Source organism: Hypanus sabinus, chromosome 10, assembly GCF_030144855.1.
Source record: "Hypanus sabinus isolate sHypSab1 chromosome 10, sHypSab1.hap1, whole genome shotgun sequence".
Classification (NCBI taxonomy): Eukaryota; Metazoa; Chordata; class Chondrichthyes; order Myliobatiformes; family Dasyatidae; genus Hypanus; species Hypanus sabinus.
The window spans coordinates 103,758,148-104,046,505 of NC_082715.1; the positions used below are offsets into that span (position 1 = coordinate 103,758,148).

Here is a 288,358-nt window from a genome sequence, read left to right on the forward strand (position 1 = left end):
GTTAATATTATCTTTCTTACTATTTTACTATTACATTTATTCTTTGTAATTTCTAAAATTTAATAAATAACAAAAAAAGACAGGAAAAGATGAAATACGAGGGCAAACTAGCTAATAATATAAAGCAGTACACTAAAAGTTTTTTCAGTTATATAGAGTAAAAGGGAGGTGAGAGTTGATGTTGGACCACTGGAAATGATGCTAGTGAGATAGTAATGGGGGACAAAGAAATGGCAGATGAACTGAATGAATACTTTTCATTAGTCTTCATTGTGGAAGACACCTGCAGTCTGCCAGATGTCTGTGACTGTCAGGGAGCAGGAGTGAGAGCCATTGCTATGACAAAAGAAAAAAGTGCTGGGCAAACTGAAAGGTCTTAAGGTGGATAAATCACCTGGGCCAGATGGACTACATCCCAGAGTCCTGAAAAAGGTATCTGAAGAAATAACGGATGCATTGGTCATGATCTTTTAAGAATCGCTTGGTTCTGGCATGGTCCCAGAGGTCTGGAAGATTGCAAATGACACATCACTCTTTAAGAAGGGAGGAAGGCAAAAGAAAGGAAATTATAGGCCAGTTAGCCTAAGCAGTTGGGAAAGTATTGGAATCTAATAAGTATGAGATTTCAAGGTACTTGGAGATGAATGATAAAACAGGTCAAAGTCAGCATGGTTTCTGTGAAGGGAAATCCTGCCTGTCAAATCTGTTAAGAGTTCTTCAAGGAAGTAACAAGCAGTGTGGACCAAGGAGAGGCAATGGATGTCACTCACTCACAGGAGGCAGTGAGTGGGAATAAAGGGGGCCTTTTCCGTTTGGCTGCGGGTGACTAGTGATGTTCCTCAGGGTCAGTATTGGGACCGCTACTTTTCACATTGTCAGTGATTTGAATAATGGAATTGGTGGCTTTGTGGCAAAGTTTGTGAATAATACAGAAGTAGGTGGAGGGGGAGGAGTGCGAGGAAGCAATGCAATTGCAGCAGGACTTAGACAAATTGGAAGAATGGGCAAAAAAGTGCCAGATGGAATACAGCTTTGGGAAATATATGATAATACATTTTGGTAAAAGGAACAACAGTGCAGACTATTATCTAAATGTGGAGAAGGTTAAACATCAGAGGTGTAGAGGGACTTAGGAGTCCTTGTGCAAGACTTCCAGAAGGTTAATTTACAGGTTGAGCCTGTGCTTAACAAAAGGGAAAATGCAATATTGGCATTTGTTTCAAGGGGAACAGAATGTAAAAGCTAGGAGATGGGGCTTTATAAAGCAACTAGTCAGGCCACACTTGGAGTATTGTGAACAGTTTTGGGCCCCATCTCTCAGAAAAGATGTGTTGCCATTGAGGAGAGTCCAGAGGAGGTTCACAAAGATGATTCTGGGAATGAAGGTGTTAACATATGAGCATTTGTCAGCTTTGAGCCTGTACTCACTGAAATTTAGAAGAATGCGGGGGTATCTCACTGAAACCTATTGAATGTTGAAGGACTAGATGTGGAGAGGATGTTTCCTGTGGTGGGGGTATCCAAAACCAGAGGGCACAGTCTCACAATTGAGGGGCGACCCTTTAGAACAAAGGTAAGAAGGAATTTTCTTTAGCCAGAAAGAAGTGAAACCGTGGAATGCTCTGCCACAGACTGCAGTGGAGGCCAAGTCCGTGAGTATATTTAACATGGAAGTTGATAATTTCCTGATCAGTCAGGGCACCAAAAGATATGGCAAGGAGGTGAGTATGGGGTTGTGTGGGATTTGGGATCAGTCAGGATAGAATGGTGGAGCAGACTCAGTTGGCTGAATGGCCTAATTTTTCTCCTATATCTTATGGTCTTAATGGGGGTGTGAAGTCTTGCACACCTCAATCTCCTCAAACAAATTAGACACTGTTGTGCTTTCTTGACTATTGTGGAGGTGTTGTGGGTCTAGGTCAGATGAACCATTATGTGCAGAACAAGGAACTTTGTGCTCTTCACTCTCTCCATGGCAGAGCCTTTGATAGTCAATGGAGAGTGGTCAACCTGTGCTTTCCTGAAGGCCACAATTATCTCTTTTGTCTTATCCACATTGAGACGCAGGTTGTTCACACGCCATTTGACAAGCCCCTCTGCCTCCTCTCTGTATGCTGACTCATCATTGTTGCTGACAAGGCCAGTCATTGTTGTATCATCAGCGAACTTGGTGATGTGGTTTGAGTTGGATATGAAAGTGTAGTTGTGTGTCAGCAGAGTGAACAGCAGCGGGCTGAGCACACCAACCTGCGGAGCAGAAGTGATCAGCGTGATGGAGTTTGAGATGTTGCTGCCAACTTGGACTGATTGGGGTCTTTCAATAAAAAAGTCCAAGATCCAGCAACAGAAAAGGGCATTGAGTTTCAGTCAGAGCAGTATGGATGAAACTGGCTGAGCGAGAAATGAGAGCGAACAGTAGTAGATGGTTGCCTCTCTTATTGGAGGGACTGTGCTACTTGGTGAGTTGCAGGGCGAGAGCTAGGTACATTGCTGTTTGTCACCCACATTAATAATTTGGATGATAATGTGGTAAACTGGATCTACAAACTTGTGGATAACACCAAGACATAGTCACATAGTGGACAGCACAGATGGGTATCAAAGCTTGCAGCAGCTTCTGGACCATGCGAAAAAATAGGCTGCAAATAGCAGATGGAATTTAATGCAGACAAGTGTGAGGTGTTGCACTTTGGGAAGACCAGCCAGGATAGTACTTACACAACAAATGGTAGAGTGTGGTAGAATAAAGAGACCTTGGAATGCAGATCCATAAATCCTTGAAATTCGAGTCCCAGATAGATGGAGTCATGAAGGGAACTTTTGGCATGTTGACCAGAGTCATAGGTAAAGGAAAAATAGGTTAGCATTTTATTCCCTGGAGTGCAGGAGAATGAAGGGAAATGTCTTTATATCAAGAGCACCCAGCAAGTAGGCAGAGGGGGTGGGGATGGCCTGTTGGTGAAAAGTGAACTCAAATCCATAGAAAGAGGTGACATAGGATTTGAAGCTGCAGAATCATTGTGGGTAGAGATAAGAATTGCAAGGGTACAAAAAAGACCTTGACGGGAGTTAAATACAGGCCCCTAACCAGTGGCCATGATGTGGGATGCAAGTTTCAATGGGAAATTATGTAATAATTATGTAATAATCAAGACATGTAATAAGAGCAAGATGGCTCTGACAACCAAAGATGATGTTTTGCAAACTGCTCACAAAACTACTAAGTACTCTAGTAGATATACATCTCCTTCTGAACTGCCATCACTGCAGACTGCGGCCTGTACTTTCCCTTTTAAGGATGAAGTTTTGAAACTACTAAACTAGATGCCATTTTTTGCGTTCTCCTATGGGATTTGGTGAACTAGACTCAAAAGTGCAGGAACAGCCGAGGATACTAACAGAACCACCCCTTCCTCTGACTACCTGCATGTCACTTCGATGTAATGTGTGTCCTTGGATGTTAAGCTCCCACCAATGACTTGCTTTCAGCCATGACACAGAAATGTCCACAAGATCATGCCTGCCAGTCTCTAACTGCGCTGCAAGATCATCTTCCTTATTCTGTATAGTAGTGATTGGTTGTATTCCGTAAGAGTCGGTATTGGGACCACTCCTTTCATGTTATATCTCAACAATTTGGATGACGGAATTGACGGCTTTGTAGCCAAGCTTGCAGACAATGCAAAGACAGGTGGAGGGACAGATAATGTTGGGGAAACAGGGAGTCTACAGAAGGATTTGGACAGATTAAGAGAATTGGCAAAGAAGTGGAAGATGGAATATAATGCAGGAAAGTGTATGGTCATGCACTTTGGTAGAAGGAATAAAGGCAGGGTTTATTTTCTGTATGGTGAAAAGATTCAATCATCAGAGCTGCAAAAGGACTTTGGAGTCCTTGTGCAGGATTTCCTATAGGTCAACTGCAGGTCGAGTCAGTGGTGAGGAAGGCAAATGCAATGTTAGCATTCATTTCGAGAAGACTAGAATATAAGAGCAGGGATGTGATGCTGAGGTTTTATAAAGCATTGGTTAGAATGTACTTGGAGTATCTTGAGTAGTTTTGGGCCCCTTATCTGAGAAAAGATGTGCTGGCATTGGAGAGGTTCCTGATAATGTTCACAAGGATGATTCAAGAATGAAAGGGTTAACGTATAAGGGGTGTGAGATGGCTCTGGGTCTGTATTTGCTGGAGTTGGGAGGGGTTCTCATTGAAAGCTACCAAATATTCAAATGCCTAGGTGGAGTCGACGTATAGAGGACGTCTCTTTCATTGGCGAGCCTTGGACTTGAGGGCACAGCCAGAGTGTGATGAATCTGTCTAATTTGTTGCCATGGACAGCTGTGGAGGCAAAGTCGCTGGGTATATTTAAAGTAGTGATTGATAGTCAGGGCATCACAGGTTTCAGGGAGAATGCAGGATAACAAGGGTTGAGAGGGATAATAAATCAGCCATGATGCAATGACAGAGCAGGCTCAATGGGCTGAGTGGCCTAATTCTGCTCTGCCTTATGGTCTGATGATAAAAAAATTATGAGGAGTAGGGATAGGCTAAATGAAAGCAGGTTTCCCCCCCACTGAGCTTGAATGAGACTAGAAGTAGAGATATTAGATTAAGGCTGAAAGATGAAATATTTAAAGGAAACCTGAGGGGATCCTCTTCACCGAGGGTGGTGAGAGTGCGGAATCAGCTGCCAGCTGCAGTGGTGGATGCTTGTTCAATTGCAACACTTAAGATGGTACATGGATGGGAGGGGTATTGAGGTCTATGGTCCAGGTACAGGTTGATGAACTAGGTAGAATAACAGACATGCATGGACGAGATTGGCTGGTGGACTTGTTTCTGTGCTGTAGTGCCCTCTGATTTGTCTGATACTTCTCTGAGGACAGGGCATAGGAGGTTTCGCCTGTGGGGCCTGCGGCCTACTGTCTGACCATGGATACTGAAACTCACATTCAACTGAAACTCCTATCTGCTTCCTGGCATCAAACAAGTGTTTCAGAAAATTTGAGGGCATTGGGCAACAGTGGCCATGTGAAAGGCAGAGGCACTCTGCCCCTTCTTACACCTGATATTCAGTTAGTTAAGAATATGATTAGTCAGTGGGATACATTGAAGGTGAAAGCTCCAGGATTCAAATCCCCACCCCGGCCCTCTGAGCCCACAGTTCTGATCCATCAGTTTGGTTAAAGGTCCATCATTTTTAAAATTCAAAGCACTACAGTTGCAGAAATCCTTCCCACTCCTTCCTGGGTGCAGAGGTGGGAGCAATGTCTATTAATAAGACCATAAGATATACGAGCTGAAGTAGGCTATTTGGTCCATCAAGTCTGCTCCGCTATTCAGTCATGGCTGATCTATTTTCCCCTGCTCTGCCCCATTCCCCAGCCTTCTCTACATCTGTTTTAAATGGATGTCCCTCTATTCTGAGGCTGTGCCCTCTTGTCCTAGAGTCCACCACCATGGGAAACATCCTTTCCACATCTACCGTCTAGGCCTTTGAACATTCGAAATATTTCAATGAGATCCACCCCCCATCCTTCTAAAATTCCATTGAGTACAGACCTAGAGCTATCAAACATATGATAACCCTTTCATTCCCAGAATCTTCCTTGTGAATCTCCTCTGAACCCTCTCCTATGTCAGCACATCTTTTTTTGGATGAGGAGCCCAAAATTGTTCACAATACTCAAGGTGAGGCCTCACCAGTGCCTTATAAAGCATTAGAATCATATTCCTGCTCTTGAATTCAAGACCTTTTGAAGTCAATGCTAGCACGGCATTTGCGTTCTACACCACTGACTTTCCCTGCAAGTTATTCCAAGTCCTTTTGCATCTCATATTTTTGGATTTTCACCCCATTTAGAAAATAGTCACATTACTTTCTATAACCAAGGTGCACAACCATGCAATTTCCAACATTGTATTTCATTTGCCACTCTCTTGCCCATTTTTCTAATCTGTCTAATTCCTTCAGTCACCTACTTGTTTCCTCAACACCACCTGCCCCTCTATCAATCTTTGTATAATCTGCAAACTTGGCAACAAAGCCATCTAAGTCATTGATATACAGCATAACAAGAAGCAGTCGAGACCGACCCCTGCAGAACACTACTAGTCTCTGGCAGCCAGCCAGAAAGGATCCCTTTATTCCCACTTACTACTTTCTACCAAACAGCCACTGCTCTAACCATGCCAATAACTGTCCTGTAATACATGGGCTCTTAACTTAGTATGCAGCCTCATGTGTGGAGCCTTGTAAAAGGCTTTCTGAAAGTCCAAATATACAACATCCACTGTATCCCCTTTTATCTCTCCTATGTGTAATCTTCTCAAAAAATCCCAACCAGTTCATCAGGCAAGATTTTTCCTTAAGGAAACCATGCTGACTTTGTCCTGTGTCACCAAGTATTCCATAACCTTATCCTTAACACTTGACTCCAACGTCTTCCCAACCACTGAGGTCAGGCTAACTGGTCTATAATTTCCTTTCTGTTGCTTTCCTCCTTTCTTAAAGAGTGGAGTGACATTTGCAATTTTCCAGTCCTCTGGCATGATGCCAGAGTCCAATGATTTTTGAAAGATCATTACTAATGCCTTCACAATCTCTACCGCTACTTCTTTCAGAACCCTAGGGTGCAGTTCATCTGGTCCTGGTGACTTATGTACTTTTACCTCTTGCAACTTTTTGAGCAGCTTCTCCCTTGTAATGGTAACTGTACTCACTTCTCTTCCCTTGCAACCTTCAATATCTGGCACACTACTAATATCTTCCACAGTAAAGAATAATGCAAAATACTCATTTAATTCATTTACCATCTCCTTGTCCCCCATTATTTTTTCTCTAGTCTCATTTTCTAGTGGGCCTATATCCACTCTTATCTTTCTTTATTTTTACATATCCAATAAAGCTTTCACTTTGATGCTGTTTGCTAGCTCGCTTTTATATTTCATTTTTTCCCTCCTAATGATTCTTTTAGTTGCTCTCTGTAGGGTTTTAAAGGCTTCCCAGTCTTCTGTCATCCCACTAAGTTTTGTTTTGTTGTAAAATCTTTTGATTTTACATTAGCTTTGACATCCCTTGTTAGCCACAGTTGTACTATTTTGCCAGTTGAGTATTTCTTTGTTTTTGGAATACATCTATCCTGCACCTTCCTCATTTTCCCCAGAAACTTATGCCACTGCTACTCTGTTGTCATCCCTGCCAGCATCTCCTTCCAATTTATTTTGGCCAGCTTCTCTCTCATACCACTGTAATTTCCTTTAATCCACTGAAATACTGCTACGTCAGACCTTACTTTCTCCCTATCAAATTGAACTCAATCATATTGAGATCATTGGTTCCCAAGGGTTCTTCTACCTTAAACTCTCTAATCACTTCTGGTTCATTACATAGCACCCAATCCAGTATAGCTAATCCCCTAGTAGTCTTATAGGCACTCAACAAACTCACTCTCGAGATTCATTACCAACCTGATTTTCTGCAATCGACTTGCATGTTGAAATCTCCCATGACTATCATAACATTACTCTTTTGACACACCTTTTCTATTTCTTGTTGCAACCCATGGTCCAGGTCCCGGCTACTATCAGGAGGCTCCACCAGCATCCTTTCACCCTTGCAGAACCCACAGGACTTCAACATCTTCTGATCCTATGTCACGTACTTCTACTGATCTCATGCCATACTTTACCAGCAGAGCTACACCACCCTGTCTGCCAACCTTTCCATCTCTCGAATGCAACGTAGGGATAAGCTACATTTATGCACAAATGCCAAACTCAATCATAACTATAAAGTCTTGGTCTAAATTTTGTCATGTCATTTTTAAAGGTACCAGTGCAGTAAACTGCACAATCAAATGCTTCATTCGCAATATTCATTGGAAAGTGACATTCATATCTGGAAACTTTTCCAAGTCAAAACCCTGTAATCAGTCAGGTCACAAACCACAGGAGTTTGCTTGACATGTTTGTGGCCCTGTATTGATAGTCTTAAATTTTGGATGTTCATACATAGCCTCTCAAAATTGAAGATACAAATATATTGAATGGGTAGATATAGCATAAGCCACCAGCACTATGTGCGCACAAAGTAGCCTAACATCATTAAATGAGAGTATCCATTTCAATCTAAATGTGTTCATCTTCTCTCACATTAGAAATGAATAACAGACGTAGAGAGTAAATTACAGGACCAGAAGTCAAATTAGATGTGTTGTTAAACCTTTGGTTAGCATTGTAGCTTGTATGCCATTCTAAAATAGATATTAATTTTTTCAAGTAGCTAATTGATGAAATCAGAAGCTTTAATGAGTCTAAGCTGGCAATGTTTAGCAACTGGTGTTGTTACCTGCATTTTCATTGAAGTTGTCATACAGTGAAGATCACCTCCACCACCTGAAAATATATATCATTGACAGCAATTTTTGCAAATACCTGGCCTATGACTGTTCAAAGGAGGAAGTTTTAGGATAGTGTTGAGGATCCTTGAGTTCACACATCAGGGGAGTGCAGAAAACCCTGTATAAGTGACAGTAAAAACAAACTATCTCAAAAACTACCTGACCTATAATGCACCTATATTGATGACAAAATCTTCAGGCCCCCTCAATGCCCTCATCAATCACCTGAGAACCCACGGAGTAGGAAAGACAGAATGTGGTTCACAGTCCCAAGGGGTGGCCATGGGAGAAGGGAAGCAGCTGAAGTTCTGGTTCAAGGATCCAAAGACACAGATTTGAATTGCACCGTGACAGCTGGGGAATTTAAAATCAAGTAGTCAAATAAATCAAAAAATTGAAATAAATAGCTGGCCTAGGTAACAGTAGTCATGAAACTACTGGATTGCTGTAAAACCCGAACTGGTCCATTGATGATCTTCAGGAAGAGAACTCTTCAGTCCTGATCTGGTCTAACCAATATGTAACACCAGACCGAGCAATGCAGTCTGCTCTTAACTGCCTCCTCAGTTCAAGGGTAAATAGGGATGGAAACTAAATGAATAATTCTTTAAAAATTATTAGTAGAGAACAAGCAAGAGCTTGAGAGGGTTGTTTGTAAAGTCACACAACATGTGTCGGACAGCAAATCTCCCACACAGCAGCATGCTTGGTAATGACAGCTGGGATCCAACCATCAACAGTTGGATTTAACAGGGAAGAATTCACAGAGCTATGCATTCATGAACGCAATGCTGAATGTAATAGCAACAGGGCATCTTTGTCTCATTTCTGTACTTACCCTAAAATAAAACTGAAGTCTAGGGAAGGAGGGAGGGGAGTGACATTGGGTTAAATTACTTCTTCAGAGGAGACTGAACATTGACATCTTACCAAGGTCTTTCACTCCTCTTATCCACACAGTTTCCACTAGATGGTGCTAATATAGCATTCACTGAATTGAATATTTTCGTCTCCAATCTCAGTTTAACTCTGAGCGAATTAAGCACTTAATATTCGTTAATTATTGACCTGCAGCTTGCACACTTTGCCCTAGTGTTGGTGACAATATCACTTGCAGAGGGGTAGTAGAAATGTTTTTGTTGTTCCTTTCACACCTTGTGGCACATTAGGTGGCAACCTTGCTATTTCTTTAGCATTTTTTCTGTTTTTTTAAATGAGGCCAATTTGCTGGCTCGACACTCAACCCAGCACAGCTAGGAAGCGTGCAAGAAGCCGGCGGGATTTGAACCTGGGACCACTCACTTCAAAGTCCGGTGTCTACAACAGCCTACAAGTCTACAAGTCTACAACAGCCGGCTTTTTGTAGAAATGTGGGCTACTCTAATGTTTAAATCCCTCACATTATTAAGAAGTGAGGATTTTATGGATGTATGTACCTGCAGAAAGGCATAGAAGTTGGGTTTTTTTCCTGAGACACTCAGGCTGTATACAATTTCTCATTAATTTTTTGTCAAAACAATGCATGGCTAATACTGGGTTTCTGAGCTTAGTAGGTCAAGATTCTCCTGCATCTATGCAAAAAGAAACACTTTTAGTGTTTCAGGTCAGTTTTGAGAGATACCAATGGCCAGGATTGAGCTATCAAAATCATCCACCCTATTCAGAAGACAAGAAACAGAAGCAGGAGTAAGCCACTCTTCTTGAGCCCACTGTGACATTCAATAACTGTACCATCCCTGCTCCATTTTCCCACCAGAACCACTGAGTCCACAACAGTCCAAATATCTAATGTTCTCATTCTTTAATGTCCTTTATAATGACGGCAGGGTGGAGATATGTCACTACCAAAGGAGATGTAAAACACTCCTTCCCTCCATTAGCCTGCAGGTCACCCTTGGCCAAGGTGTAGCACCTGCTTTGCCCCAGATCAGGGTCACGGGAAGCCATGTGAGCAGGTGGTGGATGGTCGCAAGAGCTGCTGGTGTACATCAGAAGTCCTGGGTTTGCGACAAATAACGCCAGGCAGATAGTCTCTGACGACAACAGACAGTAGGTGCAGGAGTAGGCCATTCAGCCCTTCTAGCCAGCACCACCATTCACTATGATCATGGCTGATCATACACAATCAGTACCCTGTTCCTGCCCTCTCCCCATATCCCTTGACCCCACTGTCTATAAGAGCTCTATCTAACTCTCTCTTGAAAGCATCCAGAGACATGGCCTCCACTGTCTTCTGGGGCAGAGCATTCCACATATCCACCACTCTCTGGGTGAAAAAGTTTTTCCGCATCTCTTTTCTAAATGGCCTACCCCTTATTCTTAAACTGTGGCCTCTAGTTCTGGACTCACCCATCAGCGGGAACATGCTTCCTGCCTCCAGCGTGTCCAATCCCTTAATAATCTTAAATGTTTCAATGTGTTGATGAGTGTTGATAATAGCTGGAGTCACCCATCTTGTAAAGGCACTGCCCAGAAGAAAGCAATGGCAAACCATTTCCGTAGAAAAATTTGCTAAGAACAAACATGGCCCAAGAAAGATCATGATTGTCCACTTTATAGAGCATGGCACAGGATGGACAAATGAATAGAGACAGATTTATTCTCCTTCTCTTGCTTTTCTTCTGCCATGGAGCAGTAGGTGCATACCAAATGGCAACGTGGCCTGTGACAACTCACCTACAATTGAAGAGAACCGATTTCTCGATACAGGCTCTAGCATAACACCATTATCCTAGCAATACATCAGTGAAGCAGTTTAGAGTGCACAGAAGTTATAGGTGAGCTTCACACTCATTCTTGCCAGACTCAACTATCATTCCTGTTACCGACTCCAGATGCATCCTTCAGCAGCACCCGAGTGAAGTGAAACCCCAAGAGCAATGAAGCTCACTATATAGTGGAATTTTGAGACGGGTTATTTATTAGATCAACCTTGTCAAGAGCACCAGCTAGTTAATAAAACATAACTTTAGTTACAAGTACTGAGAATTTTAATGAGCACTGTTCAAAAGCAGCAGTGTTAAATGGTTATAATTGGGAATTTATGAAGAATAACAAACTGCCCACTCTTGGGTTAACTTGGATTCATCTCCCTCAGAGTGTTACAAAGCAGCTGTGCTCTGGAATGGGATTAGAATGTATGTCTGAAACTGACATTACATTATGGGAAAAGCAAACGACCACAAATTTTCAGGGTTATTGAAATGATCCGGAAATAGTGACATTTCATGTCATTTTCCCCAAAGTACATTATCAGATATGTCATTAAAATTAAAAAGCTGTTGTTGCTGCAAATCTGCAATAAAGCCAAAAATGCTGAGAACTGAGGGTCGGGCATATTACTGCAGAAAACAATGCAGTCAGTTTCAGATCTACAACCTTCATTATAGCTGAGAGTTAAATGTTTCTCTTTCCACTGACACTGTCTGATCTTCTGAGAGTTTTCAATATTTTGTGCTTTTATTTCAAACAGGTTCATATTTCTAAGTCCATAATTACTAACTGTCCTATCTGTCATTTACTTGACAGTTCTGGTTAAGATGGCACCAAACTATGCTCTCCATTAATGTCATAGCTCAGACTGCTCTCTTTTAGGTTCAAATGGATGGTTTTGTGGACAGAGAATAGATCTAAGGGTCAGGTGAGGGTTTAATGTGGGGAAATTAGAGGTCAGCCTGGAGTTAAGGTCTCCGTGTTTGAAGTCCAGTGATGTGAATGTATGTCGAAGGACATCAATGGTCAGATGTCCAGCTAGCAGATCAGACAGTACAAGGGCTGGTGACCCCACCAGGTCAGTGTGCCATCAGTGGGCTCCTGGATCAGAGTTCCATGCGGGCAGGAAGCACAAGAGACAGTCACCCCCTAGGTGCGCATTTCAGCAAGACTGAAGTTTGAAGCCTGGTGTTCGGAGTCCCATCATCGGCAAGCCCAGAGCTCAAGGCCTGGAGTTCGGGGCCCTCATTCATTGTCGTTGGTAAGTCCCAGGGCTGATATCAGAAATTGAAGCCTGAAGGTTGATTGGAAGTCCGGAATTTAAGAACCAATAGCTGAAGTCCTGGGTCTGCGAGTCTGAGAGTTTACAGATCCACAGGGGAAGTGGAAGCTCAACATCTGTGAGTCTACAAGTCTGTTGGAAGCTGGAGACCTGTGGCTACACTTGCATGCCCTTAAGCTGCACTGGTCATTAACACAAATGACCCATTTCATATCTCTTGATGTACAAGTGATAAATAAATCTGAATCCCAATCAGAACTGAATATGTATCAATGTTTAAATTAATAATCCTTCACTCAGCACTTTAGCAGTTACGAGGTAGAAGTGGTAATCAATAATAATAATATCAATAACGACAATGCTAAAGAGTCAAAATGTTCCAGGCTGTTGGTTGGTCTTAAACCTATAATACTTTGGACAGCCAAAGCAAACACAGGTCACATCTGTGGGAATAGATCAAAAACCCTTTGCAGAAATCAAGGAGGAGGAAATAGAAGTTTGTAAAACTCCAGGAAGGGTTGGGGAGAAGGAGAATGTAGTATATCTGATAGGGATAGATGTAATCTGAGCTGCAACATATTTGCAGCATTTTTCTGCTTGTGATTTAGATCTCCATTGTCTGCAGCTTTAAAAAAAATTTTCATAGGAGGCTGAAGACCACAAGATGGCAATATTAGCTCAGAAAACCTACAGTTTGCCCCCAAATGTGCATTGATAGTTCATTATTAGTAAAAATTGTTTAGTTTGTATTGTATTATAAATTACCTCAAGAAGGTTTAAATATTTCAAAGTCAAGTGAGAATATAGTGATAACACAGAGGGGTTCATGTATTCCATCTGATATTAAAGGATCAAATCCTATTGTTGACTGACAGTAAGGTTAGTATTAGTAATCCCCAATTAGAAATTACAGTTAATGTAGATTTATGATATGTATTGGATGGCAGTCAACATACCTTCAATCACATCGTTGCACTTTTTGAATGAATCAAGGACAAAAGGACACAGTTGTGGGATAGGATGCCCAACTTGAAGTTGGTCTTTGACAGCCATTCTGAATGGACAATTGTGAATTGGTAACCTGCTCAATAATTAGCACTCAATGGCAAACAGGTGCCACATGATGGACTGACTTTTCCATGACCTAATTGAGTTGACCCTGCTGCATGGAGTTCCGATCACAATTATTACAGATGTTCAGTGCAGATTAGGCACTTCAGGAAAATATTAGGCAGGTGATTTTAATATATCTGGAAATTTAGTTTCTACTCCCAACAAACAGAATTTAAAATGTGCTTAAATTTGTTACTTATACTTTTATGACAGCTACTTAATCATTATATGATTTCCATTTGATATTACTGTATTTAAAAAATTCTCATTGGCTTGGCCTGTCATAAATGAAAATGCATTAAATGAATTTGTATAATAAATCTGCCTGTTGCTGGAAGATACCAGCTGCTGTTTTCCATTATAAGACACAGAAACAAGTGTTGAAGTTACATTTTTGTATGTTCCGATTAAGAAGCTTTCCTGGTTTGAAAATGCACTTAAAGCAGAGCCTTCAACTGTTTGCTTTGTATTTATATTTAACTTAAATTCATCATGTTTTCATCCCATAGGTCTAACCTTAATGCCAGATATTAATAATTACCAATTTATAAGGTATTTTCTGCTTGTGTGTTTTTTAATGAGCTATAGATGGAACTTCCTCAGTGGACAGCTTTGTTTGCAGTGTCAAGATCCAAAAGAAATAAAAACTACTTTTATTACCCCATCACCTATGTCAAAAAAACTGAAAACATTTAGCAAAAATTACTGACTTTAAAACATGACATTTTATTATTTTGGGAGCACAGCAATCCTCAAATCTATGGAAGATCCCATGAGTTGAATTATCAGTCAATGCATTTTTTGGCTCAAAGAAGAATTTGTTATTTGTTTACCATATTTTATTTATTAAAAATTAGCAGATAACTAAACTAGAATAAGTGATTGCATCCTGAATATAATACAGAGTTTCACATTACAGAAACAGGGTATTTAGCCCAGAGATCCTCACAACACGTGTCTTCTTTCACTTTATTTTACTCTACGTTATTGTAAGATCCATTATTTACATTTTTGTACTTAAATGTTTCCTAGGTGTTGCTGTCTTAGTGGTTGAACAGAACTGTAGTTTTCAGAGTATTTCTACGTTCAGTGAGAGACCACAAAAAGGATATTTTTATAATTTATTTACATGATAACTTATGCATATGTTTTATCAATAAAATCATTCTGGTGCTATCTGGAAATACAGAGTTGGTCAATGTGGAGAACTTAAGGAAGAGGCCTCACCCAAGTCCACTCCGGGCAGCTAAATACCAGTAGAATCACTTTATTAACGATTCGGCACATGTATCATAAATGATGTTTACACAATTATGATACAAAAAAAACAAAATCCATAGAAAAGATGATCAGAGGAATCATTTTAAATGATCTCTTAAACTCTGGAGCCCACTGATCAACTGGATGTTTTTCTGGTTAAGGTTTTTCCTCATCATTTTGATTAATGCCTTATACGTAGCTGTAGATAATCCCCTGATCAGGCTATGAACATGTTATGGCAATAACACTGAAGCTCATAAATTAATGATACATTTAGTAGTCTGAAATTGTTTGAGTGGCTCAAAGATGGCATTTCAGATTATTGTTCATACAATGTCCATCATGGCTTCCAAAGATGCTGGGAAAATATAGCTGAATACCGGCCTTTCCGAATCAGAATCAGGTTTATTATCAATGTCCTGTATGACATGAAGTTTGATGTTTTGTGGCAGTACAGTGCAAAAACATAAAATTACTATGAATTGAAAATAAAGAGTGCAAATAAATGGAATAATGAGGTTGTACTCATGGATTCATGGACTGTTCAGAAGTCTAGTGGTAGAGGGGAAGAAGCTGTTCCTGAATCATTGAGTGTGGGCCTTAAGGCTCGTGTATCTCATCCGTAACAGTAGTAATGAGAAGAAGGCATGCTCAGATGATGGTGCTTTCCTGAGACATTGCCTCTTCAGTGGTGGGGAACGGTGAGACTGTGGTGGAGCTGGCTGAGTCTACAATTCTCTGCAACCTCCTGTGCATTGGAGTTTCATACCAGGCTGTGACATGACCAGTCTGAATACTCTCCACTGTACATTTATAGAAAACTGTAAGAGTCGTTAATGTGCTGGCTTGCACATTCATCAACACAATAATGTGTTGGGCCCAGGATAAACCCTCTGAGATGCAGACACTCAGTAAGTTAAATCTGCTCACTCTTCCCGCTGACGCTGCTGATGGGTGCATGTTCTCGAACTTCCCCTACTTGACCTCCACAAACAGTTCCCTGATCTTTCTGATACAGAGTGAGAGGTTGTTGTTGTGACACCATTCAACTAGCTGACCTATCTCACTCGTGTATGCCTCCTCATCATCACTCATAGTCTACTGAGGAAGAAGCCAAGGATCCAGTTGCAGAGGCCTAAGATGCATATTGAGGGGATGATGGTATTGAATGTGAAATAATAATGAACAAACAGCAGCCTGATATATCTTTAGCTGTTGTCTACATTCTACAAAGCAAGGAGAGACAGAGAGATATCATTCACTGTAGACCTTTGTGGCAGTAGGCAAATTACAGCAGGTCATGGTTCTTGCTCAGGCAGGAGTTAATGCTGGCCATAACCAACCTGTCAAGGCATCTCGTTACAGTAAATGCGAGTGCTGCCAGGTAATAGTTGTTGAGGTTGCTCACCTTGTTCTCCTTGGGCACCGCAGTGGTGCCTGCCCTTTTGTAGCAAGTGGGACTCTCAGACCTTCAACGGTGACAGGTTGAAGGTGTTCTTGAACACTCTGTTCAGCTGATCACCACAGGTTTTCAGTTTAGTCAAATACACTGTTGAGCTCTGATGCATTGTTGAGGATTCACCCTCTTGAAGAACTTTCTGACATCGATCTCTCAGACAGAGATAAGAGTCACAAGATGCTATAGGGGTTTGTGCAGGTCTGGTGTTATTCTCTCTTCCAAAGGCCTATAGTTCATTTATGTGAAGTTAGTCCACTAAGAAATTCCAAGTTCCAGTCATTCTACCCGTAACCAAAGTTTTTCATCAGATCATTCCCTTTTTAGTGACTGTATTTGCACTGATATTTCTATTTTGATATTCTACCATTCTATAGTACTACAGATTGCTGTGCTTTACACATTGATGAGTAGTTTAAAGTTGTGACTGCAACTTTACTTTTATGTTTACTCCTTTTGGTTGCCTTGACAAAAGATAACATAGCTCAACATCCCTGAGGCTATTAAGTGTTGGCCAGATCAGAACCTATCTTCAGAGGGGTGATGTGGCAGTACGGATTCTTGCAACTTGGAAATTAAATAGTGAAATATGACCAAAACTTGTGAATTTCTTAATGTCCTGTTATCTCTGCCTTTTTCCCTGCTTTAACTTTATTGGGGTGGGGGAGGGGAAAACTTTGTTCCTTCACTTATTGAAGACGATTATTTTATCTTCACAACCTTTGAACACAGAGTAGGTTCAATTTTGGAGTAATTATTTAATTATACATTTACTGAGATTTGGGTGCTGATGGATAGGCTAACAGCTTCATCCTTCCCTAAATGTCTTTGCCAATACAGGATCAATCACACCAGTGTGTCTGGAATCACAAGTAGGCCAGAACACACAAGAGAGCAGAGTTTCCCCCCAAAAAACCGGTAGTGAACCACAGAGCTTGCTTTCTAACAATCTAATAGTTCTGTGCTCTTCATTGTAACTTTTATTTTTTTAAACTTGCACCTCTGATTCATTATTTGTACCCCTTTTGCACTATCATCACTCACCTTAGTACTGGAATTCCCTCATCAGACCTCTTCATATATCCTTAAAACTCTATATTTAGTTTTCTCCCCTAAAGGTGAGTGATATAATATTTCTCTAAATCATCTATGCTTCAGAATGTGCAATCTGTCCCACATCCAAAACTCTTGCCTTAATTAATAACCCATTGGTGGAAGGCAAAAACATAGTGGCCTTCTGATGCAGGAAAAGCAGATAAATGACTTAAATCTATTCAGTTACCATGAGAATGTGTGAATTTGTTGATTGTGAATGGATCTAGCCAACTTGTTATCTTGTTGATGAGAAGTGTGCTGAAACAGTGATAAATCATGTATACTTCACTATAAAACTGGGGAACAACTTATTTTAAATAGTTTTACATTTATTGCAAACCCATCCTTAGTTCAGGAATGTATACATTTCAAAACAAATTAAAATTATAATCTATTATACAGTAAAACCATTTACATTATTGATAATATCTTAAATATACACATTAAAACTAGTGCAGCAACAGATCACATCATACTGATTTCTTTACATATGCACAGCTGAAATGAGACAACCATTAAAATCTGGAATGCAATGGAGACAAACAATTAATTTATGCACATCTGGGATTTCTAGCACATATAAGCTAGTTGGAAATTATAAGACAAGACTCCGTATTTAGGGCATTTTGGTCCTAGAAACAAAATTTACAATTCTATCTATAGCAGCAATGATTCAAGCTTATTGTAGTGAACCATTTCAGATTCTGTATGTGTGTGCATGTTTGTACTTGTATGCATATATGTGCCTGTGTGCTCACACACGTCTGCATACATGTTCATATGAGCATATGTGTATGTTCATGCATGTCCTTGTGTGCTTGTACATGTGTTTTTTGTCTGTGTGTATTTTGGACGGGGAAGGAAATTAAATTAGAGGGTTATTATCTACAGTTCATCTCATCTTCCTCGTCCTTGCTGTGTCAATCAAAATTACTGAAGCCAAATTTTCAATCAAAGAACAAGTATTAGGTTCAATGGCTGTTACAAAACCATACTTTCACCAGTGTTCACCTGTCCACTTGTTGTGGCACAGCAGTTGAACGTGACACTCCAATTCCTACAACCTTGCTTACTGCGAAAGGCACATATAGCTGAAGCAACAGTCTTCAGACAACCATCATCCTTATTCAAGTCAGGTTGAAATAAAAATTCTTGAAATAATGGGATGACAGCAAGTTCTTATTCTGCCCCTTTGATTGATGAACTTTCTTCCCGTGTGCAGCAACACAGTACTGCCACAACTTTCTCCCAGACACACTGAGTAGCAAGTATTCCTTGAAGACTTCAGCACCATCTCCGAAATGGAAGTGAAGGCCAGGCAGCTGCCAATGAGATATATAATTTTCCTTCCAATTAAGTCTCATTTCTTGGTAAATCCAAACAAGATCTCAGCTGACGTAAACCACCATCAGACAAGTCACTACAGGAAGGAGTCCATGGGTGGAGCATAGGAAAATCCAAGAAAAGCTTCCGATGCTTCCTTCACGCTGGCAGTTATCAGGGCAGCATCAGGAGACTGGCCAATTGAGTTCGGAACTGGCTCCTCAGTGAACTCCGGGTCAAAGTGCTGCAGGTCAGAAGGTCCACTCTGGAATTATAATTAACAATAAAAAGAATTACAATCCTAGAAGTTATTCTTGAAGTGGTTCCCCAATTTAAAATGAAAGTTACAAATATGTACAGATTTGTGTAAATCACACAGAACTATTACTGTGAAGCTATTCAGTGAGCATCTAGCAACTTACCACATTTGGGTTAAATGGAGGCATCAATTTCTTGGCATTTAAGTCAGTCCAGTTTATTGGAGAAAAGAAGATGTGTGCCTTAATATCCAACTGTTGAAAAAGCAGAATACAGTCAAGCAAATGGACCTTCAATGGAAGTTTAATTTGACAAGTTATTTAGTTCTGTGGCAAGGTTTTTAAAATGCAGGAGCACAAATGGTCATGTTTAAAATATGCTGCTAATTGAAAAGTTTTAATGAAATTTTCTAGTTTAATTTGCTATGATTTAGGACAGGCATGATTAGAATAAAGGGAATAAGAGCCTCAATATAAAATAAGCTCTCCACAAATAACCTTATTAATGTCAACGAAGAGCCTCCCCATAGTTCCAAAAGCCAATAGGAAAACAATTTGATCAAAAGCAATAACCATTTACTTACAAAGTCCTCCTTTGCACCCATCCGCTTTGTTCTGTCCTTTTGCAGCAAACCCTCCAGCAAGTCCCTGGCAGCATTGGAGATGTTTGGTTTCAACAGTAGTGGTTTGTTCAGAATATTGTCATACATTTCCGCCGTGTTCCTGCTGTAGAATGGAGGCTGCATCAAAACACAAGGCAAAAATTATTTATTTACAATTATCCAAAATGGTTAAATGAAAGGATCATCATTATTTTTGGTTAATATTGCTTTTATGGAACTTACCAATCCATATAACATCTCATAGAGAACTGCGCCCAAGCACCACCAGTCAACTGTTCTGTCATAGGGCTGCTTGTGTAAAACTTCAGGAGCCAGGTACTGTCAGATAATAAAGGAAAAAGTAATTTGAAATTATTTGTTTTCATAATGAGGAGCAAACACATCTAATACTGTAAAGACTGAGGAATCTTCTCTAATTATTTGATAGTTTCATAATCTGTTTAAATGTTATCTCTTTAGAAGAACTAATTCTGTATTTCTTCCTAATTCTATCTGTCCTCTGCTACATGATACCAACAGAAACAAATACAGTTGTGTGTGTGAGTGAGTGTTTGAGACTGTGTGCACACAGCTGCTAAGGCTGGATCAGATCTTTCCTGGCAACTGGGGAAGATCTGCATTTGGCAGCAGTAGGAAAACCACATTATAAACGAAGGCTGGCTGAGCACTGATGTTGAATGCAACTGGAAAACAGCAATACTGCAGCTTGAGGAAGGGTTAAACTTGCACCTCTCTGACCCCATTGACACCAATGTCATCTCATTCATCTCTTGGCACCCTTCTCCCCTCCCCGAGACAGCAATGCTGACGGGCAGCCCTGGAAACTGGTTATATCTAAACAAGAGTTGGGATAGCAAAGAGTATGAAGAGTATCTATAAAAAAAATGCCTTATGTTACACTTACCTCAGGGGTGCCACAGAAAGTGCACGTTGTGTCATTTGATTCAATGTTCTCTTTGCATAGTCCGAAGTCAGTTAACACAATATGGCCCTGGCGGTCAAGTAAAATATTCTCAGGCTTCAAATCTCTACAAGGTAAAAACAAGAAAAAGAGTTGCTTACAATTCATTCAGATCAACATCCCATAAAAGATCCTGTAGTTTAGTGACTAGAATAACATCTTTGTTTAAAATATGGAGCAAAGCTCTGCGGGTTAAATGATGCTCCATCTCAAGATTAAACTAGCAGGCCAGCTATCCTAATGCAAGTCTTTACCAACCTGTAAACAATGTTGAGGGAGTGGAGGTACCCCAGAGCACTGGCAATCTCAGCAGCGTAAAATCTGGCTCGTGGCTCCAGGAAGCAGCGTTCACGTTGCAGGTGATAAAACAACTGCAAAAAGAAAGAACGTGGATGAAAATACAATCCAGCCGCTCTTCCAGTAAGTGTTATTGCACACCCTGCCCATCTACTAATTTTACATTTCTCAGCCAATAGGTGAAATGACAGAGCAGACTTGAAGGGCCGAAAGGCCTAATTCATGTAATTGGAGTTACTAGTCCCTCAGTCTGTCCTTCCAATCCCATTATAAATCTCCCACCCTCCCCTTGCTCTACCTTGGAGGTGGAGATGGCTAGTACTTGAAACAGGAAATTCTGCCTTGCCGCTTACCTCGCCTCCGTTGATGTAGTCCAGGACAAAGTAGAGCTTATCAGCTGTCTGAAAGGAGTAGTGGAGTCCGACCAAGAAAGGGTGTTTCACATTCTTCAGCAGCACATTGCGCTCAGACATGATGTGCTTTTCCTGAAATAGACCACCACCACAAAAAGAAATGTGAGTGCCAATCTCAAAAGAATCAATGGGCATAAACATTCCCTCTTGTCCAGCGAAGCGGGAATTGTGCGCCCAATTTTGTGCATCATCTCCCCTCCACCATGTCCTCTTTGAAGACCCGCTCTGCAGCAAGCGTAACAGTAGGCCCAATGAGAAGCAGCGCCATTACCTCCTTCTTCTTCAGGATGGCCTTTTTCTGCAAGACTTTCACTGCGTAAAACTGGTCGTCAGATTTGTGTTTGGCCAGCAGGACCTGTGGAAGGGGAGAACCAGAGCTTGAGATTTTTTTCCACGATTTCCAAAGAGATTTTTTTCAAAGGAAGTTTTAATGTCTGTAATCTGATTTTAGAGCAGAAAGGCGGGATACAAACCTTTCCGAAGCTTCCTTTGCCGATGACTTTGAGAAAGTTGAAGTCACTTGGTTTGGCTCTGCGGGGCAGGAAAATAAATCGTCAGGAAAGGCGAAAGTTCCACGGCAAACAGCAGAGATGAATGATTAAATACACTGATACTTACTGAGGGTTAGAGGAGGGCCCCAGGTTGATCCGCGCTGTACTTGGGCTGGGCTATGGGAGAAATCAGATCACGCGAAAAGTTAAACATTGCTGGAAGGACAAGCCACAAATGACAAATACAAATCGAGCTCATTGCTATCGGTTACACTCACCGGAGGAGGCGGTCTGGTTACATTCGTTTCAGCTTCCTTCGGACTAGCGTGCAACATGGCTGGGACTTCCGAGCTGCTCAAAGACACAATTTATCAAATCGTTAGGAACTGGCCCCGAGGCCGCCAGCCGTTTTCAGAACCTGCCCGCAAACGCCAAGCTCTTGAGCAAATCAGTGTCTGGGATTTCAGTGAGAACAAAGCCTTGTTTCAACCCGGGGACATTAGCCGGAGATGTCTCGGTGCAAGACAGGCGCGCTATTGTCCGAAGCCCAGGTGCGGAGATCTAACTGGGGAACGGGTTTGACCGAACCCGGGCCAAACATATCCTCACTGCAACCGCCACCATTGCCATTACAAACACCTCAGATAAGCTCCCCGTTAGCGCACATAGTACCCGACATCCTTCCAACGAGGTGTCAGTGAAAGGAAGGCGAAAGTTACTTACTGTTTACAAGTGTAGGACTGAGAGGCAGCGAGCTTCTGGATGAGATCGTTCAGTCCCATTCGCTTCTGCTTCATGAAAGCTGCAATTAAAATCAAAATACTTAGACTAACAGGAACAGGATTCATTTTGAAAGTTACAAAAATGAGCAGAAGTCTAACTTTCTGCAGTTTCCTTTTGAGATTAAATGGTAATTAAATTTGCTGTCTACAGAGTGAATTTAGAAACTCGCCCTGGTAATCTTAAACACACTTCAACTTCATTTTTTAAAATGATATTATACATAAAAGAGCCAGTAAACTGGTGGTTTGAAAGCCAACATTACCGGTAATAATCGCGACCATCCCTCTCATTTTGGAGTACGTCAGAAGAGATGCCGAGGAGTTGGATTTAACAGTCATGGCTAAAAGATTACCACTTTATTTGGGATTGGAGGACTGGGTTTGGTTTCTCTGCACTGTCTTTGTACGATCCTTTCACAGTGTATGCATTTGTGAGAGAGAGAAATTGGCGACTGACTGAGCTTTCTAGAAGACACACGTGTATATATATGCCGGCAGGAGAGTTGGTTGGGGGCGTTGGTATGTGAGCAATGTAACAGTACTAGGCGGTCCCGGCCGCTCTGACTCAACCTGTCAATAACTCTCGCCCTCCGCTTCCTCCCTGAACTCGGCGTCACAATTCAAACAGCCGCCAGCAGATGCAAATCATCGATCCGTGACCGGCTCCCAGAAGCACCTCCCCGCACCTCCGTGCAAACACAACACACAGACCTCTGGTGAGAAGTGCCCGAGCAGATTTGGAAAATGAGGACAAACGCGTATTTGTGCCAATTGTTCACTGGCACCGTTCCTTAGAGAAACAAATTCTGGAAACATCATTTAGGCATTTCACTTTCAGCAGATTTAAGCATAAACTTGGCAAGATGCGTCATTGCACGGGCAGTAACGATGGAAGAATGTTATTTCGCAAGAGGGAAAGATGTCTCATCACAAATTGGAGTGATTTTCCTAAATCAAGCAAAAAAGTATGCCTAATTATAACCACACGTCTCCTCCCACGACCTCTCCGACCGAGTTCGAATCAGTCTGCAGGTTCAGATTATCATTTTCCGACCGCGCTGGCCCCGGATCGGGGGGGGGGGGGGGCTTCAATGCCAGTCCCACTGCAAGAAGGCTCGACCTTCGTGTATACAATACTGCTTGCACTCTCGCAGTCCGGAGATGTGTCTGAGTAGCGATAGGTATCAGAATAAATTCACCCCCGGAATAATCTGTACATTTAGCACCGTCGCAGGTATACCAGTGATAGAAAGATGATGATCTTAACTCAATGCTTCACTAACAGGGAGTTAGGAAATTCCCATTCTCCATTCTTTTCGAATGTTGGTAACGAAGCGAATATACATCTCTTAAATGAGATGTACATTAGCTTATTAGGTAGAGTAAAGATGAAGAAGCCAACAATTCAGTATATGAACAATTTGCATCTCTCTCTCTCTCCCTCTCCCTCTCTCTCTCTCACACACACACACACACACAAAATCAATGCACCTTAAAAATTCAATTTCCTTCTACAACATTTACTACGACTATTGACATTCCGGACCCTTGAATAGATGTCACTGGCTGCCAGAATCCGGCCGAGTTACAAGCAGGTCTGTGCCGGTAATCCATAAACGGAGATCAGACCGGAGAACACCGGCCATTCGGAGGCAGGGCTCAGCGAACCCATCTCCTTCACCAATTGCCAGGGTCGCCTCTCACGTTAACAGCAAAGTTACAAGTCAATGCACCCCCAGCAGCGAAAGATATCTAACCTGTGAATGAAGTCTTTTCTGTCAAATTTTTCATGTTGGTCTCCACTCGTGGACAGCCCTCAGCCCTTACCTGATCCACTAAGAACTGACGGAGAACCCGAGGGCGGAGTGTTCTTCAATATATAGTCTAAGTGCCTTTAATTAAATTTTAATGGATATAGATAACTTATCACTGTGCGTCGCCTATAAATTCCACAACGAATGTTTGCTTTGTCACAGTTAAAAGCGACACTCCTGCAATACATGTACTTGACCTCGACATGTCAATCACATTTTCTACATTTTCGAAGTGCCAGTTGGCCACAATTACTCTAATTTAGAGGGAGAAGAGTGTATTAACGATGGCCGAGGTGCGTTTCAGCGTCACCAGTCAGCGACGAGAAGTTCTGGTGGCGCCTGGGCTCTGTCCTGTTCCGGGACTTCAGGCACCGAAGTAATTGCGTGGAAGGGACTTGTTGAGACTGCTTGCAAGGGACCGGATAGCTCCAGGGCGGAGGAGGCGTCCCCTGCTAATTCCTGGCTTCCACCACAGGCTTCCTCCGAGGAAGACGGTCGGCCGGGAGCTGAGCGAAGTTCACAGTGCAGCATCTTATCCGCTCTGCCTTACCACATTTTTAATGCAAACCCATATGGAATTTTCTATAATTAAATGCTACGTATACACACACATAGTTCTCTGTGCTAGAGCAGTCAATCACCCCTCTTCTGAATAAGACATAGATTAGGCCGCCAAGACCAAGGAATGTCGTGGAAATAGTTTCTGAGTAAAAATACAGAAATGGGAATACGGGCAACATTTTTCTCCAACGAACCATCATTTACCCTTACTCCAGCATGGAATAAGACCTTAACATAAACGTTTCATCTTATTTTGAACTCGATTTGGTGAATCGTTGAGGCGGAGTAGGTCGCAGCTATTCCATGCCTTCCACTTTTCTGGGTTTAGCATTCCTCCCGTGCCATATTTAATTCAATGATGGGGAGTGGAGAATGGACTTTTAAGAGGTGCTTTTAACATTCTGATGAGTATTCCCACTTTAGCATCAACACAGAATCTTGAATATGAGATATTAAATTTCTAAATGCTTGAAGATGTATTTATGCAATAAATGTGATACTAGAAAAGTGGATTCTCCAAGACTGTAGAACGTGTTGTGCTATTGTCCATTGGATACTTTTAGCAATCTTGCCAACAAATGTAATTTTTTTTCAATCGCACTTTAACAGATTGAATTCCCATTAGAGATGTGTCACCTGAGCAGAGTTGATTTAATAAACTAAAAGTTTTGGTAGCTTGTCATCCTTTCTCCCAAGATCCTCTTACTTGTATAATTTATTACAATTATAGAGGCCACTTTATTCCATAGGTAGTGGAGTTTACTGTGAACAGATGAAGTCCTTTGGTGATGGAAGACAGTGAATTAAATGAAACAAAGCAAATATGTGTCTATAGCAAAAACCAGCCTCTCCTCTCTGGATTCTGTTTGCATGTTTCACTGTCTTGGTAAAGCAGCCAATATAATCAAAGACCATGGGCATTTTGTTTTCTCCCCTGTCCCCTCAGACAGAAGAAAGGAAAGCCTGAAAGCACCCACCACCAGGTTCGAGACCGGCTTCTGCCCTGCTGTTAGAAGATGAGTGAATGGTTCCCCAGTATGATAAGATGGACTCTTGACCTCATGATCTACCTCATTAGATCTTGCACTTTATTGTCTACCTGCACTGCACTTCCTCTGTAATTATAACACTCTATTCTGCATTTGGGGTTTCCATTCTACTACTTCAATACATTGTTGTAATGAAATTATCTGTACAGATGGTTTGCAAAACAAAGTCTCTCACTGTACCTCGATAGATATGACAATAATAAAGCAATTATCAATTACCAATACCATGGCTTACATTACATTGATATTTTGTTTTAAACTATGTTACAAAACATATGTGGCTCATTATATTCAAACAATTTTAACTGAAAGGAGGTAAAAGGTAATCTCATTTAGATGGTTTCTTCAGCAGGACTGAAAGCTTCTGACTGAAATGTGGCAAACACAAAATAAGACAGCACCAACAGCAGAAGAGCTGTGACTGCGGGATATTTTTCAGCCATACTGGTTGAGAGGTAAATGAGAATCAGGATGCTAATCCATTTGCTCTCTGACCTAATGCTGCTAGTCTATCAGAGGCTGATTACATACTGCCTGCCCTGTGCATGGTCACAATACGTTGCATCAGGAAAGCTGACGATGTAACCAAAGACGCCTGCCACTGACTTTTCCTCTTTTCTCTTTTCCACCTTCTTGGAGAAAGTACAGGAGCTCAAAAAGTCTGGATAAGCAGAATCAAGAACTTCCCACTGCTATCAGACTTCTGAACTAACCATCTCCTTCCCAGTGGTGCTCCCACATCTGTGAACCCTTCACTCTTCCTCTTGCGTTACGTCACTTAAGCATTCTCTTTACACTCCTTCATCTGAACTACTGGGCCTTCCATCACTCTATTCTTTTTGAATATATCACTGTATTTGGGCGGCATGGCAGCACAACGCCTTACAACGCCAGCAATCACTGATCGCGGGTCAATACCCACCCCTGTCTGTAACGAGTTTGAATGTTCTCTCTGAGACTCCATGAGATTCCTCCAGGGGCTCCAGTTTCCTCCCACTTTCCAAAGGCGTACAGTTAGGTTTAGGGTTGCTGAGTTGTTGGCATGCCGGAAGCGTGCTGATATGATGTACCCAACACATCATCAGAATGTGTTGCTCATTTACACAAATGACACACTTCACTGTATGTTTTGATGTACATGTGACATATAAAGCTAATCTTTATTGTTGTATTTGTAATTGCCATCTACACAGTTTCCACTGTAAGGAACTCCATTGTACCCTGGTTTCTATGACAACAAACTAATCTGAATGTACTAATACCATTCCTAACACCCAGATACCTACGTCCAGACTGACACACACTGCAACTACTCCCTAGGACCACTGTGGTTCTATCTCTGGACTTGCTACCCCACTAACCTTCCTTTATCTGTGCTTCTCTATGATATTTACTCTCCACGATGGAGTGATTACATACAGGAGGGCCACATACTATCCAGGCTGGAGGAATGGCAGGCCATAGGTCACTCTTTCATTTTACATCCACACACCACCATCCCCCAACTCTCCTCCTCCTATTTTGCTAGATCCAATGGAGAGTTGGCATGAGTAGAGTTCATTGTGGGTATTCTTGTTTGCAAAAGTAAATCTTTCAATTCAAAAGATTGAAGATTGGTTTGGAAAGCAGGTGGTAAATACTTTAGATACCTTTGAATGGATTATTACTGACATACCGCTCACTGACTTGGAGGAGTCAGGACAGGAACACCTAAGCAGCTCATTTTATAGGGGGAAGTAAAGAGGGATGTTAGATCCAGCAGTAGATTTGTGCTGTTGCACATGTAACCATGTGTCAGAGGTAAGTTTTTCATGCAGAGAGTGGTGAGTGCGTGGAATGAGCTGTGGGTGACGTAGTGAAGGCGGATGCAATACGGTCTTTTAAGAGACTCTTGGATAGGTACGTGGAGCTTAGAAAAATCGAGGGCTATGAGTTACCCTAGGTAATTTCTAAGGTAAGGACATGTTTGGCACAGCTTTGTGAGCTGAAGGGCCTGTATTGTGCTATAGGTTTTCTATGTTACCATTGCACAAATGGTGGCTTTCAGGAGTAAAGGAAAGAGCAAACTGAAGTCATTCATAAACCCAAAATTAAAATGACAGCTCAGAATCTATTAATCTTTTGCAGCAGAGTCTGTGCTGTTGGTCTTTTATTTTACATGTTAAATGTGTCATAATGATACCAGCTTGGCATTGATGTGAGGTGACATTGGATAATTGGTGACACTCGCTGTCTACTTATGAAACTGAAATACCCACAGAGAATACAAGGTGGAACAACGTTGAGAACAACTCATGATATTTGCTCAATAATCTCCTCTCTTTGAGTGCTTTCCTACCAAAAGGTTGATCCAATTAGAAACCTTAGATTAATTTCCAAACAGTAACAGAATTTATTATTCTACTTAAAATTGGCAAATCATTCATTTTCCACATCAAAACTCATGACCATCTAAACTGTTTCTAAGTGATTTCTCCTAATGTAATTAAAAACATATAATTCCCTTTAAAGTCATGTTTTTAATACTTATCCACTAAAGGATGCCTGAACATTTTCTCCAACTTCAGCTCCCTCCCATAACATTCAGAATCAGAATTATGTTTATTATCACCATATGGGGTGACTCTTGTGTTTTGCAGCATAAAATTATTATGCACTACAAAATAAATAAGTGATGTTCAAAAAATTAAAATTATGAGGTAGTGTTCATGGGTTCAATGACTGTTCAAGAATCTGATGATGGAGGGGAAGAAGCTGAGTGTGGCTATTCAGGCTCCTAAGGTAGTAACAAGAAGAGGGCATGTCCTGGATGGTGAGAGTTCTTAGTGATGGTAGTTGCCTTCTTGCGGCATCACCTCTTGATGATGTCCTCTATGGTGGAGAGGGTTGTGCCTGTAATGGAACTGGCTGAGTTTATACCCACTGAGGCCTCTTGTAGTCCTGTGCTTTGGAGCAGCCATGCTAGGCTGTATAGCAACTGGTCAGAATATTCTCTGCTCTACTTCTATAGAAATTTACAAGTCTTTGGTGACATACCAAATGCTGTCAAATTTCTAACAAAGAAGAGTATTACAGTATTTTGAAACATTTTTATTTGGAATGCAATCATTGTGCCAGTTCCTCAACGATATAAAAATGTTTCCAATTAAAAAATAAGGTCTATAACACATTAACAATACTATCAAACAATAAACTGACTTCCAACAACTTCCTCATCCTTCCCACCCTTACACAGGAAGCGCAATGCCTCCCCTGGGCCTTAAATATCTCAGCACATCCTGGACATTGCATGCACCTTTCATGCTATTGTGTACCATTCCAGGTTGAGGCACAGCTGAAAATGCAGAGAAGTGATCAAGTGTGGAGTCTATATTTAACTTACTCAGTGGCAAGTTGAATACAGATTACATTGCCAGTCAGATCCAAGCAGGGCACAAGTTTAGTGGTGTACTGGTGTTCTAGAAATACATTAGCTATGATCAACTGCTCTCTCTGAGGAACCTCCCAAGACTGAAGCGTTTACATTATCTACTGCAGCTGCAAACAGATGAGTGGTGTAAGTGTGCAGCAGGGAGACTCTGGTGTGCTCGTTTTGTTTCAATATGAAAGGGAATATGAGGGCTAGTATTTAAAGGCAAGGGTATAATGTTGAGGCTTTATAAGGCACTGGTGAGGCCTCACTTGGAGTATTGTCAGCAGTTTTGGGCCCCTTACTTAAGAAAGGATGTTCTGACATTGAAGAGTGTACGTAAGAGAGTCACAAAAATAACTCTGGGATTGCAAAGCTTACATGAGGAGCACTTGATGCCTTTGGGCCTGTACTCACTGGAATTCAGAATAACAAGGGGGAATCTGATTGAAACCTATCGAATGTTGAAAAGTCTCAATAGCGTGGATGTGGAGAGGATGTTTCCTATGGTGGGGGAGTCTAAAACCAGAGGACACAGCATCAGAATAGAGGGGTGTCCTTTTAGAATAGAGATGAGGAGAAATTTCTTTAGCCAGAGAGTAGTGAATTTGTGGAATTTGTTGCCACATATGACTGTGGAGACCAAGTCGTTGGGCGTATTTAAGACAGAGGTTGATAGATTGTTGATTAGTTGGGACAGGAAAGGATGGAAATAGTGACTGAGAGGGAACTGGATCCACCATGATGAAATGGCAGAGCAGACTCAATGGGCCAAATGGCCTAATCTTGCTCCTATATCTTGTGGTCTTATTGAACAAAAGACCCAGCTGGGAACAGAAAATTTGAGGGACTGCAGGCTCATAACCCTGTCCAGTGTTGATACAACAGGGTACACTAATGCAGTGCTTTCTGTATAGAGAAACCCACACGCACTGCTACAGCGCTTGCTCAGAAGCTCTACCACCTAAAATACACCTTGAGTTGTATTTATTAACAAGTGGTTATTGACTGGAAGGGTGGTGATTATTGGGGTGCAGCAATGATGTGGTTAATGACTGGAAGGGTAGCAATTATTGAAGGGTGTAGCAATGATATGGTTATTGATCGGAAGGTTGGTGATTATTGGGGTGTAGCAATGATGTGGTTATTGATTGGAAGGTTGGTGATTATTGGGGTGTAGCAATGATATGGTTATTGATCGGAAGGGTGGTGATTATTGGGGTGTAGCAATGATGTGGTTATTGATTGGGTGGTGATTATTGGGGTGCAGCAATGATATGGTTATTGATTGGGTGGTGATTATTGGGGTGCAGCAATGATGTGGTTATTGATTGGAAGGTTGGTGATTATTGGGGTGTAGCAATGATGTGGTTATTGATTGGAAGGTTGGTGATTATTGGGGTGTAGCAATGATGTGGTTATTGATTGGAAGGTTGGTGATTATTGGGGTGTAGCAATGATGTGGTTATTGATTGGAAGGTTGGTGATTATTGGGGTGTAGCAATGATGTGGTTATTGATTGGAAGGTTGGTGATTATTGGGGTGTAGCAATGATGTGGTTATTGATTGGAAGGTTGGTGATTATTGGGGTGTAGCAATGATGTGGTTATTGATTGGAAGGTTGGTGATTATTGGGGTGTAGCAATGATGTGGTTATTGATTGGAAGGTTGGTGATTATTGGGGTGTAGCAATGATGTGGTTATTGATTGGAAGGTTGGTGATTATTGGGGTGTAGCAATGATGTGGTTATTGATTGGAAGGTTGGTGATTATTGGGGTGTAGCAATGATGTGGTTATTGATTGGAAGGGTGGTGATTATTGGGGTGTAGCAATGATGTGGTTATTGATTGGAAGGTTGGTGATTATTGGGGTGTAGCAATGATGTGGTTATTGATTGGAAGGTTGGTGATTATTGGGGTGTAGCAATGATGTGGTTATTGATTGGAAGGTTGGTGATTATTGGGGTGTAGCAATGATATGGTTATTGATTGGAAGGTTGGTGATTATTGGGGTGTAGCAATGATGTGGTTATTGATTGGAAGGTTGGTGATTATTGGGGTGTAGCAATGATGTGGTTATTGATTGGGTGGTGATTATTGGGGTGCAGCAATGATATGGTTATTGATTGGGTGGTGATTATTGGGGTGCAGCAATGATGTGGTTATTGATTGGAAGGTTGGTGATTATTGGGGTGTAGCAATGATGTGGTTATTGATTGGAAGGTTGGTGATTATTGGGGTGTAGCAATGATGTGGTTATTGATTGGAAGGTTGGTGATTATTGGGGTGTAGCAATGATGTGGTTATTGATTGGAAGGTTGGTGATTATTGGGGTGTAGCAATGATGTGGTTATTGATTGGAAGGGTGGTGATTATTGGGGTGTAGCAATGATGTGGTTATTGATTGGAAGGTTGGTGATTATTGGGGTGTAGCAATGATATGGTTATTGATTGGAAGGTTGGTGATTATTGGGGTGTAACAATGATGTGGTTATTGATTGGAAGGGTGGTGATTATTGGGGGTGCAGAATGATCATAGAATGGTTTATTATTATTTATTTTATTTAGCCAAAAAGGGTGGGGTCGGCCCTTCTGGGTCTTTGATCCACATTGCTCCAGCAATCCCCATTAACTCTAATGTAATCACAGGACAACTTACTAAGACCAATTAACATGCCCAGTACATCTTTGGACCGTGGGGGGAAACAGGAACACATGGGTAAAACCACGCATTCCATGGGGAGGACTTACAGACGCTCCCGGAGAACAGCGTCAGAATTGAACTCAGGGTAATGATGGCAAGCCCTGGAAACAAGTGTGGTGGGGGATAGATGAAGGACATCACCAGAAAGGTGGGGGAATTAATCAGAGGGATCACCGGAGATTAGCAAAAGACTCTAAAAATTGAGTGGATCATAGGAGTCCATTGGAGAATAGATCACTAGGGATTAGTGGAGACTAGATCAAGGGCTGATTGATATAGGGCAAAACTGGAGATGTTGGGGTAGATGGAGGGGGAAATCACAATCAGTATTGGGAATAGAACAAGGAATCACAAGAGTCAATGGGGGAGAGATCAAGAGGGTCACTGTAGATCATCACAGGGTCTATAGATTAAGGAATCATTGTTTTTCAGTGGGGAGCAGATGATGGAAGACACTAGAGGTTGGTGGGTGTTTGCAGATGGAGGGGATCACTGGTGTCCATTCCGGGAGGGGGGGCTTGAAATTAGGATGTGTGTGGAGGTGTAATGGATGGAGAGAGTGAGGACTGGTGTCGAAGTTGGGGGGAAGCTTCATGAAAGTGTGAGGAGTGTAGATATAAATTCTGGATTAGAGGGGAGCAGTGAAAACAGTTTAGGATTAGTGGGAGCAGGGAGATCAATTTCGGATATGTGAGGGGAACATGGGATTGCTTAGGGATTTGTGAGAGAATCCATTTTAAATTAGCTGGGAGATTTAGAGGAAACAGTGGGACCAGTTTGGGATTAGAGGGGAGAGTGGGATTTTTTGGATGAGGTGGGATAGGACTGAGAATTTGAAGCCATTTATGGCCTAAAACCAATGGTCATTCTGGTGACAAATGCATCAGTACCAAAGACAGGATTCTTCCATTTTAGTTCCATGTCTTATGATCTGGCACCACAATTGTTGACTTTTTTAACTGAGCGTTTAAGTTGTAGAAAAGTTAGCATGAAAATGCAAACTGTGATCCAACTCATTGTTCTGTCTTGTTCCCATTCTCAGTCCCAAACTTGTTTTGAGATAACAGGGAAGGTCAACAGGGAGGCAACAAGCTTTCAGGTAAGTTCCAGTCAGAGACATTTGTGGAAAGGTAGTGGTCAGGAGTGGCAACAGGGATTAGGGTTATGACCTGCAGAGGCCAATGGAATTACCTGTCCTGATGAAGAGTCTTGACCCAAAATGTTTTCTGTTTATTTCCCTCAATAGATATTGCCTGACTTGCTGAGTTCCTTCAGCGTTTTGAGTGAGTTGCACAGGATTTCCAACATCTGCAAAACCTCTTGTGCAAAGGAATGACTGGCATGTTGGTCGACTGCCCTGCTTCATTGCCGCTACCCATGACTTTCAGAAAGTTCTGTTGAAATCTGACCCTGAGTTTTTTTTTTAAATATCAGGTAAACAGTGTGAAAAGTTCACAGTGTTTTGATACATTTTGTAAACAATATATAAGATTGTTTTCAATCATCTTATATTAAATTATTCCATATTAAAAATAATTCCATTGACCACATGTCCTAATGATATGGGAGAGTGTCAGTGTGCGCTTGAGATGTGGGAAAGAGTCTAACTATATGTAAAGTGTGGGAAAGTGACGTATTCACATGCCGTGAGAAAGAGTCCAGCAAGTCAGCTGGTTGTGGGAAAAAGACTGTCTGACGTGTATGCAGATTACAAAGCATGCTGGTATGTTCTGAACTCTCAGTCTCCAAAAAAAAAAGATAATTAGTTAAAACCATCAGCTAAATAAGAAGATATCCCTTGATTTGCTAGAAGTAATTAACCAATGTTCTGCAAAACAATAACCAGATATTCAAAATAAAGCTCAAAACCATTTTTTGTTGCACAATACACACAGTGACAACTTTATTAGGTACACCTGTACACCTGCTCATTAATGCAATCATCTAATCAGCCAATCATGTGGGAGCAACTCAATCTATGAAAGCATGTAGACATGGTCAAGCGGTTCAGTTGTTCAGACCAAACATCAGAATGGGGAAGAAATGTGACCTTGAAATGTTTGTTGGTGCTGGATGGGGAGCTTTGAGTATAAATCTCCTGGGTTTTCCACACACAACAGTCTCTGGAGTTCATAAAGAATGGTAAACAGTTAAAATATCCAGTGAGCAGCAGTTCTGTGGGCAAGAATGCCTTGTTAATGAGAGAGGTCAGAGGAGAAAGGACAGACTAGTTCAAGGTGACAGAAAGGCGACAGTAACTCAAATGACTATATGTTACAACAGTGGTGTGCAGAAGGGCATCTCTGAATGCACAACGTGTTGAACCTTGAAGTAGATGAGCTACAGCAGCAGAAGACAACAAACATACACTCATTGGCCATTTTATTAGGTAATGGAGAAATTTAATCATTCAAAACACAATTGTAAATTTCTCCAGACATTATAGTCCCACTTTCCTATGTCTTCCTCTTTGTTGTCCCTTGATAACTCACTGAAAGTTAACACATGATCTAGTCTCTATACCCCTTGCTTTAATGATTTCATTGTCGCCCCATTCCCCACATGTAGTAGCTTCTCAATCCCCCACATACATTCCATTTGTCATTCCATACAACCATCCGGATAGAAACAATGCTTCTGAACTGCAACCCCGCCCCCCCCCCCCCACCCTCAGGTTCACAGCAGTATACCCCGTCCTGCCAGGTACCTGTAACCAACAACCACACTATCACACTTCTGTTTCAATCCACCAGACTCTGAATAAAGAGAAGTCCTAAACGAGTGCTTCCATACCTGACATCACTGTTGCTGAAGCAATAAAGAATACACAGCAGGTCAGAGAGGGTCTGTGCTGAACCAAACGATTTAGGTTTCTGATCAATGACCTTTCATTCAGACCTGGGTGTAAAATGTTGTATAATCCCTAGTTTGGGAAGTCCTCCTCAGCTGCAACCTCCCTTGTTCTGAAGCAGAAGCAAACAGTAAACTATTAGGAAAGTTGTGGAAGAAAGGACAAGGTAATTGATTTCTGAATTCATGTAGGCTGAGTGTGTAAGGTCATTGTTCAGAACAAATGCTCTTCATCACCATTAAGTACTGATCTCATATTCCAGTGTTATTGCTGCCAAATGTCCCATCCCTGATCTTCCTAACCTCCCTCTTTCCTTGATAGACGTTGTTCATATTTTCAAGCCTCAGATTCCAACTCCTCTAGACCCTAGCAAATCTGACAAATCCCAAAATGTCCTCCCGGATTACACCCTACTCAAACTGTTCATCCTACATGAAGCTTGTGGGAGGTAGACCTTCTTCATGAACTGGTGTTTGCCAGGCAAAACATCAATGGGGCAAAAAGAGAGCCACATAGATGGTAGACTAGGAGTGACATTGACTTCTCTTTTCCAAACAAGGTCTATGAAGCAACTGGGTCCTTAATGCCAATCATCATTTAATGAAACATCAGTATTTTGTATTCTGATATGGTGGGAATTGCACTCATTCAAACAGAAATTGTACCTACTTTATTTGGAGATACATTTTCTATTGGGTAGAGAAACTGCTTGACGCACTAGCTGGGTGTTCGCTTAAGTATAATTGGCCTGAATTCCCTTCCCTGTATTTGTATATCCTGGAAATCTAAGGTAAATTTATGCAACTTAATATGTATCAAAGGTTACTTCACAAAAAAATGTGAAGGACAGTTGTAAAAGTAGCACAGTTGGCAAGCTGATGTGGGCCATTATGAACACAGTTTCTCTCCATTACCCCTCCTGAACCTTTCTGTTAGGTATTTATTTTTGCCTGCAACCCTATTACTCGCACCAGTGGGTTTCCCAGTGTTTGAACAAAGTATGGAAGATCCCAGACAGGTCAGGTGGCATGAGAAATACAGGGAGCCTGCTGGTACCCACACGACTTCAATCTGAAGACAGAAGTGAGCACGCCTTGCTTTGACTGACAGTGCAAGAGGAGACTTCACTTCTTGAAAGAAGAAGGCACAACAAACGTAACACCCCCAAATGGGATACATGCTGCCAAGCTAACCACAATATTGAAAGTTTATTGGCACGCGATTCTTAGTTGACTTTGTTATAGTGATACTATGCGTGGAAAGGAAAACCAGAGTGATCACAGACCAGCACTGCCTGATTAGACACACCCACCTGTACTTAAGAAAAGCCAAGAGAATCTGTTTCCCGATGTTACAAGCCAGCAATGAAACAATGATGACAAGGAACCCTGCAGCCACATGCACCAAACGGGACATTAAATCCAAATTAAAGAATTACCTGAAGTCTGACTCCACCTCCTCCACTGTTGCACTGCTAACATTTCTGGGTGATGCAGTGCAATTACATACATAACTATCCTCACAACCTACACTTCAGTGATAAAACAGATCTGCTTGCAGACCTGTGCCTGTGCTTTGTGCCTTATGTTTTGAGTGCCTCATCTCCCAGGTCTTTTAGCCTTAACACCAGTTCTAAAAGGTAGTTTTCAGATCTCTTTCAAGTCCTTAAAAGTTTTTTTTCCTGTATATTCTGTAAAATCTTTAACTATCTCTAGTCTTTAAAATTTCTAACTCTTCTAGAAAGGCCAAGAATTCCAACCCCCAACTCGTATTTATTATTAATGGAGATGCAGTGTGGAATAGACCCTACCAACCCTTTGAACCATATTACTCAGCAACTCCTTAACCTAGTAATGGGGCAATTTACAATGACCAATTAACCAGGTCATGTCTTTGGACTGTGGGAAGAAACGGGACCGCTTGAAGAAAACCTATGCAATCCACAGGGAGGATGGATGGACTCCTTACAGATGACATCGGAACTGACCTCTGAACTCCGATGCCAAAATGTGTAATAGTGTCTCTCTAACCATTACGTTACCATCACTTTAATCTTCTATCTCATTCACATCCTGATCCCTGTTACCCTGCCCTCTATCATATCGGATACTTGTTTGCAATTGTGAAAACCATAAAGTACCATGTCCTATCTTATTAACTTAAGCCTGTAACAACACTTCCATCTTTGGACTAGGCACATTAAAATATATGGACTCATGAACAATTTCAATAATTTCAAACAATGATTCTGTTATTCACATTTGCATTTCCTCTAGAAATTATTTTTGATGTCCGTGAACTACTTTCTTCATTAGATCCTTGATTTGTCCAGTTATCATCTACATTAATGTACACCACCAATCCTTTGGCCAGTCTCTGCCACCTCTCAGTCTATGACTGGCCTTACCTTTCATTCTCTATGCTTCTAAATTACCTCCAACTATTTCCCATTCTGATAATAGATCATTGACCTGCATCATCGCTTTATTCCTCCAAACATGTTTTCTAACAAATCAAGTATTTATCATTTTCATCTTTCATTTCAAATGTCCTGCATTAGCAATACTTTCCTCTGATATTGTTGAAAAGGAAGTTATAGTGAATTATTTGGGTAGGAATCCAAAGGCTACTCTTTCTCTAGTAGTTGCACTCTTGCCCAAAGCATATCCTTAAGAGAAATATGGAGTAACATTTCTTTTCATGTATTTTTCATCTCTGCAGTTGAGATCAAAACAAAATGATGTCACCATGTGATTGACATGACTAATAGTCCTGATTGCTAAGAACTTCCATTAAAACCACACCCACAATGAATTAATAATAATAATAATAATAACAACAATAATAATAGTAACAGAAAAGTACCTCTTTTTAGCATGACAAATTTAAAATCCTGCTGCCCAAAACAATACAAATCCTCAGCTCAGAATCTTCTTTGCAAAATCTCCAATCTGATATTGCTGGTCGGCAAATATACTATGAAGCTTCAGATGAATTTATGTAATTGCTGGCAAAGATAACTGCACTGCCATAGCAACCAATAAATTTGTAAACAAGTATGCTCCCAAAATCATATAAATATTGCATGAAGATTTTGGTTTATCATAAAATGTATCTGGATTCTAACAGATCAAAGCTGCTACTTAAATCAGCTGTTGATTCACTTCCACTGTATCAATGGGGTTCCATTCCCTGAAGTGCATCCTTGCATAACTATACTTCAAAATACTGTATTATTGGTCAAACTTGAAAGAAATTTATAATTCATGTAGTGCAAACGTGTCATTTCAAAACTACTCTTGATGATGCAAAGAGCAATTTTGACTCACAAAGTTCCATTCATGTTTTCACCTGTTTTATGCATTATTCTTGTCAGTCAAACATGTGTTATCAGAATAATGTGTAGCCTATACACATAGTTGTGTGTTAGAAACCATTTGTGGGACACATGCAATTACATTCACTTCAATGTCTTCCTTTAATAAAGCAGCAAAACCAAAATATCATAATTAAATAATGGAGATGCCACCTAAACATGCCAACAGCTTAAAAGTTAAAGATTAGATTTATTTGTAACATGCACATGAAAATATCAAAACAAACAGCAAAATGTGTTAATGACCAACATTGTCTGAGGATGTGCTGGGAGCAGCCTGCAAGTATCGCCATGCCTCCAGCATCCACATCACCCTAAGCTGCATGCCTTTGGAATGTAGGAGGAAACCCGCACGATCATGGGTAGAATGTAGAAACTCCTTACGGACAGTGACAAGAATTGAACCCGTACTGCTGGTTCTGTACAGTGTTACACTAACCGCTACAGAAATTTATCACAGGAAAACTCAAGCGGAGCCACAGTTGCTGTATAGCTTTGCAATAAAAAGAAACACATGGATGCAGAAGGTGGATAGGAGGCCCATGATAGGGTTAACTTAAGAGATGAAAGAGGTGAAAAATTTGTCATGGAGATTGAGGGAGAATGAGTAGCACCGATAGATCCATATTGTATGTGTAACGTCTGACCATTACACCACAGGTTCTTTGTAGGCAAACAAAAATTGACAGAGGAGAATTGAAAAGGTACAAATTTACCAGAACTTAATTACATATATATATTTATGTAGCTCCTAACAATAGATGATTTTAGTGACCCCTTGAACTACATTTTTTATTACACACATTTGTCAGTGCCCAGGCCATAAGTACTTCGAGGCAGTGTGAAGAGAAAGGATGTTGGTGGGTTGTAGATGGTCAGACCAAGTACACTGCAGAGCCACGTAGTGATATCTAGCATGTTTACAGCCAGAGTTCTGCCTGCCTCAAGAATATCACTCTCCTTCAAAATTGTTCAAATATTTTCAGTGCTCTTACTCCTATCTTATACACACTTTTGGTGTTTGACATACATGTTATGAGAAACATTTCTCACTACCCATATATCCATGCTCTCATTATTTTGTATAACTTATAGTGAAAGACCCCCTTGCTTTCTCTACTCCAAACAAAGAAAAGCAAACCCTGACAATCAAGCCTCTCCTTGTAACTGAAACATTCCATCTGAGGTAGCATCTTGGTAAATCTGCTCCGTGTGTTCCCAAGAGCATCAGACTATATCTTCTGTGTGTCATCTAGATATGCACATATCTCCAGCTATGGCCAAAGATTTATAAAGTTGTACCAGGATCTCCATGCTCTCCTATTCCATGCCTCAGACAGAGAAGGCCAATGTCCTTTATCAATGTGTGCTTCCAACTTTAGGAATCTATGGATTTGCTCCTCAATACTCTCTAGAGTCCAACATTTCCTCAACTATGTCTTACCCTACTTGACCTGCCAAAATGCAACACCTCACACTTCTCAGGATTCAGTTCCTGTGACCAACCTAATAGACGATCAATATGCATTCGGAACCTAAGAATATCCTTCCCATTATCAACACCACCAATTTGGGTGCCATCTGCAAATTTACTAATCAAACACTCATATCCCAGTTATTAATATACAGTGTACCCATAAGACAAATAGTAGGAGTCCCAGCACTGATCCCTGTGGTACATGTCTGATAACAGTTTTCTGCCTCATCCTCTGTCTCCGATTACCAAGTCGACTTTGGATCCAAGATAGTCTAATCACCTCATATCTCAAAGATAACTTCATTTTGCTGTACTGGCAGAACCCTTGCTCCCTCTCAAAGACTGCTTAAGGGTTTGCAAAAACTTTTAACCTTTAGACTTTATAAAATTGAAGAAGGTTAGCTATGATTTATATCTCATTGTGAGATCAATAAACTAAAGGTTAATTAACCCTTATCCACATCACAATACACAGCAAGTGACAGAAGAAGGCTGTTCATCAGAAGAATGTGATGAGTGTTCATTTCCCAACTATTACATATGTGTAGTACAAGCAAGACTGCTTATTTGCTCACTTGCCTTTTTTCTTTGGATATTGCTAAACAAAAACTGGCAGTTATGCTGCAGTGAGAAGACATCAAGACTAATTTTTCAATTCTGAGGAATTATGGATGAAACCTACTATACTATTTTGCCGATTGTTACAGCCACGATTTTGCAGCTCTGAATGATGCCCTCAGATAGTTCCAAGTTTACATACATGACATGAATGCCACCAATAGCAAATGCATTCTAATGATAATCCTGACTTCCACAAGGTAAACTTCCCTTGAAGTGGTGGCATGGACGTAGAGGGGTTTCATACATTGGAGGACAAAGGCAAATGGAAATAATTTGCTATCTTTATGGCAGCTTCTGCTCAGCATTTTTCCAGCAACAGCAATTCACAATTAGATAGCACTAACATTATAAAATAGCCCTTAAACCTTCACTGGAACATAATTAGACAAAACTACATGCTAAATCCAACAGAAATACAGGCTAGACAAGTAAATAAAGTTTGTCATTTTGACAAATTAAGAAATGTCTTAAAGAAGCAAAAAGGGTGGTGTTGAAGGAAAATTCCAATTTTAGAGCTCAGCCAATTAGAAAAGGTTGAATCTTCACTGTACTAGATTCAGAACGGTCCAAAGGGGATGACTTCACTTGCCAATTCAATAGAAATGTTCCTACAACCTATGGACCCACTTTCAAGGTCTCTTCATTTCATATTCTCAATATTTGTTGCTTATTATTTTATTTATTCTTTCTTTCTACTTTTATTGCACAGTTTGTCTTTTGCACATTGGTTGAATGTCCAAGTTGGTGTGGTCTTTCACGGGTCCTATTATGGTTATTACTCTATTATGGATTTACTGAGTATGCCTGCAAGAAAATGAATTTCAACGTTGTACATTGTGACATACCGTATATGTACTTCCATAATAAACTTACTTTGAACTTTAAGGGATGTCTGAATACTTAAGATAAACTGTACCTGGATCGCAGTTGCTTGTGTGGGTTTTGTGAGAGGAATGTTTTCGGAGTTCACTTTGACATTGCTTCTTTGCCTGGAGGAATAAAAGTATCATTAGTTGTTATTTTGTATCATTTACCATTCAATAATCAAATTACAAATTATCAAGAAACAATCAGAAAAACTTCATGTCTTTCCAATTCACTCCCACTATATTCAGAACACAATGTCACACAACCAGTTTATTACCCATACAAAAGACTATATTCATTGGCCACTTTATTAGGCACCTTCTTTAACCTAATAAAGTGGCCACAAGAGTATGTTTGTGGTCTTTTGCTGCTGTAGCTTATCCACTTCAAAGTTTGACGTGTTGTGCATTCAGAAATACTTTCCTGCACACCGCTGTTGTATCGCGTCGTTACTTGAATTACCATTGCCTTCCTGTCAGCTTGACCCAGTCTGCCCATTCTCTTTTGACCTCTGTCATTAACAAAGTATTTTTGCCCACGGAACTACCACTCACTGGATATTTTTGTTTTGTTTCTTGCACCATTCTCCGTAAACTCTGTGTGTGGAAACACCAGGAGATCAGCAGTTTCTGAGACTCTCAAACCATCCCGTCTGGTACCAACGATTTTTCTTCGGTCAAAGTCATTAAGTTCACACTTCTTTCCCATTCTGATGTTTGGTGTGACTACATCTGAATCTCTTCTCCTTGTAAAGTTTAATGGTGGTTGGCAGACCAACATAAGATGCATTACCACCATCTACCGAGGTGGAGTGTGGAGTAGAGACACGGTGGAGACCTTAATTCCTTCCCCCAAAAAATCTCAAATGATATCACAAAGTCAAATACTCACTACATACATTATGATGGCAGTGATCTTAATTAAACAATTCGATGTTTGCTTTGCACCCCATAGGATTGTCATTCAAATAATACATGTCACACCATTTCTTGACAAGTACATTCCTTACAAATGCCTGTATAATGCATACTAATTCTGAACAAGGAATTATTTAACCTAGTAAGCCCTGTACATAAACATCCAAGTATAACTTCTCCCCACCTGTTATATCCATCTTCCTGTTGAGTTGCTATCATCCTCTGAATTCTATATAGATGCTATCCTTTCCTTTCCCAATTTCAATCAAATAGACTTTTTAATTATGGCTTTTACCTCCTCTTTATGCAAAGAGACCAATTGAATTTACATCCTTAATTTTAAGTGATTGCTTGGCTTGAATGTCTGCCACCTCATTTCCCTCAAGCCCAACCTGGGTAGGGAACCATAAGAAATGCATACCCAGGTCTAGACCCTGCAATCTCAACACATGTTGCCCAATTTCTAGAAAAATGTCTGGCCTACAATTTCAAATACCTCCTTTAATAGGTGTCAAACAGAGAATGAATCAGAGCAGAGAAGTACTTAATACTTCTTCGACCCGTTCTGAGGCTAAAATGATATCAACCATTTCAGACATGAATACTGATACTTTGATATTCTTTTCTTAACAGTCAACTGAAACTTTAGAATATAAAGAGAAACAGCTGAATGACCTGTCACTGGACCTTTTGAACCATCCGTATAAATACACAAGAAACCATAGCATCTGCCATAATATTTTCCATATTATGGTAGAACTACCTGCACCATTGATATACAATCAGTCTTCATCTTTTCTTGAAGGCCTAAATCAACAGCAGGCTAAAGGAAAATCCATAGAGGAGTGTCAGAAGAGGATACACTGGGACCATATTCCATATTAAATAATCCAAGTTCGTGCCCATTCATTTCCCATCCACGCAAAAACTGAAGATCTTACGAATGAATTGCTCTCCGCACTCTACTAATGTTGCTAATATTGGTTTGCCTTCTTTATGTTCTCTTACATTAACCCAATAAGCTATTGCTAACTGTAACTGCTGTAGACATAAAGTTAATTCACCCACTTCTACCAGTAATGCCGAAATTGGGGATGATCTAATTGCACAAAGTAATTTCAATGCTTGAGCTTGAACCTTATCTAGGTGCTTTAAGACCGCTGCTGAGGTTGACCCATAAACAACCCATCCATACTCAAATACAGATCTGGTTATTGCAATATGCATTTGTATAAGTGACCTCCTACTTGCAGCCCCAGTCATACCCAGCTAAGCACCTGAGCACATTAAGGGCTTTTTTATACTTTTCTGGAATTTTATTCACATGCACTTTCCGTGTTAGTCTCCTGTCCATCCACATAACTAAAAACTTTACCACTGACTCTTGTTTAAGAGAGTTACCATATAGTTTGAGATCAATTGTGGGTGTAACGTTCCTTTTAGAAAAAAACAAATAACTTGAGTCTTTGCAGCAATCCCTGTGTCCATAAAACATCATAAACTTTTTTAACATCAAAGAAAAGTGCTAGCACTGATCCTTTATTAACTTGTGCCTTATGAATATCAGATTCTAAACTTAAATCCGAACCCATGGTCATTATTCTCTCTTTACATAATCCAAATAGGAATATAACTAATTTTCTACAAAATAAGAAAGACTTGCTATAACTATTCATTCCATTATCTTACATCCATGTGCTTAGTTAAATTGGTCAAAAACTGGATGGATCTGATTGACCCTTAACAGGTTTCAATATTGGATAAAAACTGCTGTCAGGAAGGAGAAAGTCGCCCTTCAACCCATATTATATTAAAAAATTCCAGAAACAGAAGTTTCAAATCCGATAACCATGTAAGCATATTATAACAAATATCATCTTTATCAGGTGATATCTGACCAGCACTATAATAGTCCTTTAAGTTCAGATACCGTAAACTTAATATCCAAGCAAGAACAGGAACATTCTCTTTACTCTGCAATCTGAGGATTGATGGTCAAAACTGTTTCTCCATAAAATCTCGCTACTTTTTTTAAATTGCCAAACTGATATATGTTTTTGCTAATAATTCTGTTCTTTAGAGTTAATAACAGTTACCTTTTTCCCAATGTATAAAACCGGTAATGCATCAAGTTTTCTAACCACCCCCACCACCCCAACTTCTGCTACCTGGCTCTCTTTTCCAACACTATTACAGTCCATTCTCTAATACACTTTCTTTTTCCTTCTCACTAACTTTCTTACTATAGTTTAAACTCTTTAATATTTTATGAAGACAAATAGGAGTGACACTGCCTAACTTTCTGAAAAGTTTTATTCCAAGTCTTCACAGCAAATTTACATTCATCTGTCCACCAGGGAACAGCTTTGCTTTTGTTGTTTCCTAACGATCTGGTAATTGCTTCCTTAGCTAATAGGTAGAGAACACAAGTTATTACTCAACTCAATATCCACCAAAACCAAATGGTCAGAAAACACACTTCCACATCAATCATCAAACACTTTCCAATTTGCCTTTTTTAAATTCCATCTGGAGATAACTGAACTTTGTGACTATGTCTGCATGCTTTTGTGCATTGAGTTGCTGCCTGGCACTTTGGCTATTGAGCAGGTGTACAGGTGTACCTAATAAAGTGACCACTGATTGTATTTTTCAGTTCAAAATGGACTAACATGACAAGTGTATGGGATTTTTACTGAGGGAGAAGAAGCTACTGCAAAGGCCTACTTCTCCATTTCACCTTTTCCTGATGTCTTGGGACATACTGCTAATGAACTGACATGGTTTGGAAGCACCTGTATCACCACCAATGTTTGTAAGGGGTGGTCTTAGGGGAACTGAGTTCAATGTGGCCTGGTTTGATTTTTCCCACAAGAAAAGGTCAGATGGATGAGATTTGACTCCCAGCTGAAAAATCAAACAATGAGCACAGCTGGTTGTCTTCATTAGCAGGAACCGTAGCTGATGCTTTGAGTGAGATCTGGAGTGTACACCAATATCTTTAACCTCTTGCTTAAGCGGACTGAGGTACGCACCCACTTCAAGCAGGCTTCATTTATACCGGGGACTAAGAAGAACGTGGTAATGTCTCTCATCCAATAGCAGTTTCATCCACTGTGATGAAGTTCTTTGAGTGGTTGGCTGTTTGAACATTCCTGTCTGAGAAACGACTTGGATCCTCGCCAATTTACCTACCAGCACAACGTCCAGAGCCGATGCCATCTCGTTCATTCTCCACTCAACCCTGGAACACCTGGACAGCAATGCTGCATGCATCAAGATGCACGTTATCAATGACAACTCAGCAATCAATACCATAATCCCCTCAAAACCTGTCAATAAGTTTCAAGACCTTGGCCTCAATACCTCCTTGTGTAATTGGATCCTGGATTTCCTCACTGGAGAACCTCAGTCAGTTCATATTGGCAAATTCACCTCCTCCAAAATGTCCATCAGCACAGGTGTACCACAGGCTAGCTCCAATTCCATATTTCTGTTTGCTGTCATAAGCCGAATTAAAGATGGTGATGAATCAGCACGTAGGAGGGAGATGCAAATCTGGCTGAGTGGTGTCATATCAACAGCCTCTCAATGTCTGCAAGAACAAAGAGCTGATTATTGACCTCAGGAAGTGGAACTCAGAGGTCCAAGAGCCAGTCCTCATTGGGGATCAGAGATGGAGAAGGTTAACAACTTTAAATTCCTCAGTGTCATCATTTCAAGGATCTGTCCTGGGCCCAGCATGCAAGTACAATTATGAAGAAAGCATGGATTCCTTCCTTCTGCCTCAGTTTCAGAAGTTCGAAGTAACTTCTACTTCTTTAGAAGTTTGCGATGATCGATATGTAAAATTTTGACAAACTTCTATAGATGTGTGGGGAAAAGTAAATATAAAAGTAAATGGTTGTGGATATGGCTCAGTCCATCATGAGTAAAGCCCGCCCCGCCACTGAGCACGTCTGCACTGAGTGCTGTCAGAGGAAAGCTGCATCCATCATCAAGGACATGCTCTCTTCTTGCTAATACCACCAGGAAGAAGGTATATCTGCCCCAGGACCCACACCACCAGTTTGAGGAACAATTATTACCCCTCAACCATCAGGCTCTTGAACAAATCCCATCACTGAACTGTTCCCACAACTAATGGATTCACTTTCAAGGACTCTTCATTTCATGTTCTCGATATTTGTTATATATTTAGTACTTCTTTTTCTTTTGCATTTGCACAGTTTGTAGTCTTTTGCACTCTGAGTGTTTGTCCATCCAGTCTTTCATTGATTCTATTAAGTTTCTTGAATTTACTGAGTATGCCCACAAGAAAATGAATCTTGGGGTTGTATATGGTGACGTATATATTTTGATAATAAATTTACTTTGAATTTTGCATTTTTTAAAATTATTTCTGCTCCATATAACAAGCAGCATTACATCTGCTCACTGAGTGAAAATGGGAGCATTAAAGAAATAAGCAACCCGGAGAGTTGTGTTAGAGAAGGTAGGACTGAGTGATTTTAGTTCTCATCTGAATATTTTAACCACGGTTAATCACTGCAGATCAGATGCTGATAAAGACCAAAGCCTCAACAACTACACCTCAATAAAGACTAAAGTGCTTTCATGACAGTGATATGATAAAGTTGTAAAAAGCCTTTAAGCATTTCAAAGATTAATTTATTATCGAAGTATACAACTCTGAAATTCTTCTTCTGCAGATAGTCATGAAGCCAAGAAAGAACAGCAGCACAATCATCAATCCCCCAAATCCTTCCTCCCAGATCGATCCACAAATCGTCCTACCCTGCACACAAAAAAAACGAGAAATATAGGGGAAAACACAATACAAAAAACCCATAAGACTGAAAAAAGTCCACATCCGAAATGCAGAAAACCTGGGCAATGTTCTTCCTCTCATCTCACCAGAGATAAAAAGGTAGGCAGCCAGCGTTTCAGTCTCTCTCGTCGCTTTAATAGGTGACCAATGGAAGCTTCAATGGGTGAAGTGGAGTCAGACATTGGCCCACAGCCTTCTTGCACGAGTTGCCTGCATGCTGCCCCTGCCTCCTGGAATCCTTTTGGAGAGCACTGGAACACCCAAACAATCTTCAAACTACAAATCACAACTCCAACAATTCCAGAATCACATTCAAGATGAAAAACAATTGTAAAAGACTTAAAAAAGTGAAACACATGGTTTCATGATCTATCCAGAAGATGTCAACCAAAGGAGTGTTGTGCACAGGCACCATCTTTAATTCAATCAAATTAATTTGATTCGAAGAATTCTTTCTTTGGATTAATTTGGACTGGAATCTTTTACAGTAAATCTCTCATCTATTGATTTAAGTTGAATGCATGAAAACAGTTAACTTTTGGAAATACTACAAAGACAAGATATAAACTTCCATGTTGTTTTACAATATGACTGTGTTTTAATTTAAAATATTCATTAAAGCTTCATTTATCTTAAGGACAATGATGCTTTGTGGAGAAGTTACTGACATTCAAATTTTAGCACAAAGGGATTTTATGTTATACTACCAATTACTACCATGGAATTTCTTACCTACCCCTAGACTTTGCAAATTTGAAATGATAGGAAGAGTAATTTTCAATTTTTTTCCCTATTCTCATCATGTTGGCAGCTTATTCATAATAACACCATTCATGGTTTACATAGTGACACAAAATCCCAAGCCTGTCCATACATATTCCATACGAGTTTCTTCCAACTGCATTTGCAGGGATTCCTCAGTTCACAAAAAGATTGACGTCCTAGAAATCATTTTCTTCTGTAAAGACTTGTAAACTGAATGTAATGCCCATTGGTTTGAATGTAACTCTTTTCGTTGTGTTCCAGAATGCAAGAATTGCCATCTAAAAAACCTAAGCATTTAAAAATATGCAAAAAAATTGAAAAAATAAGGTATCATTCTATTAACAATTCTAATTTAAGACAATGGAGTTGTATATAATGCACCCTTTCAGTGTATTCATCAAGCAACATAACAAAATCCTGAGGGGAGGAGTACGTGAGGATGTGAGGAGTATGCTTTGCTTAAAGGAGAATCAACAAAGGTCATAGTTTAAAACTCCAGTTTAAGAAAAAATTGATACGTGAATCTTTGGAAATCTTGGAGGTCCTCTGTTGTTTGGGTTGACCATGGATGTTGCTTTCTAGCTGTGCCATCAATCAATATGTAAACCAGGGCAATATGATACGGAGAGCAAGCTGTTGCCCTTGCACAAGCTCTCCCTCTCCACGCAGTTGATGATTCCAAATGAATGGCAAAGACAGATACAATTTGGCACCAGTAAGGTCGCAGGAGTTTCCAATTAGCATTGAAATCAACATAGGGTTGCTTTAGGGACTCTGGATGTTTTGTCAAGATTTACCCTCAAACCCTTCCCCATGAGTGGGGATAGCTGCACGGCAGCAGAGGTTTGAGATCAGCATCTTCCTTCTCCAAAATGAACTGCCAACTACAGCCGATGAGCCCCACCTTCACCACTATACCACCTTTTCCCCTCTCCTGTCAGTAGAACTGGTTCAACCAGGCTTAATAAATAAGCCTCACACTGAGGCCTGGAGATGGACTTGGTTGTCAGAGGCTATTTGAAACTCATACCACTGGAAGCATTTAATCATAGTGGGAGCTTAGACACACTACCTCCCCCAGCTCTGACAAATGTAAGGAAAAGGAAGCAGAGTCTACCTAAGGCCCTTTCTTGATAGGCAAGGGAGTGAACGGCAATTGTGGATAGGCAGGAGTGCAGAATTGAGATTGCAACCAGATCTGCCGTGATCTTATGGAAAGGTCAGCAGACTCGTGCTCACAGTTGGTGATACTGTATCTGCTTGTGCCAGTGAAGTGATGAGTGGTGGCTGAGGAGAGAGGTGGGTTGTCACCAGTGGTAGTTTCGTCATGCTGGTGGTTAACCTAAGCTTGATGAAGTCTGTGACACTGATGGTGTGGGTTCACCCATTGACTGCGCCTGGAGAGCTGATGAATGAAGCCTCAGGAAACTACTAAAGAAATCAGAGATACTGTATTCCGAAGCAATAAGCAATCTACCAGAGGAATTCAGCAGGTCAAGCAGCATTTGTGGAAGGAAATGAACTATCAATGAGGAGTCTTGATGTAGGATCTGGATCTTAAATGTCAACAGCTCCTTTCTTCCCACAGATGCCACTTGACCTGCCAAGTTGTTGTTTCCAGAAGCTATTGATGGAAATCTGGAATTTTTTTTTCATTTTATAGAGCTCCTCACAGCGGAAGTATTTTCTGTCATACAACCACATCTAATGCTGTATTCCATATTTAGAATGCCAACTCTGAAGAAAGCAATTGTTTTGTTGGTGTAGAGAAAAACAGATCTAAAAGAAATTTCACAGTAAAGGTTCCTTATCAGTGGCTTCTCGTTCTTCTTGTGACCTCTCTTGTTTGGGCTCTTACAGAGACACACTTGTGAGTGTTGTGCCATGGGATTTCAGTAACTCAACTTCATTGAACCCAGCCTTATTTGGCAACTTGACAATATCTCCTTGGAGATTTCTCATGTTCATAAATTCACAGATGTCAGGCACAAACCCTGGCCATTAATTTTGTTATGCATCATTCACTGAAGTAGAATCATTCAGCAGAGACACAAGACCTTCAGACACTTTGTCTGTGCCAGCCATCATGTACCTATTAATACTAATCCAGCACCTGGCCCCTTAAGGACTTGCCTGGTTAAAAAAAAAGTTGCGTGTCTTTGAAACTCTATTCCTTAAAGGACAATAGAAACGAAGTCTACCTACGGCATGGAGGTGAAAAGAAATTGTGGATAGTCAGGAGTGCAAAATTGAGATTGCAACTAGATCTGCCAGGGCCTTACAGAATGGCAGAGCAGAGACACAACCGGTGTTTTTGTATCTTCTTGTGTCTTTGAAAGTGGTGGCACGTTGAAGTCATGGTGGCCGAGGTGAGAGGCAGGGTTGTTACCCATGTCTGGGTCATCATGGTGGTGGTTCATCTGAGTTTCAGACAGTCTTTGACATTGATGATGAGGGTTTTCCCTTTGACTTGTGACTGGATGCTTGATGGCTGAGGCTTCAGGAAGCTACTAGAGACACAAGGGATGCATGCAGTAGCCTAACTACATAAAGACTTGTACAGTTGCAGCATAACTTCCCAGCTCTTATGTTCTATACTTCAACTACCTTCAGAGATTGTTGTTCACCAAGGTCTGTCTGTTCCTCAGCTCTACATAGCATCCTATGGCATAGATTATATCATCACAAAAGGCACGGGCATTGTCTGTGGTTATCTCAGTGTTGCCACAGACTACATCAGTGTCTTTTGGGATGCTGGAAAGCAGTGACAAACCAACCACGTCTCCTAAACGGTAGGTTTGTCACTGCTACACAACAGGCCTCATTAAGTGCTGAAGGTATAAGTCCTTAATGTAGTGATAACACCTTGGTTCATTGTTACAATGATGAAATATTAGGGGTCAAAACACTACTATATCAAGGTGCCATGTCAATGATGACTAAAGATATATTTTCAAGATTATTAAAGATCTTGACAGCAGATGCTTACTCACAACAGGTCACTCCACCGTACTATTTATATTGTGCGATGGAGAGGAGAAGAACAAAATGTCATAATCATAGAAAGGTAGTGTTGTCACTGGGGCTTTTTTGCCCACCAGCGGCAGGATGGGCTTGCAATGTTTTTTTTAGAGCCTTTGAACTCTCCGAGTGTTCGATCAGGACAGTTGGATGACCTGGAGAAGTTTTCTCATCCATCAAGATGAGTGTGCAGGAGGGTATGCTCTTCCAAAGGAATACAGTCTCATCGACACTTACAAATTTTATGGGAGAATAGTCACTTTCTTTGAGAATACACTCAGCTGCTGGGGATAATTTTCTACCATCACAGTATCTGCACCAGCTTCCTTTTCCAGCAGGATGAATATCATGTGGCCATATATGTTTTAAGAAGGCTATCAGCTGGACAACTGACCCAGATTATATCAGAAAGCTCATCACGAGGAAATCTGCAGATGCTGGAAATTCAAGCAATACACATAAAATGCTGGTGGAACACAGCAGGCCAGGCAGCATCTACAGGGAGAAGTGCTGTCGACGTTTTGGGCCGAGACCCTTCGTCAGGACTTCGATCCTCCTGACAAAGGGTCTTGGCCCAAAACGACGACAGCGCTTCTCAGAAAGTTCATCATCCCTCTCATGTTCTCTCATTATTTGCCATCACCACCTCAATTTTTTCTGGATCATCATCAAACTCAGGGAAATGCTGTACATGTTTTATAAGCCATCCACGACTGGCCTTGAATGTATCAGAAGGCCCATCATCCCTTTCATGATCTCCCTCAACTTGCTGTCACTATCTCGATTTTTCCCAGATTATTATCAAACTCAGGCAAATGCTGTTAATTCTGATCTAACTAAACTCTTAACTATATCCATTTCCTGCATTTCTGTCCTTTGTAAGATGTATTTATTGGGGTAACACTTTGATAATGAACTTTTATTTTTCATCTGCTTTATTAAGGACTATTCAGATCTTTGAGTAAACCCCCATCTGATTGACAAGTGTTAGCTATGTGCTGCTTAGTTTTCATGCCCATAGTTTGCTATGATTCCTTCGGGGAGAACAGCTGGGGAAGTTTGAAGTTGTCTTGCACAGAATCCCAATAACAAGTGGCGGTCTCTAAGCACAAAGCACTGTGGGAGAAGAAATGCAATATACTTCGTGCAGAACAAAATGCTTTCCACCAAAGTGAAGAGAGCTTCAGAAATTAAGGAAATTTATCCAAAAGATTCAATGACATTATCGTGAAAAATGTCTGTATTCTGAGGAGTACCTGCAGCTCTTCGCAGTGGGTAAGCGGCTGATTGTTCACAGTTTCCGGAGGAGTGTTTCCTCCTTTCCAAAGGCTGGCTAAAGGGAAATTTGCATGCACGAGGAAAGTTTTATTTGCTTTAGCTGCATTCACCGCAAAAAAAGTAATTTGCTTTAATTGGTGTAGAAAGACAGATGTAGAAAGACAGGACTTAACTCAGATAATTAATAGCCCTTCCACCTACTCTGGTTTTGACCTTATTATGTATTTTCTTTTGCTGACATAATCTTCCACATCCTGTTTGGCAGTTAACACAGGGTCATATTATTGGAATGAAAACACATTCACCCTTTTCTCAGAAACCCCGGAGACTTAGAAACTACCCGCCCACACAGAATCCTCAGCAGGTCTGAAGGGTTCAATTTAATAGTCACTGGAAACAGATGTGGAGATCAGGACACATAATTTACTCATGCCAGTTACTTCCGATGTCCACATCTTTGTGCTGCCTGCCTGTTTTAATGATGTCAGCATGCAGTTGCTGCTAACCACGCTGTACTTGGCTGCATGCCTCAGTAACAGGCCAAAATTGTGAGCAGCCAGCACCACTTAAAACCAGCCTCTTCAATGAAAGGCAAGCCCTGAGGCAACCACAAGTGCTGGCAGATACTGTAGAACCCAAACTGACTCGGGAGGCACCAAAGAGTGGTTGAAGCTGAGAGAGAAGCTGCAGCTGGTGGCTGGGTGAAGGACTGGAGAACTTGGTGAAGGTAGTGAAGTGGAAGTGGTCTGCATTCTCTCAAGGAACCCTCTGGCTAAACTGGTTAAGCCTGTGAAAACAGTGAGACAGACAGCTGTGCCAGCTAGTCCTGGGAGTCCAGGTCTGGTGTGCATGCTCAGTGTTAGCCTATGAGACTATAAGACATAGGAGCAGAATTAGACCATTCTGCCCAATGAATCTGTCCATTATTCCATCATAGCTGATTTATTATCTCTCTCAATCCCATTTTCCTGCCATCTCCCCTCAACTGTTGACACTGTCACTAATCAACAACCTATTAACCTCCACTTTAAATATACACAGCTGCCTCTGGCAAAGAATCCCATGGATTCACTTTCCTCTGACTAAAGAAGTTCCTCCTCATCTCTGTTCTGAAGTGATGTCATTGTACTCTGAGGCTGTGCCCTCTTGTCCTTGACTTCTCCATTAGAGAAAGTACCTTCTTCACGTCCACTCTGTCTAGCCTATTCAATATTTGATAGGTCTCAATGAGATCTTCAGGTGTCACCAGGTGTACCACCAACCTAGGCAGTGCTCAATGCCTCCCTCCCTGGTGCCAAATATGGAAAAGTGCAACATAGTCCTCTCCTAAATGTACACAGTTTTGTTCAGAAACTGCAGCCCATACTTTCTCGCATGGGAGGCATCAGTAACTCCATTATAGCACACCTGCAGGCTCAAGAGGAATGGAGGATCTGATATTTGAAGTCTCTGCTGCACAGGAAGGTCAGTGTTGTGCAGTAGAAGCTTAGACAATCGTTTTGCAAGTTCAATTGGCTGCCAAGAACAGTTACAATACTCTTATGACTGCTCTGGATATTGAATCTGAAAGGGGTTTTTGTAGGCTGCCAGAGTGGTCCAGAAATGCACCCAACAGATGACCAAGATTGTTGATATCTTTAACACCTCAGGCAGGCTAATGGTAGCAGGGAGCATGAATCTGTCGTCACCTCTCAAGATAACACACAGCATTCCTGCCACTCAATCAGTGCCTGTGACATTGTCTGTCAATCAGCCAACACAGCCATCTGCTGCTTACAAGCTTAGAGCAACTTTTACAGTCAATCCTCCTGAAGGTCAACAACTTTCCAAAGGCCAGTTAAAAAACACTTGTCAATAATCCTTGCAGATAAGCCGAGTGGTGTGATAAGCAGGGGTGACCATCTTCTAAATAAGGTGAGTCTGTGTTATTTAAATAAAACAGTGATATAGCTTGATCAATAGTTTTTGATCTTTGGGAACCCAAGTGACTACAGATGCTGGAATCGGGAGCTACAAACAATCTGAATGAACTCAGCTTCTATGGAGGAAAAGGAACGACAGAGTTTCAGGTCTAGATACTGGGTCAGTTCTGAGAGTGCAGAGGGAAGGTAACTAGACCAGAGCGTAGAGGACACATGGTGAGACAGGGTGATAGGTGGACCAAGAAGGACGAGAAGGATAATGGGCAGGTGGAGCCAAGTGGATGAGGAGGAAGGGTGAAATTGGGAGACAGAGCCAAGTGGCAGACAAAGAAAACAAAAGGTAGGTTGAGCCAGATGAGACGAGGGGAGGCTGAAGGTGGAGGTCGCTTAGAGGGTTGCAAAGTTTGTTTTCCAGTGACAGGTAACGGTTGTCCCTGTTATGAATTAATTACACAGGAGAGACTCACTACAAGGCATTAAAAGAGATCCAGACAGCAAGATCTAAGTACTAAGTTTTCTTTACAAATGAAAGTTTATTTTGCCAACTCTGTTGAGAATGTTTAAAGCAGTTAGTGTAGGGGCTTTTCCTCCCTCTGCTCAGCTTGAGTGAAGGAGTGATTCCTCCGAATTCAAGGAGCCCTGCCATCTTTGTCCTGTCTCAAACCACTGCCACTGCAGTGGATTCAGTGTCACAGGCAGGATTCTGTGTGAGATACATTATAATTGTCAAAGGCTTCACTTGGAGAAACCTCCAGTGTTCTCTCATTTTATGTGTGTGTACATGTAGAAATTTCAAAGTTGTAGCCAGTTGCTTTGGCTACCGTCCTGATTCAAGATAGTTTACTGTCACTCTTCTTCACTGTGTAAAGGAGAACAAGAAAATTGCTACTCTGGATCTGATGCAGTATAAAAAAGCATAAAAACACAATAAATATAAATATAAGAGCATTCCTATAAAACGCAATGTACAAGTAACTGTTGTCTACCGCCATTTATACATAAGATTAGCTTATATACACAGACTAATAGTATGTACGGTATAGAAAGTGGGATGTAATGCTGGTGGGATGGTAGAGTGGATTAAAGGATGGAGTTGCTGATCAGTCTGATGGCTTGAGGGAGGTAACTGGCCTCGAGACCAGTGGTCCTGGCCTAGATGCTGCGTAGCCTCTTCCCTGATGTGATTTTGAGAAATAGTCCATAAACAGTGTGGCTGGGATCCTTCATGATATACATGGCATTATTCCAGCACCTCTCTGTATATATCTCCGTGATGGTGAGTGGCCAGTCCTGTTGATACACGGGGTAGTTTTAACTACCTGTTGTAGAGCTCTCCTGTCTGCCAAGAGCAGTTTCCATTCCATGTAAACAATTAGGTTAGGCCTGGCTCAGAAACAGTGTTTTCTTTGGGAATGGCTTGAAGGACTAAGATCAGTTGAAGTTAATTTAGATTTATGTTTAATTTTGTGTGTATTTATATACTTTGATGTTTAACTGTTTTTTTATATATAAATTTGAATACTTATACTATTTTGGCAGGTTTGACTCATCCGGCTGAGCCAGCAGCATGGCTTGGCAGACAGTGAAAGATCTCCCTTGGACCTGTTCAGGTCCCACACATAATGGCCTTCCTGTTTACAGAAAGCTTTACCTCGGCCACTGGAGCTGGATCCAGACTGTGAGTTCTGGATGGAAGAGCCGTGAGAGTTAAAGGTGAAACCTCGAATCAGCAATCAATATGGAAGCTCACGCTGACCACAAGGTATGGCCCAAGAGAGTCTCCAGAGCTAAAGCAGAGCCAGGAAACGTCAGGGAAGGATTGCAAGGGGGTCTACATAGGTTCGTTAGGACTCCCTAGACCAGGGGTCAGCAACCTTTACCACTGAAAGAGCCACTTGGACCCGTTTCCCACAGAAAAGAAAACACTGGGAGCCGCAAAACCCGTTTGACATTTAAAATGAAATAACACTGCATACAACGTTTTTTTTTGCCTTTATGCTATGTATAAACAAACTATAATGTGTTGCATTTATGAAATTGATGAACTCCTGCAGAGAAAACGAAATTACATTTCTGCATGCAACAAAAACATTTTGAACTCCGAAAAAAAGACGTTGGGTTGAAAGTTACTTTTAAGTAACATACTCAATGTCTATTTGAGTCCTTCTTGTATTTATGAAAAACGCCGAACTTAAATTTTCCGCCAGCAGCAAACCAAAAATAACATCAGCCAGCTGTCAGCCTGAAAAATAAAAGGACTATTTCACTGAACAATGAAAAAATATGAATATACATAAAATAATAGGCAATTAAAATATTTATCATACTTGGTTAATGGGATTTCTGCTCCTGGACCTCAGCGCACAGCGTCTGCACATCAGGGCTGTATGACGTCACCTTCATCTTTACACAGGATCGCAAGCTGTCATCTGTGAGGCGTGCGCGATGTTTGTTTTTAATAAAGTTCATGTTGGAGAACACCTGCTCACTTACATATGTGGATCCAAAGATCGACAGGACTCAAAGCGCATACTTTTTAATGTTTACATAAATGTCGGGCATAGCATTCCATGTTTCGAACACAAGTTTGTCCGGTTTTAGAAGGTTTTCAATATCACTCCATTTGTGTTTCTGAGCAAGAACGGCCTTCTGACGGGCAACATCTTCAAGGTCTGCTGTCAAGCGTCTAAACTTGGACACCCATATGTCTTTGTCGGCTATGTCGGCCAGTTCCATCTCAAGATCAGGTTGACTCACACCTGCCAATGCAGTCGTATTCAGTAGGGAAGGATCGATGCTTAAGGGAGTGACCGGGAAGGATAATGTGTTTTTTTCCTCTCTGAACTCACAGAAGCGTTTCCCAAACGATGTTTGCATTGCGATGATTGCAGAATGTAAATACTCCGAAATTATCATGTCGTGACCTTGTTTGAACTCTCTCAAATTGGGGAAGTGAGACAAAGTGCCTTTCTGTAAATCTCTGGCAAGCAACGTCAACTTGCGCTCGAATGCCAAAACATCCTCCAACATGTGCAGGGCTGTGCGTCCTTTCCCCTGAAGAGCTGTGTTCAGCGTGTTCAGGTGCGCTGTCATGTCTACCATGAAGTGTAGCTTTTCCAGCCACTCTGGCTGTTCCAGCTCAGGAAAGGTGAGCCCTTTGCTGCCCAGGAAAGTTTTCACTTCTTCCAGACACGCGACAAAGCGTTTCAGCACCTTCCGTCTGGACAGCCAGCGATAAAAACACGTTGTAGCGGTGTCAGTAAACTGCAGTCAAAGATAGCTTTATTCGAACTAAACAGCCTTGCTTTTAAGCCTCCCTCAACCCAGCCCCCATGGACGCAGATGCTGCAAAAGACGCGTACTCACAAACCCCCGTAGGCTATCTCCCTTAGCCGGAATGCTGGCTAATTGTGAGCCGTTTCGGATGTGCCAGCCACACTTAGATTGTACAAGATCACCATAATCTTCAAATTTAGAATTACATTTCAAAAGCTAACAAACTAACATAAAATACATTTTAATTAAATACTGACCAATTATTTCCCAAAGCCACAGGGAGCCGCAGCACAGAGGTGAAAGAGCCACAAATGGCTCGGGAGCCGCAGGTTGCCGACCCCCGCCCTAGACCAAACAGGCATGGGGGGTCAGCCTGATGGAAGGAGATGCTGAAGAATATTCAGCTGTGCAAGGTTAAGGATCATGGAGCGGGCAGTATGCATTGACATGATCAGTGTACTCTGTGTCCTTCCTGTTATATGGAGTACACCTGAGCCAATAGCCTCCCCAGTAGGTCAGCTGGAGTAACTCATCCAACAAAAGCATGCCACATTAGAGCTAATTAAGCATCCAAGCAGACTATTCGGCTGAATGCTTCGTGATGCTGAGATGCATCCTAGGATAGGCTGGGACAATTCATCAGTGAAGTGACCCGGGGTCGTCGGGTCTTTCAACATCAGACACCCTCGCCCAGGCGGGGTTGATTAGGCTCTGGCTTGCGTCCCAGCAGCACTGGTCCATGGGTTTCACCTCTTGACCCATAGCCATCTGGAGACATGCTCAGCAGCCTCTGTGACAGTCCTGATGGCTTTTCCATTCGCAGGCTCTGCAGAGCAAGCGCCCAGCAACACCTCACATTAAGGCCATGTTTTGTACACACATTTTGTGTTTGGTTAATTGGCACCTGATCTTTCTGACCTATCTCACACACACATGCCCTAATGATATAAAATAGATGGGAATGTGCAATTATGAATAAGATATTCAAATATGTCAAGTTATTTTACCTTTACTCTAAAAACACTCAGGTAAATAAATATGAAATAAACTGAAGTACTCTATAACAGAAACCAAAGTTTGGGCCCCTTATCTTAGAAAGGATATGCTGAAACTGGAGTGTGTTCAAAGGAGATAAAAATGATTCCAGGTTTGAACAACTTGTCATATGAAGGATGTTTTATGGTTCTGGGCCTGAATTCACCAGAATTTAGAAGAATGATGGGTGACGTCATTGAAACCTATCGAATGGTGAAAGGCCTTGACAGAGTGGATGTGGAAAGGATGTTTCCTGTGGTGGGAGATTCCAAGACCAGAGGACTCAACCTCAGAAATAGAGGGGTGTCCTTTTAGAATGGAGATGAGGAGGAATTTCTTTAGCCAGAGAATGGTGGATCTGTGGAAATCATTGCCATGAGCAGCTGTGGAGGCCAAATCGTTATGTATATTTAAGGCAGAGATTGACAGATTCTTGATTGGTCAGGGCATGAAGGGAGACAGGGGGAAGGCATGAGTTTGGAGCTGAGAGTAAAGTTGGATCAGCCATGATGAAATGGTGGAGCAGGCTTAATGGGCCAAATGGTCTAATTCTTCTCCTATATCTTACAGTCTTAGTGATTAAAGAAGTTTATTGTAGATGATTATATATCAATTGTGTTATGAAACCTGGGATGTTATTTGAATTGAAATCTGAGTGAGAATATTTGTAGGGGCTGATTTTGACAAATTAAATGAAACAATTTAAAGTGACTTCTAAGTAGAAAGAGTCAGCTTGTGTTTAGGAGGTGTGGGGTTTTAGCTGCCTGACCTGCAGTGTATCTCCCATGTACAATACTACCAAAACCTTTAGACGCTGTCCAAAATAAATAATTATTGAACTAGTAAAGAATAGACCGAATGTTCTCCTGTAAAGCAGGGACAATGAATAAACGTACAGGCTGTTTCCTCACCAGGTACATTGAGACACAGATGCATTTACCTGCAACTTGGCAGGTGGTTCAGGGCTTGCCAATTTATACTGCTAAAATCTACAGCTCCACATTTTGCCAAAATCTGCTTATGAGCTTAGGTAATATCATTGATCTGTTCAATATCTACAGTATGTGCATGTGTATAGATTTTTATTCAGGGATAACTAAATAATTGAAAAGCTGAAATTTGGAAAGCTGCTCTTCAGTCTCTGTTGCCCTCCTTTCGCTGCATAGCAGAACTTGTTTTCCAAAACCAAAACAGGACGATGCTGCAACACAAAATAGGCCCCCTTTTGCAGGTTTCCAGCATCTTGATTTTTATTTACATTGGTTATTTTCTTTTTTTTTCTTAGTCATGCAGTTAAGCAAAATCTGTAAATGATGCATGAAACTTTAGAATGAATGCCTGGATGTGTTACCAATACATTAGGAATATTGAATTCCTACCACTTCTGTAAAACTGTCCATTAAGTTAAGGGAATAGAGGCCGATTCAGACTGAAGTCAGTAAATGGGGCTATACTGTGCACAGTACAATGAGTACAGAATTACTGTATTATCAATCTAAACCAAACTACAGTTGATTAAACTCAAAGTTTCAGCAGAGATTTTACAGCAGGATCCTAGAAGGAATGCTATTGGTTCCAAACCTCTACAATCATGTCATCTGCAAGAGATGACTAAGTGTTGTAAGCAGTGGGATCTGTGTGTCATTGTGATGGTGCATGTGATGTGTCATGGAAACTGGGATGGAGTGGAAAATTGACAACAGCTGCTCTGTTCTGAGTATTTCAAATGACAAAGTCTTAATTGGGACTGTTGACATACCACACTGTAGAGAGATGGAGAACAAGAGCAGAGACATTTTTGTTTTTTCTATACTTCCTCTAAGGCAAAACCTAACAGTGTTACTGGATGTGATGCTTCACTCCACAACAAACTCAAGAAAATGTATGCAGACTTTGAAAGGGAGAATAAAACTATACCTGTGCGAATCCCTCTGAGCATCTGGTGACCCTGAGACCTCTGTCTTAGAGGCTGACATCAGTACACCAATTCAAGAGTATGAATTCTCGCAAGGTATCAGACCCCGATCGATGATGTGCTTAAAACTTGTGCTGACCAACTGGCTGGATTATTCAAGTACACCATCAATCTCTTACTGCTGCAGTTGGAGATTCCCGCCTACTTCAAAAGGGCAGTAATCAATACTGGTGCCCATGAAGAGCAGGGTGAGCTGCCTCAATGACTACCACCGGGTAGCACTCACTGAGAAGAGCTTCGAGAGTTTAGGGTCATAGCTGGATTTAACTCCTGCCTGAATAAGGAATTCAATCCCCTGTAATTTGCCCACTGCCACATCTACTGTGGATGCAGTCTCACTGGATCTCCAATAGGCTTTGGAGCACCTGGACAACAGCAATACCTATGTTAGGCTGCTGTTTATCAACTACAGCTCGATATTCAATATCATCAGCACTAATCAACAAGCTCTCAAACCCTGAGCCTCTGTGCCTGCCTATGCAAACAGGATCCTTCACTTCAACATAGGCCTACCTAAGGACACGCACTTAGTTCACTGCTCTACTCATAACTAAGCACTGATAAAAGACTATCTATGAATTTGCTGATGACACGACTGTTGTTGGCAGAGTCTCTTTGCAGTGATGAGGCTTACAGGAGTGAAATAGATTGGGAGGTTTTCATTGAGATGCACAATGTCAGCAATACAAATGCATTGATTCCTTGAGCAAGGGGGAGTCAGGGGTGTGGTGAACTACATATATCTGTCTGGACACACCTCCCCCCCCGCTGACTGTTCCTGTGACTCCTCCCACAGACCCCTGTATAAAGGCGATTGGAGGCACTACTCCTCCCTCAGTCTCCAGGATGTTGTGTGATGGTCTCTTGCTGCTGACTGTGCTTTCTTCCAGCTAATAAAAGCCTATCTCGCCTCACGTCTCCGAGAGTTATTGATGGTGCATCAGGAGGAACACACACCAGTCCTCACTGAGGGTCAGCAGTGGAAAGGTAGAGTAGTTTCACGATATAGGGCATCATTACCCCAGAGGATCTATCCTAGGCCCAACGCATTGCTGGAATTATGATGAAGGCATGCCAGCGACTTCACTTCATTAGGAATTTGAGGAGATTTGGTGTGTCACCAAAGACTCTTGCAAATTTCTACATATTGGAGAGCATTCTGACTGTCTGCATCACCACTTGGAATGGAGGCTGCAATGCACAGGATCCAAAGAAGCCATAGAAGGTTGAAAAGTCAGCCAGCTCCATCATGAGCTCAACTGTTCCTGCCATCAAGGACATCTTCAAGAGGCTGTGCCTCAAGAATGCAGCATCCATCATTAAAGACCCTCACCATCCTTCACATGACCTCTTTGTGTGACGACCATCAGAAGGGACAGGAGCCTGAACACCTGTATTCAACACCTTCCTGCCCTCTGCCATCATATTTCTGAATGGGCATCAACTCCTTTGCACTATTTATCTATTTATTGTTATTTTTATGTATTGCACTGTGTTGCTGCCATAAAACAACAAATTTCGCAATGTATGTCAGTGATTAAAAAAAATCTGATTCTGGAGTAAGGCAATGTACAAAATCAGCCATGAAGATGTCTCATGTATTGCCATTACACTTCCCATTGTCTGCATCTGGCTTCTAAAAAGAAATATGAAGCAATCACAGAGTAGTAATGATCTGTGGATCATTAAAATTTGTAAAGCAGCCTATGTGTGTGACCGATGTCTGCCTCCTGTTTATCAATGGCTTTTGTGAGACCTTCTTTCACGAGCTACTTAACTGTCAAAGTGTGAAGTTGATCTCTTTTCTTTATTAGCTCACTACCAGGAGAAGGGAAAATTGTGTGATTTGAGGCAGATTTTAAATATATCACAATAATGCAAATTTAACAATTGTCCTGTACTCACCTAATGCCCACTAATGTATGCTATCAGCAAGTTTCACCCTCTGCTTTTTCCACCTGTACCTTAGCCACATTTGAATTCTTCCATTTCGTTATCCGTAGTTTCCATTTTCAGTTATTTTTTGCTGCTCTTTTCAACCACAGCAAAGCCCCTATCAGAAGCCCTTGTCAGAAGACATTTAATTTGAGGCCACAGTGCAATCTATTTTGTGCAGGTCTGAAGAATATAAAAAGCAAAGCAATTTTCCTCTCTTTAATCCTTCTGATTTTTAATGTATTTTCAAATATTTAGAATTCAAAATACATGCAAGCTGAGCTGATTTCCTTGCAGATCAGTGGAACTGCACTACATATTAGGAGGTGTTGCTCGATGTCCTTATCAGAGCCAACTCCAGCTTTCAAGGTCATTGGAAAGATAAAATTATCTTCAGTCTTAATTGTATCTAAACATTATAACTTTCCAGACAGAACCTGGTGCCAATGAATCATTTCTTTTGCAGTATAAAAATTCTGCATTACTTTGTGGCTGTGTCTTTATTACATTAGAATGAAAAAGACCACAAGACCTCGGAGCTGAAATAGGCCATTCAGCCTTTGCCATTCCAGCATGGCTGATTTATTATCCCTCTCAACCCCATTCCCTTACCTTCACTTTAATGTAATGTACATTAATGTAATGCACCTTATTAAGCAAAGTACCATAAGAAAGTCACCATATCTGCTCCAGTATAAATTCTGCTTAAATCTGAAATCATAAAATAGACTATTTATCTGCCAGATCCTGAACTTTCTTTCAGCGTCAAACCGAAGGAAAACGTTTGTGATTTAATAGTTGTAAAAATTCTGAGCATCATGGGGAAAGTGGATAGTTGAGAATCATTAGTCAGGAGATGCAATGTATGATTACCACTTTGCACTGCATGCAACATCAACATAGCTTTGAAACGAGTTACACTACATCTCCGATTTTAGGAACATATAGTCATTAACATATATAAAACATATAACATCAGCAAAGAATGTCCGGGATGACAAAGAATTTACTTTTCTCAGCGGTGTACAAATTAAACCACACAGGCTGAATCTTTTGTATCATCATTACTCCATTGGGTCTAGGCAAGTAAAGAGAAGGCGATCATTAACTTCACCGTCACTGAAAATTCAGAACTGCTTCACAGTGTCCTGAATTATTTAATGAATTGAAGGTGCCACCAACCATCATCTGCTTTCAGCTGCAGTCAGGATTTCAGGCATCATACCGACATGTTACGGTCCGGTCCAGAGCCTGCATTCCAGGTCTTGATCTGGTCCGCGGACTCTGGGTCTTGTAGCTGTCCCTCCTTTCACCTTTACGCCCAAATAGGATCATCTTGGCTCAAGGAGGTGCACCTGAGTCCTATCGGCTGACAGGTGTATATAAGGGGCACTGGGACTGAGTCTAGTTGGGGGGTTGTCCTGTACCTGCTGTTCTGTTTGGTTTGCGCTGTTCACCTGGCTATCTTGTTTCAACCCTGGCTTGGAGTACCCACTGTTGATCATCTAGTTCTGTAAGTCTGTTCTTGTAGCCACCCTGGACTGAGCTCCCTTCTGATTCCTTGCCTCTGTTGGGTAAGCAGGCTGGACTGCCATTGCCCAGTGGGGGGACCCTGACCCTTTCCTACCCCTCTCTTCTGATGGGTTGTACCCTGCATCCTGCCCAGGCACTCCACGTCTTGCCCAGGCCCCCGTGTTCCTACCAGGGAGGCGGCCCTGCCCAGAAGTAATGTGGCCCGCCCTGAGGACTCCGACCCTTTCCTACCTCTCACTTCCTACAGGTTGTGCCCTGCATCCTGCCCAGGTGCCCCGCGACCTGCCCAGCCCCTGTGTTCCCGCCTGGGAGGCCGGGCCCTGCCCAGAAGTAATGTGGCCTGCCCTGAGAGCTATCCTCCCAGCATTCCTTGTCCCATAGACCCATCCTTTAGCCTAGCCAGGGTCTTTGAATCCCAGTGTCACCAACAACATGCAAAGTAAGAAAAGATAATTACAGGTGAATAGTAAACATGAATAGGCAGCTAATTGGTGAACTCAAATCTGGTTTTTAGCCAAAATCCAAAATTTGTTTGGATCAGGGGCTTGTTAATCTGGAATGATTTATATTGAAGTAAGCCATTTGGCAAGCAGAACAAAAGACCTTGCTGTTTAAAAATGTGTTTGAAGAGTTTGTCAGCAGTACCTCACAAGCATTTAATAGAGCATCTTTCCTTCAGAATAAAAGTATGTCTGGAATAAAACCGTAAGTTCTGTTGGCTGTATTTTATAGTTGGATGACTATGAGACTGTTGGAGCAGGAGGCTGTTGACAGGATAGGTGGGCAATGGATTGTGAGAGGTTCTATGTTCTACCACTTAATGCAGGGCTTCACAAAGAAGTGCTCCCAATGCATGGCTTTGAAGTTCTCAGGACCATACCATTTGCTCTTTCTCCATTTTGAAAAGTTGTGAGGATGTCGCACTTCTTCACAAAAGCCTTGAGCATGTTCTCTCTGTCCACCTGGTAATTTGTCCTATTTCAGATCTTGGAACAGAGCATCTGATTCAGATATGTGCTGCTGGGCATGTGAGTGGCCCAGTCTGCCCAGTTGATCTGACTGAGTAAAGGCTCCATGATGGGGGTGTCATTCTGGAGGAGGATGCTAAATTGATTTTGCTTATTTTATGATTTTTAAATACCCTTTCCTCTTTTGACCAAAGACTGTTTGATTGATTTAATGCAGTTGTGAATTTCAGCATCAATGGTAGTCCATTGGCTCCCAAAATATAGAAAGTGCTCCACATTTTCCAATTACGACAGGTATGGTAGGACTAAAGAGCTTTGATCTGACCTGTTGGTTGTGAATTTGCTTAGCTTGGCTGATCACATGCTATTTAGAACACACGTGTTCCTGTGTTGCTGGTTCTTTAGACTGATACATCATCATTCTTCAGTCTTGATAACGGGTCTTGGCCCAAACAGTTGACTCTTTAATCTTTTCCATAGATGCTGCCTGGCCTACTGCTGATTCCTCCAGCAATTTATATGTGTTGCTTGGAATTCCAGCATTCTGCCAATTTTCTCCCGTAAGTGACATCACTATTCTTGGCTGCACCTATTGTTACCTCCTGCAAGCCTTTCTGGAACCCATTTTAAATCAGGGTACATCACTCGGCTTGAGTGGAGGATTTGCAGGGCCCTGAGGTGACAGATCATGGCAGTGTACCCACATTACTATTGCTCTCATCACCCACAGTAGCTCATAGATGCTCATTTTTGGAGCTGCCAGATTCCAAGCTAATCCATTTATAACAATTGTAAACTCACACAAGGGAATAGTTGGTCTGATATCAGGACCCTGGCTCCGCAAGAATTGTGCGGTTGTCATCGATGTCATCATGATCGGAGGTACCTGACAGGGGTAGATTGGTGAGGATAGGTTCTAGGTGGTTATTCAACATACTGTTTCACTCAATACCTGCAGAGGCAGTTTGGGAAATCTGTGATTGAGAATTTGGCCAGCTCATTGCTGCAAGCCCACGTTTGGTGATGGGCGTCTAAGTCCCTACCACACCAAAGGACATGTTGAGACCTGGCTGATTCCAGCGTCTCTTGTGAATGTTGTTCAACATGGAGGAGTTCTGATTCATTAGCTAAGGGAGGATGGTAGATCGTAATGAGGAGGAGGCTTCCGTGGCTATCTTACTGCTTATTTCATGGAATCTGGAGTCAACTGGAGAAATGTGTGTTTGGAAGAACCACCAGCTACGTTTGTCCATAAAAATCCAGGTGTACAGAACTGCCATCATCACAACACTGCTATATAGCTCTGAAGCCTGAGCCTTGTACTGCAAGCGAATTTGATTGCTCGAGTTCTTCCATCAGCACTGCCTCCACTCCATTGTGGGTATCAGCTAGCAGGATCGTGCCTCCAACAACAAGGTCCTGGAGAAGGGTCAACTTCCAAGCACTGAAGCCACTTTGCTGGTCAAGCAGCTTCCTTGGTTAGGCCACGTGGACAAATCCAAGTTACCGAAAGCAGTGCTCTATGCAGAACTATCGCAAGGCAAGAGAGATCATGGTATCCTGCGCAAGAGGTACGAATAACAACTTAAGCAGCAGCTCCCTCCGGCGGAATAGACATCAACAAGTGGCAGCAGCTGGCTTGTAACAGAGACCTCTGCAGAACACTGATCTGTGGAGCAGCCAAGAATGCTGAGGAGTCCAGAACAGTGACTTCTGAAGAGAAAGGGGGGGCGCAGGAAGGATCTTACTGCCCGAGTGCCCACATCCCAGCTGTTCCCCTGTCCGCATTGCGCCAGAGTCTGCAGATCCAGAATTGGCTTCTACAGTTAGCAAGGTTTGTGCCGTCGCTCCTGAGAACTCTTCTTCCCTCCTGATCTTCGCAAGTGAAGAACCAGCCAGTAGCAGCATCATCATCTCATGGAATCTGGAGTCAACACTGAGAACTCCAAGGACTACTCCCACCCACCTGTATATTGCTGAGCCACCATCTCTGGAGGGTCTGTTCTGCCTTTAGGACTAGATGCACCCAGAGATTATCATGGATTATTAGCCTGGCACAGTGCTTGTAAACTATGATTCTGTGGTAGAACCACATCAGGTTATGGTATGACTAGATGAGAAAGCTCCCCCAATTTAGACGCCAGTCCCCCAGATATTTGTGAGGGAGGATTTTGCAAAGTCAACTGGCCTGGGACCAACCTTGTCTGACTGGACCTTCGACTTCTTTTTAAAGGCAATGGTAATAGTAGAACTAAGTGGCTTGCTGAGCCTCTTCCGATTCAACTACATGGAGTGGATCTGGCGTCACACATGGGTCAGACTGAGCAGGGAGGGCAGAATTCCACTCCTGAAGGATATTGGGGAACCAGATAAGATTTTACAGCAATCTAGTAGTTTTCATCCAAATTATTCTTAAGGCTATCTTTGTGGGTTTTTTTTCCAAATTCCGGATTAATAATTTACTTTAAATTCTGCAGCAGCAGAGATGGGATACGAACTTATCTGCGAATGTTTATTCCACCTCTCTGGAATCCCAGTTTGTTAACAAGTATGCCTTCACCCGTATTGTAGCCCAGTGGCAGGCCATATACACTAAGGCTGTGACTGAAGCTGAAAACAGCCATCTGCCAAGCTGCATATAACAATAAAACTTGTACCAGGAATTCTTCAATGACATGAAACATTAGTCACTTTTCAGAGAAGATCTGCCTTTAACAAATCAACAGATACATTTAATGTCGGAGAAATGTATACAATATACATTCTGAAATTCTTTCATTTGCAAACATCCAAGGAAGACAGAGGAATACCCCAAAGAATGAATTAGTTAAATGTTAGAACCCCAATGCACACCCTCTGCTCCCCCCCATACACAAGCAGCAGCAAGGCCACAACCCCCCCAGAAAAAAAGCATCGGCACCCCCCACCGAGCACTCAAGCGTGCAGCAAAGCATCAAGAAAGACACAGACTTGCAGTATCCCCAAAGACTACTCATTCACCCGACAATTTGACACACCACAGGCTCTCTCTCTCTAACATGGGGAAAAGAGGTGTCCCCATTTCACAACAGGAATACTTCCAAATCAGTTGGAAACTAATCTGCATCTACTTTGGCAAAATCAAATGTCTAAAATTCTGGCATTTTTGAGACCTTTCACTCCATTGTGCTTCTTTATATATGGTGGCATTACATATAGAATCGCTGTGTATAGTGACCAGGAAATATTGGAAACTATATTCCAAATAAGGAGTATAACTTGCACTCCATGTTTCTTTCACACTGTACTGAAGTACTAACTTATGCAGTTAACAGTTCCTTCGGCTTACCAGATGGTCATTTCTCATATGTAATTTCCTGCCGTGAGAAAGCCGCTTGACAACAGTTGGCCTTGAATCCAAGCCAGATCCTGAACCAGTGACAGTGGACACTTTGCCACATGAATTGTGATGAAGAGTGGAAACTCTGACGAGAATTACCTTCTCAGATTAATGTTTTAAAGCTACCTACAGTACCTCAATCCTCACCATCAGTGAATTGAAATAAAAACACAGATCAGGTTTGAATGATTGTGTTCCATGTTGGAGTCTAGTTTCAAAGTCAAGGTACATTTATTATCAAGTATATATCACCAGATACCACATTGAGATTCATTTCCAGGAAAATAAAGAGGTACAATAGAATTTTTGAAACTATACGCAAGCAGAAACTGACAAACAAGCAATTCTTTTCATTTGCATAACTTGTCTTCTTTTGCACAATCACAACCAGTTGTGTAAAATAAGACAAACAGTGCAAATAAAAAATTAAAACAGAACAAGTTGTCAAGTCCTTGAAAGTGAATCTGTAGGTTGTTGGAGGAGTTCAGAGCTAAGGTGAGTGAAGTTATCCACACTGGTTCAGGAAATTGATGGCTGTAGGGTAATAACTGGTGTTGAATCTGGTGACAAGGGAACTAAGGATTCTGTAGCTCCTGCCCTTTGGTCATAGTGAGAAGAATGTATGGCCTGGTCCTGGATAATGGATGCTGCTTTCTCGTGCAGCTCTCCTTGTAAGTTGGCTCAATGATGGAAACAATCAAAGCTGGTTTAAAGACAATCATTTCCTTCTCAAATTTAAATCACGATTCTCTCTTAATGCTTTGACTTTGCGCTACCAAATTACTTCATTCCTCATTTGTGTCTACATTTCCAAGGTTAGTTAAGCATTCATGAAATGCGGGCCATGTCTCTCACACACTGTAACATCGCATTAAATGTGATTTGTTTTCTAATCCAGCTATTAGTTTCTTGAAAATTGTTTCATATGGAACTAAAATTGCAGATACTGACCAGATTTTAGATTATCCTTATTTACAGTTTTTTAAAATTGTGGGATAAATTCTATTTTTATTGCAGTAAATATTATTTTTAATTTATCAGTTGTCTTTTTTTATAGAAGAATAAAATGTATTTAGGGCTATTCACAAACCATGCAAAATAATTGGTTAACAGTAAAATCGCAGGTTGCTCTCTACAGCTTGTGAAATACACCAGGTACCAAGGTAGGGTAGTGGTTAGCACAATGCTATTACAGCCTGGAGTTCAAACCCAGTGTCCACTGTAATGAGTCCCTGTATGTGGAATGCACGGGTTTTCTTCAGTTTCCTCCCCTCCAAGGACATACCGGGTAGGTTAACTGGTCATTGTAAATTGTCCAGTGATTAGGTTAAAGTTAAATTGTGGTTGTCGAGTGTTGTTAGGCAGAGCAGTTTAAAGGGCTAGAAGAGACTATTCTGCACTGTAATAAATAATTTTTTTTAAATTAGGAAGCTTTATAAGGGATGTAGGACTTTAGTTATAAGAAACTGGTAACGGGGAAAAGAAACAACAGATAATTTTTTTGCTCAAAGGCAGGCCATGCAGATTAGTAAGACTTGGTTTGGCGCAGTTTGAAATTTACCATCTGCTAAGTATGCGTTCTACAGTAAAGCATGTGCCAGGTGTACTGTTTGCAAGAATGTGATTTAAAAGCTACTTGGAGAGTGCAGGGGAAGGGACCTAAATGGGAGTTCTCTTGGAGAGATTTCCCTTATGCCGTAAAAAGTCAAATAAGAATGAAATCTGATGGAGAAAGCTCCTAGCTGTTCATGGCCAATGAAATAGATTTAAACTGAAGTTAATTCTTTTGGATTCCTTTTTCAGCCCTTTACCCTTTCCACCCATCACCTCCTAGCTTCTCACTTCATCCTCCCACCCCACCTACGTACCTTACCCCTCACCTGGCTTCACCCATCCCCTTCTAGCTTGTACCACCTCACCCCTCCCCCATATTCTTATTCTGGATTGTTCCCCCTTCCTCTCCAGTCCTTGTTCGGAAATGCTATATATTTCCCTTCGTTGATGCTGCCTGGCCTGCTGAGTTCCTCTAGCATTTTGTATGTGTTATTCCTGTAATGCAGGAAAGGCAGCTAGTCTACACAAAGTTCCCACAAAGAGCAATACAGTGAACATATTTTATTGATGTCAACTGAAGGAAAAAAATGACAGAAAGAACCAGAATTGCTCTATTACACCTCTTCCAAATCGAGTCACAGAATAATTTACACTGCCTGTGAGAAACCGAGAGCATTAGTTCACTCATCATTCAAAAGATAGAATCTCACTGATAATGCTGCCATCCCTCAGTATCTGGAGCATTAAGCCTGATTATTGTGCTCAAGACTGCAGTGTGTTTTCAACCCACAACCTCTGACTCAGAGGGATGAGTGAGATCTACTGAACAATATCTGACAAAATGTGATGTTGTAAATGTCTTTTTTTTTATGTATGTTGAATTAAATAAATCTAAACTGGATACTTCTTCACCAACAATTCGTAGCTGTCCAGTATTTTGATTGGCAAACACGATTTGTTTTCGCCTCAGAAGAAACACAATAACTCAGGTGAAAAACACTGTCAGAAGTAACTATCTCAACTGAAATTCCTATTAAATAGGACATGTCCTCCTTTCAATGATCTTTATCAATATCTTGTTACTATTTAAGAATTAGTAAACTGCTGGTTTCAAGAACTATGGAAAGAAAGATAAAATATAAGCAGCTTATGCATTCAGAAGAGATCAGGTTGTCAGCAGCTTTGTGAGGGTTTAGAAAAAGCAATAAATTCTTGACTTTGGTTACGAACATAACAACCAATTTATATTGAGTAACTTTAAGAATGGACAGACTTAACATTCCTTCTAACATTCTCTTCTGAAACTTATAACCATATAACCATATAACAATCACAGCACGGAAACAGGCCATCTTGGCCCTCCTAGTCCGTGCCGAACTCTTAATCTCACCTAGTCCCACCTACCCGCACTCAGCCCATAACCCTCCACTCCTTTCCTGTCCATATACCTATCCAATTTTACCTTAAATGACACAACTGAACTGGCCTCTACTACTTCTACAGGAAGCTCATTCCACACAGCTATCACTCTTTGAGTAAAGAAATACCCCCTCGTGTTTCCCTTAAACTTCTGCCCCCTAACTCTCAAATCATGTCCTCTAGTTTGAATCTCCCCTACTCTCAATGGAAACAGCCTGTTCACGTCAACTCTATCTATCCCTCTCAAAATTTTAAATACCTCGATCAAATCCCCCCTCAACCTTCTACACTCCAATGAATAGAGACCTAACTTGTTCAACCTTTCTCTGTAACTGAATTGCTGAAACCCAGGTAACATCCTAGTAAATCGTCTCTGCACTCTCTCTAATTTATCGATATCTTTCCTATAACTCAGTGACCAGAACTGCACACAATATTCCACATTTGGCCTTACCAATGCCTTGTACAACTTTAGCATTACATCCCAACTTCTGTACTCAATGCTTTGATTTATAAAGGCCAGCGTTCCAAAAGCCCTCTTCACCACCCTATCTACATGAGACTCCACTTTTAGGGAACTATGCACAGTTATTCCTAGATCTCTCTGTTCCTCTGCATTCCTCAATGCCCTACCATTTACTCTGTATGTTCTATTTGGATTATTCCTGCCAAAATGTAGAACCTCACACTTCTCAGCATTAAACTCTATCTGCCAACGTTCAGCCCATTCTTCTAACCGGCATAAATCTCCCTGCAAGCTTTGAAAACCCACCTCATTATCCACAACACCTCCTACCTTAGTATCATCGGCATACTTACTAATCCAATTTACCACCCCATCATCCAGATCATTTATGTATATTACAAACAACATTGGGCCCAAAACAGATCCCTGAGGCACCCCGCTAGTCACCGGCCTCCATCCCGATAAACAATTATCCACCACTACTCTCTGGCATCTCCCATCTAGCCACTGTTGAATCCATTTTATTACTCCAGCATTAATACCTAACGACTGAACCTTCTTAACTAACCTTCCATGTGGAACTTTGTCAAAGGCTTTGCTGAAGTCCATATAGACTACATCCACTGCCTTACCCTTGTCAACATTCCTCGTAACTTCTTCAAAAAATTCAATAAGGTTTGTCAAACATGACCTTCCACGCACAAATCCATGCTGGCTACTTCTAATCAGATCCCGTCTATCCAGATAATTATAAATACTATCTCTAAGAATACTTTCCATTAATTTACCCACCACTGATGTCAAACTGACAGGTCTATAATTGCTAGGCTTCCTTCTAGAACCCTTTTTAAACAATGGAACCACATGAGCAATACGCCAATCCTCCGGTACAATCCCCATTTCTAATGACATATTAAAGATCTCCGTCAGAGCTCCTGCTATTTCTACACAAACTTCCCTCAAGGTCCTGGGGAATATCCTGTCAGGACCCGGAGATTTATCAACTTTTAAATTTCTTAAAAGCGCCAGTACCTCCACCTCTTTAATTGTCATAGGTTCCATAACTTCCTTACTTGTTTCCCACACCTTAGACAATTCAATATCCTTCTCCTTAGTGAATACCGAAGAGAAGAAATCATTCAAAATCTCTCCCATCTCCTTCGGTTCCACACATAGCTGACCACTCTGATTCTCTAAGGGGCCAATTTTATCCCTCACTATCCTCTTGTTTTTAATATAACTGTAGAAACCTTTCAGATTTACTTTCACCTTATTTGCCAAACCAACCTCGTATCTTCTTTTAGCTTTTCTGATCTCTTTAAGATTCCTTTTACATTCTTTATATTCCTCGAGCAATTCCTTTACTCCATGCTGTCTATATCTATTGTAGACATCCCTCTTTTTCTGAACCAAATTTCTAATATCCCTTGAAAACCATGGTGCTCTCAAACCTTTAACCTTTCCTTTCACCCTAACAGGAACATAAAGATTCTGTACCCTCATAATTTCACCCTTAAATGACCTCCATTTCTCTATTACATCCTTCCCATAAAACAACTTGACCCAATCCACTCTCTTTAAATCCCTTCACATCCCCTCAAAGTTAGCCTTTCTCCAATCAAAAATCTCAACTCTAGGTCCAGTCCTGTCCTTCTCCATAATTATATTGAAGCTAATGCTATTGTGATCACTGGACCCAAAGTGCTCCCCAACACATACATCAGTCAGCTGACCTATCGCATTCCCTAACAGGAGATCCAACACTGCCCCATCTCTAGTCGGTACTTCTATGCATTGTTGCAAAAAACTATCCTGCACACATTTCACAAACTCTAAACCATCCAGCCCTTTTACAGAATGAGGTTCCCAGTCTACGTGTGGAAAATTAAAATCTCCCACAATCACCACCTTGTGTTTACTACAAATATCTGCTATCTCCTTACACATTTGCTCTTCCAACTCACGCGCCCCATTAGGTGGCCTATAATACACTCCTATCAGTGTTACTGCACCTTTCCCATTCTTCAATTCCACCCAAATGGCCTCCCTAGAGGAGCTCTCTAATCTATCCTTCCAAAGCACCGCCATAAGATTTTCTCGGACAAGCAATGCAACACCTCCTCCTCTGGCCCCTCCTACTCTATCACACCTGAAGCAACTAAATCCAGGAATATTTAGTTGCCAATCACACCCTTCCTGCAACCATGTTTCACTAATAGCTATAACATCATAATTCCAGGTATCAATCCACGCTTTAAGCTCATCCACCTTTCTTACAATGCTCCTAGCATTAAAATAGATACATTTAAGATACTCTCCATCTCCTCCTCTCTTTCCATCCCTAACAATGCATTCAAATTTATTATCCTTTTCTTTCTTCTCCCCTACATCTTCGGGCTGAGCGCATCCCTTCTCCATCACCTGCCTTTCCTCCCTCACACACTGTCTATTTACTTGCTCCACTGGTGAACTAACCTCCTCTCCCATAGTCTCCTCAAATAGTCTCCCGCCCCCCCCCCCATCTTACTAGTTTAAAGTCTGCCCTGTAGCCCTAGCAAACCTCCCCGCTAGGATATTGGTCCCCCCACGATTCAAGTGTAACCCGTCCTTCTTGAACAGGTCACTCCTGCCCCAGAAGAGCTCCCAATGATCCAGAAACTTGAATCCCTGCCCCCTGCTCCAATCCCACAGCCACGCATTCATCCTCCACCTAATTCTATTCCTACTCTCACTGTCGCGTGGCACAGGCAGTAATCCCGAGATTACTACCTTTGCGGTCCTTCTTCTTAACTGCCTTCCTAACTCCCTATACTCTCGTTTCAGGACCTCTTCCCCTTTCCTTCCTATGTCATTGGTACCTACATGTACCATGACCTCTGGCTCTTCACCCTCCCACTTCAGGATATCTTGGACGCGATCAGAAACGTCCCGAACCCTGGCACCAGGGAGGCAAATTACCATCCGGGACTCCCAGTCACCTCCACAGAAACACCTGTCTGAGCCCCTGGCTATTGAGTCCCCTATTATTATGGACCTCTTTCTTCTAACCCTACCCTTCTGAGCTACAGGGCCGTCCTCTGTGCCGGAGGCTCGGCCACTGTCACTCTCACCAGGTAGGCTGTCCCCCCCAACAGTACTCAAACATGAGTACTTATTGTCAAGGGGTACAGCCATCGGGGTACTCTCTAGTACCTGCCTCTTCCCCTTCCTGACTGTAACCCACCTATCTGCCTCCCGTGGTCCCGGAGTGACCACCTGCCTGTAACTCCTCTCTATCACCTCCTCACTCTCCCTGACCAGGCGAAGGTCATCGAGCTGCAGCTCCAGTTCCCTAACTCGGTCCCTCAGGAGCTGCAGTTCGGCGCACCTGGCGCAGATGTGGACGTCCGGGAGGCTCGGAGACTCCAGGATCTCCCACATCCGACACCGAGAACAACAAGCTGCCCTCACACTCATACCTCCCAAATAACTGAAAATACAAGAACTAAAAGATAAGCCTACTGTGCCCTCTTCCGCCTAAGCCCTCTGAGCCCAAGCCCTACACTCTGAGTCCGGCTCACTCCGCTGCCCGCAAACGAAGCTGCCCGCTTCTTAAGGCGGCGTTCTTTATATATCTTCCCTCCTTCCCGGGCCTCCTTCACGCGCCTGTGCAGTCCCGCCTCTCAGAACTCCGATCTGAGAAGCAATTGGACAATTTGAAAATGGCCGCCGCCGCACTTCCTCTCAAGCCTCGCTGTCCTCTTCCAAAAGAGGACTTGTTAATGGATTTGCAATAAAAAGGAAGCCACTTTCAACAACCCAAATGGAAGTGTTCTGTCAACTGCTTTGTTTGACATTACCATCCCTGGCACAATAATTTTTCTGTTATTATATTTACAGGTTTTTTTTTAAATCAACTGATCCAACACCAGTATGTTTGAAACATGATCTACACCTGAACCAAAACACCCAAATGCCTTCAAGGTATACGGTGGCACAGTATTGCATCAGTGTCAGAGATCCACATCCTGTCCTGACCTTGGATACCAACTGTGTGGACTAGTCTCTGTGGCATACCACTGGCCAGTTCTCCAGTCTGAGAAACCTCCCTTCACCACCACCCATTGATACCTCCCACCCAATCAATTCTGTATCCATTTGGCTGGCTCAGCAGTACCACATGGATTTGCCCCAAATAATTTGGATTCTTCCTAAATTCCTAAAACATGTAGGTTGGTTGGCTTATTGGCCACTGCTATTTGCCCTCAGTGTGCAGGCAGAATCACACAGCATGGAAACTGGCTTTTCAGCCAAACCCGTCCAAGCCTACCAAACTGCCCTCCTGAGCCAGTGTCATCTGCCTGTATTTTACTCCTATTCCTCTAAACTTTTTCTGCACATGTTCCTGTCCAAATGACCTATCAAATTGGAATTGTACTAGCCTCAGTCACTTCCTCTGGCAGCTCAACCCATATACTCACCACTGTCTATGTGCAAAGTTTGCCTCTCAGCCCCTCTTCAAAATCTTGCCCCTCTCACCCTAAACCTATACCATCTACTTACAGACCCCACTGCCCTGGGAAAAGCTGTGGCAATCCATCCTATCTATGCCCCCCATGATTTTATAAACTCCATCAGACTCCATCATTCCAGGGGAGAGAATCCCCGACTATCCACTCTCTCCATGTAACTGATGTCTTCAGCTCCAACAACACTCTTGTTGTTACTTTCAGCATCCTTTCTAGTTTAATCACATCCTTCTGATGGTGTAATGGACTCCTAGGTCTATCTGTCCTCTAACACACTCCTGCCGTTCACTATGTTGTTCTACCCTAGTTTACCTTCCTTAAATGCACCACTTCACACTTCTTGAGTTAAATCCCATCTGTGATTCCTTTGCTCACTTTCCCAGTTGATCTAGGTCTGGTTGTAACCTTAAGCAACATTGTATACTGCCCACCATACAGCCAATTTCAGTGTCATCTGCAAACTTACTAATCAGGTCACTTATTTTGTCATAAATTGGTTTTATAAATATATATGCCAAACACAAGGATCCCAATGGCACACTAGTTGTCATAGTTCTCCTATCAGATAGATAACCCTTCACTTCCACCCTCTGTCTCCTTCCACCAAACCAATTCTACACTTATTTGTCTAGATCATTCTGGATCCCATGTCAAAAGCCTTGTCTCTGTCCATTCTCAGTTCCTTCCTTGAATTCCTTGCCTTTCCAGATGCACAGAATCCCTCCCAGTGACATTTCCACTGCCGATGTTAGTCTTAGGACCCTGTAGTTCCCTAACTTGTCCTTGCAGCCCTTCCTAACCATTCTCCAATCTTCCAGCACTTCATCACTGTCTCAGGAAGATGTAAAATTCCTGCTGGGCCCCAACAATTTCTTTCTTCCTTTCCATAATGTCATAGAATACACTTGATCAAATACTAATGATTTATCCATCTTTATGCAATTCAAGGCTGCTAGTAACTCTTCTTTCATAATGTCATTGTACTTCAGACATTACTGTTTTCTTCCCTAAATTTCTTAGCTTCCATGACCTTTTCCATGGTAACTATAGATAAGAAGTATTCATTTAACATTTAGTCCATCTCTTGTGGCTCCACACATAGATCTTCAAACTGATCCTCAAGTGGACCAATTCTCTCCATGGTTATCCTTTTGCTCTTAATATACTTAGAAATTCTTAGAATTCTACTTTATCTTATCTGCCAAAATAATCTCAACTCCCTATTTGCCTTTCTGATTTCTTTCCTAAGTGTATTCCCACATTCCAGATACTCAAGTGCTTTGCATGATCCAAGTTCCCTTTACCTGGCATATGCATCACTTCTCTTGACCAGGGGCTCAATATCCTTTATTGTCATTCAAGGTTTCCTCCTCCTGCAAGTTTTGCCCTTCACTCTAACAGGAACATTCTGGCCTCGCACTCTCCTGATCTCACTTTTAAAAACTTCCTACTTACCTGCTAATAGCCTCAGCCAATCAACCTTTGCAGGTTCCTGTGTATGGGTATCAAAATTAGCCTTCTTTCAATATAGGACTTTAACTTATGGACCAAAACAATCATTATACAGAAATATTTTGAAATTAATGGAACTGGTCCAAAAGTGCTCCTCCCCAGACATTTGGGCCACTTGCCCAGGCTCATTGTCCAATAAGAGTTTGAGTGTTGCCCCATTTCTTGTCCCATTGCCCCAACTACATATTGCCTGAGAAAGTTTTATTGTATTCAGACTTGCAGCACAGAACAGGCTCTTCTGGCTCCATGAGCTGCACTATCCAGAAACCCACCACGTTAACCCTAGCCTCATCACAGGACAATTTACAAAGACCAATTAATCTACCAATCGGTAAGTCTTTGGAATGTGGGAGGAAACCAGAGCACCCACATGAAGCCCACACATTCACAGAGAGTACATACAAACTCCTTACAGCTAATGTTGGACAACTCTCCAATCTATAATAGCGTTGTACTAACTGCTATCCTTCTGTGGCACCTCCATGGGTTTCCTAGACACACCTAACAAATTCTGTCCCATCTTATTCCCCAGCACTGTGGGAGCCCCAGTCAATATTAAGGCAGTTAATATCACCTAATATTACATCTGTTACTCCTACAAATATTTTGAACCTACTACGTATTTGCTCCTCTAATTCTCTCTGAGTATTGAGGAGCCTACAGCACAAATCTGTCAAGGTGGTCACTTCTTTCTTGTCGGGGTTCTTGCATTGAAATATATAGAGGAGTAGCCTGAAACATCTCCCTTGCTCCCTGTCCATCCCATTGGATTTGCTCAATTTCCATATTTTTCAACTCTTTCACCCGTCACACTACTATGTTGGCTCCTGCCGCCTTGCCAGGCTAGTTTACACCATCCTGAATAACTCCAGCAAATCTCCCCTTTGAATTCAGGAGCAACCTGTCCCTCTGAAACAAGTTACCTCTGCCTCATGGTCAAAGAACATGAATCCCTTCCACCTGAAGACATCCTTGACCCGGCTTTTGACATACCTTCCCAGAGCTGCATTTGTGACCACAGAATATTCTGTTTGCCTCTCTGTCTCCTATCACTACAGCTGCTCTTGACTCCATCCTCTCCCACTATGCCTCAGAGCCAGGTGATGTGGGAAAATCAAAATGGGATTAATGTAGGTGAGTAGTTAGTGACTCGGTGGGGTGAATGCCGTTTCTGTGGTATACCTCGCTAAGACCAATTGGATGCATCAATGATACCACAGATGAAAATGAAAATTCAGTGCTGTACCAATAAAACAAGGAAGTGTTTGACATTAATAAAAAGTTTTAAATCTTTTGCATCATTGTTCTTTAAACAGCATCCTTGCAACTCCATGAATATCATTATAAATCTTTCCGTGGAAAAAAAAACATTGCCGGAAAAAGCTTATTTTAGGCTCAAATCCCTTTTTCTTCTGCCATGACTCTTTTGATTTTGTTTTCATATTCTGCAATCCAACTTTAGGAAGGATTGTCTCCAGATATTATGTCATTTACATTGACAGCTCCAATTTGGACATTTTGGTTTCTATCTCAGTATATATAAAATACTGTCATCTCTGAGACTAGTTCTGATGATATTCAGAATGATTAATGACATTAACTTGTGTTGTTCTAACCAATACAATAAAGTCCCTTCTATAATTCATGCTCCTTGTTGATTTAACTCAGCTCAAAATCAGCATTTCTGACCCGAGGCCAGGGAAGGTGTTTAAGACTGGTAGGAATGTTGTCTCCCTTTGACACCCATCAACATTTAATATGCTATTGGTAGTTCTTTGCACTGTACTTATTTAAATAACTCTTGATCGGTATCTGGTTGCGTCTCTGACAGTACGTACTTGTCCATCATTGGATCAGGACTGCAATTAGATCTGGAGCCAGCTCCAATCTGAACTGAAGATCAGTGGCTCAATCAGCAATAAAGATCCATGCAGAAACACATTTAAAAAGCTTTTGCCCTTCAATGAAGCTAATGACAAGATTAAAGTAAATTGTTATTATTTCAGGCTCTGCAGACAGAGGAGCTACAGCTAAAGCTTTTGGACATAAAAATTCAAAAATAGAAACAAGAAACAGATAAAATCCAATTAGCCCCAGATGACTACTCTACTATTCAACAAAATGTGGATCTTTAACCTCGGCGTCATTTTCCTTTACCAACTCCATGATATCCAAGGATCTTTATTGTAAAACAGTAAAGGAGGCTATTCAGCCCAATGGGCTCATGACAGCTCCTAGGGAAGCAATCTCCATTCCTCCCCTAAAAGAGGGGAGACCAAAAACATCCCTCCCCTCTTTATTTCTCAACATCTCTGCAAAATATTTGCTCTCACACATGCCTGCTGACTTTGATTCTTTTCACCAAGGAGAAATTTAAAGTGGCCATTTAACCTGGCACGCGTATGGGATGGGGAAGGAATTGGAGTACTTGGTGGAAACTAAACAGAGAAACTGACATGAAACAGAACTGGATGCCAGGATTAAACCTGGGACACTGGAGCTGTGAGACATCAACACTGTCAGCTTCACCTCTCTGCACCATCTCACCACCCCCAAACCATTAACACTATGGTAGGCATCTAATTGTTAGGGCCTACTGCTGAAGGTGTCCAGCTGACTCTCAGTTGTCATGTCTGTCTCTAGCTTCCTGCGACACTTAGGACTGCCAGTTTTATAAATGAGGCCTGAGAGTGAAAAGGAGCCTTATCTTCCTTTCTGAAATCAAGCCAAGCTAAAACTCATGTTCACTACCCAGTTCCAATTAAAATATGACAATATTATTCCGGTCAAATAAACTAGGTTTAAACAAACTTGTGTGATTTTACTCCCACAGTTACATTTCCTTGACATCTCAGTTGTGGGAGCATTATTTTGTTTTTTTGTGGCGCATCTTACTCTGTAGGAAATTCTTCATATCACCCAGCTCCATTTGTTCCTTTGTTTGCTCCTAATGTAATCCAGGTCCATTAAGTTCAGACCAAAACTGTATGTGCCATGATTGGTGATATTAGTAATTAAACTGAATGAATTCCAGTGCAATTAAACCAACGAAACAAATGAAAATATGATTTTCTCAAGTACAATTCTTGACCAAGTCTCCCCATTTATTTCAGACGCAGGTGGCATGTGGCTTCCATACCATCTTTGTTTCCCCACAAACAAATATGTAAAGATTAACTGAACTGCTCTTTGGCGAGCTCAGGGTTCATTAACTCCACAAATGAACAGAGTGTTTCAGATCCCTACTGTTGGGTTATATTAGGGCTTGGATTTTGTTATCACCCTTCCTATCAGGCCTTCAAGCACAGTTGATTGGAGATGATTATCTAGATACTAGGCAGTTATGATGCAAGCTGTTGTCCTTTGGTCCTATTAAAGCAATTGGGCGCAGTAAAATTCAGGAGGAAGAACAGAGCCCTATGATAGGGAATGTTGCTGGCAGAAAATAAACAGTCCCTGCATGATTCAAGCAAGTGCCTTGATTACTAGAGAATATCAGCTGACTGAATTGACCCAGGAAATGACTTGCTCCAATTTTATGTTCAATTATATTAACGACCAATTCCAATCATACAGTGCTTGTCCCTTGACTAAAATGCCTCAGGATGTTTTGCAGATTTAGCCAATAAAAAATGTCAAACCTCAAAAGGAGTCATCTGGATAGATGGTCAAAAAATGGAAAAAGAGCTTTAGGTGTCTCTTAAAGAGTCAGGAGAGGTCTTGAGTTTGCAGAAAATAGTCCACATTAGAGCAATTAATTCGGCATTGCTTAGGCATTAATCAAGTGCAGATATCTAACTAGATTGCAGAATAGTTATTTGCATTGATAGTGGACCTAAAATCCAAAGTTATTCTTTTTCTGCTCACCTACTCACTTTTTTTTTCCATAAATTATTTACTGAAACATATCACACTATGAAAAGGATGGAGTACACCATCAATACAGAAAAACAACAAAATGAAAACAGAAAACAAAATACAAATCTCCCAAAGGATCATCACACTAACATGACAATCTTTTATTGCATCTTTTTCACATCCTATAGGATATTTTTAATTGGATGCAAAGCAAAATCTGCTTTCAATTAAATATATTAAAAGTAAATTCATGCATCTAATAAACAATAGGAATTCTGCAGATGCTGGAATTCCAGAGTTACATGCACAAAATGCTGGAGGAACTCAGTAGGTCAAGCAGCATCTATGGGAAGGACAAACAGTCAACGATCCTCCAGCAATTTGTGTGTGTTCTTCAAGCATCTAAAACCAGTTGTAAAGTGGACATGTGAGCCAATATTATCTCTAAATGAGGAGGAATTCAAGCAACACTATTAGAGGTTGATCGGGGAATGAGAGAGATTACTTTGGGTATTTTGTTTAGAAATCCAAAAGGACTATCTGCTAACCTGGTAATAAATAACTAATAATGATTATTTATCTCAATAAATTTGTGATAAAATTTTGTTTGGTGATAAAATACAGTTGGCCCTCCTTATCCACGAGTTCCGCATGCGCGGATCCAACCAACCGTGAATTGAGAAAACCTGTAAGTTCTCTTCCAGCACTCGTTGTTCGAGCATTGTGTCTCGATCATTCACTACTTTGTTCCTATGAAAATATGGCTCCTGAAAAGCAATTATGTGGTCAAAGCAATTCCTCAAAGGCTAAGAGGGAGCGTAAAGTGCTAACTCTCACCGAGAAAGTAGAAACATTAGATCTTTTAAAAAGTGGCAAATTCGTGGAAGTGTTAGTGCTGCCCCTATAATGGCAAAAATGGTCTCTCTGGTTTGTGATAAAGTGCTTGCAAAGACTGAGAAAGCTTTAAATATGTGGCTAGAGGACATGTCACAGAAACATATCCTTATCGATGGCAAGATTATATGTGAAAAAGCTCTTAGTCTCTATGAGCACTACTGTGATGGGGTTGATGAGAGCGAGAAAAAAGAATTTAAGGCTAGTAAGGGATAGCTGGCTGACTATGTAAAGCATTACAACCTCAAGAACGTAAAGATCGTGGGGGAATTGGCATCGGCTTATGCTGAGGCCACAGCAGCATTCCCAGAGGAGCTCAAGAAACTCATAGAAGAGAAAGGCGACCTTGCAAGATTGTTTGATGATGCAAAGAGAAAGAAGAGACAGCTTCCTATAACAATGTTTCTAACTAAAGCATCTGCAGTTCTGAAGTCTTGACGTCCAACGCTTGAAGAATCTGCTCCAAAGAGTCCTTATTCCCTAAACGAGACAGAGTAACAACTACTGTACAGGTTTACAAGTTTTACTCATTGTTTGATCATTGTTCGCCTCGCGTCTCATTCATTCGCTGCTTGTATTGTGAACAAGAGGAACATGTTCAGTTCTAGTTTTCTTGTTATTATTCCCTAAACGTTACAGTATAACAACTATTTCCATAGCATTTACATTGTATTAGGTGTTATAGGTAATCTAGAGATGATTTAAAGTATACGGGAGGATGTGTGTAGGTTATATGCAAATACTACACCATTTTCTATAAGGGACTTGAGCATCTGCATTTTTTGGTATCTGCGGGAGATCCTGGAACCAATCTCTCGCGGATAAGGAGGGCCGACTGTATTGAAATGTTTTAGTTGGAACTTGCTATTAGATAAGAAAATGCCTTCCTTGCAAGTTTCTGTGGAATTGGCAAATTAAAGTTGAAATTGGTTTATTATTGTAAACTGTACTAAGGTACATGTGACAATAATAAACCAATTCTAATTTCTTGCATACAATTCTGATAGGTCAAAGCATTACACCACCCATTGAAGTAGAACAAGGTAAAACAGTAACATTTAATAGTCTTATAACAGAGGTGGGAGGAGGCGGGGGTTGAAGCTGTCCTTCAACCTGGTAGTATATACTTCCGCGCTTTTGTATCTTCTGCCTGGTGGAAGAGGGAATATCTGGGGTCGGTGAGGTTCTTGATTATGCTGGCAGTGAGAAGTATAGACAGTCCATTGAGGGGACGTGGGGTTCCGCGATGTGTTGAGTTGTGTCCACAACTCTGCAGTTTCCTGCAGTCACATTCAGAGTGTACTAATTCATGATGCATCCATCCAGGTAGGATGCTTTCTATAGTATATTGAGAAAAATTGGTGAAGGTCAACAGGAACTTGTCAAATCTATTTAACCCCTTGAAGTAGAGGCAGTTGGTCTCCTTGCTTGCCCGTGGCATCTACAATACATGTTTTGACCAGGTCAGGCTATTGATGAAGTTCACTCCGAGGAACTTGAAACTGTCAAACCTCTGGGTAACCAGCTCAAATTTTCATGGGGGATGAAATTTACAATCATCTCCCCATGAGCCTAGTCATCTGTAACCAGGGATGATGGTGCAGTGATTAAATTACTTGGCTAATAATGGCTGAAATTGCTCTGCACTGAGTCTAGGTCTATTCTGCACCATTAATAGCATGCTGTGATCATGACCTAGTCTAACGAGAGGGCTCCACCTTCCCTCTCGATACTTTCTTCAGTCTTTCTCACCAGTGTTGCACAAGGCTTCAATAAGCTTCATTCATTACTTCCACAACAGGAACAAGGGGTTGTGGAACCACAACTTCAGTAACTTAGTTGCACTAGAACCAATGAAAATTACATACATGTGCCCTTGGAGGCAAATACACCATTAGCTTTTTCAATGAAGCATGCTTATACTCAACACCCACTGAAGAAAGGACCTCAACCATCCTTTCACGACTGTAAAACAATAAAACATGACCTTAGAAAATACAAGCCATTTGCAATCTCATTGTCATAGTTTGAAAGTTCCATAACATTGAAATTAGCCCTTTGGCTTCTCAAGTCCACTCTGAAAATCAAGCACTCATTTATGCTAATCCCGCAATTCAATTTTCCATCTCTGCATATTCCTCTCAACTCTGACCACTGTTCTATATGAATCTACCCATCCACGTCTTTGGGATGTGAGAGGAAACCAGAATATCTAGAGGAAGCCCTGCTGTTCACAGGAATAACTTGCAAGCTTCCACGCACACAGTACTGCAGATCAGGATTGAACCCAGGTTCCAGAGACCTGGCTTGTCATTCATGACCCCCAGCCTCCTCTTGTGTGCTTTTGAGGCCTGGGCTAGAGCAGAAGGCATATCAAAACACTGGAGAGATATTTACACGGCCGTCTCTGTGAATGTTCCAAATCCACTAACAAGGTAAGCAACCTAAAATCAGATCCACTCCCAGGCTGGCACTCCCCAGCAATGAGGTACTAATTAGACTCAGTTATGTCACCGCTGACACCCTGTTCCATGGCTACTCAAAGCGGTCAATCTCAATCTCATTTCTCAGGAGCACATACCTCTCAAACTACCTGACAATTTCATCAGTCATATCCTACCCCATCTGTGGAAAAGTTTGTAATTCCCACATTTAGCCACCTCAGAACATGCAAGTTGCTTATTCCTTCGGGGCTGCCACTGAAGAATAATATGCCTGGACTAAAAGTCTAGAGTCAATGCATTAAAGTGATCTGATCAGATAACCTGGAATTAGGTCATCTAAGAGTCTCAGTATTGATATTACAGACAATTATGGGAACTCATGTAGCTCAATCTTATTCAGAGACGGAAATCTGTACAGGAGATTCCTCATAAAGAAGCCACTGCATGCATGTTCATGATCTTCTGCTGATGCAGCCCATTCACTTCAAAGTTTGACTTGTTGTGCATTCAGAGATGCTCTTCTGTACACGTGGTTACTTGAGTTGCTCTCGACTTCTTGTCAGCTTGAACCAGTCTGGCCATTTTCCATTGACCCTTCTCATTGATAAGGGTTTTTCACCCACAGAACTGCCACTCACTGGATGTGTTTATTTTTCGCACCATTTTCTGTAAACTCCAGGGGAGTTTTGTGTGTGAAAATCCCAGGAGATCAGCAGTTTCTAAGATATTCAAACAACCCCATTTGGAACCATTAATTATTCTACATTCAAAGTCACTCAGATCACATTTCTTCAACATTCTGATATTTGGTCAGAACTACAACTGAACATTTTGACCAGGTCTGTATGTTTTTATTTATTGAGTTGCTGCTACATGATTGGCTGATTTGTATTAATGAGCACAATAAAGTGCCTAATAAAGTGGCCACTGAGTGCATGTCATCCAGATTAATAAAAATATGGCTGACTCTCAATTGCCTCCGACTTGGCCTACCAAGCTAAATCAAATATTGCTGTTTTTAAAGTAGGATAGGAACAACAGATGGCATGCGCAGAATTCAATCTTGGCAAAACCATTCCTATCCCTGTTGACTTCAAATGCTTCTCACAAAATCTGAGGAATGGCGCCAAGTTTGGAGAGCTATCCCACTAACTACAGAAGCCTGGCATAATTGTTCTGGCAACATAGTGCCTTATAGTCTCAATATTGTATTTACACAATCCTTTGCTGAGAGTGGATTGCTCATTTTTCCCCTCATCTTGCTTCCATTTTAACTGGAAGAAGATACATTTGGATGAGTTTGAGTCCTCCAAATTCTTTACTTTTTGTTCTTGAAAAAGCCGCAGGACATTAATTTTTGTGAGTTACTATTCATCCAGGTGTTTACACAAGAGGTAGATTTGAGTCAACTTTGATAAAATCTCTGTTTGGGTTGACAAAGTCTGTCAAATCACATGTAAGTATTCGCTGCTAATATCAATAAATTAACCACAAGATGTACTGCAGGTCCTCTAGTACATTGTGCATCTGCATAATGAATTGCTACTAACATTTCTTCACTCCCGGAGTGTAATTTAAAATGACTACCTGAGCCATAGGGGTATAAATAAATGAGATATCCAACTTTATCTCTGCAGTTTTTGTGAAGCAAATGTCATGATTCTTCAACAGCTGCCATCAATCTCGAGTGATAATCCAACCTATCACTTGCATTGGGTTGTAAATCTGTGGCCTACCATAATGAAAAGAATATAAAATTACCAGTCATTACCCATCCAGATCAATATGCCAGGAGCAGTGGGTTTTAAGATAAACAATATTAGCATAAAAGAGAAATGCACTGCTTTAATTTATTCAGATGGAAACTTATCTGCAAATTGCATTAGGCTTTGTCACAGACTGCAAAATGAAAGCTCATTAGCCTGGGTGCTCTGACAGGCCAATGGTTCTGGAGTACCTGTGCGATGACTGCAGATATTAATTAAGCAGATTAAATGGTTTGGGCCTCTGTTCAGCCTATTCAGTTGACCGACTACACCTTCCTATAGCTGGACACTCAATGGTTAAATTCTATTTTTTGTTTTATCTCATTTTCAAGTTTATTTATGATGATTTAGAGTGTGCAATATCAACAGATCCATTCATAGATCAACAAAATAAAAGCCCATTATTTAATATTTTACCTAAAATGATATTATTTTATATTAAAAAGTAATGGCTGGTTGGACTTTTCCAGTTAGCTTCTAGGCGAGGTTGCAGGCTAGCGTACACACTACAAGGCTGGATATCATGGGTCCCAACCCCTGTAAGATCTTGACCAAGCAAGGGATCTTCTGACTTACCTGCTGTAATCTCAGCTATTGATCCTGGAAAAAAAGGCATTTGAGCTAATTCACCAGTATAATAGAAAGGGAGGGAGTGCTGCCATTTCATATGTCAGGAGATCAATGATATGGTCAGATTTAACTGTGGCTTATTTGAAAACAGAAGTGCACTGAGAGGACCAAGTTTGACTTTGAGTGATGATGCATTTCACAAGGCAATCTGCACAGCCTCTACTTCTTGAGGAGGCTGCAGTCCTTTGGAGTTTACAGGCCTCTCCTTCACATGTTCTACCAATCTGTTGTCGTTAGTATAATCTTCTATGCGGTGGTGTGCTGGGGCAATGGCATCAACATGGGTGATGCCAACAGGCTCAATAAATTGATTAGAAAGGCTGGCTCTGTTATAGGAGTCAAACTAGACACAGTGGAGGCTGTGGTAGAACAAAGGACCCTACGGAAAATCCTGGCAATTCTGGACAATGTTTCTCACTCCCCTGCACGCCACCTTGGCTGAACAGTGGAGCAGTTTCAGTAATAGACTAAGACAACTGTGCTGATCCAAAGAGCACTATAAAAGATCACTCTTACCCTCGGCCATTGCACTCTACACTGAGTCAACCTAAAAGCCAGGGAAGTGATTACCCTGCCCTCCTGTTAGACTGTTTGAGGTAACTTTTTTTATTCTTTCTTACTTCCCTACTAATATTTGTATATCTGTGTACGTGTAATGCTACTGTGACACTGTAATTTTCTTTGGGATAAATAAAGTATTTATCTATTACATATTCTGTCTGAATGCGCGTTAATTTCAATGGAAATAAATGTTAGGAGTGATATGCGGTTGTATCATTATTTCCCACTTTACATCATTGTCTAATATCAGATCCAACCAATAGTCTGGCTGGTATTCAAACTTTAACTGACATTACTCACACACTGGTCGTCTATCCTAGTCACTGTTTTTGAGTTCAGCTACAAATAAACCGGCTGCTGTATTGTCTACAAATTAATTATGATTACACCAGAAAAATAATTCAACTCCCTGAGGACAGAGAAGATGTTTAATAAATGCAAAGCCTTTAGTGTTTGTAAATGCTTCGCCAATGAGAAAAATAACTTTGCCCCACATCATTGCCTCACTTGCTCTTATCATAATGGTCAACATGTAAAAGGTCTCTCCATTAGCAAACAAGTATACGTTCAATAGTTTTAATCATAATAGCTTCACTTAAAAAGAGAAGTGTACAATTTTAACTGGTTTACCTTGGAACTCCCTCGTTCCCACAATCCATCACATTTATGTGCGATATTCCCTTGGCAACAGTGACATTCCATTTTGGATGAGTGAGCGACCATTCGAGGGCCTTTGCCTGATTTAGATTCTGGATCATCTGCCTTTATGACCAGCATTTTTTCTGGTTTGAATCTGTCACTCTTCTTCCATTTTCTGACCTGTAGAAGAATATTAAGTTCAAATTGTTGAAAGACTAGCAGATTTGTTACTCATCTCTTCAATCTAAAGAACTAGCGGCACAAATAGTTATTTACACCATTCTCAGATAGTGCAGCTTTTGCCAGATTAGTATGATTCCAAAAAAAGAGATCAAGAGAGGCTGTAAATATGAAATTAAACAGAATATGTTAGATATACTGGAAACTTTCAGTTCTGAAAACCTCTCAATATATTAAGTTACCTCTGTGGTTGGGCTCAGGTTCTTCTGAAAATTTCAAATATTTTTAGTTTTCTTAATAACTGAATTTCAAACGTTTCATTTGGTTATCTATGAATTTTCCATGAACACAAAATACTTTGGAAAAGAGTAGAAATGTAACACATGAATAGTTGCATGTATATAGTATATGCATAGCACAAATAACTGTTGACCCATAAAAGTTTTAAGCATAATCAAATTCTTCCATTGACCAGTTTTTTTCAAATTTCAAGGCACTTAATCCAGAGAAACATGCAATTAAAACAAGGCAGTGAACTCTACTGTATATCAATGGGAAGGTGTGGTATGGAGTACCTCCACATCTACAAAGATGCTGCCAGGATTGGAAAATTGCAGCTGTCAGCTACAGTCGTTTTCTTCAGGCAGAAGAGGCTGATAGGGTGTTTTCATTGAGATACAAGAAATTAAAGGGACTCCAGATGGAGTAATTTATTTTCTGTGGCTGAAGCATTATAAAACAGCAGATGGATGGATTTAACATACTTGGTTGAAGGATTACAGAAGAGATGAGAAATCTTTTTGTTCATCCAGAGGAGAGCTGATTTGAAACTCACTGCCTGATGACTGTTAAAGGCAGAAACTTCCATCACATTTAAGTAGTATGTGGCTGTGTACTTGAAGAGATATGACCTGCTGTCAGGAATGTAGACACAACTTGACACAAAAGCAGAGCAGAGGAAATGGTTTAGCAGTAAACAATACTTTACTAATATATTGCAAAATAACAAGCCATAAGGGGCTATAAAATAAGAGAGACTGGATACTAACCACCACAGACAAGGTAACTGAAGGCTAGGAACAATTGGTATAGGCTGGTGGGCCAACAGGTAAACAAGCACTTTGGGTGGGACCTGGATTTAAATAGGTGCGAGTGATGAGTTGAAAGTGAGTGGCAGGTGATACTAGTTAGCTGGGTGGAATGTGCCTGCCTGTGCAGGCTTGACACCTGCAGGTTATATATCTATGCTGGAAGGTGAGATTAGGTTGGGTGACTCTTTTTTTCAGCATAGACATGATAAGCCAAATGACTTCTTATTGTTCTGTAAGATTACTATCATTCTTAAGAGACTTTTGGATAGGTACATGGAGCTTAGAAAAATAGAGGGCTATGGGTAAGACTAGTAATTTCTAAGATAGGGACATGTTCGGCACAACCTTGTGGGCTGAAGGGCCTGTATTGTGCTGTAGGTTTTCTATATATGTTTCTATTCCATATCACTCTACAACTGTTCAACATCCATTCTTGTAAAACCTATTTACACCTGAAGAAGTTGAAATTCTGCTATGGGCACAAGTAGGGGATTGTCCCAAAAGTTGTATGAATTTATGGCTCACACTCACCATCAATCTCTTTTGTGCAATCAGAAGCTCAAAACTCCTCAACACAGATGATATTGGTTAACATATTCAAAGTAGTTACTCTTCCCTTTGGATTAAAAGTATTCCTTGGAAAATGGCAACTAAGAGCGGGATAATGCAAAGTTAGATTAGAATTTCTGCTTCATAGTATATTTGGGAAATTCCTTCAGAAGGTTACAATTATCTAAATATTTCCAGTCTCTGATATCTGTACAATATTGTTCTATCAACACCACTCATTCACCTATGCCTAATACTCTTCAGGTGGAATCTAATGCTTTACACAAATCAAATAATTCAACTATATTGTACTTCCAAGGTGTAAGAATTGGAAAGGAGGATGAAGTCCAAGTTGGAATAAAATAGTCTTTACAAGAACAAAATGTTCATATGTTACAGCTTTAGTCATTGTACCAAATGGCATTGGAGAACTCCAATCCAGAAGCAGAGCAATGCTATCATTTCTAAGTGCTTTCCTCGCAAACAATACATCATTAATGAAATGGATACTATTGAGATGAGCTACAAAAGGCAGTTTTAGTAACATTGGGAACTTACAACTCAATAAAGGCCGTCCAAAGTATTTGGGCCAAATGTCAAATAGAAACATAGAAAACCTACAGCACAATACAGGCCCTTTGGCCCACAAAGCTGTGCCGAACATGTCCTTACCTGAGAAATTACCTAGGGTTACCCATAGCCCTCTATTTTTCTGAGCTCCATATACCTGTCCGGAGTCTCTTAAAAGACCCTATCGTATTCACCTCCACCACCGGTGCCGGCAGACCATTCCATACAGTCATCACTCTCTGCATAGAAAACTTACCCCTGACATCTCCTCTGTACCTACTTCCAAGCACCTTAAAACTGTGCCCTCTCATGTTAGCCATTTCAGCCCTGGGAAAAAGCCTCTGATTATCCACATGATCAATGCCTCTCATCATCTCATACATCTCTGTCAGGTCACCTCTCATCCTCTATTGCTCCAAGGAAAAAAGGCCGAGTTCACTCACACTCTCATAAGGAATGCTCCCCAATCCAGGCAACACCCTTGGAAATCTCCTCTGCACCCTTTCTATGGTTTCTACATCCATCCTGTAGTGAGGCGACCAGAACTGAGCACAGTACTCCAAGTGGGGTCTGACCAGGGTCCTATATAGCTGCAACGTTACCTCTTGGCTCTTGAACTCAATCCCACGATTGATGAAGGCCAATGCACCGTATGCCTTCTTAATCACAGAGTCAACCTGCGCAGCAGCCTTGAGCGTCTATGGACTCAAACCCCAAGATCCCTCTGATCCTCTACACTGCCAAGAGTCTTACCATTAATACTATATTATGTCTCATATTTGACCTAGTAAATGAACCACCTCACACTTATTGAACCACTTCACACTTAGAGGAAATCAAAATGGACTGTAATTTAACAGAAAGCTTTCAAATGTCAAGAATCATTCTCCATTCTCCAGCTTATCTGATGATAATAAACTGTAATAGTGCCAATCATCATTGGTAAGATATTATTTTCTTTCTTTGCAAAAGCAGACACTGTCTTCTCTGTTATGAAATTGTAGCTACATGCATGTAGAAACCAGAAGTACAAAATCTGTGGGATTTATTACACCCTCTAAATGCTTTGAGTCAAACAAGGATTGAAAGCTTTGAAAATACCAAAAACTTGATTCTACTGATTCTACTTTAAGAATACATCTCAACAGTAAATGAAATGTGTTTAACCATGGAAAAAGAGAATATTATTACTTGAAGAGCAATGCAGGTAGTTTCACTCCACAAATTTTCCCTGGGGTTCTTGCATTTTCCACCTTCAAATATTTATTTTGAGCTTTCTGTTTCATGAGTACAAATGAATCTGTAACTAGGGCATTAACAGATATTGCTTTCCAAAATCTGATTACAGGTTGCTATAAAAGGGATTTTTACTACTGGGCAAAAGCAAGTCACTTGGCTGTTAGTGTATGGATATATAAACTCAAGGAATTGAGGGTCATAAGGAACAGGCACAGAAGAGGTGTTATCCCCAGCATTAACCAGCCACCATATTGAATGGTGGACAAGGCTTGAGGAGCCTGGTGCCTAATCCTGCTCCTGCTCCTGTTTTTCTGTCCTTGTTCAATTGTCAGTTAACTCAGATCTGTGCCTTCCATCACTGGGAACAGTTTCCATCTGTCTACTCTTCTCATGATTTTAAACAATTCTCTCAAACCTGCATTTAGCCTTCTCTATGGAGGACAACTACTGTTTTTCAAATCTGATTTGAGACCGATTTATTGAATCTTTTCTGTTTTTTCCCCCAAGGCTTCTTTTTCGTCCCAATGAATAAACAAGCAAAATCCTCCTCCTCGCAGGAAACTTTTGAAACAGATAAAAGTAAGTGCAGACTCAAAATCTTTATTTGCAGGAAAGAACAGCTGACAGAGGGGTGAGTGGCCGACAGTCCAAGGGTCCAGAAGAAAACTTGAAAATGGTCCTCTCAGAGATTGTGAGGGCATTCCTGAACCAGATTTATTGATCTTCCAATCCTAAATAAATCCAGAAACTAGTCATTTCAGAATGTATTCACCACAGCAGCACACATTAACTAAGTCAATTCACTCAATAGTTTGGTATGCTTGTTGTTGGGTATTAGTTGTGATCCACCCAGTTAAAAGTGCGTCAATGTCCCAATGACATCACCGTGCCCCTACTTCAATCTTGGCGAGCTCCTTGCCCATTTCTGCTTTTGTCCCCAGAGTTACTGTAGTCAAAATATTTCAATTATAGGATGTGGAGTTGTTAGCTATTTGTTGTCATTTTCACCATGCTCTTTTGAAGCTTGACATTCAAATTCAAGCCTCGGATCCTGAATTGGACAATATTTCTCTTTACATAGACTTAGTCGAAATTAAATTGATTTAATTTGTTTTTACTTCAGTGTTTAGCTCACACTATTATCAAGAAAGTAATTGCAGGCAAGCAAATTGAAACTGTTTAGGGGGTGGTATGTAAATGGGTGTGCATTGAATTTCTTCATCTATTTCACTCCCACCCATTCCTCCTGAACCCAGCCTTTAATGCCTTTCCAAGTTTGTTGCTACTTGAAGGAATTCTGGTTACCACAAACTATAGGTAGGAATTTGTGAAAGGAAGGAAACTCTAACCTAGTCAAGCCCGAGCTGTTTTAACTGTGTAGACTTTTGTCTCCTCTCACCCTCCCCTATCCACAATACAATGTTCAAGGTCTATCTGTGCCTGAGACACGGGGCATAAGGAGGCAGCCAAATGAATGCAAGTTTTAGGCAGCAGGAAACAACTTCCAATGACTAAATGCATCTTCTGTGATGTTCAAACTAATCAATACATTTGGTGGTGAGATGACTGGGTACGTAAGGAAAAGGAAGAAATTGTGAGGCAGGAAAATTCCCCAAAGCAAGTTGCATTTATGTAAATCTTTTACAACCTCACCAAGTCTCAAAGTTCTTCCTGGCCAATAAAATAGTTGTTATTGCAGTCTCACTGTAATCAAGCAGGAAACCCTGCAGTGAGTTTCTGCAAAGCAGTGTAAGACTAACTGTAATTGATGTAGGATACCTGGGAACACCAGCACTTGGAAATCCCCCTCCATCACTCACCATCCTGACTTGGAAACATATCGCCCTTCCTTCATTGTCACTGGGCTCCCTCCCTAACAGCACTGTGGGTGTCCCTACACCTCGGGGACTGCAGTCGTTCAAGAAGGCCACTCAACACCATCTTCTTAAGGACAACTGGGGCTGGGCAATAAATGCTGGCGTAGCTGGCGACGCCCATGTCCCATAAATGAATAATTAAATAAAATACTTCTAGTGATGTTAACAGAGGCAGAAATATTAGTCAAAACACCAAGGATACTTGAATGCTCTTCTTTGAAATCAACAATATAGATTATTTCATTTTATCTGAAAAAGCAAGGTTTAGAACTTCATCCAAATATGACACCATCGAAAGATCATCATCTCTCTGTACTGCATTCAGGATTCACTCATGAGCACCAGAGAGGCATTCCTGACTTGTGAACGAGTGAACGCATTGTATATTCTTTGAAAAGTAAGCTGCCGCTGGGCAGGAATGCAACATGAACGGAGAGTAAACACATACTCACAAATAACTGAACAAACGCGCACACACACAGATCAGAGTAAATATCCACATGCAGAGACACGGACTCATATACACATTCGTGCATATGCACGCACAGATATGTACAAACATACACAGAGATTATATTCATATACAAACACTGAAAATATGTACACACATGCGGATTGTAAATTGTCAGGAATGGGAATTAATGACTTTTCTGATCTGTGACCCCAGCCTGTGGTAAGTCGGGGGCAGCCAGATCACACCTCAGTAAAGAATGTAGGAGGTAAGGCCTAGAAAGCTGAGAGTCTGTGTACTCTGGGTTGCTTCCCCTTTTTTGACATTAAGGAAGAAAAGCATGGCGCAGTCACAGTGCTCATTTTATACCACACTTTCATATGTGGGATGGTCAAGGTGATCTGAAATTTCTGCAGTTTTCTGTGATTTATGAGAAGATAAAATGGTATTAATACTGAAAATTATAGTAAATGCTGCCACTTTGACTCACTCGCATTCAAGCAGCCCACAGATGAGAACCACTGCAAAACAAAAGGGGCAACAAAGTGGGAAGAGCTCCAGTTACATCAGATTTTCACTGCCACATTTGGCAGAGTTCATCTGTAACTCATTAAGTAACCGGACTGCTTTAATTACAGTATTTCTCACAGCTTTTCAACCAAAGTCATGGGAGACAGAAGCCTGTGGAGCTGCCACCCTTAAGAGCTTGACTGAGCAGAATGAAGTGTATATTATGCTTCACAGCAGTTGTTAAACTTAAAGCCCTGGAACCCAGGGATGACATGCAGAATGTACCATTAGTTCCTGGGACATCAGCCTTACACTAGAAGGGATATAACTGAATGAGGAATGCAAGGGTGACTCTGAGAGACAGTATGCAGCAGCATAGGAGAGCTAAGCAGTCAGAGGAAAGCCCACACAATGGAACTTAACACAGACACATGAACATATGCTTTAATTCAAACCTAGTTCACTGTGTTCCAGTGGTGAAAATGCTACCTTGCATAATAAACGTAGTTTAGGTCATGTGAGGCTGTTCAAAGCATGACCACCCTTTCCTTTCATTCCATTTCCCTCTCTCACCTTATCTCCTTACCTGCCCATCACCTCCCTCTGGTGCTCCTCCCCCTTTCCTTTCTTCCATGGCCTTCGGTCCTCTTCAGTCAGATTCCACCTTCTCCATCCCTATATCTCCTTCATCAATCAACTTCCTAGCTCTTTACTTCATCCCTCCTCCCTCTCCCGGTTTCACCTGTCACCATGTGTTTCTTCCTCCCCTCACCTTCTAACTCTGCCTCCTCATCATTTTTCTCCAGTCCTGATGAAGGGGCTTGGCACGAATCATCAACTGTACTCTTTTCTACAGATGCACTGGGCCTGCTGAGCTCCTCCAGCACTTTGTGTGTGTTGAACGTATGTTTTATTTTTGTTTTCTGGATGAAAAGATGAAGGCTCCAAACCCATAGTTAATAAGTTAACTTGGTTCCAGAGCTGGTTCTGTTACTGGAAGAGTTTGTTAAATGAAGAACTGTTAGTAATTTTCAGATGACTTCACCTGTCGTAACATTACACAGCAGAATTCAAAGCTAGTTCACTGTGTTCCAGTGATGAAAAAGCTACCTTGTATAATGAACACAATTTAGGTTCAAAGGTCAGCACTTCTATTTCTCATTCAGATTAATTTTAAAAAATTATTATTTTGGAAGCAGTCTCCTGTAGACCCTTTAAAAAAACATTGTTGTTGAGTGCTGTCAAGTCAATGTTGACTCTATGGCGACCCTATGGATAGTGTAGTTGTCCATAGGGTTTTTGTGGCAAGTTATGGAAGTAGATTGCCAGGCCTTTCTTTGACATACTGCTGAGATTTGAACTCATGACCATCTTCCTCAAAGTCCAAGTGCTGATGCCACTACACCACCTGCCAGCCCCAAAAAAAGCATACACCTAAGAAGGCCATAGGGAATTCTGCAAAGGGATCTGAGGTTTGTGCTAGTACTCCATTTTCCATATCAATTCTGGGCCCAAGGCAAGTTTCAGAGGTCCAGGCCTGAAACTTATAAACCACACTGTTCTCCACAGCACTTAATTTTCTGGCTGACAATCCAGTTTCTAGACCAGAAGTAAATCCCAGTACCTTTTTTTTTAAATTTTAACACTCCAAATCATTTGGAATTTTCTGAAGATTTGCAAACGCTGGGAGAGATTGAAGACCTTTGTGAGAGTTTATGAAACTTCAAAATTTGGTTGATCATGTGCAACTCCACTCTTTGCTTCCACAAACTCTCAGGAGGTCCCTGAAGTCCTGAAGTCTCACTGCATCATTATCAGTTAACACTTTCAAAAAGTCACAACACAAAGAATTTATGGGCTCAGCAGAAGTGGTGACAGCCTATGGCTTGATGAGTTGTAATTACATTTTTGGATGTATAATAGAATATTCCTTACCAACTTATAGTATTTCATTAGCATTCCCTCCGATCCCTCTGCTCATCTAAATTTGTGCCTGAAGCTAGGCTCAAGAGAAAATCTCGGAAAACGTTGCAAATATTTCAGTTCAATCTACTGTACAATATGACAGTCAACATAATAGTGTTTAATCGACAAAGGAGATGTTACAATGTGAGCAAGGAATTGTGGAGATTGTACCTAGTGACCCAAGAATCTCAAAAATGGAGAGAACAATTCTCATAAATGGTGCCTGCCAGTAAACCTTACAATCATGAAAGAATCATTCTACGATTATTCCCATTGGGACATATTCTTTTGGCTAAAATGCTGTAATAAAGCCTTCTGAAAGATAACTGTAATTCAAACATAATTTAGCATTTGATTTTTTATAGCTGTTACAAGAATCACCTCTTGTAATAATGATCAGTGAGACACAGAGAATCTGTAGTTACCAACAAGTAACTTCTATTGTTTCAACTAAAAAGCACGTGGGTTCACAAACTGTCTACTTGTGTGCACCCTACTAGAACAGTCGATGAACAGTCAATGAAGAGAAGAGGTATTACCTGGGAAAGGATATGCTGGTCAGATGTTCCTCATGTTCTAAACCTCCACGTCTCCGTGGGGTCCTCCTTATCTGCAATGGTTGGTCTCTGGTTACTGGAGAGTTATTGCCCCTGTGTATTTCGAGCTCCTCAGTCTTATACTGTTTCCCATCAATTGAACCATTGAATCTCTATCCCATTGGCTCAAGATCACCTGACCTATCTGAGTCACCTTCTTACTGGTCACTGTACAGGTCTACACCCAACATTATTTTATGGCTCTACCCACCCCAGTCTTGTGTATTTGTGTCTTTACACTCTGACTTGTCCAAACCAGTAAATGAGGCAACTCAGACAGACTCAAACAAGATTACAGATTGCTTCTTTGGTAGATCCGGTATTTTACATAATAACTTCCTATCCCTCTGAGAATGGTCTCAGATTCAGCAGGTCATTACCTGAAGTTCCTTGTGTCCACTTTCAATTGCTCTGATTAGATTGTCCCAGAGCAAGATTCAGTTCAGAGTCCACAAAATAGGGGGAAAGAAAGACAACTGGTTTGTCTGCTTCCCCTGTCCTTGATTAGACTGTAATTTCTTGTGGTCAACATAGCTTTATATAGGCTTAAAACAGGACCACCTGGGAACAAATCAACAAATCTGGAAACCTGAATTAAGAAGGGAACATAGCAAAAATACTCAGCAGATCCATAAAACCAGGATAAGCTATAGGAGAAGTATTAGACTACTAGGCCCCTTGAGTCTGCTTCACCAGCATTTGGTAGATGGCCGTTTTTTTAATTAATCTTGTTCTCCCACCTTCTCCCTGTAGCCCTCCATAACTTAATGAATCAAAGTTCAGGTAGCATCTGGGAATAAAGAAAATGAGTTAACATTCGGTGTCAATGACTATTTATCAGAATTGCTACAATTCTCTATGAAGCCTTTATGCTCAGTGTAGTTTGCCAGGCTGCCAAAAGGGAAAATGGATTCAGCTGCTATTGTTTGGAAGGGAAACATCAATATGAGTTTCAGTGCCATCTTTCTGAAATCTGACTGCAACTCACTGTGAGTGAGTCAGCTGCAGCAATGTTTATGGACTATTATCTAGCATTACATGAACTATGCACCACTGAATGGCCATTAGGCCCATCCTATTGGTGCCAACATTCTTTGCTCCATGCACATCTCTTCTCTTCTTTTATCTAATTATATCAAAACCCTTTAATGTATTTACCCTGCCAGACTGCTTTCCCCACAATCTTAGTAGCATCTGACTTCCTTCTGCATTCCTAATTTGATGTATTCCCTTTCATTGTCTTTAGTTTTACTCTCCCAGAAGAAGAAATAGGTGCTCAACCTTTCAGAGTTTTAAGACCTCTTTGAGGTGACATTCTCACCCATCTTTTTTCATAATGTCTAATACCCTGACGCACAAAGTCAACATCAAATTATACCCACGTTAGGAATGGCTGTGTGAGTTACCCGAAGGAGCATTGGACTAGGGGAGCCAAATCATAACGCAGTAACTTGCTTGGAAGTTCATCCACGGCCAATGGCATTACACACCTTATGTGACAGCCTGCCCCCAAACTCCATTCTACTGACCCTGAATGAAAAGTTCATCAGAATTTTCTAAGTGGTTTTGTACTCATAATTCTATCAGGCTTAAGAAGGGTGAAAAGCTGAAAACTCCTTTCCCTTACCAGAAAATAGTTTCAAAGAATAGTCCACTAGAGTTTAAAGATACATTAAAATGTTTAACTAGCAATGATTTCCTGTCCATTTCAGTTTAAACTGCTTGGCAAGAATATCCCTGATGAATGATTAAACCGATGCAGCTCAAAAAAGCCCAAGATATAGTATTCAAAGCCAACAAATACACAAGAATTCAAATCTTTATTTGTCATTCCTTCCCAGATATTTAGTTCTTCCATCACTGAAAGGACAGACGCTTATGTTTATTCTTAGATTAGCAATGTGCTGATCACAGCTGGTTCTGTGAAAGGTGGTGTTAAATGAGACACGGTATACCAATGGACTGCATACTGACTACTCGATGACATGTACTCCTTGGTATCTAAAGCCATATAACCAGAGCATTGAAGGCTGTCCTTCACTAAGAACGAAGCAAGGTATTCTGTTGACATGTGCACAAGTAACACATGCATCTGGAAATTATTACTTGAGCTGCCAGCGGAAAAGCAATTAGCCTGTTCCAGTCCTTGGCTACAGCTGAAGGCCCGTTTAATATAAACGGATTGCTAAGGTAAGGGTAGAGAGTATAGTATACACATTAACCAGACATCCGCCAATATTGCAGCAATAACTTGCAAGCTGCCCTGAGTGTCACAGTGAGTTTAAAGTTAGCATTTTGCTCTAAACCAGAAAGTAGTGTCTTCAAGCCCAGTAAAAATGGGACTCATAATCTGCATACATCACAAATAGCCCTCTGATCATGTCTATAACCTTCATATCTTGCCCCCAACTTTCCCCAGTGTCCAGAATGTCACTTGCCAGCTTGATCTCCCTCCCTTCCTCCCACCACCTCATTCTGTCTTTTGCCCACTTCCTTTCCAGTCCAGATGAAAGGTCTCATCCTCAAAAATCAACTGCTTATTCCTCTTCATAGATGCTCCCTGGCCTGCTGATTTCCTCCAGTATTTTGTGAGCATTGCTGTGGATTTATAGTGTCTGCAGAATTTTTTGTGTTTATGTCCTCTGCCTTTTATCTGCATTGAAATTATCAGTGCCTCTCTGTAGGTGTAATTTCATCCCCACCCCTATTAATTATACTGTTGAGCTGACATTATCCTCTGTGATTCAAAAAAGCTACATTGCAGAATACCTTCTGCCACAGACATAGAATCACCTGGGACAGGCACTTAAACTGATCATCAGTTTAAGTGTCTGAAATGGTCTTCTGGGGCTTCCTGTCATCTGTTCTATCAGCAGTTGAATGTGATCAGGACAGCCTAATACAGTGATGCAATCTTTTGAACTCCTAATTCCTGCAACGATTCAATTCAGAAGCAAATTATAGTTTGAGCAGAGCAGCAATCACGTTAAAGCTAAACTGTCAAATGCATTGAACCCAGAGCTGGAAATTGCCAGCAATCTGGCTTTTGCAGGGTTATCATTAGGAATTGTGCAAATACAGTACACAAAGCCACTGCGGCATGCATTGCCATAATTGCATTAGCATGTTAACCCTCAATATCAGCTTGAACTACTGCTTGTAAGGCATATAATATCATTTGGAAGTATAGTGCCTATAAAAAGTACTATCACCCCCCCATCTTTATTGTTTTACAGCATTGAAACAAAGTGGATTTAACTTGGCTTTTTTTGACACTGATCAACAGAAAAAAGACTCTTCATTTCAAAGTGAAAACAGATCTCTACCTGGTGATCTAAGTAAATTACAAATATAAAACACAAAATAATTGATTGCATAAGTATTCACCCCCTTAATATGACACACCAAATCTTCATTGGTGGGTGCAGCCAATTCAAGTCAAGTCAAGTCACCTTTATTGTCATTTCGACCACAACTGCTGGTACAGTACATAGTAAAAATAAAACAACGTTTTTCAGGATCACGGTGTTACATGACACAGTACAAAAACTAGACTGAACTACATTAAAAAAACCAACAATACAGAGAAAGCTACACTAGACTACAGACCTACACAGGACTACATAAAGTGCACAAAAACAGTGCAGGCATTACAATAAATAATAAACAGGACAATAGGGCAAGGTGTCAGTCCAGGCTTCGGGTATTGAGGAGTCTGATAGCTTGGGGGCAGAAACTATTTCAGAAGTCACATAATTAGTTAAATGGAGATCACTGTGTGCAGTCAAGGTGTTTAAATTGATTGCAGTAAAACTACACCGTATCTGGAAGGTCCAGCTGTTGGTGAGTCAGTATCCTGACAAAAACTACAGCATGAAGACAAAAGAACACTCTAAGTAACTCTGTGAAAAAGGTTAACGAAAAGCACAAATCAGGAGATTGCTACAAGAAAATTTATAAGACACTGAATATCCTTTGGAGTACAGTTATTTCAATCATCAAGAAATGGAAAGAATATGATACAGATGTAAATTTGGCTAGAGTAGGTTGTCCACAAAAACTGACTGACTGCAAGAAGGGGACTAACGAGCAAAGCCACCAAGAGTCCTATGACAACTCTGGAGGAATCTCAAGCTTCAGTGGCTGAGATGGGAGAGACAGCACATACAACAACTGCTATCTGGGTGCTTCACTAGTTGCAGTTTTATGGGAGAGTGGTAAAGAGAAAGACACTGTTGGGGAAAAAAACATGAAATCTTGGCTAGAGTTTGTCAGAAGGCATGTGGAAGACTCTGAAGTCAGCTGGAAGGAGGTTCTATGGTCTGGTGAAACCAAAAGTGAGCTTTTAGGCCGTCAGACTGACGCTATGTTTGGTGTAAGCCAATCACTGCACGTCATCAGAAACACACCATCCCTACCGTGAGGCAAGGTGGTGTCTGCATCATGCTGTGGGAATGCTTCACTGCAGCAGGATAGAGTGTAAAATGAACACAGCAAAATACAGGGAAATCCTGGAGGAAAACCTGATGCAGTCTGCAAAAGAACTGTGACTAGGGAAAAGATTTGTTTGCTAGTAAGAAAATGACCCCAAGCATAAAACCACAGTGACACAGGAAAGGCTTAAAAACAACAAAGTTAATGTCCTAGAGTGGCCAAGTCAGAGTCCAGAATTCAATCCAAATGAGAATTTGTAGGTGGACTTGAAAGTGGCTGTTCACTCCTGATCTACATGCAATCTGACAGAGATTGAACAGTTTTGTAAAGGAGATGGGGAAAAATTGCAGTGTCCCGATGTGCAAAGCTGATAGAGACCATCCACACAGACTCGTGGCTGTAATTGCTACCAAAGGTGCATCTACTAAATACTGACTTGAAGGGGATAAATACTTATGTAATCAATTATTTTGTTTTATATTTCTAATTAATTTAGATCACTTTGTAGAGATCTGATTTCAGTTTGACACAAAAGAGAATTTTTCTGTTGATCAGTGTCAAAAAAGCCAAATTAAATCCACTGTGATTCAATGTTATAAAACAATAGAACATGAAACAGGGCTGGTGGGGGTAAGAGGGAATTACATTTTTTAGGCTCTGTAGAAGCAGTCAAATCCTGTTATTGCTGTTCCCTCTTAGTAAGCAGGACTGCTTCTAGTATCTCACACTGATTGTGCTGAGGGGAATATATGTGGTGAAGTGGGTATGGGAGGAGAGCTGGATACGTGGCATAAGCCGGCCCAGCCTGTAAGTACAGGGTTGATGCACCATCAATAACTCACACTGAGACGTAAGGCGAGATATCTGCTTTTATTGACTGGAAGAAGGAACCAGGAGTGAGTGTCCATCATACTATGTCCTGGAGACTGAGGCCGAGCATCAGGCCTCAGATCGCCTTTATACAGGGGCCTGTGGGAGGAGCCACAGGAGCATTCAGCAGGGGCGTGTCCCGACAGGCACATAGTTCACCACAAGGGTGATATGGAAAATCCCTAACCACAAAAAGAATGGTTTTGAAAATCTATCTATAAGGTAAGTTTTCCTTTTGGATTCACTGGAGGCATATTCATATTTACTAATGTATTTCATATTTCAATGATAGATTGTTCCTATCCCCTCATGTGCTAAGCAGCACATGATTACACCATAGTCTGCAGTACTAATTTTTAAATCATTGTGGAAAAGAAAATAATTTAAAAAATAATTTGCCAATAACCTCACATACCTTAACTCCCGGTTTTATTTTGCTTGTACAAGTGGTTGGTGATGGAGGTGATAGGATGCTGACTAGTGAATGAGATGAGGAGAAGAAAGAGGGGGATGGGCTGGAGATGGTTGGGTTGGCCAAGATGAAGGTGCCGGTGACCTTTCAACCTTCATTCTGGATTTGTACGAGTGGGATGGAAATTATTCATTATAGACTTTTTTTTTCTGCTGCACATTCTTGGATGATTCTGCTGGCCATCAGGAAGCCGGAGGTGTTAAAGTCCACCTTCTCATTATAGCTTTGTGTTGAAGTGCCTGAATACTTGGGCCAAATCATTCAAGGTCTACTGGTTTGGTAGTTCAGCCCCTACACACATGACCACACACATATCTACAAAAATTTATAGATTGGAAGGTTTTACATTAAGCCAGTTTGTGTACACTAAGTCCAGTGTAACATACCTTGGAAAGCATTTGTAAAATGCAAGGACAGAGGTTCAAGGTAACAGACACATTTGACAACTGCAACAGATTCAGGAAGCTCTTTAAGGACAGATTGAAGTGGTACATATCTAAATGTTTGAGTAAACAATGGAAAATGATTGTTAGGTTTATTTTGCTTAATTTGAACGAAACATAGTGTGGTAGTGCTGTTATTTTTCATTGAGTGAATTAATTTCCAATGTTAACATTTTGACTTGAACTTCACAAAGTAGCATCTGAAGCATGTATGCATGCTTTCTACTTTCTTCACTGCTTGCTGAAGCTAGCTTCCCAATAATTGGAATGATTTTAGTGGATATGTGCAAAAAGTCACAAGTATCCAGTTCATATCACAAGCTGCTTGCACAGTAACACTGTTATTGTGATTAGGGCTGCTAACAGTTTTGTATTAGATTGTATCTCTTGTACATGATGCTTAATCACTTGCAGCTCATGATGTCAGTATAGGACACTCTGCTCTTTAATTTTAACAACCTAGCAACTTAATGTATAAAGGTTTATGCTGAAATTGATAAGGAAAATCTCCATATGGTATTGGTTTCAGTGTCAGCTAGCAACCAGTGGCTAGAATGTTCATCAGTGAGATTCAAAATAAATGATAGCTTACTGGTGACTTCCCACCTGGAGGTACTGTATAATGAGAGAAAGGGCATTCCTCCCCAGGAAGGCACCACAAATTCTGCCCACTATCAAACCCACAGTATGATGCATCTCTTCTGGCTATTGAGCACTCAAATTTATCTGAATTGACCATGAAATCAGAGGTCTATCTCTCCACAGTATCTTGCTTCAAGTATTAAGGGTGAGCCTCCAAAGATTGCAGAGAAAGGTACAACTAATCTTTTCAAGTCTGATCTTTTCTTGGTTTTTGAGCAAAATAGCTGCTTCTTTTGGTGATGGACAACATAGAGCACGTTTTCATTCGGCAAAGGGGGCCAGGAGAGTTAGCAAAGCCACTTCTCGCCCACAAGGGTTTCTTGCTATGGGCCTTCTATCTGCCCCCCTCTCTAATGAAACTTTGCAAATATCAATTTGCAATATGAAGGAATAGCAAATTAATATGGCAGATTTCTGGCTCTTTTTCCTGTCTGGAGCTCAAGGAAATAATTACATAGATGATATAAAGAAGAATTCTTGGGTCCACTTTCTTTCATGAATCTTTGGAAAGTAATGAGAACCACAAACTCTCGCTGATTTTACATGACATGTATGGAGACTACTTCTATTGCATCAGGGAAAAGATATTATTTTCTTTGTTTTATTTGGAGATAGAAGGCCCTTCCGACCCAGTGAACACATGCCACACAATTACTCCCATATCACCAATTAGCTGCTGACCCCTCAGTCTTTAGAATGTGGGAGGAAACCAGAGCACTCCTAATGAAAGCATACGCTCACGCAAACTCCTTCCATACAGTGGCAGGGATTGAACTGGGGGTTGCTGGTGTGTAATAGCATTACGCTAACCACTATGCTACAGTTCAGCCCAAAATGTGTCACTTGTGTGAAATCAAACCTGTGAGGATCATGCTGGGGCCACATTTCTGGTGCCAACATATCATGCCCACAGCTCACTAACTCTAATCATACATCTCTGGAATCTGGAAGGAAACTGGAGCACAAGGAGGACCCCCGTGCAGCCACAGAGAGTACGTACAAACTCCTTGCAGAGAGTGGCGAGAATTGAACTCCGGTCAATGATCACTCACAGCATAAAGCAATTGAAAGAGAGCGACCTTTGGGCAGCCTCTACCTTGGGCCATGGACAGATTGCATGTAATGTTGCCCTGGGTACTAGATGGCCAACGATGTGCAACAATGAGGAATTTCCTTGCTCTTTCTTTCAGTTGTTTTTAAGGTTCACATTATTGAAAATCAATATCCTAGTGTGGACACAGCATCAAGGTCACATCAATATTTTTATTCATCTATGGTATGAGTCTGTGAATAGAGCCAGGATGTATTATCCATTCCTAGTTGTCCTGGAAAAGTGGCTCTCAACTGCCTCCTTCAAAGTGACTGCTCTGTTAGGAGATTTTGACAATATTCCTGTGGGCTTAGAGTAGCACAAAAGCCAGGCAGGGTAATGATGGCAGATGCTTGAAATGGATGGATCTTTCTTGCTGTTATTGAAATACATCACATCTTTTCAGTGATAAGTGTGGCTGGTGGGTGGCAATGGATATGCATTGTCCATCTAGCCTTTTGTATGCTCTGTCCATTGAACAGCCTACCCGTTGTACCCATCAAGCATTACATAACGTGATTTAAAACTATTGTAACTATCATTTTCTTTGTCTATATAGCAATTTTTATTTTTTTAGATTGAAGTAAATCTTAATGATAGCAGACTGCATTGCAGTACTTATATGACGTGCCTTGGAGTCATTAGACATGAGCTTGCTTTAAACATTTCCAATGGGAAAATTTGTTGCACCAGAGAAAGAAGTGATGAATGGAGCTACACCCAAAATTATTCTGGAGTCAGTCTCTGACTAAGCTTGTGATTGGAAAGTCATTATGAGGGCCCTCCTTAACTGCCTCCTCCCAGGACTGAAGAGCTGTTCCCCAGATCACAATGTGAGTATGATCTTCACCACCTAACAGCACCAAGAGAAATGTAGGGTGCAGCAGTAGACGTTGCACATGGCCTACTTCCAGCCTGCAATGGACACCATGCCATAGTGATCTAGGCAAGTAACACATGACACAGGAAAACAAAAAGGAGTACAAATATCTGAAAAGGAAGCATGTTATACTAAGACAAGGAAGGAAAAAAGGCAAAGTATGGTTCCCATTAAAATGTGTTCTTGCATAAAGACCAGCTTTCCCTAATGATATTATTATTTTGGAGGACTTGTCTTGGGCCCAGCTCTTAAGTGTATTTACAAAGAAAGCATAGCAGTGTCTCTACTTCCTTAGGAGTTTGCAGAGATTTAGCATGACTTCTTAAACTTTGTTAAACTTCTATACGGTGGAGAGTATATTGACCAGCTACATGGAAACACCAATGCCCTTGAATAGAAAGTCCTACAAAAACTAGTGGATGCAGCCTAGTCCATCACGGGTAAAGGCTCTCCCCACCATTGAACACATCTACATACAAGGCTATTGTGGGAAAACAACATCCATCATCACCATCCAGACATTAGCTCCTCTTGCTGTTGCCATCAGGAAGAAGCTATATGAGCCTCAGGACTCACACCACCAGTTTCACTACCCCTCAACCATCAGGCTCTTGAACCAAATTCACACAGCTTCACTTGCCCTATTATTGAAATATTCCCAGACCCAATGGACTTCATCTCATGTACTCAATATTTATTGCTTATTTCTTCATCATTATTCTTTCTTTTTTGTATTTGCACAATTTGTTGTCTTCTACACGCTGGTTGACTACCCAAGTTGGGCAGTCTTTCATTGATTCTGCAATGGTTATTATTCTATAGATTTATTGAGTATGCCAACAAAAAATGAACCTTGGTTGTATATGGTAACATGTATGGACTTTGAAAATAAATTTACTTTAAACTTTGAATTTTTTCCTGAGCTGCTTGTCAGCATTCTTCTTTGAACCATTCACGAGCTGGAACGAAGTTGTTTGCTGACTTGGTTCCAATGAATGCTCAGCAATAGGTCTAGGGAACAGGTCTGGAGGAACTTAACCTGCAAAATATGTTCCATATGTCGTATTTAACTTCAGAAGCAGCTGAAACAATTTGCTACTATGTAAGTTAAACTAACCGTTTCCATGTTTTTGAAGTGAATAATATAGGAATGAATGCTTTTGTTGGCTCAGTATGAGAAGACTATTGAGGATGTGGCCAGAAGTTTACTTTGGGTGATAACACAAAAGATGTGCTATTAATCTGGTACCACATCCATGTCAATGGAATTGAAAATTGAATATGAGATGGGAGATATCACAGATGACTATATTAATATCACCCTTTCCAGGAGAACCAGGTAATAAATTCTGACACACCTTATTTGATATTGTTAAATACATTTTAAGAATAAACCTGGTGCATTCTTTAAAGGGTGATTTGACTGATTTCATCAAGCTATTAAAGAAGTCTAATGGTGAAAGGTAAATTATTTGTTCTCAACTTTCCATTATCATACATGTTAATTAACTAACATGGAAACATAGAAATTTGGACCAGAATTAGACCATTTGGCCCTGCAAGAATGTTTAATGACAGATACCCGATCTCAACAACATATTCCCATTCTTCCGCTCTGCCGTTTGATGCATTTAGTGTGTCAAAATTATATCTCTCTAAGTATATACAGTGACTTGGGCTTCACAGCTTTCTATGGTAGAGAATTTCTAAGTTCACCAAACCCTGAGCATATGTGTTAGGCTATGACTGTGATCCCTTATTCTAGTGCACGAGCCCAGGTAACATCCTTCCCACATTCAGTCCATCCAGTCCTGTCAGAATTGTGATTGTTTCAGTGAGATTCCCTCTCATTCTTTTGAATTATAATGATTCAATGTAATTTCTCCTTTTATGTCAATCCAGGCATTCCAAAAATGAGTCTGATAAAACTTTGCCACAATCCCTCTTTGGCAACAATATTCTGGCTTGTACAGTATAAGAGCAAAAATGTACACAATCCTCTAGATGTTGTCTCATGTGTAATTGTAGTAAAACATCCTTCTTCGTACATCCAGATCCTCTTGCCATGAAGTCTAAAGTACCATTTGTCTTCTCAACAGCTTGTTGCAGCAATATTTGCTTTCAATGCCCTACGAGAAGACAGACGGCAAGCGTGATCATCGGAAGAAGAAAGCCAAGTAAAGAGGGATCTCCCTGGTGTCTGTTTCAGGAAAGTCACTATGAGGGTCCTCCTCAACTGCCTCCTCCCAGGACAGATGAGCTATTTCCCCAGATCACAATGTGGATTCTGAACACACCACAATGCCAACGGAAAGGCAGGGTGCAGCAAGACATTGTACATGGCCTACTCCAACTTGGACTATGGAACATCATAATCACAATCAGTAGCCCACACAAGTCCATCTATATCCTTTATTTTCTCCATGATGGCATAGAAGTCATAACACTAATCAATAGGTCTATAACAGAGGCAATCTCATTGAAGGTTGGTGTCAATCAAGGCTGCGTCATGGTCCTAATTCTTTCCCTAATCTTTCTTGCTGTAGTGTTGACATCACATCCAATAAACTTCTCAGGAAGAAGCAGCTAATCTTCAAGACTAATGGGAAATTATTCAACATACTGCAGCTACCCTCCAGAACTAATGTCACCCAGCAGATGCATTTGGGCACACATCTTTAACTCATTTACTGAAGCATTTGAGACTGGTCAACCGCAAGCTGGAAGTCTTTAACAACTAGACTCAGATTGCCCTCCAACAATACAGGTTCATGACAAGACCCTGGAAAAAATGGACAACTTCTCATGTGTTAGGATGCCTCCCTTTGCAAGGACAGACAATGACAATATTCACCATTGTCTTCAATGCATGGGCAATTGAGGAAAATGGTACTGGAAGTTCAACACTGTCAGGCTTGGAACAAATGCTGGCACCTGGTTTACTGGACAGTAGTGATCCTTCCCCTGAGATTAGATACCCAGTGCAGGCATCTCTGGGCTCTGGAAAACTACATCCAAAGCTGAGTCCACATTACTCTAAAGTAATGTCCACATTACTCTAAAGTAAATAGTCCAACATTACTCTAAAGATCTTCATGCAGAACAATATATCTCCAGTATAAGGAACCTCATTTCATCAGTCAGCTATGCTGGTTAATCTTCCAAAACATGCTTTCCACTTCTAGTTCTGTTGAATGAGAACATTACCAAGTGAGAAGAGAACAAAATTTAGGGATGTGAACAAACTCACTTGAAGAAATGCAACATCCCCACTAGCTTCAGGGAACTTCTAGCCATAATTGCTCAAAGAGAAGAAGAGGCATATTAGATGGTACTAAGTACTTTGAGTATATGAAACAAAAATACAGAAAGATCCTGCATAAACCGCGGCAGGAGTGCACTAACTCACAGACTCATCAGCCTCCTGCCCTGTCAGCCTCACAGACTCACCAGCCTCCTGCCCTGTCAACCTCACAGACTCACCAGCATCCTGCCCTGTCAGCCTCACAGACTCACCAGCCTCCTGCCCTGTCAACCTCACAGACTCACCAGCCTCCTGCCCTGTCAACCTCACAGACTCACCAGCCTCCTGCCCTGTCAGCCTCACAGACTCACCAGCCTCCTGCCCTGTCAACCTCACAGACTCACCAGCCTCCTGCCCTGTCAGCCTCACAGACTCACCAGCCTCCTGCCCTGTCAACCTCACAGACTCACCAGCCTCCTGCCCTGTCAGCCTCACAGACTCACCAGCCTCCTGCCCTGTCAACCTCACAGACTCACCAGCCTCCTGCCCTGTCAGCCTCACAGACTCACCAGCCTCCTGCCCTGTCAGCCTCACAGACTCACCAGCCTCCTGCCCTGTCAACCTCACAGACTCACCAGCCTCCTGCCCTGTCAACCTCACAGACTCACCAGCCTCCTGCCCTGTCAGCCAGCTTCAGCCATATCTGCGGAAAAGTCTGCGAATCTCACCCTAGCCTGATTGCCAACTGCAAAATCCACAGATCTGGAATGGAAGTCCTCCTCAGTCTCAAAGAACTGCATTGGAGGAAGTTGTAGAAATATGCCCTGTTCCTTTTGTTCATCGTTTCTATTAATCCCTTTTTGTTTCTCTTGCCGAAGTGGATAGCTTCATATTCATCTACATGCACAGCACCTACAATATGTCCCCTACTTCAGTTGTTGAAAACCTTGAAACTTTCTTGCATCTTCAGCATAACTTGCAATCTCAGCATGTTTCATCTCATAGACAAACTTAGAAATATTAAGAGATGTTACATCTAGTTGTCTCATCCACATTATTGTCCACGATGTGAAAAACTGTGTCCCAAGCACTGATCTCTGTGGAACCCATTATTAATTATCTGGCACCATTAGAATCTCCTGTTTTATTTTAACTTTGTTTCCTGACTATCAATTAACTTTCTAGCCATACATGATAATGAATAGGAAAACACTAACAAATACTAATACTGGACCATGCTGCAACATGTGAACTGGTACTAAAAGCCAGATCAGTGAAGCTAGTACTCCTGATCAATTGTCTCTGCCTGAAAGGTTGACTGTTCATTCCTCTCCGTGGATGCTGCCTGACTTGCTGAGTGCCCTCAGTACTTGGGTTTGTTGCTCAAGACTTTCAGCTGCTGCAGGATCTCTTGTTTCTACTCAGCCTTTATAGCATAAATAGCAAAGCTGCACTGAGTGGGCAGAGCACAGTGACCGCATAATCAACAGGTCAGATTAAGCCTCTCCAGCCCAGCCACAGACAGTCAAGAATTATAGAGGATAATTAAACAGCTTTACACGCAAAGACATTAGCAATCATATTCAGCCAGAGCTGTCGAGTGCCATTGCTGAAGCCAAATTCAGCTAATTTTATTCACAACATGAAAAATCAGGAGTTAGTTGTGAACATGGGGAAAATGTCCTTGGTGTCAGCTGCAGATTGTGTCAGTACATCTGCAGAGTTGGCATATGCCACAGGATATAGAAAATTGCCTAGGTCTAACCACAAAAAAACAGCTCAAATCTAACCCAGCCAATAATTGTTCCAGCATAGGCAATGGCCCACATAGATGGAAGTGCTCTCAGATGGGACTTACTCACCAACAAGCTGTATACTGGAGTTGAGTCTGAATTTCACCTGGACAACTCCACTCCAGGCCTCAAGTCCAGCCTTGGTCCAAACATAGACAAAGAGCTGAAATAAATCCAGAGGTGAGGTGAGAATGACTGTCCTTGACAAGAAGGCAGCATTTGACCAAGTATGGCATGAAGGAACTCAGCAATAAAATGAGGTAATGGCCATCAAGGGGAATATACTCCATTGCTCAGAGTCACAATAGAAGATGGTTGTGGTCGTTGGAAAGCAATCATTCCAGCCCCAGCAGATTACTGCAACGGTTCCTCACAGCCTTAGTGCTTCATTGGGTAAATGCGCTTCTAGTATCAAATCAAATAGCCAGATTTCTGAACTTGGTTGACCAGCTTTGCTTGCTTCCAGTTGGAGATAAATATTGGAACATTCGGCTCTACATTGCTGAAATGTTGAATTATTGGTGGAAAAACATTTCAGCAAAATGTTAACTTATTTAGATTGCTACCCTATTCATAAATTCTGTCATTTGTCTAGCTACCATTCTTTCTTTTGCATCAGATTCCAGCATCTATTTTGTCCCCAATTTTATATGCCAAAGATGGTATTCAGTGAGTAGATTGACATCTTATCTGTGGATCAGCAGCTTTCTGTAGCATGCCAGTCAAAAGGTATCAAAATTGTTCAAATGTTTAACAATATTTGTTCACAAAGTATCATGTCTTTCAGCACAATATCATGGGTTGAAAGGCCTGTCCAGGGCTTGCTGTTCTGTGTTCACACTGGGCTTTAGGTTCCTCGTACAAATCCTCACCTTTACATTACAATTGCAGAAATTAACCCAAACTCTATTGTATCTAATATAAAACTCACATTACATGGTAGTTAATGACACATCAAATACATATATACATGTATAGCATCCAGTTCATGATTCCAATAAAAAGGGCTTAAGTAGGAAAGACCAAATCATAGAGCCACAGGAAAGTACAGCACAGAAACCACCCCTATGGTCCATCTGGTCTGTGCTGAACTATTTAAACTGCCTACTCCCATTGACCTACAACAAAACCATAGCCCTCCATGCCCCTACCATCTAAGTATCTGTCCAAAATTGTCTTTAACATTGAAATTGATCTTGCATGCACCACTTCTGCTGGCAGCTTGTTCCACACTCTCACAAGCAACTGTTCACCTGAAACATTTTACCTTTCACTCTTAACCCATGACCTCTAGTTGTAGTCCCACCTAACCTCAGATTTAAAGGCCTGCTTGCACTTAACCTATCTATACCCCTAATAGTTGTGTATACGTCCAGCAAATCTTCTCTCAATCTTCTATGTTCCAAAGAATAAAGTCCTAACCTATTCAATCTTCCCTTATAATTCAGATCCTCCAGACCCAGTAACATCCTTGTAAATTTTCTATGTGCTCTTTCAACCTTACATCTTTCCTGTAGGTAGGTGACCAAAACTGCACACATTAGGCTTCACCAATGTCTTCTACAACTTCAACATAACATCTCATCTGCTGTACTTAATACTTTGGTTTATAAAGGCCAATATGTCAAAAGCTTTCTTTACGACCATATCTACCTGTGACACCATTTTCAACGAAGGTTGCCTGTATGCAAAGTCCATGATGCTCAAGATTTTCTGAATATTATTATATTCTGATGGAAAGTACGTCCCTCAACACCTCTCTGGTGGAACCATCCGGCTGTCTCCTCTCTGAACTAGAGAGGTCATTTTGACTATGGGTTCCAATGCAAATAGAAAATTATTGTATTAGCTGATTGTTATTCCAAGCAAGGTCTGGGTGTAACTCCTTAGTTCAAAGGATGAACTGAGGGCCTGTACTTGCACAACAACTTCAAAATCACTCTCAATTTGTGACCGGAAGAAAGAGCAATGAACTCCCATTTGTTCTGCATCTCTTATAACATTGGGAAGTCCCGAGCTGTTGAAGTATAGCACTGAAACTTGGCTGACAACAGAAGCCCGCAAACAACAGTAATTTGTTTGTTGGCTTTGGTAAGAAGCAAAGGCACTAGGGAGAACTCCCTTGCTTTCCTTCAAAAAAAAATATACCTTGGGACTTTTTTTCCACCCACATAAAAGTACGCATTGACTGAAGGGAGATTTTTTCACTTGATGGTGTTTTCTGTGTCCACTGGGGCAACATCAGACCTACATTTGGGGGTTCCCCAGCCCTTCCTGTACAATTCAAAACAGGATCTTGCCCTGCAGAATAACAAGGGTGCCAAATGGGATCTAACCACCACGTGGTTTGGTGCACTGTTGCAGCATCATCTTGCTTATCCCCATCATCCGGAGATCCCTTTAGAGAACACTCATGGTTATTTTCCTTGAACTTGACACGCACCCAAACTCTTAGTGTAAAAACACAACCTCTGATTTGGAGCAATTAGAAAAGTAATTCATGCCAAGTATGATTCAGGAAGCACATGTAATTCTGGCATTTTACTTATTATTTGTAATCAATGAATATTTCTGCAGCTTAAATCCAAGTTCAAAGATGTGCTTTTTAGTCAGAATCAACGTGTACATTGTAGCTCTTGTTGGCCAGTTTGTGCTTTACAGAAATGTAGCCAAAATAAAGAAAACATACTTTAATATTCCTGAACACCAAAGACATGAAGGGTGATACTTAATGAGCAATTTAACCATTTCTATTACAAACGATACCTACAGCATTGGTTGAAAAATTACATTAAATCTGTGTCAGCACACACAATTAAATCTGTTATTGAATCAACATAACCTTATACTGTTACAATAAGAATGAAATTTTACTTAGATTTGCACATGTTTGTACATATTTCAAAATTTTTCAACACAAAATCTGAAATAAGATTTCTCTCTCTCTCTCTCTCTTTCAGTGTTTGTACTGATATCGATAACAATCTGTTCAGGCTATGATTCTCTATTATTTCTGATGCAGAACAACACCAGGTGATTTATAGATTCTATCCAGGGCTGACATCTCAGCTCAAACACCTGGTTCTATTTAGCACTAGAATGAGGGCTCTAATATAACAAAAACCAAGAGCACACAGAGTTACAGAAGAAATGCTCTTCTTTAACCAGCATTGATACGACGGCCAGACAGTGTAAATGAAGCCTATTTGGTCCATCAATTGCCCGTTGAAGAAGAGACGTCCAACCTAGCCTATCTTCTAGCAAATAAATCTGTAGCCCTGCAGATCAGGGCTCTTCAAGTACAGGTCCAAGTACTGTGCAAATGTGATGAAGATTACTGTTTCACTCTTTAGGCAGCAGGTTTGGAACCCCCACATGACCTTTTAGGGATGAAATAGATCCCTTTTTCCCCCTTTAATCTTTCTAGCAAGCATTTTCAACACCCTGCCCCTCTGGTGTAGACCCTCCTGACAAAGGAAAGAGATCCTTTCTACTTGCCTGATCTGACCCTTCCATAATTTTACTTACTTCGGTTTCCTCAGCCTCCTCTATTCCAAAGGAAATAAACTCTTCATAGCTACAAGACCTGCAGAAACTGTAACTGTGGTAGATACCATTTTGATTAGTTTTTACAGCAGTCATTCACGGAAAAGAAAAGTGCAACTGCTTTCATCTGTAATATGAATTAGTGGATTCAGGCAACATGCAAGTTGTGTCAGAAAAAAGCAAATCATTTCAATATTTTATTCATCAAGTAGAGAGTAGCTAATTCAAGGTTTATGAATATGATGTTCAAAGAGGAAACTAGATATCCACAGGCTGTGTTACTTCAACACTTAAAAAAATATAAATGAATATTTTACAGACTGAAACCCAATAACATGAACCTGAATTATCACTGAATAGATGAAAATGTAAACAGATTAGAAAGGAGCTGAGCACATTGAATGCAACAGACTACTAGATGTAATCTTCTGCATGAGTCATCAATAAGGCAGTGTTCTATTTTAATATATTATGCTTCTTTTTAATTGAGTTCAAAAGCTCTTCACACCTTGCAGGCTATTTGATGAAATTTAAATACACTTAATTGCTATTTTCATTTCTGTTGCCATGAATGGCGATGTTAGTTTATGACGATACCACTAAAATTGCAATGTGATTATAACCTTTAAATCACTGGCAGTAAATTGCATTAAATGAAGTAATTCTAATGATGAGAAGTTATGAAAGATTTCACTAGAAATATTATTCTCGCAGATCGATTGTGCACGGCATAGCCCCACATAACATTAATTCTGAAATAATCTTGTTTCAGAGGTTTATTTTTTAAAAATATAGATCCTTAATTTTAACTGATATCTGAGAGTAATGGCCTTTGTAACAGTATCCCATGACATTTATATTTATCCCTGTTATTCTGATCCAGTGTCTTAGCTGTCAGATTAAAGCAGTGACATTGAGGTAATTGCTCATTCAGGGGAACTGCAGAATAATAGACAGAAATTGCAATAAAATTAAATTTTCTTACCCGCTTTTTTAAAAACTGAAATGCAGAACATTTGGTGACTGAAAAGCCAGCTATTGTCCTATTTTTCATCTTCAGAAACCTGCAATGAAGCAGCACTCCGGCTCCAGCTTGCTAAATCTGCTTAGTCAGTACAACTGCTTTTCTCCATTCTCCACACTAACAGTCATTTGTGAAATGAAGAGGAACTGTTCAGCAGTTGATAATGATGGGACTCCCTGAAGCCCAGGTGGGTTTTTTTGCCTCCTCGCGGATGTAATGCATCAGTATCTCAATCCATTTCTGTGCCCCAACATGACAGCCTATTAAGTCACAGCACAGAGTTCATTATGAAATAAAATCACTATACAGCCGGGTATGTGCCAGGAAAGTGATTCAATTGCCTCACTTATAGCAGGCAATGCAAATGAAGGCAGCTCAGGCTTCCTTGAGCGCTGTGTTGCTTTATCTCATTCTGCTGTTCTCTCACAGAGAATGCAGCTCTTCAGCTTCCTTCAAGGGTTTCTCATGAGCCCCAGGGGTGATTGAGAGCACAAGTAACAACAAGCTGGCAAAGACAAAACACAACAAGAGGAGCATTTGTGGAAAAATTCTAAGAAGTGTAATCAGATACAAAAGGTATTCAGAATTTCACGGAGACGGATCTTAAATGATCCTTTCATTTAGCAAGATTCCTTCCATTTCTGCTACCAGAACGATGGATCATTTCATTGTGGTAGTGCCAGCAAATGCTTGTTATTACTGTTTAAAGGCATAGCTTCACCAGAAGGTATCCTGCCTAAAAAGGTTATTCCTTTCTAATAACAAACACATTAGTCACAAAGGTGTATTCCATTTGTACTAAAGCTACAAATTGTATTTAATAGCTGTAAAAAGTTGTAACTCTATAGTGCCCAACCTTCATTTTCTCTCAGGTACTATTTACATAATCACAAACACAATAATAGTTCTCTTTTATTATTTGCAAGAATAAACAATATGTCATAGCAGTTCACCAAATTTTAAAATAGAATATTTACTGATTTTTTTGGAACAATATACAATTTTTAGGAGTGATAGAGTCCTACTGTATAAAGAAAGACCTTTCGGCCCACAACATCCATGTTGATTCATCAAGTCTCTATCTATATCAAGCTCGGTAAGTGCCTGGGCCAAAGCAAGCTGAGCCCAACTGATTGGTCAATAATAAGTCATTTACTGAAATGCATGGTCCACTCATTTTAGTAATTACGGGTGGCAGATTTGACTTTACCAATGAGAGCACGAATAAATATTAAGAAAAATATGGATGAAAAATGAGGGCAGCATGTTCTTCTAAATACTTCACAAAAAGCAAGTTTAGATAATTTGTATTTAATTACTGTGTTAACTCTTTATAAAATCAATGATATTTATAAAGAAATAGATACCTGTTGATAGAAGATTGGATCAGGAATTATGATTGAAATAGTCAACATACAAAAATGTGTCATTCTAATTTCTTCAATCTAATTAATATAACACAAAAATATAATAATATTAAATTAATAATCTTGTTCTGAAAAAGCAGATGGATTAATTCTTTATAAATTTAATTCTTCAAGAATGTTCAATCAAAAAAGGGAAGAGTATTTACTGACTTCCTACAGCTGATATTTGTTCACCCATTATAATGGGTCAGATTCATACAAGTTATATGTACAATTATGGTACTAGTCACATGCTCAATTGAGCAACCCCATTGTTAGTCATGTTAATAAGAGATTGAAATTCTGTAAGCCATCTTTATCTTCAATCACTACTGCTCACTTAGCGTGAATAGGTTTAAGGTAGGAAGTCGGGAACGTCTTTTGGAATTCCAACTGCATGGTATGAAGAGGATATATTTGGTAAGACAACAGCTATTGGTGACTTAACACTTTGGCTACACAGGAATCTCTCCCTAGTCCTGAATAGGAAAATATTGCATGGGCTTCTTGTGAGACTTGCCTCCTGGTTTGCATGGAATCAGTTCTGATGTGGTTAAACACATTGGTACTGCTATTTTTGAACGGATATTTAGCCAATACCATTCCTCAGACTGAATAACACTTACTACCAGATGTGTCCGTTGTGCAGAGGGGTACTAAGTTTCATTGTTGATGGGAAAACTTGTGCTCTACACAGCTCCTCATTGTTTTGAAACCCAGTTGTACATCATGAAACTGCAGTTACCTCTATTCTAAATTCCTCCTGCAAGGCACTAAATATATCAACTGTATATTTTTAGGTAAACCTAGTTGGACTCTATGTTCCTGCTCATGGTTCTGGAAAATACCATGAGTTGTGCCTCCTCCTAGCTCATGAACATTTTTCTCCGTGTATTGATGTGAGGGGCAGTTAAAATGGATGCTCTAACCCTCTCTCAGGCTCTCATACCAGTGCTGTTCCTGTCTCCGTGACTGCTCTTTCAATCACACATTGATTTCTGAAAACTGCAGACTGATAAACAATGACACCCAATCGAAACTATATTATGAGTGTAGCCCTTCCCTCATTAATTCATCCTTATCTGGTCACTTCACTTTTATAGGTAAGCCTGAAGTGGCTTATATGCACAGAAATTGTATCCCTCTATTTCAGTTTGTCAAATTTCTGTACAACAGATATGAGAATCAAGAGAAGGTGGTCAGAGGAATGAGTTGGGCCCAAATTTGTCTTAATTGTAACATAGTAGCTCTATTTCTCTCAGGGAAGGTGTCAGAATGATCCAAATATGCAAAAGAAGCTGCAAAGAGGAGATAATCCTGCATCAAGACCTCCCCATCATCAGTACTATCAGCAAAAAGGTAAACGTCATCAAAGACCTCGCTACCTGGACCATACCATCCTCTCACAGCTCCTGTAGGGCAGGAGGTACAGACACCTGAAGTCTCACACCAACTGAAGAGACACACTCAATATTTTGAGGAATGAAAATTTTGGGGGGTTTTTTTGAGGAATGAAAATCACTGTTTTTGCTCTCTTTGTGCACTACTTATTTAATTTACTTTTTAATACCCATTTGTTATTGTAGTTTAGTTTTATGTATTGCATTGTACTGCTGTAAAGCAGCAAATTTTACAATATACTGTATGTCAGTGATACTAAACCTGATTGTGAGGTCTTTCCTGTAACAGGTCAACTAAAAGAGTACACCATACTCCAAGTGCAGCCTCACTCACATCCAGTACAACTGAAACACAATGCCCAAACTCCAGTCCCCAGTGCTCTGTACTGATGAAGGCCAGGACGCCAAATACTTCCTGCACCACCCCATCTACCTATCACACTGACTTCAGCAAACAATGTACGTGTACTTCTGGTTAGGAGCTAGCTCCAGACAAATCTCACAAGGTAGCACCATAGTGTAGCAGTTAGCATCAAAATCTACAGCACTTGGGGTTCAAATGCTACCGTTGTTTGCAAGGTGTTTGTACGTTTTTCCATGACTGCGAGGGTTTCCTCTGGTTTCTTCCCACATTCCAAAGGACGTACAGTTAATGTTAGGATTAGTGAGTTGTGGGCATACTACATTAATGTGGCAACACTGGTGGGCTGTCCCCAGGACAATCCTCGCACTGTTTAGTCACTGAGGCAAAGCAACATGTTTCACTGTATGTTTCGATGGACATGTGACAAATACAGCCCATCATCTATGTCAGAATGTTTCCCAACCTAGTGAAGCTGCAAAGCAGAACTATACTCATGCTACACATGGGCAGCAAAATAGAATAATGGTGATTAGCACAATGCTTTACAGTACAGGCGACCCCGGTTTAATTCACACCGCTGCCTGTAAGGATTTTGTACGTTCTCCTTATGACTGCCTGGGTTTCCTCCAGGTGCTCCGGTTTCCAAAGAGGCACTGGTTGTTAGGCTAATTGATCATTGTAAATCATCCCAGTAGGCTAGTGTTAAATTGGGGGTACTGCTGGGCAGCATGGCTTGAAAGGCCAGAAGGGCCCATTCTATGCTGTACTTCAATAAATAAATAAATAGTGAGCGCAGCATCCAAACAATAACGCGAAGGAATCTTAAAGCATATGCCCCATATCAAAGCTCTATAATTAATCATGAATGATGATGAACAATTAAACAGCTAACAAAAGGAGCTGACTACAAGAACATCCTTACCCTTAATGACAGCAGGCCCCAGTATGTGAGTGGTAAAGACTAAATTGAAGAATTTGCAACTGTTTTAGTCAGAATAGCCAAGTAGACGGTCCAGATGCTATAGGAGCATTAGGGGATTACAAATGAAGCAGGGAGGAACCAATATCCTTGCAGGGAAATTTGCTAGTGCTACACAGGAGAGGATAGAATCGGAGCAGAAGCAAGTCATGGGATAAAGCAGCAGTCAGTGAAAGCAAAGGTAGTAACCAGGATAGCTAAGCACACAGCAACAGCTCAAATAAACTTCAATGCTTGAGGTTTAGCAGGTAAGGCAGATGAGCTCAGAGGGTGAAGGGTAAACCAGGCATACTTAGGGAATCTTGGCTGTTGGGAAATATTGAGGCTCTGGTCAAGAAAAATAGGAAGCATACATTGGGTTTAGGAGGTTGGGGATGAGCAAACCCTTGATGATTACAAAAATATAAAGAGGGAAATCAGCAGACCAAAGAGATGGTAATGAGATGAATCTGGCAGGTAAGGTTAAGGGAAATCCCAAGAGGTTCAATATCTATATTAAGAATAAAAGGAAGTGAGTGGGTCCCCATAGACATCTGCAGAGCCACCTATATCTCTCGCAGTCGGAATGGTGGGATTTTTAATATGTACAAAAAGGATGGATGAACTCAGCAGGTCGGGCAACATCCGTTGAAAGGAGCAGTCAACGTTTCAGGCCGAGACCCTTCATCAGGACTAAAGAAGGAGGGAGCAGGGGCCTATAAAGAAGGTGGGGGGAGGGTGGAATGTGCCAGGTGAAAAACCAATCAGAGGAAAGATCAAGGGGTGGGGGAGGGCAAGCAGGGAGAGGATAGGCAGGAGAGGTGAAGAATGAATCTAAGGGGAAAACACTATGGGTAGTAGAAGGTGGCAGAGTCATGAGAGGCGATAGGCAGCTAGAAGAGGAGACAGAGTGAAGGTGGGATGGGGGAAGGAAGACGGAGGGAATTACCAGAAGTTGGAGAATTCGATGTTCATACTAAGGGGCTGGAGACTACCCAGACGGTATATGAGATGTTGTTCCTCCAACCTGAGTCTGGCCTCATCATGGCAGTAGAGGAGGCCATGTGTGGACATATCCGAATGAGAATGTGAAGGAGAGTTGAAGTGAGTGGCAGGCGGGAGGTCCTGTCTGTTGTGGCGGACGGAGCATAGGTGCTCCACGAAGCGGTCCCCCAATCTGCGTCGGGTCTCGCCGATGTAGAGGAGGCTGCACCAGAAGCACTGGACACAATAGATGACCCCAACAGACTCACAAGTGAAGTATTGCCTCACCTGGAAGGACTGTTTGGGGCCCTGAATGGTGGTAAGAGAGGTGGTGTAGGGACAGGTGTAGCACTTATGCTTGCAAGGATAAGTGTCAGGTGGGAGATCTGTGGGGAGGGACGTGTGGACCAGGCAGTTGCAGAGGGAACAATCCCAGCGAAAAGCAGAGAGGGGTAGAGAGGGAAAGATGCCCTTAGTGGTGGGGTCCTGTTGAAGGTGGCGGAAGTTGCGGAGGATAATATGCTGGATCCGGAGGCTGGTGGGGTAATAGGTGAGGACAAGGGGGACATGGTCCCTGTTGTGGTGTTTCTCCTTGGTATTTACTGGGAAGAAAATGGTGGTTTCTCAAGAGATGGGAGAAACAAGTGGAACTGTTTAGAGGATGTTCATACCACTACTTACCCAAGAGGAAGGACAGGATCTATCAGCATTTGGATAAGCAGGGTCTGATTAGGAGGAGACAGCATGGCTTTATATGTATGAAGTCATGCTTGATGAATCTTTTGAAGAATTAACCAAAAAGGTAGATGAGGGTAGGGGAATGGATGTAGTCTATTTAGTCTAGCAAGGCCTTCAACAAGGTTCCACATGGAATCCTGAGAGAGCCAGTTCAGTGGATTTAAAATTGGCTTGGATGTAGAAAGCAGAGGGTGGTGGTTGAAGGTTGTTCTCAGAATGGAGGTATGTGTATCATATCTAGTGGTGTGCCACAGAAATCTGTGTTGGGACCCTTGTTATTCATTATTTATATAAACTAATAGGCAAGGATTTACCCATAAATATGCAGATTACACAAAATTAAGAGGTATTGTTGATATTGAATAAGGTTATCTTATATTGCAAGGAGATCTTGATCAGTTAGGGAAGTGAACTGAGGAGAGGCAAATGGATTTCAATACAGATAAATGTGATATGATGAATTCTGAGATATCAAACCAGTTTAGGATTTATACTATGAATTGTAAGGTGCTAGAGAGTGCAATGGAACAGGATTTAGGAGTGTACATTTGTAGGTTATTGGTAGATGGGTGGTGAAAGAGGCATTTAGCATGCTGGCTTTCAACAGTCAGGCTATTGATTATAGGACCTGGGACATTAAGTTGCAGTTCTATAAATCATTAGTGACACCACTTTTGGAGTACTGTATACAGTGTTGATCATCCTGTTATTGGGAAGATATAGTTAAATTGGAAAAGTGCAAAATAGATTCTTGAAGATGTTGCCCAGATTAGAGGACCTAAGTTATAGGAAGAGATTCTTAGGCTAGGACTTCATTCCTTGGAATGAGGGGTGAACTTACAAAAATGTTTACAATTATGAGAGGCATAGCCATGGTGGGCATTGGCAACCTTTACCCCAGGGTAGGGGAGTCTAAAATTAGGGGATTATAGGTGAGAGAGGAAAGATTTAAATGTGACCAGAGGGGCAACATTCTTCACACAGAGGTTGGTGAACATGTGGTACGAACTGTGAGAAGACGTGGTTGATACAGGTACAATAGTATCACTTAAGCAGCACGCAGGTGTGGCTTAGAGGAATACGCAGAAAATTGAGACCGACTGTCTGGCACTATGGTTGACATGGACTGATTGGGCTGAAAGGGCTGTATCCATGTTATACTGCTCTGATTCTCAAGGGGGAGGTAAAAGAGCGGGGGGGGGTGATATTGATCAGGGAGCAGGGAGCAGTATTTAAAATATTCTTGGGGAATATCCTGTAAGGCTACATATATGGCTAAAACTTAGAAACTGGAAGAGGGTTACTAGTCTTGCGGACTTTAGAAAAGCCTTTCACAAAGTCTTCCATAGTAGGCTGATCTGGAAGATTAAATAACATAGAATCCAAGGTGAGCTAGTCAACAGGATGCAAAATTGGTTTGATGGAAGGAGACAGCGGGTGGAAAGCTAAGAGTTATTTCCAGACCGAAGGTCTATGGTGATCCATGGCTTGCTGGAGGTCAGTGAAAAAAGTTGTGTAAGATTACAACAGGACTGAGAAGTAGACAAAGGAAGAGTAGACAGAACTTAACTCAGTAAAGTGAGAAGTGATGCATTTTGGGAAGTTAAGGTAAGGCAGGACATACACAGAGAATGTCAAGGCCAAGGTGAGTGTTGCAGAACAGAGAGGCCTAGGGTTACAAGTACATAATTTCCTGAATATAAGACTCACAAGAATGTTGCTGGGGTGATAGAGTCTGAGTTAAAAGACATTGAATTTGCTGGAATTGTTTACCCTCGATCAAAGGAACAATGAACTTAGCATTTTATATTGCAAAATCATCAGGGGTTTTAAAAACTGCTCGAAGTTACTTTTAGTAGAAGATTGGAGAGTTGTAGAAGTAAGTACATTTTAAATCTTGTCAGCCTACTACTGAACCAGAGGCAAGGGATGATTAACCTAGATATAGATAAGATCCCAGCAGCTGGCAAATTTAAAATTGGCAAAATAATATTATTTGCAGTAGTAGTGGCCATGAAGCAAAGTTAGATGCTGGGACATTTGTAGCCAGCTTGACCTGCAGTTGAACCAGATCCCAAACAATGTGTTGTCTCTCACCCACTGTCTGAAATTTCTTAGCGAGACAGTTAATCCAGTTGCTATTAGGGATATCTATCTATGTTGACACACCCACATGCAGTGAGAATAAGTTTTACACAAGAGAACCTGCAATTCGGGCAACACTCCCCAAGGATCTCAAAGCTCATGTTCATCAAGAGGAATAATTCAAAATCATTATTGTGACCCAAAAGTAAACATTGAGTGAAATTCTACTTCTTTTCTCCCATTGACTTATAGCAGCTGTGAGTATAGTATTATAACTTAATGTATGGCTATTTTATGCATTCTATTTTAATTTACTATTCACTGTTCTCAACTGACAGTAAAACACTGTGTCTAATAATTCATAAAAAATCATAGGTATGATGATGCAAAACTAGTAACAGCACCATAAAAGAAATTCAAAAGTGGAACTTAGCCCTGAGAAGAGTTTCTGGGTGGAGTTTGGGTGAGGATAGGTGAGCACAGTAGAAATTACAAGCATGAACTTGACCTCCTTCCAATGTTCCAATTCTGAGTTTAACAGGGGCCACTTGGCTAGGCCTAAATATCCACTTGCCACATTTGCATAGTCGAGAGGACAGACGGATTGATAATTAGCACAGCCATTTGTACAATTGGCTCATGGTAAGAAGATGATTTTATAGTATATAATCTATTGAATTCAAAAGTCGGGGTCAGTCTAAAATGCTACAGAAGCAGGACATCTGAGGAAAGAAAGAATGTTGGAAATATTCAACAGATCAGGCAATAATCCTAGAGATGACAGCAATGTGAATTGTTTTAGGTTGTTTTTGACAAGGCCTTTGACAAGGTCCCGCATGGGGTTAGTTAGGAAGATTCATTCCCTAGGTATACATGGTGAGGTAGTAAATTGGATTAGACATTGGCTCAATGGGAGAAGTCAGAGAGTGGTAGTGGAGGATTGCTTCTCTGAGTGGAGGCCTGTGACTAGTGGTGTGCCACAGGGGTCAGTGCTGGGTCCATTGTTATTTGTCATCTATATCAATGATAATGTGGTAAATTGGATCAGCAAATTTGCTGATGATACAAAGATTGGAAGTGTAGTGGACAGTGAGGAAGGTTTTCAAATGCTTGCAGAGGGATTTGGACCAGCAGGAAAAATGGGCTGAAAAATGGAGGATGGAGTTTAATACAGACAAGTGTGAGGTATTGCACTTTGGAAGGAAAAACCAAGGTAGAACATACAAGGTAAATAGTAGGGCACTGAGGAGTGCAGTAGAACAGAGGGATCTGGGAATACAGATACAAAATTCCCTAAAATTGGTGTCACAGGTAGATGAGGTCATAAAGAGAGCTTTTGTTACATTGGCCTTTATAAACCAAAGTATTGAGTATAAGAGTTGGAATGTTATGGTGAGGTTGTATAAGGCATTGGTGAGGCCATATTTGTAGTATTGTGTGCAGTTTTGGTCACTGAATTACAGGAAGGAAATTAATAAGGTTGAAAGAGTGCAGAGAAGGTTTACAAGGATGTTGTCAGGACTTGAGAAACTGAGCTACAGAGAAAGGTTGAATAGGTTAGGACTTTATTCCCTGAAGCGTAGAAGAATGAGGGGAGATTTGATAGAGGTGTATAAAATTATGATGGGTATAGATAGAGTGAATGCAAGCAGGCTTTTTCCACTGAGGATTCCCCTGTCAAAATCCAGAGGACATGGGTTAAGGGTGAAGGGGGAAAAGTCTAAAGGAAACATGGGGGGGGGGGCTTCTTCACACAGAGAGTGGTGGGAGTGTGGAATGAGCTACCAGATGAAGTGGTAAATGTGGGCTCACTTTTAACCTTTAAGAGAAACTTGAATAGGTACATGGATGAGAGGTGTATGGAGGGATATGGTCCAGGTGCAGGTCAGTGGGACTAGGCAGAAAAATGGTTCAGCACAGCCAAGGAGGGCCAAAAGGCCTGTTTCTGTGCTGTAATGTTCTATGTTCTATAGTTAGACCTCTTTCGTTTCCACTAGTGCTGCCTGATTTTCAGAGGTGGGTCTGGGGTGTTAAATTGACTGTGCTGTCTGTAGCAGAAGTTTCCTAGAGTATAATAACTTGGCAAGAATTTTTGCATTAAATCTAATTCTTTAAGTATCCAGGGATATTCAAATGAATCTGGTGATGAGTTGGACTGAGGGAAATGAAATGAGAAAGACAATGTTGTTGGTGACTGTGATGTTAAGGTGTGATTCGGTTAGCTACAACAATAACAGTGAGTAATAATTTGCACTGAATTGGAGAGCATGAGAGAGAGGACACAAAGGACAACTCAGGGAGAAGTGAAAGAGGGATGCACTGGTAACTAACTACACCATCTACCAATGTAGAGAAGGATCCCATATAGCCAAGCTACATGCTTGGCTATATGGGGTCCTTCTCTACATTGGTAGATGGTGTAGTTAGTTACCAGTGACTTTCTGTTCTCTTCTTTGTATCTATGTTACTATCCTGTGCAACTGGGGTAACAATAAATGTGCGAATAAGGAAGGCCAAATGTTTACCTCATAGATGCAAAGCATTTATTGAGATTGTCTGAAGAACAGACTTCAAACAACACATTGGAGGCTGGAAATAGGAAGTGATGTTGAAGTGAATGGATATGGCTGAGATTGGTGTGAGGGGAATGTTATAAGGTGTGCTTGGCAAACAGAGAAAAACAGAGTTCAAAAGTTCAAAGTACGTACATGTCATCATATACAACCCTGAGATTAATTTTCTTGTGCCATACTCAATAAACCCAATAACCATAGTAGAATCAATGAAAGACCACAACAACTGGGCAGATAATCAATGTGCAAAAGATAATAACATGTGTAAATTTAAAAAGAAAGAAAAGAAAAATTATTATTAATAATAATTAAATAAATGTGCAATGAACATCGAGAACATGAGATGAAGTGTGCTTGAAAGTGAGTCCATGGGTTTTGAGAACAGTTCAGTAATGGGATAAATGAAGTTATCCCCATTGGTTATGCTCACTGGTTCAGATCCTGAGGTTCCTGTAGCAGAGTGACTGAAGAGTGGTTTATACAACAAGATGTAAGCAAACCAACAAAATTTCAATAACTCCCTGAGTTCAGGAGCCAGATCAAGTTTCATTTGATACCAAAACTGTACACCAATTACATCTAACTGTTATTCAGTTATGTAAAGAGTAAAAAGGAAGCGTGAGTTGGTATTGGACCACTGGAAAATGATGCTGGTGAGGTCAAACAAATGGCAGATAAACAATGGGTACTTTGCATCAGGCTTCACTGTGGAAGACACTAGAAGTGTGCCAGAGGTGCAGGAGTGAGTGCCTTTTCTATCACAAAGGAAAAAGTGCTAGGTAAGCTCAAAGGTCTTAAGGTGGATATGTCACCTGGGCCAGCTGGGCTACAACCCAGAGTCCTGAAAGAAGTTGCTGAAGAGATAGCAGATGCATTGGTCATGATCTTTCAAGAATTACTTGATTCTGGCATGGTTCCGGAAGAATGGAAAATTGCAAATGTCACTCCACACTTTAAGCAGGGAGGAAGGCAAAAGAAAGGAAATTAAAGGCCGGTTAGCCCAACCTCAGTGGTTGGGAAAGTGTTGGAGCCTATTATTAAGAATGAGGTTCTGAGGCACTTGGAGACGAATGCTAAAATAAGTCAAAATCAGCATGGTTTCATTAAAGGGAAATCTTCCCGAACAAATCTGTTAGAGTTCTTTGAGAAAGTAACAAGCAGGGTGGACAAAGGAGAGCCAATGTATGTTATTGACAGTGGATGCCACACATGAAGCTGCTTAACAAGGTAAAATCCTATAGCATTACAGGAGAGATACTGGCACGGGTGGTGGAACGGATGCCAGACAGGAGGCAGCAAGTGAGAATAAAAGGGGTCTTTTCTAGTTGGCTGCTAGTTACCAGAGGTGTTCCTCAGGGCTCAATACCAGGACTGCTGATTTCACATTGTTTGCCAATGATTTAGATAATGGAATTTATGTCTCTGTGGCAAAGCTAGCAGATGATACGAAGATAGGTGGAGGGTTAGGTTGTATTGAGGAATCAATGTGATTGCAGAAGGATCCAGAACTAGAGGGCACAGTCTCAAAATTGAGGAGTGACCCTTTAGAATAGCGGTAAGGAGGAATGTGTTTAGCCAGAGAGTAATGAATCTGTTGAATGCTCTGCCACAAATTGCGGTGGAGGCCATGTCCGGGCATATACTTAAGGCAGAAGTTGATCATTTCCTGATCGGTCAGAACATCAAAAGATATGGAAAGAAGGCAGGTGTATGGGGTTGAGTAGGATCCAGGATCAGCCATGATGGAATGGCGGAGCAGACTCGATGGGCTGAATGGCCCAATTCTGCTCCCATGCCTTATGATCTTGTGGTCTAACACATCTAGCATGGCAACTTTAGTTCCAATGGATTCACCAACATTCATTTAAAAGATTCATTTTGGATTTTTTTAATTATTCGCAGTTCTCATGCTCCTCCTTTGAAATACAAGCAGAAAGGGCTGTGGACTCAGATTAATTTAGATTTGGGATGATGGATGGATAAATGCCACTAACTATGCTATTTTTAGAGTACCAAATCAAATGGAAAATTTACTTGTTCAGAGCTAGCACACTCTTAACTCTTCACCTGGTAAAGACTACCTGTCGTGTTCAATATCAAGCATCAACAAATAAGATAGGTTTGTGTCTAAAGACTGGAATTTTTTGATGATGGTCCCAGTTCAAGGATACTTTGCATGCTTGTAATAGCTTTTTATCACCATTTTAAAAGCTACATTAATGCAGCTAAAATAAAGCTGGAAAATCCAAGCAGTAGACATTCTGTTGTTATTTGGTCTTGTCATAATGACATTTTCCTGTGTACAGCACAAAAGTAGAATCATTTTTTTGATCTGAAATATAATTTCTGTATAGTGGGTTAGTTTACCCACTAATACTTGGGCATAGTCCAAGCACAGGCTATACACCTTTTGCTTTTTAGATTTTCATGTACATGTCCTCTCCATATAATGTCACCTGACTTATACACAGTTCATAGACACAAACAAGCACTTGGGAGACCATTTGCTGACTGCTGTGGAGCTGCAGGCAAACCTTCTTGACATTGGTGGGAATTCTCCACCAGTGGGCCCATGAAGAATACATTCTAACACATCAATATCCATTTTGCCACACTTATCGAGAGACACACAGACCAGGCCTAGCAATATCCTTTCTAAAATCATTAATAGCATTTGAAAACTCAACTGCAGTAAAATCTTATAAAAAAATACTACTATTAGCCCCAAATGAGCTCAGGCTAAATTTATTAATATCAGGTTTATTATGATGAATGGCAAAATGAGATTTAAGTGCTTCTCCTTGCTAGAGATTCGAGCTTCAACATTAGCTTGATTTGTCACAAGTATGTTGAAATACTGAAACAGGCAATGAAATGCATTGACTGGCTCTAAAACTAACACAGTCCAAGGATGTCCAAGTGTCGCCATGCTTCCAGCATCAACATAGTATGCCCACGACTTATTAGTCCTTACTAATTAACCCGTATTTCTATGGAATGTGGGAGGAAACCGGAGCACCTGGGGAATACCCACATGGTCATGGGGAGAATGTTCAAACTCCTTGCAGACAGCGAGGGGAATCAAACCCCTTTCGGTGGCACTATGAAACATTATACTATCTGCTGTGCTACTATGCCAGTCCCTATTCCTTTGGAACCATTGATTTAAGGAATGTCCACTTCTGCAGGAATGTTCTGCCATTTGGGAACTCGGTTTGTGGCTGCACTTTCAACTTGTGAAATGATTGGATTGTGAACTGTTCCCAGGAACAGAACCCTGCTGAAATCTGGGGGTAGGGGGAGCTCACTAGGGTCTTTTATATTTCACCATCACTTTGGCCGAATATTGGCTGCCCAAGAACATTTTAAAATTGATTGAAACAGCATAATAGGTTTAGCCATAGATGAAGTCATCCAAAACAACAGTGGTTATTTCAAACAATAACTTGGGAGCAGATTGTAAAAGAGTAATAGACAACCCATTCAGCAGCATTTCTCCAAGCTGACTGTATTTGCATGTCCTTCAACTACCTAACAGGCAAGTCTTTCTCAGCAAACAAAGCAACAGCCTGTTCCACAGTAGTTACTCTTTTTTTAAATGTTTTTTATGTGTTCCTACTTTCATATTAATCTTTTGATTCAGTTCCTGTTACAAGAAACCAAAACCATATCCACTTAACATATCAAAGGATTGAAATTTGAAGTCACCATGAAGTCCTTTAAATTAAGTTTGCACGTTTGAGGAAGTACTTTCAGATTGGGTCATTCACGTGTACAATTAGCAACCAGTTCTTTTAAAAGTAAAGTAGCTGATATTACTTGTTGAATTGTTTTCTTATATACATACAATTCTCAGAAATGAATCTTAGGATCCTAAAGACATTGCAGCACAGGGTCAAGCTCGTTAGCCTGCTGGGTCTGTGCTGACCATCAAAGTTCAAAGTACATTCACTATCAAAGTCCATACACAACCCTGAGATTCATTTTTAAGGGTAATCACAGTGCGTGCAAGAAACACGATAAAATTTATGAAAGTCCACACAATCAATGTGTAAAAAAAATCAAACTGTGTAACTCAAAAAAGAAGAGAAAGAAAAAATAATAATAATAAGCATCCGCTAATACTAATCGTACATTTTACTGCCAGTATCACCTTGCAGCACACTCTTCTGTGGGACTTCATCAAAGGCCTTCCGAAAATCCAAGTACATCACACCCACTAATTCTTCCTCATCTGTTCTACTAGAGACATTCTTATTCTCCTCACATTTTCAGCAATGTATTTAATTTTATGGTCTTCCTTCTGATTTTCCTCAATTGCAACAAAAAGAAAATCATATTCCCAGTATGCAGCAGTAAAGCCAATGTGAAGATATTTAAGAGAACTTGTTAAACTGAGCAATCTATAATCAGACAAAGCCCAAAGCTATTTCATTTTTATCATGATAAAGACCACTTTATATTATATTAAAGAAAGGAAAAGGATTTTCATTTTATTAAGAACAGGACCTAAATCTTTAAAGCACTTTCCAGTTAATGTTTAAATTGTACTTACGGCTGTTTGAAGACTTGAGCAAGAGATAATTTGCATAACAAGTAAGCAATGGGGAAACATCACCAAATTATCTGTTTTTAGTGATTATAAACTGAGGACTAACCAAGAATATAAATAGGAGCATACTAAAGCGGGAGGCCTCGCAACATTGGAACCTGAACATGAAGATGCATACAGTATAACCTTAAAGGTTGTGCTGAGATTCAAAACAGGCATGGAATGCAAGAGCAGGGAGATTTTGAATCTTTATATCACAAATGGAATATTGTGTTCAGTCCTGGTCCCTGCTTTATATGGAAAGTTGTGAAGATATCAAAGAAGGTGCAAAAAAAGTGTTTGTGACAAGAGATTCAGCACAAAAAGTAAATAATTCCAATATCTGTGTAACAAGGCCATACTATCTGAATTCATAGTTGACCTAGATTGAACTTAAAAATGTTTCTTCTTTTCATAAGGTGTGTTATGTATTAAATAAGATAGTGCTAGAGAAATTCCTGACATTGAAATGCCAATAAAATTCTTGGGCAAAATAATCATGTGGTAAAAGAGGAAACCCATAGATATAGTGATCGTCATCTTTCTAAATACCGCAAAACAGCTCACGAGGAATGGAAGGTGGCAGATATAACTCCACTATTTAAAAAGGAGAAAGAAACATAAAGAAGGAGCAACAATCTGACCAAACATCGTTAGCAGGAAAATTGGTAAAAATCAGTGTCAACAAGTATGTTATCAAGGCACTTAGAAATTATTAAACAGATTAGACAAAGTCAAATGCACTTATGAAGGAGAATTTGTATCTGACAAACCTAATGAAGGTTTTGAGGATACCACTAATTGAACACATAGGGGGGTATCAATGGATGTGTTTTACTTAGATTCTCAAAAGGTCTTTGTTAAATTCCAACAACAGACACTACTGTACAAGATGAAATCGTGTGGTATTGGGGGTTATATGCTGGCATGGACTGAAAACTAGTTGACTGACAGAAAACAAAGGGCAGAAAAAATAAGGCTTTCTTTGAGTGAAAGGGAGTGACTAATGGGATATGACTGGTATCAGTGCTTACACCCCAGCTTTTCACTATATGCATCAGTAATTTGGATGAAGGAGCCAAATGCAGTATCTTTAAATTTGCTGATGATACATTGCGATTGTGAGCCGTGTGAAGGACACAAAGAGGCTGCGAGAAGTTAAGTTGAAAGACTTGGCAACTACATGTCAGATGCAGTGTAATGTGGCTAAATGTGAGGTTATCCACAACACGAAGAATAAAAAGTTAAACAATTATTTTAATGGTGGTAGGCTGAGAATTGTCAATGTGACAAGGGATTTCTTGTACAGAACCAATATTACTTAGAGCAAGCATTGCAGATGCAGTAAGCAGTCAAAAAGAAAAATGGTGTGTTGGCCTTCAATGAAAGAAGTTTTGAATAGATGAGCAAGAATGTGTCGCTACAATTGTACAGTGCCTGGGTGAGCGTGCTTTTGGAGTATGAGCGTTGTTTCAGTTTCCTTGCTTTTGTTGGAGTGTTAACGAAGGTTCACAAGTCTGATTCTTGGGGCTGCCTGGTGTCCTGTGTATAGAGAGAGATTGGATTGATTAGACCTGTAATCACTCGAGTTCAGAAGAATGAGATCTCATCAAAAATGTAGATAATTCTGACAGCCAGACATAGTGGATGTGAGAACAAGTTACCTCTGCCAGACAAAATAAAACAGACTCAGGAGCTGGGGAAAACTTTTAGGACTGAAATAAAGAGATATTGCTTCACCTAGAAGGTGATAAAACTATGGAATTCTTCACCACTTCAAAGCCAATTAACTGAAGGAGCTTGAAATATTTCCAGACAGGAGAGCATCAAGGGCAGGAATGTGATACTAAGATGGATAATCAGCCTTGATTGTACTGGATTATGGAGGTTAGAATGGATTGCTCCTCAACTACAATCTGACACTAAAATGCAATACTGGAACAGGCATGGGGAAAGAAAATGAAAATAAAAAAACTGCAGATGCTGGGAATTTGAAATGAAAATGTAAAATGCAGGCCAGGCAATATTTATGTAAAAACTTACAGTCAGCATTTCAAGTTCAGAACCTTTAACCAGAATGGGGAAAGAGGGAAACACATCAGTCTACATCGCAGAGAAAGTGAAGGAGAGGGATGGGTGGAACAAAGGGGATTTCTCTGAAAGTGTGGAAGTGGATAACCTAATGTTGTAGTTAGGGGATCAGATTAAGCTACTTTGTGTAATATGTTGCTAATGTTGTACAGTCTTTGCAGTGTTGTATAATTTTGCCTACAGTCATATCCCCTCCATCAGTAAGACATAAGATGTAGGAGCAGAATTAGGCCATTTGGCCCATCCTGTCTGCTCCGCCATTCAATCGTAGTTGATCCTTTTTTCATCTCCTCAGTCCAACTCCCAGCCTTCTCCCCGTATCCTTTGATGCCATGTCCAATCAAGAAACTATCAATTGCTACGTTAAATACACCCAACGACCTGGCCTCCTCAGCTGCCTGTGGTAATATATTCCACAAATTTACCATCCTCTGGTTAGAGAAATTCCTCTGCATCTCTGTTTTAAAAGGACACTCCTCTATCCTGAGACACTCCCAACGTGGGAAATATCCTTTCCACATCTACTCCATCTAGGTCTTTCAACATTCAAAAGATTTCAGTGAGGCTCCCCCCATCCTTCTAACTTCTAGCAAGTACAGGCCCAAAGCCATCAAGTGCTCCTCATATGATAACCCTTTAATTCACAGAATCATCCTTGTGAACCTCCTCCGAACCCTCTCCAATGCCAGCACATCTTTTCTTAGATGAGGAACCCAAAACTGTTCATAATACTCAAGGTAAGGCCTCACCAGTGTCTTAAAATGCATTTCTGCTCTTGTACTCTAGACCTCTTGAAAGGAATGCTAACATTGTATTTGCCTTCCTCACCACCAACTCACCCAGCAAGTTGACCATGCATTTTTCAACTTTGCATTTCATTTGCTACTTTCTTGTCCATTCTCCTAATCTGCATAAGTCCTTCTGCAGACTACCTGTATCCTCAACACTACCTACCCCTCCACCATTCTTTGTACCATCTGCAAACTTGGCAAAAAAACCATCTACTCCATCATCTAAATCATTGATATACAGCATAAAAAGCAGTCCCAACACCGACCCATGTAGAACATCACTACTGACTGGTAGCCAATCAGACAAACAAGCCAATAAGAAACAAGTCAGAAGAGTAATGGAGACTCTGTACTTGCCAGGAAAAGTATGACACCAAGAATTGACAAGACAAAGCAGCAAACTAAATTAGTAAACTCTAAAACCATAAGACATATGAGCAGAATTAGGTTATTCAGCCCATCGAGTCTGCTCCGCCATTCCATTGTGGCTGCTCCTGGATCCCACTCAACTCCTTCTCCCCTTATTCTTTGATGCCCTAACTAATCAGGAAACAATCAACTTCCACCTTAAATATACCCATGGACTTGGCCTCCACCGCAGTCTGTGGCAGAGCTTTCCACAGATTCACTACTCTCTAGCTAAAAATATTTCTCCTTACCTCTGTTCTAAAAGGTTTCCCTTCAATTTTGAAGCTGTACCTTCTAGTTCTGGGTACCATCCTTGCCACATCCACCCTACCTGGTCATTTTTATATTTGATAGGTTTCAATGAGAGCTCACCACATTATTGGCAATGAATGTCACAGATTTGCATTCTTTTGTCTAAAGATAAACATAAAAGATTCTGTGGATGCAGGGGATTTTAAGACACAAAATGCTGGAGAAACTCAGCAAGCCTTGCCAGTGATGGTCAAATCCTGAAAAATGTAAATAAAACAAACTGTGCCACCCATGACAAAACAGATGACTGGACAGTTACCCAAAATTGGAAGAGGTAAATGTGCAGGTGTACAAATGACACTAAGGTAAGATGAAGAAGAAGAACTAAGTGAAGGACTACCAAACAAGGTATGGATCAATATGCAGAGAAGCAAGTTGGAGAGTGAGGACTGAGATAACAGATAAAGAAGGTTGAAAAGGGATCTGAATATCCAAGATCTCTAACTGAATCTGCTGAAGTTCCCATCTTCAAAACTATCTGAGGCCTGTTTGAACATAGAGCAGAACATTACAGTACAGGTTAGTGTTGGTCCTTTGGCCCATAATGTTGTGCTGACTTTTTAACCTACTCCACAGTCAATCTAATAATTCCCTCCTACATAGGTTTCAGGACAAAAGCTTGGATTCTAATTTTGGCAGCTGGTGGTGTTGACATGGGCATAAGTGATACATTATAGTTGGAAATAAACTATACCAGTCAGATACATCTAACTTTTTAATCCTAAGCTTAACATGATTTAACTGAGCTGTCATATTATTGATTGATGTGCTTTTGCTAGTTCAATGAAGCAGGTCTCTCACTGGAGCAGTCGGCAGGACCAGTGAAACAAGAGCAGCAAGAGATGAAGTTATTACTTTCATTCTGAGATAGTCAGAATCAAAATCAATAACAATGCTCTGCAGACTCTTTCCCAAGATGGGAAAGTCTCATCTGTGGAGAGATGAAGCAGTCTGTATCTATGACTTCAGAAGAATGAGATGTCACCTCACGGAAACATAAATAATTCCTACAATGCTTGTAAGATCCAATGAAGATTTTCCTTGACCGGGACATCTAGGGTCAGACCTCACAGCCTCAAAATAAGGAAGAATGTAGCATTGGGAAGTAATTTCCTCATCCAGATATGATGAATTTTGGAATTCTGTACCCATGATGGCCAGTGTTCAATAGCCAGCCCCTGTTTTTGTTTCTTAAGTTCTTCTATTGTTATAGCTCAGTAGCATTGTTCAACAACATAAGATCCAAAAGATCAGGAGGGTTTAGTGTTATTGGGAGTCAGTAAGTGGCAATCAGTGAACCACATATGGAGAGCATTGTCAGTGCAGTTCTACAACTATTTCAGTTCAGCTTCAATCTAAGAATGGTTTCTGCTATTACACCTGTACCATAACCTAGCTTAAGCTGAAGGCCAGATACAATGCCAAATTTGCTTTCTGAAAGTTAACCTGGATTACCGCCAATATCTCTTCATCTTGAATAAGTGAGATGCCAGTGCTTTTTTCATCTAACCTCAAAGTGGTGTAAATAGAAAGCTAGCCATGTCTGTGGAGCACACCCTTTGAATGACTATGAAAGAATTTTAATACAAGAACCAAGCTTGGCTCACAAAGTCATCTCTGAGCTCATTAGACAACATGACCTGTCCTTTACTACTACAGCAATTAAACAATGCAAAAGGCTGTTGCATCCTCTCCTGCTCCAGAGTATTGATCATTGTTTAGCATGTTCTGCAAGTTCCAGGTAGGAATCGTTGTGTTTGTTTAACCAGGGTGTAAATGCATTTGATACAATCAGTGAGCCAATAGTTAAGACTTGTAAGTTGCATGCAATTTATTCATTGTTACCAAGTGTTGTTCAGTGCCAACTTCAGTAGATTTGGTCTCATCTACTATGTCAGGGTACTTCCACTGGTCCTCCCACCTATCATCCTGATACTAATCAACCATTTTATTAATCTGATGAGTAATCAGTTTGAGAGAAATCATTGTAAGATCAGTCTCCATTAACTCATTTCCCCTTACTGGGATTTAATCAGTCAGCAAAAGTCCTTCAGTATTGAACTTAAATGAGCCACAATGACAGGTTTGGCTTTCTTATTCTCCCACTGCTCCACCATATCTGTGGCTAAACATGTCTACAAATGGTGAGTGTTTCTCCCAAGCATGATTGGGTAGGAATACCGATTGGTTTCTCCATGTCCAAACAAATAGTCCAGAGGCAAGCTTCATAAACAGTCTCAGCCTGAGACGTTGACTATTTATTCCCCTGCATAGATGCTGCCTATTTGCTGAGTTCCTCCACCATTTTATGTGCATTGCACACTCTTACCGAAATATCAGCTGAGATCAACCAACTTATCTTGATTTGGAAGTTTTCCCTTTGTTTCTGTGACCTAGCTGTTGAGTGATTATGATTCAAAATCAGCAAAGAGAAATGGCTGCTTTCTATACATCTTTTTCCTGTTCTTCTCTACTTGCCTGCCTTGCAGGTAATTGACCACGTACAGGCAATGCTGCTATTTACTTTACTCTCATGAATATTGTTCACTTCTTAATTCATTTCCTTCCAGTTTAAATTATCTGCAGCCCGAAGGCAACTAATTACAATCATACATAACCTAATGAGTTCAATGTTTTACCAGGATTTCATCGTCCTTTAGTAAAATAAGCTATGCCATCATTATGAAGGCAAGTATGCTCTGCTTCTCACTCTCCTTCCTTCTAAAATGGTTTATTGGATCATGTTCTTGAACTGTTGTCCTTTCTTCATGACTCTGGAATTTTTCTCCTTAATCTATTCTCCTTTCTACTTCTCTCTCCTCCTTTCAAACAGTATCTAAATCTTAATCCTTTAAATTTACATTTTGCCAAACTCCTTGAGCTATTTCCTAATATAGATCTGTTCTAACATAAAAAAATAAGAGCAGGAGTCGGCCATCTGGCCTGTCGAGCCTGCTCTGCCATTCAATAAGATGAAGGCTGATCTGGCCATGGACTCATCTCCACCTACTGCCTGTTCCTCATAACTCTTACGCTATGCTGTCAATTAATCTAGCAGCCATCAGACGTGATGCTATGATGCGCTTTGATTGGGCACTTCCTATCCTACTTACTCCATTGTTAGTAGTTCTTGTTAACAGCGTTTGGTCTCTCATCTGCCATCGGGACACTGAAGCAAACATCAGCTAGACTCTGTGATATTAATATACAACCCATACATTGAAATAATACGGTTCAAGATTTCTAGAATAGACTTCCCTTTAAAAGAGCCTTTAATTTTTCCGTAGTTACTTGATTTGTAAATGGTATCATTGTCAATGCATCACCTCTGACCTGGTGGTCAATCAACAGAGATTTAATTAGCTACATTGTCATCCAGTTTGACAGGGCCAGTGCCTCAAACCTAAGTCAATAGAGTCTTCCCAAAGATAACAACTCCATTTTGTGTCATTCATTGTAGTACCAGGTGGCCATCGATCTCAGTATGCTATTGATGATATCGCCTTGAGATGCCTGAAACAATGCTTGAGATCAGAAGATGACAGATTCGAAATTAATCTCTATTTTAGGCAATTTTTTTTTTAGCTGATTACTGCTTTGTGAAGCACTCTGGCAAATTTTCAACATCAGAGATACAATATAACTAGAGATTGGCACAATCAAAAGCTGGGTGTTTACAGTGAGAATACCAAATAGCCCGGATCATCATTGCTTAAATGAGACTTCAGTTTTGGCATTGCAATCTCACATTATTCCTACACCTTGAAAGTGGTCACATTTTCTGTACATGTGTGAATTTCACTCCTAAAATGGTGCATCTTTTTAGCTTGTCATAGAACTAATCAAAATGTCCATCTCTTTGAAGCATAAACTACATGATTAGGTAGATTAAATAGTCATGCTCTTGTTTCAAAGATGCAGCATTATGATTCTCTGTCATTATGTCTTCTTCTCACATTTATTTTTATTGCTGTTCATACAGGTAAGTTAGAATCAGGGTGCTTCAGTCCATTAGATCTCCAACTTAAGGGAAACTCAGTCCACTGCCTGCCGTGAGAGCATCTGCTCATTCTTTGGATGTTTCCAGTGCACAGGCCTCAACTATCCTGCCTGACAACCTATTCCAGCTGCACATTATCCTTTGTAAAAAGAAATACTTCCACCGGGTTGGGTAAAATTAAACCAGACAGAAGGATTGCACGGCCTGGTGGGGCATGCCCACTGTTCACCCATCTGCTGCGCCAAGACGATTCCCTGCAGCCAAGAACGGACCTGCTGATGAGATCAGTTACTGCAAGCACACCACTGAAGAAAGCTCTGATTAAATTATCACTTAGGACAGGAAAATAAGATGAATGAAATTGCAGTATCAAATTCCTTTGGAGGATGTTAGCAATTATTAGTTATTATCAGATTATTCAGTTCACACAACAGGAAGCTGCAGTTGCAAGGAATGTGTAAGCAGACCACAATTTTTCCATCCACTAATTTTAATGGAAGGCAAGGTACGGGCCATGTGCAGTCAATTTGCAAACTGCACATCCCAGTCATTTCACTTTCCATATGGAGTGGTTGGTTTGGCCAGGGGTTTCTCAGTGTAATACACAGTGTCTGTGATTGAAACCTATGATATGCACTCAGTGGCCACATTATTAGATACACCTGTACTCATCCTTATTAATACAAATATCTAATCAGCCAATCACGTGGAATTCAATGCATGAAAGCATGCTGACATGGTCAGAAGGTTCAGTTTTTCAGACCAAGCATCAGAAGGGGGAAGGAATGTGACCTAAGTTACTTTGTCTGTGGAATGATTGTTAGCACCAAATAGGGTGGTTTGAGTATCTCAGAAACCGCTGATCTCCTGGGATTTTCATATACACCAGTCTCTGAAATTTTCAGAGATTGGTATGAGAAACAGAAAAAGTCCAGTGTGTGGGCAATTCTGTGGGCAAAAACACCTTGTTAATGAGAGAGGAGAATGGCCAGAACAGTTCAAGCTGACAGAATGGCAACAGTAACTCAAATACCCTTGCAATACAACACTGGAGACCCCTCGTGTCTCTGAATGCACAACATGCTGAACCTTCAAGTGGATTGGCTACGACAGCAGAAGATCATGAACATTGACTTAGTGGCCACTTTATTTGGTGCAGGAGGTCCCAATAAAGTCACCACTGAGTGTATAGGTTAGAAAAATGAAATAGTACATTTTTAACCAGCCGTTCGCTGAGGGGCTAAAGGATGAAATTATTGTTTCCAGTTAGGGGAGTAGAACTCAGGAAGTTTGCCATCAAGATATAATTCCAAAGGAACCTATAACCAACTTAATTCAGGGTGAATTACATCGTTTGTCACATAATCATGCTTCGTGCAGCTGTAAGAGAGGGCATGGGTGGGGAGAAACAGTAGTTTTCATCTTTTTAATCTTAATGAAAGTATTTCAGAGTCAAAATCAGAGTTATCACTGTCTTATTTGACATGAAATTTGTTGTTTTGGGTAGCTGTACAATTCAAAAATAAAATAAAATGACAATAAATTGCCAAAGAAATAGTGCATAAAAACGAGAATCGTGGTAGTGTTGATGGGTTCATGGACCATTCATAAATCTGCTGACAGAGGGGAAGAAGCTGTTACTAAACTGTTTAGTGTGGGTTTTCAGGTTCCTGCACCCCTGATGGCAGTAATGGGAAGAGGGCTTGTCCCAGATTGGGAAGTTCCTTGCTCTTTATATTTTATTACATTCTTCAATATCAACAGCTACTCCATAAGTAAATTTGAAATATATCACTTATTTTACAAGTGGCAAAGTTAAGTCACAACTAAAGATATAATGAATAAGTTTTATGGTTGGCTTTTGAAGCAGTTTTTCTATCTACCCCTAGACAAATTCTGCTCATGTGTGCCTCTACTTTTAGTGATATCATCATATTAAAATAGCAGTAAAAGGGATCATCTTATATGACACCAAAAATGAAGAGCCATTGAGATGAAAAGTTATTGTACTTATCTGCAAATATGGTGTGTGAGCATTCCCTGTACTCAGTGTGATGGTTTGATGGCTGCAAGAATCAATTCTTTGGCCTTACTGACCTACCCAGAGCAAACTCCCCATGCCCCCTACACCTCCATGGGCACTTTGCTTTATAGAAGAATGCAGTTCGGACCACCAGTCTCTGAGGACCAAGACTGTAGAGGCCATGGGTTAGGGAAACAAAGGGAGGTGAATTGAAACTTACTAAAAATTAAAAGGCCTAATTAGAGTGGATATGGGGAGGATGCTTGACCTGCGTGGATGAGTCTAAGACTATATGCCACAGCCTCTGAATAGAGAGACGTCCATTTAGAACAGAGATGAACAGGAATTTCTTTAGACAGAGGGTAGTGAACCTGGAATTCACAACATTTGTGCATCATCTTTCTTACTTTTTTATGGGACATCTCAAGCACAATGAAGTGTATTCCCTGTTTTCACATACAAACTGTTTGATATAAAAACACCTCTATTCCCCTGGGAGGCTAATGAAATTTGATGTGACCTTTTCGGCCCTAACCAACTTTTATCATTACACAGTAGAACACAGTCTATCAAGATACACTAGAGCTTGGTATATCCTATGTCTGAGACCATAAGAAAGTGCAGAACCTTGTGGACACAACTCAGTGTATCAAGGAAGTCATACTCCCCTCCATGGACTCTGTCCACACTTTTGCTGCCTCAGTAAGGCAGCCAACATAATCAAAGACCCTACCCACTGCCGTCATTCTCATTTGCCCGTCTTCCCTTTGGACAGAGGATACAACAATCTGATAGTACATACAGCTCAAGAACAGCTTTTATCCCCTAGAACAGTAATATGGACTCACAACTTCACAATCAGCCATGCTAAGATATTTACCTTAGTGTCCACCTGCACTACATTCACTCCACAACCTTATCCTGCATTCTGTTGTTTTCCTTGTATTACCTCAATGTAGTGTTGTAATGAAATAATCTGTATGCATGGCATATAGAACGGAGTTTTTCACAGTACTGAGGTACAGCGACAATAAAAATCCAACTTAACTGAATTTACCATAGCCGATTTGATTTTTTTGTGTTTCTGAGGGGTTTTGGGGCCGATGTGCAGGAGGAGGGATTTGGGGGTTGATGATCGTGCTGCCTTTCTTTGTTTCATAGCTACCCGGAGAATTGAAGAACTTCGGAGTTGTAAACTGTAATAATAAATGAACCTTTGAATTTAGAACCAATTTGACCAGCAAAAGCTCCCATAAATAACTTGCTGATAGGATAATCTGATAAATTTATTTTAATGACATTGAGGGAGGGATGAATATTGGCCTGGAAACCAATGGAAAACAGAACCCTTTGAAATAGCTTGTTTTGGATATATAACCAGTCACCTGATAAAGCAGACAGTCTTCTTACAGGACGATCCTGGGGTGCCAATCTAGATTCTTTGACCCACATCAACTTAGAGGCAACTAAGTTCCACATGTGCGGCAATTTTTAAGATAATAGAGTTGCAATGGTATATTACATATTTCTTCTGCATATGGGAAAATGTGATCATTGAGCCTTATTGCTTTCTGGAAATCTGAAGAAACAATTTCCTTTATATTTTTCTTTTTCTGTAAGTGACTTTCAGAAAACAAACATCTGGAATAGGAGTACATCCCAGAGAAGAGAAAGTTAAAAGTTCACAGCAATTACATGATTAAAAGAGGGAAAATGAATGAGAGTGCAAATGAAAAAAAAACATACAGTAAATAAAAAAATATAAAATATTCTACAGCAAAAAGAAACAAAAGAGAGTAACTTAGGTAAACATGGATCCCACTCAGGAGAAACCGGAATGGGAATGACAAAATTGTTGAGATGTTAAATAAGAAAACTATATTTGACTTTGCAGCAAAGGGCAGAAAAAACATTCTAAGTGTAGTTGGGAATCAGGGTTAATTAAAATAAGGAATTCAAAGTAATTAATATCATCAAAGTAAAGATACTGAGAAATTATTGGGAATTTCTCAGTAAAGGTGTCAGAGCAGAAGTCACTGCTTTCTGATACATGAGTGACTCTGGGCTGACATCACAGGAAACTAATCACCGGACTCTTGCTAGGAATTGGAGGGACAATAGAGCAGGTGCACCAGTCACCTGATTCTCTTGCTGTTGTGATACCTCAACTGCTTGCTCATTTGCTTTGTCATCTCAAATTATTATTCAACATAATCAATCATTTTGCAAAAAATGCTGATGTGCTTGAAAGAACTATTTGTCTAGTTACATTTTTTTTGCCAAGGGGCAACGACAGCCACCACAATACAATGCAAGACCCAAGTAATGAAAAAATAAAATAACTGTTTTCATTAATCACATCAAGTGCAACTGATGGGATAATTTTATCTGTGACCTTGCTTCAGATTCATTCCCTTTGTTGGAAAAGAACTGGCTCCAGTTCCCCATCAGCAGCTGCACTGATTGGAGTGAAATTCCAGCACAGCAGGTTAAACATTCTCTTGACAATAGTGAGCTGCAGGAAAGCTGCCCTGCACGTACTAACAAAACATTTAACTTCCTTCCACCAGGCCCAGCAGTGTATACATAGCCATAAAGTGAGCAAGACCGGCCCTAACACCAGTTAGCTCTCAGCTCTTAGTAACACAGATATGTGTGATGCTGTCTCTGCAAGAGCCTGTCCAAATACAGCTCTGCATGTGGCAAATCTGGTCACATTAATCCAGTAGTTATGCAGGTCCACAGTTCACATTAGCATGGCAGTGAAATGGGAAAACTTTAATTGCATCTCAATACTTCCTGTGTATCCTGACCATTAAAGTCTTTCTGCTCCAGTGCCTCTTTCATTTGGATCCAATCCAGACAAAACTTTCCATGACGAAGGAAAAGAGGTTCAATATGAGGCTGATGTTTGCAGAATAAAGGTAAAATTGTGGTTTCTTGAGCACCGTTGCAATTTCTGTTATGAACATGAGAGGAGCATAAAAAAGCTTTTTTACTGTATACAGTATATGCATAATATAGATTTGCTAAGGTATTACATGGGAATGAATGAATTTATCACTTACATGAAGAGTAAAGATCTTTACATTACGTCTCTGTTCAAATGTGCAATGTACAACTATAGTAATTTATAATAAATATTATGTACAACAGGACAGTCAGTATAACTGCGGTGAACTACATATACCTGTCTGGACACGCCCCCTCTCACCCCCCCCCTCCCCGACTGCTCCTGTGGCTCCTCCCACGGACCCCGGTATAAAGGAGATTGGAGACACAGCCCCGGCCTCAGTCTCCAGGATGCAGTGTGGTGGTCAATTGCTGCTTGTTCTTTCAGAAAATAAAAGCCTATATCTTGCCTCACGTCTCCAAGAGTTATTGATGGTGCATCAATAGCATAGAAATACAGTTGTGTCAGCATGAATTAATCAGTCCGATGGCCTGGTGGAAGAAGCTGTCCCGGGGCCAGTTGGTCCTGGCTTTTATGCTATGGTGCCATTTCCCGGATGGTAGTAGCTGGAATTGATTGTGGTTGGGGTGACTCAGGTCCCCAATGATCCTTTGGGCCTTTCTTACACATCTGTCTCTGTAAACAGTGGGAAGGTCACATCTACAGATGTGTTGGGCTGTCTACCCCACTCTCTACAGAGTCCTGTGATTGAGGGAAGTACAGTTCCCATACCAGGCAGTAATGTAGCCAGTCAGGATGCTCTTAATCATGCCCCTATAGAAAGTTCCTAGAATTTGGGGAGCCTTACAAAACGTCTTCAATTGTCTGAAGTGAAAGAGGCGCTGTTGTGCCTTTTACACCACACAGCCAGTATGTACAGACCACGTGAAATCCTCGGTGATGTTTATGTCGAGGAACTTAAAGCTGTTCACCCTCTCAACCCCAGATCCATTGATGTCAATAGGGGTTAGCCTGCATCCATTCCTCCTGTAATCCACAACCAGCTCCTTTGTTTTTGCGACTTTGAGGGAGAGGTTGTTTTCTCGACACCACTGTGTCAGGCTGATGACTTCCCTGCGGGCTGCTTCGTTATTATTTGAGATTAGGCCAATCAGTGCAGTGTCATCAGCAAATTTAATTAGCAGATAGGAGTTGTGGGTGGCGACACAGTCGTGGGTATAGAGAGAGTAAAGGAGGGGGCTTAGTACACAGCCCTGAGGGCCACCTGTGTTGAGGGTTAGAGGGTGAGGGAGCTCACTCTTACCACCTGCCAGTGATCTGACAGGAAGTCCAGGATCAATACTGTGTGAAATTAAAAAGTAGCTCTTAATTTCGACAGACCACTCAGTACATTAGAGTGAAAGTTCATTAAACAGGCACTGCCATGTGCTTTTGGCTGCAGTTCACTCAGTCAGTCCAGCTGCCTGTTCCTGTTAAAGTGAATTCCTCAGATGAAGTGTGAGCGACTGTTTGCACAGCCTGCACCTACAGCTTGAATCCAGCATTTGCCAGACTCCATTCTCCCATTTGTATTCCTATATGCATCCCATTTTCAAATCTGGAATCCACGCTATTAAAGCATAAGGCTGACTTCTTTGGAACTTTCTACACTCCTCCAACCCAACTTTCACAAGTTTCTTTTTTTTTCTTCTTATATTATTACAAAATCCCTTATTACAAATATTGTTGCTATACAAATATACAAAACAGTGGCAAACACAATTACTTCACTACAAATAGACAATAGACATTACACCAGAATGTTGCCATCTCCATCCACGATGGCATTTACACCCCGCGGAGCCCAGTGGTCTCGAAACTCCTCTAAGGCCACTGTGGACTGCGCGTGTTCTTTTCCAATATTTACCCGGGCACGAACATACCCTCTAAACATTGCAAGGCAGTCTGCAAGTTTCAGGTGTTACGGAACTCACAGTGCTCCCAATTCCTGGGCAATGTATGTGCCTGATATCCCAGCATTTGCAGCTCTGATTTGCTGGATACAAATCCTCTCAACATCCTCAGCAAAGCTGTACTACTGGGGCTCCAGAATTAAGTGCACCCCACCCTCATCAGTCTGTTCCAGTAGGACATTGCCGGAGCAGTACTGCCTGCAGAAAGAACAAATCTAATCTGGTTAATTATTGACCAATCAGTTTACATTCCAGTCATCAGTATGGTGCTGGAAGTAGCTGACAAATGTGCTATCCAGTGTCACTAACTCACTCATTGCTGTCTGGTTTGTACTCTCTAGTAAAGTTTTGTTTTGATCCAAGCACGGAATTAAGAGATCAATTCTGCAGATGAGGAGACAGTGACAATCGTTATCTGTACCTGGCATCAATAAGCCCGGTGCGATGAAGGATACAGTCCATTGACAGGCGCTGTACCTCACACAATGTCGAAGCTCAGTCATCCCCATCTCAGGACATTGCTGCAAGAGTTTTTCAGGGGCATACCCTACCTAAACAGTCTTCAGCTGCTTCATCAACATCTTTTCGTCCATTGTAAGGTCGGAGGTGGAGCTTTTCATTGATGATGACACAAATTTCAAATATATTCACCACTCCTTAGTTTGATGGAGGTGGCTTTTATCCACAAATTTCTGTAGCCTTTTCTATTCCTGGGCATTGGTGTTTCCATACCAGACTGTGAAGCTACCAGTGAGGATACTCTCAACAGTGCATCTTTAGAATTTTGTCAAAATAGCACGGTTTGTGAAGAAAGTTCTCAGAGGCACTAGAATTAGCTTTGTGGATCTGGTACAGCCTTTAGTCTTGAAAATTAGGTAAATGAAAGCTCTCTGAATTCTTGTTGGAGGATGAAGTGCCAATTGAGTTTTCCCATTATTCACCATGATTGTAACATATATATTGGTTTATTATAGTCAAAGCCTATATAAAAGCCAAAGAAAGGGCATATATAATAGAGCAGAAAATAATGGAAAGTTAGGGGATTGGGAAGCTTTTAAAAACCAACAGAGGGCAACTAAAAAAGTCATAAAGAAGGAAAGATGGAATATAAAAGTAAGCTAGCCAATAATATTAAAGAGGATACGAAAAGTTTCTTCAAATGTGTATAAGAGAAGCGAGAGTGGATATCAGACCACTGGAAGACAATGCATGAGAGGTAGTAATGGGGGACAAGGAAATGGCGGACAAAAACTGAATAAGTATTTTGCATGTCTTCACTGTAGAAGGCTCTAGCAGTATGGTGTAAGGTCCAGGTGTCAGGGGCCATGTAGTGTGTGAAGTTACCATAACTACTGAGAAGGTTCTTGGGAAAATAAAAGATCTGGAGTCAGATAAATCACCTGGACCAGATGGTGTAGACCACAGGGTTCTAAAATAGGTGGTTGAAGAAATTGTGGAGGCATTAGAAATGATCTTTTAAGAATTGCTGGAATGCTGGAACGGTTCCAGAAGACTGGAAATTTGCAAATATCACTCCACTTTTCAAGAAGGGAGAGAGGCAGAATAAAGGAAACTATAGGCCACTTAGTCTGACCTCAGTGGTTGGGAAGATGCTGGAGTCGATTATTAAGGATGAGAGTTCAGGGTAATTTGAGACACATAATAAAATAGGCTATGGCCAGCATGGTTCCTCAAGGGAAAATCCTGCCTGATAAATCTGTTGGAATTCTTTGAAGAAATAACAAGCAAGATAGACAATGAAGAGCTGGTTGATGTTGCGTACTTGGATTTTCAGAAGGCCTTTGACAAGGTTCAACAAGCTACGGGCCCATGTTATTACAGGAAAGAAGCTAACATGGATAAAACACAAGCTGATTGGCAGGAGGCGAAGAGTGGGAGTAAAGGGAGCCTTTTCTGGCTGGCTGTCAATGACTAGTGGTGTTCCACCGGGGTCTGTGTTGGGACCGATTCTTTTTATGTTATCTATCAATAATTTAGAAGATGGAATTAACCATATAACCATATAACAATCACAGCACGGAAACAGGCCATCTCGGCCCTCCTAGTCCGTGCCGAACTCTTAATCTCACCTAGTCCCACCTACCCGCACTCAGCCCATAACCCTCCACTCCTTTCCTGTCCATATACCTATCTAATTTTACCTTAAGTGACACAACTGAACTGGCCTCTACTACTTCTACAGGAAGCTCATTCCACACAGCTATTACTCTCTGAGTAAAGAAATACCCCCTCGTGTTTCCCTTAAACTTCTGCCCCCTAACTCTCAAATCATGTCCTCTTGTTTGAATCTCCCCTACTCTCAATGGAAACAGCCTATTCACGTCAACTCTATCTATCCCTCTCAAAATTTTAAATACCTCGATCAAATCCCCCCTCTACCTTCTACACTCCAATGAATAGAGACCTAACTTGTTCAACCTTTCTCTGTAACTTAAGTGCAAAAACCCAGGTAACATCCTATTAAATCGTCTTTGCACTCTCTCTAATTTATTGATATCTTTCCTATAATTCAGTGACCAGAACTGTAAACAATATTCCAAATTTGGCCTTACCAATGCCTTGTACAATTTTAACATTACATCCCAACTTCTGTACTCAATGCTCGGATTTATAAAGGCCAGCATTCCAAAAGCCCTCTTCACCACCCTATCTACATGAGACCACCTTCAGGGACCCATGGACTGTTATTCCTAGATCTCTCTGTTCCACTGCATTCCTCAATGCCCTACCATTTACCCTATATGTTCTATTTGGATTATTCCTGCCAAAATGTAGAACCTCACACTTCTCAGCATTAAACTCCATCTGCCAACGTTCAGCCCATTCTTCTAAATCTCCTTGCAAGCTTTGAAAACCCACCTCATTATCCACAACACCTCCTACCTTAGTATCATCGGCAAATTGATGGTTTTGTTGCAAAGTTTGCAGACAATATGAAGATAGGTGGAGGAGCAGTTAGTTTTGAGGAAGTAGAGAAGCTACAGAAGGACTTAGATTAGAATGGGCGAAGAAATAGCAGATGGAGTACGGTCCCAGGAAGCGTATGGTAATGCGCTTTGGTAGAAGAAATGAAAAGGTTGACTATTTTCTAAATGGAGAGAAAATACAAATAAATGAGGCACAAAGGGACTTGAGAGTCCTTGTGCAGGATTCCCTGAAGGTTAATTTGAGAATTACTAGAATTCAGAAGAATGAGTGGAGACCTATTTGGTGAAAGACCTTGATGGGGATGGGGAGAGTCTGTTTCCTATGGTGGGAGAGTTTCAGACCAGAGAGCACAACCTCCGAATAAAGGGGTATCCTTTTAGAATGGAGATGAGGAGGAACTTCTTCGGATACAGAGTGGTGAATCTGTGGAATCCTTTATCACAAGTCTTTATGTATACTTAAGGCAGAGGTTGATAGAATCTTGATTGGCCAGGGCATGAAGGAGCGGTGCCTCAGAAAGGCAACGTCCCTTATTAAGTACCCCCATCACCCAGGGCATACCCTCTTCTCATTGTTACCATCAGGTAGGAGATACAGAAGCCTGAAGGCACACACTCAGTGATTCAGGAACATCTTCTTCCTCTCTGCCATTCGATTCCTAAATGGATATTGAACCTATGAACACTACTTCACTTCTTAAAAATATATACTACTTCTGTTTTCTTCTCTGTGGATTGTCACCTTGTTGTGGTGGAGAAGCTTCTGTGGTCCTGTGATCTCGATGACAGTAAGGTCGAGGGTGAGGTCCCTGACAAAGAACAATCCAACTCAACAGTGGAACAGGGGGATGAAGTTACTTCGAACTCAATGGCTGTGAAGACGGATGAAGGCTGCAACAAATCCATCAGCTCCAATTGTAGCAGTTTCCATGCCATTGGAATCAGTTGGTTGATTTGTGAAGTATCATGTGCTTCTTGGACTGCAACCAAGTATACTTTAAACAAAACACACACAGGCTTCTTTGCTCTGTGGGCCTCATAAGCCACTTGAGAACCCGTAAATAGATCAACAGAATGAACACCATCATCCTCGACCTCGAGGGATAGGCATGACAACAACCACCACCACCACTCTCCTCCGTCTAGCGGAATTGGTCCTTACTCTTAATAATTTCTCCTCTTGCTCCTCCCACTTCCTTCAAGCTAAAGGTGTAGCCATGGGAAACGGAAGCAGGACCATCATCCTCGACCTTGAGGGATAGCCACGATGACTTCTGTTTTGCACTCATTATAATCTATTTAATATACATATGCTTACTTACTGTAATTGATTTATTTACTTTCTCTTCTTCTTTCCATATTATCATCTATTGCATTGTGCTGCTGCTGCTGCTAAGTTAACCAATTTCACGACACATGCTAGTGATAATAAACCTGTTTCTGATTCTGTCGGGTTAAGGGAGAATGCAGGAGACTGGGGCTGACAGGAAAATTAGATCAGCCATGATGAAATGGCGGAGCTGAGTCAATGAGCCAACTGGCCTAATTTTGCTCCTGTATCTTATGGTCTTGTAGTCTACTGGTTGCAAGTGACCAACGGTGACCCTGTATGTTGTTCATATATTCTTTCTGTGAAAAAGCATCTGGAAATTAACTGTCTGCCACTGGAGAAGAATTGCCTGTGTATGTGGTTGTCTGCAGAGTGAGGAACTGTCTTATTTCAGTTACTTTACCTTTGTTTCTTTCCCTCTTTCCCAGTATCTTAGTGAATGAGAGGGCTAGAGATACTGAGACACCAACAACAGAAAGGCCTTCCGGAAAGGGTAGGGTAGGGAAGCACTTAAAAGTATAATTGTTCTTCTCTATAAAAGCAAAAGATTGGAAAAATCCCACCGGAGTTCAGGCTCCAGTGTTGAGCAGAGGCCAGCACGGGGAAGAGTATGGTATTGTGTCAATAATAGTGAGCATGCAAACATATGGGTTAGTCATGTAATGAAAAGCCACCAACGTTCCTGCAGCATTGCCCTTTTAAATTCATGATTGCTTTATGGTTTCTTTTAAAAGATGTTTTCCTCACTATTTCCAATCAGATTTTAATACAAATTGCTCCGTGCATGAGTTGCTTGTTGCAGAGCAGCACACATGACATGAATTTGTTTCTTCTGGTAATTACCTCCATTATGTGCTGCCTCTGAAATAGCAGGCTACAAAGGAGTAAGATGGGAATTCCTGCGGGGGTTGCAATAGAATGTATGATCTGGATGATAAAGCTAAGATCAAAAGACAATGAATGCCTGAAGGTATGTGGCCATACCAATCGCTATCTCAAAACTTGTGTTTATAAACCCTGCTGTACTTTCCTGAGTATTCCACAAGTCAGATCTTGGCTGCTTGCACCATCTGCTGCAAACTGATGTGCTGATAGCAATCATCTCTGTGTGCTTCTCTAACCATTGCCATGGCTTATCGGGAGCTCTGTAGCTGGATTCTTCCAGCTACAGTCATTGGCATTTGCAAATTTAGACAGCAAATCCTTCAGCTATGTAATCATTAATGTTTGCATGGAAATAAGCCCATCAAACTCCCAGTGAATAATCGGCACGACATGCAAGGGAAGAACTTCATCTTTAATCGTAGCACGAAACATGGTGGAGAGCATAGTGTCTGCATTTGTTTTAAATGTTTTTGTTCCATTGACTTCAACAGTAGCCAATATTCAATACACACTTATGCCTGCTAAATAGAGATATTTCACCCACAAGGTCTTTGGGAGGACCACAGATCACATCCAGTCTTAGGTAACCGATAGTAGAGGGACCCAGAGTCATCTGCATCTCATAGAAGCTGAATATTGTGATATTTTCTTCAATCCAAAAGTATCTTGATTAGAAATAAGTAAAATGACCTACCAAAGTATTATCACCTGTATTATACTTGCAAATAAGACAAGACTACATACTACACTATACGCAACTCTGAGATGCATTTTCTTGCAGGCATTCACAGTAGAATAAAGAAAAAAATCAATGAAAATTAATGAAAAACTACACACAAAGTTTGACAATCAATGTGCAAAAGAAAACAAACTAGGCAAATGCAATTAATAATACCAATGATTATAGAACTACAAGTGCTATCAGCCTACACAATAACAATAAACAATTAGGCCTACACAGCAATATTTATGAGAACCTCCAGAAAGCCACAATACTAAACACCACTACAGTAGTCCAAAAGTTGCTAGCAATTGAGAAATGAGTGTGCTTGGCTATACCTGAACCTAAAGTTTTATCAGCTTGAGCTGAGAAAAAATAAAAATACACTAAATAATAATAAATAAGTAAATAAATAATACTGGGAACATGAATTGTAGAGTCCTTGAAAGTATTGTGGAATCAGTTCAGAGCTGAGTTGTGTGAAGTTACCCACGCTGGTTCAGGAGCCTGATTTTTATAGGGTAATAACTGTTCCTGAACATGGTGGACTGGAACCTCAGGCTCCTGTACCTTCTTACTGTTAGCAGCAGTGAGAAGAGAGTATGGTCTGATGGTGGTGATCCAACAACCATTCCACATCATTAGAGGACTGATTTCAGATCTAAGTGTTTAATCATACTGATCAATTAATTAATCACAACACATCATTCTACACTAACATAAGCTGATTGGGAGATGAATTCATTTTCATGCAGGGTTTGGCAAACCTGGCATAGTTCTAGGCAGATTATTCAACTGTTAGATTAATGAACTTAACACTGTTGGTTATATGCCTGCCTTTTCGTTAGCTATGTAGATCAGCCCATGCTCCAAGCTGTCCCTGATAATGCTTCCCAGCTCTTCCTGTGCTGCATCAATGACTGCACTGGTGCTTCCTCATGCACTCGTGCTGAGCTCCTCAATATCATCAACTTTACCTCCAACTTCCACTGTGCCCTTAAATCCACTTGCTCCATTTCTTCCCTTTCTCTATCTCTGTCTCTCCACCTCTGGAGAAAAGCTATCTACTGACATCTTTCATAAACCCACCATTTCTCATGGTTATCTTTACTATACCTCTTTCCATCCTGTCTCCTGTCAAAGCATGATTCTCTTTTCTCAGCTACTTCATCTCTGCTGCATCTGTTCCCAGGATGAGGTTTTCCTTTCGAGGGCATCAGAGTTGTCCTCCTTCAAAGAATGAGGTCTCCCTTCCTCCACCGTTGATGCTGCTTTCCTCCATTTCCCAGACTTCCGGCTCCTCCCATCTTTCCACCACTTTAACAGGGATGGAGTTCCTCTTGTCTTCACCTACTATCCCATGAGCCTCCACATTATTCTCCAAAATTTCTGCCATCATCAATGGGATCCAATCACCAAACACATCTTTACCACCCCCTGCTCTCTGCTTTTCATTGGGATAGCTTCCTCCACAATTCCCTTATCCATTCAAACTCCCTACCGATCTCTTTCCTGGCACTTGTCCCTGCAGGCAACAAAAATGCTACACCTTCCCATTCACCTCCTCCCTTACCTCCACTCAGGACCTAAAACAGTCCTTCCAGGTGAGATAACACTTCAGATGCGAATCTATTGGGGTCATCTATTGTATCCAGTGTTTCCTATGAGGCCTCCCCTACATTGGTAAATTAGGGGACCACGTAAATTGGGGGACCACTTTGTCAAGCACCTCTGCTCCATCTGCCAAAATCAGAATTTTCCAGTGGCCAACCATTTTAATTCCTGTCCTCATTCCCATTCAAACATGTCGGTCTATGACCTCCTCTTTCGCTATGATGAGGCCATTCTCAGGGTGGAGGAACAATACCTCATATACCATTTAGGTAGCCTCCAACTTGATGGCACAAACATTGATCTCTCCTTCCAGCATTTCTTTTTCTTCCTCCCCCTTCCCTTTTCTTCTATTCCCCACTGGCCTCTTATCTCTTCTCCTCACCTATCTATCACCTTCCCTGAGTCCCCTCCTCCTTCCCTTTCACCCATGGTTCACTCTCCTCTCAGATTCCTTCTTCTCCAGCCTTTACCTTGCCCACTCACCTGGCTTCATCTATCTGCTCCTTCCCCCCTCCCACCTTCTTATTCTAGTATCTTCCCACTTCCTTTCCAGTCCTGGAGAAGGGCCTTACCCAAATCATTGACTATTTATTCACTTCCATAGATGCTGCCTGACTTAGTGAGCTCCTCTAGCATTTTGTTTGTGTGACTCTGGATATATAGCTTCATCATATAAGTTTGAACTGAAGTGAGGAGCTTAAATATTCTATATCAGACTGAAAACTGTCTGGAGCTTTATGCATCATCTTGCTGCAGAAAGGTGCCTCCAGGATTACCCGGGAACAGTTGCAGTTAATGATATGCCTGGTACCTTCTCAGTTGCCCTGACAACTGCTACAAGTCAGAAACACCCATTTCACTTACAAGCTGTAGGTATCCACATCATTAAGAATTTACCTTAATGTTAAGAGGATCTGGAACCACTGACTGGAGAAAGCTAGCAGGTGAAAGAAGATTAGCGGACTGGCTGGAGGCAAAAGTGTTTTTTTTTTCTGTCTGGCTGTTAGTGGCTAGTGGAGTTATGCAGGGGTTAGAGCTATATTTTCACACTATATGTCAATGATCTTGTTGATGGAATTGGTGCCTTTTTGTCCAAGTTTGTGGACAATAATAGGTAGGGGGGCAGTCAATGTTGAGGAAGCAGAGAGTCTGCAGAAGAACATGGACTGATAAGAATGGGCAAAAAAGTGTCAGATGTAATACAGTAGAGGGAAGTGTATTGTCATGAACTTTGGTAGAAGGAACAAAGGCATAGACTATATTCTAAAACGGGGAGCAAATTCAGAAATTGGAGGTGCAAAGGAGACTTGGGAGTACTAGTGCCAGATTCCCTAAGTGTTAACTTCCAGGTTAAGTTGGTTGTAAGGAAGGCAAGTGTAACGTTATCATTCATTTCAAGAAGTCTAGAATATAAAAAAGGATGTAATGCTGAGGTTTTGTAAAGTATTAGTCAGATTGCACTTGGAGGATTGTGAACAGTTTTCAGCCCCTTATCTAAGAAAGAATGCACTGGCATTTGAGAGGTCGAGAGGACGGGCACAAGAATTATCCTGGGAATGAAAAGGTTTACGTGAGGAGCCTTTGATCAAGCTGGACCTGTACTCTCCAGAGTCCAGAAGAATGAGGAGGATCTCACTGAAATCTGTTGAATATTGAAACAAAAATATTGAGTGACATGGAGAGGATATATTCATTAACGGTAGAGTTTGGGACCAGAAAGCACAACCTCAGAACACAAGGATGTCCTTTTAGAACAGAGATGAGGAGGAATTTCCTCGGAAGAGAGTTGTGAATCTATGGAATTCATTGCCATAGATGGCTGTGGAGGCCGAGTCATTAGATATATTTAAAACAGATGTTGATAGGTTCTTGATTGGTCAGGGTGTCAAAGGTTATAAGCAGAATCAGGAGAATGAGGCTGAGAGAGTAATCAATCAGTGATGATTGAATGGTAGAGCAGACTTGATGGGCCAAAAGATCTAATCCTGCTCTTACATCTTATGTTGGACATTGGCCCTTGAGGCATACTAATCCACTCCTTCAACCACTTACAAATGAACCCCTATGAAATATTTACACAGATAAATTTATTCCCCATTGTACCAAACAGTAGCAGTGATGTAGTGACACTGAAATTCATTCCATTAAACTCAGTAAAATGAATGCTAAAAGGACAATAGATCTCACTTATGTGACTATAAAATGCATCTAATGCTACTAACTAGGAATGAATATCTAAGCCAGTTTTGTTTTCTTTTATCTTGCTGTTGCTCTTTGAGGTTCCAAGCCATCATACACAAATAAAATTCCTAAAAAATAGAAATTGCTATTGAAATTTTCAAAGTCTGATATAAAACAGTAGCTTCTAGAAACACCCAAAAAACATGAATTCTATTTCTCTTTCTATAGGAATATACAGGACCCTGGTCAGACCCCACGGAGTACTGTGCTCAGTTCTGGTCGGCTCACTACAGGAAGGATGTGGAAGCCATAGAAGGGTGCAGACGAGACTTACAAGGATTTGGAAAGTGATACCAAGCTGGAGAAGGGAAAGGATCATTCTCCTTATAGATGCTGCCTGGCCTGCTGTGTTCCACCAGAATTTTCTATGTGTTGTTGTTTGAATTTCCAGCGACTGCAGATTCCCTCATGTTTACAAGGATGTTGTCTGGATTGGGGAGCATGCCTTATGAGAATAAATTGAGTGAACTTGGCCTTTTCTCTTTGGAGCGACGGAGGATGAGAGTTGACCTGATAGAGGTGTATTTGATGATGAGAGGCATCGATTGTGTGGATAGTCAGAGGCTTTTTCCCAGGGCTGAAATGGTTGCCACAAGAGGTTTAAGGTGCTGGGGAGTAGGTACAGAGGAGATGTCAGGGGTAAGTTTTTTACCCAGAGAGTGGGGAGTGTGTGGAATGGGCTGCTGGCAACGGTGGTGGATGTGGATACGATAGGATCTTTTAAGAGACTTTTGGATAAATACACGGAGCTTAGAAAAATAGAGGGCTATGGGTAAGCCTAGTAATTTCTAAGGTAAGGACATGTTCGGCACAACTTTGTGGGCTGAAGGGCCTGTATTGTGCTGTAGGTTTTCTGTGTTTCTATAGGTGCTACCTGACATGTTAGGGATTTTTAGCATTGTCGTTATTATTTCAAAATGCCTGAGGCACATATCCACCTTAAGAATATTTTCTTAATACTTTCACCTCAAATAGCTCTGCTGTTCCTATCCTTGGACTTCCTGAGGATTAGATAGCTACAACACCCAGAGAGGCCCCTCAGATATGCTGAGAACTTAACCTAGGGAAGGTGAATACCTGTGTGCCCTCCTTTCCATTGCCTCCATCACTCCAGGTTACTGCACTGCTGATGGAATTCGACTGGAGAACTTCTTAAGCTCAAAGGGCAAATCACATTGTAGCTCCACCCAGCCTAGTTCCAAACATAGACCTGGAACCAGCTTACCTTTTGCTTTCACTTCATGTGGAAGGCCTGCAGTCACTCTTATTTTTTGCTTCTGTTCGGCTTCCAACGTCATGCTGGCCTTCTTGCTGCAGCCACTCCAAAGGCATAATCTGTAATAAGCAACAATGATGAGCCATAAACTCCCCTGATGAACTGTAATCCATCAGAGACGTTTATGAACAGTTAGAAGCCACATTCAATACGTAATTAATTAGAGCATTAGTATTAATAAAAAGAAAGTAAACAAAAAGAAAGCATTCTTTAAAGCGAAGGTTACTGACTCCATTCAAATGAATGGGCCTGCACCAGATTTGTCCACTACAGAGGACAAGTGTGAGGCCAGAAGTGAAATATGTCCAGACCCTATGCTTGGGGCATTAGTGGATTATTGAGTCTAGCAGTACAGGTGGGGCTCAGAAACTCTGGAATCTGATCCATCAGTGTGCTGTGTACTTTGATTATGCAGTGCGGGACATGCTGACATCAGATTCTGTAAGGATCTACTAGCAAGGCTCAGTTGCCCAAAATGTCATTGATGCATTTCAATTTAAAATTATTCATCAGAAATGAGCATTGTTAATTAACTCGAAAACTAGGATTTATGGTCCTTCCTGTAGAGAAGAGATTAGTTTTTGATGTCTTTGCAGAGCAAGTAGTCCCATAGTACTACTAGATCAGGACTTCCAGAACCTTGGTGGAATCAGGATATACAGTGCTTCCTAACCAGGATAGTGATGTTAAAGAGAAACCTTAGTTTGTGACTTCCTCACCTTGTTTGCACATACAATCAAAGAAGGCTTGGAACGTCTAAGCCTAGATGTTCTCCAGGTTTGATGCATGCAGATATGGGCTAAATAACTGAGGAATAATGTATGGAACTTAACTCTGCAATCATCATCAAGTGTCCCACTTCTGACTTTGCTGGAAGTAATCAGGGATCCCTTTTTCACGTTTGGCCTGACGATAGGAGGCTTCAAGGTCTGCAGATTCAGTTGCTGGTCTTCCAGATGAAGACTTCTAGATTTCATAGCCTTGTGCTGCTACTGAGCTGGGTCTCACAGGGAATGTTTAAGAGTAAGGCTTGGATAATGGGGTCCTTGATCATGAATGCTGCTTTCTAGGGGCTACGCTTCTTCTAAATCAGCTCATGGTGGTGAGGGCTTTGGCTGTGATGGATTGGGCTGTATCTGCTACTATTTGAAGGCTTTTCAATTCTTGGGCATTGGTGTTTCCATACCAGGCTGTGATATAACCATTCCGAATACTCCTCACTGTGCATCTATAGAAGCTGACAATGTTTCAGATGACATGCTGAATCTGTGCAATCTTCTAAGAAAGTACATTGAGGCACTGCCATGCCTTCTTTGTGCTTATGTGCTGTTCCCAGGACAGATCTTCTTCTGATATGACAACATCAAGGAATTTAAAGTTACTGACTAATGGACCTCTGCTCCTCCTGTAGTCAATAATCCACTCTTTGGTATTGCTGACATTGAGCTACAGATTTTGCTGTGGCGCGATTCAAGCAGATTTTCAATCTCCCTCCTATATGCCAATTTGTCACCAGCTTTGAGTTTGGTCTTGGTGATGATGAGGGTGGCTGGGATGCTGGCAGAAGAGTTTGGTTCGGTATGTGTGACTGTGTCAGACTGATTCTCTCTGGACTCCAGAACAGTTCTCCCAAGTCTCCAGATATTAAATCCAGTACAGTGTTTGTGTCCTATCTAGAGAGCTAATTCTGGGTGCCTTCTCCAAAGTTTACTTTTTTTTTTGTAGTGCAATGATATAACTGAGTGGTTTGTTGAGCTATTCATGAAATCAATGAGCTAAGGGTACCATGCGGTCCTGATTTGAAGGTGGACTTCTCTGCTGCTCTGATGAACTCAGGAGCTCAGGAGTCTAGACGCTTCACCCAGAAATATCTGTATAACTGGGACACAGATTACACGAGGAACTGGCAGTAAAGATATCAGAGACATGCCCAGTACCAGGAAATGGTAATAAATATGAAATTCAAACATACAAAATGTACAGAGGAAAACAGAATAAATGAGAAAGAAGCTGTTGTGTTCCCACCTGGAGAATAAAACAATGGCCTACATGCTGTGCATAAGTTTACATGATAAACAACAGAAGCATGTTACTAAAGTACTTCTCCACAACCCACTACATCAAGGGTCTACATTTGGAAATGATAGGTTGTCTGTATAACATAGATGAGAGAAATCATGGCTTCTATTTTGGAGGAACCTGAGTATTTCATGTGTTAAAAGGAGAACATGTAGAACATTCATTGAATGAGTAAAGAACACTGTCTTTATAGGAGCATTTTAAAATGTGGAAAGAGGAGCAACAATGAACTTGAGAATGAACTTGGATACAGATGCAAACCAATCAGCTGAGAAATTCCAGTATTTTTTTGCTTTTACCACGGCAAGGCAGACTACCTTCTTTACGTCTTTGCAGGGGCTATAAGATCATGAGGCACATAGATGGTGAGCATGCACAGTCTTTTTCCCAGGGAAGTGATACTAAAAACCAGAGGGCACAGAATTAAGGTTGAAGGTGAGAGATTGTAAAGGTTGTGCTGATTTGGAACGAGCTGCCAGAAATAGTGTTTGAAGCAGGCACATTACTGAGATTTAAAAACCATCTGGATAAGTACATAGAAGAGGTTTAGAAGGCTATGGGCCAAACATATCAGATGGAACTAGCTCCCAAAGTAACACAGTGGACGAATTGAGCCAAAGGGCCTGTGTCCATGCTGTATCATTCAATAACTAGAACACAGTAGTGGCCAAATAAATCTTTCAGTTGACATTCTTTGGCTGAGGTGATTGGCTACTAACAGACACGTTTTTCTTCACACCAGCTGCCAAGCAGCAGTGAGCTTACATAATGAATCTTGGTGCCTCAGCCTTTTACGTACCATTTGCAGCCTTAATGTGTAGGCCAATTACACTGATCTTTCCTTCAGTATTCAGCTCTGGTGTCCATTTCTGAATTCAGGGTAAGGAAATGGATGGCACCGGCAGAACTCAAACCAAGCAATGAAATCACTACTGGGAAGGCATCATGATTCTTGAGGAAATAAAAGTTTTTAAAAAACTACAGATGGTAGAAATAATGAAAGATCCTAGACCCAAAATGTTAACTCAGTACCTCTTTCCACTGACAATCCCTGATCCACTGTGTATTTCCGGTATTTTTTATTTTTATCATGCCGTATTAGATCAGTTAATGTAATAGAAATTTGCCCTTACAGAATTCATTAATTATTACCATAAAGTTAGAGATATGGAATAAAATTTCATTCTTCTGTACTTAAATGTGAAAACACTTAAAATATGTAAAGAAAACTAGCCTAATTTAACAGGGGCAATGCCCACAGGCTGCCAGCTGATGGTGGGAGGCCACTTATGATATTTGCTTTGGAAATTGACAGGGCAACCTCTTCTGTTGATACTTGTATGATGATATTAGTGTAACAATGAAACATCCATGTCTTATAATTTAAACAACAGTCCTTTCTCTTCTGCTGAATACAATACCTATTCCATTGCCTATAGATAGTTTTCACATGTGGGCATTGCCGTTGAGAGAAAAATTCATAGGACTACATCTCCACATTATATAAGATTCGAGGGGTATAGAGAGTTTGCATTCCAGAAAATTAGGATACAGATTAGGAATGCATTCTCCTCCTCCCCCACCATAATGTGGGGTATACTGTACTCCCATGATAATATTCATGGAAGAGGATTCTGCCCCTGCATGCCATTCAGACATCTGCTGGATATAGGTAGATGGGAGAACTTGGCTTTAATAGCATGCTGACAAATGTCCTGCAGGCACACAGAGTACAATGCTTGGTGCCAGAGAGCTCCCAGAGCCATTGTGGTAACATTCTAGTATGACTCACTGTGAGCTCCAATGAAGTGCATTGAGGATACCTGCTACTAAACACATCTATGTGAGGGCAAATCAGAAACCATGGCCGACAGCAAAGACGTCCGGGCACAGCTGAGAGATCAGGGTACTGCCTTCTGATTGGGTGGAAAAGATAGCTCTCAGGTCAATCTTTTACCATCAGGAAGGCAAAGCCAGATTATTCACAGAGGCTATTACAGCCATTTCTGTGACACCCGAGACATGAGGTACATGTGACAGGACATTCAGACTATAATGGACTACAAGTCCATCCTGCACATCAACAAGGGTGACATTTCACTTCCCAGTAGGCTGAATGTATTTTATGCCCCCCGCCCCCGTCCTTTCCCCCAAAGAGCAGGCACTCTGTCTAGCCACAGCTGGGGTGAGAAAGACTCTAGCCAGTGTCAACTCATGTAAAGCTGTGGGGCCTGATAATGTAACAGGACAGGTTCTGAAGGACTATGCAGCCCAGTTAACAGAGGTTTTAATAGGTATCAATTTTTTTAATTTATTGAGATAGAGTGCAGAATAAGCCCTTCCAGCATTTAATCCTAGCCTAATTGCAGGACAATTTACAATGACCAACTAACCTACTAACCAGCACATCTTTGGCCTGTGGGAGGAAATCCATCCAGTCAAGGGGAGAACGTACTAATTCCTTAGAGACAGCAACAGGAATTGAATCTGGTCGCCTATACTGGAAAGTGTTGTGCTAACCACTACACTATCATGCTGTCTCACGGTATCTTCAACGTCTCTCTGGAACTGCCCACTGTCCCTTCAGGCTGCAAGGCAGACGCCATCATCTCGGTGTCCAAGAAGATGACAATAACCTGCTTCAACTACTACTGTCCAGTGACACTGACCTCAATAATAATGCAGTACTTCGAGCATTGAATTCCATCTTCCTGCTACATTGGACCTTTTACTTTGAGTCGGTCTACTTATGTTTCCATAACCTCTGCACTCCATTCTGTCCTGTCCCATCTTGACGGTGATTCATGTGCTTGGATGCTGTTTATCAACACTGCTTGGCATTTAATACAATCATCGCTCAGAAGCTGGTAGGTAAACTGGTAGCTGGTAGGGTCTCAACACCTCTCTCTATAACTGGCTTCTGGACTTCTTGACACAAAGGCCACAGTCAGTCCATTTGTCAGAATCATTTCTAGCTCCATCGGCTGAGCATTGACATTCCCCCGGGACTGCATGCTCAGCCCACTGCTGAAGATGCTAGATCCATTTCAAACTGAGTCTTTAAGCTCGCTGATGACTCAGCAGTGGTTGGCTTCATCAACAACGACAAGATGGATTACAGAGAGGAGGTAGAGTGGCTGGTAGAATGACGCAAGCACAATAATTTGAGTTTCAAAGTGGACGAAACGATAGAGGTAATTGTGGACTTTCGGAAGGATTGGGCTGACCAGTCCTCACTGCATAAACACTGCTTATCTGCAGAAAGAGTTAAGAGCACCAGGTTTCTGGGAGTATGCATAATGGACAATCTCACCTAGTCCCACAGTACCACCTCTTTGGTCAAGAAAGCACAGCAGCATCTCCATTTCCTGATGAGATTGAGTTGAGTGAGGCTCTCCCCTACATTCTAAACAATCTTTACAGGAGAGGAGCTCCGTTGAGATTGTCTTGACCAGCTGCATCACCTTCATAGTATAGGAATTACAAAGCATCTGACTACAAGGATTTGGAAGGCTGCCATGATGATCATCGAGGTCTTTCCTCCCCACCATCAGAAATATTTATAAGGAGTGCTGCATACATCGGGTCTTTAGCATAGTCAATGTTCCCTCCCATCTGTCTATCAATCTCTTTTACTCCTTATGATCAGGTAGGAGGTATCATAGCATTTGGACAAAAGCTGTTAGGATGGGAAATAGCTTTGTCCCGCAGGCCATGGGACTCCTTAACTTCCTGCCACCATCCAGGTCTCATCACTCACAAAGCACCAGTAGTGTTATGCTGTTTACTTTGTAAACTGTGTCAAAAATTCACCTTATTATTTGTTAATTTACCAGCAGTAATATTACTGATGTGTTATGAGTGTGAGTACTGTGTTACATAAGAACATAAGAAATAGGAGCATGAGTAGGCCAAGAGGCCCATCAAGCTTGCTCTGCCATTCAATTAGATCATGGCTGATACGACCTGGAGTCACCTCCACCTACCTGCCTTTTCCCCATAACCCTTAATTCCCTTACTAAACAAAAATCTATCCAAGTTTGTCTTAAATATATTTACTGAGGTCGCCTCCACTCTTTGGGAAAAGTAGGTCCTCCTCATCCCCATCCTAAATATATTACCCCAGATCTTGAGTTTATGTCCCCTAGTTCTAGTTTCACATACCAGTGGAAACAACGTTCCTTCCTCAATCTTATCTATCCCTTTCATAATTTTATAAGTTTCTATAAGATCGCCTCTCATTCTTCTAAATTCCAGTGAGTACAGTTCCAGGAGATTCAATCTCCCCTCACAGTTTAACCCCCTCATCTCTGGAATCAACCTGGTGAACCTCCTCTGCACTGCCTCCAAAGCCAGTCCAAAGCCAATACTGTGCATGTTGGTCCAGAGGAACGTTGTTTTGTTTGGTAGTATACATGAGTACGGGTTTACTGACAATAAACTGAGCTTGAATTTGATCATGAACTTCATGAGGTAACAGAGAAAAAGAAATTCCTGGAGGAAGGAGGAAAAAAGATGATGATTGTAAGGAAAGATTGAAAAATCAGATAAAAATCAATAATTATTAAGCATGGAAAAGGTCTAGATTAATCATATCCATGGAAAACATGGTAAAAGAGATCAGGTTTTCTGTTATCTAATGATATGGTCAAAGTTCAAAGTAAATTATATTATCAAAATATATACAGGACACTTTATACAACCCTGATTCATTATTTTTGGGCATACTTAACAAATCTATAGAATAGCTGTAATAACAGGATCAATGAAAGATCAACCAGAGTGCAGAAGACAACAAATTGTGCAAATGTGAATGTAAGTAAATAGCAATAACTAACAAGAACATGAGGTAATGAGATAAAGAGTCCTTAAAGTGAGATTATTGTTAGTGGGAAAATTTCAATGTTGGGGCTAGTGAACCTGATGGTTTGAGTCCTGAGGCTCTTGTACCTTCTACGTGATGGCACTAGTGAGAAGAGAGCATGATCTGGGTGGTAGGGATCTCTAATGATGGATGTTGCTTTCCTACGACAGTGTTTCACGTAGATATACTCAGTGGTTGGAAGAGCTTTACCTGTGATGTAACTTTACCTGCTGAATCCACAACATTTTGTAGGAGTTTCCTTTCAAAAGCATTGGTGTTTCTGTACCAGGCCAAGATATAGCCAGTCAATACACTCTCCATGACATATCTATAAAAGTTGGTCAAAGTTTTTGTTGACATGCCAAATCTCAGCAGTCTCCTAATAATTAGAGGAGCGGCTGTGCTTTCTTTGCAATTCCACTTACTTGCTAGTTGTTCTTTCATTGCACTTATGGCAGGATAAGTCCTCTGAAACAGTAACACCCAGGAATTTAAGGCTGTTAACCTCCTCCACCTCTAATCCTCTGATGAGGACTGGCTCATGGACCTCTGGTTTCCATCTCCTGAATTCTATAATCAGCTCTTTGGTCTTGCTGACATTGATTTGTTAGGACACCTCTCAGCCAAATTTTTAATCTCTCACCTTTGATTTGGCCTACAACAATGGTGTAATTAGCAAACCTGAGTATGGCATTGGAGCTGTGCTTAGTCACACAGTCATAGGTGTAAAGTGAGTAGAGCAGGGGGTTAAGCACACAGTACCTATAGAAACATAGAAAACATACAGTTCAATACAGCCCCCTTGGCCCACAAAGCTGTGCTGAACGTGTCTCTACCTTAGAACTACCTAGGCTTTACCCATAGCCCTCTATTTTACTAAACTCCATGTACCCATCCAGGAGTCTCTTAAAAGACCCTATCATATCCACCTCCCCCACTGCCACTGGCAGCCCATTCCCTGTTCTCACCACTTTCTGCGTAAAAAAACTTACCCCTAACTTCTCCTCTGTACCTACTTCCAAGCACCTTAAAACTATGCCCTCTCGTGCTAGCCATTTCGGCCCTGGGGAAAAGCCTCTGGCTATCCACATGATCAATGCCTCTCATTATCTTGTACACCTCTATCAGGGCACCTCTCATCCTCTGTCACTCCAAGGAGAAAAGGTCGAGTTCACTCAACCTATTCTTATAAGGCATGCTCCCCAATCCAGGCAACATCCTTGTAAATCTCCTCTGCACCCTTTCTATGGTTTCCACATCCTTCCTGTAGTGAGGCAACTAGAATTAAGCACAGTACACCAAATGGGGTCTGACCAGGGTCTTATATAGCTGTGACATTACCTCTCAGTTCTTAAACTCAATCCCACGATTGATGAAGGCCAATGCACCATATGCCTTCTTAACCACAGAGTCAACCTGTGTAGCAGCTTTGAGTGTCCTATGGACTTAGACCCCAAGATCCCTCTGATCCTCCACACTGTCAAGAGTCTTACCATTCATGCTATATTTTGCCATCATTTTTGACGTAGTAAAATGAACCTCCTCACACTTACCTGTGTTGAACTCCATCTGCCACTTCTCAGCCCAGTTTTGCACCCTATAAATGTCCCGTTGTAACCTCTGACAGCCCTGCACACCATCCACAACACCCTTAACCTTTGTTTCATCAGCATCCCTCCAATTGCTCATCCAGGTCATTTATAAAAATCACGAACAGTAGGGGTCCCTGGAGAAATCCCTGAGGCACACCACTGGTCACCGACCTCTATGCAGAATATGACCCATCTACAAGCACTCTTTGCTTTCTGTGGACAAGCCAGTTCTGGATCCACAAAGCAATGTCCCCTTGGATCCCATGCCTCTTTACTTTCTCAATAAGCCTTGCATGGGGTACCGTATCAAATGTTTTGCTAAAATCCATATACACGACATCTAAGACTCTACCTTCATCAATGTGCTTTGTCACATCCTCAAAAAATTCAATCAGGCTCATAAGGCACGACCTGCCTTTGACAAAGCCATGCTGACTATTCCTAATCATATTATGCCTCTCCAAATGTTCATAAATCCTGCCTCTCAGGATCTTCTCCATCAACTTACCAACCACTGAAGTAAGACTCACTGGCCTATAATTTCCTGGGCTACCCCTACTCCCTTTCTTGAATAAGGAAACAACATCTGCAACCCTTCGATCCTCCGGAACCTCTCCTGTCCTCATTGATGAAGCAAAGATCATTGCCAGAGGCTCAGCAATCTCCTCCCTCGCTTGTCACAGTAGCCTGGGGTACATCCCATCCGGTCCCAGTGACTTATCCAACTTAATGCTTTCTAAACGTTTCAGCGCATCCTCTTTCTTAATATCTACATTCTCAAGCTTTTCAGTCCACTGCAAGTCATCCTTAAAATCACCAAGATCCTTTTCCGTAGTGAATACTGAAGCAAAGTATTCATTAATTACCTCTGCTATTTCCTCCAGTTCCATACACACTTTTCCATTGTCACACTTGATTGGTCCTATTCTCTCAGATCTTATCCTCTTGCTCTTCACATACTTGTAGAATGCCTTGAGTTTTTCCTTAATCCTGTCTGCCAAGCCCTTCTTATGACCCCTTCTGGCTCTCCTAATTTCATTCTTAAGCTCCTTCCTGCTAGCCTTATAATCTTCTAGATTCATATCATTACCTAGTTTTTTGAACCTTTCGTAAGCTCTTCTTTTCTTCTTGACTAGAATTTCAACAGCCTTTGTGCACCAAGGATCTTGTACCCTACCATCCCTTTCCATGTCTCATTAGAACGCACCAATGCAGAACTCCACACAAATATCCGCTGAATATTTGACTCATTACTTCTGTACGTTTCCCTGAGAACATCTGTTTCCAATTTATGCTTCCAAGTTCCTGCCTGATAGCCTCATAATTCCCCTTACTCCAATTAAACGTATCCTTAACTTGTCTTTTCCTGTCCCTTTCCAATGCTATAGTAAAGGAGATAGAATTGTGATCACTATCTCCAAAACGCTCTCCTACTGAGAGACCTGAAACCTGTAGAAGAGGTTGTTGCCAATCTAAACTAATTGGGGTCTATAAGTAAGGAAATCCAGAAATTGCACCAAGGAGATATTGGGACCAAGGTCTTGGAGCTTGAAGATATGTTTTGAGGGGATGATGGTATTGAATGTGGAATCCCAGTCAAGATTGTTAGAGCCCATTTTGTTTATTTCAGTTGCAAAGAGGCAGTATTTATATAGTTAATATGATGCAAAACTAAATGCAATGGAATAAAACATTATTGCAGAGAGCTGGCTGTTTATGCTCTTTGATACATTTTTATATGTTCCCTGCCATTATTCTTTTTAATTAACTGTTTTAATGTTGAAACTGTACTGTATGCATAAGAAGCAGATGGCACAGACTAACCAATAACATGCACAGAAACCATTAATCTTTTACTGCTCTATTCTGCAACCATGAAATATCCGAACAAATACGTGGGAATAAAGAACTATTCATAAAAAAGCTTTGGTACTAAAAGACAAACCATGAAAAGTCAGGTTGCTTAGTCTAGTTACTGCTACACGTGTACGTGAGTCATTTTCTAGCACGTTGCTGCACAGTCTCAAGATCAGTTTGTGAACTCATTGCCTGCTACTTTATTCGAGTTCTTCATAACTGCGCTTCACACTCAGTTAACTATTATGTCTGAATGTCATGGATTGTTCTATACAAACCATAATAGTATTTTCTCAATAGTTTTAAAATGGGTAGAATGAGGACTGAGATGTGAGGATGATAGAGACAGATTCCTTTCCCTTACTTCCCTAAATGATCTTCAGCTTCTTGAAGCTATTACTAACCACAGCTGATTTCTCTCTTCCGTGGTCATAATGAACACAGAGTGTACCAACGGCCAGTTGCTGCTCAACAGACACTGACCTCTATGGATAAACTCTCCTTATCAAGAAACTATAGAAACAAAAATTGTGACTATTCCTGATAGTAAAAATTCATCCATCCCTCCAACTCAATCCAACTCTTAGATTTAGGATCATATGAATTATTTTCTACTCCTAGTGCTGATATGAACAGAGAGAGGAGAGGAGCTGGTGCAAACTCCCGCCACAGTAACATGACAAACATTATCTCATTGATCACTTGAGGAAAAGAGGACCTTCATTGTTGTGGCTGACTTTCGAATTCCACTGTTACTCATGTACAAACGAGGGGAAGATTCAGTTCTTATCTTCAAGTGTACATGTTCTCCTGGCTGGTTTGCAGACCTTAAAGAACCCCTCTGAATCTCAAGTGCTAACATTACTCAATATTCGGAGACTTGATGTGGTTCAGAGTGTTGCTGCTTGCCGGCTCCGGCTTCAGCTGTACTTTGTGTCCATTATGTTCCACACAGCTCGCAGTTTAATGACTACAGCTCAAAGTGTATTTTTGCATCTGTGGAGATTCCCATGATGAGGTCTGATGAGCGTTCCCCTTGGCATTAATTACAGATGTCACAATTAAGCCGAAGATTGCGTGACAGCATAACCTGCAATTAAAACTTCAATACCTTTCTCAGCCTGGGGTCCTCGGCAGCATTCTAAGTCTCAAATTGGCTCAGTTTATTTTTGGAATTGGGACTGAAACCGGTTTATTATGATCACATGTACTGAGGAACAGTGAGACCAACGATCAGGAGATCAGTTCTGGATTGGAAGTCCATACGGGCGGCTAGTCTCAGGTACAGGCAAGGGTCACTTGGGTTAGAAAACATCCCCCAGCCCCCAAGGTCACTGGGACTGGAGATCCATACAAGTCTAAAAGTCAAGGTCCATGCGAGTCTAGGAGTAGAAGCCCGGTGAAGTCCAGATACCAAGACTGAAGGTGGCAGCTCGAAGAATTCATGAGTGTCAGAGCCTCCATGCATGGAGATCCTTGTGAGTCCAAAAGTCAAGGCCCAAAGCTCAAATCAATGATTGAGGAGTCCTGGAGTGAAGTCTGAAATTGGAGGCCTGAGGCAAAGACTGGAGGCTCGGAGATGGCAAGCTGTGGGTTTGGAGGCCTCACTGGGTTTGTGGGAGGAACGGATGGAAAATGAGTTTGTTTTGCTGTTGTGTCCTATTTTGTTTTTGCTGCTTGTATTGTTCTGGTGAATAACGTCAGTATGCTGCGCTGGAGCCGGAATGTGCGGCATCACTTGTGACCTACCCCCAGCACATCCTTGCGTGTGCTCGTTGTTAACAAAAATGACGAGTTTCACCCTGTGTTTTGATGTACATGTGATAAATAAATGAATCTGATTCTGAAAATGAAATGCTTGTCTTGTATACTGTTCATTGCACAGAGCATTTTGATGGTACAAGGTGAAACCAAAACAGAATGCAGCCGGAAAAACCATCACAGAGAAAGGGCACTGCAGGTAGCCAATAGGGTGTAAGATCATAAGTCAAGGCCTGAAGGTCAAAAGTGAGAGTCTTGGGGTGAAGTCCTACGTTGGAGGACCGATGTCTGGGAGTCTGAGAAGCTGGGCCAGTCCTGGGGTTTGAAGCTTGTCTGGGGTGAGTAGGTGGGAGGGATGGGAAAAGGGATTGTGAGATTGAGTCTGCCTTGTTTTACCAGGGAACCATTCAATAGTCTTATGACAGTGTCCCTTCCTTGAGCTTGGTGTTACATGCTCTCAGGATTTCTCCTGCCTAGTGGGAGGAAAAGGAGAGAGAATGTTTGGTGTGGAAGGCGTCTTTGATTATGTTGGCTGCTTTACTGAGGCAGCAAGAGGTGTAAACAGAGTCTATGGAGGGGAGACTGGTTTCCACGATGTGCTGAGTTGCGTCCACAGCACTATGCAGTTTCTTGTGGTCTCGTGCAGAGCGGTACTGCATCCAGATAGCATGCTGTCTCTGAAGCATCGATAAAAGTTAGTGAGGGCTGACGGGGACAAGCCAAATTTCCAGTCCTGTGGAATTATAGGCATTGGTGAGCTTCAAGAAGACGTACACTTGGATCACAGGATGGAAGAGCTAGTAAATAAGACTTGTTGTTGAGGTTGCATATACCCTGGGGGGTAGTACATGTTTTTCAGCTGAGGCAATTTGTTTGGCTCCAGGTCAGTGAATTTGATTTGGATAGGGAGAGGCAAGGAAGACTGGAGGTCTCTGGTGGTTTGGGTCAAACCCAAATAACTGGAGGACTGTTATTGTCAAACACAAATCACATTGCTCAGACAATAAAGACCTGCAGAGGTTGAAAATCTGAAACAGAAAATTAAAAGTGCTTAAATATTCAGCAGGCCAGGCAGCATCTACAGAGATTACTTTTAAGGTTCTGATCTTTCATCAGAACAAGGAAGACAGTAAGTCATAAGCTACTGTGCAACGTATACAGGTAGGGTGCCTAAGGCTTTTGCACTGTACCTTAGTAATTTTATGTCTTAGACTGTACTGCTGCCACGAAAAAAAACTAACAAATTTCATGACATACGTGAGTGACGATAAGCCTGATTCTGATATGGGGGGGGGGGGGGGCGGGGGAAGGATCTCTATTGCAAACTGAGAGTAGGAGGGGTCATGGTTTGGAAATGAGGAAGGAAGAGGAGCGGGAACGGGAAGCACCACAGAGACATTCTATAATGATCAATAAATTTGGGATCAAATGACTTTGCTTGGTGTCTCAGTGATGCACCATCAATAACTCACACTGAGACGTAGGCGAGATATCGGCTTTTATTGACTGGAAGAAGGAACCAGGAGTGAGTGTCTATCATACAAGGTCCTGGAGACTGAGGCCGATCTTCAGGCCGCAGGTCTCCTTTATACAGGGGCCTGTGGGAGGAGCCACAGGAGCAGTCAGCAGGGGCGTGTCCCGACAGGCACATAGTTCACCACATTCACCCCCCCTTCGTTTGAAAAAGTCCTCATGTAGCGAAGGTTCTTACAAGTCAAGCCGATCAGGCGGTCGAATCTGTCGCTGCGATCTACGTAGCACCGGCTGTGACCGCATAGGTGCCGGCAACATTGGCGATTGCACAGGGGACGGGGGTTGCGCGTGTTCTTGCCCACTAGGCGCCGGTGATCCCTCATGCATGTGCGAGGCGCCTGGTATAAATGCTTACGAAACGCCCGGTATACAAGTGTCGTGAGGAGTCTGTGTAGGGCCTGGTGAGTACGGTGTCACCTCTGGTGCAGGGTTCACAGTTACCGGAGAGCCTTCAGGGTAGTGGTCTGCTGCACCTGCGGGTGCCAGGTCGCGGATGGAGACCGTGTCCTCCCGCCCATCAGGTAAGACCACGTAAGCATACTGCGGGTTCGCATGGAGAAGGTGAACCCTCTCCACCAGCGGGGAGTATTTATTGCTCCTCACATGTTTCCGGAGCAGCACTGGCCCCGGGGACGTCAGCCAAACTGGTAGGGTGGTCCCAGTGACAGACTTCCTGGGAAAAGAGAATAGGCGTTCGTGAGGGGTGGCATTGGTGGACGTACATAACAGAGAGCGGATAGAGTGCAGTGCCTCAGGGAGGACCTCCTGCCATCGAGAGACCGGCAACCCTTTGGACTTAAGGGCTAAAAGTGTGGCCTTCCACACTGTGGCATTCTCCCGCTCTACCTGGCCATTACCCCGGGGATTATAACTCGTGGTCCGACTGGTAGCAATGCCCCTAGCTAGCAAGTACTGGCGCAGCTCCTCACTCATAAAGGAGGACCCTCTATCACTGTGGATATAGCAGGGATACCCGAACAGAGTGAAGAGCTGGCGCAGGGCTTTTATGACGGACGTGGCAGTGGTGTCGGGGCAGGGGATGGCAAAGGGGAACCGTGAGAACTCGTCAATAACACTGAGAAAATAGACATTGCGGTCAGTGGAGGGAAGGGGGCCCTTAAAGTCAACACTCAGGCGTTCAAAAGGGCGGGTGGCCTTGACAAGTTGTGCCGTGTCAGGACAGTAGAAGTGCGGTTTGCACTCGGCACAAATTTGGCAGTCCCTGGTCATCGTCCTGATGTCCTCCAGGGAGTACGGCAGGTTCCGAGCTTTCACAAAATGGTAAAATCGGGTGACCCCCGGATGGCAAAGTTGTGCATGAAGGGCGTACAGCTGGTCGAGCTGTGTGCTAGCACATGTTCCCCGGGATAGGGCATCAGGGGGCTCATTGAGTCTGCCAGGCCGGTACAGGATATCATAGGTGTAGGTGGAGAGTTCTATCCTCCACCGCAAAATCTTATCATTTTTGATCTTGCCCCGCTGTTGGTTGCTGAACAGGAACGCAACCGAGCGCTGGTCGGTCAGCACAGTGAATCTTTTGCCAGCAAGATAGTGCCTCCAGTGCCTAACAGCCTCCACTATGGCCTGGGCTTCTTTCTCCACCGCGGAGTGCCGAATTTCAGAGCCTTGGAGGGTGCGAGAAAAGAATGCTACTGGTCTGCCTTCCTGATTAAGGGTAGCAGCCAGAGCGAAATCGGAGGCATCACACTCCACTTGGAAGGGAGCGGTCTCATCCACTGCATGCATCGTAGCTTTGGCAATGTCCGCTTTAATGCAGTTGAAGGCCGCGCAGGCCTCAGCGGAGAGGGGAAACGAGGTAGACTTGACCAGGGGGCGAGCCTTGTCTGCGTAATGGGGGACCCATTGGGCGTAATAGGAAAAAAACCCCAGGCACCGTCTGAGGGCCTTGAGAGTGGTGGGAAGAGGGAGCTCTAACAGGGGGCGCATACGTTCGGGATCAGGCCCAATAACCCCGTTTTCCACGACATACCCAAGTATAGCAAGGCGGGTGGTACCAAAAACACACTTGTCCCTGTTATAAGTAAGGTTCAGAGCTGCGGCCACTTGGAGAAACCGTTGGAGGTTGGCGTCGTGATCTGGCCTGTCATGACCACAGATGGTGATGTTATCCAGATAGGGAAATGTGGCCTGCAGTTGGTACTGGTCCACCATCCGGTCCATTTCCCTCTGGAAGACAGAGACACCATTCGTGACACCGAAAGGGACGCGCAGGAAGTGATAGAGCCGGCCGCCCGCCTCGAAGGCGGTGTAGGGGCGGTCCTCTGGGCAGATGGGGAGCTGGTGATAAGCGGATTTCAGATCTATTGTCGAGTACACCTTATACTGAGCAATCTGGTTGACCATATCCGCGATGCGGGGTAGGGGGTATGCGTCAAGCTGCGTAAACCTATTGATGGTTTGACTATAGTCCACCACCATCCTATTTTTCTGCCCAGTCCGAACAACAACCACCTGGGCCCTCCAAGGGCTTGTGCTCGGCTCAATGATCCCCTCCCTGAGCAGCCGCTGCACCTCCGACTGAATGAAGGCCCGATCCCCCGCGCTGTACCTCCTGCTTTTGGTTGCCACAGGTTTACAGTCGGGGGTCAGGTTGGCGAACAGCGGTGGGGGAGGGATCTTGAGAGTGGAGAGGCTGCAAGTGTCGGTAGCGCAGCTGTTGGCCTGGTTCTGGATGGGATGTGTGTGTCCGTGTGTGTGTGTGGTCAGTAGCGGGGTATGTGAAGAAGTCCCACAAAACTGAGGATTCTTGACAGTGAGTGGTGGGAGGGGCCCGTCGTATACCATAGTCACACTTTCGAGATGGCTCTGGAAGTCCAGCCCCAATAGCACAGGTGCACACAGATTAGGCATGACCAGCAGTTCAAAGTCCCGATATACTGTGCCTTGCACCACCAAAGTCGCTACACAACCCGCCCGGATGTCTGCGGACTGCGACCCAGAGGCCAAATGGAACCTCCGACTGACCGGCCGCGTTGCAAGTCCGCAGCGTTGCACTGTGTCCGGGTGAATAAAACTCCCAGTGCTGCCCGTGTCAAACAGGCATCCAGTCCAATGCCCCTCCACCTGGATGTCCATCATGGATCTTGCAAGCTGGTGTGGGGCGCTTTGGTCGAGAGTCACAGTGGCCAGAGTTGGATCGCCGTCGGGGTACCCGGTCAGCATCGGAGGGTCGGGGGCGGGGCATGCTGACGCCGACAAAGATGGCCGCTCACATCCGGGGTACCCGGTCAGCATCCGAGGATCGGGGGCGGGGCGTGCTGACGTCGACAAAGATGGCCGCCCACATCCCGGCATGCAAGATGGCGGCCCCCACGTTTCACCCGCAGCGCTGCACTCCGCTCGAGGTTGAGACTTACAGACCTTGGCGAAGTGGCCCCGCTTTCCGCAGTTGGAGCAGGTCGCTTCTCGCGCTGGACAGCGTTGTCGAGGATGTTTCTTTTGGCCACAGAAATAACAAAGCACGAGTTTCTTACGGGCCACAGCCGTGGTCTGGGTCGGGGAGCTCGTGGAATGGCGACTGGCGGCGGCGTTGGCGAATTCGCTCCCGGGAGCCGGCGGTGGCGGGGTCTGAGGCGTCCACGAAACCGGCGGGGAATCGCGCGACTGGACAGCGTCGGTGTTATGCCGCGCAGCTTCTAGAGCGTTGGCCTTCTCTATCGCCGAGCTTAAGGTAAGATCTGAGTTCTCCAGCAGCCGCTGGCGCATGTACACTGACCTCAGTCCCGTCACAAAGGCGTCTCGCACCAGCAGCTCCGCATGCTGTTCTGCCGTGAGCGTCTTGCAGTCACAAGCTCAGACGAGTGTCTGTAGTGCTCGGAGAAACTCAGCGCACGATTCGCCAGGCCGCTGTTGCCGGGTAGCTAAGCGATGTCTTGCGTAGACGGTGTTCACCGGCCGCAGGTACTGTCGTTTGAGGGCGTCCAGTGCCCCTTCGTAGGTCGGCAGGTCCCGGATAAAGGAGTAAACTTTGGAGGAGACCCTCGAGAGTAGGATTCTGTGCATAACGGCGGGTTCAGTCGCACGAAGCTCCGCCAAGTACGATTGGAAGCATGCAAGCCAGTGTTCAAAAGCGAGAGCTGCGTCAGGGTCTTGAGGGTCCAAATCCAACCGGTCCGGACGCAAAACGGGTTCCATGTTTTAAAACTTCCAGTCAATAAAATTGATGCACCATCAATAACTCACACTGAGACGTAGGCGAGATATCGGCTTTTATTGACTGGAAGAAGGAACCAGGAGTGAGTGTCTATCATACAAGGTCCTGGAGACTGAGGCCGATCTTCAGGCCGCAGGTCTCCTTTATACAGGGGCCTGTGGGAGGAGCCACAGGAGCAGTCAGCAGGGGCGTGTCCCGACAGGCACATAGTTCACCACACTCAGCAAATGACTTTGCTTGTGTGTCTGCACCCACAACCCCCCCCCCCCCGCCCCGCCCTTGGCACTCCTTCTCTGCCACCTGTCCCACACCCCTCCATGGGCAATCCACCTTCGCCATTCCCAACATCCTTTGCTAGATTTACAAATTCGCTCTCTGCTCCATGTCGACAAATATAGTAGGTACTGTGCTGAAGTCTTAGGCACCCTAGCTATGTATATAAAACCCTCTATTTTTCTTACATCGATGTGCCTTCCTAAGAGTCTCTTAAATGTCCCTAATGTATCAGCCTCTACCTCGCTGTGCATTCCAGGCTCCTACCACTCTCTGTGTAAAAATCCTACATCTGCATCTATCCTGAACTTCCCCCCACTCACCAGTTCTCTGCTATTGACCACTGCCACCATGGGGAAAGACTCATGTCCACTCTAGCTATGCCTCAAAAATAGGCCCTTCGGCCCACTGAGCCCAGGTCCAACATCCATTTTACACTAATTACTATTTTTAAATTCTCCTCATTCCAATCAATTCCTTAGCTTCAACCTGCACATAACTGGAACATTATGCTTCTTAAGTAGGGACTACACCAGTGTAATCCATGCATTGACATTGAATAATTGGGATTATGATTTCAATGAGACAACTTCTGAAATATGCAATCATTGCCATCATTTACCATTATGCAGCTTCTCTGCAATGCCCAGCAATAGCATTTCTTAATAAAGGAGTTAATATTATAAGCTTCATTGTAAATCAGCTTTTAAGTCACAGAGTTTTAGAGAAATATAGCACAGAAGTAGGCCCTTTGGCCTAACTAGTCGGTGCTGAACTGTTATTCTGCCTAGTCCCATCAACCCACGGCTGGACATTGCCCTTCACATCCCTTTCATCCACGCATTAATCCAAACCTCTCTTAAACGTTGCAATCGAACCTGCATCCACCACATCCACTGGCAGCTCGTTACACACTCTCACCACCCTCCGAGTGAAAAAGCTCCCCCTCAGATTCCCTCTAAATATTTCACCTTTCGTCCTTAGACTATGACCTCTTATTCTAGTGTTGCAAGTGGAAAAAGCCTACTTGCATTTACCCTTTCTAAACTTCTCCCAAACTGCCCCTCATTCTTCCACACTCCAGGGAATAAATTCCTAACCTATTCAATCCTTCCTTATAACTCAGGTTCTTAAAACCCAGCATCATCATTGTAAATTTTCTCTGTATTCTTTCAATCTTGATATCCTTCCTGTAGGTATGTGACCAGAACTGCACACAATACTCCAAATTTGGCCTCATCAACATCTTGTACAATTTCAACATTACACCCCAATTCCTGTGGTCAGTACTCTGATTTATAAGGTCCAATGTGCCAAATTTTTTTGTGGTCTGATCTACCTGTGACACCTGTCATCACTTACAAGTAATTTTGGACCTGTATTCCCATATCCCTTTGTTCTACTGCACTCCTCAGTGTCTACCATTCACCATGTAATCACTGTGACTGCTCTTTGCAACTTGTTCAACAAGTGGAATGAAAATGTATATACATCCTCAGAATAAAAACACAAATCAGAAAGGCAAAAGTTCATTGCCTTTTTCACTTAGCCTTTCAGCACACCTGTTATGTGTCATGACTTTGAATGAGCCACATGAGGACCACAACTCTAGATGTGACAGGTTTTTATTCACCACAAGCAGACGTGCAGAGGAGTCAAAGTGAAAGAATCTCTTGAGGGAATCTCTCAGCAGAATCTCCCTAAGTTCAAAGTACATCTAGTTATTATACGCTTGAACAGAAATATAACAGCAGGGAATTAAATACCATTTCAATGGTTCCAACTGCTCAATTCACTTCAATATTTAGGGTGTTGACATATAGTTCCACAGAATACACATACACAATGGGAGCACTTCTTTGCAGAAAGGACCATTAAATGTCTTTGTTAATATAATTTTACATAGTTGCCTAAAAGCTTCTGTAAGAAACACAAAAAAAATGATTCTAACCTTGCCTAATTTACTAAATGGAAAACTAGCCAGTCTGGAACCTTCCTTGATTTAGTCCTAGGGATTTAATGTAGGCTAATTAACAAACAATTTCCTGTTAGGCAGTGTATATGAGAATTTCCCATTCTCATACCAGTTTTCAAACCAGATCTCTAGAATAGTCTTTGCCTGTGCTCTTCAGTGTATTCATGCGTTTGCCTTGTAATTTCAAGACTAATTACTGTCTAGGTTACATTTGGAACAGAAGAGCAGTTCTTCTTTGTATTAAATGCTACTGCATCTTACTAATTGCACTTCCTAACTATGGTTGCTACTTCCAAAAAATGAGGATCTTTGAGATCACAAACAAGAGAAAATCAGCAGATGCTGGAAATCCAAGCAACACACACAAGATGCTGGAGGAACTCAGAAGGCCAGACAGCATCTATGCAAAAGAGCATTATCAACCTTTCAGGCCAAGAGCCTTCAGCAGAAATGGAGAAGAAATGATGAGGAATCAGAGTTAGAAGCTGGAGGGGAGGGGAGGGAGAAACATAAGGCTACTTGTGTTGATAAGTTGAATGTACTCTTTCCCATAGATGCTGCCTGGCCTGCTGAGTTCCTCCAGCATTTTGTGTGTGTTGCTAGGATCTTTGTGATGATAACTTCCTCCTTAAGTATTCCCTCTTCAATTTGAACAATCACAGACTAGAAATACCACAAGTTGTTGAAGAAGTTATCTATTTTTTCAACACACAAAAATTCTAGAGGAACTCAACAAGTCAGGCAGCATTTATACAGGAGAATGGCAACAATTTACAACTCACAGATGTTGCTTGCGCGTGTGCCTATTTCAAGACACAGCTCAAAGACAGTGCAAGAAAAGACCTTATTTTAAATGTCCAGAAGACGAATGTCCTCAATCCATAATACCAGCCACCAATAATCCTATGTCCAAACAGTCCTGATGGAGCGACTTGGTTCAAAACATCGATGGTTTATTCCCTCCATGGACATTGCCTGATTTGTTGAGTTCCTCCAGCATCTTATATGTGTTGTTCAAGATTTCCAGCATCTACAGAATCTCTTGTGTTTAATTTTTCAAGGAAGTTTTGAGGATGTAACATTGTCTCTGACTTGGCAAATGTTTTCCTGTGTCAGGGCTCAGATCTGTTTGCTGGATGTATATGAGAGCCAGTTATCAGATATCTCAGTGATATGGCCCTCCACTGAAGCAGGTATCTTGATACTGAGGACATTGGCCAGGGAGGATACTGAAATTGCATCATTTAACCTGCCAATGTGTACAATGTCCTGTGTATGTTACTCAAAATGGCTTCTTTGGTTTGTTACGAGTAGGAATGCTTCTTTGTCAGATAAGTGTTTCTCTCGCCGTTGTTTCGCTTTAGAATGGCTGATATGGTAATTGTATTCATTTGTTAATCAATGGGGAATGTTATTGTGTCTAGTGAGGCTGGGAACTTGGGGGAGGGGTTTTCGCGGGTTTTTGGTGTGAGGGGAGTCGGGAGAAAGACGCCGAGGGAGGTGGACGTTTGCTCGGAAGACCACCGGGGAGTCCGGGGTGGAAGACGTGGAAGTCGGAGGCAAGCGACGAAGGGTCGAATGGTTCGATGGCTGAGCTCCAACGAGTGCACTAAACAGACTGAACTTTGATAAGTTGGCGCCTTTTGTTTTTTTCCTTTTATATATATATATATATATATTGTATTGCCTAATACTCTTTTAATTTTAGTAAACTCTTTAAAGTGTATTTCATAACAGTATATGTTGTGGGTTTGATACTGTTGGCGGGCATGAGGCATAAACTCGATTCTCACAGCACCTGCGCAAACGGGAGGTGGGTTGCTGAGTGGCTGGATCTCCGTTTCCCCTAGACATATACCAGCCTTTTGAGTAAGTGTTACAAATGGAAATGGAGAAGATTGTGGTCCCAACATAGTTGGCATCTCTCAGGTTCTCACCCTGACAAAATCTAGACTGCTAGGTTGTCCATATTTCTAAAGCATTTTCAGAGGCAGAGGTCTCTGATCTTGAGCATGGTGCTGAGTTCAAGGCTTAGTCTGGAGCACTATGTTCATCAGTCAGCTGAAAGCATTAATGGCATGCAGCCAGTCTGACACACATCATTGCGTAGGCTCAACATTGTTGGGATTGGTATTGTGGAGTGGAGGAAGTTGGTAGAAAACAGTGTTTTCCGGATGTTTAAACATTTTGGTGAATGAGTCAACAATGACTTGGAGTTGAGTCTTGAAATGTGCACACATGCAAGCATCATCTGCGTACTGTAAATTGATGTCAGAGTTTTTGGTGATCCTGATTGTGGAGGAAAGATGATAAAGGCTGAATGCTATTTCATCCATCCTGCATGCAGCGATTAATGATTAGTTGCTGGATTTCCTGAGCCCTCTGACCTTCCATTGGTTGGGCCTCTGCCACCAGCTACCTGGAAGGTTGTTGCTAATTTAGAGTGACATGGTAGAGCTTTTCATCAAATAATGCTTTGGATCTCTGGTTAGTTACAATTTGGCAATTACAGGTTACTTAATCAAGGAGAAAGAAAATATCAGGGAGAGATTCCACCAACCCTGGATCACTAAAAATATTGTTAATCTTAAAGAAAAAACACACAATTTCTAAAATGGGCATCAGGTCAGAAGACTCTAGCAATAAAAAATACTAAAAAAATTAATGAGGCAGTAAAAATTAATTCATGAGGTAAAGTAAGCCAGAATTATAATAAAACAGATAATGAAGAGTTTAAATGGATATTTACAGTCTCTAGTTTATTAGGCACACCTGTACATTTTGTGCTTGCTCTAAAGTCAAACAGAAGTCTAGGGAAGGAGGGAGGGGTATCACATTGGGTTAAATCAATTCTTCAGAGGAGACTGAGCAGAACATTGACATACAGTCAGAAGCCATTTTATTAGGTACACCTGTACATCTGCTCATTTACATAAATATCTAATCAGCCAATCATGTGGCAGCAACTCAATGCATAAAAGCATGCCGACATAGTCAAGAGGTTCAGATGTTGTTCAGGTCAAAGATCAGAATGGGGAGTAAATGTGATCTAAGTGATTTTGACTGTGGAATGATTGTTGGTGGCAGGCGGGGTGATTAGCATAACCCAGGAGCTGCGGGTCTCCTGGATTTTCATGCCCAACGATTTCTAGAGTTTACGGAGAAAGGTATGAAAACCAGAAATATCCAGTGAATGGCAATTCAGAGGGCAAAAACAATTTGTTAATGAGAGAGATCAGAGGAGAATGGCCAACCTAGTTCAAACCAACAGGAAGGTGACAGTAACTCAAGTAACCATTTGTTACACCAGTAATATGTAGAAGAGCATCTGTGAATATGTAACACATCAAACCTTGGAGTGGATGGGCTACAGTAATGGAAGGGCATGAGCATACTATATACTCAGTGACCACTTTACTAGGTACAGGAGATACCAAATAATGTGATCACTGGGTGTGTATAGAAGAAGTTAACAATGTGAGCATAGATCCTTTAGAAAGTAATTCTGAAGAATTACTAATGGAAAACCTGGTGTTACAAGATTATTTAAACATATTTTACAACAGCTTTTACTACAGAGAATTGAAGTAACTTCCCAGAAATAGATGTTAGAGGGAACTGGAAGGAAATCAGAAAAATCCAATCACTAGGGAGGTGGTATTGTGCAAATTGTTGGATCTACAGGCAGACGAATCTTCAGATCTTTAAGACTACATCCCAGGTCTTAAAGGAAATTGCCAGGGAGCTGGTTGATCTAGAAATTGCAAATGTAATTGATCACTGATCAGAAATGGAGGTTGACAGAAAGAAGCAAACTACAAGGTAGTTAGGGAACAGATTCAAACAATTGTTAAAAGCTTTTGCTCAAGAATCCCAAGAATCTGGAATGGTTCCCGAGGACTGGAAAATGGCAGATGTCACTCCATGTTTTAAGAAAGGATAAAGACAATGGTGACCATTTAGTGAACAAACATCTAATCTGATCAATTAAGGGTGAAAAATTAACCTTGAATAACTCCTTATAATTTTTTGTAATTTTAATCCCTAAGTATATAAAAAAGTAATTAACTAATTTAAAAGGTAAATTTCCATAAATTGGAACCTGTCTATTTAAGGGGAACAATTCACTCTTATTATGATTCAATTTATACCCGGAAAAATTACTAAATTGAGCCAACAATGATATAACTGCAGGAATGGATTTCTCAGGATCAGAAATATATAATAACAAGTCATCTGCGTATAATGATAACTTATGTATATCCATCCCATGAGTAATGCCAAAAATGTTAGGTGATTCTCTAATAGCAATTGCCAAAAGTTCTAAAGCAATATCAAATAATAATGGACTAAGAGGACAGCCTTGCCTGGTACCCCAAAATAAACGAAAAAAAGGGAGATCGTTGATTGTTAGTAAAAACTGAGGCTACTGGAGTATGATATATCAATTTAATGCAGGATATAAATGTAGGACTAAAATTAAACTTCTCAAGCACAGTAAATAAATATGGCCATTCAACTCTATCAAATGCTTTCTCTGCATCTAATGAAATGACACATTCTGAGGTGCTGCGTGAAGGAGTATAAACAATATTCAATAATCTCCTAATATTGAAAAAAGAGGCTGCTTAACAAAATAAGAGACCATGGTATTACAGGAAAGATACTAGCATGGATATAGCACTGGCAGACTTTCAGGAAGCAAAGAGTGGGAGTAAAGGAGACCTTTTCTGGTTGGCTGCTGGTGACTAGTGGTGTACCATAGTGGTTGGTGCTGCGACCACATTTTTCACGTCATATATAAATGAAGATGGAATCGAAGGCTTTGTAGCCAAGTTAGTGGATGAGACAAAGATAGGTGGAGCAGCAGATATTATTGAGGAAGCAGGAAGTATGTAGAAGGACTTAAATAGATTAGGACAATGGGCAAAGAAGTGGCAGATGGAATATAGTGCATGTTTATGCACTTTGGTAGAAGGAATAAAGGCACAGACTATTTTCTAAACAGGGAGAAAATTCAAAAATCAGGGGTGCAAAGGGACTTGGGAGTTTTCATGTAGGATTTCCTAATGGTTAACTTGCAGGTTGAGTTGGTGGTAAAGAAGGCAAATGCAATGTTAGCATACATTCCAGGAGGAATAAGTTATGACAGCAAAGATGCAATGATGAGGTTTTATAAGGCATTGCTCAGACCGCACTTGGAATATTGTGAGCAGGTCTGGGCAACTCATCTAAGAAAAGATGTGCTGGCATTGGAGAGGATCCAGAGGAGCTTCACAAGAATGATTCTGGGAATGAAATGGTCAATATATGAGGAGCATTTGGGCCTCTGCTCACTGGAGTTTAGAAGAATGAGAGTCAATCTCATTGAAACCTATCAAATATAGAGTGGGTGAGTAGAGGGTGTTTCCTATAGTGGGAGAGTCTAGGACCAGAAGCACAACCTCAGAATAGAGGGACATCCATTTAAAACAGAGTTAATGAGGAATTTATTGCCACAGATGGCTGTGGAGGCCAAGTTATTGGGTATATTTTAAAGCGGAGATGGGTAGGTTCTTGCCTAGTCAGGGTGTCAAAGGTTAAGGTGAGTGGGTAGGAGAATGAGGTTGAGAGGGACAATACATCAGACATGATGGAATGGCAGAGCAGAAAGAGTGGGCTGAATGGCCTAATTCTGCTCCTATGTCTTATGGTATTATCACCTTTTGTCTTATAACAGGGTATCTGGATGAATTATAAGCAATCAGGCAAAGTCACTATGTTTTTCTGAAACAGAAATGTTGTTCAGCCAGTTCATTGGAGTTCATGAGCACATGCTGTTGAACAAAAGGAAACCAGTAGTTTTCTAGAAGGTATTTGATTAGGTGTTACATATATATTATTGCATGGGTCAGTGTTCAGCCCAGTGCTGTTTGTCATCTATATTAACAATTTAGACAAAAAGTATATAAGGAATTGTTAGCAAGTCTGCAGAAGACATTAAAATAAGTGGTGTTATGGAAAAATGAAAATTATCATCAGACATTACAGGGTGATCTTGATCAGCTGAGTACAATGGTGAAGGAATAGAAAATGCAGTTTAGTTCAAGTAGGGAGAAGTGTTTCATATTTGCAAGCCAGATCAAGGTTGGACTATTACAGTGAGGCCCCTGGGATTGTTGCAGAACAGAACGACCCTGGATTTTAAGTATGTGGCTGTACTTCACAGGAAGATGGATGGGTTGATAAAGAAAGTGCTTGGAAGGATGTCCTTTATTAGTCAAGCCAATGAGTTTAACAGTTGAGTGGCCATGTTGCAATCGTACTATATATAAGCCCACACTCTGAGTACTGTGTTCAGTTTTAGTCACCCTGCTACAGCGAAGGTGTTATTACTCTGAAAAAAGTGTAGAAAACCTTTACAAGGATGTTGTCGAGACTTGAAGAATTGAGCTATTGGATAGACAGGTTAGGACTATATTCCTTGGTGTGCAGAGACTCCATAGTATAGTAATTTTTATAGAGGTGTATAAATCATGAGAGGTATAGATAAGATTGATACATACAGACTTTCCCATGGTTGGGTAATTGAGAACTAGTGGTCATAGGTTCAAGGTGAAAGAGGAAAGATTTAAAAGCAACTTGAGATGCAACTTTTTACAGAAAATGTAGCATGCAAATGGAATATTCTGCCAGAGGAAGTGATTGAGATAGGTATAAAACAACTTTCAAAGGCAGTTGGATGGACATGGATAAGAAAGGGTAAGGTTATGCGTCCTACGCAGAAAAATAGAACTAGCTTGGATGAATGGACAAATTGGGTTGAAGAGCCTGTTTCTTTGCTATGTAACTCTATAACCCTAAGATTTTATGAAATTGAACCTCATGGTATATCAAAAAGCATTATAAAATAGTTTGAAGTTGGCTGACAAACAAAAAATGGAATAAGCATAAACGAGTTGACAAGCTGTAGTGCGAAGTGCACCAGAGGATTGTGGGACCTCAGTATTTTTGCAGTGAATTTAAATGACTTAAATGAAAGCAACAAAGACATGGTTCCTAAATCTGCTGATGGCACAAAGATTAGATAGGAAAGTAATTTGTAAAAGGTAACAAAGTGACAGAGATCTGTATTGTGGGCAATTTTTTGACAAGTGGAATATAATAAAACCATAAGGTAGAAGCAGAATTAGGCCATTGGACGCATTGAGTCTGCCCAGCCATTCATCATGGCTGATTTATTATCCCTCTCAACACCATTCTCTTGCCCTCTCCCTTAAGCTTTGATGCCCTTGCAAATCAAGAACCTATGAACCTCCATTTAAAAATACCTAATGATTAGGTCTCCGCAGTCTGTGGCAATGAATTCTATAGATTCACCACCCTCTGGCTAAAGAAATTCCTCCTCATCTCTGGTCTAAGGGGACATTCTTGTATTCCAAGGTTGTGCCCTCTGGTCCTAGACTCCCCCTGCTATAAGAAACATCCTCTCCACATACACTCTACCCAGAACTTAAAATATTCAATAGATTTGTAGGAAAAGGTGAAATTGTAAGTTTTGTTTGGGGCAAAAAAAAGATTGTCTAAATGATGAAATGTTAGAGAGTTCTGAGATGTAGAAAGTTCTGGGTATCCTGGTGCATGAATCATAAAAGGTCAGGTAACAGGATGTTGTCATCAATAGTAGGAGAGTTGAGTACAGTGGTGGAGAAGTTGTGCTATGTGTGGTTGAGTGGTGAGACCAATGTGGATTCCTGTATTTAAGGGTGGATGTTGAGAGGTTACTAATATTAAAAAGTTCAGTGAAGATTTATAATTTGAAAGTACTTCAGGAGTTTACTAGAGTAATAACTTAAATGGGCAGATTTTCTTATGAGGAAAGGTTAAGGAGGCTAACCTCATATCCACTTGAGTTTAGAACGACGAGGGGATACTTGATTGAAACAAATGAGATCCTGAGGCGTTTTGATAGGTGGATCTGGAGAGGATGTTTCTTCTTGTGAGAGAATCTTTGAAAATAATGACCCTCCATGCAAGATATAGATTTCCTCTCAGAAGGTCGTGAACTTCCTTTCTCAAAGATTAGTAGAGGCAGAGACCTTGAATAATTTTTAGATAGATAATTGATTAACAAGTAGCTTTGCAAAATGCTTCATACACGCTGGCATGCATTCTCTCTCAGTCCAACATCCCTATCATAAGGATTCTAATTGCACCTAAAGTTCAAAGTAAATTTATTATCAAAGTACATATATGTCACCATATACAACCCTGAGATTCATTTTCTTGTGGGCAGTTGCAGTAGGTACAAAGAAACACAATAGAATTAATGTAAAATCACACACAACAGAGACAGACAAACAAACCAATGTGCAAAGGACAACAATTTGTGCAAGTACATCAAAAAAGAAAAACTAATAATAGTAATAGTAAGTAAATAAGCAATAAATATCGAGAACACGAGCTCTTGAGTCTTTAAAAGTGAATCCATAGATCATAGAACTCATTCAGCTCCCATAGCCAGGCGAATGCTTCATACAACACACACAAAACACTGGAAGACAGGTCAGGCAGCATCAATGACAAAGAATAAACAGTTGACATTTTGGGCTGAGACTCTTCATCAGATCTGGAAAGAAAGGGGGAAGATGCCAAAATAAAAAGATGGGGGGATCGGAAGGAGGACAAACTAAAAGGTGATAGGTGAAGTCAGGTGGGTGGGAAAGGTAAAGGGCTGGAGAAGGAAGGATCTGATAGGAGAAGAGAGTGGACCACGGGAGAAAGGGAAGAGGGAAGGGGACCAGAGGAAGGTGATACACGTGAGGAAAAGAGGTAAGAGTGGGGAATGAAGGAAGAGGCAATTTGGAAGGGAAAAAAAAGAGAAAAAAATACTGGAAGGAGAAATCAATGCTCATACCGTAAGATTGGAGTCTACCTAGACAGAATATGTGGTGTTGCTCCTCCAACCTGAGAGTGCCTTCATTGTGGCGGAAGAGGAGGCCATGGACCAACATGTAAAGCAAACATCCTCACAGACTATGTGAATCACTGCTCAATTAAGCTCCAAATGAAAATGAATATTTCAAGTTCAAGTTGAATCTGAAGTTCAATGTTATTGCCATTCAGCAATACACAGATACACAGCCAAACAAAACAACAATCCTCGAGGACTTCACTGAAAAACACAGTACGTATATCACATATAGCACATGAAATAATGTTAACAATAATATTAACAGATAATGAAAAAACCAGTAGAAGTACAACTTGCTATAAGTTGCATAAGCAACATATATTTTCAAATATGCAGTACAACTGTATAATACTACAGGCACTGTCATAAATGATGTGTACCAGATGGCAGCTGGGTGTTCAGAAATTCAGAGCCTGTCTACTGGAAATATTGTTATTTCCAGAACACAAGTGTAAAGGAGAATAAAATAACTGTTACTCTGAATTTGCTGCAGCACAAAAAGAAACCACAATTAGATAAAGGACATAATATTAAAAAATACTCATTCCCTTCCTTACCTGGGCCAGATTCAGCAGCTCCCTTATCAACAAATTCCAAGCTCACAAAACCAGACTGTAAGGAAATCACCCTTGACCTCAGTGGACTCTTTAAAAAAGGATACCAACAAACCCATGCTCTGATGTAAGTTGCACTTACAGTAATAAAGACTGATTGCAAAGGCTTTGGGTTATATCAACATGACTGTATGCTTAATATCAATTATCATTGACATTTCAGCAGTGACAAAAGTATTAAATATCATTCCTAAGGAATGGCATTTCAGAATAAAATTGGATTTTTTGTGTATTTTGTAGTGACATGTCTTTGCAGTCTTCTGGCACAAATTATAGAATAAGTTTGTCGTTTTCTGGGTTGAAGAGTGGGTCAAGTGTTCTGAGAGAGAGAGGATTAATAATCCTTGAGATTTGGAGTTACTAGTTAAAGAATTAGATTGAGCTCAAACTACTGGCTCAGTTGCATTGGCCACAGTTCAGTTATTGACAACTTGTCACCAGAAGAGAAACTGGGTTAGTTGGATCAGAGGCAGTGGTTCAATGTGTAAGAAATGAACATCTTTCTCTAAAGTTCAGTGTATGTTCTGTGATGTCAGATATGCATTTCCATTTATCGCTGGTAGTACGCTGCACCTAACTCTGCCAAGTCCAGTTGTGAAAGGAGGAAAGTTGGGCATTTGGCTAGAAACCCCATCATGTAAAAAAAAGCAGAGCTAAAGAAACACTAACAGGAGCAACAAAGACCTCATCCCTGAGAGAATAATGATCTTCACCGAGATGAAGTATGAACTTGTGTGGTGAACACAATGCCGATCAACTTTTGGCCTTGGACAGAGGGCTCTAGCTAGGTGCTGTCTGTGCCCTAGTCAGGGTGAATGGCTTAGGATAAGGTAAGGTAAGGTATGTGTACTTCATCTTTTATAAAATTCACCTTCAATTCTGTTTTATTGTTTGGACAAGAAAATCATGTCACTTCAGTAACGAGAGACAATTCCCAATCTTTGTAAATTCAGAACATCGAAAATTAGTTCTGCAGTGTTATTCACTGGTTATTGTAGATATACATTTTCCTGTTAAATTATAGCTTGGCTCTTCATCTCAGTAAATGTCAAAGTGCTCCATTTAGTACATGCCCTGCTAAAATTTATCATTTATCATTCCTTTTAGGAAGTAATAACTATCACCAGAGTTGGGAGAATAGAAACTGTTTGTTGGACTTGATACTGTCACGTCCTGAGAAATATCTGAAGTAGAACTCAAGTAGTAATAGTATCCCTTTTTAGTATTAATGTTAATAACAATAAAGTATTAACAAAGGCTTGGGAGGATACTTTCTGTATAACCTTGGGTTATATTCAATTCTGCCATCAGTAGAGAGTCATGGTTCTTTTTCATTTGCTGCTGAAAACATGGATTCAAATATCAAACACTAAGACTACCTGAACAGTAATTGACCTCATCAACAACAATGACAAGACGGACTACAGGGAGGACTAGAGCGGCTGGTAGAAAGCTGTGAGCGTAACAACTTAAGCCTCAATGTAGACAAGATCAAAGAGATGATTATGTACCTTAGGATGGTCCAGGCTGGCCATTCCTCACTCTACAAACTCAGCTCATCCGTGGGGAATGTTAGGAGCACCAGGTTTCTGGGAGATCACATAATGGACGATTTCACCTGGTCCCTCAACACCACTCCTTTGATCAAGGCACAGCAGCACCTCCACTGCCAGAGGAGACCGAGTCAAGTGGGCTCCTCCCACACACCCCATTCTAACAATTTTTTACAGCAGCACCACTGAGACGGTCCTGATCAGTTGTAACCATCTATTGTAAGGCCTCTGACCACTAGTCCCTACAAAAGATTGAGAGCATTGTTTAGCGGACCTTCAGCATCTCTTTCATCCATCAGAGATACTTATCAGAAGTGCTGCCCACATAGGGCCCTTGGCATTGTCAAAGATCCCTCCCAGCTTCCCAACTAATTCTTTGACCCTCCTACCATCAGGAAAGAACTGTGGCATTAGGACAAGAATTGCTAGGACTGGAAAGAGCTTTCTCCCCCAGGCCGTAAGACTACTGAACTCGCTGCCACCACCAAGGTCTCACCAGGTATGAAGTGCCAGTATTTTTTAACTTGTGTGGTAAATGCAACTTATTATTTATTAATTTACCAGTGGTAATATTACTTTATGTGTTACGTGTGTGAGTTATATGTACCGGACTAGAGGAATGTTTTTTATGTTAGTATTCATGAGTATGGTTGAATGACAATAGGTTGAACTTGAAGAAAGGATTTACAATATAAATCCCCTCTTCAGTTTAATAAAGCACCGAAGTGCTTTAAAATCAATGAAGCATTTATTGAAGTGTGGATATTATATAGAAAGTACAACAATCATCTTCTGTGCAAAGAAATTTATACATTCAATTGGGTCCTTGTACGTCTCATCTGAAGGTTTACACCTACAATTGTGGAGAACTCCTTCAACACTGCCTTGCTGTCTCATTCTCGGTCCCTGTGATCACCTAACCCGGGGGTCGGCAACCTGCGGCTCCCGAGCCATTTGTGGCTCTTTCACCTCTGTGCTGCGGCTCCCTGTGGCTTTGGGAAATAATTGGTCAGTATTTAATTAAAATGTATTTTATGTTAGTTTGTTAGCTTTTGAAATGTAATTCTAAATTTGAAGATTATGGTGATCTTGTACAATCTAAGTGTGGCGGGCACATCCGAAACGGCTCACAATTAGCCAGCATTCCGGCTAAGGGAGATAGCCTACGGGGGTTTGTGAGTACGCGTCTTTTGCAGCATCTGCGTCCATGGGGGCTGGGTTGAGGGAGGCTTAAAAGCAAGGCTGTTTAGTTCGAATAAAGCTATCTTTGACTGCAGTTTACTGACACCGCTACAACGTGTTTTTATCGCTGGCTGTCCAGACGGAAGGTGCTGAAACGCTTTGTCGCGTGTCTGGAAGAAGTGAAAACTTTCCTGGGCAGCAAAGGGCTCACCTTTCCTGAGCTGGAACAGCCAGAGTGGCTGGAAAAGCTACACTTCATGGTAGACATGACAGCGCACCTGAACACGCTGAACACAGCTCTTCAGGGGAAAGGACGCACAGCCCTGCACATGTTGGAGGATGTCTTGGCATTCGAGCGCAAGTTGACGTTGCTTGCCAGAGATTTACAGAAAGGCACTTTGTCTCACTTCCCCAATTTGAGAGAGTTCAAACAAGGTCACGACATGATAATTTCGGAGTATTTACATTCTGCAATCATCGCAATGCAAACATCGTTTGGGAAACGCTTCTGTGAGTTCAGAGAGGAAAAAAACACATTATCCTTCCCGGTCACTCCCTTAAGCATCGATCCTTCCCTACTGAATACGACTGCATTGGCAGGTGTGAGTCAACCTGATCTTGAGATGGAACTGGCCGACATAGCCGACAAAGACATATGGGTGTCCAAGTTTAGACGCTTGACAGCAGACCTTGAAGATGTTGCCCGTCAGAAGGCCGTTCTTGCTCAGAAACACAAATGGAGTGATATTGAAAAACTTGTGTTCGAAACATGGAATGCTATGCCCGACATTTATGTAAACATTAAAAAGTATGCGCTTTGAGTCCTGTCGATCTTTGGATCCACATATGTAAGTGAGCAGGTGTTCTCCAACATGAACTTTATTAAAAACAAACATCGCGCACGCCTCACAGATGACAGCTTGCGATCCTGTGTAAAGATGAAGGTGACGTCATACAGCCCTGATGTGCAGACGCTGTGCGCTGAGGTCCAGGAGCAGAAATCCCATTAACCAGGTATGATAAATATTTTAATTGCCTATTATTTTATGTATATTCATATTTTTTCATTGTTCAGTGAAATAGTCCTTTTATTTTTCAGGCTGACAGCTGGCTGACGTTATTTTTGGTTTGCTGCTGGCGGAAAATTTAAGTTCGGCGTTTATCATAAATACAAGAAGGACTCAAATAGACATTGAGTATTTTACTTAAAAGTAACTTTCAACCCAACGTCTTTTTTTCGGAGTTCAAAATGTTTTTGTTGCATGCAGAAATGTAATTTTGTTTTCTCTGCAGGAGTTCATCAATTTCATAAATGCAACACATTATAGTTTGTTTATACATAGCATAAAGGCAAAACAAAACGTTGTATGCAGTGTTATTTCATTTTAAATGTCAAACGGGTTTTGCGGCTCCCAGTGTTTTCTTTTCTGTGGGAAACGGGTCCAAGTGGCTCTTTCAGTGGTAAAGGTTGCTGACCCCTGACCTAACCTGAGTAAAGAGAGCAGCTAAGCCACAGTTGACACCTGGACCAACTTATTTAACATTCAGTCTCACCAGTTGGCACCAGAGATTCAAAACCATAAAAATATGAGCAGGCATGTTTTAGGCAGTAAGGAATGAAATCATGTTTTTATCCCTCTCCTTGTTCTTCTTATAGAGTCATCATTAAAGCTAACAAAGCAATACTTGTCCTTTAGTAAAAGGAATTTTAAAAAATGTGAATATTCTCTATTGAACAGGAGGAGGATAACTCCTTAAGGCAAATCAAAGGATAGTGTTTTAAAAATCATTCTGGTGATGGATGTGTGAACATATCAAAATACATACTCACATATGCTGTCATAATTGTATAATTCATACATGAAATGTTGGCCCACAATATGGAAATAGCTACTTTAGAGCCAGACCAATAAAAGTAAATATTTTTAAATTAATATAAACTGGTATCAAACTTGGATATCACAACCTAGTGTTTTCCCAGTGTATCTGACAAATAAGCTCTTCTTGGGCTTCCAGCCGGGTAAATGCATCGATTATAATCAACGTTTCAATGACAAACTCTGCCATCTTCTTCAGGGATGATGCCTAGGTTTGCCTAGTCCAGTGGTATTTATACTCCTGCAGTCCATCCACCCTGATTGGTTAGTCCTCATCCAATTGGAATCGAAAGACTACAGGGGTATAAATACCACTGGACTAGACATACCCAGGCACCATCCTTGAAGAAGATGGCAGTCTGTCATTGAAACATCAGCTATAATTGATACCTGTACCTGGCTAGAAGCCTGAGAAGAATTTATTCGAACTCAGATATCATTCATAATTTGTTCACTGGAAGTAATTGAGAAGTTGGTCTGATCTATTCAAGATTTAAAAGGCAGATGGTCAGTGGCAGGCTGGACCTCAGTAGATCTTTATGAGTTCCGGAGCTGGCTCAGTTTGTGGGACGAAGGGTTGTTGTGAGAGAGAAGATGCAATTTTTAGAAGTGGTCACATAAAATCCATGAGATACTAATGCTTAACATTAGAATTGAGATTTAGCAGTAGAGAGTTGGGGAAGTCAAGGAGGTGATTTGTGGGAGAGGTGGGTTTGGAGTTTCCAAGGACAATTTAACCATAAATGCATAATTAAACTTCAGAGGAATAGTAGTTTAATTTAAGGATGAGTGGCCAGAGCTGATGAGGAACTGCATTTTTTTTTGTTCTAGACAATGATTCAGAGATTTGCTTCCATTAAGCTTTTATAGCAAGAGAAAATGTAAGCCAAGTTAGGACAGATGGCTCAAGACCAGTCAGTAACCAAAGAAATAAGGAATTGTCTGAGTCTGTGGTAGAAATCTTTAAGATGGTAAAATGTGGTGAGGTGGCTGTGCATTGGGAAGATACGGTCCTCAGTCAGAGAATGAGAAAGACAATTAGGGCAATGAAATCCAGTACTTTATCACCAACTTTCTCAATAAGGGGAAATAACAGCAAAAGAAACCGTTCACAGAAATGTGAAGTCTATAGCTTATAAACTTATCACACACATTGTTTACTAGTGTTCCTCAGTTGAAACTCAACTTTACCCAGAATGGACTACAATACCAAATATTTCTAGGTCATTTCTCATCACTTTAACAATTCATCAGTGGGCACTCTCTGGAGTTATACACCCATGTAAAGGTGCAGAAAAATGTCTAGGAATATGCTTCTGCTTGTTAGTTAATAGTCTTGCTTATGTGTGTATTTCTGGGTCCGCCTGGGCATAACCCTATTCAATCTTTATCTGAACATGGCATATTCAAATCCACTCCAAAGCCAGGGGTTTATAGTTTAATTCCTTGGTCCTGGATTGGGTTTTGATACTGAAACTGGCCATTCTTGATGAGGATGAATTTACAGAATAACAAGCCTAGACACTGCTATAAACAAAGGTTACTACCTGAACATACTGTGCTCCCAGTCCACTCCCTTGCCATGCATTATAATGTGATTTTGACACTGTTTCAAATCAGTCCCCAAATATAACCCACCCGTGTCAGCTCAAATCCTTCATCTGCTCTCCAGCCATGTGTCCAACACGCCTGCCACCAAGTCAAACTGACTGGAAACTGGCTGAAGTAGAGAGTGGCCTTTATCCCCACTATCCACATCTAAACTTTATCATATAATGTGGACCTGCAGAATCCTAACCCAATACCTACAGCCCAAATCCTACGCATTTGGTAGGAACCAGTTAGGTTCATGTTGTGTAGGCAGACTTTAGGGCATATGTAGGCAATTAGTTGGGATTAAATAAAATCAATTAACCTACATCTTAAGGTCTCAGAGAAATAAAGCTTACTTGGGCAAATTAACATTACCTGTGGAACTATATGTAGCTGCATGAATCCCTTACAAAACCTATGGGCAACTTTGGTGACAAAAGAAAATATTTGAAGATGAAATGGAAGAAACGTAATGTTGGGTAAGGATCAGGCTAAGTCGAATAGCCTACTTTTTAAGCCCTTAGACAAAGGCATTTTATGTACAGGTCCTTTGCAAATGAATTGTGTCCAATGAAGTATCAGAAACTACTCTAGAAAAAATGTTTAAATCTTTGGTCGATGCTGTTGCATTCCTTGGAACTGATGATATGTCAATGCTTTTGGCTGCTTTTTAGAACACTGAACACCCTGTAAATAAGTGAGAGAGAAAAAAGGATCTATGCATGAGGAAAACAATCAATGTAATCTTTCTGATCCCGATGAAGGGTTTCAACTCAAAATATCAACTGTTCCTTTCCTCCCACTGATGCTGCTTGACCTGCTGAGTTTCTCCAGCAGATTGTTTGTAAATCTGGGTCCCAGGGTCTGCAAGCTTGGTGTCCCAAGTGCAATCTTTGTTTCTGAATTATTAGGACTGCATTGATCAAATGTGTATTGTAATGAAGTTTTATTAAACTCATAAAAAACAATACTAATATTATTGAAGTACAAGATATGACCCAGGAAGAGTTACCGTGAACCATATAGTAACTTATGCCCAAAAGCAGCTGCTTGTTAATGGCATGCCTGCAAATTCATCCAAAAATCAAAGAATTACAAATATTGGGAACTTAAAGTGAAAATAGCGAATGCTGGACATGCTCAGCAGGTTTGGCAGAGCCTTTAGAAACAGAAAAAGAATAAGAAAAGACGAAGAATAATGACTGCTTCCAGTCCTGTTACCGATGACGACCATTATCAATACATTGAAGTGGAACAAGCACATTTTGCTCATTACTTGAAAGAAACGGAGCAGGAATTGTTCTTCCCATGCCAGCTTAGGAAACTTAACATCTCAGGGTATATCCGGATGAAACTTTACTTATTGAGAGTTTTGTGACCACTTCTGTCATTGCTTGGTTTCCCGCCACCTTCTCCCTATCCAAGTCCAGTTCGCAGTGAGTGGTCCACTCATCTGAGGTCATTGGCTGTCAGCCACCTACATTCAAAGACCTGTTCATTGCCAGAGCGAAAGAAAGGACTGAAAATTTCCTGCAGACCCACCCACCCTAGTTGTCACCTATTCACCAAATTGACATTGGGGAGATGCTTCTCCACCGAGACTACACAACATTTCTGAAACTCCTTTCCTGTAGCTATCCAGCTTCTCAACAGAATTCATTCAGGTATAACACCCTAACTGTCCCTGCAGACATCCGTTAAATGGACTTTCCTGTTCTCCCTGTTCCGTTGATAATTATTGAGTCTGTTCTTATGTTCATATTTATTTTTATTTAAGCTTTGATTATTGCCATTTGCACATGCCCTGCCAATTGTTGTTTGCTCATGGCTGCTTGCGCTACTGTCTTGTAAATTGTTGGTTGCTTTTGTGTTGTCTGTTATGGTGTAGTCCTGTGTTTTATACTTGGCTTGGAACCACAATCAATTCTGATACATTTCACATACTGGCAAGATAAGTGATTCTGATTTTGCCTCTGGTGCTGGATGGATCAAATGCAGAACAGATCAGAAGTCAGAGCACCAATGAGAGACTGATTTGTCACAGCCTTTAAAGCAAGGAAAAACAAAGCCCAAGGAAACATAACAGGAAGATATACATCAGGTTTCACCAGGTTCCTATTGGGGGATTACTTTAATTGAACTCACTGAATAAAAGAGACCAAAGGATTGCACTGGAAGCTGAGCTGACATCCACCCACTCCCATGGATGATAAAGTCAGACACAGTGTAAGACCTCCTGTTTCTGCCAGTTTCCCAATGAGCAGACAAGTTTAAAATTAAATGGTCTGGTAATATGAGGCAACCTCTTACCTCAAAAACAATTAATGTTGTTTTCTTTCTAATCTTTCCCTTCCCCCAACTTGGGATTTTGATTAACTTGGGACAAAAAAACATTTTATACTCATCTGTACGCAGTAAATACATTTCAAAACAATAATGGTTCATTAAGATACCTGAGTGGTGCCATATTGCACTAAGAATGCCAAGGCTGAGTGGTGGATTTTCCAATCTTATGGATCCACTTAAGTTAGCAATCAGTCGCAGGCCAATTGACATTGTGTAATGAAGATATATTTTGCCAGACCTTAAATATAATGAACAATTACTAAGGCCAGGGCAGGTGAATATTTTACCACATGGTAAGCATCCAGACTGGCCTGTCTAGTACCAACACTCAGCTCCACTTCTTCTTGGACCTCTGCCCTTGGAACAGCGCATGTGCTCCTACATCAACCATGCTGAGGTTGAGAGCTTCAGGCTCATAATCGCCAGTAGCCAATCCTGGTCCAACACAAAGACAACATGGCCAGGAAAGCTAACTAATGGCTGTACTTCCTCAGGAGGCTAAAGAAAATCGGCATGTCCCCATCGACCCTTATCAATTTTTACTGAAGTGCTAAGGTAGCCAACATAATCAAAGCTCCAATCCATCCTGGGCATTCTCTTTCTCCTGTCTCCAGTCAGGTAGAAGATGCAGAAGCCTGAAAGCACATACCACCAGGCTCAAGAACAACTTCTACCCCATTGTTATAATGCTATCAATGTGATGGACCCTTGGCCACTCAACCTACCTTGTTATGATCTTGCACCTTATTGGCTACCTGCTTGTCACTGGAGCTGTTACATTCTTTTCTACATTTTGATATTGTTTTACTTTGTAGTACCCCAGTGCCCTGTATAATGAATTGATCTGACTGGGCCCCATACAAGACCAACTGTTCACTGTAGCCCAGTGCACATGACAATAATAAGCCAGTTCCATTTCCAATCCCTCTCCTTCAGAGCACCTTCCCGTGTCCCCTGTTATACTCCTAAAATAAGATTGGAACTGACCAAAAGCAATGTGATTACCTTGATCCAAGATACTCTCACAAAGGTCACTGCTGGCATGGCAGACAGATTCCAGTGAAATTTCATTACAGCAAAATGTCACAAGCAGCGAAGGCACAATCTCCACAAACCCTCCATTAATCATATGAGTCACACGGTGGGTTTAAAGCCTGTGCACAAAATAGCACAAGTGGCCACATTTATTACCCATTCATACCTTTTAGCTTGCTGAAGCAGTATCAACCTCAGAACATTTTTCTCCAGTGGTGTAAAAAGAATAAACTAGAGACGGATGGCTGTACACAACTTGCAACTGAATATAAGGGTTTGGATAAATACTCAGTTCATCTCATTTGTGAGAGGACAGATAATCCTTTCATAGTTGACCTGGTGGCAGCTGAGTGCTTTTCCATTATATAGTAATCTACTTTCACTTCAGAAATTTCAGCATCAGCAACTTCTCACTTCCTCGAAGGCAGTCCAGTCTTGCAGCTAAGAGAGTGGGCCGAGAAAGGCATTGACAAGTACATAAAAACAAAAAGTGCTGGAGATGCTCGTCAGGTCGGTCAGCGTCTCTGGAGGGGGAAACACATTGTCACTTTCAGTGAGGTATGGTCTTAGACCTGAAGGTCTCTCCTGCATATCAACTCTGTTAAAGGTCTTGCCATTATTCATATACTTTCCCCTTATATTTAACCTGCCACAGTACCAAAACACAAACTTCCTGTATTACACTCCATCTGTGTTTCTCTGCCCATAGATCCAGATTAAGATGGTGCTGGCGAAGCACAGCTATGACTTGCTGGCAGCAAGAGCAACTACTAATTAATGTATTAATCACACTTCTTCTCAAAAATGATGACCACAATCAATAGCCTGTAACTTCCCATTCGGAGTTGAGCTTTTAAGGCACCTGTACAATCTGGCATGCTTGTGGTGTGAACTGAAGTCTCGGAGGTGCAGTACAGCTGCGGCACAGTGTGTATGGGCAGAATGGAGGAAGCCGGTCTCAGGCCCAAGAGCAGAGAGCGAGCCAATGTTTCACTGCTGGAGTGGACTTAGAGGCAATTTGAAGTGGCAGAACCAAGGTGAGGCAGAGCCGAGGCAGCACGGCCTAAGCCTGGGAGCAAGGAACAAGCCAAGTTTTGACTGATTTAAGCACTAGACAAAATTAGAAGAATCGGGTATGGGCCAAATTGAGGTGGCAGGTCTGGGACTTGAGAGCGTATTGAAGTGACCGGGCCTGGGTCCTAGAGCAAGGAACAATCCACAGTTTGGCCATTTTAAGCACTGGGCTAAATTGAAAAGGCCAGGGTGTTGGGGCCAGTGTTCAGCTTGCTGCTCCACAAGGTTTACTCATCTCTGCACTGAACTGAGGCTGCGGCCTGCAAAAGACGGGCTCCAGGATTGGCTGAGACTAATTTTGTGGCTGTGGACTCACTTCCGTGAACTTCAATCCTGAATGTTATTAGCTTATTTTCATTGTTTGCACGATTGTTTTCTGCACGTTGGGCATTTGACAGCCTTTTATTAAAGAGTTCAACTAGGCTTCTGTGACTTGTGGCAGCCTGCAAGGAGACAAATCTCAGTATTGTATATGGTATACATACTTTGATAATAAATGTACTTTGAACTTTGAAGTTTAACTGATCTATGTCCTGCTCAATTACTTGATAGCCTACTTCTCCACTGCCAGAGTACCTTTTAAATTTTGTCATTGTACCTCCCTCTACCACTTCCCCTAGCAGCTCATTCCATGCATTCACCACCACTGTGTGAAAAATACACACCTCAGATTGTCTTTGAAACTTTCCCTCGGATTTTCAACCTGAAACGCTGCCTGATCCAGCATTTCCATATTTGTTTCAGATTCCAGCACCTGCAGCTTTATTCATCTCCCTCCAATGATTCCAGGATGGTGCTTGTCCACACTGACTCCTACAGTCAAATGATCCATTGAAATTCAGTTAATGTTCCTTAGTGCTTCCTCCAGAACATCAGGGGTCAATCCATCGAGCTATCCGAGAATTCCTGCTCCAGTTGCAAAATCTAACTCAGATGCACCTCGGAGGATGGATCAGCTCCATGAACCATTGTACGCAGTACCTGCCTGAGAGGAATGTGGAATCCAAGGCGTGAATCCAATGTGTTCCTAGCCCAAGACTGTTGATGAAGTATTTAATCTTTTAAAAGATTTGAGGTTTGTTCATATTTCAGAAGGAGGGCTAACAGGTTGGCAAAGATGCTTAAGCAGTTTGATAAGAGGACACGGTGCAGGTCAGACTAACTGCAGAAGGAAAGAGTCAAAGTTTCATGCATTTAATCAGAACTAGTTAAAAAGTGGTGAATAATTCTGTTCTTCTACAAGAACGAATATCAATCCTTGTAGCCCATCATAGGCCTAATGAACCTCTGATAAGTCAATTGATGGATGAATGTTTCAAAGTTATTGAAAACACTGGTTTGGGCTCAATTGTATCGTTTTCCCCTCCAAAGTCAACTGTTTAAAAATTGATAAGAAGTAGCAAAACAGAATGTGAGTGGAAGCAGCAGGAAATAGGAAAACAGGTTGCTCAATATGTAAGACGAGAGAACCAAAAGTAAACACTGGTCCCTTGGAAGCTAAGAATTAATTATGGGGAATAAGGAAATGTCAGAGACATTTAACAATTATTTGCAGAGTGTCTCAGCAGTGGAGACTGTTATTAAGGAAGGAAATAATTTCACAGGATAAAACACAAGAGATTCTGCAGATGCTGGAAATCCAGAGTAACAAACTCAGAATGGTTTTGTGTTTGGCAGCATCTTTGGAGGGGAGTAAGTGATCAACATTTCAGACCCAGCCACTTCATTAAGACTTCAGCAGACTACTAGAATAAACCATGAAATCATGGATGAATACAGATTCATCACCTAAGGGAAATCCTGCATGGTGATAATCATCAAGAGGCTTTTCTGCCCATGTTTCATTGATGTCTTGAGACTGTTGGTTCCAGAGTCAATACTTAAATCTCACACGTCTGCTCTTTCTGGCTGGTGTACCACTATGCTGCTATCATTTATTTATTCATTACTTTAGAATCATGCTGCGCAGCAACTCCCAGCAAATCTGATTTAACCCTAATCTAATCACAGGACAATTTACAATAACCAATTAACCTACTTGGTACTTCTTTAGACCATGTGAAGAAACTGGAGATTGATTCTCATTTTAATATTCGCTATACATCATTTCATACTCTGGAATAATCCCTAACAATGCCTGACTCATCCTCAAATTTCCTGCATATGTTCTGTTCCACTGTCACAACAGACCCAGTGATTTTCTTTCATTTATATATTTAATGCATTTATATTGACTGTTCAGAATGCAAAATAAATTAATTGCAACCGCGTAATATTTCCGCACTGTATTGAGACAGATTTAAAGTGCAGACATTGGTTTGACACTCCTTTTAAATATGACCAAATTTTCACCTTTCCAGACAGTACACCTCTTTGTATTATAAAGCTGCAGACAGGAATGACTTCAATGTATGCTATGATGTTAAGATTAATCTAACCACCAGTGGTTTCACTGTTAGTAGAATTCTCATGCTTCGCCTGACAAATTTGAAAAAATCTCCCTTTTGGCACCAAATAGACAAAATGGACACAGGCCAGGAGCCAGGATTCTCAATAGAACCCTTATTCACTCCACCATAATCTTCGAATTTCTTCAAGTGCAGGCGATATCACCTGAATAACCTGTTGAGTAAGAGCTAGTGTTCTGCAGCATTAACAGCCAATCATGCTTCCTGGAAGAATAGATATCTTCACTAACTTTTTAAATCATGCCAAATGCCTCCAACCTGCTTCTAAAAGTTGATTTCATCACTGAAATCATATACCCATTGTGCATTGCTAGCAACTCTGAACTTACCTTTTAGGAAAGCTAATTCATATATTAAAATTAGAATTAATCTACTCTATTACCACATATAATAAACTTGGCAAGATTCTGGGCACTCTGAAGAACCTGTTTTATAGTGGGAGAAACAGAACTTTTCTTTTTGAAGTGAGAAGAAGATTCCTACAAGCACCACCTAACCTGCAAGCTTCCTGCCCTGTAGAAATAGAATGTACTTACAGTATGGCAGCCATTAGACTGAGGTATTTAAATGAGTTCCACAAAGCTCTGCCTTGTTAGTAAAAATATACACTAGGTCGTGATCTTACCATAATTATCATCTTACTTTCCATGAGCAACTACACAGGTCATACTGGCTCTATAAATTAATTTACTCACTGAATGAAGCAAAGCATCCAAGCCCATCCCATTCACTAGACCATTTACAACATGCAGTATCATTTCCCGTATTACAATAGTGGCTACACTTCAAAATTATTTAATTAGGATGTCCTGTGGAAGTGAAAGGTGCTCTGAAAGTACAACCCCTTCCTTACTTCCTGTCATAAACTTCCATGATTTTTCCAGAGCCAATAGTATTCATGGTATTAAAACTTCTATTTAGCATTTGGTGAGACTGCCTCTGAAGTATTGTGCAGAGTTTTGATTTCTTTACCTAAAAAGGATATCGTTGCCACGGAGGGGAAGCAGCAAAGATTCACTTGATTAGTATTTGTGTTGGGAGTCTGTTGCCTAAATAAGGAGAGATTGAGTAGATTGCCCTCATATAAAACAGTATTTAGAAAACTGAGAGGAGATTTCATTGCAATTTTTAACATTCTTACAGAGATTTACAGGCTGGATACAGGAAGGATGATTCTCCTGGTTGAGGGTTCCACAACTGATGGTCACAATCTCAGAATAAAAGATCCGTTGCTTTGCATTGAGATTAGAAGAAATTTCTTCTAGGAGAAACTGAATAGGAGAAGTTTTTTGTATTAAGGATAAATATGCAAACATCACCATATAGATAATACCTCTAGTATCTGCATCGTTTAAATACCATTTATTTTGTTAAAGCCTGCTGCACATCAGTAAAAGCTGACTACAATTTCAAAGACTTTTTACAGTAGTGGGGCTGCTTATCCTATCTGGAAGCGGATTCAACCAATCAGCGATTTTGTGCTTCTGAGAGGAAATATAATGCTAGTTGGATCATCAATTCGATAATTGGATGGAACTGCAAAGCCAAAGTGGCAAAAAATGTCAATTAGTTTGTCTACACATGGCCATCTAAACCATAAGAATGAGGAAATCGAATCCACCTATAACCTTAGCAGAATTAGCAGTAATCAGACTTTACAAGAGTTAAGTGTTACAAATGGGTCAGCATACCTGAGCTGGAAATACTAGCCAAACCTCCTAGCAGCCATGGAGTGTGATTTAAGGAGTGTACATAGAACATTATAAGGATGAGAGCTCACAGAATGGGTGAGCCATATTTGAGCTTCAGTGCTTCATTAGTTGGAGCAATATAACCTTCCAAGATGGAATTATGAGATAAGAATCAAATTTATTATCACTGACATACATTGTGAAATCTGTCGTCCTGTGTTATCAGTGACACAAAGACATAAAAGTTAATATTAATTGTAAAAGACAAATATATACAGGTAGATAAATGGATGGATGGAGAAAGGGTGGGAAAGAGGAATAGTGAGGGTTCATGGGTCGTTCAGAAATCGGATGGCAGAGGGGAAGAAGCCGTTCCTAAAGTGTTGAATGTAGGTCACCAGGCTCCTGTAGCTCCTCCCTGACTGTAATAGAGAGAAGAGGGATAGTAAGGATTCTGAATAATGGGTGCTGTCTTCCTGAGGCATCAGCTTCTGAAGATGCCCTCGATGGTGGGAAGGCTGTTGCCCATGATGAAGCTGGCTGAATGAACAACCCTCTGCAGCCCTTTCAATGCAGCCCATTGGAGCCTCCATACCAGGCGGAGCTGCAACCAATCAGAGTGATCTTCGCCATACGTCATTGCTGACATATCAAGTCTCCTCAAACTGGCTTAGTGGCTTGGTGGTCTGCACCAATATTATGAGGAAAGGAGCCAATCTTCCAAAGTAATTGGAGCATTATAGACTCATCAGTGCAAACCCATGTTGAGATCTCCCTGAAATCAATTACACTTATATTTATTCCTGATTCACTTATGGTGACCATCTATGAAGTTAAATAGAGATTCTATTTCTGCAGGATTACCTTTATTTATCCAAATACTCACTAGATATTTACAAAAATATTTTCTATCATGTGGCTTGTGAAATTCATAATTATGTATCCAGTTTTAGTTTCCCGGTCCATAATAATCAACATAGTATACTACAAGCCAGTATCCTAAACCTAAAACAAGGCTGTTTTTGGTATGAAAAGTGTACAAAATATATCCTGCATGGGTCGGCTCTGTATGTCGTTCAGGCACAGGCAGGTTGGATGGCCTCCTTCAACACGAAGAGAGACAATGAAGAAACATCCTCAAAATGAGAGAGGCCAGGTCCAATTTCACTGCCAGTGAATTATATGTTGAAAACATCAGTGGTTTAAAGCAAGGCTTCTGAAGCACAAAATCTAGGCATGGGCAAGTCTCAAGAAATGAAAATCCAATTTCTCTTTTACGAACTTGCCTTTTCTAGTTCTGTGATTTCCTGTACAAATGAGCTGGAGGCACGTTCCCCTTCTCTAACCAAGCCTCCTTCCTCCCACCACTCCTCCTTCTACTGTAGTGTTGCCTACATCTCTCAGCATTCCGTTTATCCCCTCCCCTGCATGTTGGTTTTGGCTCAGTGATAGCACTCCCACCACTTAACCATTACGTTACGTGCTCAAACTTCCTTCCAGAAACCAGAGCTGCCATTGGTGTGCAGTCATAACAGAGTGCAATTTCACCAGAAATGAATCAGTTACTTAATTCATTATCACCTGCTCTGCACAAGTCCATTGCTGCATTACAAAACTGATGTTTTTCAAATACTTTACCAGTTGTTATCACATTGCAGCATCCTGAATATGTGAAGAATGTTATTTGATGTGTTTCATCTCTATAGAGAGAGATATAGAAGTACAGTAAAGGATTGACAAATTGAGGGGAAGGAATTAAAATTCCTCTCTGACCCATTTAACTTATCAGAAACTAGTCCAGGAGGCCCCGTAATCACGCCTTCATGGTTGTGCATTTCACCAACCTTTTATAAAACATGTTCTCCAACCCTGTCACAAATGATCCAGGTCTCTTTTGAAGGACTACAGAAGGCTATCAAAGTCCAAAAGAAACAGAAACCAGAAACATGTTCTGAATGTCAACAATCCTCTAGGGAACAAAAAAAAATGCCTATGATCTAAGCTTGTGACTTATACATGTGAATTCTTGATCTATTCAACTGGAATGATCTAATGAAGGGAACATTATGCAGATTCTCAGCCACTCTATGTATTTCCCTCAGTCTGTGCTTAAATCTTTTGCTCTGTAACAAGAATAGATTCAGATGTTTAAGCCTTTTCAAATAGGCGAGGTTTTAAATCTTTAAAACATTTCCTGTGGCATTCTTTTGAACCTTTACGTTAACTTCTGATTAACCAACAATAAAGGACTGAAGTTGAGCAAAGAACTTGAAATAGTCTAGCTAAGGTTTTGTATATGGACTAACTGAGTCTTATGTAAGTTTATTTGGTTTAGATAGAGCTTCTAGACATTTCCCTTGATTCTTTGGTGCTGTAAGACTGCGTAATGCCATTGTGCACATACTGTGTAAGAATTTTTCCTGTAGATATTACAAACTTCTAGCTTAAATATTGTTCAGGCCATTGGCAAACTTACAAATCACTCATAGCATATCTGAACATACAAACATATGAATTAGGAGCGGGAATAGGTTACTCAACCCCTTGAGAATAATCTGCCATTTAATAAGATCATGCCTGACCTGATTGTAACCTCACTCCTCACTGTTATTACTGCAATTATGCTCTCACTCCTCTTAAGAATATTCTAGACTTCATCCATCATGCTTTGAAGAAGAGGATTCCAAAGACACCCAAGTATTTAAGAGAAAAAAACCTCTCCACACCTCTGTCTTAAATGGATGGCCCTTTGTTTTAAAGCAACATTTCTGGTTTGGCATTGTTCCACAAGAGGAATAATTTTTTCCAGATTAACCACATCAAGATTCCTCTGGAATTTATACATTTCAGTCAAATCCTCTTTCATTCTTCTAAACTCCATTGGATACAAACCTCATCAGTCTAACCACCCATTTAAAGTATTAGTTTAGTAAACATTTCCTGTATTGCTTAAAATCATTGAGCAGTTAATATCCACCCTTTAATGAGATCAATGCCACATACAGTACTCCAGATGTAGCCTCACCAATCACCTACGTAACTAAAATATAGCCTGTCTAACTAACTCTTGTGCTTATTTCTGCTAGCAAGAAGTAAAATTATTTTATTAGGTTTCCTAATTACTTGCTGCATCTGCATAACAAACATTTACAAATCATATATCAAATCATTAGATAACATTTGCATTTCAATCCACTGCAATCTCTCCTTATTAGATAATGGGATTTCCTTTTAATTTTTCATGGCTAATAGACAATTTCACATTTTCCCATATTATCTCCAGGTCTTTGCTTGCTCATTTAACCAATCATTATTCATTTGTAACCTTCTAATGCTCTCCTTGCAACTCATCCTTATACCATCAGTGAGTTTTCAACCAAATCTAAGGTGCCTTCAGGTGTCCTGTCGAAGGGTCTCGACCCAAAACGTCAACAATGCTTCTCCCTATAGATGCTGCCTGGCCTGCTGTGTTCCACCAGCATTTTGTGTGTGGTGTCTTCAACTAAGCCACTTATATAAATTTTAAGTAGTTCCAGTCTCCACAAATTCCTGCTGATTTGCTACGTGCTTTAATTTTAATTTTAAATTTCCAGCACCTAAAGGTTTTCCTTTGATACTTAATGACAATTTTCTGTCTGAAAACGTAAACAATTCCTAATCATGTTGAAGGATACTAGGTATAAGAATCTATGGTGACAGAGAGAACAAGGAGTTTTAAGACAACCTACACTCAAGCACAAGGGTAGTTCATAAAAGCTTCTGAAGTTATTAATTGTTTTCAAAAGGTGAATGGGGAAAGACTATTGTTATGATCCCAGCCCCCTCCTTTGTGAGAATCGCAAGAGCTCCCGTTGAAGTGGGGGGGGGGGGGGGGGGGTCAGTAGACCCAGTCGGAGAGAGGGAGAGAGAGAGAGAGAGAGACGTGCCAAATTGCAGGTACCACCAGCGATACAGAATAAAGACAACAGCGACTATTGTCTCATGGAGACCACGTGAAAAGCCTTTGGGCAAGGTGGGCTGGTTGAGAGAGAGATTGCATCATCCCCACCTGATTGACACCTGCGACCCCGTGGGGAAGTATAAAGGAGAGTCTCAGGGGGACAGCCCCTTAGACGCACCCAGAAGACACGAGAGAGTGATCCCGCAGCAGCGGGAAGCCATTCTGAAGGAAGCCACGTGCGTTAGATTCCGGGATTGGAATCACAGGAAACCGCTTTTAACTAACATCGGGGAGAGGAAACCAACGCTCCCCCGATTTCACGGAAGATTCATCGAGACTCGGCAAGTTCTTTCTCTTCTCCCCCCAATCTCTCTCTCTCGGTCGCCCCACGTGAAACCCAGTGATTTTCAAAGGACTGAGGCCGGCAGCCTTCTGAGTGACTTTTATATTTCCAACGGACAATCTATTAACCCCTAGACACCAGCAGAGCTCACTTCTTAATGATGATGATTACTCTACCCGTGCTTTAGATTGAATGTTGACGATGTGCCCTATCTGAATGTATGTATTAACCCTACTTTTGTGTCCCTTTACGAATAAAACATTTGAAAATAGTGACAACAGACTTCAACAGACCTCTCTATCTTTGCTGGTAAGTTATCCAGTTATGGGATACGTAACAATTGGGGGCTTGTCCGTGATTTGACACCAAATTGGGAGGCCACTGAATCGGGCTTGTAAATCAACAACTTGAATCTGGTTACCCGGGTAGCCAGATGGGAAACCAGCAAAGATGGGCGTGGGTGAATTTATGGAAAACCCGACGGTGGGGGCGCTAGAGGCGGCCACCAAATCAGACTTGTTAAATTTGGCGAAGGGGTTGAACCTCACAGAAGTGAGGTCATCCATGAAAAAGCGGGAGGTACGAAGGGCCATACTCAGTATTACGTTGGGAAGAATGTGTTTGAAGATGAGGTATTGGAAGATATCCCTGACAAAGTACCATCAAGTGGGACGGTTCAGTTAGAGGTGGAGGAATTAAAGTTGGAACGTGAACTTAAGTTAGAAGAGCTGGAAGTGGCGGAGAGAGAGAGAGCTGTGAACGAGAGCAGTTTAAATCTGGCCAGTTTTGATTTGGCCGAGACGTCTTTGCTGACCTTGTGCCACAAGGGTTCCGAGGGTGGTAAGTCGGAGAGTAGTAAAGTGAAAGGGGGTAAGGGAGAGGAGATAGATCTGCCTTTAGTGAAGAGAAAGGTCCTAAAGGTAGGAAATAAAGATGAGAAGCAGATAAAGCTGTTAAAGGGTCCAGAGTTGGACATGGATGATCTGTCTGGTTTGGCAGAATTGTTTGAAGAACTTGAGAGTTCTAAAGGTGTTACCGATAACGAGAGGAGGGCAGTCCTAGATGGAAAGGATACACTTGCCTCGAAGGAGTCTGATGACAAGGCCGAGGAGGTTGTTTCAGCTCGCAGGGTTGCGCCTTCCCCGGGTGGGATCTGCCCAGAGAGTAACTGGGAGGATCGGGGGAAGTTAGAATGTGGAAAAGGTACGGGTGTTGAAAGCCTGGAAGAGGCCAATGTCCCGTTTGAGAGTGTCCAAGATGGGGATGCCCGAGGGGCTGAACCTAGTAATGGAGCTCAGAAGAAGTCTGAGGTATCTGACCCAGTGGAACGGGGCGGCCGTCCTTGTGGGTCAGATGGACTCGGTTCAGTGGGAAAAGGGTTAACCTTGGTAACCGGGGAAAGTGTGAGCTCCCCGGCATCTGTACTCGAAGGAGTGTTCAAGGTTAATGCAGAATTTAAGAATGAGAGGGTGAGGATTGTTGGCGAAGGAAACAAAAAGCCTGTAGTTTCCAAACCGAAGGAAGAAATCTTAAACCTGGCAGATCGCTCACAGAGTGAGCCGGGGAATAGCGGGGCCCCCCACTCTATTGTTATGCCAGGATGGGGTGTGAAAAGGCTGCCTTCGCCAGGCTACTTGAGCGAAGAGTTCGAATCAAACACCAATAGCCTGAAGGGGACTGATAAAAGGGCCAGCCACCTGGGTAAAATCAAAGAGTTGGGTGGAAATGGTCTAAGTCTGGGGCATGGTGTTGCTAAAGTAACCCCGATGAGCGGGGTGGGCGGGAGTTCACCACGCAAAACTACTCAAGTTCCCCACGGGGGGAGCTCGCCGGAAAAGAGGTGACGGTTAATGGGGATGCCATTGTTAGACAGCCAAGCAGGTTGAACAGGGTTGTGCCAAAGCCTGTGAATAATAAAGACAGCCCTTTGTAGACCTACTGGTTAAGTTAAACGACTGAAACGATTAGTATTCGCGTAAACTTTTGTAAATGCACCTAAGCTAAGGTCACACCTCCTTAGTTTTGTTGCTTAGAAAAAAAATTAAATAGGTGGTTATTGAATTGAAGTCTGATGTACGGTTCGCAATGTTAAGATATGAAAGAAAGGGACACTGTAATCGTTAACTATTTAGATACTGACTTGAATGTATAACGGTAGTATTTTGTGAAAAGAAAAACTTGTGTATTGTGTTAGATCCAAAACTCCGGTAAGACTGTGGACCACTCCGTTTTAACCGCTGGTAAAACGTCTTTTAAGAGGGGAGGTGTTATGATCCTAGCCCCCTCTTTTGTGAGAATCGCAAGAGCATCCGTTGAAGGGGGTGGGGGGTCAGTAGACCCAGTCGGAGAGAGGGAGAGAGAGAGAGAGACGTGCCAAATTGCAGATACCACCAGCGATACAGAATAAAGACAACAGCGACTATTGTCTCATGGAGACCACGTGAAAGGCCTTTGGGCAAGGTGAGCTGGTTGAGAGAGAGATTGCATCATCCCAACCTGATTGACACCTGCGACCCCGTGGGGAAGTATAAAGAAGAGTCTCAGGGGGACAGCCCCTTAGACGCACCCAGAAGACACGAGAGAGTGATCCCGCAGCAGCAGGAAGCCATTCTGAAGGAAGCCACGTGCGTTAGATTCCGGGATTGGAATCTGTGGCTGGAATCACAGGAAACCGCTTTTAACTAACATCGGGGAGAGGAAACCAACGCTCCCCCGATTTCACGGAAGATTCATCGAGACTCGGCAAGTTCTTTCTCTTCTCCCCCCAATCTCTCTCTCTCTCTCGGTCGCCCCACGCGAAACCCAGTGATTTTCAAAGGGCTGAGGCCGGCAGCCTTCTGTGACTTTTATATTTCCAACGGACAATCTATTAACCCCTAGACACCAGCAGAGCTCACTTAATAATGATGATGATTAATATACACGCGCTTTAGATTGAATGTTGACGATGTGCCCTATCTGAATGTATGTATTAACCCTACTTTTGTGTCCCTTTACGAATAAAACATTTGAAAATAGTGACAACAGACTTCAACGGACCTCTCTATCTTTGCTGGTAAGTTATCCAGTTACAGGATACGTAACACTATTAACTGGGGGCCACAGATCACTGATTTCAAAAATTCACTGAAATTCTCAAGCTGCTGGCTACATCAAGAATGCTCTGTCATCTGATGTAGTTGTGGCAGTAATTATTCCCCTTTTAATGAAAATTAGATAAGCATACACTCGGGCCACTTTATTAGGTATACTTGTACATCTGCTTGTTAATGCAAATATCTAATCAGCCATTCATGTGACAGCAACCCAATGCATAAAAATCATATAGCCATATAACCGTATAACAATTACAGCATGGAACCAGCCCATCTCGGCCCTTCTAGTCTGTGCCGAACGTTTACTTTCACCTAGTCACACCTACCTGCACTCAGCCCACAACTTTCCATTCCTTTCCTGTCCATATACCTATCCAATTTTTTTTATGACAAAATAAAACATGCCTCTATCACTTCTACTGGAAGCTCGCTCAATAAAAAAACCATGCATACAAGGGATACAGTTGTTGTTCAGACCAAACATCAGAATGGGGCGCAATATGATCTAAGTGACTTTGACCATGGAATGATGGTTGGTGCTGGATGGGATGGTTTGAGTATCTCAGAAACTGCTGGTTTACTGGGATTTTCATGCACAACAGACTCTAGAGTTTATAGAGAATGGTGCAAAAAACAAAAAAAATGCATCCAGTGGGCACCAGTTCCAAGGGTGAAAATGCCTTGTTAATGAGAGAGGTCAGATTGGTTCAAGCTAACAGAAAGGTGTCAGTAATTTAAATAGCCAGGTGTTACCAAAGCGGTGTGCACGAAAGCTTCTCTGATGTGGATCCTGAAGTGGATGGGCGACAGCAGAATAAAGCCCTCCACTCCTGTACCTAATAAAGTGGCCACTGAGTGTTTCACATAGAGGGCCAGGACCAAAGGCATGAGATGAATACTGTTACGTCAAAAAATAACACAAGCACAAAAGGGATGATTCTTCCCTAATTGTGCAATAAACTCACAAAAGAAGTATTTTGTTAGATTTTTACAGAAGTTATTTTGAATAAGATGAAGGATATCTGTCCATTAGGAATGCCATGTGGTAAATGAAGATGACTGACTGAGGGAGGTGAGAGTATGATTTTTAAAACAATGTAAAAGAGAGGGAAAATCACTGAAATGAATTATTCAGTTCAAAAGCTATATAAACTGGAAGTGGAATATTCAGTGGATTTACTCCATTGCCAGTTAAGTTGTTCCAGCATCATGCTGCCAGATTTTGATGCAAGAGACCTTGGACTGGTAGTGTGTGGTTAATAGCATGGAGGAAGTTCATTTTGGGCATGGCATTGGGGAAACAGTTTGGGAGGGGAGAAATTCTTCCCTTTGAATCAGAATCAGGTTTATTGTCACTGACATAAGCCAAGAAGTTTATTATTTTGTCGCAGTAGTACAGTACATTGAAGTTGAGGATACTCTTATGCCCATGAAATATGAGATTTCAGAGGTCCGGAAGCTAGTTTAGAGAGCTTTGACCTGAAAGGTTAATTCTATTTCCGATTCAACAAATGCTGCAGTTTTATTACTGTACTGTGAGTTTCACCTACCTATATCTAAAAGATAAAATACTGTACATCCTCAGAAGACCAAAAATAATGACAAAACTGATCCAGAATTGTTTCAAATGACAGCTGTTGCAACTGGCAAAGAAATGCAATTTATGACAGCTTGTAGCAGTCTTCCACAAGCAAAAAAAACTGGGTTCATGGAAAAATTATGCAGATTATTCCTCCATGCAGCTGTAATCAATTTATGGACATTGTTAGGGAACATTCTGGAGTTATGTGAATATAGCAGATATTAATTCAAGCTAGAACCAGTTCTTACTGTAAATTGCTAGCAGTAAATTGAAGTTAAAAGCAGGGTCTCCCACAAACTAAGAGATGTGGTTTGCAAAATTGTAACCATGATATATTTATATATGTATCAGCTAAACGTTAAGACAATGGGGTTGTGTTATGGGGCAACTATGGGTTTAAGTAATTTGCACTATTACTCCTTTTGTCCTTACCTACCACCCCATAAGCCTCCACATCCAGGACATCATTCTGTGCAACTTCTTCCATCTCCAACAGGATCCTATCACTGAACACATCTTTTCCTGCCCCCCCCCCCCCCGCCCAACTCTCCATTTTCTGCAGGGATTGCTCTCTCTATAACTCTCTTGTCCACACACTCAACCCACTGATCTCCTTCCTGGCACTTATCTCAGCAAGTGGGGCAAGTGCTACACCTTCTCCCTCACCCAAACAGTCCATCCAGGTGAAGTAACATGTCTCCTGAAGTCTGTCAGGGTCATCTGCTATATCTACCTCTTCTGGTGCTGCCTCCTCAACATCAGTGGCACCCATTGTAGACTGGGGGATTGCTTCATTGAACTCCTTCATTCTATCCACTACAACAAGCGTGATTTCTAGGTGGCCATATACAGAATTTTAATTCTACTTCCCATTCCAATTTCAACATGTCAGTCCATGGCCTCCTCTACTGCCATGAAGAGGCCACACTCATATTCCATCTGGATAGCCTCCAACCCGATCTCATGAACATCGATTTCTCGACTTCTGTTAATTTTTCTCCCTTCCTCATTCTCTCTCTTTTTCAATTTCCTATTCTGGCTCCCTTCTTACCCCTTCCCTTCTCTTTATCTGCTCACCACCTCTCTCTGGTGCCCCTCCTCCTTCCCTTTTCCTCATGTACTCCTTCCCCTCCTACTACTTTCCTCTTCTGGCTTCCTCCCACTTTATTTTCAGTCATGTTGAAGGGATTTGGGATTTGACCCAAAGTATTGACTCTTCCTAGAATGAAGGCTTGCTAGTGCTAAATGAGGGGGAGGCTGTTAAACTTAAGCTGCAGGGGGATGGGAACCATCACGCCAGAATAGTGGAGTGGTTATGGAGAAAGATGTTGTTAAGCCCACATACAAGGTCAGGAATCAAAGGTTGGATTACTATTCTAAAATGCATATGCTTCAATGCAAAGAGTATTACAAAAAGGCAGGTAAGCTCAGGGCAAGTGGAATTATGACATTGTAGCTATTAGTGAGTTGCAGGAGGGGCAGGACTGGCAGCTCAATGTTCTAGGATTCCATTGTGTTAGATATGATAGAGCAGGTGGGGTGGTGTTACTAATGAGGAAAAATGTCACAGTAGAGCTCAGTCAGGACAGACTGGACAGCTTGTTTTATAGGTGGAACTGAGGAATAAGGAATGCTTGACCACGTGATGCTACTATATTATAGATCATCCAACAGTCCGCAGGATTTAGTGGAGCAAATTTGTAGAGAGGTCATAGACTGTTGCAAGGAACATGAGGTTGTGATAGTAGGTGATTTTAACTTTTCACACATTGACTGGGACTCCCATACTGTAAAAGGACTGTACAGGAAAGAGATTGTCAAATGTGCTTCAAAAAGTTTCCTTAATCAGTACACAGAAGTCCCAATGAGGGTAAGTCTGATACCAGAACTCCTATAACAGAATGAGACAGGGCAGGTGACAGTATTTTGTGAAGGGGAACACTTTGCACCTAGTAACCAAGTGAAGTGGTGGATGCGGAGTTGATTTTAACATTTAAGAGAAATTTGGATGGGTACATGGAGAGAGGGGTATGGAGGGCTATAATCCAGGTGCTGGTCGGTGGGACTAGGCAGATTTATGGTTTGGCACAGACTAGATGGGCTGAAGGGTCTGTTTCTGTGCTGTTGTGCTTTTTGACTCTTTATTTCTCTCCACTATTGCTGCCTCATTTTATTTTTGTTTAGCTGCAGAGCTATTTAAGCAAATATGACATTGCAAAGATTTAATGGGCAAACTTAGTTCTCTAATTAGTTGTAGTGTTACACACAACTCTAACCTGCACAATGGACACTCCTCACATTGGAGAACTGCTTCATGCAGAAATAATTGACTCAAACGTGTAGACTAATATATCGTTTATTGTATTGATGGCAAATTGACAGCACATTTCACATCCCTCACTATCTGAAACAGCACTGCTGATGCATCATGAACTGTTTTACAATATTATACAAATTCAGTTGCTTCCCTAAGGAATCAATGCTCAGTTCCTGAAATTTGTGGAATTTACCTGAGGAAATCTTTTGCTGCAGAGCAAGGACCATTATTGGTTTTAAAAAGTTGGATGATAGAAGTTGTGAAAAATATCTGAAACTGGATATTGTCTAGCTTGTCCAACAGCAATATCCAACTGATCTTGCTCTACCATGTATGTCTCTTAACAGCATTGTAAATATTTGCCTTCAGCTATTTTTCCATCAATTCTATTTTAATTTTTACTATACTAAATCTTTCTCAGTTCTGTTGGGTACGGCATTCTATGTCACCACAAATCACTATGTGAAGTGTTTGTCCTCACATTAGCACAGTTCCCTTTGCCAATCGCCATTAAACTATCTTTTGATCTTTCTGACCCTGGAAACAAACCTTTAATCCTTTATGAAAAACTGAACTGTATTTATAAATCTCTACTAATTATCTTAATCTTCCCTCCTTTAGGGAAAACAACCCTATAATTTTTCAAGAAGTTGAGGAGATGTATCCAAAAGAGGTGATATTTATTTGCAATTCTGTACAATTAAACCACTCACATGCTGAGACATTTTCATTGAGCTCATGTCATGATGCATTGGATATTCCTACAAATGAGAAATTTCCGTTACTATTGGCTGTCGGAGCCAATTAAGGATTTTGGACCAGAATTGTCTTCGGCAGAATGATTAAGCATTGGGAAACCCTCAAACACGAGAAAATCTGCAGATGCTGGAAATTCAAGCAACACACACAAAATGCTGGTGGAATGCAGCAGGCCAGGTTGCGTCTATAGAGAGAAGTACAGTCGACGCTTAGGGCCGAGATCCTTCATTAGGACTAACAGAAAAAAAGAGATAGTAAGAGATTTGAAAGTGGGAGAGGGAAGGGGAGACCCAACATGATAGGAGAAGACAAGAGGGGGGAGGGATGATATTAAGAACTAGGAAGTTGATTGGCAAAAGGGATACAAGGCTGAGAAGGGGGAGTATCATAGAATGGAAGGCCTTGGAAGAAAGAAAGGGGGAGGGGAGCACCAGAGGAAGATGGAGAGCAGGCAAGGAGTTATTGTGAGAGGGAGAGAGAAAAAAAAATTAAAAATTAGGGATGGGGTAAAGAAGGGGAGGGGGCATTAATGGAAGTTAGAGAAATCAACGTTCATGCCATCAGGTTGGAGGTTAGCCAGATGTAATATGTGTTATTCCTCCAACCTGAGTGTGGCTTCATCTCAACAGTAGAGGAGGCCATGGATTGCCATAACAGAATAGGAGTGGGACGTGGAATTAAAATGTGTGGCCACTGGGAGATCCTGCTTCCTCTGACGGACAGAGTCTGGATGTTCAGTGAAACAGTCTTGCAGACTGCATTGGGTCTCACCAATATACAGAAGGCACACCGGGAGCATCAGACACAGAATATCACCCCAGCAGATTCACAGGTGAGGTGTCGCCTCACCTGGAAGGACTGTCTGGGGCCCTGAATGGTGGTGAGGGAGGAAGTGTAAGGGCAGGTGTAGCACTTGTTCCGTTTACAAGGATAAGTGCCAGGAGGGAGATCGGTGGGAAGGGATGGGGGGGGGGGGGAATGAATGGACAAGGGAGTCGTGTAGGAAGTGATCCCTGTGGAAAGCAGAAAGGGGGGGAGAGGGAAAGATGTGCTTGGTGGTGGGATCCTGTTGGAGATGGCAGAAGTTACAGAGAATTATACATTGGACTCAGAGGCTGGTGGGATTGTAGGTGAGGACAAGAGAAACCCTATCCCTAAGTGGGGTGGTGGGACAATGGGGTGAGGGCAGATGTGTGTGAAATGGGAGAGATGCGTTTGAGAGCAGAGTTGATGGTGGAAGAAGGGAAGCCCCTTTGTTTAAAAAAGGAAGACAACTCCTTCATCCTGGAATGAAAAGCCTCATCCTGAGAGCAGATGCAGCAGAGATGAAGGAATTGAGAGAAGGGGATAGCATTTTTACAAGTAACAAGGTGGGAAGAGGAATAGTCCAGGTAGCTGTGAGAGTCCATGGGCTTATAGTAGACATCAGTAGATACGCTGTTGTTACCTATACGCAACCCTGTAAAAGTATCAGCAGCAGTAAAATACATGTGGAGTCTGCTTTTACAGTTAACAAATCACTATTTCATTAGTAACTACATAATATAGTAATTTAAACCAGGTAAATTAAGAGTTAACAGTGTCATGCATATATAGGTGTGTAAAAAAAAAGTTCCCAAACTTATTCAAGCTCAGGTGGCAGGAATTCCAGTCTTACGATGGTATGTAAGAAAAGTTCAGATCAGATGCACAAAATTGAAGTGAGAGAGATATTTATAATCTGAATAAACAGGTGTCATTGATCCTCCTCGATGTCCTCCAAATCTTCCAAGTCAGCCAAACGTGACCAACTTAAGAGCACTGTCTTCAAGTGATAATCTACCAGCCCAGGCAAGGGTTAGACACACCGGTAGATTCCACAGGGTCACCCTTACACACACTATTAGTCACAGATCAATTCCTCTTAATCGATTCTCAGCCCCACTCTTCGTAGGTACTTAAAAGTTCAGTGGCAATTTCTGCCACCAGCCATAGTGCTGGTGAAACAAGCACGTGTCCTGTGAAACAAGCTGTAATGCTCATTTAAGTACCACCAGCTGTTCATCATGTAGCTCCTTCTCTCTCTTTCTCTCTCTCTGGAACAAGCTGTTTGTGCTGCAGACAGCTTTCCACTGTCGCTCACCTCTCTCTCTCTCTCCCACAGACCATAATGAATAAAAATTCCATCACACTCTCTCCAGAGATAGAGACAGAGAGATCAAGGAAGGGAAGGGAAGTGTTGGAAATGGACCAGGTAAATTTGAGGGCAGGGGGAAGTTGGAGGCAAAGTTGATGAAGTCAACCAGCTCAGCATGCATGCAGGAAGCAGCACCAATATAGTCATCGATATAGTGAAGGAAAAGTGGGGGACGGATACCAGTATAGGCTTGGAACATGGACTATTTCATAAAGCCAACACAAAGGCAGGCATAGCTGGGACCCATATTGGTGCCCATGGCTACACCTTTGGTTTGGAGGAAGTGAGAGGAGCCAAAGGAAAAATTATTGAGAGTAAGGACTAATTCCACCAGATGGAGGAGAGTGGTGGTAAAGGGGAACTGGTTGGGTCTGGAATCCAAAAAGAAATGGAGAGCTTTGAGACCTTCCTGGTGGGGGATGGAGATATATAGGGACTGGACATCCGTGATGAAAGTAAGACAATGGGGGCCAGGGAATTTGAAATCACTGAAAAAGTCCAGAGCATGAGAAGTGTCACGAGCATAGGTGGGAAGGAATTGAACAAGGGGGGATAAAACAATATCAAGTTATGCAGAAATGAGTTCAGTGGGGCAAGAATAAGCTGAGACAATGGGTCTACCTGGACAGGCAGGTTTGTGGATCTTGGATAGGAGGTAGAAACAGGAAATGCGGGGTGTGGGAGCTATGAGGTTGGTGGCAGTGGATGTGAGATCCCCAGAGCTGATAAGGTTGGTGATGGTGTGGGAGACAAAGGCCTGGTGCTCCTTAAAGGGGTCATGATTGAGGGGTAAATAAGAGGTATCAGCGAGTATCAGGGAAATCCTGTTTTTTTTTAATGTAATAGACATTAGCTAATGCAAGGTCTTTGCTCTTTTCACAATGGTTCAAATACATTTTCATATCACCGAGTAAAGATAGTTCAAGCAAGAGTTGCAAAGGTTTCCATAGTGCAACTATCCACACCGGATCACAAACAAAATTAGTCAGTGGAGCACATAGAGAACAACTTGTGCTGCTGTGTTTGTGAGGCATGTAGCGGCTCTTAGCCAATAGAACTGAATTATTGTATTGCATCTGTCTCGGGTATGACCAGAACCATTGCTTGCGCTTTATGTTACCTTGTTGACATACAGCAAGGGCTTAAAGAATGTGACCCATGTATGCTTTATACAAAAAGAATCAATAGTAGATAAAAGTCTTTAACCTGCTGTCAGACTCATTCCTCTTTTCTCTTATCATCCTGTGCAGAATGGATGGAACAAAGCTGAATCATTTGACACAAAGTGACCTCATGACAGATACTGCGAACGCAGTTTGAGCTGCTCCCTGACTGAGCTAACAACACGTGACAGTGTAGTGCATGGGCAGCACGCCAGCGTGGCGGTTAGTGTAACACTTTACAGTGCCAGTGATCAGGGTCAATTCCCGCCACTGTCTTTTAGGAGTTTGAACATTCTTCCCGTGACTGCATGGATGTCCTCTGGGTGCTCCAGTTTCCTCTCGCATTCCAAAGATGTATGGGTTAGTAAGGTTTAGTGAGTTGTGGGCATACTATGTCGGCAGTGGAAGCATAGCAACACTTGCAAGATGCCCCCAGTACATCCTCGGACTATGTTGGTTGTTGACGCAAACATCATACTTCACTGCATGTTTCAATGTTTCGATGTACAATAGACAAATAAACGAATCATTAGTTTTTCATCTTTTTGATCAAGGTGAATCTGCTTCCATTTATTTTGATAATAAGAGGGTAGAACTAGATTCTTCTAGATTTCATTGCAAGAACTATGGATCATCAGTACAATGTCTCAAGGGACTCCTGTGCAGACTAGTGAACAAATCGTAACACACACTAGCATTCAAATGTTCTAACATTTGTCCAAAGTTTAATTTAATGGAGTCAATAACCAATCTGTTTTAACAATCCTATTTTAATAGCAGTCAGTGGGATTTATTGCAAAAGTATGAATATGCCCTTGAGTGCTTCTGATAATAAGTAGATAATGTAACAGAATCAAATCTCTGCAAATGTCTGTTTACATACAGATTCAGTCTTTGTTCTCCAATTTCCTGTCTTTGTAATTATTGACTGCATTTCATTTTCTTGAATGGCAATGTTATTTACTCAGTAGCATTAACAAATTGATTTTATATTCAACTTGCAGCACTAAAATTTGCTTGGCACATTCTTAATCAGATGAAGGACACTGAACCAAGGAAAGAGCTCTTATAAAGGGATGTCCAAAAGCTAGATCATGTAGATGAGCTTTGAGGGCATAAAGAGGCCTATAGTCATAGAACTATAGAATAGAATTTTGTATTAATCCCATTTCCCTACACTTGTTCCGCATGCTTTCACATTCATGTGCTGGCTTTTTTTTTAATAAGACATGAAAACATACACTGAAATGCATTGTTTGCATCAAATCAAATCAGTGGGTATCGGGCTGGGCATCACACAAGTATAGCTGCACTGCCAGTGCCAACTTAGTATGCCCATAACTCACCAACCCTAACCATACTTCTTTGGAATATGGGAAGAAACTGAAACATGCAGAGGAAACCCACGCAGTCATGGGGAGAATGTACAGTGGTGGGATTCAAATCCTAATCATACAGCCGGTGCTGTAAAGCAATGTACTAATCACTACTTAAATGCTGTCATCAACCCAGCTCCAACCTCTGGAAATGCATTCCAGATATTTACCTAACTCTAGCTGAAGTAAGTATCCATCATGTCCCTTCTTAATATTTCCCCATAAGCGCCTATTAAATCAGGGATGGCCAACCTATGGCGCATGCGCCAAAAGTGGCACATTGCACCCCAGTGATAATAATAAAAAAGTAACCCTACTCATGCAAAAAGTATTAACCAAAAACTGATTTGTAGAAAAAAACTATAACAGCAATTCAAGTAGCATAGAGCAGGTTTTACTGAAGATAAATCTAAAATGTAGCAATTATTTTTAGCGATTTTATTATTTCATGCACATCTTTTGGTGAATGTTAACTTCTTTTGCATTAGTCTGTTTTCAATTTTAAAAAAGATTCAATGAGTCAAACTAGGAAAGAAGGACTTTTGTTCTGCAGTCGTTCCATAACTGTTCCAAACACGTTTGATATTTGTTTGATCCTGAGGCGCCAGGTGTCTGTACCAACGGTGGTCGTGGGTTTTTGCCAGTCAGTTTACAATTGACACTCGTTCACTACGGAGTTGTGCTTTGTTCGTCCTTTGTGAACATTTGCAGTTTTGTACTTTTTCAAAAATTAAGCCTTGTTTTTACATTCAGTTACCCATCACAGTGCAAAAGAAAAGCAGAAAGTGATAATAAGTGTGAATTCATGAACAGTGGGAAAATGAGTTCTTATTTATAGCGGGTCCGTCAGGAAAACCGTTGTGCATTGTTTGTGAAAACACTTTCTCACATGATCTTAATAGACACGATAAAACACAACACCAGACTGAAATAGAAGGAAAACCGAAGCTAGTGCTTGGGTCTGAGTTTCGGAAAGAATATGTGATTAAGAAAAAGGAAGAAATCAAAAGAAGACAAAATATATTTGTCGTAAGTCTCATTAAGGTAAGTAATGTTTATCTTGTTTTTATATTAAATCAATATACAAAAATGCTAAATATGTCTATATTAACATATTTTTACAAGAATTGATATAGGGTACATGAGTTGTATGGCTCATCTGAACTGGTGCATGAAAAAATTGACGCAAGGAATATAAAAGGTTGGCCACCCCTGTATTAAATGCTCCTAAAGGCACATGTCTTAAACAGCCTCTGACAACCAAGTCCAGCTCCTGGCCCTCACGTATGGCTTAGCTACTAAGCCCAACAAAACCATTTCTACTGATAGGAGAAGGGGCAAAGGTGGGTTACTGGAGCCTTAAAACCAGTCACTTCAGGCAGATGGAGTTGTCAGCCATGGTTGGCAACTCATCTAGAAGGAAAACTCTGATCTCAAACCTTCCCTGCTTGTGGCTTTACTCACTCACGGGGAAGGCTTCATGAGTTAGCCTTGAGGAAAAATCCAGAGCTGGAGTCCCTAAAGTAGTCCTACATTTAGATCAACACTGACTGGACACTCCTGTGACACCAGAATGTCCAGAAGAGAATTAAAAATCTCAGCTAGAGCCCAGTAATCTCTCACCTTACCTTTAGCAGCAGCCAAGAATAAATCTCATCTAATACAGGGGACTTGTAACTGTGATCAAAGTCACTGTGGAGATGCTCAAGGTGGTGATATAGAAGCCTTTATTCATTACAGCAAGCAGGCATTCTTCTGGAGACTCCCTTGGTAGAGGTTCACAAATCCAAAAGTGCATCATGTTTCTGTTCTCTTAAGATCAAAGGTAACCGTAGGTGACTCAATACAATTTCAATAGTTACAATGACATAGTTTACTTCAATATTTTGGGTTGACAATGCTTCCTTTGAATTACATACTTGTGAATGTTCAAACACTGCTGCTCTGAAAAACTAATTGAAACAGATATTCTAGAAAACTTCTGAAGATGGAGAGCCAACTGTTGCTGAGAGATAGTATCAGTCTTGTCCGCGAGCTTCCTTGAAATTGTTTACTTTGGTGCAAATTACTTAATCCCACAGTTGCATGTTTTGATACAGGCCAATTAACACAACCCATAGTCTTAATGTTTAACTGATGCATATGCAGATGTCTCATGCTCGCCAGTTTGCAAACCATATCTCTTAGTCTGTGGGCCAGCCTGTGTTCCACTGGTATTGTTTATTTGTAGATGTGTGTTTTTAACTTCAACTTCCTGCTTGCAATTTGCAATTTCCATCGAGGACTGAAGAGTGGTTCTTGTTTGAATTAATATTTGTTATAGTCACATAACTCCAGATTACTCCCAACAGGATGTATCCACCTTTAAACCACCCAAGACATTAATTGCCTCTTCTTTATTTTTAGAGATCTGTGCTAGAGAGGATTTTGCAAAGTCAGGAGGTAAAGCTACCATTCTCAAATGTGTCGTGGGGAGTTACAAAATGGGTTGCTGTCACTCATCATTTAAATAAAACACAGGCACACAGCCCAGAGAAAAATTATCATGAGGCTGAACCAGTTATTTAAAGTGGATGACCTGAAACAATCATGAAAGCCTACATTTCCAAGGAGTTGAACAGTGGTCAAAGATCAGATGAACAGAGTGGGTAAGAGGAACCTTTACAGTTTACACAAGGCTTTACAGTACAGGTGGCCTGGGTTCAATTCCTACTGCTGCCTGTAAGGAGTCTGTACTGTGTCCCCATGACTGCATGGCTTTCCGCCAATGCTCCAGTTTCCTCCCAAAGATCTACCAGCTAGCCAGTCTTTAATGAGGCTAGGATTAAATCAATGGCTTTCTGGGTGATATGGCTCAAATAGGAGGGGCCTATTCCATGCTGTATCTCAACCAATCAAGAAATAAAATGTAAAAGTCATTTGAATAAGTACATGGGTAGGAAAGATATAGCAGGATATGGGCCAAACAGGACAAGTGGAACTAGTAGGGCAACATAGTTGGCATGGATTAGGTGGGTCAAAGGACCAGTTTCCATGCTTCGTTACTCTATGATCCTACAAAAGAAGCCATAAATAAGGAGATTGGGGCCATGTGACAATGCAAACTTATGAATGAGCAGTTTAAACTTCCTCGGAAATCTAGAACAACCTAAGATCATTTTCGAGTAATCGGGTGGAGAATTAGAGCTGGGTATTGTCAGTTCACATGTGAAAGACATCTCAGTGTCTGCAGGTGATATTACTGAAGGGCAGTATGCAGGATGAGAAGGCCAAAAATAGACCCCTGCTAAAAGTCAGTGTTGGATGTGTTGGGGTGAAAAGGGCTAATTGGTTAAACCAAATGAATGCATTTTCACCTAACCTGACAATAGAAAGGAGGTACCAGATGTAAAATGTCTAGTTAGCCAGAGGGGAGGAAGGACAATCACATCTTCCTTCTGATTCATGGAGAGATTCCAAAAGAGATCTAAGATGGCGGGCAGCAGAAGTGAGAGCAGGTAATCAACTCAGGAACATAAGGGAGGAAAGGCAGATGGGATGTAAGCATGAAAGAAAAGAGGCCTAGCATTTGGGTAAGTTTATGAAAGCGTATTTAGAATAACAGAAGACAGGAGCACAGAAAATGAATGGCACAATAGCATAGGGTTACCATGACACTATTACAGCCTGGAACGCTGGAGTTCAGTTCCGGCATCCTCTGTAAGCAAGTTTGTACATTCCTTCCCGTGTGCATGTGGGTTTCCTCCCACAGTCCAAAGGCATACAGGTTAGTAGGTTAGTTGGTCATAGTAACTGGGGTTAAATCGGAAGGCTGCTGGGTGGTGTGGTTCAAAGGGATGGGAGGGCCTATTCTGCACTCTTTCTCTCTCTAAATCAGGGGTTCCTAACCTGGGATCCACAGGAACTTTGCTTAATGGTACTGGTCCATGGCATTAAAAAAAGATTGGGAGCCCCTGCTCTAAATAAAAATTAAATAAATCTCAGTCTGAAAGACAAAGTATTTTCGAGTTATGTGTACCTACAACATGAGAGTGGAGTGGGTAAGGTGATGCACAAGTCACAGCTTGAAAAAACTTGGGAATATTCTATCTCATGGCTTTGCTTTATAAAAGAGGTAAATTATATTAGTTACATTAATCAGAAAACAGCAATGCTGCACTCTTTGAGAAATAATAGCTTAAGTTTGATTTCATCTGATAATATTATAACTTGGCTGTTCTGCCGAGTTTCTAACATAATAGTCATCTGGTCTAAAATGAGCAAGTTAGAATGTGCAAAAATAACCCATGAAATAATTTAATCTGAATAAGCACATTAGCTGGAATGCCCACCAAAGAAATTGATGCCCTTAAGATAGTAAGATGACTGAACTAAATTGTAAGAAGCAAAATGCTGAAATCTATCATAAATAAACTTCTAACCACCCTGAAGTTAAACTGAACATAATTCAGATATATAATTCAGCAATGTAGATGTAATTAGGCAAAAGCATATGATTGATTTTTTTGTTGCAATATAGTTAGAAAAGTGTTTCATATCCACGACTTGACTTGAAAATAGTTCCTGCATCATCGCATTGACCCGTGGTTAAATGTGGATCAAACACAAGCCTGGATTTGATTCTAAATCAGAGTATGTTCTGTGGGTGAAATTGCCTCATTTAGCAGCTGGACATTCACCAGTAACTTACCCACACCCAATGCAAAATGATTTAAATATAAATCTGATTATGCCAAGGTTGCCTTGAGCTGCAAAGTGATGAGCAGGATGGCCAGTGACACTTTGGTCTTATTTTATTATGCAGAAGCAGTATTAGAACGTTCAAGGATAAAACTTACAAGAGACAAAATTCAAAGCTTTTTATTAGTGCCACCTAGAGAGTCAATGTAGGAAAATAAACATCACTGCTCTGCAGTTCCCTTAATCATCATTGCCAGAATCATTGAAGTTTGAAACAAAAACAGAAATCATTGGAAAAAAAGAATGGCAGAGCAGACTCAATGGGCCAAATGGCCTACTTATGCTCCTATATCTTATTGTCTACTCCACAGATTAAACAGCCTCTGTGGAGAAAGAAATAAAGCTAACGTTACATGTCCGTAACCTTTCATCAGATTGCTCTAATGAGATTCTCCATCCTGAAATGTTAACTCTCTCATTTTCTAGAGGTACTCCCAGACCTTGCTGAGTGTTTTCAGCAGTTTCCAAATCAACATCTGGAATACGCTCACTGACAAAGGAAAATCTGCAGATGCTGGAAATCCAAGCAACACACACAAAATGCTGGAGGAATTCAGCAGGCCAGGCAGTGTCTAACGAAAAGAGTGCAATTGATGTTTTGAGGTGAGACCCTTCATCAGGACTGGAAAAAAAGATGAGGGTCTTTTCATTTTTCCAGTCCTGATGAAGGGACTCAGCCTGAAACATCGACTGTACTCTTTTCTATAGATACTGCCTGGCCTGCTGAGTTCCTCTATAATATCACTGAAATATGTTGTGAAATTTATTGTATCGTGACAACAGTACAGACCAAGATGTAAAAATTACTGCAAGTTACAACAGACGAATAACATGATTGTGTTCATGGTGCTGTTGTTTTGGTTTGATTTGCATTTACTTGCTGAGGTTCATTCTGAGTTCTCATGACACGCTAACAAGTCAGTATTGTTATGGAGTCTTAGAATCATGGAATAACACAGCACAAAAATGTGCCAGATCACCCATGCCAACCATGATGCTGATCTAAGCCAGTCTCATTTGCCCATGTTTGGTCCAAAACCCTCGAAACCTTTCCAATCCTTGTACCTGTCCAATCTCTTTTAAATATTGTTATTGTATCTGCCTCATCCATTTCTCCTGGCAAATTGTTCCATATACACACCACTCTGATTGTTACATGGACTCAGATGCCGGAGGGCCTATTTCTGTGCTGTTGTGCTCTATGATCCTATAAAACAGTTAACAGTGGTGAAAATAAATGGAACCGCAGGAGAGGTAATTACTGGCGTATGCTGTAAGCCAGTGCAGAATCATTACCAACCTTAGTTCCAAGCAAGCAGTGCAGATAGCATGAACCACAATGAGCTGTATTCGTTTCATCCTTTGCAAACCAACTTTTCTTCGGTGATTTTAAAATAGTGACATAATGCATGTTCAGGTGGATAAAATGTCTGTGATTCTTGTTATCCACTTTTGATTGTTCATCAACAAAGCAACCACTGGTGCAATTTAACTTGCAAAATGCAATCAGAACATGATGGGATTGAGTTAGGATTAAATAAACACTTCAACACCAAGTTATTTTTGCAATAGGTTTAAACTGTTTCAGATTCTATTACTGCAGCCAATATCAGCAGCTGATTCTATAACAAGCACGTGTCATTTTTTTCCATTTACTATTCTGAGTACAGCTGTTAGTACTCTCCCTTCCCAGTTCAGATTGTTGTGTGTCTGACCCTGTTAATTGTATATCTAAGCTGGTGCTCAGTGGAAGAGGGGTCTTCCAACATCCTACTCAATGTTCATATCTCAAATAACATTTAACACAGATTTTATTGTGCTATGCAGAACCTGAGTGCAAAGTTACCTATCTTACAACAGTGATTACACTTTAAAGGTACCCCAATGGCTACGATTCATTTTAGGACACCTCAAGGTCAGGAAATCAAAGTTTCCAAGAATCCTATGCTTGGTGATTGGCACTAAGTGTGTAATACAGTTTCACCACCGGGATATATGCCACCCTAAAGATTCACCCAGTGGAGGTCAATGACATTCTATAGATTGTGCTGACATTACACATCTACCAACCAGAATGAGGCTCCTGTCAAGTTTCTTTTTGCTCTAGATTTATCACTGATGTTTCAATATAAAACTTTGTTTACAACAATTTAAGGTCTTCATTTATATAACAGACTAAGAAATATCTGATTAGGCCACATTATGTGCAGTTCTGATAACATTTGATGCATTTTCCAAATATTTATCTAGAGCTACCTAAAGATTTCTGATGACCTGACCTCCACCATTCTCTGTGGCAGAGAATTCTAGAGATTCATGACACAGTGCTGATTTCTTTCCTCACATCCCTTTGTTAGTCATCCTAAAAAAAAACTTTCGTCTTTTGGCTGGGATGCCTCATTGTATACTGCTTCCTTGGTCACTTTTCATTCCGTGCACATACTTGAGCCAGACAAATCGTCTTTACTTACTAAGTTCTAAAATATTTGGCTCCCTTGCTTTTTAGGGAACAGTTGCATTGGTCAATTGTCCCTTCCATGAGATGCCATGGATGTTTTGCAGATATCAGAAGTGGAAAATATTGAGATTTTTCCCATGAAGAATCTATGCAGCCTATGCCTCATTGCCATATGGTTACATGTAATTAATTCAGCCCTTATAGATTTGCTTCTTTATCCCAAAGGTAAGCTTGCATTTTTCTCCATATCTATTTTATTAGTAATAGTTTTTGGTTGTTTTTTTCCAATATGGTATTCAATCTTTTATTGAGATAAATGTTTATCCTAATGCATCCAAGGTTGCAAAATTGTCTTTTTCCAGTGGAGAGAAGCCTTGTCTTTAATGGACAGAATATCTTTCATTGTGTCGGAAATTTCTTATTACTAACAGTGAGAGGAGATATAGTATACGCATGGGAAGGTTGATCTAAGAGCAGTAATATTATGCTTTTCTCTAGATATACAATAGTGTTGGCATAGGAGAGCTCTCCGATCAGAGCTTGCCAGATTGACAAGAGAGAAAGAAAAATTCAGTGACTTGGCTGATTGCTTTTTTCAAGTAGCCATTAACATGATGGACAGCACCACATGACAGTGTATAAGCCAACCTCTTAAGCTGCAGATCGATTAATGTCTCAGTTTCAGAGCAGACTGTTGTCACACAAAGCTGTCTCATTACCCCAACACTCGATACTAAATCCCACTCTTCACAACATTGTTTCTGCGCTTCCCACTGGAGTACAGGTCAAACAGGAAACTGTTCAACCTGTATCACCTTCACCCCACAACAATGATCACCACAGCTTCAGTCTTTAACTGTAGTACACAGTTCACACATGTGGCTGTGCGCATATTATGAATGGTGGTGCAAGTTAAATAGCTAATGGGGGAGAAGACTCCAAGAACCTCCCTGTCCTCAGTGATAGCAGAGGCCAGCAATGTTCAGCCAGGAGTGGCAAATAGATGAAACGCCTTGGATTCAGTTTGGAACCACCCCGCCCCCCCCCCCCCCCCCCACCTTCACAGAAGCCAGTCTCCAGCTATTCATGTGATAGCAAGAGTTGGCTGGAAATTGAATACAGCAAAGGCTTTGAGAATACACAGAATCCCAGCTGTAATAGTCGCCCCCCCCCCCCCCCCCGCCGACCAGAACTATCTGTGCCTGTATCCAAGTTCTTTCAGTAGAGTTGCAACAATAACATCTACCTCATGGTTTGGAAAGTTGCCTAGGTATGTCCTGCTCATAAAACATGGGACAAATCCAACCTGGAGATTAAGCCCAGTCATTCTACTCTCAATTACCAGCACAGTGATGGAAGCTTTCATCAACAGGGCTATGAAACAGCTTATGTTTAGCCTGTTGACATGCCTAGAACTTAGCTCCAGGTCTCTTCACAGCTTTGACCCAAGTGTTCCATGACAGTGAGGTGAATGTGACTGTCATTGACATCAAAGTAGCATTTGACTGAGTGTGGTCTCACAGAGCCCTGATAAAACTAACTGAATGGGAATCAAAGAGAAAACATTCAAATGATTGAAGTCATACCTTGCACAGGGAGATGATTTTGGTTGCTGGAGGTCAATTGTCTACTTTTCACAGCAAGTGAATACTTTTTCAATGTAAGAAGTATTGGAAGCAGTTTAGAGGTATACCAGAATGAGAGGGTTGTCTTTTAAGGAAAGGTTAAAAGGTTAAACCGCCTAGGTTAAATCCAATGGAGCTCAGAAGATTGAGAGAGTGCATGATTGAAAATGAAAAATATCTCAGGGGTCTTGACAAGACGGAAGTGAAGGGAATACTTGAATTTGTATGAGACTCTAAAACTAAAAGACACTATTTAAAATAAAGGGTACTCTAATTAAGGCAAATATGAAGGTCATCGGTGAAGTAGCTGAAGATGATAAGGCCTCAGGCAGCAACCTGTAGTCCTCCCTTCACAGACCAAGGCATTGAATATAAGAGGTGCCACTCAGAATAGATTAGGGAACTATTCATCAAGCGGGAAGAGGGGGGGGGGCACGTGTGACTGGAGCAAGGGTAGTCATCATCTTGAGCTGGGAACCATGAAACACTGGGTCTATCTTCACTGATGATGGTAGATGCAGTCTTCACAAGACCTTGTTGATGGTCTTCTAGCTTGGAGCCAATTTGCAGCTCTCAACTTTCAAGAGAAGATCCCAAGATGCCAGCCAGACATTTTCCCCGGGCCTGAGGGCCTCACCTGTCAGGAGAGCGGATCAGCCTGCCAGGCACATTGTTCCTGAACGTGCAACAGAGGAGCCCTGGTCCATCTTCAGGTGTACTTGCAGCATTGGACCAACTGTTCAGCAGCAGGAATTCTCATGTCAATCTCCTGATCAGGGAGGAGTGGTCGCTGCAATCCCTTCTGGTATTCAAAGGAGGACATGCCAGTGGAGGATGAAAGAAGGTTATTGTGGGCCATCTCTGCTCAAACAAATTGGGAGCTCCAGGATTTGGGTTTGGAAGAGAAAAGGCAGTGCTGGGTTGTCACTAGCTCCTGAATTATTTTCTCAGTCTGTCCATTAGACTTGGGATGGAAACCAGATGAGAGGCTGCCTATGGCTCCCAAAAGATAACAGGAGGCCTTCCAAAAACAGGACGTGAACTGTGGTCCTCAATCAGACGCTATGCACTGAGGGAAGCTGTGCAGCCTGATCTCATAATGAAACATGAGGGTGGTAGTCTCACAAGCCAATGGGAGCTTAAGGAGAGCAATGAAGTGGGCATCCTTGGAGAATTGATCTATTTCTATTTCTATCAGATGGGGATAAACTCATGATGAAATTCACCGAGGGGGGACCAGGGCAGTGAGTCTCAGAAAGTGGACATCGCAAACCAGCAGGGTTCTGCGTAATGTCTTGTACTGGGTACAAGTAGGTAGATAGATACAAAGTTGTGGACATCCTGGGACCTAAATGGTCACCAAAATAATTTCTTGATAAATTCAAAGATGCATTGAATTCTGAGATGGCCAACCAGATGGGAGGAACGACTCTGTCCCAACACTCTAGGATCCACTATGGCATGGACAAATAGCCAGTTGGGAGGTCTCCCACCTGGGCCTAGATCTGACCCTTGGGCAGTCCTCACATCCACCTCTATTCCCCAAACTACCAAAGCAGCAATTCACCAGTGAGGAAGGATGGGCACTGGATTGACATTGTCCTGCGGGAAGAGAGCATCAGCTTTGGTATTCTTGCTGCTGGGACAGGAGGTGAATGAAATTAAACCAGGTGAAGAGAGCCCAATGGGATTGACAGCAGTTGAGTCTCTTCACATCCTGAATGTAAAAGAGCATTGTGTGGTCTGTCCAAACCAGAAATAGGTGCTCTGCCCCCTCCAGCCAGTGATGCCATGCTTCCAGGGCCTCCTTGACAGTGAGAAGATCTCAGTTCCCAATATCATAGTTATACTCAGCCAGAATCAAGCAACAGGGAAGAAAGGCACAGAGGTACAGCGGGCTATCTGCAGAAGAGTGCTGCTAGAGTTCAGATCCAATGCCAATATCTGATGCATCCTACTCAACGATGACCGGCCCGGATGGGTCTGGGTATTGCAGCACAAGGGCAGAGGTGAATCATTGTTGTAGTTCCAACAACACTTGGTCAGCTTTGCTTGTCCTATGGAATCCTCCGCAGGTCTTTTCGGAGAGTACATTTATGGGGGCCGCAATAGAGCTAATGTTTCTGATGAAGCAGTGATAAGAGTTTGCATGAAGCATCGCTCCTGTTTGACTGTAGATAGTTTGGCCACTTGGTGACTACATGGGTCCATTTGAACACTGGAAAGGGTAAGTAAATAGACACCTGCCTCTTTATGGAACTGACACAGCTGTGGCTTACCAAAAAGGTTATTCTTAAGGAACTGTGAGAGAGCTCTTCAGACATGCTGGACGTGTTCCTAGTGAGAGTGGGAATAGATCAGAATGTTGTCCAAATACATGAAAACAAACTGATTCAACATGTCCCTGCGCATATAATTGAGCAGGGCTTGAAAAACAGTGGGAATGTTGGCCAGATGAAAGGACATCATAATGTTCTCATAGTGGCCAGTGGAGGTGTTGAATGCTGTCATCTATTCAACGCCTTCTCAGATATGAACAAGGTTATAAGCAATGTGCAGAATCTACCTTGGAAAATATGATTGCTCCCAGAGATATTCAAAATCAGAGGCATGCAAAGGTAGCTATTCTTCGCTGTGATGTTGTTTAGGGGCCGCTAATCAATAAAGGAATAGTGTTTGGCATCCTTCTTGCTCACAACAAAAAAGCTCGCCCCTCCTGGCGAGTTTGTCGGTTGGATAAACCACAAGGCCAAAGCTTGATGTACTCTTTCATGGCCACCAATACAGGATGAGAGAGGGAAAAGACCCAGCCCTGGGGAAAACTAATGCTGGGTAAAAGGTCAATCATGGTGTCATATGGCCAGCGTGGAGGCCTTCTTTTAGTTGATGACCTCAGGAAGGTCAGCATATTCAACTGAAATGCCAGGCAGGTCAACACTACCAGTTGATGCTGGAGAAGATACACAAAGAGGTGCTTGAGCTGGACCCAAGCAAGTGGACAGGCATGCCAGTCCACACTCTTGGAGTGCACTTAGTAACTGATCAAACTGACATAGCCAGGGAAGGCCAAGAACCAGTGGTAGTTCAGGTGTATCTACCAGACAGGAGAGCTGTTCCCTATGGTTGTCCTCTAGCACAAGTTGAAGGGGCTCTGTGGAAAGGTGGATTTTGCCAGTGCCCAGAGGTTGACCATGTAGGGCCTTGGTTCATCTAAGAAAAAACATGCTCGCACTGGAGAGGGTTCAGAGGGGGTTCATCAGGATGATTCCAGGAATGAAAGGGTTATCATATGAGAAATGTTTGAGAGCTCTGGGTCTGTACTTGCTGGAACTCAGAAGGATGAGGGGGGATCTCATTGAAACCTCTCGAAAATTGAAAGGCCTAGATAGAATAGATGTGGAAAGGATGTTTCCCGTGGTGGGGGAGTCTAGGACAAGAGGGCACAGCCTCAGGATAGAGGGGCACCCATGTAAAACAGTGATGCAGAGAAATTTCTTCAACCAGAGAGTGGTGAATTTGTGGAATTTATTACCACAGGCAGTTGGATAGGCCAAGTCATTGGGTGTATTTAAAGCAGAACTTGATAGGTTCTTGATTGGACATGACATCAAAGGTTAGGGGGAGAAGGACAGGGAGTGGGGCTGAGTAGGGGGAAAAAGGATCAGCCATGATTGAGTAGTGGAGCAGACTCGACAGACCAAATGGCCTAGTTCTGCTCCTACATTTTATGGTCTTAGGGTACAAACACCACTCCTGAACAGCATCAGTCTAAATGGTAGTCTTCCTTCCCAGAAATAGGACACCAGTAAGCAGGGAGCATTGACATCGCTCTGCTTTTGGTCCTGTCCTGACTAGACTGAAATGAGAGGAAGGGAGCTAACTACCACCACAATGAAACACTAAATGGCTAGAACATGCACATTCATGATTGTGATTGCTGAGCCCATTCCACAGCCCACCTGCAAAGGTGTGCAGACCCCACAGCTGCGTCCATGGCCTTGACATTTATTCTCACTGGAACATAGGAGACTTTGGGGTGATCTTATTGGACTTACAGAATTATGAGAGCTATAATAGTATTGGAGATTTTTTTTCAGAGTAGTGGAGTGCTTCAAATTATCCACCATTGTCTCTGTACCAAACAGAACCACGGTAACATGCCTGGACGACTGTTGTCCTAACACACTCACCTCAATAATAAGTAAATGCTTTGAGAGATTGGTCAAGGACTACATCTGCAGCATGCTGCCACCCACACTGGACTCCCTACAATTTGCCTACTGACACAACCGATTGACAGATGACACCGACCTTACACTTCTGGAGAAGGATGCTTATGTGAGAATGCTGTTCTTGGACTACAGTTCAGCATTCAACACCATAGTTCCATCCAGGCTCAACAAGAAGCTCAGAGATCTCGGCCTCGACTTGCCTTGTGCAGCTGGATCCTGGACTTCCTGTCAGATCACCAGCAGGTTGTAAGAGTTGGCTCCCTCACCTCCACCCCTCTGACTCTCAATACAGGAGCCCCTCAGTGCTGCATACTAAGTCCCCTCCTTAACTCCCTGTATACCCATGACTGTATTTCCACCCACAGCTCCAATCTGCTAATTAAATTTGCCAACAACACTACATTGATTTGCCTTATCTCAAACAATAAGGTGGACTACAGGGAAGAAGTCATTACCCTGACACAGTGGTGTCAAGAAAACAACCTCTTCCTCAATATCGCAAAAAAAAGGAGCTTGTTGTTGATTATAGGAGTAATGGAGATGTGCTAACCCCTATTGACATCAATGGATCTGGGCTTGAGAGAGTAAACTGCTTCAAATTCCTCAGTATTCAAATCACCAAAGACTTCACATGGTCTGTACACACCAGACACAACAGCACCTCTTTCACCTCAGCCGGTTGAGGAAGTTTGGTATGGGCCCCCAAACCCTAAGAACTTTCTACAGGGGCACAATTGAGAGCATCCTGACTGGCTGTATCACTGCCTGGTATGGGAACTGTACTTCCCTCAATCACAGGACTCTGCAGAGAGTGATGCTGACAGCCCAGCACATCTGTGGTTGTGAACTTCCCATGATTCAGGACATTTACAAGGACAGGTGTGTACAAAGGGCCCATAGGATCATTGGGGACCTGAGTCATCCCAACCACAATCTATTCCAGCTCCTACCATCCAGGAAGTGGTACCGCAGCATAAGAGCCAGGACCCACAGGCTTCGGGACAGCTTCTTCCACCAGGCCACCAGACCGATGAACTCACGCTGACTTGAGTGTAATCTACATTACATTGACTGTTCTATTTATTATATATAAATTACTATGACTGCACATGACACATTTAGATGGAGACGTAACAAAGAATTTTTCTCCTCTGTGTATGTGAAGGATGTAAGAAATAAAGTCAATTAAATTAATTTCAATTCTAGAACCAGAGGGCACGGGCTTGAAGGGTGAAGTTTAGAGATCTAAGGGGTACATTTTTTCACATATGGGTGGTGAATATCTGGAACAAGCTGCTAGGGTACTTGGATGGGAAAAGCATAAACACATGCAGACCTGTGCTGGAGCACGGGATTAGCATGGAGATGGCACAGTTGACATGAGAAAGATCAGTTCTCAGGACCCATTTCTGCACTGTACCTTTTTATAATTCTATGATTTTATGGCATAAATGGGTCAACTCACACACGGTTAGGAAGGTGACAACTAATGGAATGCTGTGTTGGGATACAAGGCCTGCTCTGGAATGCTGCCTTTCAGTGAAACAATGGATGGTTTCTGGTCCCAGGACTTTCCTATATGTGATGCTTTATCCTAGGCATTGAATAAAGTCTTCTAAGACTGAATTCTGTATGGGGGGGGGGAATCTAAAGATGACTCATCTCTGATTGAAGATGGACGTGAATGCTACAGCTTTGTCTTTAGCTTTCACATAGTGGGCTACACCATCATTGATAATGGAGTCTTTCATAAAGCCTCAACCCATTATCTCTTTATTGTCACCTCCACCTTTCCCGTGTCAGTACTGCAACGATGGCATGGATTTTCTGCAACCTCTCTGCTGTCTTTGGGAATAATGGACAGCCGTTAACAAGCATTCTTGAGAGATCTGGACAGAAAAGTTGGCACAAGCTACAGCCAATATGATAGCGTAACCCTGCTGATCATCCTGACATGGGTCACTGATTTCTTCTGATGCAGGGTGTCCTCTTGCTATGATCTGAAAGCTTCTCCAGTACTATCAAGCTTACTAATCAGTGAAGCTCCCAAATATGGCAGCAAAGTCTCCGCGGTGTGTCGTGGCATCAGTTCCACAAGGAAGAGCAGCTTCTTCCTGTGCAGCATCTGTCAGGGAGGAAGTTTCAGCCCTCTCTTCGGATGAAACCTTCCAAGAGCAAGTAGGAGGGCAAGAAGTCCCTCTTGGGCCTGTCCCAGCTGGATCCCCTTGGTGCGAGGGAAGGCGGTCAAAAGTCATAGAATTCTTTCCTGAGGACTCCCACAGAGGCTCGTGAAAGCCAGAGTTCCAGCTGGGAAATAAATCTGAGGTCCAAGAAAAGAAACGCTTACCCACCAACTTCAGTGCTCATCTATAATCAGCTCTCCTCTCCAACTGCCTCTTGTCTGAAGGTCAGTCCCAGCAACCCTGAGCTGAAGGTCTCCCTTAGCTGCTGTGGTGTCACAGCTCACACAGGCTCCTGGCCTGCTTCCACCTAACAAGATTATATAACTCCCAATCGTGGGCAGGAGAATTTTCAGTGTGCACCCCGTGGCCAATCACCAAGTTACGTGTGGCATGAAATGGGCAGAAATCAGCCAGAATGGATTTCCACTTAATTTTGAGCTCCGTTGCACCCCACCTGTGCTCAAGTGGCAGTTAAAACCAGTCTGACTGATCCTGTATCCTAACCAATGCACAGTTGCCACAGTGCTGCAGGAGTTTCCTTCACTGAAATTATTTCACAAGTTACCTACCAAATTAAATAATTACCAGTCAATGCAATGTTTACCCATAACAGGTTAAAAGAATAGATCTGCAGAAGTGCGGCCTCAAGCGAAGTTGGATGCGGAGTTGCTCAGTCAGCAGAGGCTGAAATAAGGTAGCAGCTGTAGCACTTTGGTGCCTGGCCATGGAAGTGTCAGCTGATCCACTCGAGCCTAAGGCACAGCTTGCAGTGTCAAAGCACACCACCATCGTGCTTCACCTCTCAGAAACCTCATTAAATAAAATCAAAAGTGATTATAGGCTGAGGGGAATGCTGACTTTGAAAGCGAGGGGCTATCTCCAGAGCAGTGGCTCTGTCCCCAAATCCAACAAGCAGCAGCCTGTGCTAACGACATTCTGCACTGTCTCTCTCCCTCTGCTTCCTGCTGCAGGAACAACATGATAGCTTTGAAGCTACCCTAATGGTGCTGAGCAGGGGGCTGGCAGGGGGTGGAGTTGGAAGAGCCAATGGCACCCCTGTGTGCTTTTACGCAGGCTCTTTGAATGCTGACGGGTAGCAGGGTGACCTTGGCTCTCCCCGGTGATGAGGTCTGTGAACTGATGTCACTATCTGTCCGCTGGGAGTAAACTTTGCATCTTGCAGATCCTCTTCTGGCCTCTGCAAATACAGAGAAGTGTGTGGGGGGTGGGAGTGTGAATCACACCAGTTCAATATTGCATATTGAATCTCAGGAGAAGGAATAAAGGACAGCTTTTTCTGCAGATTGGAAGGTATGGTATCAACATCATGGAATCATGGCTGAAAGATTATAGCTGGGAGCTTAATACACACTGTATCAAAAGAATAGGCAGAAAGGCAGAGAGGGCGGCATTGCTCTGTTGGTAAGAATGAAATCAAATCATTAGAAAGAGGTGACATTCAGTCGGATGGTATTAAAACAATGTGGATAGAGCTGAGGAAATACAAGGGTAAAAAGACCTTGATGGGAGTTGTATACAGACCCCCCAAAACAGTCGTAAGGATGTGACCTACAAATTAAAATGGGAGGTAGAAAATGCATGCCAAAAGGCCAAAGTTACAATAGTCATGCAGGGCTTCAATATGCAGGTAGACTGGGAAAATCATGTTGGTACTGGATTACAGAAGGGGGAGTTTCTAGAGTTCCTACAAGATAGTTTTTATTTAAAAGAGCATCTCATGGTTGAGCCCACTAAAGGATCAGCTATTCTGGATTGGATGCTGTGCAATGAACCAGAATTGATTAGAGAGATTAAGCTAAAAGACCCCGCTTATACGAGAGGTCAGATTAGTGGGAGGTTATCGGATTGAGAAGCTTTTAAAAACCAATAGAAGCCAACCAAAAAAGTCATTAAGAAGATAATGATGAAGAGAAAACCAGTCAATAATAAACACACTGGAATTCTTTGAGGATATAACAAGCATAGTCGATAGAGGGGAACAGATGGATGTTAATTACCTGTATTTCCAGAAAGCATTTGATAAGGTGCCACATAAAAAGACTTATCCATAAGATAAGAATGCATTGAGTTGAGGGTGATGTATTGGCATGGATAGAGGATTGGTTAACAAATAGAAAGCATAGATTTGAGATACATAGATGTTTCTCTGGTTGGCAATCAGTGGTGAGCAGAGTGCCACAAGGGTTCGTGCTGGTCCACAACCTTACTCGATATACATTAACAATCTGGAAAAGGGGGCAGTGTGTAGTATATCTAAGTTTGCTGATGACACTAAATTGAGTGGAAAAGCAATTGTGCAGAGGATATAGAGAGTCTGCAGAGAGATTAAGACAGGTTAAGTGAGTGGGCAAGGGTCTGGCAGGTGGAGTACAATGTTGGTAAATGCGAGGTCATCCACCTTGGAAGGAAAAATGAAAGAGCAGATTATTATTTAAATGGTATAAGATTGCCACATGCTGCTGCACTGAAGGACACGAATCACAAAAGGTTGGTTTGCAGGTGCAGCAGGCTATCAAGAAGGCAAATGGAATATTGACCATTGCTAGAGGGATTGAATTTAAGAGCAGGGAGGTTATCCTGCAACTGTAGAGGGTACTGGCGAGGCTGAATTCGGACTACAGCGTGCAGTTCAGATCTCCTTACTCGAGGAAGGATATACTGGCTTTGGTGACAGTGCAGAGGAGGCTCGCCAGGCTGATTGCAGAGATGAGGGGTTTAGGTTATGAGGAGATTGAGTTACCTGCGATTGTTCTTGCTCAAATTCTAAAGGACTAGTGGAGATCTTATAGAAACATAAAATCATGAAAGGGATAGATAAGATAGAAGCAGGAAAGCTGTTTCCACTGGTACGTGAGACTAGAACTAGGGAACATAGTCTCAAGATTTGGGGGAGTAAATTTAGGATGGAGGTGAGGAGGAACTGCTTTTCACAAAGAGTGGAGAATCTGTGGAATTCTCTGCCCAATGAAGCAAAGGCAGCTACCTCAGTAGATATATTTAAGACAAGGTTGGATATATTTTTGCATAGTAGGGGAATTAAGGGTTACGGGGAAAAGGCAGGTAGGGGGAGATGAGTCCATGGTCAGATCAGCCATGATCTTTATTGAATGGCAAAGCAGGCTCGATGGGTGAGTTTGCTTCCTCCTGCTCCTATCTCTTATGTTCTTATATTAAAGAGGATACCAAAAGTTTCTTCAGCTACATAAAGTGTAAAAGAGAGGTGAGTGTGAATATTGGACCACTGGAAAACATTACTAGAGAGGTAGTCATGGGGGAACAATTGAATAAGTATTTGTATCCGTCTTCACTGAGGAAGACACAGGCAGTATGGTGGAAGTTCCAAGTGTCGGGGGCATGAGGAGAGTGAAGTTACCATAACTTGAGAAGGTTCTTGGGAAATTGAAAGGTCTGAAGTTAAATAAGCCACCTGGTCCAGATGGTGTACACTCCAGAGTTCTGAAAGAGGAGACTAAAGAGATCATGGAGGAATTATTAATGCTTTTTCAAGAATCACTAGATTCTGGAATGGTTCCAGAACTGGAAATTTGCAAATGTCACTCCACTCTTCAAGAAGAGAGAGAAGCAGAAGAAAGGAAACTATCAGCCAGTTAGTCTGACCTCAGTGGTTGGGAAGATGTTGGAGTCAACTACTAAGGATAAGGTCTCAAGGAATTTGGAGGCACATGATAAAATAGGCCACAGTCAACATTGTTTCATCTAGATCTTGCCTGACAAATCTGTTGGAGTTCTTTGAAGAATTAACAACCAGGATAGAGAAAGGAGAATCATTTGATGTTGTGTAATTGGATTTTCAGAAGGCCTTTAACCAAATGCCCACTGGAGGCTGCTTAACATGCTACAAGCCCGTGGTATTACAGAAAAGATTTAGCATAGATAAAGCAATGGCTGATTGGCAGGAAGCAAAGGGTGGGAATAAAGGGAGCATTTTCAGACATGCTGCTGGTTACTAGTGGTGTTCCTCTGGTGTCTGTGTTGGGATTAATTCTTTTTTATGTTATATGTCAATGATTTGGATGATGGAGTTGAAGGCTTTGTTGCAAAGTTTCCAGACAATATGAATTTAGGTGGAGGGGCAGGTAGCTTTGAGGAAGCAGAGAGGCTACAGAAGAACTTACATTAGGAGAATGAAGAAAGAAATGGCAGTTGAATACAGTGTCAGGAAGTTTATGGTCATGAACTTTAAAAGAAGAAATGAAAGGGTTGACTATTTTCTAAATGAAGAGAAAATACAAAAAAAAAACTGAGGCACGAAGAGACTTGGGAGTCCTTGTGCAGGATTCCCTAGAGGTTAACTTGCAGGTTGAGTCTGTGCTGAGGAAGGCAAATGTAATGTTAGCATTCACTTCAAGAGGACCAGAATATAAAAGCAAGGATGTAATGTTGAAACTTTATAAAGCACTGGTGAGGCCTCACTAGGAGTATTGTGAGCAGGTTTGGGCCTCTTATCTGTAATGCCCTGGTAAAAATTTTATTGCTAATATTGCCAGTCATGCCTTCAGCCACATAAACGCCACACCTTCAAATACCATGCAACAATTGGCTTCAGTGGACTCCACTTCGCAACTGAGAGTCCACTAGCTGATTTTCATGCCCATTTGTAGCGTTAGAAATCAAAGAATTCCCCCCAGTGTTTTTGTTGTTTGAAAAGAATTGGCTGAAGAGGTACAGGTGTTATGATATGCTACAGCTGGACTTTGTTTTCAAAAGGGAGATTTCTTTCTCAGTTATCACCTGCTGCATTTCAACACCTCAGGATATTGAAATTTAACCAGATGGTGTTAGCAGTAGCTTATTGAAGTTAATCATGCCAGGCTAAAATTAACTAATTATTTGTTAACAGGAGCCAGCTTAGATAACTGTTGCTTTTTTTTTCATTTTTATTCTTTATGTACAAGTCATTCTATACATGTGAATAACTGGACTCAGAGTACATAATGTGGGAGACATTGCTATTCAACCTGTTCAGTGCCTAGATTTAGTTCAACTAAACATACTAAACCATTCACAAAACACATATGCACAAAATTAATCAGTTATGATATGAAATATGCCCAGAATAAGCCCTCTCTAATTAGTTTCAACATTAATAAATACTGTAGATTAAATTTGCCTCCACCAAAGCACTAACTGCTATTGAAAACCCACAGGTGAAAATTCTTCTGATTCAATGCAATTCCGCTCCTTTGGTTGTTTCTGATGCAAGGTAGATACAGGAATGGATTCAATGCGTCCCCATTCTGGAACACCCATGTCAGAATTATTTAAACATTTAATCTTTGTAATTAAAAATTGGCCAGAGTTTGACATCAAAGTGAACATTCAGTCCATATTGCACATCCCCAATCACCACTGGGCAAAAATGCTTCATTGACATCTTCAGTCCACTTCCACCAAACTGGATGGGATATAGTAGGTAAAATCCTACATCACTGAGAATACTGTGGAGCGTGAGTCAAGTTTAGATCAGGAAATATACACCCAGCACCTTACTGTTGAGACTCTTTTACCCCATTGATTTTGCTTCAAAGGCAAGCTATGGGAGAGCGGTATCTTTGCGCCATCTCAGCATGCCTGACTGCCAAGATGTGACAAAATGTATCACCAGCTCTGCTGCCTGACTCAGAGGGCTGTATTTAGCAGTATAAAACCAACTGAGTTGGCATGCAAACACCCACTTTCAATGACAAGGGCCCGTTGAGGTCAATGTAATTCGGAATGCTGACAATTTACATTGTAAACAGAAAACAATAGCCTTTGGCACCACCCTTGTACACAGCCCTACATAGTCACTCTACAACCGCATGCTGCCTGCTCTTAAAGGAGCAAGCCAACTGACAAAGCAGGGGATGATTTGCTGCTCAAGGAACTGAGCTTCTTAATTCCACCTGTGCTTCTTCTGACTCCCATCAGGCATACTACAAAGCTAAATTTAGAATTGCTTCATCTTGTGGGAATGACTGTTTTAAGTACTGTTCAAAACCTTTAGTCTCATGCACACATTCTTACATTAAGCCAAAGTTACATTTTGCTTTTATTTTAAGGTAGAATCATGAGCCAATGAAATGAATTAGAAGCTTAGTTGTCTAAGGGGTTGTGCTTCTCATCAGTGGATTTCAGAGATGGATCATCAGCCAAAGTGCCACGAATGGAAAGGTTCTTCTAAAAGTTATGCACCCAGTGTTTCATCATGCAAGACACTGGACTGTTGTAGACCAAGGAAAATGAATAACAGTGCAAAGAATTGATATGGTCTTCTACCAGCTGAACAGCGATGGTTGACTCAATTAGCATAGAGGCTCCAAAGCACAGAATCATAAAAGACTGCAAAGGGTAGTAGACTCAGCCAGCTTCATTGTGGGCACAACCTTTCCCACCACTGAGGACATCTTAAAGAGGGAGTACCTCAAGAATGAGGCACTGAGGACCCCCACCAGCTGGGACATTCTATCTTCTTGTTACCATCAGGGAGGAGCTGCAGGAGCCTAATATTAATGTTCAGGAACAGTTTCTTCCCCTCCACCATCAGATATCCAAAGACTCCATGAAATATTACTTTTTTTGCACTATTAATTTATTCTGTAACTTACCATCATTTTATGTTTTTGCATAGTACTATGCGGCAAATTTTACATCATGTAAGTCCGTGAAAATAAACCTGATCCAGACTCTGAAGAGCCCTGGTGCTCGTATAGTGCTACTGAAATTGTAAGGAATGTGACCGCCTGGAGAGATTGTTGTGTATCATCCGAGCACCGAGTGTCTGCGTGGGAAATCAATATGCTTAACTACTTACAGACTGCCAAATGACATGAATACTCTGTCACAGAAACATACGTTTCATCCTTTGAAGATAACTATCTTGAATCCATTTGTTGATGGCATGTTATCCTTCATCAGAAGATGCAACAACACTGAAGTAGCAATGAAGAAAAGGCCATCTTGGATATATTCATGGAGGTGCAAAAGCTATAGATGATCATCAGTTTCTGAAAACCAATCAACTTCACACTCTTATATTTGCTTCCAAAAGTTTCCTCCTTCTGTAGGAATCATGAGTAAATTCAGAAGGTTACCAATAGCCTTACACATCCCACCCTGTCACTAAGGAATACTTATTCTCAACCCTTTTAACAATGGGACTATATTTCCCACACAAATCATGGCAAAGAAAAATGCCAATAAAATTAAACACCATTGTCCAGCAAAGCCAACATATTCTGAGTAAAATTAAATAAGATGTGAAGATAAATTTGTATAATGTAATGTGAATTGAAAAGGGATGAGCCCAGATTTCTGAGCTGCATCAGTCCTCTTATGATGTGTGCAGAAGAGCTTCAAATAATCAGAATCATTTACATACATGATTTTCACTAGATGAAATGAGAAGTCTCTGTACTCTTAACAAAATAATGCATAACTTATAACTGCACTTACCTTTTCTGAATTCTGAGATTAGCTGATAATGTTGTTAGAAGCAAATATCCTATAGTGTGTGACTGATAGATTGAGTTGACCACTTCATGTCATTAAATACCTTCACTATATTCAGTTCTCAGTCTCTGCAGTGTTAACTCAGAGCTTAGGGCTTACAGCAATGCATACGTTGGTAAATTATTGTGTATATTATTATTCTGTACTTTATTATTAGTTAAGTCTGCTCACTGCCAACTGTGACTTTAAATGTTATCACTGTAATGAAAGAATTTCCCACTCGGGATCAATAAAGTACTTATTATTTTTTTCTGGTTTGCTTTCTCTCTAAGGGTTAGAAGAAGCAACTTCATTTCACACCCCTGAACAATATCTAATGATTCTTCTCGAGAAATATTGACCTGAGCATTGGATGGGATCAGATTCACTCATGCCTGGGACACCATCCCCCGCCACCTCCATCCCTCACAGGCACCTCCCACTATCCGTCGATCCTGTTATCTTGTCTACTTATAAGAGGCAGATCATCTTTGTGTGAGGTGTCAACATGTTGTTATTGTAGCATAACAGTATCCCCATAAAGCAGAGCCATTTAAGCAAGAGAAGGAAGAAACATGGAAAAATACAAAAAGCATGCTGTGTGTTTACCGTGATACTGTGCTGACTTGAGCATCACAAGTGTTTTTGCTAAATGAAAGACAAAGGAAAAATAATTGAATCTGAACAACTACTATCCCCGGAGAGCAATGAGATTGTATGTCAACATGCGATCAATATCGCACATGTCAGTTCTATTTAGCAAAACAGTATAATTCTCATTGTTGCGTGCTATTAGCCAGCTATAGGAGGTGTCTCAATATCCTGTGCGTTCATTTATCTGCTTAAAGATATATTTTAAAGTCCTGTTACCTAAACATCTTGCCAATGAAAGCAAATAACATAACCTTATCGAAATCCATTTGATTAGAATCATTTTAGAAGGATTACAATGATCTAATCCTGGAGTAGCAGTTCCCACTGTTTCCTGGAAAGAGTTTGTATGTTCTCCCTGTGACTGCGTGGGTTTCCTCCAGCACTGGTTAACTGGTCATTGTAAATTTTCCTGCAATTAGGCTAGGATTAAATTGGGGGGGTTGCTGTTCAGCACGGTTCGAAGGACCGGATGGGCCTATTCCACATTATATCTCTATTAAATGAATAAATAAACAATAAAAGAAAGTGTACTTGATATTTAGTTTTGAATGGACTCTGGCGCTTGGCATATCCCGGCAAATACATTTTCTTTTCAAGGAAAATCATAATAGAAGCTTGTGGTATTTTGTTTAGGGTAAGAGGATGCATTTTCTTTCAGATTCATATTCACTTATTTCTCACATGTACATTAAAACATACAGTGAAATGTGCTGTTTGCATCAACAGCTAACAAAACCTAATCATGTGATGGGGCCAGCCCACAAGTGTTGCTGCAATTTCTGGTGCCAACATAACATGCCTATGATTCTCAGCAGAACATTGCAGAACACAGCAAAGCAACAATGGCAAAACAAGCTCTTGTTCCTCCCTTCCACCCATGCAAAATCACAGTCCTCCAACACCAGGACAGGCACTTCTTCAGCCTCCAGCGGACTCAGATTCGCAGACACTGGGCTTTGACTTCCACAGTGGACTCACAGAATCCCGCAAGCCCAGGCTTCTCCAGACTTCCAATTGACCTTCGGGCTTTGATCTTTAGCATTGACCCCAGAATTCATCTATGATGACAAAAGGGAGCCCTGGATGAGGACTTTCAACTCCAGACCAGCTGATGAGACCCTGAACACTTGTGCCTCCTGCCCGCATGGAACTCTGGTCCTGGAACCCATTGACCTGAAAGTCACCAGTCCTCATTCCCATTGCTCAGTTGCCTGACATCTGACCACTGATGTCCCATATCCACATTGCTGACTTTTGTCATGGAGTGGAGACCTAGATTCCAGCTTGACTGATAGCTCTCCCACATCCCTATCCCTAAACCTTAACATCACCCCTAACTCCCTCTTTATCCCTAAAACCATTCCTGTGAACCTAATAAACTAAAATACATTATAAATTCAAAGCTCAAAGTAAATTTATCATCAAAGTACATAGATGTTACCATATGTTTTTTTGCAGGCATAAACAGTAAATCCAAGAAACACAATAGAATCAATGAAAGAGCAAACCCAACCGGGTGGACAAACAGCCAATGTGCAAAAGACAACAAAATGTGCAATTATAAAAGAAAAAAATAATAAGACAAAGAAAGAAATAAGCAAAAATATTGAGAATCCAAGATAAAGAGTCCTTGAAGGTGAGTCCATATGTTATGGGAACAGATCAATGTGAAGTGAAGTTAACCTTCTTGTTCAAGATCCTGATGGTTGAGGGGCAATAACTATTCCTGAACCTGATGGAGTTGCTCCTAAGGCTCCTGTACCTTCTTGCAGATGGCAGTAATGGGAAGAGAGCATGACCTGATGGTGGCGGGGGAGTCATTGATGGAATGTTTTACCCGTGATGGACTGGGCCGTATCCACTACCTTTTGTTGGATTTCAATTCAAGGGCATTTGTCTTTCCATACCAGGCTGTGATGCAACTAGTCAATATACATCTATAGAAGTTTTTCAGAGTTTTATATGTCACGCCGAATCTTTACAAACTTCTAAGGAAGTAGAGACACTGCCGTGCTCTCTTGCATGCTGGGCCCAGGAAAGAATCTCTGAAGTAATATATATAATTTCTTGATAAGAGACCTTCCTAAATTACATCTCTATGGGTATGGGACTAGTAATATGGACTTATTTCAATCAGGTTTAACATTTCATTGAGTTCTGTAATAGAGTCATAGAAACAGGGCCTTTAGCTCAGCACATCGATATCACCATTTGAGTAATCAGCTACTGGGATACCAACATTGACGATTCAACTGTAGGTCTAAATATTTTTTGAACACTGAAGGATTTCCTGCCTTCACACCCTCTCGGGCAGTTGCTTCCAAATTGCAACCCCTGTTTGGGCAAAAAAGTTCTTACATTCTCTATAAATGTCTTACTCCTGAACTTAAGCCCATATCCTCTGGCTACGGGCACATCAGATTTGGGGAAAGTTTCCAAAGACAGAATCAGTTGTAGACAAATTATTGGAGAAGATTCTTACAGACAGGATTTCCAAGCATCTAGAGAAGCATAATCTGATTATGGATAGTCAGCAAAGCTTTTCAAGGGCAGTTCATGCCTTTTACAATTATTCAAGGAAGTGACAAAACGAATTGGTGAAGGTTATTTGGATTTTAGTAGAGTGTTTGACACTTTGTAGGCACAATCATGAGATATGGGATCCAGTGTAACCTGGCTGCATGGATTCAGAATTGGCTTGCTCAAAGGCAGCAGACGTTGGTAACAGGTGAAATATATTCTACCAGAAGGTCAATGACCAGTGGTGTTCCCCAAAGATCTCTTCTGGTACTCCTGCACTTTATGATTTTTATAAATGACTTGAATGAGAAAGTGGAGGATGGAGGTAGTAAATTTGCAGTTGACATGGAGGTTGGTAGAGTTGTGGATGCTACAGAACATTGTTGTCGGATGTTACGGGACATTGATGGGATACAAAACCTGGGCTGAAAAATGGCAGATGGAATTCAATTCAGTAAAGTATGAAGTGGTACACTTTAGGTCTAACTTGAAGGCAAAGTACAAGGTTAATGCCAAGATTCCTAGCAGAACGGATTAACAGAGGGATCTTAGGCGGTACGTCCATCAATCCCTCAAAGTTGAAAGAGTGGTTAAGAAGGTGTATGTTGTGTTGGCCATCAAAAGTCAGGGGACTGATATCAACAGCCGCAAGATGATATATACTCTATAGAAATTGAGGTTAGACCACACTTAGAGTATTGCACTAAGCTCTGGTCACCTCATTATAGGAAGAATTTGGTAACATTAGGGAGGGTGCAGAGGAGACTTACTGGGTTATTGTCTATATTAGAGAGCATTCCAAGGAAAGATTGAACAAATTAGGAGTTTTCTTTTTGAAATGGAGGATGAGAGGTGACTTGATAGTGGTGTAGAAGATAAGATGTATATGATAAGAAACATTGATAGGGTTGACAGTCAGCACCTTTATCCCCAGGTGGAATTGGCTAATACAAGAGGTCGTACTTGGAAGGTGATTGGAGGAAAATGTGTGGGAAAGTCAAAGTTAGATTTTTTTTTGCACAGAGAGTGGTAGGTGCTTCGAATGTGCTACATGCTTTGGGGACATTTAAAAGACTCTTAGATGGTCTTTTGGGTGAAAGGAAAATGGTCTGTGAGAGAGAAGAATTGGATTGATTTTGAAATAGGTACTAGGTTGACACAAAATCATAGAAACATAGAAAATAGGTGCAGGAGTAGGCCATTTGAGCCTGCACCGCCATTCAGTATGATCATGGCTGATCATCCAACTTAGAACCCTGTACCTGCTTTCTCTCCATACCCCCAATCCCTTTAGCCACAAGGGCCACATCTAACTTTCTCTTAAATATAGCCAATGAACCGGCCTCAACTGTTTCCTGTGGCAGAGAATTCCACAGATTCACCACTCTCTGTGTGAAGAAGTTTTTCCTCATCTCGGTCCTAAAAGGCTTCCCCTTTATCCTTAAATTGTGACCCCTCGTTCTGGATTCCCCCAACATCAGAAACAATCTTCCTGCATCTAGCCTGTCCAATCCCTTTAGAATTTTATACGTTTCAATAAGATCCCCCCTCAATTTTCCAAATTCCAGTGAGTATAAGCCTGGTTGATCCAGTCTTTCTTCATATGAAAGTCCTGCCATCCCAGGAATCAATCTGGTGAACCTTCTCTGTACTCCCTCTATGGCAAGAATGTCTTTCCTCAGATGAGGGGACCAAACTGCACACAATATTCTAGGTGCGGTCTCACCAAGGCCTTGTACAACTGCAGTAGAACCTCCCTGCTCCTGTAAAAAACTTTTGCTATGAATGCCAACATACCATTTGCCTTTTTCACCGCCTGCTGTACCTGCATGCCCACCTTCAATGACTGATGTACAATGACACCCAGGTCTCGTTGCATCTCCTCTTTTCCTAATCGGCCACCGTTCAGATAATAATCTGTTTTCCTGTTCTTGCAACCAAAGTGGATAACCTCACATTTATCCACATTAAATTGCATCTGCCATGAATTTGCCCACTCACCTAACCTATCCAAGTCACCCTGCATCCTCTTAGCATCCTCCTCACAGCTAATACCGCCGCCCAGCTTCATGTCATCCACAAACTTGGAGATCCTGCATTTAATTCCCTCATCTAAATCATTAATATATATTGTAAACAACTGGGGTTACAGCACTGAGCCTTGCGGTACCCCACTAGTCACTGCCTGCCATTCTGAAAAAGGTCCTGTTTACTCCCATTCTTTGCTTCCTGTCTGCCAACCAATTCTCTATCCACATCAATACCATACCCCCAATACCGTGTGCTTTAAGTTTGCACATTAATCTCTCCTGTGTGGGACCTTGTCAAAAGCCTTTTGAAAATCTAAATATACCACATCCACGGGCTCTCCCCTATCCACTCTACTAGTGACATCTTCAAAAAATTCTGTAAGATTCGTCAGACATGATTTTCCTTTCACAAATCCATGCTGACTTTGTCTGATGATTTCACCTCTTTCCAAATGTGCTGTTATCCCATCTTTGATAACCAATTCTAGCATTTTCCCCACCACCGATGTCAGACTAACTGGTTTATAATTCCCCAGTTTCTCTCTCTCTCCTTTTTTAAAAAGTGAGGTTACAGGCCAAAGTGTCTGAACTGTGTTTACTGTTTTAGGTTCTATATGTCAAGGCTCTTGATAACAGAAGTTATTCTTCAAAAACTGAGACAATGATCAAAGGTAAACGGGCTAAAGGGAACATCATGGCTCAGGAATTCATCTAAGTTATATGTATAGGGAATTGTCAGCTCGGATATACCTCATGTGGATTTCAGGTGCAAGCTATTTTTCCCAAGAAGCATTTCAACTCAAAAGCATAACTGGCATTAGAAGTGGAAGTTGTAACAAACAGACAAGCAAGATGCCTCTAATTCCTTTTTATATTTTTTTCTTATTCTCTTTTCTGTATTTTCTATACATTTTCTGCATTCCCTGTTTCTGTAATTTATTGTGAGCACTGACTCTAACCTTCTGAAACATTAATATTGTACATAGCTGTACATCTGTGGCTGTAGGCAAGAGTTTTGATGTTATGAATTTTTCATCTAATCATCTAAAGTCAGTAGTTATTACACAGTATAAAAAGTAAGCAGGAAAATATCCCACCTCACATCTTTCTTTGTGTTAGGTTTCTCTAACATTGGTCTTATGATGTTACTTACGCACTTCATGTTACACATTATTGGAATCAGTACAGCAATTGTCTTACTTTAGCATCACTTTGTAAACCTTTACCTAGTGAGTATTTGTTTGGACCAAAATTGGAAGTAAATCAGACTGGAAACGGCCAACAGGATCTGCAAGCATATTCAGGCAGAAATGCTGAGTCAAGGTTGGCTTCCTTCTGAGATGCCCATTATCCCAGAATCTGCTCTGGGACTATGATTCTAATCCAGTCTTCAGCCAATTTGATTCACATCATGCACAATGAAGACCTGTCCCAGAGCACTGGACATATCAAAGGCTATAGGAACAGCACCTCAAAACAGGCTGCCCTTCTATTCAAGCCATTCTAGTTTATTTACAACACTGGCATTTGTCCAGAAATATAGAAAATGTAGGCATATGCTGTTCACAGAGAAAAGAGCAAAGCCACTTCTGATGTATGCTGCTCTGTCGGTCTGCTACAGGGTAGTGGAAGCTGTCGTCAAAAGAGCTACCAAGTGATGTTGGGAAGTAATCTGCCTTTTGATGCCCAGTTTGAGATTTACCAAGTCACTCAGCTCCAGATCTGATCACCTGGCCTGAAATCCAGAGATGAGATTGAAAGATAAAAGATTAGCTTTACTTGTCACTTGTACATCAAAACACCAAAAAGTACAGTGAAATGCATCGTTTGTGCCAAATCAAATTGGTGAGAAATGTTCTGGGGTCAGCCCACAATTGTTACCAACATAGTATGCCCACAATTCACAAATCCTACCATAAATGTCCAGCTTTGGATTTTGGGAGGAAATCAGAACACAGAGAGGAACTACGTGGTCACAGGGAAAATGTACAAACTCCTTACAGATGGATGTGGAATCGATGACTGCAAGCAATCGTGCAACTCGCCTCCCTCTACCGTGAGATCAGAGAGGATGTTCTTGTCATCAAACATTTGCCTAAGTGTTGTCTTAGGAAGTCCCAAAAAAACTGAGAACAATTGAAACCAAGGAATAAAACCACTTCAATGGTTTGACTTATATTCCTGGCACAAGGGTAGATGATCAACCATCTTCACCACAGGACAATAATGCAGTGTTGTCTGCCCAGCTATCATCAGGTGCTTCATTACTGGCTTCCTTTCCATCATAACATCAGAAGTGCAAATGCCCACTGATGATTGCGCAATGTTCGCTTCCTTCAGAGTTCACCAGGAAATGAAGCTGTGCACATTCAGAATGATGTCACAAGGATAACATTCAGCCATGGGTTAATATAACCACCAACATACTAGTCAACAAGCAAATACTTCTGACATTCAATGCCATTAGTGTTAACAAGTCCCCCACAATCAATATCCTGGGGACAAACATTGATCAGAATCGCTACTGTCCGGCCACAAAATGGTACTTCCTAATACCTCAGGGCCTCCTCAGTATCCATAAGGAAAAGGTCAGGAGTGTGATGGAATACTCTGCACTGGCCCAACTGTGCACAGTTCCAACAACAGTCAAGAAGTTCAACATCATTTAGTAAAATAGCAACACACTCAAACTGGGATTCATTTCTCCATGTCCTCGAAAGAACTTGGAGGTAGGCAATAAATATGATCCCATCAGCAGAAGCCATATCATGAAAAATGAATTAAGAAACTGTATTTTTTTATGTTCAGAAGCTTGAGCTGAGCTTATTTTTTGATCTTTAAATGTGATTTTAAAATACAATTGCTTTTGAAACTGGTTTTCATCTATTTTTGCCATGCTAAGCTGTTGTGCTTGACACTTGTACCTGATCAGATTCTCTGAAAACCATCAATGAATTGGCCATTTAGATAGTTCAGACTTAGAAACGTGCTGAAATGGAGTGTGCGCGTGTGCACGCACGCACACAGGTCAAGACGAGTCAAATTTATTGTCTTTTAACTATATACACGTATGCCGTTAAAGCAATGTTTTTCCGAACCACGGTGTAAATCACAGTAGTACATAGAGCACACAAAAACTTATAAAAGTTAGGATAAAATCTACAGATGAATTATATGTAAATAAATAAGTAAAATAAATTAAGTATTGTCAGGTACAGAACAGATTAACCGGTGACAATGCAAAGCAGCAGGGAGCTCAGAAGCCTCATTTCCGAGGGAAGAAACTGTTTCTCACCCTGACATTCTTGTTATTATGCACTGGAGTCCCCTGCCTGATGGTAGAAAGTCAAAGTGGTGCTGGATGGATGGGTGGGGCCCTTAATACTATCAAGGACTCTGCGTAAGATGCGTTCCTGATAAATGTCCCTGGTGGATGGTAGGGAGACCCCTATGATCCTCTCAGCTGTTCTCAGTACTTTGTAGGGAATTCCAGTCCGATGCTTGGCTGTTCCCATACCAAACTGAGCTACAACTTGCCAAGATGATTTCGATAGTGCTCCTATAAAATTCAGTTAAGATGGGAGAGAGGAGCCTCGCTTGCCTCAATCTGCTCAGGAAGTGGAGGCATGCTGCACCTTCTTATTCAAAGAGGTGATATTGAGGGAGCAGATGAAACCATCTGTGATGTGAGTTCCCAGTAACTTGGTGCACTGAACTCTCTCTACCTAGGAACCATGTATTCCTTCTGCACCTTTCTGAGGTCCACAATGATTTTCTTTGTGTTCTCCACATTCAGATTTAGCTTGTTCTTCTCACACCAATCCACCAGCCGCTCCACTTCCTCTCTACACTCTGACTCAACATCATAGTTAATGAAGCCGTCTACTGTTGTCATCCACAAACTTGAGGACACGGTTTGAGCTGAATCCTGAGACACAGCCACGTCTCAGTGTGAACAGCAGCAGGATGAGCTCACAGCCCTGGGGAGAGCCAGCACTCAGCTTAATGGGAGTTGAGATATTGCTGCCCACACAGACTGACTGTGGCCTTTCTGTTAGCATTTCCAGGATCCATTTGCAGACGGAGGTGTTGAGACCCAGCGAGGACAGTTTTCCCACCAGGTTCTGGGGTAAGATGGTGTTAAATGGTGGTAACTGGTCGATAAACAGCAGCTTGACATATGAGACCCCATTTTCCAGGTGGGACAAGACAGTATGGAGGGCAAAGGCCATCACATCATTAGTGGACCAACTCAAGTGATAAGCAAACTGGAAAGGGGCCAGTGTAGCTGGGAGAAAGGTTTTGATGTGCTCCCTGACCAGGTGCTCAAAGTATTTCATAATGGTTGATGTTAATGTTACCAGACAATTGACATTTAGACAGGTTACTGTCATCTTCATTGGCACTGGAGTTTTGCTGCCACCTTGAAGACCAAGGGGAAAATGGACTGTTTCAGAAAGATGTTGAATATATCCATCAGTACCTCAGTTAGCTGGGCTGCGTAGTCTTTCAGAACCTGGTCTGGTACATTATCGGGCCCCGCAGCTTTGCGTGGGTTGACTCTGGCCAGAGCGTTCCTCTCCTCAGCTTCAGCCAGCCTGAGTGTCTGCTCCCCTGGGGGTGGGGGGGGGGGCACCGTCATCACCAGCACTTTGCTCTGTACATCAAACCGAGTGTGAAAGAACAATCAGCCTGTCAAGGAAGTGAGGCATCCTGGTAACTGACACATAGGGTAGACCCGTGGTCTGTATTCCTCTGAATTCCCTGCCATGTGCACCTCGTGTCTCTGGTATCCTAGAAATGGCTGTTTATTCTCTGAAAATGCTTGTTTCACCTTCCTGATGGAGTGGGAAAGCACAATTCTTGCTTCCCTCAGAGCTGTCATGTTCCCCGATCTAAAGTCAGCATCTGGATCCCTCAGCCATACAGAGACCTCTGCAGTGAGCCATGGCTTCTGATTTGCCCACACCTAGAGGTGCTTCATGATGGTAACATCCTTAGTACATTTCCATATGTAGCTGAGGGAAATAACAAGTGGTGGACCTACCCAGCGTAATGTGAAGAATTTGCTTCACTCTCTCACCTCCAGTTTGTCGATTATTATTTACCATCTTATAGTAACTACTGCAGTGTGAGGAGGATCAATAGGTTTTCCCTGGAGATTATGATTCCTTTTAAGAATAAATTCCTTACTAGAATTTTTTCTCCATCTCTTCTTAATGTAGCACGTGGATATTGCCTGCCACCTCTGCTCAGCTGTGGGATTGAAGCTATTTATTCTAAATACGTACCATCTTCGCCCTGCCACACTCCAGGCTGCACCTACTGTCCCTCTGGTCTCCCATCCGGCATCAGCTGCTGCCTGTAAAACACTGCACATGCAGTGAAACCTCACTGGCTGTTGCAAACTAAAGGTTTCCCTTAATGATGGAAAGAGGGATCGTTTCAGAAAACCAGAAATATTGTCTGCAATGATCTTGACACTTGTGTGGTTGTTGTTGTATTGGTGCTCAGCCATTAAGAAAGGGGGCAGGGACGCAGAGGGTGGAACTTGTGCCCCAGGATCCATTCCTGACCTGCTCATGATGTAATGCAGTGTATTCTTCCCAGGATGAAGGCATGATTGTGAAAACATGGCTTTTATTGTGAAGAAGTTCCAAAGATCCATGGCTACCTGAATGCTGAGGGAAGGGAAGCCTTTCTGTTCGTGAAGGATCTGATTTGAAATGGGGTCCTTTAAGAGCATGAGTGCTACCAATGACTGACGATACATATTGCAAGCTGACACTACCAGCAGGATGCAGCATCCGAAAAGCCACATACCCCTCACTGCAATCCAAGTAGAAGGAATCTGCCCTTCAGTTCCAGTTTATGACATGAATGTGATTCCATTGCGTGTTATGTCTAATGCTAGATTTAAATTATTTAGAGACTGGCCCAATGAGACGGTGCCAGCCTTTTACACCCATGTGACCAACTAAGCTATTAACCTATACATCTTGGGAATGTGGGAGGAAATCAGAGCACCCAGAGGAAATGCACATGGACACAGGGAGAATGTGCAAACTCCTCACAGACAGTGGCATGTATTGAATACAGGTCACTGATGCTGTGATAACATTACGCTAATCACAATGTTACCATGCTGCCCACAAATATGTTAGATGTGTTAGTATGAATGACAGGCTTAATTACCCAGTATAATTCTGTATTGGATCACCTTCACCCATAAGTAATTGCTAGCACACTCCTTTCTGGAGAAATTTATTCCTACAACAGGAATGCCAATCTTGCTAACACATTATTCCTGCTAACTCAGTGCATTGTTTCTTTAGTTACTGAAAACTTAGGTAAAACAAACTAAAAGCATTGATCCAGTGTGCCTCTCAGTGGTATTATACGCCACATTGTCTTTGTCAGCATTATTGTTAGTGCTAGAGCAATGCCTGGAATGGATCGGTTGTATTATGAGGGAAGTTTGGACAAGCTAGGCTTGTGTCCATCAGACATTAGAAGGGAGAGTGGTAACTAGACAGAAACATATAACATGCTCAGATGCCTTGAGGTAGATGTGAAGAGGATGCTTCATCTTCTGAGATGAACTGGAACTAGTGTTCATTGTGTAAACACAGGAGTCATCGATATCGGTCATAGAGTGATGCAGCACAGAATCAGGCCCTTTGGTCCTTCATTTCCATTGCAACCTTTTAATCCAACTGCACTCATCCCATACGTCCACATTAGTCTATGCCTTGCCTATTTAGGTGTCTGACATAATTGTTGTAAATGATATCATCACCTCCTCTAGCAGCCATTTCAGATATCATGCACTTTCTATGAGAAAAACATCCTGCACATTCCCTTTAAAACTTTCCTCTCACATTGAACCTATGCCCTCTTGTCTTTGATACCCCTTCCATAGACAACAATGGCTGACTACTTACTTAATCTTGTATACTGGTATCAGGTTATGCCTTAGAATCGTGTGCTGCGAGAGAACAAACCTCAGCTGCAGTCTTCTCCCTTTACTGCACCCAGTGAAACCCCATCCTTCCTAACGACTGGCAATCAGAACGAAAAAGATTTTTCTAAATGTCAACATTTTAATCATCAGTATTTTATAAAGTTGTAATATCTCAGTTTGTATATTCTGTGCTCCAAAGTTTTAGGTAAGCATGCCATATGCCTTCTTCACCTTCATCTATGTTGATCTATGTTCATCTTCGTGGAACTATGAAATTGGACCTTTAGATCTGCTCATTGACATTTCTCAGTGCCTACCTTTCACTGTACGTGCCCCGCCCTTGTTTGACTTCCTGAGAAACATAGAAACAGGCCCATCAACTCACCACTTCCACACTGCCTGCCTTGTTTACCTATACTAATCCCACTTGCCTGCATTAATTCCATATCCCTCTATGCCTTGTTATTGTCCATTTCCCTCCACAGATGCTGTCTGATGCTTTGAGTTCCTCCAGCAGCTTGTTCTTTTGTTGTTCCAGCTGCCACCACCCTCTCGGGGAGCTCATTCCAAAATACTGTGTGAAAAATTTAGATCCCCAATAAACCTCAACCCTCTCACCTTAAACCTACATGCTCCACTTTAGTCAACCCGACCATGGTAAACACTCTGGAGCGCTAACCTAATTTGAAGTATCCCAGTCACACATGGCATTATTTCCCATGAGGCAGCACAGCACGGCAGCAACGGCCTTTCAGTCCTGGTGTTACTTTAATTTAATTTTCTACTTTAAGTGTGATACACAATTTTCGATTAGGGCACATGGATAACAGAGTGGCTATCTACCATTGCCAGATATAACTACAACAGAGGTCGCCCAAAAACAAACCTCCACAAAGATCCATTGGCTGAATTACGTGACGTCGACTTACTGAGGGGAACGGGCCTACAATCCGCAGACTTGCCTGATGCTGGGAGCCGGAGATGGAGATGGAAACGTGGAAAGCGATGTGCGAGGAAACAGAAGCGAGGCAAACGGGCAGGGGTCCGTGCCAGGCTAAAAGCAAATCCTAGCCGGCCGGCTCTCCTGTCCATTCTGCTCTCCAATGTCCACTCCCTGGACAATAAAATGGACTACATCCGACTCCAATGTAACACTCGGCGGGAGTACAGAGTTTGCTGAACGTATGTCTTCACAGAGACGTGGCTCACTATTGGGATTTCGGACGCTGCCATCCAGCTAGACGGTTAGCTTTGTTTCGTTCAGACAGAGATGCAGCTGTCTCTGGTAAGGTCCGCGGTGGCGGTGTCTGTGTTTACATCGACACGGAATGGTGTAAGAATTCTGTGCTGGTTTCCAGACACTGCTCATCGTTAGTGGAGTTTGTGACAGTTCGATGCAGACCATTTTATTTGCCACAAGAATTCACCTCTGTCCTTATATTCGGTGTCTACATTCCCCCCAGCACTAATGCTAAGGAGGCGCTCTGTGAACTGTACGGGGCTATTAGCGAACTGCAGAACGCACACCCTGATGGTCTGTTTATTGTTGCTGGTGATTTTAACCACGCGAACCTTAAGTCAGTGCTTCCCAAATTCCATCAGTATGTGGACTTTGCAACGAGGGAGGAGAACGCATTGGACCTGGTTTACACAAACATGCCCGACGCCTACCGGGCAGAGCCCCACCCCCACCTCGGATACTCAGACCCCATCTCTGTTATGCTAATTCCAACATACAGACCCCTGGTCAGGCACTCCAGACCAGTTCAGAAGCAGGTGAACACCTGGCCAGCAGGAGCCATCTCTGCTCTTCAAGACTGCTTTGAGAACACTGACTGGCCCATGTTCAGGGAGGCTGCAACCGATGGTGACTCTACCAGCTTAGAGGAGTACACAGCATCAGTGACTAGCTACATCGGCAAGTGCATCGATGATGTTACTCTGTCCAAGACCATCACTATACGTGCCAACCAGAAGCCATGGATGACCGCAGAGGTGCGTGCGCTGCTGAGGTCCCGCGACTCCGCCTTCAGAGCAGGCGACAAGGCAGCTTTAACAACAACAAGGGCCAAACTGTCCCGAGCCATCAGAGGGGCAAAACGTGCACATGCCCAGCTAATCCACAGTCACTTCCAGGACAGCGGTGACATGCGGCGCATGTGGAAGGACATCCAGGACATCACCAATTACAAGACAACATCACCTGACTCTGCAGGTGATGCCTCCCTCCCAAATGCTTTTACACCCGGTTTGAGGCGGAAAATGACATGGCGGCGAGGAAGTCCACCCCTCCTGCGAATGACCAGGTGCTGTGTCTCTCCGTGGCCGACGTGAGAAGAACCCTGTGCAGGATCAACCCACGGAAGGCTGCTGGACCAGACAACATCCCTGGTAGAGTGCTCAGAGGATGTGCAGACCAGCTAGCAGATGTTCTCACTGACATCTTCAACATCTCCCTGAGCAGTGCCACCATTCCAATGTGCTTCAAGGCCGCCACCATCGTCTCCGTGCCAAAGAAGTCTCCAGTATCCTGCCTAAATGACTACCATCCTGTTGCACTTACATCCATCAACATGAAGTTTTTCGAGAGGCTCGTCATGAGGCATATCAAGACCCTGCTGCCCCTCTCACTGGACCTCCTGCAGTTTGTGTACCGTCCCAACCACTCAACAGATGACGCCATTGCCACTACCCTCCACCTGACTATCCCACCTGAACAAAAAAGACACATACGTTCGAATGCTGTTCATAGACTTTGGTTCAGCATTCAACACAATCATCCCTCAGAAATTGATTGGAAAGCTGAGCCTGCTGGGCCTGAACACCTCCCTCTGCAACTGGATCCTAGACTTCCTGACTGGGAGACCTCAGTCAGTCCGGATCAGAGACAGCATCTCTAACACCATCACACTGAGCACGGGGGCCCCCGAGGGCTGTGTGCTCAGTCCACTGCTGTTCACTCTGCTGACCCATGACTGTGCTGCAACACACAGCTCAAACCATATCATCAAGTTCGCCGATGACACCACCATGGTGGGTCACATCAGCAAGAACGATGAGTCAGCTTACAGAGAGGAGGTGCAGCGGCTAACAGACTGGTGCAGAGCCAACAACCTGTCTCTGAATGTGAACAAAACAAAAGAGATGGTTGTCGACTTCAGGAGGGCACGGAGCGACCACTCCCCGCTGAACATCGACAGCTCCTTGGTAGAGATCGTTAAGGGCACCAAATTTCTTGGTGTTCACTTGACGGAGAATCTCACCTGGGCCCTTAACAGCAGCTCCACAGCAAAGAAAGCCCAGCAGGGTCTCTACTTTCTGCGAAGGCTGAGGAAAGTCCATCTCCCATCCTCTTCACATTCTACAGGGGTTGTATTGAGAGCATCCTGAGCAGCTGCATCACTGCCTGGTTCGGAAATTGTATCATCTCGGATCACAAAACCCTGCAGCGGATAGTGAGGTCAGCTAAGAAGATCATCGGGGTCTCTCTTCCTGCCATCATGGACATTTACACTACATGCTGCATCTGCAAAGGAAACAGCATTATGAAAGACCCCATGCACCCATCATACAATCTCTTCTCTCTCCTGCCGTCTTGGAGAAGGATCCGAAGCATTCGGGCTCTCACAACCAGACTATATAACAGTTTTGTCCCCCAAGTTATCAAACTCCTCAATACCCAAAGCCTGGACTGACACCTTGCCCTACTGTCCTATTTATTATTTATTGTAATGCCTGTACTGTTTTTGCACACTTTATGCAGTCAAGTGTCTCATTTTTACTATGCACTGTACCAGCAGTTAAGGTCGAAATGACAATAAAAGTTGACTTGACTCGACACACCTCTCCATTTCTTCTGCTGGAAAGAAAGGAGACCCAGTCAGTCCAAACTTTTCTCCTGGCTGCAGTTCTCCAATTCAAGCAACATTTTTGTGAATCCTTTCTGCATGTTCTCCAGTTTCATCACATCTTTTTTGCAGAGTCATGACCATAAATGAAGACGATATGACCTAACCAATTTTTGTAAAGACCTGGCACAATGCTCCAACTCTTGTACTCAGTGTGTTGACTGATGAAAGCAAGCATGCTTAATGCCTCCAGTCTTCCTGCCAGCCTTTGAGATGGAATGATATCTTTTCTCTGAGGGTTGTGAGTTGTGAAGCTCCCTACCTCAAAGGATGATGGGAGCAGAGAGATTAGTCTTTTTAAGGTAGATGTGGACACACCTTTGGTAAGCAAAGGAGCGAATGGTTACTGGACTAAGAAGGAAAATGGAGACAATGTTACAGTCAGGTCTGCCTACCACTTTTCCTAATTCGTAGTTTGTTTACATTTTAAATAAAGTAAAATCTATTTCGAACAGGCACATCACCATCAGATTTCTGTATGGACAATGAACACATGTATATATAATTTCTTACTGTAATTCATGTTTTTATTAAGTATTGCAAAGTACTACTGCCACAAAAACATATTTCACGACATATGCCAGTGATATTGGTACAATACACCAAGCTTTGAAGTTCAAAATTATCTTTTATATTAAAAAAATCACAACATATCAACTAAACATAAATCAGCTCAATTATTGCATCAGTTAGATAGAAGAAACACTGCTTTTCCTTTCCTCCCATATTATTCTATTTTTAAACTCAAAATGAATGAGCCTCAGTAAATTTCCATTGAACCACTATGTCCTCCTATTCAGTGGGTGGGAATATTTTACGAGCTCTGCAAAGCGTCAAGTGAGGCACTTTGCATGCAGGGGTTTGTCTCCGTCAGGATGACGACTGGTGTTTCCTGAACTTTGAAGGCTGCTAATGTAAGGTCTGTACATTTTCAATCTGCTGACAGGTCTTTGAACAGGACCAGCTCAAAACTCTTCAGCTCTGAACACACAAGCAAGGCAACAATAGCAAGTCAGAGGTCATGTTTCATGGCAAAATCACTTCAGCACTTTGAAAGATATTTCAGGGTTGGGTGAAGCAGGCCACAAATGAGGGTGGGTTTTATAATATGAGAACATAACGATGTTATTCGTGACACAGATAACGTTTATTGTGCTGATAAGGGCAAAGTTATTTTTATTCATTCCAGAGGCCAGTTTTACGGCTCAGCAAGGCAGGCACCACATGTGCTTTGGTTTAAACTGAACTTTGGCTTGGAAATTGGGTGATGGAAAAATTTGCCCAGCTGATCTTCATGGTCTCGTAACCTCTTCAGAGCAAACCAGCTGGATTTCACAACTCCAAGCCTCATTGTCATAAACTCTGCTGAAACTGAGATATTAAAATAGTTGACAAGCCTACTTACAGTTGATTTGTCATTGATGTAAATTCTGCTATTCCTTATCAAGTGGAGGGCTATGTCAATTTTGATTTTGATGTTATGCCAACACCTCCTTGCAGTGAAGAGATGTTTTAATTACTGGTGTCTAGCTCCTTTATTTAAACATAAAAATAGAGCAAATAGGAGCAGAGTAGGCCATTTCACCCTTTGAGCCTGTTCCACCAATGAATATGATTATGGTTGATCATCTAAATTAAATATCCTTTTGCCCCCTATCCAATTATCTCTAATCATTAAGAACTAAACATAGTTTCTTCCTGGGTATACTAAAAGACTTGACCTCCTTTGTGTTCTGTTCCAGAGAATTCCATAGTTCACACAGTGTGTTCCTAAAGATGCCAACAGGTATACAAGTCATCCATTTGTGATAAAGATTCAGTACAAAGTTCTGGTCTAAAAGCCCTGAGAGAAAAAAGCACAGCAACTGCCTGAAGTCTTTTCTTCAGGATGTTTCATGCTACCGGAAATTATAATGCAGAAAAAAGATCAACATATTTAAACCAAAGTGCACTGCAGATGCTGTGGTCAAAGCAACATATAACATGCTGGAGGAACTCAACAGGTCGGGCAGCATCCGTGGAAACGAGCAATGTTTTGGGCCGAGACCCTTCGTCAGGACTGAAGAGGGAGGGGGCAGGGGCCTATAAAGAAGGTGGGGAGGGGAGGGTGGGAAAAAGGCAGGTGGGTGTCAGGTGAAAAACCAATAAGAGGAAAGATCAAAGGTGGGGGAGGGGATAGGCAGGAAAGGTGAAGGAATGTAAGGGGAAAGCACTATGCGTAGTAGAAGGTGGAATCATGAGAGGTGATAGGCAGCTGGAGGAGGAGGCAGAATGAAACTGGGATGGGGGAAGGGAAGGGGAGGGAATTAATGGAAGTTGGAGAATTCAATGTTCATGCCAAGGGGCTGGAGACTACCCAGACTTCATGCCAAGGGGCTGGAGACATTTCAACTTCCAGTAATTCCCTCCCCTTCCCAGTTTCATTCTGCCTCCTCCTCCAGATGCCCATCATCTCTCTCCTGATTCCCCTTCTACTACCCATAGTGTTCTCCCCTTACATTCCTTCTTCACCTTTCCTGCCTATCCCCTCCCTGCTTCCCCTTCCACCACCCCTTGATCTTTCCTCTTACTGGTTTTTCATCTGGCACCTACCAGCCTTCTCCTTCTCACCCTCCCCCCACCTTCTTTATAGGGCCCCCTACCCCCTCTCTCTTCAGTCCTGACAAAGGGTCTCGGCCCAAAACGTTGACTGATCGTTTCCACGGATGCTGCCCGACCTGCTGAGATTAACATACTTCCTATCTCTCCGCTGGTATTTTATTGTAGTTTCATTTAGACTATAGGCCTTATTATCAGTTAAGTCCTGCAATTACTCTAATTTGGAATAAGGAGTCAAGGCTCACAGAGCAAGGCTATGCTACGGTCAAAGTTGAAAAGTGTGTGCTATCTTAGGAATCATAAAGTAAATCTACTGGTTATCTTTGAAATGGAAGCTGGTTGAGTCAGCAATGGAAAAGAACGCACAGAAAGCCAGTGCATGGCACTGGATTAATATTTAAGAATTTGAAACTTTCCTCTTCCTCTTTAGTAAAAGATCATGTATTACTCTCCCCCACAGCATAATCCATAGTCCAGCTCAGAGGACAGTTTCTCCTATATACTATTGCTTAAATCTCTATTTCTACAGACATCTCTACAGATTTTCCTTAAGACCCTCTTTTGTGTTGGAATGACTAAAATACTTTGGTCTAGAAGTCTGATTGTGTAGCACAAGCTTTTCAAAAATGATAGGTTCTCAGGGGTGGACAGGTCATCCATCTATGCAATGCCATGCCTTACACACATTGAAAAGTCTGAATGTGCAGTTACATTCACCCTCAAACTTACTCAGAGCATCTAGACTGCATAATTCAAGGATTAGCTCCCCGGCCAAGCCATCCATTGAAAGCCATTATACGAGCCTTGCACAGTATATCAGGTCTAAACAGCAGGGATCAACCTGTGTCTATGCTTTTTAAAGAGCTTATTAATTGCTGCAGGTATTGTTGGGGACCTGGGTTGCAAAAGAGCTGTTGGAACTGACAGGGCTGCATTTTTGAGCCTCGACATTTGAGGAGAATCTCTGTGCTGGTCCCCCCCCCCCAAAAAAAAATGGGTGCTTTTGTTATGCCTACCTGTGTCTCCAGTAGTCCCAGGAAGAGTGTCCATATTCAAGGCCTGATTCACCAGGCAGGTTGCAGGAAGAAGGGTAAAGGACAATATATTGGCCAGGACCACTCTCCTTGTGGAGGTGAGGGAGATTAACCTGTCACCTAACAGCAGGATGCAATCCACTGAGAATTCAGATGTCATGTCCTAGGATTTGAGACACCAGGCATTTCAGTGGGATTTTATAGGATCAATTTATCAATTTATAGTACCCCAGTGGCTGTACCCCTTGACAATAAGTACTCATGTTTGAGTACTGTTGGAGCGGACGGCCTACCTGGAGGAAGTGACAGTGGCCGGGCCTCCGGCACAGAGGACGGCCCTGTAGCTCAGGGTAGGGATAGAAGAAAGAGGACCATAGTAATAGAGGACTCGATAGTCAGGGGTTCAGACAGGCAGTTCTGTGGAGGTGATCGGGAGTCCCAGATGGCAGTTTGCCTCCCTGGTGCCAGGGTTCATTTCTGATCGCGTCCAAGATATCCTGAAGTGGGAGAGTGAGGAGCCAGAGGTCATGGTACATACAGGTACCAATGACATAGGTAGGAAAGGGGAAGAAGTCCTGAAATGAGAGTATAAGGAGTTAGGAAGGCAGTTAAGAAGGACCACAAAGTTAGTAATCTCGGGATTACTGCCTGTGCCACGCGACAGTGAGAGTAGGAATGGAATTAGGTGGAGGATGAATGCGTGGCTGAGGGATTGGAGCAGGGGGCAGGGATTAAAGTTTCTGGATCATTGGGACCTCTTTTGGGCAGGTGTGACCTGTTCAAGAAGGACGGGTTACACTTGAATCCTGGGGGGACCAATATCCTAGCAGGGAGGTTTGCAAGGGCTACAGGGTAGACTTTAAACTAGTAAGATGGGGGGGGCGGGAATCAATTTGAGGAAACTATGGGAGAAGAGGTTAGTTCACCAGTAGATCAAGTAAGTAGACAGTGTGTGAGGGAGGAAAGGCAGGTGATGGAGAAGGGATGCGCTCAGCCTGAAGATGTAGGGGAGAAGAAAGAAAAGGATAATAAATTTGAATGCATTGTTAGGGATGAAAAGAGAGGAGGAGGTGGAGAGTATCTTAAATGTATCTATTTTAATGCTAGGAGCATTGTAAGAAAGGTGGATGAGCTTAATGCGTGGATTGATACCTGGAATTATGATGTTGTAGCTATTAGTGAAACATGGTTGCAGGAAGGGTGTGATTGGCAACTAAATATTCCTGGATTTAGTTGCTTCAGGTGTGATAGAGTAGGAGGGGCCAGAGGAGGAGGTGTTGCATTGCTTGTCCGAGAAAATCTTATGGCGGTGCTTGGGAAGGATAGATTAGAGAGCTCCTCCAGGGAGGCTATTTGGTTGGAATTGAGGAATGGGAAAGGTGTAGTAACACTGATAGGAGTGTATTATAGGCCACCTAATGGGGAGTGTGAGTTGGAAGAGCAAATGTGTAAGGAGATAGCAGATATTTGTAGTAAACACAAGGTGGTGATTGTGGGAGATTTTAATTTTCCAAACGTAGATTGGGAAGCTCATTCTGTAAAAGGGCTGGATGGTTTAGAGTTTGTGAAATGTGTGCAGGATAGTTTTTTTGCAACAATACATAGAAGTACCGACTAGAGAAGGGGCAGTGTTGGATCTCCTGTTAGGGAATGCGATAGGTCAGCTGACAGATGTATGTGTTGGGGAGCACTTCGGGTCCAGTGATCACAATAGCATTAGCTTCAATATAATTATGGAGAAGGACAGGACTGGACCTAGAGTTGAGATTTTTGATTGGAGAAAGGCTAACTTTGAGGAGATGCAAAGGGATTTAGACAGAGTGGATTGGGTCAAGTTATTTTATGGGAAGGATGTAATAGAGAAATGGAGATCATTTAAGGGTGAAATTGAGGGTACAGAATCTTTATGCTCCTGTTAGGTTGAAAGGAAAGGTTAAAGGTTTGAAAGCACCATAGTTTTCAAGGGATAGTAGAAACTTGGTTCGGAAAAAGAGGGATGTCTACAATAGATATAGGCAGCATGGAGTAAAGGAATATAAAGAATGTAAAAGGAATCTTAAAGAGATTAGAAAAGCTAAAAGATACAAGGTTGGTTTGGCAAATAAGGTGAAAGTAAATCCGAAAGGTTTCTACAGTTATATTAAAAGCAAAAGCATAGTGAGAGATAAAATTGGTCCCTTAGAGAATCAGGGTGGTCAGCTATGTGTGGAGCCGAGGGAGATGGGAGAGATTTTGAATAATTTCTTCTCTTCGGTATTCACTAAGGAGAAGGATATTGAATTGTGTAAGGTGTGGGAAACAAGTAAGGAAGTTATGGAACCTATGACAATTAAAGAGGTGGAAGTACTGGCACTGTTAAGAAATTTAAAAGTGGGTAAACCTCCGGGTCCTGACAGGATATTACCCAGGACCTTGAGGGAAGTTTGTGTAGAGGTAGCAGGAGCTCTGACAGAGATCTTTCAGATGTCATTAGAAACAGGGATTGTGCCAGAGGATTGGTGTATTGCTCATGTGGTTCCATTGTTTAAAAAGGGTTCTAGGAGTAAGCCTAGCAATTATAGAACTGTCAGTTTGACATCAGTGGTGGGTAAATTAATGGAAAGTATTCTTAGAGATAGTATTTATAATTATCTGGATAGACAGGATCTGATTAGGAGTAGCCAGCATGGATTTGTGTGTGGAAGGTCATGTTTGACCAACCTTATTGAATTTTTTGAAGTTACGAGGAATGTTGACGAGGGTAAGGCAGTGGATGTAGTCTATATGGACTTCAGCAAGGCCTTTGACAAAGTTCCACATGGAAGGTTAGTTAAGAAGGTTCAGTCATTAGGTATTAATGCTGGAGTAATAAAATGGATTCAACAGTGGCTAGATGGGAGATGCCAGAGAGTAGTGGTGGATAATTGTTTATCGGGATGGAGGCCGGTGACTAGCGGGGTACCTCAGGGATCTGTTTTGGGCCCAATGTTGTTTGTAATTTACATAAATGATCTGGATGATGGGGTGGTAAATTGGATTAGTAAGTATGCCGATGATACTAAGGTAGGAGGTGTTGTAGATAATGAGGTGGGTTTTCAAAGCTTGCAGGGAGATTTATGCCGGTTAGAAGAATGGGCTGAACGTTGGCAGATGGAGTTTAATGCTGAGAAGTGTGAGGTTCTACATTTTGGCAGGAATAATCCAAATAGAACATGCAGGCTAAATGGTAGGGCATTGAGGAATGCAGTGGAACATAGAGATCTAGGAATAACAATGCATAGTTCCCTGAAGGTGGAGTCTCATGTAGATAGGGTGGTGAAGCAGGCTTTTGGAACGCTGGCCTTTATAAATCAGAGCATTGAGTACAGAAGTTGGGATGTAATGTTAAAATTGTACAAGGCATTGGTAAGGCCAAATTTGGAATACTGTGTACAGTTCTGGTCACCGAATTATAGGAAAGATATCAATAAATTAGAGAGAGTGCAGAGACGATTTACTAGGATGTTATCTTTGTTTCAACACTTAAGTTACAGAGAAAGGTTGAACAAGTTAGGTTTCTATTCATTGGAGCGTAGAAGGTTGAGGGGGGATTTGATCGAGGTATTTAAAATTTTGAGAGGGATAGATAGAGTTTGCTCTATGAATAGGCTGTTTCCATTGAGAGTAGGGGAGATTCAAATGAGAGGACATGATTTGAGAGTTAAGGGGCAAAAGTTTAAGGGAAACACGAGGGGGTATTTCTTTACTCAGAGAGTGATAGCTGTGTGGAATGAGCTTCCTGTAGAAGTAGTCAAGGCCAGTTCAGTTGTGTCATTTAAGGTAAAATTAGATAGGTATATGGGCAGGAAAGGAGTGGAAGGTTATGGGCTGAGTGCGGGTAGGTGGGACTAGGTGAGATTAAAGAGTTCAGCATGGACTAGGAGGGCCGAGATGGCCTGTTTCCGTGCTGTGATTGTTATATGGTTATATAATATATAACTTAATCATAAGAGGCGGCCATTGGGTCTGAGCCAAACAAAGCAAAGCAAATCTCCTGCAAAGAAATGCAAGGCAAGGCACTTTGTAAAATAATTTGTTTTAGTTAATGTTTTAATGCAGTAAGTTTTGTGTTTTATGTATTTTGATGAGCTTTTTCAATTAAAGAAACAATTCATAGTTTTTATATTTTAATTTTTCTAATTATGTGTACTTGAGTGCCTCGGAATATCCACTGACCATCTGGACTTTATTTCTATCTCTGTGGTATGAATAGTCAGTGAGGCGCCTGGTATCTCCAACCCCTACCACCCAACAACTCATCCGGCTCTGTACATCCTGAAATGAGCCTAGGGATGGAAATTGACCAAGGGGAAGCTCCTTAGCTTGGTGACCTTGGCTAATCATCTTGTTGGATCACTTTCATCAGCAATGACATGGATAGAGCAGGTACAAGGAAAAGGCTACATGGCCCAATTTCTCCAATGCTCCTTGTTACAGCTTTTCGCATGCTAAGGCAGATGTTAACTTAGTGCACCAGAGTAAAATAAAATGATTATTTTTAAAAGTCTGCCAGCCATTACCACCCATTTTTCATCATCTGAGTCTACATCTCCACAATAAATCATCTGTCTTTCCTCTTCCCTGTACTCCATCCTTGTTACAGTTATGAATTACTGGGAGCCCTTAGAAACACTCAGTGTGGGTAGAGCCACAAGATATCCCTATCACTCCAAAACTATGGTATTAGAACTTATGCCATTACTTCCAAGACAAAACCCAGCAAGTTCCACTGATATACTCATTTGAACTTATGGGCATAATAAAACATAAGAGGTAAATCACTTGCTCTTCAAGCCTTTCTCATCATTCAACAAATCAGAGCTGATTTGTCCCAGGTCTCTTCCCCCCTCACCACCCCCCTCCTCCACCTTCATGCCAGTTCAGCATGTCCTTCAATTCTCCAATCTTTCAAAAATTTACTTACTTTAAAAACTGCGAATGATCTAGCACCCTCTGCTTGAAGTAGTTCTTGGGCACCTCAGTTTCAAATGATTCTTTGAGACATGAGAGAATCAGAAGACACTGGAAATCTGGAGCAATGCAGAAAATGGCGGAGGAGCTCAGCAGGTCAGCCAGCATCTCCGTAGGGAAATGAGCAGTTATCACTTTAGGCCAAGGCCCTTCGGACTGGAAAGAGATCAAATGTCAGATAAAAAGGGCAGGGGAAAGGGGCTGGCAGGATATCGGTTGGGGAGGGGGGTACAAGAAAGGAATCGACCATCCTCGACAACGCTGGCATTGAAAACAACTTTATTTTGCTTACTCCACCTGAATTAGATCTTTCATTACTTGAAACACACACCGTCTCTGCTCTAGGAAAGGCAATGTCTTACCCCTGGAATGAATTTAGTACATTTGCTTGTGTTCCTTCTTCATTGCCTTCATATCCTTCCTGAAATGTGGTACCCAGCATTAGATAGTGTTCCAACTGGGGCTGAATTAGCATTTCATATGTTCAGTGAAAATTCCAAGCCAGATGTGGCCAAACATTATTAGCAATGTTGCTTTGGTAATGGTTGTTCCTATCATTGTGATGATAAGTCATATCATTCACATACTAACAGGAAACATGATCTGAACTATGTGAGGCAAATGATTGTCAATGTAATCATACTCCACATGAGAGGAAGTCCAGTTTCAAACATTTGTTGTGTAATTTTGGCTGAGGAGTTCATGGCAAGAAGCTATTATCTGTGGTATAATGAAAAAAAAGCCTCTAAAAAAGCACTTTTCTGCAATGCAATGAAAATTGAAAAAGATAAACTCATGCTGCTTTTGAATTCAAATAGATTGTGTTTTCCAATCCCATCTCCCCAGCACACACAAATGAGTGAAAAGAATTTTCAGCAACAAATCTTCTTTGTACTTAGATAGACACCCGGGGCCTCATGGGCAGGTTGGGCTGACATGCCTGTGTCTGTGCTGTGCAACTCTATGCATGATGAGTAGCAATCCAGCATTTCAGAAAGAGGAATACATCATTATTTTACCCAGTTCATTCAATGTCAGCAAGACCAACGATCTAATTATTGATTTCAGGAGGCAGAAACCAGAGGTCCATAACTTTAAGTTCCTCAGTATTAACATTTCAGAGGATCAGTCCTGGGCCACATTGTACATGTATTTACAAAGAAAGCATGCCAGTGCTTCCACTTCCTTAGATGTTTTTGAAGATTTATTATGACATCTAACACCTTGACAAACTTCTATAGATGAGTGATGGGGAGTACATTGACTGGTTGTATCACAGCCAATATGGAAAAACCAATGCCTCTGAAGGGAAAAGTAGTGGATACAGCCTAGTCCATCACAAGTAAAGCCTTCCCCAACATTGAGCATGGAGCGTTGTTGGAGGAAAGCAGCATCCATCATCAGGGACCCCCACCACCCAGACCATGGCTTTCTTCTCACTGCTGCCATCTAGAAGATGGAAGGTTCCGGAACAGCTATTACCCCTTAACCATCAGGAATCTGAACCAGAGGGGATAACTTCACTCAACATCACTTGCCCCATCACTGAACTGTTCCCACAACATAGGGACTCACTTTCAAAGAAACTTTCTCATGTTATTGATATTTAATGATTATTTTTTTCTTTTGTAGTTACAGTTCATTGCCTTTCACACATTGGTGTTTTGTCCGACCTGTTGGGGTCTCTCACTGATTCTATTATGTTTTGTTGGATTTACTGTGAATGCCCACAAGGAAATGAAACTCAGGGTTGTGTATTGACATGTACAGTAAGTACTTTGATAATAAATTTAGTTTGTACTTTGAGTTTCTAATATTTCCTATACCCATTCTCCAACTACAAAATTATTCATTTCATCTTTTTAGTGTTTGCAGTCACACCACAGGCTCACTGTCCTTCATTATCTCCTATCAGAAGTTCAGGTTATTTTCACCATTACTTCCACTAATTATGAACAGCAGGACATCAAATGCTTTATTTCATTTTTCAATACTCAGGACTCTTCATTCTTGCACCCCTTTTAAAAAGTATCATTTAGATTGTGTTTTCTTTTCACATTCTTTGTACTATTTAAAAACATCTGCTACATGTTTTAACATTGGAGGTCTGGTGCCACTTATAACAATGCAAAAGTAGCAGCAAAATTCACTTCAAAGGGCATCACTTACCAGACTTTTGCTCAGAACTCAGCACCAGTTGCTATACAGAGCTGCGGCCAGCAGGGAGTCTAGTGCAGGGAAGTGGGAAGCACAGGAATTGCAGCTGAAGGAAGCACACACAAGGAGAAAAGGCAGTGTAGGATTGGTGACAGAGGAAGAGGAAGACTAGAAGTGATGAAGATTGGGGAGGAGACTGAGAGAAAGTGGGAATTGAGTGAGATACAAGGAATAGTGCCCATCATTGGAGAAGACCGGGAATGGGGACTAGGGAAGTATGGAAATTGGCAATGAGAACTGGGAAAATATGAATAATGGGCATGGAAGGAGAGGAACTCTGGAATAATAGATGGAATCAGGGCAGGAGGAGATAGATACATACTGCAAAATGGGGACAAGAGAAGACAAGGAATGTGCACTAGGAGACTCTAAAGAATCAGGACCACGAGCAGGAATAGTGTGAGTGGAATTAGTGTTGAGACAGGAAAGGAGCCACAGTAAAGGGGCGAGTGAAACCTATGAATCTTACTGTGAGTAGTCAGAAAGATTACTGCTACTGGGGCGAGAATGGGAAAACCAAAAAGTTTCTCAGTGTATCTGATGCACCATCAATAACTCACTCTGAGACGTAAAGGCGAGATATCGGCTTTTATTGACTGGAAGAAGGAACAAGCAGTAAGTGACCACCATACTACATCCTGGAGACTGAGAGGCCGGGCTCAGGCCTCGATCGCCTTTATACCGGGGTCTGTGGGAAGAGCCACGGGAGCAGTCAGCGGGGGGCGTGTCCAGACAGGTATATGTAGTTCACCACAGTATCCCTTAAGATAAATAGATATTGCACCTCATGCCAAAGTCTAACATGATGATATGATTTTGTTATGTGATCAGTCATTACGCAGTTAGGTGTTACATAATCACAATGTCAGCTGATCAAACCTCTAGAAATGCTTTAAGCCTGTGTTGATGTCCCAGGGAGGAAACTAGCAGAAAAAGATTCTATCAATTAATAGTTTTTGCACTGAAGTAACACAAATGCATGTAAATCTTGAACCTAATATACTGTCCTGTCCTGAGGAAGGGTCTCAGCCCAAAACGGTGACTATTTACTCTTTTCCATAGATGTCTGCTGATCTTTTGAGCTCCTCCAGCATTTTGTGTGTTGCCTAATGAGCATACTTGTTGTTTGTTCCTCCATTCTGACTTTCACTATTACTTGGTGAATTCACTTATTTGATCAGCCTTGAGAGTTTGACAACATTCTCTATGTCACAAAATTCTCCTTAGTTGAACGCAAGTAATCTAGTTGGATTGTTAAAAGGAGGAACTTGCATTTGTATACATAGCACTGTTCACTGACTCTGTATGTGTTGAACACAGTACAGAAGCACTTGCACTTTGAAGTCTCCTTTGGAAGTCTGTTTCTAATGAAGTCATTAAGACTAAAGCAGAATTCAATATTCATACACTACAACTTCATAAATTTTGAATAGGCACCACAGAATGAATGCCTTCTATCCATACTCCAAATTGTTTCATAGACAATGAAGTATATTGAAGCTCATCCATTATCAAAATGTGGAAATGACGACAGCAATCTTACAAAGAGCAATATGTATCAAAAGGAGGGAGATGAAGAATCAAATCATTTGTTTTCAAATAACGCTAAATAGCGGATAAATTGTAAGCAGTACAACAGGAAAAATATCTTATCCTGCTTCAAGAGTGGTGTAGGATAACAGGTTTCTGATACTTTTTTTTAAAATGTCGTCTGGCAAGTTACCCATTCACTCACATGTATAATGGCATGTCAGCATCAACCTAGATTTAAAGTTGAGGATCCCAGAATGGGCCTACATATACAGTACCAGTTTATTGAATGACATTTTGGCTTAGAAAATTGCACTCCCACTTCAGCATACTGGTGATTTGCCTTGAGAATATCCAGCACCCTGGACACAGTGCCCAGCCAGGAGGCTTCACCATCCACTATCTAGATCAGACGCCTGACTTAGGCAAAGGCAAATTTGGCTGCATTTGCTTTGCAATTATCTCACTGAAGAGTGCAGGTGTGATGATTCTGTCTTAGTCCTGCTCCCCCAACGTGGAACAGGTGTCTGCCATTCTATCCACCAAGGCAGTTCTACACCACCATCCTGGTAACAGTGTATATTCTACCCCAGGCAAATGTCAAGCTGGCACTGCAGGAACTGAGTACCATCACCAACAGTCACAAGGTGGTACTCCCTGATGCCTTCCTGATCATCAACCAGGCTAGTTTGAAGAAGTCTCTGACCAACATGTCACCAAAAGCTAATAGACTTGACCACTGTTACACTGCCATCAAGGATGCCTACTGTGCCACCCTCTCACCTCAGCAAGTCCACTGACCTGGCTGTACTTCTACACCTGGCATATAGACAGAGGCTGAGGGCTGCTACACCAGTTGTGAGCACTGCGAAGGAAATGGCAAGGGAGGTAGAGAAGCGTTTACAGGATGACCTTAAGTCAGTGGACTGCACCATTCTGACTGTTTGCATCACAAACTGGCAATGAGTCCCAATGAACAGGTTTGCAGAGGATTGTTGACTCAGTCCACACTTAGGATCTTCCGCTCCACCACAAGACTACTAAATGGTCCATGAATGCTAGCTCAAATTCACGATTTGTTTATTTTGTAATTTACACTAATGTTATGCCTTTGCACTGTACTGCTGTTAAACAAATTTCACATCAAGTTAGTGATTATAAATGTGATTCCAATTCCTCAAGAAAATTGTCTAGTTCTTAAAATTAATATTTTGAAATACTGTATTTCATAGCCTGTAACCATCAAGTGATATTGAAAATTCTGTAACCATCAGCTGAACAAATAGTAACATCAACTGGAGCAGCGCGATTGCAGCTGCTGCTCCCTCACTCTTGGCACAATGGCAATCTGCAGTGATTGCAGACAGCTTCCCAGACTCTTCCCCCTCACAGGTCCATCCAGCTCCCCATTCACCACCGCAGGTCCCTGTGGTCGGATGTTCCACATTCTCACGACTGTTTCTTCTCAACTCCCTGTTGAATTTCTTGATGATCGCCATATACTGATGACCTGTAGCTCTGCCCTACTGTGGAAAAACTATATCCATTAGAAAGGAAAATGGAATGCAGAATAGTGTTGCAGGAATAGGGAAAATGCAAGAGCATAGAACAGCACAGCAAACCAGCACTTCAACCCACAATGTTGTGTCAAACTAATTAAATTGGACATTAAATGACTAAATAATCTAATCCCTTCTGCCTACACAATGTCCATTTCACTCCATTCTCTGCACATTCACATGCCCATCTAAGAGCCTCTTAAACACTATTATATTTGGCTCCAGTACCATCCCTGGCACCTACCACTCTCTAAAAAAAATCTTGCACTGTATGTCTGCACTGAACACCCCACTTCTCATGTTAAATATGTGCCCTTTTATATTTCAACCCAGGTAAAAAAAATACTGACTGTCTAACCCGGGGGTCGGCAACCTGCGGCTCCCGAGCCATTTGTGGCTCTTTCACCTCTGTGCTGCGGCTCCCTGTGGCTTTGGGAAATAATTGGTCAGTATTTAATTAAAATGTATTTTATGTTAGTTTGTTAGCTTTTGAAATGTAATTCTAAATTTGAAGATTATGGTGATCTTGTACAATCTAAGTGTGGCGGGCACATCCGAAACGGCTCACAATTAGCCAGCATTCCGGCTAAGGGAGATAGCCTACGGGGGTTTGTGAGTACGTGTCTTTTGCAGCATCTGCGTCCATGGGGGCTGGGTTGAGGGAGGCTTAAAAGCAAGGCTGTTTAGTTCGAATAAAGCTATCTTTGACTGCAGTTTACTGACACCGCTACAACGTGTTTTTATCGCTGGCTGTCCAGACGGAAGGTGCTGAAACGCTTTGTCGCGTGTCTGGAAGAAGTGAAAAATTTCCTGGACAGCAAAGGGCTCACCTTTCCTGAGCTGGAACAGCCAGAGTGGCTGGAAAAGCTACACTTCATGGTAGACATGACAGCGCACCTGAACACGCTGAACACAGCTCTTCAGGGGAAAGGACGCACAGCCCTGCACATGTTGGAGGATGTTTTGGCATTCGAGCGCAAGTTGACGTTGCTTGCCAGAGATTTACAGAAAGGCACTTTGTCTCACTTCCCCAATTTGAGAGAGTTCAAACAAGGTCACGACATGATAATTTCGGAGTATTTACATTCTGCAATCATCGCAATGCAAACATTGTTTGGGAAACGCTTCTGTGAGTTCAGAGAGGAAAAAAACACATTATCCTTCCCGGTCACTCCCTTAAGCATCGATCCTTCCCTACTGAATACGACTGCATTGGCAGGTGTGAGTCAACCTGATCTTGAGATGGAACTGGCCGACATAGCCGACAAAGACATATGGGTGTCCAAGTTTAGACGCTTGACAGCAGACCTTGAAGATGTTGCCCGTCAGAAGGCCGTTCTTGCTCAGAAACACAAATGGAGTGATATTGAAAAACTTGTGTTCGAAACATGGAATGCTATGCCCGACATTTATGTAAACATTAAAAAGTATGCGCTTTGAGTCCTGTCGATCTTTGGATCCACATATGTAAGTGAGCAGGTGTTCTCCAACATGAACTTTATTAAAAACAAACATCGCGCACGCCTCACAGATGTCAGCTTGCGATCCTGTGTAAAGATGAAGGTGACGTCATACAGCCCTGATGTGCAGACGCTGTGCGCTGAGGTTCAGGAGCAGAAATCCCATTAACCAGGTATGATAAATATTTTAATTGCCTATTATTTTATGTATATTCATATTTTTTCATTGTTCAGTGAAATAGTCCTTTTATTTTTCAGGCTGACAGCTGGCTGATGATATTTTTGGTTTGCTGCTGGCGGAAAATTTAAGTTCGGCGTTTTTCATAAATACAAGAAGGACTCAAATAGACATTGAGTATTTTACTTAAAAGTAACTTTCAACCCAACGTCTTTTTTTCGGAGTTCAAAATGTTTTTGTTGCATGCAGAAATGTAATTTCGTTTTCTCTGCAGGAGTTCATCAATTTCATAAATGCAACACATTATAGTTTGTTTATACATAGCATAAAGGCAAAACAAAACGTTGTATGCAGTGTTATTTCATTTTAAATGTCAAACGGGTTTTGCGGCTCCCAGTGTTTTCTTTTCTGTGGGAAACGGGTCCAAGTGGCTCTTTCAGTGGTAAAGGTTGCTGACCCCTGGTCTAACCTCATCATTATCTTCTATCAGATGTCCCCTCTGCTTCCTCCACCTCTCTAGAGAGAGCAACATAAATTTGTCCAACCTGTCCTTGGAGCACATGCCCTGAAATTGAGGCAGGATCCTTGTAAAATTCAGGGATGGTACCAGAGCCAAATGTAGAATTCTTCTGCACCTTCTCCAAAGTCATCAGGTCCTTCCTACAACGGGCTGACCAGAAATGAATGCAATACTCCACATGTAATCTAACTGGAGTTTTATAAAGTTGCAACACATCTTCTCAACATTTTAACTCAGTACCTCAGCAAGTAAAGAGAAGCATGCCACCTGTCTACTTTAATACCCTATCAACCCGCGTAGCCATTTTCAGGGAGCTATGGGCTTAGGCTCCAAGATCTCTCAATATATCAACATTGTTAAGGGTCTTGTCATTAACAGTGTACTCTCCTTTCACATTTGAAGTCCCATAGTTCAACATATCACATTTAGTTGGATTAAACTGTTTCTGCTTTTTCTTGGCCCATATCTGCCATTGTTCTAAATCCCATTATATTCTTCGGCAATCTTGTACACCAACCATAATCTTTTTGTATTGTCTTTGCACTTACAAACTCATGCATCTACATTTTTATTCAGTAGATTGCAGTACAAATACTGTGGAACACCCCTAGTCACGGACCTCCAGCCAGAACAAGTTCCATTGACCATTATCTTCTGTAGACAAGTCAATACTGAATACAAGTAGCCAATTCACTAGGAATCCTGTGCACCTTAATCTTCTGGATGAGGATACCTTGAGAAAACTTGTCAGATGCCTTACTAAAATATTTGTAGACAAAGTCAAAGACTATTATCATATGTTCAGGTGTATGAGATTGTGTTCTCTCTAGCCCCAGATGCAAAGAAGGCACAAAGAAATTTTTGCATCAGCATCACGAGTATATAGTATCATATAAACAGAATCCACAAGAAAAAAATAAAAATGAATTATGCACATTTTACAAGGAAACAGAATAAAAAGTCCATTTTAGTGCAATGTGGTAAAAGTGTTGCTGAACTGTAGTGATTAGGGGTTGGTTGGTTGGTTGAAGAACTGAATGGTTGAAGGGAAATAGCTGCTTTAGAACCTAGTGGTGTGGGGCTTCCATAGTAATACCTCCAATCAACACCTTCCTTACCTCTTTGAAAAACTCAAGCGAATTAGTAAGACATGACTTGTCCCATTAAAAAGTCACGTCGGGTATCCCAAATTCAGAAATCCTGTCCCTAGGGATCTTTGTCAATAGCTTCGCAACAGCCAACATGAGTCTCACCAATCTATGGTGCTTCCTAGCCTCACCTGTGGCTAGAGAGGACACAAAATCTTGGACAAGGTTCCAGCAATCTCATCTGTTGCCTCAATCACCCGAGGTATATCCCATTAGGTTTGATGACTTATCCACCTTAATATTCTTTAAAAAAGAGCACACTCTTCTTCTTTACCGCAAATGCCCTGGCATATTAGCACAATCCACAGTGATCACATCATCCTTCACTTCCTTCTCCTTAGCAAACACCAATGCAAAGTACTCATTTAGGACACTGCACACATACTCCACCTCTAAGCACATGTGGGAAATTCCATTAAACTATGCACCATTATATTCAGATTTACAAAAGTAAATATACAGAAGTTGTACAAAATCAATCTACTGCCCTCTCGTATTTATACAGGGAATGGCTTTGGTCACTATTGATAATTCCGTTGCATGATTGGCATTCACAAGGAAATCTGCGGGTGCTGGAAGTTCAAGCAACACACCCAAACATTCACTGAATTTAAGGGTTGAGACTAAAGATAAGGATCTATTCCAAACTTGTCTTTGTTTGTAGTGCATTATTTTTAGTCATTTTCAATCAGAAGAAATGGCTGCACAATATTAACATATCCCATATAGAACAGCACTGATACAGCATTCAAAAGCTTTTTGTTTCTAGTGTTCAGAAAGCAATTTTCAACATTCAAACTCCCTACATATGTAGGGAGACTCAATATACCTATCAAAACCGCTGAGTAAAAAGTAATTGATTGTATATGATTTGATTTCTGTTGTCTTGGTAATTGCCTCTGAACTTGCAATGCCATTTCCAAGGCTATCTGATAGTCAGTCACAATTTTCTGGGTCACATTTAGATAATGACGTGGGTGCTCTAGATGTGTTTTGAAACATTAATTCAGTCATTTCACAGGCACCATACCAGACTTAATTATTTGAATTTACGTTCCTCTGTTGGGATTCAAACTCAGTTGGTTACAATTATGTATCAAATATAGTTAAATTTGCTCATTTTTATTTCTTCCACATTTTCATCTGAGATTTGACCTTATGCGCTTTCAGCTCACAATAGATAGAAGGGAGTATTTTAAGTCAGACCTGTACATCTGTCCATGTGCAATATACAGATTTGGAGGTCAACAGATTGTGCCTTGTAGGGCTGTGGATACTTGAGTGTTCAGTTCCTATTCTAAAATTGTTCCCAAAAAAAAATGCAGAAGCCCGAGCTCTCTGGAAGATAATGATGTCCACGTGCTTCATGTACCTGCATCAACAAGTTCCTCTGGTTGCTAGGTTCTCCTAGTAATGGTTTAAAATGAGGCTGCTGGAATGTCTGAGAATGTTTAAATAGATTTATTTCTTTCATTTGAAGGACTTATGACAACAATTCAAGCTTCCTTCTGGTTCACTCCATCTCATCCCCAAACTCTATCTCAGGTAATCCAATGCCATTCAGCCTGCCCACAGCCTATCGTCATAGATGATCAAGAGAAAATTACTGAGCAATTACTTTCATAGAATTTACATAGCCATGAGAAAGTCCATTGAACAACATACCATTATTTTCAAATTTACACAACTATTTATATAAGAATTGTATAAAGCCTTTGAATGTTTTCCAGATACATTGTTTATGCAAATAGTATTTATTAAACCCTGGTTCAAAGTAAATTTATTACCAGATTACATATATGTCACCCTGAGATTCATTTTCTTGTGGGCATTCGCAGTAAATACAAAGAAACACAATATAATCGATGAAAAACTGTACACAAAAATGGACAACCAAAGTACAAAAGGCAACAAATTGTGCAAAATCAAAAAAATGATAACAAATGTTGAGAATGTAAGTTGCAAAGTCCTTGAAAGTGAACTTTCCCAATACTTTCCCATGATCTTAGTGGTGTGAATAAGCAGAGGAAATCTGGTTTACTTTCTCTGCCTTGTAACTGGTGTTGGAATGAAATTTACTTGGCCTTTTTTCTCCCTTCAGCTGTTAGTTTTCTGAACCATTTTTCTGTACCCACCCCCCCCCAAAGCAATTACAGCGAAAATGGACTATACCTCTTCCCACCCTCTCACTTGTAAAAATGTCATTCCCTTCTCCCAGTTCCTCTGTCTCTACCACATCTGCTCTCAGCATGAAGATTTTCATTTTAGAACAAAAAAATGCCCTCCTCCTTCAAAGAAAGGGGTCTTCCATTTTGCACACATCTGCCCTCACCCCATCTTCATTTTACCCCACCAGGGATAATGTTCCTCACCTACCACTCCACTAGCCTCCAAGTCCAGCACATAATTCGCCACAACTCCTGCCATCTCCAAACGGGAGCCCACAACAAGCACATATTTCCCTCCAACCCACTTTCTGCGGGGATTGCTCCCTACACTACTTCCTAGCCTATTTACCCCCCCCCCCACCCTTTGATCTCCCTCCTGATACTTATCCTTGCAAATGGAGTAAATGACAAACCCAGCCCTACACCTCCTCTTATTAATATTCAGAACCCCAAACAGTCCTTCCAGATGAGGCGACATTTCACCTGAGAGTCTGTTGGGTTATTTACAGTATCTGGTGCTCCCGGTATAACCTCCTGCATATCAGTAAGACCCAATGTAGATCAGGAGACTGCTTTACCGAGCAGGAAACCAATCTCAATTCTACTTTCCATTTCCATTCCGACACATCAGTCCATGGCCTCCTCTTCTGCCTCGATGAATACATGCTCAGGCTGCAGGAGCAAACCTTATATTCCATCTGGGTGGCCTCCAACCAATTGGCATGAACATCGATTTCTCGAACTTCTGGTAATTGCCCCCATCCTCTTCATTCCCCATTTCCCCCTCTCACCTGCCCATGACCTCCCCTTCCCTTTCTTCCATGGCCTTCTACACTCTGATCAGACTCCCCCCTTCTCCAGCCCTTTATCACCAACTTTCCAGCTCTTTCCTTCAACCCTTTCCTGGTTTCACCTATCGCCTACCACCTTTTACTTCTTCCTCCCCTTCCCCAACTTCTTACTGACTTCTCATCTTTTTTTCCAGACCTGATGAAGGGTCTCAGCCTGAAACGTCAACTATTTACTCTTTTCCACAGATGTTACCTGGCCTGCTGAACTCTTCCAGCATGTTGTGCATCGTGCTTGGATTTCCAGCATCTGCAGGTTTTCTTGTGCTTGGGCAATTACAGCTGAAGTTTGGTAAAAATTGGAGATACACAACATGAGAACAGCATCTGAATTAGTCATGTTTCCATGTTCACACATACTTTGGTTTGCCCTGCAACCAAGTCCTCCTCTATGTTGGTAAGAACAAGGGTAGGAAAGTCACTCACTTTGCCAAGTCTGTGTCACTGTCTTTCTGCCTACAATGGTCACCTGGAGCTCCCAGTTGCAAGGCATTTTAATTTCTCTTCCTTTCCCATGCTGAGGGTTAGGCCAAACACAAACTAGAAGAACAGCACTTGTATTTTGTCTCAGTAATCTATAAACTTGCCGACTGGTGGCGCAGTGACCGGACTCCGGACCGATAGTTCCCGAGTTCAAATCCAGTCGGGCTGCTCCCAGACACGCTTTCCATCCGTGCCGGATTGTGTCGAGCTCGCAACTCAGCCTCATAAAAAAAAATGCACTGCTCTGTGAGAAGGTCGTGGGGGACCACTCCGAATCTTTCCTCCAAACTCCAAGACAACCACTTGGAAAAAAGAAGTGGTCGCCGAGGATCTGGCAGAGTATGGCACACAAAGTCTATAACCTGATGGCATGAATACTAAATTCTCCAATCTCAGGTAAGCTGCGTCCCATCTGATCCTTTCTCTCTCCCACTGACCTACCCAGATCCTCTCATACACATCCTTTATCCAATACACTCCCCACTTCCAAGGCCAGCCTCCTATCACAGTTTATTCTCCCTGTGCCACCTGCTCCATTTGCCCATCACCCACTTGCCCCTCCACTCAGTCACCTCTCACTGTTGCCATCTGCCCTGCTCACCTTCCTTTCCTACAGCACTTTGTTGCTTCCATCTATTACCTCGCATCTCTACCCTTCCCTCCCCACTTGACTCCATCTGCCAATCACCAATTTCTTGTCAGCTCTCACCTCACTCCTCCCCACCTCTGCCCATCACTTCCTTATGCTACCCATCTCCCCTCTGCTTTCAGTCCAGATGAAGGGTCCTGATCTGAAAAGCTGACTGCTGATTTTCCTCCACAGATGCTGCCCGTCTTGCTTCTACATCCTATTCCCATTCACCCAGAGGAGGTTAAAACTCACCCTTGCTGTCAATGGAACAGCCTCTGTAATTTGAAATGATAGAAACAATTACAGAAAGTGTTGGTGTCACATAATTATTTGAACAGCTTCATTTCTGATAGAAATCCAACAAAAAAGAAATTAGTTCAGTCAGGAATTGCTGAACGCATCTCTCCTTTATTCAGCGGGATGACAGAACAGCTTTCTATGAAAATACCATGCCCAATTCCTTTACCATACCTTGGCTTCAATTTGAACTGTGACCTTTCTCATTTAAATTCCTGTTCACATTAAAGTTGTGCTCAAGAATATATAGTGGGAAATCATATGCAGTGGCTATCACCGTCCAATAGAGGAAATTCAACACTAATTTGTGGAGGGTGTCCATCTGCAATTGAATGTGGAAAAGCTGCAGAAAGTGATTCCTCACTCCTCATGAACACCCTCCTCTAACCTTATCAATCAGATTTAATGCAAGAACATCTGCTATTTACAACTTAATTCAACGTACACTATCAAAGTATGTATACATTACACAACCTTCAGATTTGTCTCCTAACAAGCAGCCATGAAACAAAGAAACCCAATAAAAAAAAGACCATTGAGCACCCAATGTGCAGAGGGAGAAAAAAAAACAAATCAAGCTAACAATAAATATAAGCAAATAGCATTCTGGACTGAAGTCCACAAAGAGAGCCCGAGACTCACAGTTCAGCGCCTAGCCGAGTAAACGATGCAGAACAGCAAGCTGAGCTGGCCCGCGACACTGACCTTTTTAAATCAGGCCCTGCGCCCAAATCATCATCCAAACATCATGTTCAGTCGCTTTGACATGCTCTGAGGCCTGGACCCCACCACCTCAATTCAGCCTGATTTCCTGTCATCCAAGCACCAGCCATCAGCAAAATTACATAAGTGTTACATTTTAATGCTTTTTTTAAAAAAAGTATTCTTTCAAAGGATATGGGCTTCATCTATATAATCAGCTTTTAATTGCCCATTCCAAGTTTTCCTTGAGAAGCCTTCTGGATTGTCTGTAGTACTCGAGGTGTGGGTATACCCACGACATTCTTGGAGTATTCCAAGATTCAACCTAGCGATGGAGTTGAACTTCCTGAGTGTTGTTAAATCTGTACTCGTTCAGGCAGATGCTGTGATTGAGATTTTAAATGACATACTAAACCATAAACATAGCTAAACTTTTCCTCTGGCTCTAGATTAGATAGTTCACTTCTCCAAATTGTTATTCTTTCTTATAAATATTCTCTCCTGTGTAAAGCCTGAAGATTGTTTCTAATCATTCACCTTAACCTTATGCACAGATTCCAAGGTACAGTACTTCCTTCACTCTATAAAACATTATAAAAGTTGGGCAGAAATTGAGGATTTTACATGAGGAATCTTAATTCTGATTGGCTGCTAAGTTTGTTCAGCAACATCATAATTAGTGGATTCAAGACATCTGCAGAGTTGATACCAGTGTCTGAATTGAATTCGGAGAGGAGAAGCCTGTGCCTAAAAAGATGGCTAGAGTTTTGGGAGCTGCTTTCTTGTAGTCAGTAGCAAGAACAATTTCTTTGCCACAAAATCTGAGCTCTCAATGCCATACTTAAAACGATTATGGTAAAAGATGAGTGGATAAGTAAACAGATTTTGCACGTCTCTAACAGCTTGAGCACACAATGAATCCAAACTGAAACTGTGAGCCACACAGAGTCTACCAAAATGTTTTTAAAAATAAAGTATTCAATTTAAACTTGTCACCCGAAAGACCTGAAATAGGCTGCATCACCATCATGATTGGACCTGTATCCCATTGGGGAGCAAGACAGGTTGAAGATTACATAGCAACTGGGCCTTTGAGCATCTGCGGGTCATCGTTTCATCGTCATACTCTTGAGGAAGTTAATGAAGGACCATTGAGGTATTCAAAAGCACTCTCAAACAAATGCGAGTCGAGGGAAGCACCAAACGTTGGAAGAAAATTAACACAAGTGGCCAGTGATATGCTACAGCCCTCTCTTTGTGAAAAAACAAAAAGTTCACAGTGAAAGCAAAGTCACAGACACTGTGGTGCTGTGTTACGTTCTTGGCCAGTCACCCTGCTCCACCCACATGCCTCTAGGAGATGCCATGCGACCCTACCCACCCAGGAAAGGCTGATTAGGATCGGGACAATGAGTACTTATTATGAGACACAGCTGTGACATTGTTCCTGTGGCAGGAGAAGGGACAGCGAGAAATCCCTTCACTGGACTTTGTCTTCCAAGTATAAACAGGATTTTGGAATTCCACTCTTGGCAGGGTGGAGGGAAGTAGGTTTTACAAACAATCATGTTTCAAAGGAGCCTTTAAGTCAGCTGGCTTGACCAGAGCTGTTCGAGTCAACGGGCATAACTGCCCATTGTTTTGCAAGCAGTAGCCACTCCTACTGAATGTGAAACAACCCGAGACTATGGAAAATGCACTTGAGTGAGAGACAATTCAGGGAAAAGTAATGAGGGCTGGAAGAACATTTTTCAAATAAATCTGTTTCTACCCATTTAGGCGTACTATTGTACTGCAGCTTGAAGATTGGTGACTGTAGTGAGTGACACAGCCCCTGTGGACAGGATTTGCATCACTGTCCCTGTACCATTGTACGTGCAGACTGGAGGCTAATTGATGCAAATGTCTCCTGTATGGGATTGCAGATTCACAGCCATTCAGCCTAGATGATTGAGGCTAACTTTGATGCTTCATGCAGGCTTCCACCCACCCATCACCATCCATTCCTCCCTCCTTATCAGGGGGAGTTGATGAGAGTGTGACATAATGAGAAAGAGAATTAATGTAAGATTGGTGTATTGGTTGATGGTTTAAGGGCCATTTTCATTCCGTATCTTTCTATATTTGCCTCCTCCAATCTCTCTCATGACAGTGTTCAAGAAACTGGACACTTATGAACCCAGAATAGCTCAGCCTGCTGCCCTGAGCTTGACTTGCTGTAATGCAGTACATGTTCACCCAGCACTCCTTCCAAATAGCTCACATTCAGAATGTCCTCCCTGTGTTTAAAGCCCTTCATCACCACCTCCGCACCACCATTGGAGACCTCTCTTGCCCCCTCTGCTGATGTCTCTATTCATCCAGCTTTCTATCCACTATATTGGTTGCCTCACATTCAACCAGTGAAGACCCTACCCTTTCCTCATCCCCATCCTCCTCTACAATTTGCCTTGAAGCTGAGCACCCAGACAGATTTTAAACATCTCTACTCCTACCTTGGTTCGGCAACTATTTAAATATATCTCAATGGACTCTAGTGGAATGCTAATCTATATTAATGACATTTTATCAACACATGCAAAATACTTTTCCAATATATCTTGATTGGAAAATTAATGAAAGAAAATATGTAATAAGATAGAAATCCAGAGTAATTTACTGTTACTGCACAATTCCATTCTGATACTTCATACGAAGGCCTGTGTGAATGCATTGTTTGCCCTATTAACACAAATAATTTTAAGTATGCCATACACCAGCTGGCATTGATTCACTTCATAGCTGAATCATTTGAAGGGGAGCCAAAATGTGGCAGGAATCACTACTGAACATCACAATCACTGGATTACTAAAGATGAGAGCACAGACCAGGGATATACACCCAGCTTCACCGATACCAAGACTGACATCTTCGTTGAAGACTTGAACTAAACAAAAGATGTTCAATACTGTTGGGAGCTCAGATCTTTGCCACAAGTGATACTAGGTCTTCTTGTTTAATGAAAATGCCTAATGCTATCTACTGTATAAAGAGATGAATTTCACCTTCCCTGGAGTAAAGCACTTTATTTTTACGCCTCAAAAGAAGGAGCCTGGAATAATCTTCTCGGATTTACTGACAATTTACTCCCATGCTAGTTCTGTGGATTCTGAAATGACTAAAGAAACAACAGGTAGAAAAAGATAATTCGTGGGATAGGTGGTCAGATAGTTTGGAAGGTGACGTAGTTTACGTGGGGTTTCTAAGTGCTCCTGAGGCATAGACTCGACTTTCTCCATACCTTCCCAACTGCTCTTTCGCCACTTTCAGCAGTTCCTCCGAACCACTGGGAATGTTGTACATTTTCAAGGAGGCTTTAAACACAACCTTGAAGTTTTACATGGTCCACCTGCTATGCCCTTGTTGTGGTAACGTTGGTTTATTATTGTCCATTTACATGAAGATACATTGAAAAACATGCAATCCTGTCAGATCATGAAATATAAATTTATATCAAGGTCATAAACAGCAAAACAGAAGGCAGACTACAGTGTAGCTCCAGAGAAAGTGCAATTCTATCATTCTATCACACAAACCAGCCTCCACTCTCCAAGTGCTGTCCTACACTTCCAGCCATACTCTCCCAATCCTCTCACCTGGCAGGGGATACAGAAGCTTGAAAGCATGTTATCACTAAGTGTAGGATGCAGATTGGATTCAAGGAGAGAACAGAACAGTCCTTCCTAGTAGAAGCTTTAATTGATTGAACTGATCACATTTAATAGTTTTTGCTTCTTCCTGCACTTCTGAATCTTAGAATGGTGAAGATCAGCCTTGTGGGTCTTCGAATGTTCAGAATCCACACTGCAGTTTGGGAGTCAGCTTTCTAGCCATTGAGCAGAGATAGTGAGGAGGAATAAAGCAATGACTTTCCCTCCGACAGGCAACACAGAGACTGCTCTATAATTAATGCAGTTGGATAAGTCTCCTTTCCTGAAGATGGCCAAATTATAACATTTTTTATATAACATGGATGGACTTCTTTTTCCCAGATGATGACAATGAGACTGTAAATTTATGATTAAAGTAGCTCTCCATCAAATTTTCAAACTTCAAGAGGGATAATACCTGCTTTTCAGGCCTTTCTGATTTTTCCTTGGCATGTGGTCTTTTTTTGCATGCTGAGGTGGTGGCAACACTGGACTAAATAGTCTAATATAGAATAAGAGAGCAGGCACTCAAGTCAAGAGAGGTGTCATCATTAAGGAGTTCTTCACGCTGGCTGCTTATCTGTCTTTGAAAAGTTCAACTTTGTTCCTGACTTTTTGGCATACAGTCCCAAAAAGACCGTCATTCTCCAGGTGGAACAATCCTGTCAAGTTTATTACCAGAGATCAGCATATAGAAGGTAACTGGCTTCCATCATCTTTGCCCTGGATTGTCCTAGCTGTGTGCATTTTCCTTCCAGCATAAAATATGAACAAGGTGACTGGAAAGGACTTCGGAAGCAGGATTTCCTGGCCAGAGCCTCCTTCTGTTTCTAGTGCAGGATAGGATTTAACAAAAGCTCTAATATTGTTATTTATGTTCCAGAAAATTAAAAAAAAATTTTGCTGTCAAACCTCACCATATTTGTGGTCAAAAGACCAGTTCCAATTGCCTTCACAAACATGCAATATAATGATGATCCCTTAAACCATATAGATGCAGTGCTTGAATCCATGATCCAGGCCTCATTTCCTCACTTGTCCATTAAACCGATGTCGTCCCTTGGTACTCTTAGCTGCTTGTGTGACTATAAAGATTTTGGAACTGGCAATGAGAATTTTACTTTTAAGTGACTTAAACATTCTCATTTTTTAAAATTGCATTGTATTTGTGGTTTATAAGTGACAATAAACTGAATCTGGATATACTGAGAACTATTGATTTTACACTATAATTCCATATTAGCTTTTAAAAACCATATGTTTGTTTCCTGAACAGATACAAACCTTCAGAAGCAAAATATCCAAGAGCAGTAAAACTGTGCATCTTGATATAAAATCAGTATCTCAACTATAAAGAAATTACAACTGTCTGACTTTGTACATTTAAAGTGTTATTGTGACCACATCTTAGAGCTCTGGAGTCAGAGTCCCAATATAGACTCATCTTTCATCACTTCTGGGTCTAATCATTGCACACCAGTCACTGTGCCACTTCCAGCTCTGTGTGGTAGGGAAGGGTTGACTCGAGATAAGTCTTTGCCTCACTAAGCATGAACACCAATTTAGCATGACTGATTTATTACTGCACAACTAGATGATGCCAACTCTGAAATCAGTGTCTTGATACAAATGAAGCAAAAATCACTATGGTAAACTTAACAATTAAAGCATGGGACCCTGGGCTTGCATGTTGTTCAGGAAACAGACAATTGTTTTGCAATCTTCTGTCTTCCTGTATAGGCCACATCTCACGTAGTTCCAATGTTTGTTGGTAGCTCGATAGTTGTTGATGTTAACAACTAATGTTGTGATTATATGCGAATAGGTCACTTTTGATATTGCTCTTCAAACTAATCTGAGATTGCTGTGTACAATCAAAGAGAAGCAATTACATGCTTGTGTGCAGTGAATGGACAGTACTGCCAGATTTACCAATTAAATTATACCTTTCAGTCATAAGTCATTCTTTAAAAAATTTTTTTATCTAGAACAAGACGGTACAAGCGAGTTTCTGCTGCAGCCAGGCTTAGGTTAATAGGGATACTTTTGGGAAGAAGGAGCAAAGGTAGGGGTCAAGTATTCACTCTAGTTATAGTTTTCAGAATCAGAGTGAGGTTTAATATCATTGGCATATGTCATAAAATGTGTTGTCTTTGCATACCAATATCAAATTTCCCCTCACTCTGAATTTCTAGGGAATAAAGTCCTGATCTTTCCCTGTAACTCAGGTCCTCAAGCCCCTCACAACATCCTCGTAAGTTTTCTCTGCACTCTTTCAATCTCACTTACATCTTTCCTGTAGGTAAATAACCAAAACTGCACCCAATTCTCCAAATCAAGCCTCACCAACATCTTATAATTTCATCATATCCCATCTCCTGTACTCAGTGCATTGATTTATGAAGGCCAATGTGAAAAAAGCATTCTTTACAACCTATCTGCCTGCAATGCCACTTTCAATAAATTATGGATTTGTACTTCCAGATCCCTCTGTTCTGCCGCACTCCTCAATGCCCAACCACTCTCAGTCTAAGACCTACACTGGTTGGTCCTCCAAAGTGCAACACCTCACATGTCTGCATTCCACTTGCTATTTGTCAGCCCATTTTTCCAGCTGGGCCAGATCCTGCTAAAGGCTTCAATTGTTTTCCTGCTATCCACTACACCACTCATCTTGGTGTGATTCTCAAATTTGCTTATCTAGTTTACCATATTATCATCCAGATCATTGAAGTAGATGATAAACAACAATGGACCCAACACTGATCCTTGTGGTACTAGTCACTGGCCTCTGGTCAGAGTGGCAACCATCTAACACTCTCTGGCTTCTCCTGCAAAGCCAGTGGCAAATCCAATTTACTACATCTTGAATGTCAAGTCACTGAACCTCCTTGAACAACCTCCCATGGTGGACCTTGTCAAAAAACTTCAATGACGTCCACTGACTTGCCATCTTCAACTTCCATGGTAACTTCCATGAAAAATTCTATAAAATTGCTTAGACTTTACCTATTGTACACAAAGACATGATGACTATCCATAATCATTCCCTATCCATCTAAATAATTATATATCCAGTCTCCTAGAATACCTTCCAATAACTTTCTCACTACTGAGGTTAGGTTCACAGCCTATAATTTCCCAGCTTATTCTTAGAATCTTTCTTAAGCAACAGATTAGCTATCCTCTAATCCTCTGTCACCTCACATGCGGCTTAGTACATTTTAAATATCTCTGCTAGGTACCCTGCAATTTCTGCACTATCCTCCCACAGGATCCAAGGAAATACATTGTCAGGCTCTGAGGATATATTCCCCCCTAATTTGCCTCAAAACAGCAAACAATTCCTTCTCTGTATAGGGTCCATGAACTCACTGCTGCTTTGCCTCACTTCTATACACCTGTCTTCTGAATAAATACAGATGCAAAAAAATCCATTTAGGATCTCCACATTTCTTTCAGCTCCATGCATAGATTACTGTCCTGATCTCCAAGAGAAGAAATTGTCCTTTGGTATCCTTTTGCTCTTAATATATCTGTAGAAGCCCCAAGGATTCTCCTTCACCTTGCAAACCACATGCCTTCTTTTAGCCCTCCTGATTTCCTTCTTGTGTTCTCCTGCATTCCTTATGCTCCTCAAGTCCCTTATTTGTTCCTGCCTGCTAAGCACCTGGTCTTTTTCTTAACCAGGGTTTCAATCTCTCTCAAAAACCAAGGTTCCCTAAACCTGTTATTCTTGCACTTTATTCTGACAGGAAGATACAAACCCTATACCTTCCAAAATGAAAATTTGAGAGTATCCAATTTATCAAGTAGATCTTTGCCAGAACACAACCCGTCACCATCCACACTTGCCAGATCCTTTCTGTTAACATCAAAATTGGCCTTTCTCAGATGTAGAATCTCATTCCAAGGACTAGACCTATCCTTTTCCATAATGGTCTTGAAACTAATGATCACTAGGTGTAAAACATTCTCCAGCACAAACCTGTCATCTGCCCTGTCTCATTATCTAATGAGGGGTTTAGTGCTGTTCTCTCTCTATTTGGGACTTCTATGTATTGGAAATTTTCCTGAACACACTTGACAAACTCTTTCCCATTCCGGCCCCTTTACAGTATAGGAATCCCAGTCCATAGGTGGAAAGTTTAAAATCATCTACTATCACAACCTTATATTTCTTGCAACAGTCTATGATCTCTCTAAAAGTTTGCTGCTCTAAATCTAGTGGACTGTTGGTTGGTCTATAATATAATCCCAAGTATGGTCATACTTCTCTTATTCCTCAGTTCTACCATTAAGCCTGACCAGACAAGCTCTCCAGCCTGTCTTGACTGAGCATTGTGAGACATTTTCCTGACTAGTAATGTTACTCTCCCTCTATCACGTCTAATAAAGAACCCTGGAACATTGAGCTGCCAGTCCTGACCCTCCTGCAGCCAAATCTCACTAATGCCATAATTCCAGTTTCTGATCCATGTGCTAAGGTCATCCACCTTTCCTACAACACTCCTTACATTGAAATATTTGCAGCTCAGAACATCAGTCCCAACACACTCATTTTGATTCCTGACTGTGTAGGCTTAACAACATCTTTCTCCACAATTTCTCCACCATCTATTCTGGCATTCTGGTTCCTATCTTCTTGCAATTCTAGGTTAAACTCCCCACGCAGCATGAGCAAAGCTTCCTGCTGGAGTATTAGTCCTCCTCTAGTTCAAACGCAAACCATCCCTTCTGTACAATTTCCAACTTCCCCTGAAGAGAGTGCAATGATCCAAAAACCTCCTTCCCGCGCCATTTCCTTAGTCACATTTTAAAATATATAATCTTTCTATTTCTGGCCTCACTAGCATGTGACATGGATAGCAATCCTGAGATCACAACCCCAGAGAGCTCCTGTAATTTAACTCTGCTTCCAGCCCCCTGCAATTCTATGCAGGACCTCATCACTGCTCCTACCCATGTCATTAGTACCAACTTGTACACTGCTCACCCTCCCACTTAAGAATGTTATAGATTTGATCCAAGTTATCACTGATCTTAGCACCTGGAACACAACATAACATCTGGGAATCTCATTAGTGTCCACAGAGCTTTCTTTCAGTTCCCCAAACCAACAAATCCCTTATCACAATTACTCACCTCTTCTTCTGAGACACATCAGAAGACTCATCTGTGGATGGTGTAACTATGAGAAGGAAAGCTGGTGGCCCCAAGCCAAGTGAGTCACTGGAAGATCCCGATGTTATATTTCGTAACTCCAAAACATAAAACTAATTAAAAGAACATGGGAGCCCTGGAGACTGTGTATGCTTAGTTTTTACTTAGTGAGGTGCACACATGAGTTTGCCATTCACATACTTCTACAAATAACCCAGAAATAATCTTTTAAACAAATAATGTTTAATCAAACAATATCTTTGCAAAGCAACACACACAAAATGCTGGAGGAACTCAGCCAGCAGCATCTATGGAAGAGAACAAACAAGCAACATTTCAGGCTTTCCCGCGTCCACAGATTTCCCTGTTTGAAATACAATTGCAACATTACTGAAGTATTAAATACACTACACTGCTTATCCATAAACTCAATACAGAATGCACCTCAACTCAAATATGTATAAAAAGACTATTACACACACACACTCACTCTTCTGATCACCTCTGTAATACCCCAGCACGGCTGCTTGTCCAGGAGTAATACACTGGAACTTTGTTGGAGAGCCTTCAGTTTGTTTTGGCTGTTTGTTGTGCATGTTCCTTATGGGAGTTGGTTTAAGGAGACCCAAGCATGAGTGCAAAGGCAAGCCAGGAACAGCAGGCTGGTGAGTTGTTGGTTGTGGAGTGTGCTGCATTGCGATATGCAAGGAGGAAATTG

The 288,358-nt window shown here is 41.6% G+C and overlaps 3 protein-coding genes across 4 annotated transcripts; all 3 read right to left on the bottom strand.

Annotated features, from left to right (window-relative positions):
• Positions 1-17,880: 17,880 nt before the first annotated feature.
• On the bottom strand, positions 17,881-24,381 carry sgk1 (serum/glucocorticoid regulated kinase 1). 2 transcript variants are annotated; one of them, XM_059982461.1, is made up of 13 exons: positions 24,226-24,381; positions 22,410-22,488; positions 21,965-22,037; positions 21,814-21,863; positions 21,669-21,726; positions 21,467-21,550; positions 21,136-21,267; positions 20,744-20,856; positions 20,429-20,552; positions 19,747-19,842; positions 19,486-19,641; positions 19,067-19,156; positions 17,881-18,909 (listed from the first exon to the last, which is right to left on the bottom strand). In XM_059982461.1, exons 1-13 carry the CDS (start codon positions 24,257-24,259, stop codon positions 18,742-18,744), a joined length of 1,257 nt encoding a protein of 418 aa, XP_059838444.1. In that variant the 5' UTR covers positions 24,260-24,381; the 3' UTR covers positions 17,881-18,741. The 2 variants fall into 2 exon arrangements, with proteins under 2 accessions (XP_059838444.1, XP_059838443.1); XM_059982460.1 differs by lacking the exon at positions 24,226-24,381 and adding an exon at positions 22,732-23,513.
• Positions 24,382-24,588: 207 nt separating this feature from the next.
• Positions 24,589-158,839, bottom strand: LOC132401342 (uncharacterized). The gene is made up of 7 exons (XM_059983471.1): positions 156,304-158,839; positions 115,711-116,254; positions 88,275-88,463; positions 47,032-47,196; positions 46,803-46,912; positions 41,204-41,319; positions 24,589-24,827 (listed from the first exon to the last, which is right to left on the bottom strand). Exons 2-7 carry the CDS (start codon positions 115,777-115,779, stop codon positions 24,589-24,591), a joined length of 888 nt encoding a protein of 295 aa, XP_059839454.1. The 5' UTR covers positions 115,780-116,254; positions 156,304-158,839.
• LOC132400326 (general transcription factor II-I repeat domain-containing protein 2-like) lies at positions 56,095-57,193 on the bottom strand. The gene is made up of 2 exons (XM_059981284.1): positions 56,259-57,193; positions 56,095-56,173 (listed from the first exon to the last, which is right to left on the bottom strand). Exon 1 carries the CDS (start codon positions 57,031-57,033, stop codon positions 56,452-56,454), a length of 582 nt encoding a protein of 193 aa, XP_059837267.1. The 5' UTR covers positions 57,034-57,193; the 3' UTR covers positions 56,095-56,173; positions 56,259-56,451.
• Positions 158,840-288,358: the final 129,519 nt, after the last annotated feature.

Coding starts and splice junctions, on each gene's coding strand:
- LOC132400326 (XM_059981284.1), bottom strand. CDS start 57,033: ATGGTAGACATGACAGCGCACCTGAACACGCTGAACACAGCTCTTCAG.
- LOC132401342 (XM_059983471.1), bottom strand. CDS start 115,779: ATGAAAAATAGGACAATAGCTGGCTTTTCAGTCACCAAATGTTCTGCA. Junction 47,197..88,274: donor GGGAACGAGGGAGTTCCAAG/GTAAACCAGTTA, acceptor TGGGTGTTCCAG/TGCTCTCCAAAAGGATTCCA. Junction 24,828..41,203: donor GACATCCCTTAAAGTTCAAA/GTAAGTTTATTA, acceptor AAATGTGGTAAG/GCAGAGCGGATAAGATGCTG.
- sgk1 (XM_059982460.1), bottom strand. CDS start 22,807: ATGACTGTTAAATCCAACTCCTCGGCATCTCTTCTGACGTACTCCAAA. Junction 22,038..22,409: donor CAGTCCTACACTTGTAAACA/GTAAGTAACTTT, acceptor GTCTTTGAGCAG/CTCGGAAGTCCCAGCCATGT. Junction 18,910..19,066: donor CTCCATTTAACCCAAATGTG/GTAAGTTGCTAG, acceptor TTATAATTCCAG/AGTGGACCTTCTGACCTGCA.